General features: G+C 42.7%; 20 protein-coding genes across 29 annotated transcripts; 11 read left to right on the top strand and 9 right to left on the bottom strand.

Moving 5' to 3' along the window:
* Positions 1–13,144: 13,144 nt before the first annotated feature.
* On the top strand, positions 13,145–36,494 carry dpf1 (double PHD fingers 1). Its single transcript, XM_029517613.1, has 11 exons — positions 13,145–13,167; positions 13,628–13,788; positions 14,956–15,063; positions 15,533–15,660; positions 16,799–16,888; positions 17,773–17,851; positions 17,962–18,093; positions 31,874–31,993; positions 34,348–34,460; positions 35,230–35,311; positions 36,424–36,494. The coding sequence occupies exons 2-11, from the start codon at positions 13,704–13,706 to the stop codon at positions 36,492–36,494; spliced, it is 1,008 nt and encodes a 335-aa protein (XP_029373473.1). The 5' UTR covers positions 13,145–13,167; positions 13,628–13,703.
* A 12,292-nt stretch (positions 36,495–48,786) lies between these two features.
* Positions 48,787–51,428, top strand: LOC115052666 (endonuclease domain-containing 1 protein-like). The gene is made up of 5 exons (XM_029516925.1): positions 48,787–48,895; positions 48,997–49,097; positions 49,319–49,433; positions 49,678–49,834; positions 50,157–51,428. The coding sequence occupies exons 1-5, from the start codon at positions 48,815–48,817 to the stop codon at positions 50,546–50,548; spliced, it is 846 nt and encodes a 281-aa protein (XP_029372785.1). The 5' UTR covers positions 48,787–48,814; the 3' UTR covers positions 50,549–51,428.
* On the bottom strand, positions 50,663–77,035 carry LOC115052662 (TRPM8 channel-associated factor homolog). 2 transcript variants are annotated; one of them, XM_029516921.1, is made up of 13 exons: positions 76,994–77,035; positions 57,394–57,525; positions 56,394–57,136; positions 55,831–56,047; positions 55,425–55,722; positions 54,974–55,275; positions 54,712–54,886; positions 54,467–54,561; positions 54,078–54,288; positions 53,487–53,723; positions 53,152–53,372; positions 52,905–53,018; positions 50,663–52,820 (listed from the first exon to the last, which is right to left on the bottom strand). In XM_029516921.1, the coding sequence occupies exons 3-13, from the start codon at positions 57,038–57,040 to the stop codon at positions 52,578–52,580; spliced, it is 2,760 nt and encodes a 919-aa protein (XP_029372781.1). In that variant the 5' UTR covers positions 57,041–57,136; positions 57,394–57,525; positions 76,994–77,035; the 3' UTR covers positions 50,663–52,577. The 2 variants fall into 2 exon arrangements, with proteins under 2 accessions (XP_029372781.1, XP_029372780.1); XM_029516920.1 differs by having other exon boundaries at positions 57,394–57,528; positions 76,994–77,032.
* On the top strand, positions 66,127–69,422 carry LOC115052665 (endonuclease domain-containing 1 protein-like). The gene is made up of 8 exons (XM_029516924.1): positions 66,127–66,381; positions 66,607–66,767; positions 66,922–67,212; positions 67,589–67,700; positions 67,802–67,902; positions 68,124–68,238; positions 68,483–68,639; positions 68,962–69,422. The coding sequence occupies exons 4-8, from the start codon at positions 67,620–67,622 to the stop codon at positions 69,351–69,353; spliced, it is 846 nt and encodes a 281-aa protein (XP_029372784.1). The 5' UTR covers positions 66,127–66,381; positions 66,607–66,767; positions 66,922–67,212; positions 67,589–67,619; the 3' UTR covers positions 69,354–69,422.
* Positions 68,992–77,246, bottom strand: LOC115052661 (TRPM8 channel-associated factor homolog). 2 transcript variants are annotated; one of them, XM_029516918.1, is made up of 13 exons: positions 77,041–77,246; positions 75,140–75,897; positions 74,577–74,793; positions 74,171–74,468; positions 73,735–74,036; positions 73,479–73,653; positions 73,244–73,338; positions 72,856–73,066; positions 72,265–72,501; positions 71,930–72,150; positions 71,683–71,796; positions 71,341–71,598; positions 68,992–69,349 (listed from the first exon to the last, which is right to left on the bottom strand). In XM_029516918.1, exons 2-12 carry the CDS (start codon positions 75,784–75,786, stop codon positions 71,356–71,358), a joined length of 2,760 nt encoding a protein of 919 aa, XP_029372778.1. In that variant the 5' UTR covers positions 75,787–75,897; positions 77,041–77,246; the 3' UTR covers positions 68,992–69,349; positions 71,341–71,355. The 2 variants fall into 2 exon arrangements, with proteins under 2 accessions (XP_029372778.1, XP_029372777.1); XM_029516917.1 differs by lacking the exon at positions 68,992–69,349 and having other exon boundaries at positions 69,499–71,598; positions 77,041–77,241.
* Positions 77,247–79,132: 1,886 nt separating this feature from the next.
* On the top strand, positions 79,133–82,810 carry LOC115052667 (endonuclease domain-containing 1 protein-like). 2 transcript variants are annotated; one of them, XM_029516927.1, is made up of 6 exons: positions 79,133–79,271; positions 79,648–79,759; positions 79,861–79,961; positions 80,183–80,363; positions 80,518–80,602; positions 80,925–82,810. In XM_029516927.1, the coding sequence occupies exons 2-6, from the start codon at positions 79,679–79,681 to the stop codon at positions 81,314–81,316; spliced, it is 840 nt and encodes a 279-aa protein (XP_029372787.1). In that variant the 5' UTR covers positions 79,133–79,271; positions 79,648–79,678; the 3' UTR covers positions 81,317–82,810. The 2 variants fall into 2 exon arrangements, with proteins under 2 accessions (XP_029372787.1, XP_029372786.1); XM_029516926.1 differs by having other exon boundaries at positions 80,183–80,297; positions 80,467–80,602; positions 80,925–82,808.
* On the bottom strand, positions 81,035–88,753 carry LOC115052659 (TRPM8 channel-associated factor homolog). Of its 5 annotated transcripts, XM_029516915.1 has the most exons (14): positions 88,568–88,753; positions 87,647–87,781; positions 86,647–87,389; positions 86,158–86,374; positions 85,752–86,049; positions 85,312–85,613; positions 85,056–85,230; positions 84,815–84,909; positions 84,426–84,636; positions 83,835–84,071; positions 83,500–83,720; positions 83,290–83,403; positions 82,957–83,214; positions 81,035–81,312 (listed from the first exon to the last, which is right to left on the bottom strand). In XM_029516915.1, exons 3-13 carry the CDS (start codon positions 87,291–87,293, stop codon positions 82,972–82,974), a joined length of 2,760 nt encoding a protein of 919 aa, XP_029372775.1. In that variant the 5' UTR covers positions 87,294–87,389; positions 87,647–87,781; positions 88,568–88,753; the 3' UTR covers positions 81,035–81,312; positions 82,957–82,971. The 5 variants fall into 5 exon arrangements, with proteins under 5 accessions (XP_029372775.1, XP_029372771.1, XP_029372772.1 ...); XM_029516911.1 differs by lacking the exon at positions 81,035–81,312 and having other exon boundaries at positions 82,716–83,214; XM_029516912.1 differs by lacking the exon at positions 81,035–81,312 and having other exon boundaries at positions 82,716–83,214; positions 87,647–87,778.
* On the top strand, positions 83,853–96,259 carry pnkp (polynucleotide kinase 3'-phosphatase). The gene is made up of 18 exons (XM_029516923.1): positions 83,853–87,956; positions 89,397–89,750; positions 90,457–90,503; positions 90,711–90,989; positions 91,144–91,416; positions 91,868–91,947; positions 92,072–92,129; positions 92,226–92,333; positions 92,423–92,494; positions 92,715–92,763; positions 92,889–92,959; positions 93,077–93,169; positions 93,296–93,392; positions 93,485–93,546; positions 94,543–94,652; positions 95,282–95,369; positions 95,453–95,520; positions 95,683–96,259. Exons 2-18 carry the CDS (start codon positions 89,630–89,632, stop codon positions 95,801–95,803), a joined length of 1,797 nt encoding a protein of 598 aa, XP_029372783.1. The 5' UTR covers positions 83,853–87,956; positions 89,397–89,629; the 3' UTR covers positions 95,804–96,259.
* LOC115052663 (complement factor B) lies at positions 95,267–101,812 on the bottom strand. Its single transcript, XM_029516922.1, has 19 exons — positions 101,696–101,812; positions 101,423–101,538; positions 100,797–100,944; positions 100,439–100,624; positions 99,965–100,135; positions 99,709–99,807; positions 99,475–99,617; positions 99,246–99,387; positions 98,995–99,129; positions 98,808–98,912; positions 98,582–98,719; positions 98,324–98,427; positions 98,113–98,239; positions 97,481–97,628; positions 97,258–97,331; positions 96,973–97,073; positions 96,742–96,874; positions 96,601–96,650; positions 95,267–96,514 (listed from the first exon to the last, which is right to left on the bottom strand). The coding sequence occupies exons 1-19, from the start codon at positions 101,760–101,762 to the stop codon at positions 96,332–96,334; spliced, it is 2,370 nt and encodes a 789-aa protein (XP_029372782.1). The 5' UTR covers positions 101,763–101,812; the 3' UTR covers positions 95,267–96,331.
* Positions 101,813–102,771: 959 nt separating this feature from the next.
* Positions 102,772–107,645, top strand: mfrp (membrane frizzled-related protein). Its single transcript, XM_029516678.1, has 12 exons — positions 102,772–102,825; positions 104,006–104,114; positions 104,304–104,441; positions 104,913–105,132; positions 105,534–105,664; positions 105,746–105,871; positions 105,946–106,022; positions 106,115–106,263; positions 106,430–106,560; positions 106,777–106,911; positions 107,213–107,340; positions 107,421–107,645. Exons 1-12 carry the CDS (start codon positions 102,772–102,774, stop codon positions 107,643–107,645), a joined length of 1,623 nt encoding a protein of 540 aa, XP_029372538.1.
* A 350-nt stretch (positions 107,646–107,995) lies between these two features.
* nudt8 (nudix hydrolase 8) lies at positions 107,996–111,141 on the bottom strand. 2 transcript variants are annotated; one of them, XM_029518064.1, is made up of 5 exons: positions 111,047–111,141; positions 109,628–110,464; positions 109,418–109,550; positions 108,871–108,948; positions 107,996–108,599 (listed from the first exon to the last, which is right to left on the bottom strand). In XM_029518064.1, the coding sequence occupies exons 2-5, from the start codon at positions 110,461–110,463 to the stop codon at positions 108,414–108,416; spliced, it is 1,233 nt and encodes a 410-aa protein (XP_029373924.1). In that variant the 5' UTR covers position 110,464; positions 111,047–111,141; the 3' UTR covers positions 107,996–108,413. The 2 variants fall into 2 exon arrangements, with proteins under 2 accessions (XP_029373924.1, XP_029373925.1); XM_029518065.1 differs by lacking the exon at positions 111,047–111,141 and having other exon boundaries at positions 109,418–109,542; positions 109,628–109,761.
* A 497-nt stretch (positions 111,142–111,638) lies between these two features.
* Positions 111,639–114,887, top strand: ftr86 (finTRIM family, member 86). The gene is made up of 11 exons (XM_029517956.1): positions 111,639–112,250; positions 112,346–112,441; positions 112,554–112,787; positions 112,911–113,073; positions 113,154–113,246; positions 113,330–113,377; positions 113,543–113,593; positions 113,706–113,747; positions 113,843–113,917; positions 114,017–114,219; positions 114,353–114,887. The coding sequence occupies exons 1-11, from the start codon at positions 111,747–111,749 to the stop codon at positions 114,686–114,688; spliced, it is 1,845 nt and encodes a 614-aa protein (XP_029373816.1). The 5' UTR covers positions 111,639–111,746; the 3' UTR covers positions 114,689–114,887.
* Positions 114,888–115,963: 1,076 nt separating this feature from the next.
* LOC115052524 (complement C1q-like protein 4) lies at positions 115,964–116,972 on the top strand. The gene is made up of 4 exons (XM_029516677.1): positions 115,964–115,970; positions 116,082–116,189; positions 116,304–116,444; positions 116,539–116,972. Exons 1-4 carry the CDS (start codon positions 115,964–115,966, stop codon positions 116,970–116,972), a joined length of 690 nt encoding a protein of 229 aa, XP_029372537.1.
* A 1,665-nt stretch (positions 116,973–118,637) lies between these two features.
* On the top strand, positions 118,638–119,635 carry LOC115052523 (complement C1q-like protein 2). The gene is made up of 4 exons (XM_029516676.1): positions 118,638–118,644; positions 118,749–118,871; positions 118,990–119,130; positions 119,208–119,635. The coding sequence occupies exons 1-4, from the start codon at positions 118,638–118,640 to the stop codon at positions 119,633–119,635; spliced, it is 699 nt and encodes a 232-aa protein (XP_029372536.1).
* A 9,086-nt stretch (positions 119,636–128,721) lies between these two features.
* Positions 128,722–134,375, top strand: tagln (transgelin). The gene is made up of 6 exons (XM_029516873.1): positions 128,722–128,864; positions 132,187–132,230; positions 132,881–133,072; positions 133,165–133,336; positions 133,426–133,528; positions 133,619–134,375. The coding sequence occupies exons 2-6, from the start codon at positions 132,219–132,221 to the stop codon at positions 133,755–133,757; spliced, it is 618 nt and encodes a 205-aa protein (XP_029372733.1). The 5' UTR covers positions 128,722–128,864; positions 132,187–132,218; the 3' UTR covers positions 133,758–134,375.
* A 692-nt stretch (positions 134,376–135,067) lies between these two features.
* Positions 135,068–147,781, bottom strand: pcsk7 (proprotein convertase subtilisin/kexin type 7). Its single transcript, XM_029516872.1, has 17 exons — positions 147,666–147,781; positions 146,010–146,304; positions 145,634–145,876; positions 144,447–144,581; positions 143,671–143,833; positions 143,466–143,556; positions 143,248–143,302; positions 142,918–143,056; positions 142,724–142,824; positions 140,541–140,708; positions 139,898–140,002; positions 139,681–139,783; positions 137,354–137,510; positions 137,106–137,200; positions 136,854–136,959; positions 136,614–136,731; positions 135,068–136,412 (listed from the first exon to the last, which is right to left on the bottom strand). Exons 2-17 carry the CDS (start codon positions 146,244–146,246, stop codon positions 136,140–136,142), a joined length of 2,289 nt encoding a protein of 762 aa, XP_029372732.1. The 5' UTR covers positions 146,247–146,304; positions 147,666–147,781; the 3' UTR covers positions 135,068–136,139.
* A 4,170-nt stretch (positions 147,782–151,951) lies between these two features.
* Positions 151,952–188,419, top strand: gdpd5b (glycerophosphodiester phosphodiesterase domain containing 5b). Of its 2 annotated transcripts, none has more exons than XR_003841385.1 (17): positions 151,952–152,388; positions 165,518–165,697; positions 173,411–173,514; positions 175,383–175,476; positions 175,593–175,652; positions 176,052–176,150; positions 176,958–177,051; positions 178,504–178,649; positions 179,596–179,678; positions 181,197–181,347; positions 182,343–182,564; positions 182,780–182,937; positions 183,049–183,196; positions 183,827–183,909; positions 185,740–185,852; positions 186,179–186,510; positions 186,689–188,419. XR_003841385.1 is itself a non-coding variant. In XM_029516987.1 (17 exons), exons 2-17 carry the CDS (start codon positions 165,581–165,583, stop codon positions 186,772–186,774), a joined length of 1,773 nt encoding a protein of 590 aa, XP_029372847.1. In that variant the 5' UTR covers positions 151,952–152,388; positions 165,518–165,580; the 3' UTR covers positions 186,775–188,419. The 2 variants fall into 2 exon arrangements, 1 of the variants encoding a protein (XP_029372847.1); XM_029516987.1 differs by lacking the exon at positions 186,179–186,510 and adding an exon at positions 184,418–184,432.
* On the bottom strand, positions 188,307–192,010 carry hspa13 (heat shock protein 70 family, member 13). Its single transcript, XM_029516988.1, has 5 exons — positions 191,874–192,010; positions 191,418–191,758; positions 190,971–191,184; positions 190,726–190,893; positions 188,307–190,514 (listed from the first exon to the last, which is right to left on the bottom strand). Exons 1-5 carry the CDS (start codon positions 191,896–191,898, stop codon positions 189,934–189,936), a joined length of 1,329 nt encoding a protein of 442 aa, XP_029372848.1. The 5' UTR covers positions 191,899–192,010; the 3' UTR covers positions 188,307–189,933.
* Positions 192,011–192,330: 320 nt separating this feature from the next.
* On the bottom strand, positions 192,331–204,710 carry LOC115052522 (uncharacterized). The gene is made up of 15 exons (XM_029516675.1): positions 204,687–204,710; positions 203,420–203,575; positions 203,025–203,071; positions 201,860–201,978; positions 201,403–201,497; positions 200,506–200,629; positions 199,480–200,012; positions 197,302–197,433; positions 196,306–196,386; positions 195,967–196,095; positions 195,318–195,438; positions 195,033–195,190; positions 194,669–194,884; positions 194,142–194,289; positions 192,331–193,074 (listed from the first exon to the last, which is right to left on the bottom strand). The coding sequence occupies exons 1-15, from the start codon at positions 204,708–204,710 to the stop codon at positions 192,944–192,946; spliced, it is 2,214 nt and encodes a 737-aa protein (XP_029372535.1). The 3' UTR covers positions 192,331–192,943.
* Positions 204,711–212,234: 7,524 nt separating this feature from the next.
* LOC115052521 (P2X purinoceptor 5-like) lies at positions 212,235–218,089 on the bottom strand. Its single transcript, XM_029516674.1, has 12 exons — positions 217,959–218,089; positions 217,279–217,429; positions 216,860–216,931; positions 215,533–215,608; positions 215,284–215,380; positions 214,265–214,345; positions 214,023–214,164; positions 213,420–213,556; positions 213,141–213,234; positions 212,915–212,980; positions 212,717–212,799; positions 212,235–212,411 (listed from the first exon to the last, which is right to left on the bottom strand). The coding sequence occupies exons 1-12, from the start codon at positions 218,087–218,089 to the stop codon at positions 212,342–212,344; spliced, it is 1,200 nt and encodes a 399-aa protein (XP_029372534.1). The 3' UTR covers positions 212,235–212,341.
* Positions 218,090–236,024: the final 17,935 nt, after the last annotated feature.

The following is a 236,024-nucleotide window of genomic DNA, read 5'->3' as shown; positions in this document are numbered from 1 at the left end:
GCAACTGTATGCTGGCTAGGGTAATAGCACCAGCAGAGGTGGCTTCATTAAAAGATACAGGCGAGCAAGGAGAGAAATAAAGCAGATGGAAAGGAATTAAATAAGACATTAAGGAAGGAATGATTCAAGGGTAGAGGAGTCAAGGGTTTGGAGGGGGTCCCAGCCTTTATCCGGACTCAACCATGAGAGACAAATGTCTGAAAGAATCAATTATAGGCCTACTCCCTACCCATTGCCCCTGATTAATGAATAATTAAAGCTGCAGTGCAGGGCTACCTAGCATAGATAATATAAGATTAACCATGGTTCTATCAGCATGCCACCACTAATAGACTCATGGACGCTTAATTTGCCCTAAAATAGTCCGTTTGAAGTTTCAAATAAAGAATAATAGCTTACCATTTAATACAGCGCAGGTTTTTTTCCAACTTTTTTTTAAATAACAAATGATAACTGACCACAATTATATGCTAATTGTAAACCAGCCGTATCTTTCTGAGAGTAACATTGTACCTGTTTTTAAGTAGTTGTCCTCTACTGTATGCACATGGGGTGATATCTGATATCGTACCTGAATTTACACCGGTTGTGTGTCTGCCCGCACAACCTTGATGCAAAGAATGCCTCAATTTTACATTATTTATCGTTCCATGTTTATATATCTATATATATCTATATATATATATATATATATATATATATATATATATGTTTTTCATTTCAATTAAATCCACTAGAAATGTTTCCAACAAGTTGCAACTTAATGTGATGCAATGTGAGGAGACCTCACTCCAACCTCGCCCACCATCATCCAGACAAGGAGACGAAGCATGAGGGACACCGGCACCCACAGACTGACAGGCAGTCCCGCCACCCAACCTTGACATAACTGTGGACATTTTTTATTATAATTTCGGATCTTTGTGGTGGGGGGTGGGTGGGTGGGGGGGGGGGTGGGGGGCTTTGCCCTTACAAGTCCGAGGCGGGACTGTGGTCCAGTTAAACCGCTACCCCCGCTGGTACTTGTAGTGCTCCCCTCCTCGGCATGTTTCATGTTGACATGCGTAAAAAACTACACTTCCCCAAAGCTGTCACAGAGCGCTTCCGCCTCCCATTGGCTGCTCGCTCCAGCCGCAGCCCCAGAGAATGAATGAAATTGAAATAGCTGCTACATTACATGTACAATACCGGGCTCTGCAGTGTTGCATTCTATCATACTATATCAAAATGGCCACAGCGGTACAGAACCCCCTCAAATCGTAAGTACCACACGTTTCCTGAGCGTTTGCGCTTTTTCTATATTTTTGCATGCTGTCAGTGCAATTTAAGACCCCCCTTAAATTCCCAGATTATTCTCAGCATGATTACCAACACATCTATACATGCAATGCATGCAGGCAGAGAAGGAGATAATGTCAGGGAATGCGAATAAGCAGTGGAGAAAAGTTAAATTTAAAGCTGACAGGGGGGTTTCTGTGTTTTGGGCATGTGTGTGGGGGGGATTATTGTGCGCTCCGATGCAATTCATATAGCCATTTCCCTGAGCCAGCGGCAGCGTGTGCGCAGGGATATGGAGGAATGCTGGAGGTAGACTTGGGTGACCCGGTATGTCCCTTGCCAGCGTAGCCAGCCAAGATCACGGTCAAAGCCAGGCTGTAGTGGCAGGCTTGTCCGGGAGGCAGGCAGCTTTAGATGGCTTCTCAGCACCTGTGTGCACATTTATTTTTTTTTTTGTGTGGACAGAGGGGCAAGCAGGTAGGCAGAATGAAGCTCACCGCTCGGCTTTTTGGGCTGCTGCGTTACCTCCACTGCCGGACCTCTCGCATTATATATAGGATGAGGTAAACACAGCGGTGCACGGCTTCAACTCCGAGACTTGCATTAACCCCTGCCGCCCATAATGAAGCCCACAATAAAGCCTAAATTGTAACAATCCGTTGTTTTGTACTAATCGTGCGTCTCAGCGGATATTTATTTCCGCTCAGTGGGCTTTTAAAGGGTGGATTTCCCGTGAAGTTTCTCCTGTGATGATCCCCTTTGTGCAGTTTCTCTTTCTTTTTTGGGGGGGCGGGAAGGGGTTGGGGTGGTATGTGTGTGTGTGTGTGTGTGGGGGGGGGGGGGGGGTCCTTTTTTTGTTTTTCTCAGACTGGTTTCAGCGGAATGCAGACGCCTGCTGCCCGCCTGGGCTCCCGGCCAAAAAGGTAGCTGATGTGCGTCTGTAAGCGGGCACTTGTACAGATCGAGCCGGCCAAAAATAAATAAATAAATAAATAAATAAATAAATAAAAAAATCACAATAGCTCCAATGAATAATAATAATATTGATAAAACATTCCGAAGCAACCGAGGAGAGTTTGAGCACACAAAAGATCTGAGAGGGATTAAGGCAGTTTGAAACAAAGAAAAGTCAGACCTGTCTACAAAGCAGGGGCGCGCACATCTGATGCTGTGCAGGTTTTTACCTGGGCAGGGATCTGGGAGACAGACTGCCTGCCTGCCTGCCTGCCTGTCTGTCTGTCTGTCTGTCTGTCAGCCTCTCTGAGATGCAGATGCAGGCGACATTTCGTGAAATTCCACGAACGGCTGCCCTGTACGTGCCTGTTTTGAAGAGCACTTGACAGGAGAGGGGGATTGCAATGGTCCTCGCTGGGGAACTGTGTGCTGATTGGCTGCGATAGTATTTTACTGTTTTGGCCAAATGATTTTCACTCTTATCGTGACAAACGCTTTAACAATAGTGACATAAATTGTGAGGAAGGCAGTTCTGATGCCACACACAGTGATATTATTCGACGATGGCACAGGAACGGACAGATGGACTGGATGGAGGCTGTATTATTGGACCTTTGAGTGCAGAGCATCCTCTACTCTCTTCATTTTCCTCTTCCTCCTTTCCAGTATGGGATGCACTTCCAAGCAGATTGCTCCCCGAGGTCCTCGGTGGCACCATGTCAGGGGATTAAATTGACTGATTTGCATTGAATATACACAGAGACAGAGACGACTCTGTGGTTGCAGGTTGAGAATAGGTTAGGTGGAAAGACCAGAGAATAGATTGTTAGCAAAAATAGGCTCAGGGCCAGTAGGTAATGAACTAATGCCCAGTTTTCAACGTGGTGGTGGGCTTTAATGGATTTTTAAGTGCTGAGAAAAGTTTGACGAAGGACAAAAAAGGAGACTTTTTGCAAGCAGTCAAGTTGTCAGCCAGTTTTAGTACTGCAGAGAAGCGTACTGTTTGACACCATCCGACCCGATGTGCGGAAATAAAGCTGAATGCTTTTATTATACGAGGCCACAGCAATCAACATTGCCTATAACATCTCACCAACAGTATAAATGCCATCGTTACGCTGTACTGGTTTAACTACGTTCCAGTTACCACACTGCAATCGCCTTTTAAACAAGCCTTGGTAATTAGCATGTCTACAAACAAACTTGCTATTAGAGGCTTTACAAATTAGGGGCAGATCCAGCAAAATGGGCCAAACAACAAGCGAAATTTGGTCCAATGTCAGTCCTAATAGGGTGGCTGGCTGTGCACCGAAGACAATGCCTGTTATGTCCTGAAATGTCCTTAAACCCTCGTTGAATATGTGCAATAAATTATAATTCATTTAGTGGATGTAAATTCTGAGTGAAGATTTACAGTTGTTACCCATTGCAGAGCCAAGTGCAAGTGGGATTTGCAGCATGATAGCCAGTTGATGTGTGTGTGTGCGTGTGTGTGTGTGTGTGTGTGTGGAAGTACAGTGCAGGGTTCATTTGTGTGCTAAGGCAAATCGGTGGAAGGAAGGAGTGAGCAGCTAGCCCCAATCTACTGGGCATTTCCTCACACCAGCCCTCACTCTCCCTATCTCTCTCCTGGATTAGAGACTCATTTAATCTCTCTTTTGCTCCTTCTCCTCTGCTTCCCTCGCTCTCTCTCTCTCTCGTTTCCTCTCTGTCCTCCCATCACCCCAGTTGCCCGGTCTCCCATGTTCCCTCCCTCTTTTTCCATCACTTTCTCCATCCACCAGCCTTTTTTCCATCTCCCTATTCTTCCAAACATCTCCTCTCTCTCTCTCTCTCTCTCTCTTTCTCTCTCTTCCCATTACCCCCTCTTTTTTATGGCTTCAAACCATCTCAGCCCTCTAAGTCACTCACCCCCAACCCCCACCCTCCGCCATGACTGCTTTACATTGTGAACCAAGGCATACTACACTACTTAAACATTCTGTAAGAAGTGTTGAAATGAAAATTTCTGTGCATTTTGTCAGATCCTTTAAATCTAGTTGGATAGCTCATTCTTAACACTTCCCTCAGAGGGATTTACTGTCGATTTGGACTATCTACTCACACAAAGTCCTTATAGTGCACTGCTCACACAAAACTATGCAATCTTTCAATTTGCGCCGTGACAGCCATGTATGAAGATTCTGCCTCCAAACGGATGCATTCTGCTCACGAATCAGACAACAGGAGCCATTCAATTATAATATTTTAGTAACAGAAAGCAATTAAATGAAATCAACCATTAGCAGCTCACTTTATTACAAGGAACCTAAAGACACAGGTGGCAGAAATTTGTCAAAATGACAGTTGATGTGGTGTATATTTCAGTGATATTACTTCTTTGAAGCTGGTTAAAGAGGGAGATGTAGATAATCGAGTGCTGTGGTATTGGCAGCGGTTGTGGCAGGGCCTATATAATATTATTTCTGCCCTGCCTGACTGAGCCGAGTTAAATGAGTTCCATGTAATAACCGGCTCTGTGTGCAAACAGCTCTGCGCGATGGCTGAAACCACAGCCCGAGCATCCATTTCTAGATCTTTCTTTCTCTTTCAATCTCTCCCTTTCATTCCCTCACTCGCTCATTTGTGCCGTATCACCCGTGTGGATGGAGACTCTTGCACACGTGCACTTGCATAGACACACACACACACACACACACACACACAAAGGAACATATGCACACACTCTCTCACTCCCTTCCTGCTCTCAGTTTTTTCTTTATTCGTGGGAGTAAGCCTGAGGTCTGATGTTTTTAAGGGTATTTCTTTTTCTGAGTTATTCCTTTCATCATCCCCTTATTTAGACTTTCTATCTGTTTTACTTTGTCTTTTTTTTTTTTTTTTTTGAGACGATAGGATAGAGAGTGAAGGGGGGGGGGGAGACATAGATAAGTATTTTTAGCTCTATGACCTATTTCTCCAGTGCTACCTAACTGACTGTCAGTCAGATCCACTACTTTGGGACCTTGTGTGAGTTCCAGCCAGGAAATTTGGAATTTGTAGTTCTGCTGGGGCTTGAACTTGTAGTCCAAATTCAAAACATAGTAGATGCAGAGAATGATTCAACCCCTGTGCCTCCTCTCCTCTCCTCTCCTCTCTTCCTCAGCATTATTTCGCCTCTCTTGTCATCCCCCATTTATATTATTCCCAGTGCCTGCGCGTGTCCAGAGGATCCCTATCAGGAGTTGTTGAGGGTGGAGTCGACAGAAACCAATGACTGCTCCCCTCTGCAGCACTTTAATAAGGATGCAGGCTGAAGGAGGATAAGAAAACATACACTCATCTCGTACACACTCATGCACATGCACACACGCGTGCACACCCAGATACAGAGGTAGGGAATCCATCGCTATAATAAGAGGCCAAGTGCAGTGGTGATAAATCTCACCTGAAGGAGCTGTTCAGAGGCAGATTGCCTTACCCTGATGTACTGCCCTCAATACACACTGCAGCTAGCTACGGGCTATATACACCCACACACGTAGACCAGAAATGAAATACAAATACTCAGCATAAATAAACAGGTATGAGCTAATGTGAGCATGCATGCATATATAGGCACAAACCCAACAAACAGGAAACAGACACAAAAACATGCACAGAGAGGCCAATGATTCCCAGTCCTATCGTGACTCTCAGATAACCACACCCAGTGGACGACCAGAGATACACACTGCAAATTATACGCAGCTCTTCATTAAAATCACACGTAGCCTGAAACACAAAGCGCTAACAAAAGTGATGTGATTTGTTGCGTGGCTCTGCCTCTGTCTGCCTTCCTCACTCTGCTTTTTTGTCATATCTCTCGTCAGGTTCAAATATGCAAACAGTCAATTGTAGACACACCGTACACACACACACACACACACACACACACACACACACACACACACATGCACAGACGCAGTGCTGTCACAGCACTTCGAGGAAACTGACGTTTCCCAGCTGGTAGTGTGGCAGACGTCCGCTCCTGCGCACACACTGTCACACACACACACACACACACACACACACACACACACGCACGCACCCCTGTCTGTCCATCTGTCTGTCTGTCACTGTCAAACCGAGTGTGTGGCCTCTTTGTCTTTGTGACTGACACGCACGCTGTCACACACACACACACACATACTCAAACACAGAGGTGTGTCTGTACCTGCTTTCAGTGGCTGACATAGGAGCTGGGCCACATTAGTGTGTCTGTGTCTGTCTTTTACTTGGTTGAACTATAATGGGCAAGCAGCATCGTCTTGCCATTGTATCAGTGTCCGTGTGTGTGTAAATATATATATATTGTTGCTTCAGCAGCACATAGCAATCACCAGAGGAACAGGAAAATGTGTTCACGGGCACACGCACATGCACACAGATTGGAAAATGAGAGAAAAAAAGACAAATCATTCAGAGAGAGAGAGGACAGTGGAGAAGAAATTGAATTGAGGATTGTGAGGTTAGGGTGGTGGGGGGGTAGAGCAGAGCGGAGGAGGGGTAAATTGGTAAGGGTGATATTGCATAGTTTAATCTGTTGAGTTCAGCCATGGAAGGGCTGTGCTGGGGGAGGGGAGGAACAGTACAGTTGTTGGCTGTTTTATATTAGTTGTGCGCACACACTCTCTCACACACACACACACACAAAGCTCCGTAGGCCAGACGACAACAGAGTGTGTGTGTTGATAACTGCACAGATGGACAATGGTGGATGAGACAGGTGTGTGGACCAGGTGTACAGACTTGAAGATGTAGGCACAAGTGTTTTTACAGGCCTAAAACTAACCCCCCTTTCCCACCCAACACAGCCACAAACACACACATATACACAAAGCTTACAGCCACAGGCTCGACAGCATTTGCTAACAAATCTAAAGTGCAAAACACTCCCATACAATCTGCCCTCAGCCCTCATAAAGCCATTTACATGTAGACTACTTCATTTCCTTCCAGTTTAATTACCTCATTTCACCCAGTTGGAAACCACCATCGAAATGAAATCTTTTGTTGGCATTGACATTTTTTTTGTAATTGTGGATTAATTTTTATGATTCCCCCATTTCTCTTCAATGATATAATTTCACCTCTAGGGGGAGCCCTCTGTTTCTCTATGTGTTGGGAGAACCAGCTAATTGGTATGGTTAATTGCGCCTTAAACCATAAATTGCTGGTGCTGTGGATGTGTTTATGTTTGTGTGTGTGTGTGTGTGCGTTTTAGTGGAGTGTGCGGCCAACGCTGGACTGTGACTCAGTGTGTGGTGAAGTGGCCTGCTCCTGCTGGACAGGACGTGAAGGATCACCCCGAGATTCAGACAATAGCTGAGCCGGGGTGGGTCTGGTGGGGTGGCTGCGCTTTTTAGGAAGGCTGTATGTCAACTGCCTGTCAGCAACATGAGTGTGTTTATTTGTGTGTGTGTGTGTGTGTGTGCGTGCGTGTGCGGGTGCGTGTGTACTCACAGTCTCTTCAGTGTTTTCGTGAAGGCCTCTCCCTCCCTGCTGTTTGCTTAGTGCTAGCTGAGGCAGACAGCTCAGTGTGGGCTTAGGATTCACACACACACACACACACACACACACGAATATACACACAAAATACATGCTCCAGGCAGTCTCATTCTTTTTTCTTGTCTAATCATGCGTGTGTATTCCTCTTGTTAGAGGTTCATAATATTGTCTGTACAACGCTGGTGTGCATTTAGCTCTGTTATATTTCTTGGTGCCCATATATATATATGCTTCCTCTTTTCTTTGTTTCTTTACGATATTCGTGCTTACATGTTAATGTAAGAATATGTTTCTGTCTCTCTCTCTCCCTCTCTTTGCGTGTTTGGCGTGTGTGTGTGCGCATGCACGTGTACAGTTGTCCTTTGCATTGTTTCTGTGCCCTTGCTCAGTGCAGGCCTGTGTGATTGTCATTTCTGTCATGTCTGCCTGGACAGTTTTGGTAGTCAGCTCCAGTTTGTTGGAGCTGTGTTCATCTATTAGTCAAAAATATAGTTGGAATGAACCTGAAATAGAAATAAATATTCAAACTATTACCGAAATGAATAAATTAAATAGAAGTGTATAAATAGGTATGGCTTGCTTCGGCACCAGGCTTCCCTTTTCTTCATCGGCAGTGTGGTTTGACGAAGGGCGATTTGGTTTCTCTGCACCTCTTTCTGTGGTCTGTGTTTTCAGCAGCCTGATTATGCCTGGTCAGTTGGACCACATGGGACAGAGCGGCACAGATGTTAGAGCGCTGTTTGGTGTGTGTGTGTGTATAGAGAGAAATGTGAAATATGAATGAATCAATTCATGTAAAATTGTATTTAACAATGCACTGCTGTCATTACATGCACTAAAAAAATAAGCATGGGTGAAAACAGAATACAGCTGAAGGGCTTATTTTCATACTGTTGCATATTGGTATATTATTAATACTTACGCACACCAGCAAAGAAAAATAAAACAAGGAGAGGGCAAGCAAAGACAATATAGTCAGCATGATGTATAAATAGCAGGCGGCAGTGTAGCTATGTATATTCTCACACTATCATGATCATGATAGCTAAAATTGATACATTAATCCATTTCTTGTAGTTGTGAAGTTCTTGTAATTCTGCTTTTCCATTACTGCATCGAAAAACGGATGAATTTTTCTGATCCAGCTGAGCGTGAGATAAAAAAAAATAAATAAAAAGAATATATTGGACTGTGCATGTTTTGCATGAAGTTACAGCCAGCGGCCTGTTACACAGACCGGTGCTGAGGAAAACCAGAACCCGGAAAGATTTTTGTGCATACAAAACAAAACCTCTTTGGATCTTGCGGCCTACGCGGTGAGCTAAGCTTACCGACTCATCGCTGTAAGTGGGTTCATATTTAGCAAACAGCTAAATCTAAGATCTAAGTCTCGCAAACAAAACAAATAAATGTAATTCCCAAACTGCATGACTGCATACAAAGTCTCTGCTGTACTGCACATTTTGCTCAGTTTGTACGCCGACAGGACACGCGGCTGCTGATGAATTTAACCAGTGGCTGCAAACTTCAAAGCAAGTGCTTCAGATAGAGAGTAAATTGGCTTCATGCAGCCATTTCTGTCACGAGTGATATTTAAAGCATCATCTGTGCTCCTCGTGTGCCCCACGAGGGAGAACAGGGCGTCCCTTGCTGAATTAAGGGTAGGTTTATTTCTCTGATATTCACACTCACTCGTCTACTTACAGTAAGCTGGTTGGCGTGATGAGATAGCATTTGAGGGAATGTTTGCTGATCATGCTCTTTATGCTTACCCTTCCCTTCAAAGCAATTTTTTAATCAAGTCTGAGAGCAAGAGATTATTATTTTACAAATTGATGTTGAAAGTGTGATTTCTCTCTGATGGATTTAATGCAGCTGAAATTGAGGCTTCCCGGTCCGGAGACATGTGTCTGCAGCGCCTTGTTAAACATCAGAGAGCTAAGCTTTTCACAGGTCATCCTGATCCGCCACTGCAGAAGTTCGATACCTCTGTGTCTCCCTGTCCACAGCTCACTTCTGCTCCCCCCCCCCCGCCCATCACTTCCTGACTCTGCCTATTCATCTTCCCTCCTCTGTCGTTCTCATTCTCCTCTTCTCGCGTTCCTCAAGTGTCTCCTCCCGACTTTTTCTCTTTCTGTTTGTGCATCTCCACTCTGAGTGCCTCTGCAGCCTTCCCCCCCGTACGAGCCTGAAAACAAGCAAACAGTCATGCAGCTCTGCTATCACAATGTAATGAGATTGTGAGCAGCCAAATTGAAAGAAGCCATTTTCTTCAGCTGTCAACTTATTATCGGGTGGTGGAACATTTTCCTGCGCCTCCAAAGGCAGCGGAGGAGAGAGGGATGGAGGTGATGGAGGGATGGAAGGGAGCTGGGTTTAAAGTAAGAGTTGTGCTGAGGGAGGAGGCGGATGGGTGAACTCAGAGAGTGGGCTGTTTTACATTTTGAATGTCCCCCCCCTGCCTTTTTTATTTTCTCCCCCCTTCTCAGTCACTCTCTCTCTGGTATTCCACTGTGGTCACTTGCACAGCTCTTGGGGTTCAAGTCTCTTATTCACCGTGTTACTCTTAATATTTTAAAAGGCAGGATGTAAGGCTTTGAGGACCTGTGTTCTTTGAATGTACGCGACAGTTTGAGTACCTCTCAGTGTGTGTGTGTGTTTATTTTCCCACCTCATGACTATTTATATGCAAACAGTAGGTATAGCTGCTTCCAGGCTTGGCTGTTATAAACGCTGATTTTAAATTCAGCCATTGAGACGTCGCTTTAACCTGCAGTGTTTTGTCAGTGGTTGAACAGCGTCTGAACCGCCGTGTGGCTCTAACCTGCCCCCTTTTTTTTTTCTTCGTTGGACTGACCTCCATCCTGCTTCGTTCTTTATACACTTATTGTAAACCGCGGGGAGGATCACTAAAGTGAAACGAAGTGAGGAAAAGTTCTGATGACGCACTTCCACTGAGACCATAAAATACTCTAATGGTCCTACGCGCAGCCCGTTGCAGGCTCTGAGCTGTGGGGAAACATATGCTCTTTAGCAGAAGGTGGCCAGCTCGTTCCCGGAGACACATTAACGGACATGACCACAACCCGCCCCACATATTGACACCCTGACCGCATCCTTTAAATGTCACACATCCGGCGGTGGCTCTTGAGGGCGCACAAATGGCTCAGGAGGTTTTGAGGACACCACCCGCGAGCCGTCAGAGCTCACCAGCATCTGCTGGGTCTGACGGTGTTGCGGAGTTGAATCTGTCCTTTTTCTTCATTTCCAACCGGGACAGTTGATTCTACATAATGCCATGCCCATAAATCTTATTTCGCACGAAATGCCATCTTTAATCCAACTTCTAAGAACATGAAACCATAAATAATCTTCTTTTTGTTTGAGTTTTTTGTCAAAAATTGAAATACTTTCAAACCTAAGTTTGCTTTTATCTTAATAAAAGATGACTGCATGCTCCGTTTGTACCTTAACCGTGTTGTTGCAAGTTTCAATAATTACCCCAGCCAAGGAGGTTTTTAGTCCCCTGAGTTTGTTTGCTTTTTGTCTATTAATTAGCAGATAACTCAAAAACTATTTAACAGATTTCAGAAGAATTTGGCAGAAATCTAGGCCTTGAGCCAAAGAGGAGATGACTAGATTTGGGGTATGTTTTCCCTTCCTTGGTTTCCTTGGTTTTCAAATTTAAATTTGATAGAAAACATTGGTTTTTATTTTCACAATCACAAATATCCAATTATCACAAAATGGTTCACAATCGTTGAATACAAATAAATGTTAACATGCAATATATTTTACAATACCATATCTTTTTTTTTGTCATTCACTTTTGGATATTCAGTATTTAAATTGTTAAAACTCCAACAAAGGAATGGACAAGAGACTGTAATGTAAGTTGTGTTTCAGTTTGTGGACTACTCGCAGGTGTTGTGTTCGCAGGAAGCTCTTGTACTTATGTGGGAAAAAAAGTTTTATCAAGGCTTTTGTGGCTCGAGAGGAACATGTGTGAAATCTGATAAATTTCCTGTCATGAGTGGGAAAATATTACCTGCACCTCAGTTCTGCTTAAAGTGAGAGCTCAGGTTATTTGACGGGGGGGCTGTGTGAGGTGCTCATCCATAGTCAGTGCAGGAGATTCAGATCGGGGTCCTCCCAGTTAAAAGAAGCATCTGACACCTCTGCACTGAAGCTGAGTGATGTTGTCGAGGACAAAAATGCATTTTTGGCAAAAAAACGAAAAAAACCCATTCAGTTTAAGTGCATGCTATATTTTGAGTATTTTCACGACTTTATCTTGTTGTCAAACTTTTATCTTGTCTTTGAAACTAAAGTTTGGAAACTACTGAACTACTTTATTATTCAGAAAGCTGCCGATTAATGCTTAAAAAAATGGCTGTTTTAAAATGTAATAGAAAAGTATTCCAATTATAAGATATATTTAATGGGATATTAGCTTTTATCTGTGGGCATGTTTTTAAGTGGCTAAAATAAATGCTTTTGGCCGCAGCAGCACATCGCTCAGTCTCTGTGCCGGTGCCCCCGCTGCTTCTCTAAACTGGCAGCATGCTGATCTGAATCTACTGCAGGTACTACACTGACTATAGATGAGTGCACACCACCCTACGCCAAATAACCCAAACCGCCACTTTAACGCTCAGCACTACCTGAGCTGCATTCGTAGAAACAAATCCAACTTTCATGCTGCATTGTGGGTAATATAGGTGTGCAAGGTTTTAAATACAAGGAATATAAAAGGCATTATCTTCGGCCCCGTTTTCAAAGTGTCAGAGAGGAATCGGACAGCCGTCACACATCATTCAAGTGCTTTAAATCTAACGGCGTAATGTATAAACGCAGAGTGCGGTTCGTGCAGCAGTCTGCGTCTACTGCAGCAACACGCTTTTCAAAATTTATCAGTGTGACATGTTGTAGGAGATGCACAAATCAAATCATTTGAATACCAGTGCCTAAACTGCACCGAGGATCTGAAGGTTGCTGTTGGCCCTGTGCTGTAACTGTGTGTGTGTGTGTGTAGTTTTGTGTGTCCTGTAACCACCGTCTGTGTAGCAGAGTGACCTTGATGTCTGCACTCAGCGGGAAGACACAAGAGAGGAGTGATTAACAGGAAAGAAACAAAGAGATGAAAGACAGAAGTGGGAAGAACGAGGAAATTTTTAAGTGTGAAAGTTAAAGATGCCAAAAAAGAAAGGGAAGAAAAAAAAAAGTATTGAAGGGACAAAATTCAGAGGAAAGTGGAGGTGTGAGAGAGTGAAGAAAAGATGTAAGAGAACGAGAAGCCAAATGAATGGTGGGTGGGGTGTACGAGTGACTCACCACACTTCTATTGGTTTTTTCTTCTTCGTCTTCTCCCTACAGGCAGTCTGGAGGTGCAGTCATCAAGAACAGGTAAGATGAAGGATGAGAGATGGGTGGGGGTGGGTGGGGGTGGGTGGGGGGAACAAAGAGGACAATATTACGCTGAATGTTAATCAAACTCTCACTTGTACAGGTGAGAAAGTACAGTGCAGTCTACATTGTCCTCACAGTGAAAAAGGTGTTACTGTATTATGTGTAAATGTGTGTGCTGCGTGTGTATGTGTGCGCGTGCACGTCTGCATGCACACACACACACACACACACACACACACACACACACACACACACAGCACACAGTAGCTATGACTGTCAACTTACTGCCCCTTTTGACTAACACATATGCACAGTGTGCAGCTTTAAGCTTGCACGCACACACACGCACACACACGCGGTGCTCCCCCGTTGATGCTGGCCTGTAATCCCTCTCTCTCCTTCACCTTTGACCCCCACACTTCCTCCCTCTTTCTAATTCCCTTTCCTCCTCTCTCAGTCTTGGTGAGGAGTTTTATAAGGAGGCCATTGAACACTGTCGCAGCTACAATGCCCGCCTGTGTGCCGAGCGCTCCATGCGTCTCCCCTTCCTGGATTCCCAGACCGGCGTGGCCCAGAGCAACTGTTACATCTGGATGGAGAAGAACCACCGCGGACCGGGTGTGTGTCTTTGTGTTTGTGCGTGCGATACCTGGGCAAAAACAAAGCCTGAGGAGTTTACTCCAGAGCGCTCCTGGTCGTTGGTGTGTGTTGTTGTCTGCCAGCTGTTGTGCTGCAGAAATCATTCTCTCCAGTCATTTGTCCTGTGGCTTCCTTCCTCTGGTTTGCTTGTTTCTGCCTCTCTTTCCTTCCTCCCTCGTTTCCTCCTCTTTTCCAGGCCTCCTATCTTTCACACCTCAACTTTCCCCAAAGGCTGTTTTCTCATCGCTTTCTCTTTCTCTGTAACATCAATGTATTTTGGCAGTGAATCAGACACCCCTGTAGGCAACGATACGCCGCTGGCACCAACCATTCCAGAGAGGGTGTACTTTGCATGTATGTGTGCGTGCACGAGTATGTTACAACAGGAGCTCGTAGGTTATTTCCATGAGCGTGCCAGTCAATTCTTTTGTTTGAGTTAAAGTTTTTAGCTCTACCTCGATTTGCATACAACAGCAAGGTATTAAATTGATTGACTGGATTTGCATGTGTTTAAGATTTCATTCGCATTTTGGTCAATCAAAATAATTTTTTAATGCCTGACTTTTCATTACAGCCAACCTTGAGATAAAGTTTTTCAAAACCAGTGAAAAAAAGTTCACTTAATTTTTAAAAAACTTTATTATTACACAGTTTCAGTCAGGAAGCTGCTAGTGCAGCACAGACGTGACCAGTTATATTCAGATGAAACTAATATTCATGGTCCCCAGAGGATCCAGAGTTTTCCTGTGATGCTGATTGAGGGCTGACGCGTTTGGATTTTCACTAAATGCACATTATAATGCAATAATTAGATGGATTTCATTCGAAGCACACGCTCCTCCTCCTCTCAGAGTGAAAAACTTTTCTTCTCATGTCATCTCAAATGCGATGTCACTTGGATTTATCCCCACACCTGCAAAACTGCATGACCTTCCCATCATCCTTCGCTCTGCTAGCGGTCTGTGCTTGTTTGCAAATGTTAACATGCTAATACAATAAGCTGTTGTTAGCATTTTGCTCAAAGCACTAAAGTGCCGAGGTAAAGCCAATTTCACAGAGCGCAACTAATAATCCAGCTTGTACAAACAAACTCAGGAGTCATGTTGTCATGTCCTATATCAGGCTGTGTTTTCCTCTGTGCTTCAGGTCATGCTCCAGGTCAGTTGTACACATATCCTGCTCGCTGCTGGCGCAAAAAGAGACGGCTAAACATCCTGGAGGACCCGCGGCTTGTACCGATCGAGTTCAAGATCGGTAAGGAGTAAATGGGCCGATCCTTTTGAGGAACCACCAACAGCGTTGTGGTGCCTGTGTGGGATACATGTTGTTAAACTGCTGCAGGCCTTTAATGTTGAACCTCTTAATGTACCATTTGACCCTTTCATCTGTTCTTCTTCTCTTTTTTTTTTTGGTTTGCTTTTAGCTCTGGGTTGGTCTCTCTAAAGTTCATATTAAAATATTATACACACAGAGAAAAGCTACCAGCATGCTCCTTCCTCTGGAGCTGTTTTATTCAGTAGCGGGCATCAGTAAATACATTTGTGGAAACTTCCCTCAGTTGTGTGACATCCAGACAATTTGCAGATGATCCCTCCAGCCCCTTTGCCCCGCAGAGGTCCTGGTGCCTTCATGAAGCAGCCAAGTCCTGTTTCCTCGGGGCAGCGAGCACGTCAGCACTAATGTGAGATCTCTGTTTTCTGATTGTAATTGTCTCATTCCTCAGACTACGAGGCGTCTCTGAAGAAGGAGGGGGGGATCCCAGATGGCCCTGTGCTGGAGTCGCTGCTCGCTGGGGAAACCCTGGACAAGAAGGTAGAAACCAAGGAAGAGGAGCCAATGAGCGAGTGTCAGGTGAGACTCGTCATTTCTTTCTTCAGCTCTTTGTTGCTCTCTCTCTCTTGCTCTTGTTGTTTTCCTCTCATGTCAGCCTTTCTATCTCTTTTTATCTGCCCATATTATCCCCTGTGTCTGTGTTTCTTTGTCTTCCTCTGCCTTTGTGTCTCTCTAAGTGTGTGTTTTATTGGTGACATGGCTCCCATGGCTCCGGCAGCTCCCTCCTTGTGTAGGTATATGTCTGCCACTGTGTGCTGCCATGATCGAGGATTTACAGGGGAACCTCTCACATGTTATACAGCTCCACCTCAACTTTTTTAAAGGACATTTGAGGGGAGACTGAGGCACCACCCCCGTCCTCTCAGGCATCCTTTATACAGCAAGTGCCCCTCTAACTAAGTTCTGAGGAAAAACTTAACGTCCATCTGGCTGAGTATTTCCCCGGCTAGGGGCCGGCGTTCTTGAACTACTGAACTCAGATGGACAGCTAATCAATCAGCTGCTGAGTGAGTGGTCCTCATTGCTCTTTGAGAGCTAAAGTAGCGTTTAGGGCCTCTAACCCAGGGTTTCCTCACACTGGAGGCTCTCTCAGCTGGGCTTTACTTCAGCACCTCACTTCTATCTGCTTTTCCAAGATCTGATTGAAGTCCTTTAACATCATCCTGGTTTTTTCCTGAAAGCATCTTAACGGAGCGTGCTGCTGATTTTACACATGTATTCAAGTACAAGACTAAGACTATCAGTATTCTCTTGCTTTGGACTTGATACTCAGAGGTTCTAGTAGAAAGGTTGCATTACACAATGGAAGTGAGGGACTTTATCGACTTTATAGGTCTCATAGAAGAGGCAAAAACTTTGAGAGTGAAAATCGGGGTATTTATTTGCACTTTGAATCCCACGAAATTGAATTTATTTTAAATGAATTGGCGACACATTTGGCCACGTTTAGTGCTAATGGGTCTTCTGTGACAGTGGTTTCAAACACTAAGTTTAAGCAAACATCCTCAATAACAGCGGGGAGCTTTGCAATTTCATGGCCACACATGGGTTGACACAGATGGTGGAGCAAGGCCATAGGAGGCTGAAAGAGAAGAAAACAGAAACAGAAACAAACTGATCCGTTTTACTCTGCTCTCCTTCCATATCTCACCCATAGAAGTTGCTTGTCGGGGACTTCCCCCATGAACTGGAGGTGGATGAGATGGAAGAAGACGTCCCGAAGAGAAAGAACCGTACTAAAGCGCGGGTAAGGCAACGACAACATGACAACTGCGGCTGTCAGAGACATGAGGGCAGAAAAAGCCTGCAAAAGTGAGCCAGACTGAGCTCAGAGTGAAACTGTGGTGGGCCTGAGGTGAAAGTTCAGTGTCCTGTCAGTGTTCCTGCCAGACGTAAAGCGTACATCCACTGCGTGGAATAGCAGTGGAAGGTGAAGCGATGCACAACAAATGAGCACGGACTCAAAGTGTGAAGTTATGTATTTTATAAATCCATATTGATATATTTCTCAACACTGTGCAAGGCAGCACGAATAATTTCATGCTTGGTCTAAATACCGGATTGAAATGTCAAACCAACAGTTATTAAGAAGAACACTGGTACATGCAAGCTGATCCAGAAATTGAAATCACACTGAGACGTCTCTTTTCTTTCTTAGTTTATTTCTTCTTCTTCTTTTTTTACAACTTTGATTAGATCAGACAGTTTTTTATGCTCTGTTTTTGTGCATCCTATGGGAAGATAATCAAGTGTTAACAATTTATTCTGGCGCGCATCACACATACACACGCATTCGCATAGGCAGGCACGCAAACACCAGGGTTGCTAATTGGAGCTGTTGCTCCCCTGCTAGGTGTCATCAGCCCCCTCCTGCTGGAAGTGGAGCTTTACACTGAGAGCAGATGATTAGAATGCAAACGTGTGCGCACAAATGTGTATATGTGAGTATGTAGGCACTTGAACACACAAATGAGGAGTTTGCCCTTGCACTCTTTTTTTGTGCATGTGTGCACACAGGGGAAGTTCAAACTTTGTGCGTGTAACTTATGTACATGTGTGATTTTACATGTCGTAGAGTTGTTTACAAGTGTGTGTGCGTGTGTGTGTGTGTGTGTGTGTGTTTCATTGCAGGCCTACGGTGTTGGCGGCATGAGAAAGAGACAAGAGCTGCCTGCCATTGAAGACAGAGACAAGCCTTACGTCTGTGACAGTGAGTGCCTCATTCACGTTTCCTTTCATGTACCTGTTTTCATCCCACATGTATAGAATACTAATCGTATACACTGTATATATGTGTGTGTGTGTTTGTGTGTGTTCCAGTCTGTGGAAAGCGCTATAAGAACCGCCCGGGGCTGAGTTACCACTATACTCACACCCACCTGGCAGATGAGGAGGGAGAGGAAGACTCAGAGCGACACACGCTACCCTTCCAGCGCAAGAACAACCACAAGCGTGAGTCCACTGCCTGAATATTAAACCCGCTTGCAGTTGCCTTTTCGTCCGTCATTATTGACCTGGTCTGGAGTGTTTTGGTTGGCCAGACAGGTTGATTCTGTGTTCTCAGCCACAGATTGAACATGAAGTGGGTGCAGCACTTTCAGGGTCATTCTTGCAAGCCCTAATAATCAGGATGTTATCAAGAGGTATCGATCAATTCGGAGTTCTTCCTGCAGCTTTATGGACAGTTACACTGCTGACTGGGCTAAATCTAAAGTTTGCGCTTGTGTGGATGAAAGATAAGATTTCTCCCAGAGTTCCAACAGATTCTCTCTCCAGTTCAGACTGATGCAGTGACACAAGACTGAAGTGTGTTTTTTAGCGATGGATTAAAACAATCACTCGGTGCTTGGCCTGAAATAAACAAGGGCCAGACATTAACTTTGGTGAACCGTCATTTCACTCATGAATGGACATTTTCGTTGATATCATTGATGCTCAAATATCCTTAAAAAGATTTGATGAGCCTAAAAAAATCATGAGGAGAGGAGGTAGAGAAATGTAGTTCACTTATTCCGCTGATGAAATAATGCAGTTCTGTGTAATTTTCTCATTTCGCCGTAATGTGTTTATGCAGCCACATTTGGCTCCGTGGAGTCTCTGCGGAAACAACAACAGTGACAGAGCGGATTATGTCACAGCACCTTCATACAAGCATGCACTGCGAAGACCTGAAGTCCACACAGCTCGATGAAAAGTCAGAGATTTTACTCTAATAGATACATTAAAGCCTGTTGTGTCTACTGGTGGCCGTGCAGGACTTAACACACAGTTATAATACTGAATCAGCTGCCAGCAAGCACAAAGGATCATACAGACATCTGTTTTAATAGCAATCTACAAGAAAATGATCACGCACTGTACTTCCATTCACGTGGCCGTGAAAATGAACAACTCCAGTCTTCCCCTGACGGTACAGAGGTTAACACTCACGGTGTTTCCGACAGTCGTCGCCCATCTGAGCGAATGCAACACTTGAGACAATTTCAGCAGCCCCTGCAGCGACCCATGAGCTCAACGAGCGACTCGTCAGGCGGCACTCATCAGTCAGTGAGCAAACACAAGCCAAACAAGCTAGCGTACTTTACATTTATTCCTTTCAACAGACCTTTCAATTTACAGCGCACACAATGGCTGCCGCTGTCAATGGGTTAATGAGAGCCCATTAATGCCGCTGGTCCAGAATATCATGAAGCAGTTAGAATGCAGACCCATGGTGTTACTTGGAAACGCCTCAAGCGCTTCTTGCCAGAAGGTGAATCCAGTGAAGCCATACGGCACATGTTTTTCTCATGAAGTGGCTCATTCAGAAATTAATGCAGTCAAGTATTTTCAGCCATGTTAATGATTTAGTTTTCTAACTGGCAGCCATTTTTGATCCTAGTTTAAAAATATTTCGAGCCCCAGTTGCTGGATTAACATGAATCATTCATAAAGATTAGTACTGACGTGCAAAAACCGCAAGGTTCATATTTATTATAGTTTTGAGTGAAGCGGCTGAACAGCTGTTAAAATGTTCAGACATACATCTGGGTAAGTGCATTAACTTGACATGATGCCCTGACTTTTCCTCCGGTGCCATGAACAGAGCAAAATTAGAATTTGTTCAATAATTAAGTTTATCATCAGATGACTACAAAGCCAATGACATTCCATTCAGCCTCAGCTGTGCTTCCTTTTTGGACCCAATTAGCAAATATTAGCACGGAAACGTGTGACGACAATATGGAGATGTTAGAGCTGCTCAACACGCGAATCGTAAAAGTCAGAGTGTTATTTAGCTCCACGCACAGCTTCACAGAGCTGATGAGCACAGATTCTTGTCTCGCTACTAACTGACCCAAGATTTGGAGATAGCCAAGACATCCAACATAAATTATTCCACATGAATAAATCCTTAATGCAGATGAACACTATTGCTGGAGCAGACGCTGCTATGGGGAAACATACACATTGGTTTATCACACCCCGAAGGCTCCAGTCTTGTATTACAGGAATTATGTTTGTGCAGCACCATGCCACACCTCAGGATTTATTTCCAGGGTCATTGTTCAGTCCTAATGCAGGGTGGAGTGCCTCCTGTATAAACCATGGAAGGGAGGATCTGGCGGTTGCAGACAGACCTGCAGCTTTTGTTCACCTTTCTAACCATTGCGTGCTTGCCATTTATCTTCGACGCACTTTTCCTTTCTTTTTTCCTCCAGAAAATATGTTGACAGATAGCAGAAAGAAACAACAGTCATTGTGAACGATCCAAACCAAATGGCAGCGAAGATTCTTTTCGTTCACTTGTAAATCAATGAGGCAAAGTCATTCCGATCTTAAGTTGCTTTGAGGGAAACGCAGCCTGCTGTCTGCAGTTTAACGAAATGTGGCAATCACAATCTTTACTACTTACACTTATGTTTGACAAGTTATAATGCCCATCACAAATAATTCCTGGCTCATACGTATTTGCTTGCGTCCTTATGGAACGCTTGGCTTGTATTTAATCAGATCAAGCATGTGACTTACTGAATGTTGGCAGACTTCCTGATGCTCATGGAAAACCTGGTGGGGCGCAGTTTTGTGCAGGCATTAGAAGAGCAGAACCAGATTGTTCAAAGATCACTTGCGCAGTAAAAAAAAAAAAAAGCATTGGATGGCAGCATACAGTAGGCAGAGCAGTGCGGCGGGTTGTCAGCATCCCCAGACTGCAGTTATCGCAGGCCTGCAAAGGTTCTGCTAATGGGTGCTGTAGGGGAGAAATAACAACAAGTAAAGCAAGCATTAGAGTTCTATGAGCAGGTCATGACTCAAACCTCAAACCTCCACTCCTGTCAGCTGCAGAATCTACACTCACCAAATTGCTCACTGTCTTTGTTTCTTTGTGGTTATTATTTTCACCCCGAGGGCCAGTTTTCTGTCAGTGTTTGGTTTTTGCTCTGCTCAGTCTGCATGTTTTGTTTGTTTTGTGAGCACTTCTTCTAAGGATAATAGTATACATTTATCCTGCGGGAGATTGTGTTCTGGTCAGTAATCGTCAGTAAAATGGCTACAGTTGTTCACACTCATAAAACAAACAAACAAAAACAACAACAACAACAAAAAAAAAAGAACAACAACAACAAAAAAAAACAAGAGAAATTGCGCTGGACTTTTGAAAAGGGAACGCAGACAATTTATCCACTTTCTTTGTTCCTCCTGGTCTTAAAACAAGCAATTTGCTCAGAATAGAATAAACACACAAAAACACACATAGTCACATTATCCATGTATGCTGCTATACAACAACGCTCTCACTGAAACTATGCTGCCTCTCAGTTAATTGGCAGTGTGTGTTTTTAAATTGGACTGTCTGACAGAACAGACTGGCCCGGTATGTGTATAAGTGCCGATGTGTGTGTGTGTTTGGGACCATGCTGCAGTCTAAGGTCTCTCCAGTGGAGGAGAGCAAGAGAGAGACAGCATTTGAATCGTTTAATATCCCCCATCACCCCCCCACCCACCCACCACAAACAGTCAGTAATCACACACACACTTGTACACACGCACACGCACACGCACACGCACACGCACACGCACACGCACACGCACACGCACACAAACACACACACAGCCCCAGAAAATGCAATCTTCTCTGCTGAAATGAAAAAGGAAGCTTAGCCCCTTTTGGTGTGTATGTGTGTGTATCCACGTGCACACGTATGCATGCATTTGCAAAGGCTCTGTGAATTAATGTCATTGTGTGTGTATGTGTGTGCTATTATAGCTTTCCCCAATCTACTGAGTGTCATGAAGCAGCCCCACCACCACCCTCCACCCCCTCCACCCCCTACGTATATATGCCACATATGTAATAATATTAATATGGCTCCACCAAATGAGAGCAACCCTGCATGCATAATTTATGCCATATTCTCGCTCAAAATGCTGTCTAGACACCGCAGTGTGTATGCAGCATCCGAGCTAAAACTTAGCCGAAGAACTACAGAACTATAAAGTCTTTTCTGCGTCTCCTCCTGCTCCATCCTCACTCCCTGTTTTTCCATCAGTGTGATAAATGGCAGATTATTCCACCAGGAGATGAGATTTTCCTTCCCTGTCTTTCCCTTCGTCCATCTTTCACCACTTTCCTCTTCTCCTCGTGCTCTGCATCCTCACTTAACCCCCCACCCAACCCGCCTCCTCATCTGCCTCCCATTTTCGATTCTCCTCTCTCCTTATTTTGCCTCGTCTGTCATCCAGCTTTGGATTTTTATTTTAATTTATTTCTTTGTTTTGTGTCTACACTCCCCCTGAGCACAATCACCAAAATCAGCCAACACTATTAAACCTCCCTGTATATTTGGATCCCAGCCGATATACCGATTGCTCAAAACAATCAGCTCCATTAAAATTCATGACTGCGCCACATACTGTGATTTATTTATTTATTAATTTTATATTCTTTTACTTATTTTCTTCCAAACAGGAGAAGAAGAAGAAGAAGGTTGGAGGTGGACAGGGAGGGAGAGTAGGATAGTGGGTGGATGTGTGTGTGTGTTGGGTTCTCTTTGGCATTGATGTGATGGTGTGAGGGTGAGGTGGGGGGGGGGGGTAAGAAGAGGTTGGGGAGAAGTGGATGAATAAGGGGGATGTTTACTTTAGAGGTCGGCCCTGCGGTGTCCACCTGAAAATTGGTTTGTGGGTATGGAGAGAGAGACAGAGAGATGAGCTGAGCAACTATAATGGCGAAAAAGTGAAATAGCAAAAATAAGATAAACAGATTGCAAGAAGGAGACAAAGTGAGAGGAAGAGCCACCATGAATTAATGAATGACTGATTGAGAGAAAAAGAAAGATCGGGCGAGGGAGAGGCAGGGGAGAGGTGTAGAGAGGGAGGGGGCGAGGGGGTAGTTGTCATTAAATCCCCCTTCTCAAATCAGAGCTGAGATTCAGAGGCCACTTTATCTGGACGGACAGACGGTCCTACGGTGTGAAGCAGCAGGGACGCTCTGACTGTGTGTGTGTGTGTGTGTGTGTGTCAAAATGCACACACACATGCATTTCTGTCTGTGTGTGTCTGTGTGCTTGTTTCTGCCACTGAGACATGTGAATGTGCTGTATGGGCAATCATGCCCAACTTTGAGTGTGTGTGTGTGTGTGTGAGTAACATGTAATTGAGCTCTTTGAAGGTCAGCATCCCTCTGTTCCTACTCACCATTGTTGGATGTTGTGTTTTTTCCCCCTCTCTCCATTTTTTTTCGTTTTGTTTTTTTTTTGCCTTGTGTCTCAAAATGGCCTCCCTGTCCTCCTCCTCCCGCTGCCTGCAGTCAGAGGAGTGAAGGACAAATTTTGATCAACCAACATCAATATAAACCAACGCTGACCAACCTAAAATGGCCACTCCCCAGTCTGGGTCTGTTGTCGCTCCATATGTGCCCCACTGCCTCTGTTGCCCCCCCCCCCCCTTCTGTCTTTCTCTTCTGAATACTACAGCCAAGGTGATTTGAAGTGTGGTTAGATTCCAGCTCTTCTGTTTATTGCTTTAGCTATTGCATTGCCATTTATAGCAGTGTCACTGGGCAGATACAGATGTGACGTGATACGAGCTGTTCATTCTTTGCTCTGAGCGCTGCCAAAACTTCAATTAACTGTTATTTGATCATGTGTGGCACATTCTTCCACGTGAGTCCCCCTTTTGCTCTGAATCTTCTCAGTGTTTCAGTAGATTTGCGGCGAGGTTTCTTTGTTTTGGAGTCTTCACATTTGGAGCATAGACGAAGCCCAAACTTGCTGTGTGATTTTAAAAGTGTCATACGTCCGCGCTTGAAAGACATGTGGCGCATGTGGAGATAAAGAGCGTGCAACGGTTCCTGGATGTGTTCTGAACTTTTCACGTACGCCGGCATCCCTCCTCAGCTTTGGATTGGTTGATTGCCGCCACTGCTGCTGCACGGCGCAAAAGGAAAGGAAGGGAAGGGAGAAACGGCTGTTGCCTAGCAATCCGGTTGCCATAGATACCGCCAGGGCTCCCTCCTAAAGAGTACACTGTTATGTACATTGAAAAGAGAGAGAGAGAGAGAGAGAGAAAGATGGCAGAGCAGGGAAGGAATAAGAGGTATGGAGAGAATAGAATAGAGAGGAGAGAAGGAATGGAAAAAGAAGAATGGAAGAAGTTCAAGTGTGGAAGGAGCGGAGGGGGCACAGAGTTCATTAAAAATAACACAAAGAATTGCAGGAGAGAGAGAAAACAGACAAAGAGAGAAGCAGAGCGAGAAGCAGAGAGTTGTACAGACAGAGGAAAAAAAAAATCTCTTCATGATTCATCATATAGATTCCCCCAGACAGTTGGAATTGTGAAGGCACAGTAATATTGGAGTCTGCTTCATTTGGTATTCTGTCTTAAGATGTGGTGCTGTGGTGTGCTGGCTGGTTGTTTTGTGGTTCCTCAGTTGTCTTGGCCATGTTTGGATAAGCCCCCCCCCCCCAACCCAACCCACACACACACACACACACACACACACACATTACGAAAGCACTTCCCTTCACCACCACCAAAACCACCCACCATCACCACTGCTGCTGCCCTCCCTCCCCACCCAAATCCACCCTCAGCCTCCATCCATCCATCTTCTGATGTCTGTTTTTCTGCCTGTGACTGAGTATAATTGTAAAACACAGCGAGGAGGACAGAAAGTCAGAGTCAACAGCGCAACAGTTTCATACGTGGCCACGTTTGTACCGAAAACGTCAACACGGATGTCCACATCATGCAATAGCGATTTAACTTTTGCGCCTCTCAGTCTGAACTCTATATCTGGAGAACGTCCTCGTGCCCTCACACGATGCCTTTTACAAGTCTGGTCTGTCTGGAACCAAATTCTAATTGGTAGTTAGCAGAAGCAGCGATCGCCACCACGGCTGAACACACAAAGAGAACGGCACCACCTAGAGAAACTCAAACTCCCCATTTCAGCTCAGAAACATGAGCGAAAAACTGGTCATTTGACATTTCCACTTGACAGTTCAAGGCTGATACATACCAAAGTGGACTATGTGAGGTTGGGCACAATTCAAACAGGATTTCACAGTCACATTCCAAGTCGGCTCTCCCCCTGGAACAAAATAGGATTAATAATTTGCATTTTAACTCTTCATCGACAGGGACACAAGCCTGGCTAAGTGGCTCTTTCTAAGTGTGTGCAAACGTGAGTGCATGTGCACAGAGTATCCGGACGCACACTGGCATAGGCTGTGTGTGTGTGTGTGTGTGTGTGTGTGTGTGTGTGATTTCTTTACATGCATGATTTATGGGGGAGTTGCTGTGTGTGAGATTTATTTGCATGTGTGTCTAGTCACTAAATGTGCACATATCTGCAGACTGCAGATCGTGTGTGTGTGTGTGTGTGTGCGTGCGTGTGTATGTATGTGTGTCTCTGTTCCTGCGGGTCAGTGTGATTACAAAGCAACCATAGATCAAGTTTTATTATGCACCAAAACTGCCTCTGTCCTCGTTCCTTTGCAATGTCATCTCTGCACACAAGCTCACGTTGCACGCACACAGACACACGCACACACACACACACACACACACACTCAATTGCATGCATCCAGACCCACAATGCACTGGGAGTTACGCAACCTGCTGACTGGACATGAGTGAAAGTAGTACTTGTGAGTGTGCGTATATGGGTGAGGGGTGGGGTAGGTTTGTTGGGTGCGGGGATGGCAAAGCAGCAGAAATGAGGGGAAAACAGAAAACCAGATCACGGCACTGGTGCAGGCATTAGAGTGACAACAGATGGATTACAGGAAAGAGTTCCAATTTCCTCTTTGAGAGTAAAAAGGAAAAAATAGATAGAGACGTGAAATAAGGAAAGGGAAGTGGGGGAGAAAAAACGAAGCACAATGAAGCAGAGATCGAATCAGTGGCAGAGAGAGCAGCAGCAATAATGAGAATGCATGAAAGTACAAAGAGGAAGAGGATGGGAGAAATAGTGAGGGGAGGAAGATGGGAAGAGAGAGAGAGAGGGAGGGAAAGCAAGGACTTTTCATCTGTGACTGACAGTTTCCATCTGACTGCATCTCTGTCTCGTTGTCTGCACAAAAAAAACCTGAAGATGTCTCAAGAATTTGGGATTTGTGACTGTGAGGGCATTCGTCTACATGTGCATTTAATCTGTCGTCCATTTGTTTATCCCTTTGTTTCCTGTTACAGAATCTTCAATATTGGTGACTGTAACTGCGTGTGTGTGTGTGTGTGTGTGTGTGTGTGTGTGTGAGGGTTGCAGGGACTCTCATTCATCACATTAAACAGAGCAAGTGGAGGATGGGGGACTAAAACTGGACGGCAAAAGTTATTATGCAAAGGCTTGGTTGTAAATCTTTGAATGTGTGTGTGCGCGCACGCTACTGTATGTCTGTCGTTGTGGGTGTGTTTCATATGTGTGTGTGTGTGTGTGTGCGCACTGCTCCTGAGAGGCTCTCCTCATTAAGCAGTGAGGCGACAGGAGTGCAGAGTGTGTGTTTTCACACACCGCTGCTCCGATACAACAGCAACCACTTTTTTTTTTCTCGCCTCCCCTTCTTTGCCTTCCCTTTGTGCATCTTCCTCCTCCTCTTCTTTCTTTCCCCTCTTGCCTCATCTCTTCTTGAAATACTTCCCTACCTCCTCGTTTCTCCTCTTCCTCCACCTTCGTGTCTCCTCCTCATCCTCGATCCTTCCTCCCATCTACACCCACAGAAATGGCGTGTTTGCTGCCTTCGGGTTATTGTGAGGTAGAGATGCACTCAGTGAAAACATCCACACTCAAGCATTACTTGTTATTTACCATCCAAACCGCAGCCTCACTTAACCAAGTTTTGTGATGTTGGTAACCATGGCAACTGCTTCTTTGTTAATGGCTGAGCTTACCTTTACCTAAACAACAGAACAGGCCGTAATAAAAGTAAGAGAAGCATTTAAATCCCTTTGATTAGTTCAAGTAAATGTCATGAAAATGTTAAACGTGCGACGAATCAAAGTGCAGGCAGAGGCGGAAACATGAGCATTAAAAATCGAGGAAATGTAAAAAAGTGAGGCGCAAAGGAAAGTCAGGCAAGTCAACAGGTAGGCCTGTTTGTTTCTCCGTCTGTGTGTGTGTGGAGGCAGTGGTAATTCCCTTTGGATGGAAGCGCTAAGTTGATGAGGCTTCCACTGTGGCCAGCCAGAGGATGAGATTATCGACCAGCCAGCCGGGCTGTGGTTTGGTCCCAGGTCAGACTCTGGGAGGGAGGGAGGGAGGAGGGGAGAGAGAGAGAGAGAGAGAGCGAGAGAGAGACGGAGGGGCAAAAATGAAGGAGAAAAATCAGGAGGAACTCCAGGACGAGGGTACAGATTTAAGTTACACCTTTGTACTATTTATTGGCCAAGTACTTTTTTTCTTTTCTTAATTATACTATGTCCTATCCAGGACACGGCTACTTACAAAATCTTCAAATAAACCTTTTCTTCAGACACAATTATTCTGTCAGAGGGGTGAGATCACCCTCCAAAAAAATCCAATCTGGTGACTTTATACTTAATAAGGAAACTCTTTTTGAAATGCAGAGTTTTTATTTATTTATTATTTTTTTTTTTTTTGCAGTGTGAACACAGAATCGCCTCTCTCGATTGAAAACCATGTATCTCCAGATGCTCCGATTTTTTCCAGACAAAGCTGAAGGATCAGATGTTTCTTTATGGGCCGAGACACTTGGATACATTTTACCATTTAAAACCCATCGGGTTGTTCCTGCGCTAATGAAAAGTTAATGTTTTGGATATGGATGCTTCTCACAGAACACTGATGTATAACAAAGCGATTTAAATGCAAGGATTTTGTCTTTTAGTGTTTCTGTGCTCTTCTCCTTCTTCTGTCCTTTCTTTCTCTCAGAAAGCCACAGTTACTCAATTTTTCAGCATGACCCTGAAAACTCAAATCCTTAAAATTGTGTGTGTTTATTTAAGTGTCGCTTTATGATACTGCTGATAAAATAAATGAAATTTGGAATGTGAGAACATACAATTATTTTATTAGGAGTGAGGAGAGGTTGAAGGAAGGCAGGCGATGGCTCAGAGAGCAAAATAACAATGCAAGATAACGAAGGAGCTGCATGGAGGTGGAATGGAGAGAAAATGAGATGGAGGGGTGGGGGGCATTATGAAGTAGAGAGGGAGGAAGGGTGGGTAAGGGTAGGTTTGGAGGGGGTTGTGGGTGAGGAGCATTTGAGGATTCATCTCTTGCTGGATAATTCCCAGGAGGATCTCTCTCCATCACTTGAAAGCTGTGAAGTGTGCGGTTCTGCTCATACTCCTCCTGGTAATTGGAAGAGGAGAGGAGGGAGGCAGAGAGAGGAGGGAGAGGATGGTCAGGTAAAGGAGTTACATATGGAGGTAAAAAAAAAAAGGGTGGCTGAAGGAGGTAAAGGTTTGGAAACAGAGAGGAACAGGAGGAGAGGTGAAAGTAACGCTGGGATTAGAGGGAAGAGAAAGTGTAGCGCCTGAGTTTTGCCATCTTTCTTTGCAGAGTCTCTCATTTTTTCCCCCAACCTTGCATACATCTCTTTTATTCTGATCATTAACTCATTCCTCTTTATCCTCTCTCTGTACGACTGTCTTCACCCCTCCCTGCCTCAGCCGGCTGTGGCGTGTCTGCGGTCGCAGGCGGCCTCTGAAACGTGGCCGCAGGCGTTTAATCATTGATGGGAGTTTTTTTTTTTCTTTTCTTTTCTCTCTCTCCTCCATGCAGGCAAGCCAGTGGGCAGCCCCGGCTCACTCACATGCATCAGGACCTGCTGATTCACTCTCTGGGGCCTCCACGCACACACACACACACACACACACACACATACATGCACACAGGCATGAATACAAATGTATGTACACACATCACCGTAGCTCACAGAATCAGATAAAATGCCATCTGAATGTGTTTGATTTGTGTGTGTTCTCATCTGTGCTTGACTTCTTTTTTTTTTTTATCCCACCAGGGATTGGGGGGGAAGGGGGGGGGGGGTAATCATCAGCAGTGAGCCCAAATAAAAGCAGTAAAGATAAAAGCAATTTGTTTCACCAGCGCAAAAAGACAAAAATGTGTTTGCATTGGCTGTAGGCCTGAACACCACGTATACAGATCACACATCCTTCTGGTAGACTCAGTAAACATCTGGCTCTGTTAGTTTTTAAAATGTAAATACCATTATATAACCACTGTAGGCTCGCAGCATCTATTTCACTCTGTGTCCCATTCGTGTCGGGCGTGAAATCCTCACGGGGACTCAAAGTCCATCAGTCACTCCGCCACTTTGACTGATTTCTGGATGAAACAGCGACAAAATCCACGACGTCTTCACTGTTAATTTGTGGCCATCATCAAGCCAATTACATCCCATCAAACGAACGCACTAAAAAACGTAGTAAATTAGTAAGCATGGTTAATATACAGACTGAGTTGACTCATTCACTCGCTGTGTTGGAGTTTGCAATGAGCCACATCTACACATCTAGAAAATTCTTTTGCTCCACTCTACACATTTCCGAGGGCGCTGTAAAGTTCACCTTTGACCCAGAACCAAATATGATGGCAGGTGCTGGTTTTGAGCATGCTAAACCGGAATAAATATTAGCATTTGGCTCAGAGCATCACTGTGTCAAAGCATCATGACTGCAGACTCCATCCCAGTCAGGTTAGGCGATGGAGAGTGGAGATGTGTTGGATTCACTCTTGGCAATATTTGTCATCATATTTGTTCAGTGTGATGAAAACTGTATTTCAGCAGAGCCCAGGTCGTTTGCTTTGTTCATTTCGGCCAATTTACATGCAATGATGATGATGTACGGGTAGAAAAATAAAAATCGATAATAAAAACCTTAATCATTTGCAAAAGCAGACACCGGCAAGGTCTCATCATATTATCGCTGCCAAGAGGGGTGATTGAGATATATGAGGATGGTGACAGCTGTGTCGGGATGCTACACGGCGAATTTCAGGTACCCTGGAGATCATGCCTATTTGTAGCCAAGGTCAAAGTGACCACTCAGCCCAATACATCCTCCTTATTAATGTGACTTACAGTATATCTGCAGCGCTGAAAATAGTGTTAAGTACATTATTCCTATTGATGTTTGAACTCCTGACTCCAGTTTTTACAACCTTGTTTTCATCACTGGGCCACCGTATGAAAGTGCACGTCCCGGCGCTGAATTCCTGTACAGTTACTGTTCTCACAGCTTTTTCTCAGGAGATCTGCTCAGTGAAACTGAATTCTGCAGTAGCAGGTAGAGCTTATCATGTCCCTCCCCTCCTCTGTTCTCTGCCAGTCCTTCTGTCTCTCATCCTGATCAGAGTTTTTTTCTTTTATTATTTTATTTCTCGGAGGATTAAAGCCAGCAACTGTGGAGTAGAAACCCAATCTCGCTTTCTTTCTCTCCCTCACTCACTATTTTCCCCTCTCAGCCTCCCCTCATCACCCCCCCAGCCAAAATAAGACTCCACCGCGAAATGGATGGATTAATGACCTCTCTCTGCCTCTCATGTGAAAACACACACACACACACACACACACCAGCAGTATCACCTACAGCGCTGTCTGTGTCTTGTGTCTTTTTGCAGGATAAATGGGCTTTTATTCATCGCTGTAGACGTGCGTCCCCGTGCGCTCCCCTCTATTGTATTCACTGTTTCTCTGTCCTGCTCGGTGAGTCGCACTGAGGGACCCGTCATGTCCGTTACATCTTAGAAAGAAAATAAAAAAGCACACATGCAGAATAGTCTGCAGTGGTTATGTGATTACTTCCAATAAAGAGATTATGCAATCACCAGCAGCAAGACAGGCAGGAGGCAGACAGAGAGGCACACCAACAGTCGGACAAACTAAAGGACGGGGGCATGGATGTGGAACGCACACACACACACGCGCGCACAAATACATACACGGCACTCGGGCAGGCAAAGGGAATTTCTCTCTTGTTAATAATTATTATGAAACAGCTTCATGTGGAGCACTTGCCTCTCTGCGCTCAGCATGATGGCAGGTCTGTCCCAGCAGCCTCCACACACACACACACACACACACACACACACACACACACACACACACACACACACACACACACACACACACACACACACACACACACACACACACACACACACAGATACATGCACATTTATTTCAGCGCCTTCTCTCCTTCCTCCCTCTCTCCCTCCTCCCCTCTTAACAATATTTACCAGACCCCATGGGCTCCCAGTGGACATCCCCCTCTGTCCTTCCCCCATCTCCTGTCCTGGCCTCTCGCTTCCTGGGTGAGCCGAGGTCTGGATAGTCCCAGGCTCCGACGCAGGCCTGCACCAGCGCTTGTTTTTACAAAAGCAAACAGATGGAAAAAAAATAAAATAAAGAGACAGACAGAGCGTTGTGCCCAGCTGGGATGTTGTGCAGCCTGGCAACAGGGGACTTAGTTACAGATCCTCTTTTTCTTCTTTGTCTTACAACTGTACATTTTACCTCTAACCATGCTCTGTCAGTACAATACTCTGTTGATGTTTTCCTTTTCACCTCGGTGGCTGACAGTCTATTGATACAGATATTACTTTTATAGACTTTCCTTTCCCAGTGATTTATACAGCTCCCTAACTCTGGGGAAATATTTCATTTGACTTATGAGTTTACATTAGCCTTACCTCTTCACTTGATTAAGCTAAAAATGCCCGTTTTCCTTACCTGCATCTCTTTTCTTTTCCTTCTTCCAGCCAAGAAAGCACCCGACGGTTCAGTGATCGCCAATGGCTACTGCGACTTCTGCCTCGGAGGCTCAAAGAAAACCGGCTGTCCTGAAGACCTTATCTCCTGTGCAGACTGTGGACGCTCAGGTAGGGCACCGCTGAAGGGGATGATTGGCAGGAGGAAGGCGGTCCTCTGTTGATGCACAATTTCCTTTGTGGAGTAGATTTGGTAACTACAACATATCTAAATGCAAGTTCGGCTTCCTGTAACGCTTAAAACGGATGGACCATACCAGTGTTTGTTTGTTTGTTTGTTTTTTCTTTATTTGTTTCAGCCCATCTACTACAAATCATGTACAGTTTACTTCACGTTAATAACCATTCGCTGTAATGTTTTTGACTTTTTGCGCTTGTTGAGCCCTGCAGCCCTGTTTCCATTTTTTACTACAGTTTGAAAACCAATTTGCAGATTTGAGACGGTGGCCCTGAAGGACAAAATACATACCGCGAAACCATAAACCTTACCGAAGCTATAGCTGAAAAAAAATAAATAAATAAAAATTTAAATAGCCGTTAAAAATTAATCAAGAATGCTAACTTATTAAAGTTAGCTAGCAATTTAGCAACACCGCACACTGACTTTTATCTCAGCCATTGGAGGTTACTGCTTTGGTTAGTTTTTGTCCTTAAAGCCACAAATTCATACCTGCTTTCATTTACAAAGGTGTGTCTTTGTTGTGGGAATAAATGCGGATCAATTTTCTGCATCAACATTCAGCAACAACACAACAAAATAAAATCTGTGGTGCTATTTATTTTTCCTGCCTTATTTTCTGCAAGTTGACTTTCCTTCTGTGTGGAAAGGGATAGAAAGCCTTTGCTGCCTGAAAGGTAGAAAACACATTTAAACTTCTTGAACATGACATGCCTATATATGCATACAAGCATTTACATCGCAGTGGCTGTAATGATTAATGTACTAAAAATCTTCTTTGCAAGAAGAAATCGACACTTTCTCAAAACACACTTCTGTTTCTTTGTGAGGGGTGCAAACGTGGCAAGACTTTAAATGAATTTTAAAATCTTATTTTCAACATCCAACAAGAATACACACACACACACACACACACACATATATATATATATACAAATATATAAATGTACACAAGATAATACCTTTCTACTGATGATTGAATCATAGTTGAGGGCAGGATTATAGATTTTGTAAAGTTTTGTATAATAAGGAGACTGTCAAATACAAATACAACTTCAGATAGTGAACAAGTTGCATGGAGCTCCCGGTATTAGCCATAAGTACGATGACACATGCTGTGCAGTATGCCACACATGAAAAAACACAAACCACTGTTTCCAAGGTCAGCAGTGAACTTATTCTCATCTGATGTGGTCATGGCTACTGATCACAGCGGTTGTCAAACAAAGACATTAATGGGTTCAGCAGACTGTGTGACATTCTTGTCTGACAAAAACACAAAATTGTTTAAAATCTTGTTGAACACGTTTTAATCCTGGCTTTTTTTGTACATTAACCTAATTTACATCTGTGATATTATTAAACCACTGTCTATTTCTTCTTTTGAGAGAGACCCAAGTGTATTTCAAAGAACCTAGATGCATTTGTGAGAGAATGGTCTCCCTTTAGCATGTGATTTTGGTTGTGTAGTAAATTTTATTGGAGTAGAGTTTTATTATGATTTTTTTATATGGTTGTATTATTTTTTGCTTATTTTGGTTACATGTATACATGCAGAGATTGCAGTGTATATATTGCAGAACTTGTGTATTTATTGCATGTACTGTATATATTTCTCCCCACATGTTTCTTTTCATCTGAAAAATAAAAAAAGAGAACCAAACATGATGTACGTGACTTGTAGTGAATGGGCTAAAGCATGAAAAACATTGGTATGGTCCTCCTCTGTATAACGACTCACAAAGAAGAAAAATGAAGCACAGGAAGGGAGGATGGCACAGACCTTCTTTTGACATGGTCATAACAAGCATCAGGAAAATTGGGGTAAGACGAGACGGTCTAAATGGACTGCATCAGCAAAGGACAATATTTCCTGTTCTACTGACTAAACTGTCATTTTGGAATTTGTACTCCCTCCTATATAAAGTCAGTCGTTTTCAAAACCTAATTGAAAGGAAACTGATGATAATGTTTTGTGAAATAAAATAAAATTCACGCTTCTCCACTTTTCTAAACAGTATAACTTCCGTTTATCTTCAGTAATGTAATGTTTACGTCGACAGAACACCACCACTGAATTCCCCTTCAAATATGAATAAATCGCACATATGAAGCAAACAAACTCATGGATAGGCAGAATAGGTGAATGACGACTGTCCTCAGAATACAGACAGTCATAGTGAAAAACATTGTGTGGGCGTGTGCTTGTGTGGGCGCTTGTGCGTGTACTTGTATGCTTGCATGTGCTTATGTGTGTGTGTGTGTGTGTGTGTGTGTGTGTGCCCAGGCCACCCATCCTGTCTGCAGTTCACAGTGAACATGACGGCTGCGGTGAGGACTTATCGCTGGCAGTGCATCGAGTGCAAGTCCTGCAGTCTGTGTGGCACCTCTGAGAATGACGTAGGCCCTCACTTTATACTGCATGTTAATAATACATGTGGCTGCACACACACACACTCACACACTCGCACATTCGCACAACATTGTATGTATATATACATATGTGTGCATGTATATATACATACACACATATGTGTGCTCTTTTTTCTTTTTTTTCTTTTGCGAAACTAACTTCTTGCTTAAAGTTTTAAACAGTGTTGTTGAACCAGTTTAGGGCATTTTGACATTGATCCCTGTAAGAATACACTTTTACAAAACAAAAAAATATTCTAATAAAAGCAGCCAGTCTGGATTAGAGTCAGTGTTTTGCTTTCAGACTGCGGAGGCAAAAGTGGGTCCCTCTGGCTGTAGACCGATGTCTCACCACTGAGCATTTCTGTTGCTCAATGAGTCTCAATGGAATAAACAGCTTTAAACTCATAAGAGAATTCAGAACAAACATAGAAGCCAAACTTTGATAAAAGCAAATTTTCTTTCTTTTTTGCTATCTTGAATAAAATGGTACACAGATGATAATAAAGTCACAGTGTAGGTTACTGTTTGAAGAACCATTTCAATGATGGGAAGTCATAAATTAAACAACTATCACAAATTGAAAACAACCCATGGGCACGTATCTCACACCCTTCCCCTTTGTTTTATATTAATACAAATTTATTTCTTCATGCATTATACACATTGAATTAATTATGCTCTATCCTCAGCTTTGATATCAAATTTGTGTTTTCATAACGGCACCTGTTTATGTGCATATTCTCTTTTCTTCCAGGACCAGCTGTTGTTTTGTGACGATTGCGACAGAGGCTACCACATGTACTGTCTGAGCCCTCCCATGTCTGAACCACCAGAGGGTATGTGCAAAGATGAGTGCAATGAAAGCGTTACATCTCAGAGATACTCAAGCGTTCAGACCTGTATGTGTTCGGACCTCACAGCGCCGTCAAACTTTGGTTTTTAGTGTCTATTATGTAACTGTCTGTACTGTAGTTGGGGAGATGAAACTTCCAGGAAAAGCAGTGAGGGGAAACTGAATTACCTTTAGTGAAAAGAGCAGCAGGTACATCTATTTAAAATAAAGCTACCATTTGACTTCAACGCGTAAGATGGCTGCCTTGGGATGTTTGATGGCGTTACCACGGCAACGGGTAGTAGAAAAGATAATCTGTTTCCATGGCAAGTGTGTCACTTGGCTGAACATACAGTCGCGGTGGCACTCGCGTTCAACACTCACTAACAGTGTCACGCTCTGCCCACACATGCAACACTTTTGATGCACAAGAAGACGCCTTTGAGAATTAGCAGCAGTCAGTTATTTTAGGTTTACACTCAGAGCAGGGACCTCTGTGTGCCGTGACACGGGCGGCAAATGTATATTTACATGCATACAGCCAGCGAATACGCACAAAACAACCAAACGGGCGATCACGCCGCAAGAAGCACAGGCCACAAAGGGAGAGTTTTACAACGATCTGACGCTTTTAAGTTACGGGAGCCGGCTAGTTGTTAGTGTGTCATACACAGTGTTAGTGCGTTTTTGCAGCACATTTGTCGAATGGGTCGTGTCATGCATATTTGCAGGGTCTTGTCAGACTGATGAAAATGTGTTCTTAACTTGCTTGTGTTGCCTTGAGCTCTCTCGGCTACTGTCTTCAGGCAGGATACAGCAGGTTTCACATTCTCTTTGAAGTATAAAGGTTGGAAGTTGCATTTTAACATCTGTCTCAAGTAGATGTTTAATTAATGTTACAAATCCCACGCCAAAAAATCCAAACCAAACTAGTTGTCAAATCCCCTGCATCGACAAACCAAAGGCACAGCATGTGATGTTTTACGATGGGGCTTTAATTTACAGTGTTACTTAATGCTCTGTCTGAGATGAGGAATTAATCCACAAGGCTTTACAATAGCTGTGATTGAACCTCCGATCTGTGATGTGTGTGTGTGTGTGTGTGTGTGTGTGCAGGGAGCTGGAGCTGTCATCTGTGTCTGAGACAACTGAAGGAGAAGGCCTCAGCCTACATCACCCTCACTTAATCTGCAACGCTGCGCCTCATCCTCTCGACCCTTCATCCTCTCCCAAACCACCTCCCCCGTCGCCGCGCTCTCTCTGTGCCTCAGCTGCCCACGTCCCCACCCCCCTCCTCCTCTCTTCTGATCCACTCACCGTCACTTCTTCTACAGTTCGTTTCTGCGACCTCTGACTTGACTTGAGTACACAGCACCAACGGCGCCGCGCTCAATCTCGGAACCAGCTCTCCAGCAGCGAGCCAACTCCGTCCTTTTGTGTCATTCGCATTCCCTGTTGTGCTTGAGCTGACCGACCCCCTCCCTGCAGCCAGCCCCTCCGCCACCTCTTCCTGCTCTGTCTCAACAGAGGAATTCATCAGCTGGCAATAAGTTTGCTAGTGAGACACACACTCCAGCCTGCCAAGGGCACTTCAGAGGCATACTACTCCACAGGAACCCTCTTAAGGGCCCTCGGAAGAGCCCTAATGATCTTCAGCTGCAAGTCAGTAAAGAAGAGAGTGAGGATTTATAAGATGGATAGGTGTTAGGCCGAGGAGAGGGCTTGGAAAACCCTGGAAAATATTGGAGATGTATATTAGCCAACTGTGAAATATACACCGAACCAAATTTTCATAAACTCCCTCTGACCTTTACCGTGCACGGCAGAGGGGAGCTATCGAACTTAGCTCAATTATTTGTCTTCAGTTTCAAATTGGGGAGGGAAATGTACAGGATTAAGACTGATTCTCTTCACATGTTCAAAAAACTCCCCCTCACTGGCAAACACTGAGCGACTGGTCAGGAATCGGGGCCATCTTTGACCTCACCCCGTCCTCTTCTCCTTGCATGAGGTTTCCACAATTTAACGATCCATTTTGGGACTGACTCTGAAGGTTTTGGTGCTCGGATGTGAGAGGAGAGATGAGCTTTTCACCAATCAGCTATCTCTGATCAAACGATGTATTAAAAAAAAAAAAAAAAAGAGAGGACATTTTAGGCTTAGCATCTCTCACAAATCCTTTACCTGACCTCTACTCACCCTCCTCTTCTGTGAAACACTGACTGTAAAGCCAATGCAAGACTGGTGCTTGGTGTGTATTATCTGTGTGTTAAGAATGTAGGATTGATGTGTGGACAATGCAGATCTTTGTCTGGCCCATGCCGAGGCCTAAGAAACTCCTTTTTTATGATTAATTTTTTTATTCTTTGTTTTTTTCTTTTTTTCATTCGCATGTTGTTATCTTGATTGTTTTTAAAGACTTTTAATTGAAATTGAAAAGAAAGCACACTTAATTCGCAATAATGTGTTTGTGATATGAACTGTTTTGTTCAAACTGGGTGTGTTTTAAACTCTACGTGTGCCTGTGTGTGCCTGTTTATGTGAGTTTATCTGAGCACTACAGTAACTGTAGCTGCGTCCTTGTTTGACAGGATCTGCGAGAGGATTTCCAGCGGCAGGAAGTTAAATGTGAATGTAAGATAGTTCAATATTTTACTGTTGAGGCATTCTGACAGGACCGGAACGAAGACATTGTTATGCAAGTCGCAAGCGTCAAGTTTTGGTAATGAAGTCCGGAGTCAAAGTATAGTTAAAAAAAAAAAAAAAAAAAAAAAGTTAAAAGAATAGTGTGACATTTTGGGAAAAACTCAGAAACCAAAGAAAAAAAAATTGATTATGTGCCAGAATATATATATTTTTTGGAGGTGACACCAGGAAAAGTTACAGCACTCGGCTAAGACTTAGTCTGGCACATTACCCTTTGTAAAACCATGACTTGTCACTTTTACCCTTTGTACGGATGAAACAAATGAGATATAACATTTCAATTAGTGGCTTTACAGGTGCTGGTGGATGCTGAGCTAAACTAACTGTCTAATCCTCTCTTCTAACTGTCAGCATTGGAGTGAATAAGCGTATTTCTCAAAATGTCAAATTATTCCTTAACTAAAGTCACGAGCTCCTCACTTGATTTAATACCATTAAACATAAACCACGTAGTAGCATTTGTATTTATTTATTCTGATCAGGGTTGTACAACCTACATAAATACTTTACTATCTAACAACTCACATTTTACTGCAGCAAACTGAGACTTCAATAAAGATCATGATGCTAAACCCTCTGTTATGAGGTTAAAGTGGTAATTAATCAAAAATTTGACTTGTTAGGATCAAATGTGTTCGGAAAAGTGATGCTCAACCACATTCAATTGATATTTGTCTTCTCAGTCAAAGTGTCACCAAATTATGGCTAAATGCGCTCGACACTTCTGGAGGCTAAAGCGTCACGTAGCTGCATTTGCTAACAGTGCTTTTGATCTCTGGCCGTGGTCGGGACACCAAATGGCGAGACGAGACGTTGGTGAAGTCAAAGTCAAATGGCATGTTTAATTAGCCCGATAGTTCCCAAGCGCTGTTTCTCACTAAGTGAAACTGGTTGTTTTGAATCACGCATGTGTCCTGCAAAACGAGAGGACGCCTGTTTAGTGAGAGTAAAAGCTTGTCAGGAGAAACTGTGATTCCACTTTAGGTAGACAATCTTTCTACAGTGTTTTTATGGAATATGTGTAACAATTCACCAGTCTTTGTTTAACTAATTTTCAACTATGAATATTCAAACAACAATTAGTAGCTAGTTGAGGTGTTTAATCTAAACTAATAACCTGTTGAAATGTTACAAAGAGTGTTCCATAGACCAACTGTCCAGATAAATGGGAATGGATATCATTAAGGGAGCTATTTGTAAGGTTTGCTGTTGCATAATAGCCAGCGTTTGCATAAACTTCTTCCTTTCCTTCTTTTACTCGTTATGAATTTTCCTTCAGTGACACTAATGTTAATGTCATGTTAACTTCTGTTTTCGATCACCTCCTACCTTCTGCTGAGGTTAACCGGCCAGTCGTGCGTTCCAACACATCACTCTCTGAAAGCTCACTGTGTTAAGGTGACCAGATATCTGAAATGAAAATTGGGGACATTTTGAGCACAGTGGTCAAAAAAATCAAATGTTAACATTATGAAATGAAAAACAGGAGCAATTATACATTCATGTATTTTGACAATGCGTATTAAAGAAAATGAGGTCTCAGCCTCTCACTTTCACTTCTGGCTCCAAAAACAAAAACAAATCAACAAACGCCTGTGTTTGAAATGTGCTGCATCAGAGGCCCCGTAACCTTTCAGACCACACGCCACTTTCTACTGCAGAAATGATTAGTTCATGAAATAAGAAAATAACTGATTAACACATGCAGCAAACAACATCAACGAAATGCTCCTACCCTGTTAGCATTAGCATTGTAGCTTCAGATCAGATAAACTGTATTACAGCCTTCTTTACTTTTTCCTCACCACGCAAACACACAACCGAGCCAAGCTCACAAAATAAATCAAATTAGGTTCATATAGGACTTAGCGTGTTGCCTCCACATTGTTGGTGTTTGGCGCAGAAACCGTCAGTCAACAACTCTGTTTCCGGGTGCCACCGTGACGTCAGGAGGTTCGTGTAACTGGCTACCGTAATAACTGGAGTTTGAGTCTGTGCGCAACGTTTTTTCCTCCCCCTTACTCTGGGAAAGCACATTGGAAGAGTGGTTAGTGCTGTAGCCTCACAGCAAGAAGGTCGTGGGTTTGATTCCTTCTGCCTTCTGCCTTTTTGTGTGGACTTTGCATGTTCTCCTTGTGCTTGCGTGGGTTTCTTCCCACCGTCCAAAGATCATATTTAGGCTAATCTGTAACTCCAGCAGCCCCCCCATGATCAGGAGACAGATGCGCGGTAGAAGATGAATGAATTAATGAGATTTAATCGTGGACTGTCCCTGACAATCTATATTTGGTCAATATTTGGTCACCTCACACTGAAGAAGAGGATTTTAGCAACACAAATTTGCGATGGCCCCTTTAAAAAAAACTAAAAGTTTCTGCTTCCTGCCAGCCTGCTCCTCATGTTAGAAGCTAGTATAATAAATCAGCACTTGGATCATCCACCCAGCCAGACAAGCTGTTTACAATGAATGAGACGGTTTTTGTTTTTTTATTTTATTTTATTTTATTTTATTTTTTTGTCGTCATTTTTTTCACCAAATGGCTCAAAATATTATCCTCAATCAGTTTACCTGTAATTCTCAAGGCCACTTTGATGTTCAGATGGAGGAGGATGTGAATTGTTGGTATAGAACAGAGAAAGCATCTATCCGGTGAGTTTGTGAGCTTTAAGCTTGAGAGACAATAGTTGTAAATAGGGGAATTGAATTAAGAGCAACAAATTGCCATTCCGTACAGCATTTCATATTCTTATGTACATATCAAAGTGTTTGAGTGACCATCTAATTTTAATGCTGCATCATGTGTCTAGAAGGAAACCCGTGGGAACAGATGGCCTGTGAGAATGTACCTGACCTGTAATCGAGTTTGCTATCTGAGGAAAAGATACTGTGCTGCCACCCTTAATTCAGTGTAACTTCACTGATGCATGAATGAACCAGAAAATGTTTCTGATTTTATATTTTAATATTGTTGGTATTTTTTTTTGTTGGTTTTTTTTTTTAAGACAAAAATGAGGAATAACCTTTAACTTCTGTTAATTTCCTGTTTGTTTCCTTGTTTGGCTTTCTAATCTGTGTTGTTTCACATTTTGCACAGTGTGGCTGCATTTGCTCTCCAAGTGTGTCTATGCCTCTTTGTGTGTATGTGTGTGTGTGTGTGTGTATGTGTGTGTGTGTGTTTGTGTGTGTGTGCGTGTGTGTGTGTGTGTGTGTGTGTGTGTGTGTGTGTGTGTGTGTGTGTGCAATCACTGACGATTACTGGAAGGTCAGACAAAAGCAAACCAAACCAAAACAGTGAATTAGTATAATTCTTTTCGGAGGAACCACATGCACGACGAAGCACTGCGAGAAGATTGTAACAATAACTGTGGATTACAAAAAAAAGCATGTGTGAGCGTGCAACCTTTCACACGAGGCGCTTGGATTGTGTGCTGTTTCTTCCTACAGTTTGTAACAAATCCACAACGAACCCAGAAGCATCCAGTCACAAAAACATTAATCTCTATTGACCAATCAGAGATAATATCTAAATCTGAGGAGTGTTTGTGTGGGAAGAGATTGACGATGTTGGTGATTACTCTTAGAATTAATATAAAGGAATGATTATCTGGATCGACGACGATGACGATGATGGCGAAGGTGATTGAGAAGCCTTTATACTGGGAGTCTTTCTGGCACTTAAAGGGAGAGGCTTGGTGGAGAGTCAAACCAATTTTGATTGTACTTGCTGAGGAGGGTGGAGAATCCACGTTGAGATTATTTGGTTTATTTTTTTCGAAGGGTGGGCATTTAGTGATACTTGAGCCTTTTCTTTGTACAAATGGATGAACCAAGGTGGTGGTGATGATGGAGGGAGGCGGGTCAAACAAAGCCACACTGGAAACCTCCAGGCCTCAATTTGCCACCATAACCTCCTCACCCCCCCCCAATATCCCTCCCATTTTAGACTCCTGGGGTGGCTCGGTGAGAGGGTGGAGACTTTGGGCCGTTCTTGGCCTCACTTGTAAATTGTTGTTCTGTGATCTTGCTTGCACTTTTCTTTTTTGTTTAGTTTTTTTTTTTTCCCCCAAAAATAAGAAACTAATTGTAAGTATGTGTGTGAGTGCGGGTGCACTTTTTTATTTTTCATCTTTAAATTTTTTCAATGTGATTGTCTGTTGTAAACAAATTCTGGATAAAGATGAGTTTTTAATTTGTATTTTTTACCTCTGAGAGGAAGATGAAATCTTCTTGGACATTTTTTAACCCCAGCTCCTTCTCCCAGCAACCCCCCCCCCCCCCCCCCCCACCTTTATCTGTCTATCTCTCTTTCTCTCTCGTCCTTTGTTTCTCTGTCTGGTACTTGGGAATGCTTTAAAATGTGGACTGTGACCGCATTGCTGCCATCACTGCTGTCAGTCATTCTCTGTGAATTCATCCGGCTTTCTCAATTTACCCAGTTTTTTCTCTCTTCCCTTGACTCATTTTTTTTCCATTAAAAAGATGAGATTGAAAAATGACCTCTACCTTTGTGTGTGTGTGTGTGTGTTTATATGTGCCTCCTTCCTGTGCTATAAATCACTGAATATTTGGGTGTTTTTGGACAGTAGTCAGTCCGTCTGTCTGTCTGTCTGCTCGGCTGGTTGTCTGTGTTGTTGCCAACTAGGGCAGCTTAGCAGTCAGTTTAACATTTTTTTTCTCAGGTGGGGAGGATGCTCCAGCCCACACAGTTCCTCCCTTGCATGCGGTTATACTTGCAGACTGGGAGCTGAGGCCAAAGCAGACCTTTTTCTTTTTTCTTTTTTTCCACTTTTCACCATGTAGATAACAATCCGTCGGAGCGAAGTGTTCAATGCCAGCGCTCAAACCTTTGAATAACTAATAATCATTTCCAGTTAAATACACTTTCCAGCTACAACACAAACCGTATTCAGCAGAGCTCATCCTTTTTTTTTTTTTTCTTTGCAAAGCACGACAAAAACATACAAACCTTTTCCTGTGTTTGAAAAGAGGAACAGAGTGGGCAGAAATTGAAAAAAAGATTAGCGGACAACGCTATTTCGCTTCCGTAGCTGGCCAGAAAAACAGGGGGACAAAAAGAGCCCCAGTGTCCGTGATTGTTTTCAATACTGCAGAAGAGAATACAGTTTGCTATTCAGGGCAGGTACAGTTTTGCTATTTGTGATGTATTCCTGGAGATGAGACATTCATCATAGCTGCTGTGTTGGCCAGACCTGGCTGAGCAACAGCAGCAGGGTGAAGTCAAGCTGATCAACAATTCCATTTTTTGCTTCCCTACTTCCTTCCAGAAGCCAGAAAACTGAAAACTAGTGCACACTTGGCTCCTTGGGGGAATATAGGTATTTTTAACATTACGCTCCGAAAAAACCAATTCCTCCATCCATCCTTTGGCAGAGCTCCAACCTTATCCAAAATCCTCCACACCATCCCCAACCCCCGCTGTCCTGTGCATACAGAAACCCACACACAAATGCCTGTGTGCCCCCCCACCAACACACACACACACACACACATAGACTCAGACTTACGTCCATGCAAACGCACATATACACAGCCTAGAGCCCCCATCTTCTTATGAGCTTCATTACTCTGACCCCACTCTCCCTTTCATATCTCTGAGGATATTTATGCAGTGTGTGTGTGTTTTCAACTCCATTCCCAATAGAATATGTGTATCTATTTATTTAGGCCCAGAGTAGAAACAAGTCTGTTTGCGTGTGTGAGTGTATGTTTGTGTGTATGTGCAGAGACTTGTATACTGTATATCAATGTGCGAATACTGTACAAAGTGTGTAAAGTGTATGTGTGTGTGTGTGTGTGTATGACTTCCCAGCCAATTACCACATCTCCCAGACAGACTGAGACTGCCTATGCCCTGCCAGCCAATCAGAGAAGGGCTGCGCACTGCCGGGCCGGAGGTGGTTGCTATGGAAACCAGGAGACCTGTTTGGATGGTGGCTGATGGAAGAGTGATGGATTACAGTAATAGGATGGAGAGAGGGATGGAAAGAAGGAAGAAGATAGGGAAGGAGGGGAGAGGGAGGGAGGTTTGGGAGGAGAAGGGGAGAAAAAAGAGGGAGAGAGAAAGAGAGAAGATGGGGGAGGAGGGAAGGGAGGCTGCTTGGGGTGGGGGTGAGGAGGGGAGAGGAAGCAGGGGGACAGACTCATACATAAAGATATTGAAAATGTATGAATGCGTCTGAAATGAAGCGACTTAAAAAGAAAGAGAAAATGATAAGGTGGGGGGTGGTGGAGGAAAGGTGGCAGGAGGGGTATCAGGAATTGGGGGGGGGGTGGCATCTGTGGTGTGTGATTGAATTCCTCTCTTTCCCTCCTCTGTCGGAGCTGAGATGCGTCTGGCCATCTGTCCTTGGAGCAGACAGACAGAGGAAGGTGTGTGGAAAGATGCAGTCTCACCTTTTTGCCTCCTCAGCAGCACTGCAGTCAGACGGTAACACAACTACTACAAACACAAAAACCCGCTCCAAGTCAGGAAGCAATGAGCAGGGTCAAGGCGACACATTTCAGGAAGGCAAACATTGATTAAACCCAGTCGCAGCAGTTTTTTTTTTTTTTTTGTGTAGGGAGATACAAAACATTGAACTTACTGATAATTGTGACCCTTGTGTTGTGTTGACACTGACTTCACCTTTTCATTTTTTGGGATTTGACCAACTCCAGCGCTGGATGTGTAAAAATGAGAATAATAAATTTAAAGTCAACCACTTCTGAATTATTAAAACTCGGTGTGTAGAGAGGTAATGAATTGACAACTCCCCTCTGGCAACAAATTAGTACTAATCATTGAATATATATTCATTCAGTCATCCCAATGGAAACTATTAGAAATAATAAAAAATAGGCCTAATATTGTGCTGCAAAATGTATTTAATGTAACTGTTTTCATAATATTCATCAGAAGATAAAGTTTCTCAGACTGACTGACGCTCACTTTTAAGTCAACAAGGATGACAAATCAACAAAATCAAAAGGGAAAACAGGATCAAAAGCAGTTGAGTTGACATTGAGGTGACATTATTTGACATTATTCTGTTTTCCCAGTAAAAGAAATACAATCAGAAATTGAACCTCAGGGTTGTTTCTGTCAGTCACCTCGTCAACCCCAAAGTTGGGAAACCTTAAGTGAGGCCAGATGGAGGTCAAACCTGCTGTTAAAAAAAAAAAAAAAATATTAATAATAATAAAAATCCTGTTGAAGAAAAGAGAGAAAGAATGAAGGGTGACATTTGTGCTGGCAACATCAAGGTCTGACATAAAAAAGCCATTATTTCGTTTTTCTTTTTACAGGACAGGAATACTGCATCGTTTTCCTTTTATTCATCAACTATATTCCAAAGCAGGTTTTCAAGCAATTCCCATAAAACTGGGAAGAAGTCCCAAAGTATTTAGCTCAGTTAAGTATGTCCTGTTGAACGGAGCTTTAAGGCTCTCCAACAGATAATAAGGGCTAATGAAAATAACAAAAGAATCTTGCTCTTGAAGATTTTGTGCAAATTCACACACAAATTAAAATGCATAATTACTCAGTAATAATAGCCTTCATTGTTCACACCGGTTCAATATAACCAGGGAGCCAAAAAGCAATTAACAATCAAATGAAATTAATTAGCTTTTTAGCCAGACAATAAATCAAGTGACCATCGCTGATGTAAATCAGATCACGTGGAGAGGTGAAATACATTTCAACTGTGTATTTGTTGTTTCCTCTACAGACTCTCGCTGGTCCACTTTTCCTGTTGAACCACAGTGCTCACTGTCAGACAGTGACTGGAGATGTTTTTTTTTTTTTTTTTGGGGGGGGGGGGGTTAGGCTAAATCTGTGTCTGGGGAACCCAACTCTCTGTGATCTTTTCAAGCGACAAAGTGTTATTCAAGTCGATTAAAGATGCAGTCCCCTCAAATTAACTTGTGGGCCAAAATCAAAAACATGAAAGATGATACCAAAATCCATCACAGCGGTGATTCAATTCACTCTCTTGTCACTCAGTGTCATCTTTAATGATTATCTGCCACAATCTGCACTTTGAACGTATTCGATGGCTTTGAAGGCGTCTGTTAGGAAAAAGAAAACACAGTAATTTTCTTGTTTAGGCTGTTAAAAATGCAGCCTATCAATGGCTGCATCATTGTTTCACAGATTGAGCACTTTCCAAATAAATGAACACTTGAATAATCTGCACTGCAATGGTGCTCAAATAGTGTTCAAAAGCCACAACAGACTTCAGAGGTGAACTTGAATCCATAATTCAACACTGCGACCTAGAGGCAAGCCGAAGCAACAACATCTGTGTTTTAGACCGAGCAGACCTGTTTTATCTGAACTACACTCACAGAAAAAAAAAAGAAAACAGAAATTCATTACTTAATAATTAGGCCTAATTTAAGCGATTTTATTTGTTTTTGGGAGGTCTTTGAATTTGCACACACAAGAAAGGCTCATCAAGCCAATACATTTGGCTCTTGTCCCATTTATTGATCATCTTCTGTGTCCTCACTTCTTCCCTCCCTGGACGGTCACACTGCTTAGATCTGAAATTACACAGAAACCCAAACGACATGGCTCATTAGCCACTACACTTGTTTATTTCCCTTAATAACAAAGCAATTACACAGAGCAAACACAGTTATAACAATGTGTGGCGCCGCAAAGTGTCTTGCAGTCATGTACTGTGAGATTTACACTGATTGGGGGATGTGAAAAATGAGTAATGGGAAAAAACAAAGCTGATTAAATAAAGCCTTGGCGTCTTTATCTGAGCTCTATGTTTTTTGTATTTTCTCTGGCATCAACCTATTTTAGGGATTGATGAAAATCAACTTCATTGATGAGTGTTGGGAAACATGGTGTCCCATTAGCTACGTAAAGTGCGCCCATTAGGTTTTAAAATTTGCAAAAACTTGCAAACTCAGCCAGGGCTACTTTGTTGCATTATAGAGGCACTTTGGCACATTTGTTAGGGAATGGTTTTTAAGCCTCAGAATAAAACAAAATAATCCTTTATTAGTCCCCAAGTGGGGAAATTTGCATCACCATAATCACCAGAATAGCCTCGTGATGCTCAGATTTAGGATAAACGTTGAAGTTGGCCTCTAAATAGAAGTTGCTCTTTATGCCGCAAGTGCTGCTGGACTTTTCTGCCACAGAAATGGAGGTCTCTACTTGGTAAGGAGGCATTTTCGATCTCTACATTAAACTCTTCAGCTCTGACAGGGTTGTAAACTATTTTACATTGTCCTCTGTGTTTGTTCTCAGTGAAACATGAATGAGAGGAAATTCGTCCAAATGAGTACGATTTGACTGTTGTTGTGTGTTAGCCGTAACATTTCAATCTTTTTTATTTATTTTTTTTTTTTATTAATGGTAATTTGCATATATCTTTTTAAATACTGCATTCTGTAATATCTGTTGATATTATTGTATTGGCGGCATCTATAAGGGTCAGAAAGCTGAGAGGAGTCCAGATGTTGGACACAGCTTACGCCCTGATCGTGAGAACAGCAGCACATGAACAGATAGCTCAGTGTTATCTAACCCCAAACTGGCTGTGAGATGTTGTGTGGGAATATGCCAAATGCACATGTTGTAAATATTCCATTGGGAGATTTTGATGTTAAACATCAGAGTGTTTTTGTGGCATCAGGATTCATTAGTTGAGTCAACACAGTGTCAACTCAAATGCACTGAAACGTTTTCTGCTTAAATATTCCACCATCATCACGGAGCTGAGACTCCCGTTTGACTTACAGCAACCTTGTAAAACGATCCTGTCCGTGAGATATTAGACGGTTGCTAAAAATAGACGATTTATCGAAAAAGTGCTTCATTCATCAAGTGCAAGGAGACAAACAGGAACTTCACAGCAGGCTTAAAAACCGGCGGTGGAAGAAGTTACATGTCTTCAATCTAAAAGTAAAAGTGTCAGCACAGCAACTTAACTCAGTATTCATCATTCAAAATTGTCCATTTAAAAACAATCTATATTAGATGAGAGTGTACGTTTAAGCGTTTTACTCCTAAAACTGAAGTGGATTTAAACTACGTTATTCTCTACAACACAAAAGGGTGGAATAAAATATAAAGCCTGTATTATCAGTTCAGATTTGATACTTCACAATAATTTATGCTAATCTGAAATTAATGGATAGTTCATGAATTTCACCAGGTAATCAATAATGTTGTATCTTAGTTTTACACTGGTTACATTTTGTGTTATTAATTGAAGTAGAGAGTTAGACAAAATAAAAGCACTCAAGCAAAAGTACCTCAGCGATATTTCAGTGAAGGATGAAATTAAACTCTGGCATTAGCGAAAACACATTCCTCTTCTTTTTCAGAATATTGTCGAATGTTGTCGTATCCATCACATATCCCACAAGGACTCACACCTCACAAGAGCTAATTTTAGCATTTTACGAGTGAATTTGTCTGTAGCTACGCAGAGCTTGGCCTCCTTTTAGTTTTGCACATTTGGTCTCCCTAAAGTGGAGGCCAAATTCAGGTTCACACAAATTTCACGTGTGAGTTGGACTGTAGATAAAAGGATGAGGACAAACAAGGCAAAGGGTGAGGAGAAGTCAAATATAAAAGCCAGTTTCTGCCGAGGGCAGAGTGTGGCAGCAGACACACGCGGAGGTGAGTGGAAACGCTGATAGTACGAAGAAACTGACCTTTCTCCCCTGCAGTGACCTACGTTTTGTTTACAGTCAGATTACACACTGAATATTTTCTGTTTTGCTTTATTGAATTAAAGGGGGAGTCGAGAATCCCTGATACCGACGTCCATGATGCAGACGTGGGAAACTCTTTGTGCCCTTGTCCTGTTCCTCGTGTGTGTCCACGCAGATGTTGTGGAACGTTTTGAGGTTTGTCGCCTCACTTCACTGAAAGGACTTCAAGGAGCGTTACATTTGTTTGCGTTGTGTAATTAACTTGGGAGCCTGTTATTCATCTTGTTTTGGCTCAGGATGTGCCAGATTGCCTGAAGTACTTCTATAAGGACAAAGTCCCAGAATGGGGGGCTTCTACCCCCGGTGCTGCCCGTCTCTGTCAGCGCTTCGTTAACAGGTAAATCTATTTAACTCTAATATTAGTTTAACTGCTCAGATTGGAGGAGCTTGGTTCTCTGCCTGATCCAAATGTTTTATTCACTTTCAGTCTTTGAAATTCTGGCATGTGTTGTATGATCTTGCCACTCATCATTTTCCGAACTAAACGCCTCTTGGCTTTTATTTTCCATAGCGATGCCTCTGATCTCTCAGTCATTACGCATCATCTTTCTCCATCAGGTACCACTTTGCCACACTGTATGACACCCACCATCGCATTGCTGTCTACTCTGCTTATCATTTCCAGCCCAGCAATGGAGGCGGCAGGGAGAGCAGATGGTTTGTGGAGCCTCAGGTTGGTTGGTTGGTTGGTTGTTTACACTTTGCATGCGCACCTGCTGATGGAGTGACAGTCGACATCGTCAATCGCTGTCATACTTATCAAGCATTTAGAGCGTGAATTGTGTTGTTCTGATGAATCATGCCTATCTTGTACCAATTTCTTCTACCGTGTGATGTCACAGAAGGGAACTTTGCTTGCATCCAGCCCGGTGACATTACCTGCGTGTCTCAAGTTCAGTATTCAATGTATGTCGTAGCTGGTGAACCCGTCCTGGCAGACTGGGATGAAGGATGGCTACTGGCTGGGTAAAGACCACCCCGAGGTCTACCTCGGGGAGAAACAGGCTCTGAATGAGGACTACACCCACTCTGGCTTTGACCGTGGTCACCTTAACCCCAACGGACACCATGCAGGTAGGATGGGTTAAACGCAGGTGGGGTTTCAGGTTTCAGCTGATTTATAATACAGACTTTGTCCAGCCTGCGCAGTTACTGGAATAATATCATACCATATCTATCGTTAAACATCATAGAGGGATAAACAACTTGGTTTCCACGGTTCTGTTGCAGATTTGCCAGCTAGAGTTAGAGACATTTTCTCTCCAGCTCTGTCTTCAGTCAAACAAATAGAACAAATGGGCCAAAGGACATTTTCAGATACTTATTACCAATTATTCACACACTTTCTCAATATTTTAGGGCATTAGACTTCACCAAGTCTAACTCTCTCTTACAGTCCCTAGTCGCAACGCCACTTTCACCCTGACCAACGTGGTCCCTCAGAACCCCAAGCTGAACCAGAACTCCTGGAGGATCCATGAGTCGCAGCTAACCGACCTTTTCAGGAGCAAATGCTCCAAGGCCTACGTGCTGGTTGGTGCCATTCCCTCGGTGGACAACTGGATTGTCAAAAACAACGTGAAACGTGTGAACATCCCGGACTACCTGTGGAACGCATACTGCTGTGTGGACAACAATGGCAGGCCCCTGCAGAGCGGTGCTGCCGCAGCGAGGAACACGGAAGACAACTGGGTGGAGAAGCTCACTGTGGATGAACTGGGAGAATTTCTGCAGCAGTTCTCCAATCAGCCAGTTGGGGAGCTGTTTTACAACAACTGCAGGGCCTGAAAATTAAGCGAAGGGATGATGAAAGAAAACCTTTAGGCGCCATTGTCCCTTAATTTTATGGGAGATTTGATGTGTTTTTTATTATTGATTTTAATATTGTAAAACAGTGAAGAATAATCTATTGTCATCATGCCACCATTTGACGGCAACAGGAATAATGCATCAACGCTCACTCCTCATTAAATGACAAATAGGTGAATAAATTTAAGTAGCGGAGGAATAAAGTTATTTATTGGTGTCGATTTCTTTGATATTCTTGTAAACAAGCGAAAACGTGTCTGTCTTATCAAGACAGCCTGGAAACCTGGAGAACAGCCTACAAATGAATGAATGAATTAATGGAGTTAATTTTCTTGGCTCGTCTACAACATGAGCCACCACTTCAAGGTTACAGTATAAAACACCACCAATGCAGCAATTACAGGAATGACTTATGACTTTTCACATGGAGCTTCAAAAGAAATGAGCCTTCAGTGAAAGATACACGCTGCTCAGCGATCCACAAAAGAATCATCCACTTTATCTGTAAGGGAAAGTGTAAGAGCCTGGATTTACTTTTCAATGTGGATGTGATTTACCTATGAATGGCTTATAGTAGTGCTGCAAAAATGAAAAGTCCTCGTCCCCCTACAGCAGGAAATGGAAAGTAGAGAGCCTGAAATCATGTGACTGAGTGATCAGTTTCAATGCATTGTGGCATCAACTGTTGCAGCAGCGGAAGGATTAATGCTGCACCGCTGAACTAATGCATTCAATCTTTTTTTAGCAGAGGTGAGTCAATATTTAATAAGGAAATTTAATGTTGGTGTCATTCCTACACACACACACACAGTCAAAACAGGAGCATGTCTGTCTTGTGTCTTAAATAGATCGATCTGGTGTGGGGAGGAAAATAAAAGGTAAAATGTGCTTGACTTTAAATCATCTGTAAATGTTTCCTTTTTAAGAAAATATTGTTCTTTGCATTTCCTGAAACAGTGATACTTTAAAAGGGGGCCATGTCAGCTCAGCCGAAGGTGTAAGTGAACACGTCAGCACGTCTGCTTGGCAGGAAGTGAGTTAGGAAAGGGCTCAGTTTAGAGCCAGACTGGAATCTGTACACAGAAATTTTTTTCTTTTTTCTTCCTCATTTTCCAATTTTTGGAAATACATGAGCTGCGTGCACTTCGGGAGGCCGGCACAATGAAGACACCCTGTTACAGCATCCCGAACATGCCGTCATTCAGCTGGAGGATTTTGCTGCACCCCGCTACACGCACAAAGAAAAAAGGCCTGACTCTTCAAAACTTCTACGTTATCCATTTTATAAATGGACAATAAGTTGTAATTTGTTATCCTGCTTGAGCCAAGTGCTGAGTACTATCTTCAAAGTTGAGATTTACTAATTTCATCCTCTTTCCACTTTGTTGATTTATGGATTTAGTGCTCCCCGCAGCTAATGAAATGATGCTTCACTAAAGAGCCCCATTACCCTGCAGGATTTAAAATCATCTCGAAACTTTCAATTCTTTCAAGTGTTCCCACTACTAAACATGAAGGTGGACATTTGATCCTGAAAAAATTACCCACAAGATCGTTTACTTCTCTTGCTGTGGAGAGTGCCGTGTAATCTGAGGCCTTTTGGTTCCTCATAAGAATATTAATAGACTACAATATTGAATCCTGATCTATGCTTTATTTAAATGGTATAAAAACATGTGACAATACTTACTGGGGTTGGTCCCTGTGGTTTATAAATCTGCCTGTTCACATACACTGACAAGCACGTGCTGCCAGTTCAGACAAAAATAAGTAAAATAAGCAAAAGGTTGTGATATATATATATATATAGACAGAGAGAGAAATCCCAACTCACCTACAAGATGAGCCACCACCTCAAGGTTACAGTATGAACCACCACCCATGCACCAATTACAAGAATGACTTGTGACTTTTCACATGGATCTTCAAAAGAAATGAGCCATATATATATATATTTCTGATCTTTGAACACCAGCATCCAACATCAGCCTACACTTTAATCTGAAGCTCAGTCAAACTGGACCATGGGGTGGTCAGCCCAGGGAGGCAGGTCGGAGAGTTTCTCTTCCGTGGCTGCTTCGATGGGCCAGCTCCAGGCCTTAAAGAATCCACACAGGTTCATCCCCACAGTTTTGGAGAAGGTCTCAGCATACAGGTTCATCTTTCCTTTGTTGTCACCAGGAAAGTTGCTCATCTCATGGTAGGCAGCAAACACCTTCTTGAAGGCATCCCAGCCAAACTTCTCCTGCAGCTGAGGAGTAACATTTTAAATGTGATGCTTGTGAACTAAGAATAGTTTATATCCACAGTGTAACCTGCTGTAATTCTCTTTTACCTGCAAATAAGTCTCCAGGGCCATCCACGTCGTCCAGCTGGAGAGTTTCTTGCCATCCTTTACAAACTCCTCCATTTGTTTGTTTCGATTTTCTGCACTGATAGCTGGATGAGCCTGCGTTGAACAAGATGTTTTTGAGGTAATGAAAAAGCAAGAAAAAGCCAAAAACTCTGTCGTTTGACATTGAAAACAAAGGAATCATGTTTTTCCAGCTCCTGGTCTTAAATACAACACTAATTTACTTCACCTTTTCCCTGTTGATCCCCAGAACCGTTTCATGCACATACACAGACCACAGGTTACAGGTGCCCTCTGTGGTGTGTGGTGGGAACTCCCAGCAGCCTCTCTGCTGGTTGTGTCCAAGCTCGTGGATGGGGCCCCACAGGTCGTCAGTCTCAAGGTCCATTCTTACCAGATTCACAGCTACTGGCTTGTGTGCCATGATTGGATAGCCGGCATGCATCCAGCCTGGAGAGAACAATATAAGAAACGTCTTATAGGAACAGGTATGAAAAAGTACATCGGCCAGTGTTGTTCTAAAAATCATCAGTTTTGGAAATGTGGGGTTTTCGGTGCACCTACCATGAGAGATCTGCACATCACATACAAAGCGTTCCTTCCGAGGAAACTTGTGTGGGATGGCAGCAAGATCAGCGATGGCTCTCATGATGGCATTCCAGCGTGACGCCAACTCATCAGGGTGATCCAGAGTCCGGATAACATCTGACGGTACGGTGAGGATGATGTTTTCAAACTCCAACTCTGCCCAGGGGGCGGGAGCAGAGCGCAGCACGGACCAATCAGCTGCTGTTGTCACACCTGAAAGGTAGATGGCAGATTGTTTTGAAGCGTCTCCTGGATGGAATCTTCACCTCACATTTCACCACTTTCCATCACAATCACTTTTCCCCAATCTCCTCACTGAGTCAAACCCTCAGTATACTTACCTGCTCATCTACTGATAGCATTTTTAGCCCTTAGCTCTACATGTTTATGCTCATGCCATCATGTGCCTTCTTGCCTGTTCTGTTTGTCACTTCCCATTAACACACCAAAGAACACACTTCCTCACACGGATCTCTTCCAACGCCCCAAAGCCTGGCTGACTGAGTTGTATATACACAGGCATGATTCAAGATTATAAATCACCAGCACCACCCAACACACACTTACCAAATTTATAATATGGAGCAGGTACAGCCACCTGGACTGTGACCTGAACCCCCTGCACTTGTGTTTTGGGAGGGGCCACCAGGTAAATGAGTCCCCCCCACAGGTTCCGCACCAGCATCATCTCTGCGGTGATGGGAAACCGTTCAGAAACACACGGAGCTCTTTTTAACTCCTCATTTTTCAGCTTGTCTGTGTGACAGCTGATCTGGACCTGCAAGAAATTAAACATGAGTTGCTGCTTAGAAGAAGCTATTTCCAGTTCTAATATACAGGAAGTACACATGAAAACAAACAAACAAACAAACAAACAAACAAACAAACAGCCTATTGCATTACCTATTTCTATCAATAGTATCACACATGAACAAAGAATCCAATACCACTAATACCTTCCATCCACTGTTGAGGAGGACTGATGGCATGGACATGTATGTTTTCATACCAGGAGAGAGGTAGAGACCTGTACTGATCCACTCCTCCCCACCTAACACACACACACACACACACACACACACACAGTCTATATCATTACAATGCAGATAAATGAAGTTGTTTGCACAAAGTATGTCAGAGGAAAAGTAATCACAGTTCTGACAGTGCTCTTCTGCATATGCAAACATTAATGTGGTCTCACCTTTTGTGTTAACGTTAATCTGGATCCTGGAGTTATTGACAGTAGGCATCAGTGGGTTGTCCTTGATGAGAAATGGCAGGAGAGCATCAGGATTTGGGCAGACCTTGTACATCTCTGTCCCCACATGGAGGAGTAGATGGTCTTTGGCACTCTTCACAGGGCAGCTGTCACACACCTTCAAAATTATAGATAGTTTAAAAAGTTCCCATCTAATCCCATCCAAGGAATGGCAACCATAGACCAAAGGTTGTTAAGCACACACCTGTGGCATGCCTGACTTCTTTAAGATGTCAGTGAGAGTGGACACCACTTGTTCATAAGAGCAGCAGTTGTGAGCATTCATGCGCAGGAAGTTGGAACAGTCTCCACCCAGCTTTTTCAGGCATTTCAGCTCATGGCCTGTTAGTTGTTCCCCCATGTTTACATGACTAGCAAAGCGGTGTAGGAGGCGGCAGAAGTGGTAGATGTCTTTAGTAGGCCGACTTGGCACTGGAGCGTTAAAGGAACCTTCCGAGATTGTGTTTCCCAACAGGCTCAAACCCATTTTGTTCAGGATCTTGTTCCCTGAAAGAAAGATGGCATGATGAAGAGTTTACATGGTTTCCTAAATCAATCCAACGTCCTTTCTACGTTTGTGCTGTTTTTCCATAAAATAATAGTTTATCCTTAAACTCTCATGTTTGATATTATATCGTTATGGCTCATTTTCATACCTGAGAAATCTGTCATTGGGTTTTCCCCACTGTGTGTCTGTGCCCAGTACCAGGCATGCCCCCCAATCAGCAGGCCTCCTCCTTCTGCTACAAAGTCTTGGATCTCATCCTTGTGTTTGTCACTGTACGCAGTACACACAAACACGCTCAGGTCATCTCTGAAGTGTGTCGTCGTGCAATTTTTATTTGACTCCTTCGAGAGAGCAAAGGCATCGCCAAGGCCTGGTGCAAAACCAATAACTCCATTCCGGCCTTCATCCAGCCATTCAATGGCATTTCTAACAAATGGAGCCATTTTCTGTAATAAAGTTTGGTTAGTTTCAATTTGTTTGCAACATAAAAAAAGTTAGGCAGCCAGTGCATTTGTTTTGTTAGCATGTGAAAATCCTTGAAATGTAATACTCACCTTTTGTGTCAGAAGTCCTTCATGTGAGATCACGATAACTCTTCCCTGTCCATAGTAGGCGCCTGCCAGGAACACTTGTCCTCCCTCAGTGGTACCAATGGGAAAGGCCAGACGGCCGTGGACCAGAACCTCAGAGAGCACAGATTCTTTGCAGATGTCAAACTCAGGAACCCCCTGGAGTAAGAACTCCAAATCGTCCTCAAAATCCTTTGCAATACTTTTCAGAGAAAGACACATAGCAGAGGATGAAGACAACCAATATGGAAGGAGTTTTCACTTTAAGGGGTTTCCCATTCGTTTCATTTCTCTCAGTGTGTTTGTAAAAGGGTCATGCACCATTTTAATCCAGCCTTAAACGTCTTGATAACTTTTGCAGAGTTTTTCAGAAAAAATGCATAGTTATTCATTACAGAAATACAAGGAAGGCTGAATATGTGGGGAAATTTTAAGTTTAGCTAAGTTTCAAGAAAAAATTTTGCCATTTTACGACTTGACAACTTTTCATTGATTATTTAACACAATGACAATAAAGCTATCTATCTAAAAGAGACAAAGGTACTTACACTCCAGACATCGTGGAGAATGGGATTTGAGGAGAGACAAACAGGCGCTCCATCTCAGCTGGATGCTCAGTGAAGTAGATCCCTGCCACTCCAGAAACCTTATTCCCTCCAAAATGATGAAGTGCGTTTTCCTCGGGGTGATTTTCAGCCCAGCTCCAGGCCTCACCTGCTATGAGCATTCCTCCTCCAGCTTTCAGAAACGCCACCAGCTCCTTCGGATCTGCACTGACACTGTAGGCATCTGTCACATACACACCAACCGTCTGTTTGCTACTGAAGCCCTCCACAACATCGACTCTGAAGCTGGATTCTCTCAGGCTGTCTGCGACGGCTGTAACGTTCTTGTGGACCCCCACTGGCAGGTCGTCAGAGCCGTCTCCTCTCAGCCACTTCACAGCGTTCTCTACCATGGCAGGGAACATCTTAAAGTGGCCCTCATGACTCAGGACCACAATCCTCCCACGACCATAGACAGAGGCAGCCATTAGGACCTGGCCTTGGCTGTTCATTGCCAAAGGAAAGGCATGGTTTCCAATCAGAACAAGGTTGCTGGGAACATGGGGGCCGCAGAAGTCCATCTCTTTCTGGCCTCTCATCAGTGTCATATATGCTGCCTCATAGTGGGTTTCAGCGGGCTGGGTGGACATGGTGAAAATGCTCTGAAACTCAAATGAAGAAGTGGGTCGATCGTAAACAAAACGAAAGGCTGTGTGGAGTCAGGTTTCTCTGATGGTGGTGTGTTTCTGTGAGAATAGAAGGAAAGCAAAGTTAAGCTACAAGTACAACATTAAAGTTAGAAAAAGTTTGATACAGTGAATCAGACTATTCACAGGAAGACAAGTCAGGACTTGGTATCAACAGCAGTTTAAGGAACTCCCATCAAACATGACTATTGAGAAAAAGGCAATCTACAACTTCGAACATCAGAATTAGAATACAATTTGGTTACAAGGTATACACGTTCATCACAACACCAACATGGAGCAAAAGTAAATTTTACCTGAAAATGTGGATTTCTTCTGTAGCTATTTCACTGCAGCACCACAGTTTTTCAAACAGGCCATTCACTGTCTGACAGGAGTGCAGAGTGGAGCCATTTAAATAAGAGCAGGAGGAGGAGGAGAGTCCTTTTCTGCTGAAGGGAGAAGTGTGTACAAAAAATTCAAAGACTGCAGCTACTATTGGACGAACACGATGATCTCATGACTAGACAGAAGAATCTACAGAGACTTTACGTACACAGAGGATGTCTAACTTTAGGTGTTGAAAGATTACACCACATCATGAGTGCTGGTAAACTGGATGAACAGGTTTGTGTCTATAGATGACCAATTAGGGTTTTTATGTAATGGTGAAACCTTTTGTATATTCTTATGTATATATATATATATATTTTTATTTTTTTTTCTAGAGAGTTTATTTGTTTGTTTGTTGTTTTTAAGTGATGCAATACAGGACAGAACAGGTGAGAGACATAACAAAGGTATCCAGTTAATACATTAAACCAAAAACAAAAGACAAAACAGAGACAAGCAGGAACTAGTAGTTCTGACAATAGGCATGAACTTACGGCTGTAAGTTGTGGATGGTTCTCAGGCAAAGAAGATGCAAGTTAACTGAGTGAGAGAATGGATCAAGTTTGTAAAAAGGTGATTAGTGGTGAACAGATGGAGAGGGTTTCCGTTGCACTGTATTGGGTTGGGGAAGGTAGGATTTCCATGATCCATAAGAGATATGATCCATAAGTACATTCTTGCAATGTTTGTGTTGTTTTTTGATTTCCAGTTCATGAGGATAGTTTTCTTGGTGATAGGTAGTGCTCTGAAGAGTAATTTGTTGTTTGATGTGGATAGGCTAGTTGCTGATGTGTCGCCTAGTAAGCAGAGTGTGGGGGATAAGGGGATGTGGCAGTCCAGGAAGACAGCAAGTAACTTTGTGACTTCAGACCAGAATTCTTGAATAGGTATGCAGTGCCAGATGGCATGCATGTTTTGAGTGCAGTCAGTACAAATTTCAGGTGCGAATTCCATTTTAAACATTTTTTGTCCAGTGAAGTGAATTCTATGGAGTATTTTGTATTGTATTAGTTGTAGATTAGCATTTTTTGTGATGAGGTAAATGTTTTGGCAGATTTGGTTCCAGAAGCCGGCATCAGGAGCGATTGATAAATCTTCCTCCCATTTTATTGTAGGTATGGATAGAGTTTTATCAGACTGAGATATTATTTTATATATTTTGGAAAGGAGTTTTTTTGTTGAGTGGATATTAATTAAATTTAAGCTTGAATATGTATTGCAACTGATGTGCTAAAAAGTAATGATAAAAATTGTCATATCCCAGCTGTCACTTTGCAAGGGGAGAATGGAAGATTTGTGCCAGTTTATAGTTAGAGATGTTAGAATATGTTCCTATGAGTTTAATTGTTTCAGGCAATGATGAATGAGGATTTTGTAAGAAGAGCAGAATATCGTCAGCATAAAGACTAATTTTATGATGTACATTTGGTGTTTTGATTCCTAGGATGTTGATGTTTTGGTGAATAGCTGCAGCAAGGGGTTCGATGAATACAGTGAATAGAGAGGGAGAGAGTGGGCATCCTTGCCTTGTCCCTCTATGCAGTGTGAAAGGTTTTGAGGTTAGTTCATTTGTGATTACTTTGGCTGAAGGTGCAGTGTATAGAATATTAACCCAGTTAATAAATGATTTCCCAAAGCCAAATTTTTGCATTGTGGAAGTGAGAAATAACCATAACTAAACTAACTAATAACTAAAATGGACCAGAAGTGTTTATAGAACTCAGCAGGGAAGCCATCAGGTCCTGGGGATTTGTTATTTGGCATTAGTTTGAGGGCAATAGAAAGTTCCTTATCTGTCATTGGTGAGTCAAGTATAGCGGCTTGGTCTTGAGTAAGATGGGGAAGGTCAACGCTGTTTAGAAATGAGTTGATGTCTTGTTGGTCTGGGTCTTTTTCTGAAAAATAAACATTTTTGAAAATATTGTTTATTTCTTCTGGTGACTGTGTTGGCTTCCCTGCTAAGTCCTTAATGACGGAGATAGTTGCTTTTTCCTTGTGTTGCTCAATTTGATTTGCCAAGTATTTACCAGATTTATTATTGTGGTGTAAATGTTGCTGCCGGAGTCTGTGTGTTCGGAACAGTTTTCTTATTCATAATTTCATTCCTTTGGAATTTATATTTTCTGAGTTCATTCTGGGTTATTTCCGTTGGGTTACATGCATTAATGATTTCGAGCTGTTTGATTTTTTGTTCCAGTTCCACTTCTTGTTGGCATTCTTTCTTTTTTTTTTAATTGCTGGTGAGAAAGAAGTCAATGCGTGAGAATGAACGGTGAACTGGTGAGAAGAAGGAATATTGTCTTGCAGCTGGGTGTTGCAACCGCCAATCATCGCCAAGACCAAAGTCACTCATGAACTGTTTTGTTGTTTCTGTGGATTGCCAGGTGTGTTTATTGTTTGAGGTGTTGCTTCTGTCTAGTGACAGATTAATAACTGTATTGAAATCACCTCCTATTCTGATTGGACAGTTCGAGTTGAGTGAGATGGAGGAGAAAAAATTGTGAAAGAAAGACGGATCATCAGTATTTGGGCCATAAACATTCCCGATTGTGACAGGGCTGTTGTTGATTGAAATGTTCATCATGATGAATCAACCTGCGGGGTATGTAATGGTGGAGTTATGGGTAAATGAGACTTTGTCATTAATTGGAATAGATACCCCTCTTTGCTTGGTGTTATACGTATTTTCTTATATAATATATGCTATAATGTTGTTGCAGTCTCTAAGTAGAAAAAAATATGAGTTTATTATGTCTAAATTACTTGTGCTCATTGTAAAATAATGTGAATATGTTATTATATTATGGTGTCTGCAGTAAAGCTATTCCCTCCTTTTTCCATCCAGGCAAGTATTTGTCTCAGACCAGTCAGTGACATATCAGGAAGATTTACTGTCTTGTTCTTTTGTTTTTGTTATTGGGAATTCTTACCCCAGAATAATTGAACAACATGTTCAGACATGCAGACAAACAGACATAAGATGACTGTCAGTGCCTCTTTGTGCTCAGCAGGGTATTTGAGGAGGCTGAGGTATCCAGTCAGGAAGTTTCCTGATGTTTTGGGCAGCTGGTGAGTGACCTGAGGTAGCCCATAACATACTGGACTACATTTTCCATCTGGGTTAGGACCAAAGTAAGGAAGAAGCAGAAACATTCTTAGGAAGGACTTCTAGACTACTTTGCTGAACCGGTTCCTGCTGTCACCCATATCAAGATGAGACGAGAGAACAGAAATGAAATATTAGTCTACAGCTTCAGACATCAGAGATAATAAGGTTTCAACAGGCTGGGTGGACATGCTGAGATATAAGTGACACTCTGAAGACTAATACAAGTTGTTTACATTAAGCAGTTCTATTGAGCTAGGACCTGTTATGGTAAACTTTCAACTAAAATTCTTTATCTAAACAACATATAAGATATAGAAAAAAACATTTATATCATGTCAAGGTGGAAATGGGAAATACATGAATGAGTCAATAAATAAGATAGTATGCCATTGAATTGTGAATTACAATGAAATATAAAATATAATAAAATATCATATTTAGTTTAGTTTAATAAGTTTATTTGTATTAGCGACAATGTACAAGATAACAGTCTCGAAAACGCCTTTCTAAGATCTAAAAATAAGGTACCCGCCACCCCTCCTTTATCAAGGCTGCTTTTAATGACTTCAAGGAGGTAGCAACATGCAGTTTCGGTAGAATAGTTTGGTAGGAAAGGTGTGGTTTCCAATCAGAACCAGGTTCTGACTGTCCAAGCGGACAGATGAATGCTGTTTTCTCCTTGTCTTGCTCTGACATGTCGATTTGATAATAGGCCAAGCACAGAAAACCAGTGGCATCCTGTGAGACTGGCCAATGCCTCGTCAATCCGAGGAAGGGTGTATTGGTCAGGTATGGTCTTCAAGTTAAGGGTGCGATACATCCTTATCTTACTGTTCTTCTTCCTAGCTATCACTATAGGAGAGGCCTATGGACTACGGGATTCTTTGATGATCCCTGCAGCAAGGAGCTCCTATAGATGTTTATGAACATCTATAGGAGAGACACCTGACTCTCTCTCGGAAGGGGCTAGGGTCTTTCAGCCTAATGCGGTGCTCCACCCCTTTCCGCCAAACCCACATCCCACTCAGACAAGGAGAAAACCTGAGGCCGATCAGCCATTTTTTAGGCCAGTCGGTTTTTCCAGTCCCCTGGAATGGGAGAGTCACCAAAGTTAAAGATGGCAGGGTCAAGTGGGCTAGCTGGGGCCTCTGCATGCTGCAGCTGGTTGACAACTTCTGCTTTATGCACACAGGCGATCACTGTGCCTTTGGGGATTGTTTTTGGTCGGGCAGACTCAACAACACAGAAAATCTGTTGCAATCCATCTCCGAAGAGAGTAGAACACAGAGGGGCGTTAACACTCCAGCTGGAAGTCCTCCGTGGGAAGGAGTTTCTACCATGAAGATGCTGTCTTTAAGTATCTCATTACTCACCACAGTGCAAATGGCTGAACGCTCACTACCAGGAGGCACAGTAAGTGTTCCAGGTCTGGTCCACTTAACTACAGTCAGGGGATCACTATGAGGGAGTAGTGACTTAGGCTGGGCAGGTAAGTGTGTACATACACGCATGGTTCGAGCAACCTTGGGGTCACCTTGAACTATACTGGACCATGGAGAATGACTGAAAGCTCGGGCATTAGCACCAACAAGGAGTGGCGGTTTTTCAGGACCCCTACCTTCTGGGCAGACCAAAACAAGCACCACCTTAGGCTCAAACTGATCACCATCATCGAGAAACTGTATCTCGGCTGCAATGTAGCCTTTATATGGGTAACTAGCCTGACTTAGGCCCCATAGCTCCAAGCTTGAAATGGGGTGAAGCAGTAGATGGGACAAGAGCCAGTTATAGTAATCTTCAAAAACAATTGACACATTTGAACCACCATCCATTAAAGCGTCACATGTATGGCCCTAATTATGACTTTCCTGGTGCTGGTTTCACCCACAAAGCCTTGAGGGATGTCAGCTGGCCGGCTGAGCCCTAGTGAACTGCTTTTGAGTTGGCCGACATGTCCTGTTTGCCCAGTGGAACTGGTTGGGGAACCCTTTTGGTTTTGTTTGAGCTTTTGGTTGTTTTTGATTAGCTTGCTTATCACTTTGGAGGGGTTGTAAGTACCACTGCAGTTTTTGCTGAGGTGGCCATCTTCACCGCAAAATATGGTAGCAAAATACACTCTGATCGTCTGTAGTGTTATTGCTAAAGGGCGGTCTCGATTTAATACTTTGAGGGTACTTTTCTGGTGTCATTGGGGACTCTGTCATGGCTGATTGCTCTATGAGCTGATTTAACAGTTGCAAACTAGCCACTTGTTCCTTCAGTGACTGCACTTCAGGATCAATGGGAAACACTGCGGGTCTCTCTTTGACTGATAGCTGCTGTACTTTAGCTTCTAAAGCTATCTACTTCAGCAGAGTGAGCTGTGGTGAGATGTCGCGTCACTTTCTGATCTTCCTCTACTCTATTCTCACTCAGTAACTCCATGAAAGAAGGAGGTTTTGTTAACCTCTCTTTTAAACGCAACTGGAGTAACAGGATGTCTGACTCTGACGCTGCACCTCTTCATAGCTGTTCTACCCGTACATGGTCTCTGGAAGTAGGGGAAAGGCCTCCTTTCTGAACTGCTTTTGACAGCGTCTTCTCTTATCTCCTCAGGTAATCAGATAGCCTTTCACCTGACTTTTGTTGCATAGATCGGACGGCAAAATATAAGTCTTCATCAGACTTGGTGATTCCAAATGCATTTTCCAAGGCTGCCAAATAATCTTCTGGACATCTGTATCATTGCATCATACAGCTTATCTCAAACGCTGGACCTCTTACACTTTCCACAATCCTTTTCTTTTTCTCTTTTACCAAACTATCACATTCATCTAGTATTACTTGTACTTGCTCAAGCCAATTTTCGAGGGTGTCCTCTCCTGCGGGTGTGCGCATCAGTCTTGAAAAAGCACGCAACCTACGGAAGGCATTGTTCTCTTGTGGGGGTTGCATTGTTTTTTCTAAGAACTCTCCCACAGCACGAATGATGGAGGTTGGGTTTGACTATGTGGATGTGCTCTGCTCAAGTAATGGTTGGAGACCATTCAGTAATTTACCTTCACTTTGCAGTAAGTTCAACAACTTGGGTGTGAAATTATCAAGCGGGGCAGTGGCACATGTGAGAAGGGTCATCGTCCATTGGGTTCCACTATCAAGGGGGTAGGTCTCAGGGGGAGCTGTTTTAGGGTCACCTGGGTTTTGGCACTCACAGAGTATCATGTCAGGCTGTAGCAGTGGGAATATTTTCCTGGTTCTATAGTGAACTGTTTTACTGCTCAATGCCAATAAAACAGCTTCTGTTGTCGCAACTTTGCTGCGCCTACAGATGACGCTAAGCACTTCCTCCCTGAACAAGGTGAGGACAGGATTGGCTGAGGACTGAGGGCACAGAGATGAGAGAATGAGAAGCTTCACTGCCCCAAATAAACATGGTCTCCTGCTCTTTGTGCCAACGACCAACTATGAATTGTTTTAAAACTAACACCACCCCTTTGTCTCTGACCTTTTAACTGTACATAGTATGACTTTTTTGACATGTTATAATTCACATTTTTAAACATATTTACAATTTATGAACTGTTATTTATTATCAACTTAAACATTTTAATCTCTGTACATAAATGAATGAAATAAGGGCTACACTATAATGTTTTTGCAGTCTCTATGTAGAACAAATATGAGTTTATTATGTCTAATTTACTTGTGCTCATTGTAAAATGTTGTGAATATGTTATTATATAATGATGTAAGCAGTAATTTGAAGTACTGCCAAAACAATCTCACAGTATTCCAATGATTAATATATGACACTGCTAAGTTGACTAATAACACAAGAAGTATCATTTTACAGCTGAATTAATTGGACGAGATGAAAATCTATTCCTTCCTTTTTCCATCCAGGCAAGTATTTATCTCAGACCAGTCAGTGACACATCAGGAGGATTTACTGTCTTGTCCTTTTGTTATTGTTTTTGGGAATTCTTACGCCAGAATAATTGAACAACATGTTCAGACATGCAAAAAAAAAAAAAAAAACAGACGATGATGACTGTCAGTGTCTCTTTGTGCTCAGCAGGGTATTTGAGGACGCTGAGGTATCCAATCAGGAAGTTTCCTGATTTAGGGCGATCCTACGTGGGCCATATCCTATGGAGGAGTGATACTGCCAAGTTAAAAATTAATGAGTCAATAAATAAGATAGTCAAATCAAATCAAATCAAATTAGATTTATTTGTATAATTCACCAAAAATACATAAATTAATCAGCATTAATTAAATGTTAAAACATGCCTTTTCTTTTAGGCATTTTCAATTTTTCATAGATTTTATACATTCACATTTCTTCTTGCATGCAGAAATGTACGAGGAAATGTGATTAAATTTTGGGGCCTGAATGAAGTGTGCTATGGGGTTTAACTTTTTCGATTGTTGGTTGATCAACACCAGAGTGCACGGAGCGACCAGTCGGCGTAGAGAAGCGTTTCTAGATAAAATTCTCAAAAGACTACTATTGTTCTGTCTGTAGTTTTAGGATGTCAAAAGAAAAGCACATTTTATCAGTTAATTAACTGATAACGTGTCAAAGTTACCTTAAGTTTGTGAAGGTTTGTTCTATCTGAGAAATTCCAGTGGTTTCTGAAAGTTTGGAAGTTGTGTTTCACAGCCAATATAGGGTCATTACGGTAATTCTGTTTGCACTGTTGTCAGAAGTTGCTGAATCCAATCCAATAATTTTTTCGACATATGGTAATGAAGAAGAATTTACAAACTTAGATACATTTCCTTTGAAAAGGGACTTGTCATTACATGTCTGGGGCAAACCCAACCAAATGATATTTCCTCCTGTCTTCGCTCCCCTGCTGATCAGTGTCTACCTGAGTGTCATTCCTTTGTCCTTTTGTTTCTTTGTCTGTGGCCTTGTCTGGGAACCATCCCTGCCCCCTACTGAGTTCACCCTCCTGTGTTTATCGGTAATACACATCCCACTATACGATCCATGCATGAACTGTCTGTGACCACACCCGGGGACAGGGTATATCTGTTCGCTGGCCCTACATTGGGTCAGTCCCTGCGAGTCTCTGTCGGTCTCTGTCGGTCAGTCTGTCGGTCGACCAGTGTCGGTCAATCTCTGTTACCGGACCCACTCTGTGTCGGTAGGCTCACCATGACCTGGAACTTCAATAAACTCACACCACCTCAGCCAACCTGGAACTAGACTCAGATTGTTTTTTTTCTTCAACAGTAAACTGCCAGATATCAAAGATTTTAAGTGTTCTGGAAAAATGGGTAAAAGCACTTCACTTCCAACAAGGCACTTTCTGGCCCGTTTATGGTTAAAATAAGTTAAAAAAAAAAAAAAAAAAAAAAAAAGTATGTTGGATAATAGGAATCTTCGGTGTTGAAGGGTTAATGTCTTTTCATTTTTTGTGCATTTTTTGTGCATTATGTTATAATATTATATTATAACATAATATTATAACATAATCTTTATTTATTTATTATGTATGGTTGTCTTCTACATTTTTGTAGTGTCGGTCCTCCATAAAAGCTGGTGCGGAACCCGGAAGTGTCCGAGCGGAAACTTCGAGCCGGGCGACTTTCTCACCGAGTGTATTTTCCCGAAGGACCGCGGGAACAAAGCGAAAGCATTCCCTTCCGGTTTGATTCTGTGGTTTTCATCAACTGGCTCGTCACAGAGAGCTTGTGATAAAGGTGGGGAAGTGAAGCCTCATGAAGCACTGAGGCCGAAAAAGGATTCAAAGCTTCAAGACTTCAGTGACGGTGACATCTTGTGGACAACTGAAGCCAAAAGCACCAAAAGGTAACAAAGTGATCAACAATGTCTTTCTAGGCTGCGGAAATTAAACGCTCATCTGTTTACTTTGACTTAGTTGTTGTTACAGCGCTATTCTAGAGAATCTATTCTAGTAAATCCATCCGACAGTCGTCTGAATATGAGATGTTGGTTCTGGTGAAATAGTTTGCTACGCTGTTTATGTTTATGTCTGCGTGTTTGTGACTGAACTTACCTTTGTTTTCCCATCAGTGAAAGTGGTGGCTTGTTATGCCGACCAGGATGCTGTTTTTACTCAGATAGCAGAACGTGTCACGACAAAAGGAGGAAGGAGCACAAAAGAGAAAGAGGAGCAGTTGAGTCCGACACCTAAACGCAGCATGAAGGACTTCTTTTCTTCTTCACCCATGAAGGTAGCAAATGTGGTGGCGTTTGGTTGTTGAGTTGAAATATATTTGATGTATCTTCTTTGCTTCTTCCTGAAATCTTACAACAAAGATGAGGTTTATCAACAGAAGTCAGACAGCTGTTGAGTGGTCAACGTAGTATTTCTTTTTCTTTTTTCAGTCAACTAAAAGACGACTGAGCCCAGAAAGGGGACACCCTGAGGTGAAGCGCCAAAGGATGGAGGAGGAGGAGGATGAGGAGGAGAGACTGGCTGAGGAAAAACTCAAGCAGCTGCAGGAGTTCGCTGAGAAGTCAGTGACAGAGAGGAATAATAGCACCCAGCCATCATCATCATCATCATCATCATCATCATCATCATCATCTTCATCAAAGACTTGTCTGAAGAGCAGCTGGCAGCAGATAGGCAACCTGATGGTTTATACGGCTGCTGGAGTCCGAGGGAGTGACAAGGTGGGAACCATTTTACATTTCACAAGAGCTAATTTTAGCATTTTACGAGTGAATTTGTCTGTAGCTACGCAGAGCTTGGCCTCCTTTTAGTTTTGCACATTTGGTCTCCCTAAAGTGGAGGCCAAATTCAGGTTCACACACGTGTGAGTTGGACTGTAGATAAAAGGATGAGGACAAACAAGGCAAAGGGTGAGGAGAAGTCAAATATAAAAGCCAGTTTCTGCCGAGGGCAGAGTGTGGCAGCAGACACACGCGGAGGTGAGTGGAAACGCTGATAGTACGAAGAAACTGACCCTTCTCCCCTGCAGTGACCTACGTTTTGTTTACAGTCAGATTACACACTGAATATTTTCTGTTTTGCTTTATTGAATTAAAGGGGGAGTCGAGAATCCCTGATACCGACGTCCATGATGCAGACGTGGGAAACTCTTTGTGCCCTTGTCCTGTTCCTCGTGTGTGTCCACGCAGATGTTGTGGAACATTTTGAGGTTTGTCGCCTCACTTCACTGAAAGGACTTCAAGGAGCGTTACATTTGTTTGCGTTGTGTAATTAACTTGGGAGCCTGTTATTCATCTTGTTTTGGCTCAGGATGTGCCAGATTGCCTGAAGTACTTCTATAAGGACAAAGTCCCAGAGTGGGGGGCTTCTACCCCCGGTGCTGCCCGTCTCTGTCAGCGCTTCGTTAACAGGTAAATCTATTTAACTCTAATATTAGTTTAACTGCTCAGATTGGAGGAGCTTGGTTCTCTGCCTGATCAAAATGTTTTATTCACTTTCAGTCTTTGAAATTCTGGCATGTGTTGTATGATCTTGCCACTCATCATTTTCCGAACTAAACGCCTCTTGGCTTTTATTTTCCATAGTGATGCCTCTGATCTCTCAGTCATTGCGCATCATCCTTCTCCATCAGGTACCACTTTGCCACACTGTATGACACCCACCATCGCATTGCTGTCTACTCTGCTTATCATTTCCAGCCCAGCAATGGAGGCGGCAGGGAGAGCAGATGGTTTGTGGAGCCTCAGGTTGGTTGGTTGGTTGGTTGTTTACACTTTGCATGCGCACCTGCTGATGGAGTGACAGTCGACATCGTCAATCGCTGTCATACTTATCAAGCATTTAGAGCGTGAATTGTGTTGTTCTGATGAATCATGCCTATCTTGTACCAATTTCTTCTACCGTGTGATGTCACAGAAGGGAACTTTGCTTGCATCCAGCCCGGTGACATTACCTGCGTGTCTGAAGTTCAGTATTCAATGTATGTCGTAGCTGGTGAACCCGTCCTGGCAGACTGGGATGAAGGATGGCTACTGGCTGGGTAAGGACCACCCCGAGGTCTACCTCGGGGAGAAACAGGCTCTGAATGAGGACTACACCCACTCTGGCTTTGACCGTGGTCACCTTAACCCCAACGGACACCATGCAGGTAGGATGGGTTAAACGCAGGTGGGGTTTCAGGTTTCAGCTGATTTATAATACAGACTTTGTCCAGTCTGCGCAGTTACTGGAATAATATCCTACCATATCTATCGTTAAACATCATAGAGGGATAAACAACTTGGTTTCCACGGTTCTGTTGCAGATTTGCCAGCTAGAGTTAGAGACATTTTCTCTCCAGCTCTGTCTTCAGTCAAACAAATAAAACAAATGGGCCAAAGGACATTTTCAGATACTTATTACCAATTATTCACACACTTTCTCAATATTTTAGGGCATTAGACTTCACCAAGTCTAAGTCTCTCTCACAGTCCCTAGTCGCAACGCCACTTTCACCCTGACCAACGTGGTCCCTCAGAACCCCAAGCTGAACCAGAACTCCTGGAGGATCCATGAGTCGCAGCTAACCGACCTTTTCAGGAGCAAATGCTCCAAGGCCTACGTGCTGGTTGGTGCCATTCCCTCGGTGGACAACTGGATTGTCAAAAACAACGTGAAACGTGTGAACATCCCGGACTACCTGTGGAACGCATACTGCTGTGTGGACAACAATGGCAGGCCCCTGCAGAGCGGTGCTGCCGCAGCGAGGAACACGGAAGACAACTGGGTGGAGAAGCTCACTGTGGATGAACTGGGAGAATTTCTGCAGCAGTTCTCCAATCAGCCAGTCGGGGAGCTGTTTTACAACAACTGCAGGGCCTGAAAATTAAGCGAAGGGATGATGAAAGAAAACCTTTAGGTGCCATTGTCCCTTAATTTTATGGGAGATTTGGCGTTATTTTATTTTTGATTTTAATATTGTAAAACAGTGAAGAATAATCTATTGTCATCATGCCACCATTTGACGGCAACAGGAATAATGCATCAACGCTCACTCCTCATTAAATGACAAATAGCTGAATAAATTTAAGTAGCGGAGGAATAAAGTTATTTATTGGTGTCGATTTCTTTGATATTCTTGTAAACAAGCGAAAACGTGTCTGTCTTATCAAGACAGCCTGGAAACCTGGAGAACAGCCTACAAATGAATGAATGAATTAATGGAGTTAATTTTCTTGGCTCGTCTACAACATGAGCCACCACTTCAAGGTTACAGTATAAAACACCACCAATGCAGCAATTACAGGAATGACTTATGACTTTTCACATGGAGCTTCAAAAGAAATGAGCCTTCAGTGAAAGATACACGCTGCTCAGCGATCCACAAAAGAATCATCCACTTTATCTGTAAGGGAAAGTGTAAGAGCCTGGATTTACTTTTCAATGCGGATGTGATTCACCTATGAATGGCTTATAGTAGTGCTGCAAAAATGAAAAGTCCTCGTCCCCCTACAGCAGGAAATGGAAAGTAGAGAGCCTGAAATCATGTGACTGAGTGATCAGTTTCAATGCATTGTGGCATCAACTGTTGCAGCAGCAGAAGGATTAATGCATTCAATCTTTTTTTAGCAGAGGTGAGTCAATATTTAATAAGGAAATTTAATGTTGGTGTCATTCCACACACACACACAGTCAAAACAGGAGCATGTCTGTCTTGTGTCTTAAATAGATCGATCTGGTGTGGGGGAGGAAAATAAAAGGTAAAATGTGCTTGACTTTAAATCATCTGTAAATGTTTCTTTTTTAAGAAAATATTGTTCTTTGCATTTCCTGAAACAGTGATACTTTAAAAGGGGGCCATGTCAGCTCAGCCGAAGGTGTAAGTGAACACGTCAGCATGTCTGCTTGGCAGGAAGTGAGTTAGGAAAGGGCTCAGTTTAGGGCCAGACTGGAATCTGTACACAGAAATTTTTTTCTTTTTCTTCCTCATTTTCCAATTTTTGGAAATACATGAGCTGCGTGCACTTCAGGAGGCCGGCACAATGAAGACACCCTGTTACAGCATCCCGAACATGCCGTCATTCAGCTGGAGGATTTTGCTGGACCCCGCTACACGCACAAACAAAAACGGCCTGACTCTTCAAAACTTCTACGTTATCCATTTTATAAATGGACAATAAGCTGTAATTTGTTATCCTGCTTGAGCCAAGTGCTGAGTACTATCTTCAAAGTTGAGATTTACTAATTTCATCCTCTTTCCACTTTGTTGATTTATGGATTTAGTGCTCCCCGCAGCTAATGAAATGATGCTTCACTAAAGAGCCCCATTACCCTGCAGGATTTAAAATCATCTCGAAACTTTCAATTCTTTCAAGTGTTCCCACTACTAAACATAAAGGTGGACATTTGATCCTTGAAAAATTACCCACAAGATCGTTTACTTCTCTTGCTGTGGAGAGTGCCGTGTAATCTGAGGCCTTTTGGTTCCTCATAAGAATATTAATAGACTACAATATTGAATCCCGATCTATGCTTTATTTAAATGGTATAAAAACATGTGACAATACTTACTGGGGTTGGTCCCTGTGGTTTATAAATCTGCCTGTTCACATACACTGACAAGCATGTGCTGCCAGTTCAGACAAAAATAAGTAAAATAAGCAAAAGGTTGTGATATATATATATATATAGACAGAGAGAGAAATCCCAACTCACCTACAAGATGAGCCACCACTTCAAGGTTACAGTATGAACCACCACCCATGCAGCAATTACAAGAATGACTTGTGACTTTTCACATGGATCTTCAAAAGAAATGAGCCATATATATATTTCTGATCTTTGAACACCAGCATCCAACATCAGCCTACACTTTAATCTGAAGCTCAGTCAAACTGGACCATGGGGTGGTCAGCCCAGGGAGGCAGGTCGGAGAGTTTCTCTTCCGTGGCTGCTTCGATGGGCCAGCTCCAGGCCTTAAAGAATCCACACAGGTTCATCCCCACAGTTTTGGAGAAGGTCTCAGCATACAGGTTCATCTTTCCTTTGTTGTCACCAGGAAACTTGCTCATCTCATGGTAGGCAGCAAACACCTTCTTGAAGGCATCCCAGCCAAACTTCTCCTGCAGCTGAGGAGTAACATTTTAAATGTGATGCTTGTGAACTAAGAATAGTTTATATACACAGTGTAACCTGCTGTAATTCTCTTTTACCTGCAAATAAGTCTCCAGGGCCATCCACATCATCCAGCTGGAGAGTTTCTTGCCAACCTTTGCAAACTGCTTCATTCGTTTGTTTCGATTTTTTGCAGTGATATTTGGATGAGCCTGCGTTGAACAAGATGATTTTGAGGTAATGAAAGAGCAAGAAAAAGCCAAAAACTTTGTCGTTTCACATTGAAAACAAAGGAATCATGTTTTTCCAGCTCCTGGTCTTAAATACAACACTAATTTACTTCACCTTTTCCCTGTTGATCCCCAGAACCGTTTCATGCACATACACAGACCACAGGTTACAGGTGCCCTCTGTGGTGTGTGGTGGGAACTCCCAGCAGCCTCTCTGCTGGTTGTGTCCAAGCTCATGGATGGGGCCCCACAGGTCGTCAGTCTCAAGGTCCATTCTTACCAGATTCACAGCTGCTGGCTTGTGTGCCATGATTGGATAGCCGGCATGCATCCAGCCTGGAGAGAACAATATAAGAAACGTCTTATAGGAACAGGTATGAAAAAGTACATCGGCCAGTGTTGTTCTAAAAATCATCAGTTTTGGAAATGTGGGGTTTTCGGTGCACCTACCATAAGAGATCTGCACATCACATACAAAGCGTTCCTTCCGAGGAAACTTGTGTGGGATGGCAGCAAGATCAGCGATGGCTCTCATGATGGCATTCCAGCGTGACGCCAACTCATCGGGGTGATCCAGAGTCCGGATAACATCTGACGGTACGGTGAGGATGATGTTTTCAAACTCCAACTCTGCCCAGGGGGCGGGAGCAGAGCGCAGCACGGACCAATCAGCTGCTGTTGTCACACCTGAAAGGTAGATGGCAGATTGTTTAGAAGCGTCTCCTGGATGGACTCTTCACCTCACATTTCACCACTTTCCATCACAATCACTTTTCCCCAATCTCTTCACTGAGTCAAACCCTCAGTATACTTACCTGCTCATCTACTGATAGCATTTTTAGCCCTTAGCTCTACATGTTTATGCTCATGCCATCATGTGCCTTCTTGCCTGTTCTGTTTGTCACTTCCCATTAACACACCAAAGAACACACTTCCTCACACGGATCTCTTCCAACGCCCCAAAGCCTGGCTGACTGAGTTGTATATACACAGGCATGATTCAAGATTATAAATCACCAGCACCACCCAACACACACTTACCAAATTTATAATATGGAGCAGGTACAGCCACCTGGACTGTGACCTGAACCCCCTGCACTTGTGTTTTGGGAGGGGCCACCAGGTAAATGAGTCCCCCCCACAGGTTCCGCACCAGCATCATCTCTGCGGTGATGGGAAACCGTTCAGAAACACACGGAGCTCTTTTTAACTCCTCATTTTTCAGCTTGTCTGTGTGACAGCCAATCTGGACCTGCAAGAAATTAAACATGAGTTGCTGCTTAGAAGAAGCTATTTCCAGTTCTAATACACAGGAAGCACACAGGAAAAAAAACAAAAAAAACAAAAAAAACCAAACAAACAGCCTATTCCATTACCTATTTCTATCAATAGTATCACACATGAACAAAGAATCCAATACCACTAATACCTTCCATCCACTGTTGAGGAGGACTGATGGCATGGACATGTATGTTTTCATACCAGGAGAGAGGTAGAGACCTGTACTGATCCACTCCTCCCCACCTAACACACACACACACACACACAGTCTATATCATTACAATGCAGATAAATGAAGTTGTTTGCACAAAGTATGTCAGAGGAAAAGTAATCACAGTTCTGACAGTGCTCTTCTGCATATGCAAACATTAATGTGGTCTCACCTTTTGTGTTAACGTTAATCTGGATCCTGGAGTTATTGACAGTAGGCAGCATTGGGTTGTCCTTGATGAGGAATGGTAGGAGAGCATCAGGATTTGGGCAGACCTTGTACATCTCTGTCCCCACATGGAGGAGTAGATGGTCTTTGGCGCTCTTCACAGGGCAGCTGTCACACACCTTCAAAATTATAGATAGTTTAAAAAGTTCCCATCTTTCAAACTAATGGCAACCATAGACCAAAGGTTGTCAAGCACACACCTGTGGCATGCCTGACTTCTTTAAGATGTCAGTGAGAGTGGACACCACTTGTTCATAGGAGGAGGAGTTGTGAGCATTCATGCGCAGGAAGTTGGAACAGTGTCCACCCAGCTTTTTCAGGCATTTCAGCTCATGCCGTGTTAGTTGTTCCCCCATGTTTACATGACTAGCAAAGCGGTGTAGGAGGCGGCAGAAGTGGTAGGTGTCTTTAGTAGGCCGACTTGGCACTGGAGCGTTAAAGGAACCTTCCGGGATTATGTTTCTCAACAGGCTCAAACCCATTTTGTTCAGGATCTTGTTCCCTGAAAGAAAGATGGCATGATGAAGAACCCTAATCCAACGTCCTTTTCTACGTTTGTGCTGTTTTTCCATAAAATGATAGTTTATCCTTAAACTCTCATGTTTGATATTATATCGTTATGGCTCATTTTCATACCTGAGAAATCTGTCATTGGGTTTTCCCCACTGTGTGTCTGTGCCCAGTACCAGGCATGCCCCCCAATCAGCAGGCCTCCTCCTTCTGCTACAAAGTCTTGGATCTCATCCTTGTGTTTGTCACTGTACGCAGTACACACAAACACGCTCAGGTCATCTCTGAAGTGTGTCGTCGTGCAATTTTTATTTGACTCCTTCGAGAGAGCAAAGGCATCGCCAAGGCCTGGTGCAAAACCAATAACTCCCTTCCGGCCTTCATCCAGCCATTCAATGGCATTTCTAAAAAATGGAGCCATTTTCTGTAATAAAGTTTGGTTAGTTTCAATTTGTTTGCAACATAAAAAAAGTTGGGCAGCCAGTGCATTTGTTTTGTTAGCATGTGAAAATCCTTGAAATGTAATACTCACCTTTTGTGTCAGAAGTCCTTCATGTGAGATCACGATAACTCTTCCCTGTCCATAGTAGGCGCCTGCCAGGAATACTTGTCCTCCCTCAGTGGTACCAATGGGAAAGGCCAGACGGCCATGGACCAGAACCTCAGAGAGCACAAATTCTTTGCAGATGTCAAACTCAGGAACCCCCTGGAGTAAGAACTCCAAATCGTCCTCAAAATCCTTTGCAATACTTTTCAGAGAAAGACACATAGCAGAGGATGAAGACAACCAATATGGAAGGAGTTTTCACTTTAAGGGGTTTCCCATTCGTTTCATTTGTCTCAGTGTGTTTGTAAAAGGGTCATGCACCATTTTAATCCAGCCTTAAACGTCTTGATAACTTTTGCAGATTTTTTCTGAAAAAATGCATAGTTATTCATTACAGAAATACAGGGAAGGCTGAATATGTGGGGAAATTTTAAGTTTAGCTAAGTTTCAAGAAAAAATTTTGCCATTTTACGACTTGACAACTTTTCATTGATTATTTAACACAATGACAATAAAGCTATCTATCTAAAAGAGACAAAGGTACTTACACGACAGACATCCAGGAGGATGGGATTTGAGGAGAGACAGACAGGCGCTCCATCTCAGCTGGATGCTCAGTGAAGTAGATCCCTGCCACTCCAGAAACCTTATTCCCTCCAAAATGATGAAGTGCGTTTTCCTCGGGGTGATTTTCAGCCCAGCTCCAGGCCTCACCTGCTATGAGCATTCCTCCTCCAGCTTTCAGAAACGCCACCAGCTCCTTCGGATCTGCACTGACACTGTAGGCATCTGTCACATACACACCAACCGTCTGTTTGCTACTGAAGCCCTCCACAACATCGACTCTGAAGCTGGATTCTCTCAGGCTGTCTGCGACGGCTGTAACGTTCTTGTGGACCCCCACTGGCAGGTCGTCAGAGCCGTCTCCTCTCAGCCACTTCACAGCGTTCTCTACCATGGCAGGGAACATCTTAAAGTGGCCCTCATGACTCAGGACCACAATCCTCCCACGACCATAGACAGAGGCAGCCATTAGGACCTGGCCTTGGCTGTTCATTGCCAAAGGAAAGGCATGGTTTCCAATCAGAACAAGGTTGCTGGGAACATGGGGGCCGCAGAAGTCCATCTCTTTCTGGCCTCTCATCAGTGTCATATATGCTGCCTCATAGTGGGTTTCAGCGGGCTGGGTGGACATGGTGAAAATGCTCTGAAACTCAAATGAAGAAGTGGGTCGATCGTAAACAAAACGAAAGGCTGTGTGGAGTCAGGTCTCTCTGATGGTGGTGTGTTTGTCGGTCTGTCCTTTCTGTGAGAATAGAAGGAAAGCAAAGTTAAGCTACAAGTACAACATTAAAGTTAGAAAAAGTTTGATACAGTGAATCAGACTATTCACAGGAAGACAAGACAGGACTTGGTATCAACAGCAGTTTAAGGAACTCCCATCAAATATGACTATTGAGAAAAAGGCAGTCTACAACTTCGAACATCAGAATTAGAATAAAATTTGGTTACAAGGTATACACGTTCATCACAACACCAACATGGAGCATATATGGAGCACACCAATATGAGTTTATTATGTCTAAATTACTTGTGCTCATTGTAAATTGTTGTTAATATGTTATTATATTATGATGTTAGCAGTAATTTGAAGTACTGCCAAAACAGTCTTACAGTAAAATATAATTCAGAAAAATTGAAAAGATAAAATTCCAATGATCTATTAAAATATGACAATGCTAAGCGTCCAAATATCACAAGAAGTATCATTTTACATTAAATTGGACGAGATGAAAAGCTATTCCCTCCTTTTTCCATCCAGGCAAGCATTTATCTCAGACCAGTCAGTGAAACATCAGGAGGATTTACTAGTCAATCATACTTCCAGGCAGGAAGTTTCCTGAAAACATTTTACAGGAGTTTGGCTTTCTTTTGGAGGAGGGGGGGCGTAGCTGGTGAGAGACCTGAGGTAGCCCATAATATACTGGACTACATTTTCCATCTGTGTTAGGACCAAAGTAACCAAGGAAGAAGCAGAAAACATTGTTAGGAAGGACTTCTAGACTACTTTGCTGGACCTGTTCCTGCTGTCACCCATATCAAGATGAGACGAGAAAACAGAATGGCAGCCAAATGAAATATTAGTCTGCAGCTTCACACATCAGAGATAATAAGGTTTCAACAGGCTGGGTGGACATGCTGAGATATAATTGACGCTCTGAAGTTGTTTACATTAAGCAGTTCTATTGAGCTAGGACCTGTTATGATGCCTCTTAAGACAAATCTAAGTAAACCTTCAACTAAAATGTATCTTTATCTTTATCTAAACAACATATAAGATATAGAAAAAAACATTTATATCATGTCACGGCGGAAATAGGAAAGGCCACGACAGCTATTACCTCCTTCATTCAGCCAGAGAAGTATTTATCCCAAAACAGACACTTACAGAGCTGGAGAATTTTGCTATCTTGTCCTTTTGGTGTCTTCAGCCTTTATTTGATCTTCAGTGTTTGTCTACCTGACACAAAAAACCTTTTAAACTGAGGAATTGAAAAACAAATCTACATCCTGTAGAAGGGCGATCCTACGTAGGCCATATCCTATGGAGGAGTGACTCTGCCAAAATTAAAAATAAATGCATAAATACATGAACGAGTCAATAAATAAGATAGTATGCCATTGAACTGTGATTTACACACTAAAATGTCACATGCCTTTAGATTAAATAAATTAGGCAGTAAATAAAGTCAAATGCAATTAAAATTCACCAAAAATACACAAATTAGTCAGCATTGATTAACTGTTAAAATGTTTCTTTTCTTTTAGGCATTTTCAGTTTTTCATAGATTTTATACATTTACTTCCATTCATACATTCACATTTCTTCTTGCATGCAGAAATGTGATTCAATTTTGGGGCCTGAATGAAGTGTGCTATGGGGTTTAACTTTTTCGATTGTTGGTTGATCAACACCAGAGTGCACGGAGCGACCAGTCGGCGTAGAGAAGCGTTTCTAGATAAAATTCTCAAAAGACTACTATTGTTCTGTCTGTAGTTTTAGGATGTCAAAAGAAAAGCACATTTTATCAGTTAATTAACTGATAACGTGTCAAAGTTACCTTAAGTTTGTGAAAGTTTGTTCTATCTGAGAAATTCCAGTGGTTTCTAAAAGTTTGGAAGTTGTGTTTCACAGCCAATATAGGGTCATTACGGTAATTCTGTTTGCACTGTTGTCAGAAGTTGCTGAATCCAATCCAATAATTTTTTCGACATATGGTAAACTGGCAGATATCAAAGATTTTAAGTGTTCTGGAAAAATGGGTAAAAGCACTTCACTTCCAACAAGGCACTTTCTGGCCCGTTTATGGTTAAAATAAGTAAAAAAAAAAAAAAAAAAGTATGTTGGATAATAGGAATCTTCGGTGTTGAAGGGTTAATGTCTTTTCATTTTTTGTGCATTTTTTGTGCATTATGTTATAATATAATATTATAACATAATATTATAACATAATCTTTATTTATTTATTATGTATGGTTGTCTTCTACATTTTTGTAGTGTCGGTCCTCCATAAGAGCTGGTGCGGAACCCGGAAGTGTCCGAGCGGAAACTTCGAGCCGGGCGACTTTCTCACCGAGTGTATTTTCCCGAAGGACCGCGGGAACAAAGAGAAAGCATTCCCTTCCGGTTTGATTCTGTGATGAACTGAACTGTTTCGTCACAGAGAGCTTGTGATAAAGGTGGGGAAGTGAAGCCTCATGAAGCACTGAGGCCGAAAAAGGATTCAAAGCTTCAAGACTTAAGTGACGGTGACATCTTGTGGACAACTGAAGCCAAAAGCACCAAAAGGTGACAAAGTGATCAACAATGTCTTTCTAGGCTGCGGAAATTAAACGCTCATCTGTTTACTTTGACTTAGTTGTTGTTACAGCGCTATTCTAGAGAATCTATTCTAGTAAATCCATCCGACAGTCGTCTGAATATGAGATGTTGGTTCTGGTGAAATAGTTTGCTACGCTGTTTATGTTTATGTCTGCGTGTTTGTGACTGAACTTACCTTTGTTTTCCCATCAGTGAAAGTGGTGGCTTGTTATGCCGACCAGGATGCTGTTTTTACTCAGATAGCAGAACGTGTCACGACAAAAGGAGGAAGGAGCACAAAAGAGAAAGAGGAGCAGTTGAGTCCGACACCTAAACGCAGCATGAAGGACTTCTTTTCTTCTTCACCCATGAAGGTAACAAATGTGTGGCGTTTGGTTGTTGAGTTGAAATATATTTGATGTATCTTCTTTGCTTCTTCCTGAAATCTTACAACAAAGATGAGGTTTATCAACAGAAGTCAGACAGCTGTTGAGTGGTCAACGGTGTATTTCTCTTTCTTTTTTCAGTTAATTAAAAGACGACTGAGCCCAGAAAGGGGACACCCTGAGGTGAAGCGCCAAAGGATGGAGGAGGAGGAGGATGAGGAGGAGAGACTGGCTGAGGAAAAACTCAAGCAGCTGCAGGTGTTCGCTGAGAAGTCAGTGACAGAGAGGAATAATAGCACCCAGCCATCATCATCATCATCATCATCATCATCATCATCATCATCTTCATCAAAGACTTGTCTGAAGAGCAGCTGGCAGCAGATAGGCAACCTGATGGTTTATACGGCTGCTGGAGTCCGAGGGAGTGACAAGGTGGGAACCATTTTACATTTCACAAGAGCTAATTTTAGCATTTTACAAGTGAATTTGTCTGTAGCTACGCAGAGCTTGGCCTCCTTTTAGTTTTGCACATTTGGTTTCCCTAAAGTGGAGGCCAAATTCAGGTTCACACACGTGTGAGTTGGACTGTAGATAAAAGGATGAGGACAAACAAGGCAAAGGGTGAGGAGAAGTCAAATATAAAAGCCAGTTTCTGCCGAGGGCAGAGTGTGGCAGCAGACACACGCGGAGGTGAGTGGAAACGCTGATAGTACGAAGAAACTGACCCTTCTCCCCTGCAGTGACCTACGTTTTGTTTACAGTCAGATTACACACTGAATATTTTCTGTTTTGCTTTATTGAATTAAAGGGGGAGTCGAGAATCCCTGATACCGACGTCCATGATGCAGACGTGGGAAACTCTTTGTGCCCTTGTCCTGTTCCTCGTGTGTGTCCACGCAGATGTTGTGGAACATTTTGAGGTTTGTCGCCTCACTTCACTGAAAGGACTTCAAGGAGCGTTACATTTGTTTGCGTTGTGTAATTAACTTGGGAGCCTGTTATTCATCTTGTTTTGGCTCAGGATGTGCCAGATTGCCTGAAGTACTTCTATAAGGACAAAGTCCCAGAGTGGGGGGCTTCTACCCCCGGTGCTGCCCGTCTCTGTCAGCGCTTCGTTAACAGGTAAATCTATTTAACTCTAATATTAGTTTAACTGCTCAGATTGGAGGAGCTTGGTTCTCTGCCTGATCCAAATGTTTCATTCACTTTCAGTCTTTGAAATTCTGGCATGTGTTGTATGATCTTGCCACTCATCATTTTCCGAACTAAACGCCTCTTGGCTTTTATTTTCCATAGCGATGCCTCTGATCTCTCAGTCATTACGCATCATCTTTCTCCATCAGGTACCACTTTGCCACACTGTATGACACCCACCATCGCATTGCTGTCTACTCTGCTTATCATTTCCAGCCCAGCAATGGAGGCGGCAGGGAGAGCAGATGGTTTGTGGAGCCTCAGGTTGGTTGGTTGGTTGGTTGTTTACACTTTGCATGCGCACCTGCTGATGGAGTGACAGTCGACATCGTCAATCGCTGTCATACTTATCAAGCATTTAGAGCATGAATTGTGTTGTTCTGATGAATCATGCCTATCTTGTACCAATTTTTTCTACCGTGTGATGTCACAGAAGGGAACTTTGCTTGCATCCAGCCCGGTGACATTACCTGCGTGTCTGAAGTTCAGTATTCAATGTATGTCGTATGAGGACTACACCCACTCTGGCTTTGACCGTGGTCACCTTAACCCCAACGGACACCATGCAGGTAGGATGGGTTAAACGCAGGTGGGGTTTCAGGTTTCAGCTGATTTATAATACAGACTTTGTCCAGTCTGCGCAGTTACTGGAATAATATCCTACCATATCTATAGTTAAACATCATAGAGGGATAAACAACTTGGTTTCCACGGTTCTGTTGCAGATTTGCCAGCTAGAGTTAGAGACATTTTCTCTCCAGCTCTGTCTTCAGTCAAACAAATAGAACAAATGGGCCAAAGGACATTTTCAGATACTTATTACCAATTATTCACACACTTTCTCAATATTTTAGGGCATTAGACTTCACCAAGTCTAACGCTCTCTTACAGTCCCTAGTCGCAACGCCACTTTCACCCTGACCAACGTGGTCCCTCAGAACCCCAAGCTGAACCAGAACTCTTGGAGGATCCATGAGTCGCAGCTAACCGACCTTTTCAGGAGCAAATGCTCCAAGGCCTACGTGCTGGTTGGTGCCATTCCCTCGGTGGACAACTGGATTGTCAAAAACAACGTGAAACGTGTGAACATCCCGGACTACCTGTGGAACGCATACTGCTGTGTGGACAACAATGGCAGGCCCCTGCAGAGCGGTGCTGCCGCAGCGAGGAACACGGAAGACAACTGGGTGGAGAAGCTCACTGTGGATGAACTGGGAGAATTTCTGCAGCAGTTCTCCAATCAGCCAGTCGGGGAGCTGTTTTACAACAACTGCAGGGCCTGAAAATTAAGCGAAGGGATGATGAAAGAAAACCTTTAGGCGCCATTGTCCCTTAATTTTATGGGAGATTTGGCGTTATTTTTATTTTTGATTTTAATATTGTAAAACAGTGAAGAATAATCTATTGTCATCATGCCACCATTTGACGGCAACAGGAATAATGCATCAACGCTCACTCCTCATTAAATGACAAATAGCTGAATAAATTTAAGTAGCGGAGGAATAAAGTTATTTATTGGTGTCGATTTCTTTGATATTCTTGTAAACAAGCGAAAACGTGTCTGTCTTATTAAGACAGCCTGGAAACCTGGAGAACAGCCTACAAATGAATGAATGAATTAATGGAGTTAATTTTCTTGGCTCGTCTACAAAATGAGCCACCACTTCAAGGTTACAGTATAAAACACCACCAATGCAGCAATTACAGGAATGACTTATGACTTTTCACATGGAGCTTCAAAAGAAATGAGCCTTCAGTGAAAGATACACGCTGCTCAGCGATCCACAAAAGAATCATCCACTTTATCTGTAAGGGAAAGTGTAAGAGCCTGGATTTACTTTTCAATGCGGATGTGGTTTACCTATGAATGGCTTATAGTAGTGCTGCAAAAATGAAAAGTCCTCGTCCCCCTACAGCAGGAAATGGAAAGTAGAGAGCCTGAAATCATGTGACTGAGTGTTTGGTAACAAAGGTGTAAGTGACAGGAAATTAGTTAGGAAAGGGCTCAGTTTAGGGCCAGACTGGAATCTGTACACAGAAATTTTTTTCTTTTTCTTCCTCATTTTCCAATTTTTGGAAATACATGAGCTGCGTGCACTTCAGGAGGCCGGCACAATGAAGACACCCTGTTACAGCATCCCGAACATGCCGTCATTCAGCTGGAGGATTTTGCTGGACCCCGCTACACGCACAAACAAAAACGGCCTGACTCTTCAAAACTTCTACGTTATCCATTTTATAAATGAACAATAAGCTGTAATTGTGAGTGCTGAGTACTATCTTCCAAGTTGAGATTTACTAATTTCATCCTCTTTCCACTTTGTTGATTTATGGATTTAGTGCTCCCCGCAGCTAATGAAATGATGCTTCACTAAAGAGCCCCATTACCCTGCAGGATTTAAAATCATCTCGAAACTTTCAATTCTTTCAAGTGCTCCCACTACTAAACATGAAGGTGGACATTTGATCCTGAAAAAATTACCCACAAGATCGTTTACTTCTCTTGCTGTGGAGAGTGCCGTGTAATCTGAGGCCTTTTGGTTCCTCATAAGAATATTAATAGACTACAATATTGAATCCCGATCTATGCTTTATTTAAATGGTATAAAAACATGTGACAATACTTACTGGGGTTGGTCCCTGTGGTTTATAAATCTGCCTGTTCACATGCATGTGCTGCCAGTTCAGACAAAAATAAATAAAATAAGCAAAAGGTTGTGATATATATATATATATATATATAGACAGAGAGAGAAATCCCAACTCACCTACAAGATGAGCCACCACCTCAAGGTTACAGTATGAACCACCACCCATGCACCAATTACAAGAATGACTTGTGACTTTTCACATGGATCTTCAAAAGAAATGAGCCATATATATATTTCTGATCTTTGAACACCAGCATCCAACATCAGCCTACACTTTAATCTGAAGCTCAGTCAAACTGGACCATGGGGTGGTCAGCCCAGGGAGGCAGGTCGGAGAGTTTCTCTTCCGTGGCTGCTTCGATGGGCCAGCTCCAGGCCTTAAAGAATCCACACAGGTTCATCCCCACAGTTTTGGAGAAGGTCTCAGCATACAGGTTCATCTTTCCTTTGTTGTCACCAGGAAACTTGCTCATCTCATGGTAGGCAGCAAACACCTTCTTGAAGGCATCCCAGTCAAACTTCTCCTGCAGCTGAGGAGTAACATTTTAAATGTGATGCTTGTGAACTAAGAATACACAGTGTAACCTGCTGTAATTCTCTTTTACCTGCAAATAAGTCTCCAGGGCCATCCACATCGTCCAGCTGGGAAGTTTCTTGCCATCCTTTGCAAACTGCTTCATTCGTTTGTTTCGATTTTCTGCACTGATAGCTGGATGAGCCTGCATTGAACAAGATGTTTTTGAGGTCAGTCGTTTGACATTGAAAACAAAGGAATCATGTTTCCTGGTCTTAAATACAACACTAATTTACTTCACCTTTTCCCTGTTGATCCCCAGAACCGTTTCATGCACATACACAGACCACAGGTTACAGGTGCCCTCTGTGGTGTGTGGTGGGAACTCCCAGCAGCCTCTCTGCTGGTTGTGTCCAAGCTCATGGATGGAGCCCCAGAGGCCGTCACTCTTAAGGTGTATGCTCACCAGATTCACAGCTACTGGCTTGTGTGCCATGATTGGATAGCCGGCATGCATCCAGCCTGGAGAGAACAATATAAGAAACGTCTTATAGGAACAGGTATGAAAAAGTACATCGGCCAGTGTTGTTCTAAAAATCATCAGTTTTGGAAATTTGGGGTTTTCGGTGCACCTACCATGAGAGATCTGCACATCACATACAAAGCGTTCCTTCCGAGGAAACTTGTGTGGGATGGCAGCAAGATCAGCGATGGCTCTCATGATGGCATTCCAGCGTGACGCCAACTCATCGGGGTGATCCAGAGTCCGGATAACATCTGACGGTACGGTGAGGATGATGTTTTCAAACTCCAACTCTGCCCAGGGGGCGGGAGCAGAGCGCAGCACGGACCAATCAGCTGCTGTTGTCACACCTGAAAGGTAGATGGCAGATTGTTTTGAAGCGTCTCCTGGATGGACTCTTCACCTCACATGTCACCACTTTCCATCACAATCACTTTTCCCCAATCTCCTCACTGAGTCAAACCCTCAGTATACTTACCTGCTCATCTACTGATAGCATTTTTAGCCCTTAGCTCTACATGTTTATGCTCATGCCATCATGTGCCTTCTTGCCTGTTCTGTTTGTCACTTCCCATTAACACACCAAAGAACACACTTCCTCACACGGATTTCTTCCAACGCCCCAAAGCCTGGCTGACTGAGTTGTATATACACAGGCATGATTCAAGATTATAAATCACCAGCACCACCCAACACACACTTACCAAATTTATAATATGGAGCAGGTACAGCCACCTGGACTGTGACCTGAACCCCCTGCACTTGTGTTTTGGGAGGGGCCACCAGGTAAATGAGTCCCCCCCACAGGTTCCGCACCAGCATCATCTCTGCGGTGATGGGAAACCGTTCAGAAACACACGGAGCTCTTTTTAACTCCTCATTTTTCAGCTTGTCTGTGTGACAGCCAATCTGGACCTACAAGAAATTAAACATGAGTTGCTGCTTAGAAGAAGCTATTTCCAGTTCTAATACACAGGAAGTACACATGAAAACAAACAAACAAACAAACAAACAAACAAACAAACAGCCTATTGCATTACCTATTTCTATCAATAGTATCACACATGAACAAAGAATCCAATACCACTAATACCTTCCATCCACTGTTGAGGAGGACTGATGGCATGGACATGTATGTTTTCATACCAGGAGAGAGGTAGAGACCTGTACTGATCCACTCCTCCCCACCTAACACACACACACACACACACACACACAGTCTATATCATTACAATGCAGATAAATGAAGTTGTTTGCACAAAGTATGTCAGAGGAAAAGTAATCACAGTTCTGACAGTGCTCTTCTGCATATGCAAACATTAATGTGGTCTCACCTTTTGTGTTAACGTTAATCTGGATCCTGGAGTTAAAGAAAGCCGGCATCAGTGGGTTGTCCTTGATGAGGAATGGCAGGAGAGCATCAGGATTTGGGCAGACCTTGTACATCTCTGTCCCCACATGGAGGAGTAGATGGTCTTTGGCACTCTTCACAGGGCAGCTGTCACACACCTTCAAAATTATAGATAGTTTAAAATGTTCCCATCTTTCAAACTAATGGCAACCATAGACCAAAGGTTGTTAAGCACACACCTGTGGCATGCCTGACTTCTTTAAGATGTCAGTGAGAGTGGACACCACTTGTTCATAAGAGCAGCAGTTGTGAGCATTCATGCGCAGGAAGTTGGAACAGTCTCCACCCAGCTTTTTCAGGCATTTCAGCTCATGCCGTGTTAGTTGTTCCCCCATGTTTACATGACTAGCAAAGCGGTGTAGGAGGCGGCAGAAGTGGTAGGTGTCTTTAGTAGGCCGACTTGGCACTGGAGCGTTAAAGGAACCTCCTGAAATTGTGTTTCCCAACAGGCTCAAACCCATTTTGTTCAGGATCTTGTTCCCTGAAAGAAAGATGGCATGATGAAGAACCCTAATCCAACGTCCTTTCTAAGTTTGTGCAGTTCTGTTTTTCCACAAAATGATAGTTTATCCTTAAACTCTCATGTTTGATATTATATCGTTATGGCTCATTTTCATACCTGAGAAATCTGTCATTGGGTTTTCCCCACTGTGTGTCTGTGCCCAGTACCAGGCATGCCCCCCAATCAGCAGGCCTCCTCCTTCTGCTACAAAGTCTTGGATCTCATCCTTGTGTTTGTCACTGTACGCAGTACACACAAACACGCTCAGGTCATCTCTGAAGTGTGTCGTCGTGCAATTTTTATTTGACTCCTTCGAGAGAGCAAAGGCATCGCCAAGGCCTGGTGCAAAACCAATAACTCCCTTCCGGCCTTCATCCAGCCATTCAATGGCATTTCTAAAAAATGGAGCCATTTTCTGTAATAAAGTTTGGTTAGTTTCAATTTGTTTGCAACATAAAAAAAGTTGGGCAGCCAGTGCATTTGTTTTGTTAGCATGTGAAAATCATTGAAATGTAGTACTCACCTTTTGTTTCAGAAGTCCTTCATGTGAGATCACGATAACTCTTCCCTGTCCATAGTAGGCGCCTGCCAGGAACACTTGTCCTCCCTCAGTGGTACCAATGGGAAAGGCCAGACGGCCGTGGACCAGAACCTCAGAGAGCACAGATTCTTTGCAGATGTCAAACTCAGGAACCCCCTGGAGTAAGAACTCCAAATCGTCCTCAAAATCCTTTGCAATACTTTTCAGAGAAAGACACATAGCAGAGGATGAAGACAACCAATATGGAAGGAGTTTTCACTTTAAGGGGTTTCCCATTTGTTTCATTTCTCTCAGTGTGTTTGTAAAAGGGTCATGCACCATTTTAATCCAGCCTTAAACGTCTTGATAACTTTTGCAGATTTTATCAGAAAAAATGCATAGTTATTCATTACAGAAATACAGGGAAGGCTGAATATGTGGGGAAATTTTAAGTTTAGTTAAGATTCAAGAAAAAGAGACAAAGGTACTTACACGACAGACATCCAGGAGGATGGGATTTGAGGAGAGACAGACAGGCGCTCCATCTCAGCTGGATGCTCAGAGAAGTAGATCCCTGCCACTCCAGAAACCTTATTCCCTCCAAAATGATGAAGTGCGTTTTCCTTGGGGTGATTTTCAGCCCAGCTCCAGGCCTCACCTGCTATGAGCATTCCTCCTCCAGCTTTCAGAAACGCCACCAGCTCCTTCGGATCTGCACTGACACTGTAGGCATCTGTCACATACACACCAACCGTCAGTTTGCTACTGAATCCCTCCACAACATCGACTCTGAAGCTGGATTCTCTCAGGCTGTCTGCGACGGCTGTAACGTTCTTGTGGACCCCCACTGGCAGGTCGTCAGAGCCGTCTCCTCTCAGCCACTTCACAGCGTTCTCTACCATGGCAGGGAACATCTTAAAGTGGCCCTCATGACTCAGGACCACAATCCTCCCACGACCATAGACAGAGGCAGCCATTAGGACCTGGCCTTGGCTGTTCATTGCCAAAGGAAAGGCATGGTTTCCAATCAGAACAAGGTTGCTGGGAACATGGGGGCCGCAGAAGTCCATCTCTTTCTGGCCTGTCATCAGTGACATATATGCTGCCTCATAGTGGGTTTCAGCGGGCTGGGTGGACATGGTGAAAATGCTCTGAAACTCAAATGAAGAAGTGGGTCGATCGTAAACAAAACGAAAGGCTGTGTGGAGTCAGGTTTCTCTGATGGTGGTGTGTTTCTGTGAGAATAGAAGGAAAGCAAAGTTAAGCTACAAGTACAACATTAAAGTTAGAAAAAGTTTGATACAGTGAATCAGACTATTCACAGGAAGACAAGTCAGGACTTGGTATCAACAGCAGTTTAAGGAACTCCCATCAAACATGACTATTGAGAAAAAGGCAATCTACAACTTCGAACATCAGAATTAGAATACAATTTGGTTACAAGGTATACACGTTCATCACAACACCAACATGGAGCAAAAGTAAATTTTACCTGAAAATGTGGATTTCTTCTGTAGCTATTTCACTGCAGCACCACAGTTTTTCAAACAGGCCATTCACTGTCTGACAGGAGTGCAGAGTGGAGCCATTTAAATAAGAGCAGGAGGAGGAGGAGAGTCCTTTTCTGCTGAAGGGAGAAGTGTGTACAAAAAATTCAAAGACTGCAGCTACTATTGGACGAACACGATGATCTCATGACTAGACAGAAGAATCTACAGAGACTTTACGTACACAGAGGATGTCTAACTTTAGGTGTTGAAAGTTTACACCACATCATGAGTGCTGGTAAACTGGATGAACAGGTTTGTGTCTATAAATGACCAATTAGGGTTTTTATGTAATGGTGAAACCTTTTGTATGTTCTTATATAATATATGCTATAATGTTGTTGCAGTCTCAAGGTAGAACAAATATGAGTTTATGTCTAAATTACTTGTGCTTGTGCTCACCAGCTGGTGAGAGACCTGAGGTAGCCCATAATATACTGGACTACATTTTCCATCTGTGTTAGGACCAAAGTAACCAAGGAAGAAGCAGAAAACATTGTTAGGAAGGACTTCTAGACTACTTTGCTGAACCTGTTCCTGCTGTCACCCATATCAAGATGAGACGAGAAAACAGAATGGCAGCCAAATGAAATATTAGTCTGCAGCTTCACACATCAGAGATATTAAGGTTTCAACAGGCTGGGTGGACATGCTGAGATATAATTGACACTCTGAAGACTAATACAAGTTGTTTACATTAAGCAGTTCTATTGAGCTAGGACCTGTTATGGTGCCTCTTAAGACAAATCTAAGTAAACCTTCAACTAAAATGTATCTTTATCTTTATCTAAACAACATATAAAATATAGAAAAAAATATTTATGTCATGTCACCGTGGAAATGGGAAAAGCCATGCAAGCTATTACCTCCTTCATTCAGCCAGAGAAGTATTTATCCCAAAACAGACACTGACAGAGCTGGAGAATTTTGCTATCTTGTCCTTTTGGTGTCTTCAGCCTTTATTTGATCTTCAGTGTTTGTCTACCTGACACGAAAAACCTTTTAAACTGAGGAATTGAAAAACAAGTCTACATCCTGTAGAAGGGCGATCCTACGTAGGCCATATCCTAGGATATGGAGGAGTGACTCTGCCAAAATTAAAAATAAATGCATAAATACATGAACGAGTCAATAAATAAGATAGTATGCCATTGAACTGTGAATTACACACTAAAATATCATATGCCTTTAGATTAAATAAATTAGGCAGTAAATAAAGTCAAATGCAATTAAAATTCACCAAAAATACACAAATTAGTCAGCATTGATTAACTGTTAAAATGTTTCTTTTCTTTTAGGCATTTTCAGTTTTTCATAGATTTTATAAATTTACTTCCATTCGTACATTCACATTTCTTCTTGGATGCAGAAATGTGATTCAATTTTGGGGCCTGAATGAAGTGTGCTATGGGGTTTAACTTTTTCGATTGTTGGTTGATCAACACCAGAGTGCACGGAGCGACCAGTCGGCGTAGAGAAGCGTTTCTAGATGAAATTCTCAAAAGACTACTACTGTTCTGTCTGTAGTTTTAGGATGTCAAAAGAAAAGCACATTTTATCGGTTAATTAACTGATAACGTGTCAAAGTTACCTTAAGTTTGTTCGTTTGTTTAACTTTACTTATTTATTGATTAATTGATTTATTTATTTATGGACTAATTTATTTATGTATGTTTGTCTTCTACATTTTTGTAGTGTCGGTCCTCCATAAGAGCTGGTGCGGAAACCGGAAGTGTCCGAGCGGAACCCAAGAGCCGGGCGACTTTCTCACCGAGTGTATTTTCCCGAAGGACCGCGGGTACAATGCGAAAGCATTCCCTTCCGGTTTGATTCTGTGATTTTCATCAACTGGCTCGTTACAGAGAGCTTGTAAGCAAACAAAGAAACAAAAGTGTTGAACTGGACTCGTCGGTTTTTGGACCGCCGTCATGTCGTGCTCGCTGCTCGGAGCCTCCGGAGTCCGCGTCCCGCTGCAGGACGGACGAGCTGTGATTCTGGGCCGGGGTCCGGAGACCGGGGTCCGGGACAAGAAATGCTCCAGACACCAGGGTGAGTACGACTTCACACACAATGCAGACTCACGCTGCTGCACGTTTTAAACTGATGAACAAAAATAAACAAGATGAGAGAAGAAGAACAAAAAAAAAACAAAATAAAACAAAAAACTCGCATAACTACACACAACACTGACCCACAATCTCTACACAACATGGGAGGGTCTTCCTTTCCTAAAGCCAGTTAACAAATAAGGCCCGTGAGATGTATAACACTGCCATAAAATATCGTTACAGGGGAAAGGATAGACACCAAGAACACACACACAAATCTATGCATTTTGATAATTGATTAATTATTTTATTAGCTTTTTTTTTTGGCAATTTCAGGATTTACTGTTTTTTTTTCTCTGCATTATGTAATTAAAGTAGATTATCTGGTAGCTTTTGAGTTGTTGGTCTAATGGATGCCTGAAGATGACACCTTAGGCTCTGCACAATGACATGAAATGCCCCGTAGAAGAAAAGAAAAAGAGAAAAGGTTTTCTCGGCTCTGGTAATTAAAAGCTCATCTGTTTAATGTCTTTGAGATGTTTACATGTACAGACTTTGACTTGGTTGTTGTTATAGTGCTATTCTAGAAGATAAATAAATCCATCCGACAGTCGTCTGAATATGAGATGTTGGTTCTGGTGAAATAGTTTGCTACGCTGTTTGTGTCTGCGTGTTTGTGACTGAACTTACCTTTGTTTTCCCATCAGTGAAAGTGGTGGCTTGTTATGCCGACCAGGATGCTGTTTTTACTCAGGTATGAGAACGTGTCACAATACAAAACTCCGATAAGACCCACTGACTGTTCACACTTTAGAGAAACACCACAGAGGTCATACTGACACAATCAGCTGCAAACCTGATATCAGCACTCTTTGACTTTACTGCACAGCACACCCAGGTCATTACACAACCCATAAATGCTGCAGTACAGAGTTCACACAAGACCTGTTTTCCTCCACAGCTGGGTCCTAATCCCAGTTTCCTGGATGGTGAGAAGCTGGGCCGGGGCCAGTCTGGTAAACTCACCCACGGAGGCACTCTCTACCTGGTTAACCAGAACCATCCATTTAAACTGCATTACTCTCTGAACACCAATGGAACAACCTCTAGCACCGCACAGAGAGGAATGAAAGCTACTGGTAAGACAAAAGGAGGAAGGAGCACAAAAGTGAAAGAGGAGCAGTCGAGTCCGACACCTAAACGCAGCATGAAGGACTTCTTTTCATCTTCACCCATGAAGGTAACAAATGTGGTGGCGTTTGGTTGTTGAGTTGAAATATATTTGATGTATCTTCTTTGCTTCTTCATGAAATGTTACAACAAAGATGAGGTTTATCAACAGAAGTCAGACAGCTGTTGAGTGGTCAACGGTGTATTTCTTTTTCTTTTTTCAGTCAACTAAAAGACGACTGAGCCCAGAAAGGGGACACCCTGAGGTGAAGCGCCAAAGGATGGAGGAGGAGGAGGATGAGGAGGAGAGACTGGCTGAGGAAAAACTCAAGCAGCTGCAGGAGTTCGCTGAGAAGTCAGTGACAGAGAGGAATAATAGCACCCAGCCATCATCATCATCATCATCATCTTCATCAAAGACTTGTCTGAAGAGCAGCTGGCAGCAGATAGGCAAGCTGATGGTTTATACGGCTGCTGGAGTCCGAGGGAGTGACAAGGTGGGAACAGCTAATAATGGAGATTGTCTTCATATATTCATTTCGTATTTAATTTCCCTGCCTTAACCCTAACTCACTTGTCTGTGACCCTAACTGTCACAGACAAATTAAAGATTGTGTTTAATTTAACAAAAAAGAGGGGGAAAAAGAATCTCCAATTTTCAAGCAAAACTGAAAATAAAATGTAGTCCAGGCTTGAAATTGGGAAGATTTTCTATTTTATATCAGTGTAAATTGAAATTTTTGCCATTTCTAAAGTTTCTTATATCAAACGAATGATTCAGTGTTTCCTTATTTCTGAAAATAATCAGACACGAATGCCATTTTGGACATTAATGACATCGCTCGTCTTTATTTCTGGGAGATTGACTTTATGTATTTTAAACATTGATGTCTTTTACCCTTTGGAAGATATCCTTACAGGTTAAATGTTTTTCTTCTCCATCTCCAGATTGCTGGGTTTGACATAGACGGCTGCATCATCACCACCAAGTCAGGGAAAGTCTTTCCCACTGCACCAGATGACTGGAAGTATGTCAACACTTTCGATTGTTATATGTAGCTAAGAGGTGGGATAAGTCAGTGCCTGACAGCTTTTATCTCATGTCTAACATCTACATGTTTCATTTTAATCATTCCTGTTTCTCTTTAACAGGATTTTGTACCCAGAGATTCAGCCCAGGTTGGCCACTTTGCTCAAAAAAGGATATAAGGTGAACTAATGTTATTTAGTTGGCTTTGCAAGATTAAAGCCATTGAAATATAAATAGGTGCTCGCCACTAAAGTTTCAGGTTCCCGCTCCTTGTAGGTGGTGTTCTTTACAAACCAGATGGGGATCGCTAAAGGCAAACTGAGACCAGAAGTCTTCAAGTCTAAAGTGGAGGACATCCTCAGTACACTGCAGCTTCCTGTGCAGGTTTGCTCTGCTGGAGATGGACTGCTAGCACTTAAACAGATGTTGTACGTGAAGCAGATGTCTGGACCGTCTCTGTGTCTGTGTCTCAGGTGTTTGTTGCAGCCGGTCCTGGTATTTACAGAAAACCAGTCACGGGAATGTGGAACCATTTGTGTGACAAGGTATCTGTCAGTGCAGATACAGAGACACACACTCATGAGAACTGCTCCTTATACACATTGTGATGGACATTAATTACACTAATGAGAATGAGTCATAGAAACCACCCTTTGAAGAATGCTCCTTGTGATGTTTACTTTCACATATGCATGTTTGACTATGAACAGTATTGTTTTTGTTTTAAAAGTAAATACTTTTCTTTCTTTTTTTTTCTCTGCTCAGGGTAATGATGGCGTGACTGTTGACAAAACACAATGTTTTTATGTAGGAGGTAAGACCTCAGCCCAACTGGAAACACCTTGACCCGAGAATGAACCTCTTCTAAGTGCATAAATGCAATAAGATCAACCCTATTGGGAGTTTTACTTCCTTTCCTGAATTATCCTTTGTGCACAGATGCTGCAGGTAGACCAGAAAACGGGGCTCCTGGGAAGAAGAAGAAGGATTTCTCTTGCAGTGACCGACTGGTAAAACCTGAGATTTACTGACCTGGCCATTTTGTTTTCCTCCTGTAAAAGCTAATTTGGGGAATAGTTAATCTAATTCTGAGCAGTGTGTAGCAGTTACTGTCCTTTTGTTTATAGTTTGCTCTAAACATTGGACTGCAGTTCCACACACCAGAGGAGTACTTTTTGGGCTGGAAGAGCGCCCCCTATGCTTTACCCGAATTTGACCCTGTGAGTACATAGAGCAACGGTTTTGTATTGTTTTTTGTTTGTGTGTTGTTTTTTTTTTTATGTGCAATAATGTGTTTGTGGGTTTCGTCTATTTTCCTAAAATCTTTTCTTGGTCTGACCTGCCAGAGGAAGCTTGACTCCACTGTCAGGCTCTACGATCCACCATCAGCCTCCCTCACCTCCAGCGAGACAGAAGTCATCGTTGCTGTGGGTTTCCCTGCGTGTAAGTAAAATATGATGATTGCCTTTTGTTTTTCTGGATACTCCTTCTGCCAACACTTTTGTGGTAATGCACACCCTTCCCTTTCTCTACAGCTGGGAAATCCACTTTCTTCCAAACACACATCATCTCAAAAGGCTATGCATACATCAACAGGGTGAGACAGAGCATTTGCTCCAAATGACAGCTGAGCTTCCTGGTGTTTACCCTCCTGCTTCTATATTTGATGTTCATGTTTGAAAATGATCATTGGACCATCCCTTTTTTTTTTGGTCTGCATTTGTCCTCATAGTTTAACACCGCAGGGTGTGTCAACGTTTTGTGAGATTCATTGACTTAGTCTTGCAGATAAACATTTAATCATTTCAGTGCATGTATGTGACCATCACCAGTCCTCCCTGGAAGCTAGCTTGTTGAGCTTCATTGAGTGAAATGACCTTTGTGTGGCAGGGAGGGCAGAGCTACTCGGTGAATATAGGGGGGAGCAAAGGACAGACAAGGTGCAGAAGGAATGGATGGGGAGGGGAAGCAGGTGGTGCTGGTGTGCTGTGCTTCTCCCGTCACTTCGTTCAAGATTATGAGTGCAGAGGGTTTCTGTGTAGATCTGTGGAGACATGGGAGTCCAGATAGGTGAAGGTGTCCCAAAAGAAAAGCCGAGTCAAAGGTAGGGTACGTAGTGATGGAATGAAAGAACGGCTCAGCCCATTTTAGGCAGGAAGTGACCCAACACGAACTGGCAAGTAAAACCACACATGCATGTGAGCATTCCCTAAATATGAGTGACACCATCACCAGGGCCCAGAATCAGGTCAGGGGCCCGCCACCCTGTGTGTGGGAGCACAAGAGGCACCAAACCCAGAGCTCCAAACACCACTGAACCGCCCAAGCAAGCACTTATCTGTCCCACTCAGAGGAGGCAGGCAAATGAGGGGGTCCGGTCCCCTCCCCCCCAGCACAGTACAATGACAGGGCACAGCAGCCACTGTGAGCCAACACAGGCCAGCCGTCAAAAGGCAACACCTTTTTTGTGTTTGGAAGCAGATGAGTGGATACCTTTGATATTGGTTTCCAGTGGTTCAATGAATATAGAAATCAGTAGGGCAGACTTACTGTTTGCTAAATGCCTTCCCTGAATGACTTATTTCTTTGTCAGGACACACTCGGCTCGTGGCAGAATTGTGTGTCAGCATGTGAGCGCGCTCTGAAGGAAGGCCGCAGCGTCGCAGTAGACAACACCAGCCCAGACGTTGAGTCTCGAAAACGGTAAAGCACAGCTGTACCAATTCTGAGTTGTTTGTGTCTGTTTATATGTCAGCACTAAAATACACTGGCAGCATGTCCAGGGTGAACCCTGCCCTCCCCTGCGTCAGCTGGGATTGGTTCCAAAACAGAATCGCATTTAGGTGGAAAAGGTTTTAATTCCAGCAGATAGTGGCGCTCCCTGTGGCAGATTATCAAGCTCGACATTAAATGTCACAAACACATTCAACCACTGTGTTCTAAATGCGTTTGAAATTAGAGATATAATAATAGTCCATGCTCTTTGTTGCAGTATTTTGTGATGTATTTCATGTTTGGCCAATGTTTGCATCAACATTTATTTTATTTTTTTACTTTTTTTTACTTCACTTTTAACTTAACTTTGCACTAAACCAACACTGCCAATTGTTATATATATACTTTTTCCTTTGTACAAAACATTTTTATTTCTATTGCTTTTGCTTGCTATTTTGATATTTATTATATATAATTTGTTCTTTACTGTATATATTTTGATTCTTATCCTATGTTGTTTGATGTCTGTGTGTAATGCTGCTGCTACACTGCAGCTTCCCAGCCTGGGATAAATGAAGTATATCTATCTATCTGTCTGTCAACACTGCATTCTCCAGATACGTGGATGTGGCCAAAGCAGCAGGGGTTCCCTGTCGTTGTTTCCACTTTTCAGCCTCAATGGAGCAAGCCAAACACAACAACAGAGTACGACTCACCTCTCCACTCTATTTAGCTTTAATCTTGGCTGGTCGTTGTCTATTTTTCAAATGTATTACTGTCGTTTCTAGTTCCGTGAAATGGCTCCATCAGACAGCAAACACACCAAGGTCAATGACATGGTTTTCTACAGCTACAGGTGAGCTAGTGTCTATATTGACTCAATAGGCTTTGAATTCTGGCATTAATACTAACTAATCATTTTGGACTTTGTAGAGTGAGCTGTGAGTGAATTTAACCTGAATGTTCATGATCTATTATGTTTTCCTGACCTTTCTAATCCTCGTCTTTCTCTGGACAGGAAACAATTTGTGGCTCCTGCTCTCTCTGAGGGATTCTCCGAGATCCTCCAGATCCACTTTGTCCCAAATTTCAAAGACAGCCAATCAGAAAGCCTGTTCAGACAGTTTTCTGAGGGCTGATTGGACAGCTGGCCTTAACAGAGTAGCATGTTTTTGTTTTTGTGTTTTTTAATTACAGCTGATTGACTCGTTTTATTAGCTCTCCTCCAGATTGACATCTACCTGCACATTAAACTTTACTGCTTACAGGGGTGGCCAATGGCCTCTAACTACAAACTATTACTGGTGATGTTGAGCACACAATCAGGTCTGTCTTTGCAGTTTTATAAGAACTCTGTCCACAGACAGATACATTTCTGTTATGCGTCTGGACCAGAACACGATGATGCAAGTGTTTTGTATGGTGAGTTTATAGAATTAATAAAACATGCAGTATTACCTTTATACTTAAAGTATGATATGTTAGATTTGTCTACAAAAAAGGTTTTCACGTGTGCTAACAGCAGTGCATCCATAAAAATCACTGAATGAAAAGAAATATCATTTGGGCAATAAAGTGTGAAAAGAAGTCAACAGTCCAAATGAGTTCTGCTTTGTGTTACTCTGATTTGGTCAAAGTTGATCCTCAAAGAGTGATTCTGGATCCTCTCAGTTGATCTCAGGCAGGAACTGGATCTGATCTCCCAGATGCCTTTTAAGCCACGGCAATATCTTGAACAGGTCGATGTGAAAGTCCCGAGCGTCTGGAGGGGGCTTGTTTTTCTTGTTGCGTTTCTTGGATGAACCGAGTCGGTCACATATATTTACGGTGCCCCAGCTCACTACTGCCACCTGAGGGGGGAAGCAGAAGAAGAATTCAGTGTGATGATGACACGCTGCTTGACCTGGCCCAGGTGGATAAGGAGAAACCTTCTGACCTGAAAGTAGCGATTTCTCTTTTGCAGAAACATCGATCCACCAGAGTCGCCTGTCCAAGAAGAAGAGACAACATGTAACTAATGGGAATCTCATATTTGTTTAGCTCTGGTGCAAATCACACATCAATCCAGAGTCCAGACCTTTGCAGGTAACATCATCCTGATATTCAGGGGAGCCACCAGAGCAGAGAAACCGGTCAGGTATGTACTCATCCAAGGTCACAGTGGTGGGATTTCTAAGCGTTACCTTGGCCTTCTCCACACAGGCCGGCCTCTGCAGACAAACGTAAGTAAGCACAGAGCAACACTCTTTATATGGAAAGTATTCTAGATATTAAAATACTCAATCAAAAAAAAAATCACTGCTCTCACCCGACTCCTAGTTTGAAAATGTGTTACTTTTCTTTCTGTTTCTTTGTTTTTTTTGTGGATGAAATAGGCAGTAGTCTCCTCGTGTGGTAGCAGCTCATCCCCTGCGTGGAGAGACAGTCATTACATTCAATACCCGAACTGTACTTCAGATTTCTGAGATTTGTTTTCTTGATATTCAGAGAAATATGTTCCATGAATCCTCTTCATAACATGAGTGCGTTGGCAAACGTGGACTTGAAAGACGTCACAAAGTATAATGCAGTGAAAAGGTCAAAGGTCACATACTGTGCTGCTGACAGGTAGAGTTGATCTTTTTCATGGCTCGACTGGCCGGTACGGTACATGGTAAGCAGATGGGTCTGTTGCATGACACACAGTACAAACACTCGCCAGTGAATCTTATATTTATGTTTGTCTGATGAAAATTACAGGAGGATGTGCATACAAGAACATGCCTCCAGCAGAGTAAATGTTTGCCCTCAGCTGATCTGTCTCTGGGCTGTCTTACCTGGCCTTCCAGGACAGCGGGATGCTCTTGTTCACCTGAACCAGAGCTACGTCGTAGTCGTAGAACTCAGACACATTTTTGTGTACCAGTGCTCTGGTGTTATAGTTGGGGTGCAGGATCACCCTTCTTGATCCCACAGTGCCATCACCTGGGAGCCAGACAAGATTTGGTGTTTTTAAAGCTAACAGAGAGGACATTTTAACATTTACCTAAAAACTCCCATTTTCAGCAGCATGGCTGAGGAAGCTATACAACTATATCATGCTTGGAAAGGGCGCCCAACAACTTCAGGCTTTGCATCTGTGAACATCACTGACTAAATCAGTTAAACCCAGCTCATTCAGAATCGTCCGGATTTCCCTGCCGACAATATTCCTGAAAAGTCTCTGAAACCACTGCATCTCTTTGTTTTTTCCTCGAGCACAGCGAGCAAATGTGCACCTCGGCTGTGATCCTCTCTTCCTCCAGCTCCCCTTCTCCATCTTAAAAACTCCTTCCTCTACCACAGAGCGGCACTTACACGCAGGTACTTCTCTCCCTGAATTGTTAAAGGATCATCATATGATCTTTATGTCACCCCTTCAGCTTAGCTTTCTCTCATTCTCAATAAATATATGATTTTTAATACTGACCATATTCTACGGTCACTTGGTCCGATATTCTCTCTGTGCTGGCTGTAGCAAAGCAGTGAGCAGCCGTCAGCACCCAGTTCTGGCTCACAATGGATCCAGAACAGGACTTTCCAGGGCCCCATGTGGGCTAAGGGGACGAAGGTGTCACGTGTGAGAAAAGTCAACTCTCCTTTATGACTTTTATGTGTGTGAGAGTGTGCTAAGGTCTTACTGCGGCCAGAGTGACATGCCAGGGATTGCTGTACACCGTCTCACCCACTTCTACATTGGCCTCATGTTCCTGAGCCACGCCGCACATCGTCACGCTCTTGTCACCTACAAAGTAAAACAGTTTTATGCTTCAGTAACTTAAATTTGACATTCTAGTACTTTGAGGCCCACATGGTTTTGTTTTTTTTTTTGGCATTCTCAAATAAAATAAAAAAAAAAAAAACCTTGACAGCTGATGAGTACTCGCTCTTTTACTTACTAATGATGCTGTTGAACACCTTTCCGAGTGTTTCATAGTCTTTCAGAATGAAGACGTGGTGCTCGCCACGTTTCTTTGAGGCCAAGGCGTTCAGCTCATCTTTCTTGACTTCTTCCCCCACACCAAATACATAGACATCTGGGAACACACACAATGTCCACAGGCCAGTATGCCAACACATCCAATGCACAAAAACAGTGGCAGTAATGTGGCTAAATGAAGCTACCTAACAATGACTCGTCGGTGTGATCGATGGACGTGGCGCTGTAGCCCAGGGTTTCTCGGATTTTGGCCAGAGCGATCTGAGGTTTGGTGCCCATGTTGGAGTAACCTGCAGAAAGAACCCCCAAATATGAAATCTTTGTCAAACATTTTCAAGAGTTGTAAGAGGAAGTTTGTTGAGTTTGTTTTACCGTCAGTTTGTATGATGATGACGTTCTGAGTATCACGAAAATGGTATCTTTCACTGTTTTGCTTGAAGAAGCTGATCAACGAGTTGACACGGTTTATCGCAGAGAAAAGGTTAGTGCCCGTTTTGCGTCCATGGCCTGAAGAATGACAAAAACAAAAGGTTCATTATGATGAATGACAACTGAACAGACTGGTGCTTTACAGTGGTCTGTTTCAGTCCTTAAATGAATGAAGGGAAAATAAAAAATCCTACTGTTGTAGTCAAAGTCCATCAGGTGCCAGATAACTTCCTCAGTGTTTGTACTTATGTCCGTGTCTGTGATGTTCACGATGTCTTTGGCTTCACTGGCAAATGACAAGATATGGAACTTCATCTGCACCTCGTAGCTGTCCAACTAGAACCAAAATAAAGGAGACATTTGGAGTCTTTCATCTGCAGGGTTTATTTAAAAAAAAAAAGAGAGAGAGAGATGGGCACAGACCTTTCTGATAAGAGCAATGGTGGCGTTCCTGGATTTTTCAAATTCCTCCCGTGCGATGCTTCCTGACGTATCCAGTAAAATGTAGATGTTTATACGACTGCCGTCGGACACACGGACGGTTCGCGCAAAGGACATCGTTTGGACTTAAACAAACACAAATGTACGATTGCAGTTGAGCAAGTTGTTCAACAAGTTTATCTACATTCTCAAGATATAGATAAAAAGTATACCCACTTTTCTTTTTGGCTTCTGGTGAGACTACGTCCATGACTCCTGCAAGTGACCCCGCCATGGCTTTGGCCACAGCACTGGGGGAGTCAAAGGTCTTCTCACCTGCAGTACAGCCGAAAAAGATATCATGCATGAAAGCTTTATCATAATGTGACGCTGCTGTGACGCCCGCTTGTTGCAGCTGCAGAGTTGGCGATAATGACATTTGCAACTAGTCTAGTTTTTAAGTCCTTTTTTTTTAGGCATAAATCTAAAGCACCTTGGCACCGTGGTGCTGAGCCACTCCACTCCCTGCTCTCCAGGCAAACCCTTTCAGCCGACCCAAGCAGATGGAGACCAGCCTGACACCGATAGACCACCCTCTCTCCAGTTTCAAACGGGCCTGTCCTCTGGGCCCCCGGTGGGACTCCTGGGTCATCACAATCGTCAGCTGCATGAAAAAGAAGACACAATTGACATGAATTTTTTTGAATTCACATTAACTGATTATATTTGTTTTCATCCTTTATAAAAATATTCAGAACAGAATTTTAGTGAAAAGAAAGCACATTTCACTGAAAGAGTAATTACAGAATTTGGTCTATGACCTGTTTCCTCTCACTGTGTGATATGAAAACACATTTACAGAGATCTTTTTTGTATTCATCAAGGATGTTCCCTGTTGCACTGATATAAGATTGAAAAATGCGGCCACATCACACATTATTTATGCTCTATCATGATTCTTCCTCACCATGGTTGTCACAGACAGGGGTGGTTCCTGTCCAGTCCCCAAAGATGGTGCAGTTCCTCTCAGCTGACCCATACAGGGTGAATCCAGCCGAGCAGGAGAAGCTCTGCGTTTTCCCGACACCGAACCACTGATCCCTGGGCCAGAAGTCCCCGTGATCCAGCTGGAGCTGACCTGGACACATCAGCTCTGAGAGAGAGGGATGGATGTGAAAGAGTATTGGAGGTGGAGGATAACGAGGATGTAAGAAGAAAAGAAAAGGGGGAGAAAAAAAAAAAATCACAGAATGATCCTTCAAAGGAAAAGTCAGTGTTTTAGTGTATATATATGACACTGAATGCATCGTGATCTACAACTTCACCTTTGCATATTGCCCGTGATGTCGTTCTGCCATTGGCTAATCTCATGACCGACCACTCCCCATCAGCATCGCAGACCCTCTGCCTGACTGGGAATGGGTGTTTGCCTGGACCACAGTGATAAGTCAGCACACTGCCCTCCAACCCCCCCTGGGGAGGAAACACATGGTCACTTTTGGAGTTAAATTAAGATTGTGGTGACTGGAGGAGGATGAGGAGGAGACTTCCCAGTACTAGCTACCCCCTCCTCCAAAAAAAAAAAAAAAAAAAAAATCAATTTGGAGCCACAATGACAAATTTATACACAACTGTTGTAGTTATATAGGGATCCTAAATTGGTTTGCGTGGATATAATGAAGAGAAACAATGTATAATTTGTGCTGAGTACCAGTACCAATAATTAATCATTCCATGACTATAACTAAGAACCAATTAGATAAAAGGTAGAAGAGCTGAAACAAGGACCAACTTTAATATGACGCAATAGGCTGAATAAATTAAATGAAGTAAAATATTAAAGTTGATAAAAATAATAGAAAAACACAAAAAAATATGAATTATTTGGATTAAAAAAAAAATAAAAATCCAGTAACAATGTGGGCCCTAATTTGCAGTGTGTTATTTTTACCTGTGAGTAGGTGACATGTCCTCCTTTGATGCTTTCAGTGGTTGAACAGTTCAGAGGCTGCTGATAGTCGTAACTTTCATATTCATAATCATCCTCCTCCTCGTCCTGCAGAGACACTACAGCACAAACAGAAAAACATTGGCCATAAACATTAATCTTTGCCCCCTAAGATGTCGGCCCCCCTCCGCTCCAAAAAACCCAGGCACACGGCAAAGAGCCTGGTAAATAAGCTCACACAAATATAAAACCAATTCAGATAGAGTTGCCGCTCACCCTCCTGTGCAGAGATGAACACCAGGACCCAAAGTATAGATTTGACATACATGGCTTGATGCTGCATCAGCTGCGTTTGTTTCTTTGGTGACAGAAACCACAGCCGGAGTGTTTGTATCGACCTGCAGCGAGCTGCTTTATTTGATGACTGATTACCCATTAACACAGCAGCAGCACAACAGGAGGAGCGATTGAGCAACTTAGGACAGAACACAGACCTAAAGCTTCACTTTCGTTTCTGCTTATTCCTTTTTCTTTAGGATTCTCAGCAGCCTTTTTTTAAATATTGCTTCCTGAAATATGAAAAAAATCTATTACGAAACTCACAATATCATGAGCCAGGATACTGTAACTAATGTAATTTCAAATCTGCTTAGCATGTTAAACTCTTATTCTCCATCCCCAAAAGAAACCACATCCCAGCACTGCTGTTGAATTTGATGCCTAATTACCCAGAATTATTATTAAAAGACTCAAACTGTGTGGTCTTTGTGCCAATGTTTTTGTTTTTTTTTTTCCCCCTGTGTATGTGTTTGTGTTCCTAATGGCTCAGGTTTGCAACCGTGCGTGCATGTGAATAAAACATTTTAGAGTCTTAAAAGATCATTACGGGGATTACAGACCCGCAGCTACACCTCCCTCCTCCTCCTCCACCTCCTCGGAGCTCAGTCCTCTCAGCTGACTCGGCTTTGTTCAGCACTGTGAAGGAGTTTCTAAAACTCTTTTGTAACCACTCACACACTATCAGAAAGACGAGAAAAGTGCATGTCGATGCTGCTCGTGTTACATGAGACAAAAGGATGGAGAACAGCAGCTAACAAGGATATATATATATTTTTTAATTTCTGGTTTTTTATCTGGATTTTAGTGGTAGATTTCCGACAAAGGGCCCTGCTATGCTGTGACAGAGCAAAGGAGGCTGGTGAAATGGACACTAGTTGTTGGAGAAGAACATTAACAATGCCGAAAAAACCCAGAAAAACATTGTTACTGATCCCTGATAGAGAAATGTGTCATCCTGGATGTATTTATCACAGCATCAGGAGGACTGACCTGTGAGGGGACAACACATAAAAATGTCTGACCTCAGTCAAGTCGCCGTTTACTCAGACTCCTCAGATATTTACAAGGTGAGTATGGACCGATAATATGGTGGTGTAGTAACTGTGTAAATAAAATAGTTGGAATAGTTGGAATTGGAATTGGAGTTGGAAGCCCGCGCTTCTTGTGTAGACTTCACAGTAAAAGCTGGGCTACATTGTTAAACTGGCCTGAGGCCTCAAGCTCCCAGCCGTGGCTTGATATGATTAAAACACACTTCGCACGTGTGAATGAAATCAGTTGACGAGTGATGGGCCTTTTTGCAAACTCAGTGATTGTAATGATTTTATTTCATAACTTTTTTCTTGAAGAGCATCATAGAGTTGAAATAATACAACAAAGCCAGTAAGTGGCCAAGCTGAAGGAGAAAAATGTTTTAGTCTGTACCATTCTTTCTCTGAGTCGCCTGATCTTACAAATCACAAACCTACTTCTCCTTTGTGTGTTTGAGCCATAAACCAACCCGGCACATGATCACTGTAAACGTAACCACTGTATTGGTTGGTATCTAAAACAAAACTATAAATATCTCCCTATATTTCCCAATATTCCCTTCAGTTTGCTGCTTTAGAGGTGGAGGCGGTTGCTCATGGTCGTTAACATTCAGAGAACTGTCTCCACACCTTCACCTTCTCTTTCATTCTTCAGCTATTTGGTGCACGAGTCTAATAGTTTGTTTCATTTACGCTGCAATGTCAGGAGAAATATCACATCCACTTTGGTATTTATTTTTAGCTATTTTAAAGGACTGCTTGCCTTGTCGACCGTTGAACTTTTACAAGGAGGCCAATAATGCAACTCCACATAAATGCTAATTCTGCTCCATAACTATCAGCTCTGACAGTAAACAACTGTCAACGCATTTAATATCAAAGATCAGGATAATACGTAAATGTTGTTAACGTAACCATTCAGTAAGAATCACTCAGCATCTTAAAGTTGCCACTATTAGTTCAGATTGGCACATTGGTCATAGCAAAGGGAGAACTGAAGAACACGTTTTCAATTCCTATAAATTCAGCTAATTTTAAAAAAGAATAGCTCAATTCAGCTTCAATTAACGTCCTTCCCCTTTCGCAGTGATGCTGTACCCAGAATGGACATTTGTATTTGGAGTTGAAAGAGGAAGAATATATTTAACTATATTAAGTTCTCTCTTTGGACTGAAATTTGTCGTTTTCATTTCCACTTTCTGCTGTTCTTTCAAAGAATGTGTTCTGTAATCCAGCCTTTGAGCTGGAGGGGGAACAGGAGGAGAGGGTGGAGGGCTTCAGGACATCCTCATCCACCCCTGAACCTGTCAAACCTCCAGCTGCCGGTGAGTCGGTGTGTTAGACCCACAGTGGATCTGTCTCTTATGAGCCCAACACCCTGTCCTTGTGGAAGAGAAATAAAAAAAAAATAATAATAATAATAATAATTAAAAGAGAAAATCATGATGAAATTAAATGCAAATAAAGACAAAGCAGGAAGGCTGTGTCAGTGTGTATTTGTGTTTGTGACTCAGGTCTCAGCTGGGTTCTGTTCGGGGTGTGTGTAATGCGTTCACGGGGTCCAGGTTGTGGCTGGGGGGTGATGGCGTTCTCTGCTGCTGCTGTGCTCCTGTTAGTGGCCCTCGGACTAACCTTGGCCTTCATCCTCACACGTGAGTTGCACCTCGAACGAATCTTACAAACTACATTGTTTTGTTTTTTTTTTTTTTTTTTTTTTTTTTTCAGTATGTGAGAATGACAACTTTGGTATTCAGAGGAAACTTTTTTTCCCTAACCAGACTTGCTGTCCTGTTTCTTCTGGTTTAGAGATAAAAGGACAGACGGCAGAGGATCAGCTGCCGTTTACAAACCCTCCAGACTTAGTGACTGCAGGAGATGGAGAGTCCCATATTTTACCAACAATCCCCTCCAACATAAGTCAGCCAGACAGCACAGAACCACCAAAGCCTACAAGAGTCCCTCTGTCTGAAAGACGTAGGCAACTCAAAAAGTAGTCCTAATGTAATAATGTAATCGATTATCCAAATCTGCAAAGTCAGTGTCCTGCGTTCCCAAACTTTCATTTCTTTTTCTGGACGCCTTTCTGTCTTTGCGTTAGCGAGGTACTTTTTTCTGCCTCTCAGGTTGTGGAGGTGTACTGACGGACACTGAAGGCAGCTTCAGTTCCCCGAATCACCCCGGCTCCTACCCCCCCAACTCCCTGTGTGTGTGGATGATCCGAGTCCCACCACCCTCACTGGTTCAGATCCATGTGTCCCATCTGGCCGTGGAGGGACCGTCTCCCTGCCTGTTTGACTGGCTGGAGGTGCAGGAGCAGACGGAGCAGAGCTCTGTGGTCACCAGGTGGGATCTAAGACTCAAACAGAGCTTCTGGATAGCTGTTGATCACGGAAACCTTCGTGAAACCAATTCACCAAAATGTCATGTTTATAAGTCAGTAGGGTTCATGCAATTACTTCAATTTGTTGGTAGATGGCACTGATGAACCAAGTGTGATTTTTACTTCTTGTCACTGAAGGTTTCTTGGAAGGTTTTCAGTACATGTGAACACTTTGACCTTTCTTCTTATTTTGATTCTTGGAAAATGTTGGGAAAAAAAAAAGTTACCCAACTGCTGCTTACAAAAACATGTAAGACTTTATGGTGCAAAGTTCGAACTTAACTCAAAAACTCAAAGTGGGTTAAAAAAAAAAAAGAAAGAGCAGATTAACCTAATATACAAGGTTTGTATGTCTCACCTGCAGGTTTTGTGGTAATGTAGCGCCACCAACACTCAACACAAACAGCAGCACTGTGTGGGTCACCTTCCACTCTGATGGCACCATCGCAGGCACCGGCTTCACAGCTCAGTACAGGGCAGTACGGCCCGGCCACAGTCAGTAGCCTGCATCTGGAAATGCATGTCCTCTCCTGCGTTTATCCCCATGTGCATTTATGTGGATGTCTGTTTTCGCAGAGAGCTGCTCCAGGGAAGAGTTCATGTGTGACGGCGGCCGCTGCCTGCTCCCTGTGTCTGTGTGCGACGGTCGCCAAAACTGCCACGACCAAACAGATGAAGCAAACTGCAGCCATAAACACAAAGGTGAGAGTGTGGAAAGAACATTAAAAGGCCTAAGGACTCAACAGTGAACTCATGGAGACCGACTCTGCTTACAGAATGTGGTGGACAGATGACCGGCCCTCATGGTTACCTGTCAAGTCCAAACCATCCAAAGCCATATCCTCACCAGCAGGTACACAAAAAACACTGGCTGCTAAACTCAGCCTGCAGCAGCTACTTTACCGGCTCTGTTGCCTGACCTCAAGTTGTTCTGTTTTCCATTAGTTGTGTGTATGGTATATATCTGTTGAGGAGGGTCACGTCATTACACTGAGCTTCAGGAACTTCAGCCTGGAGACTCAGGATGTGTGTGACTTTGACTACGTGGAGGTGCACGACAGCGATGACAGAGGAGCGGGTAGAGTCCTGGGAAGGTGGGACCTACCAGAACATTTCCGCTGCTGACATTTTCAGCCACTCGGACAGTGACTGGCCCCTTGTTTGAATCCTGCACATTCAGGGCAGATAACTCTTCCTTTGTGTGCGTTAAACAAACACTGTGTTCCAAGGCATCTTTAATTTCTTCTGCCTTTGTCTCAGGTTTTGTGGCACAACCGTCCCAACAGACCTGACCTCCTCTGGCCCCCACATGACTGTGGTGTTTGTGGCTGATGAGGGAGTGGCCGATAGCGGATTCAATGCGACATACCGGGCCGTGTCTGTACTGGACAGTGAGTTCTTACTTTTATTTTAGGAGAAGTGGCTTCTGTATTTCCTCAGGTTGTGACTGTATTTTAATTCTATTATCTTCGGCCCTTCCTTTTTTGATAATCTTTCTGTCCTCCTCCATTTCCTCAACTTTATAATGCCTATGTTTATTTAAAATACGTCCTCCTTTGCCTTCCTCTAACTCCCATCTTGCTGGATTTCTTTTGCTCTGTCTATAGGGACATGCGGTCCCAGCCAGTTTGCCTGCAGGACTGGGGAGTGCCTACCACAGCAGTGGTTGTGTGATGGATGGAACGACTGCGCTGACGGAGCAGATGAACACAGCTGTAGCAACTCCACCTACCCTCCGTTCAGTGAGTCCCCATTATCACTGACCCTGATCAGACTGTCACAGATACAGCAGTTTTTGTCTCCAGAGTCAGGGTTACGTTAAAATCACCCAAAGTAAAAAAAAAAAAAAAAAATGACCCATCAAAGTTTGGAGAAACTATTTAAACATAATTTTACTTTTATGTCATAACTGTTTGTGCATTAGAATCTGTCAATATTGATTCCACAACCTACCACAACAGGAAAACATCTGCACATACACCAGTCGCTTACGGCGCCAGGCGTGACATTAAGGAAATTATTTTCTTCTCTTCATGCCTTCAGCTTCATCATGTGAGTTTATAGAGGTGGAAATGTGCCAAGGCCTCAGCTACAACCTCACTTCATTCCCAAACATCTGGCTCTCTATTGCTGATCAGAGAGAAGCTGCCACGCTCCTGCAACAGTACCGGGTAAAGGCCACCTTCATGGCTTGTGTGATTTACCTCTGCTGTACGATCTTCAGACACTGAGCCCCTGTGCTGTTGTCCAGGTGTTGATGGAGCTGGCCTGCTTCAACCCCCTCCAGAGGTTGGTGTGCGGGATGTTCCTGCCCCAGTGCAGCCCTCAGGGTGGCGTCCTGCAGCCCTGCCGCTCAGTTTGCTCTCTGGCCGAGCAGCAATGCAGCCAAGCCCTGGATCTCCTCTCCTTCAGCTGGCCCTTCAACTGCCACCTCCTGCCCGACTCACAGGATCCCATGGAGTGCTCGCTGCCTTAATGTTACAGTTGTTAGTGAAAGAGGTGCTCATTTCCTGAAAACATTTCACACCAGATTTGAGGACAAAATGTCTTCTTTACAGAACTGGAGAGCGATTTTCTGGACAGCATTGTGTTGTAACAGGCAGCATGATCCTCACGTGGCACTCCTGCTCATAAAGCTTGTATGGTAGAAATTTTAAAAGGAAAGCTCTTCAGCTTGCCCAATTACTTGTGTGATTCACTAAACCAAATGGATGTTTTTGGTCTTCAATAGAAACTTATAAATTGTCTTTTTGCACTATTTATTCCTTTAATGTCCTGAAAATCGTGTAAAAAGACATTTTAAGAGAACGAACAATACAGACAGACTACTCCTGGAAAAATCTTTAATATGTTGCTCTTAAATACATTGTCACGTCATCATGGCGAGGTCTGATTTAATGTGAAATAAATTAGGGAACACAAGTGGGTTGAATCTCACTGGAATTCAAAAGATCTGCTCGAGCTTTGCTGAGGCAGCATGATAAAAATCCAAACAAATCCAAACCTCATGTGGCAAAAAGGAACTTGTTTAAAATCCACAAATTGTTAACTGCTGAATAAAAAGAGGATTTGGACGCATGGAGAAAAAAAAAAATCTAAGGAGGTCCATGAGACACACAATATATGCATTTCTGAGATTATTTTGCTACACAAAACTTGATTGCACATTTCTCATGATCTGATGTTTGAGGCTCATCACAGGTTAACTCCAGACCTGTGAACTGTGAAATAACCAATTTAGCAGCTAAGGAGGAAGAATGAGTTTCAGGGTCTGGTTTAAAGCGACAGCCGTCAGACCCCAAACTCGATGCTTCCCGTTACGAAACACAGGTAGTGTGTATCCATACTTGTCACCGGTGCGGAAGTGTGTGTAGCCACAGTTCTGGGGGTTACACAAGTGGGACAAGGACAAGGTGAATATCTCCTCCACCTGTAACAGAAACAGACAAAAGAGGTTCTTTACAAATTTGATTCTTTCATCAGCAACTGAAATAACCAAGTGATTTGATGAGCTGTGTGAGGTGTGTGACATCATGTCATCACTAGAGTATGTGAAATAAATTTCATTAAACACAGTGAACAATCAATAAAACTTGAAAAAACCAAAACCAATACCTCCATGTCCCAAAAAAAAAAAAAAAAAGCTTCTTTATACATTTCAAATACTGTTTTTAAAAAAAAAAAAGAAGTGATGACTGTACCTCTCCAGGGTTTGGTTTGAATGTTAAGTCCTCCAAGGGGCCAAGGTTAGCCAGCACAGGAGCAATCACCATCCCCGACTGCAGAGATACACAAAATGTAAACACAACACAGATTTTTATTTTAAAAATGATTAAAATACCTCCAAAACTCTGTGCCAATTCATGAATAATAAAACCTTTAGCTTCCTATTAAAAATATATATTATATTTTTATATTTAGTGACATGAAAAAAATTTGATTTCTCAATGTCATTAATCTCCTTGTACACAAAATTAATCAACAATTCTGATAAACAAAAAGTTGTTAAAGTGATTTAACATTAAATTTAATTATGACATTTGAGGATTTAAAGTTTTGTAGCAGTGAACTGAATATTTCTGGTATTCACAATCTTGCTGAGCTAATTAAAAATATGTGAAAGATTAATCAATAATACTACTAAAAGAAATGTATGCTGCTGCTTTAGGACTGTATGAGTTCTTTTCAAAGCACAGCTCACTGCATCACAGCACAATTTATACTCTAAGACAGAAAGCAGCCACTCACCCCGTCTCTGAGAGGCTTCATTACCCCCCACACTCTCTCCGTTTGCACAGTAACACCCAGCTCTTCTCGTGCCTCCCTCAGAGCTGTGGCCACCACATTTCTGTCTGACGGGTCACTCTTCCCTCCTGCAAAGCTACACATAAATGGAAATATGGACATATACTCAAACATTTGGATTAGAGTTAAGCTTCTTTGTAGCCTGCCACTAACCTGACATCCCCCTTGTGCCTGCCCTTCAAAGTGCTGGAGCGCAGGGTGAAGAGAAACGCTGGTTGACCCTCTACCGAGCAGAGAGAGACCAGGACAGACGCCCATCTCTCTTGGTTTTGACTTGATTCTTTTTTCCCCTTTTCCACTTCGTAGAGCTTTAAGTTGGGCTCCAGGCTCTGTCGGCATCTTATTTCATTCCCTTGGGATAGACAGTCTCTCCAGGTCTCAACCACACGAGGGGCAGCTTTGTGGATAGCTCTGATTTGCTGACAAAAGGAATTGGGTGCTTGTGCTCTTCTGTGAAAATACTTTAAAAACCGTGGCGTATGTGCTGACGCGCTGTGCATTCTGACAAAGGGCTGTCTGTAATACAAATGGCTCTGGGAGTTATATTGAGTCCTGTTGGTGAAAGTTCGAGAAGCTTGGCTGGAATCCCAAGGCTTCCCATAGGATTGAAGGCAAGTTGTGTTGATAAAACAGTCCTGGTGAGGGCTGACAGCTTTGAGCTGTCGACTAGAATCTTCCACTCCAGTGCATTCCCAAGGACCGACCGCTGGTTTGTCAGCGTGATCGTGGCTGAATAAAAGGACCTTGGATTTGGGGTCTTGATATGAAGCCTTTCTAAAATAATGATTACCACAGTCCGAGCTAAGTAGAGGCAGTTGTACTGCACAGGGAACACTCTCTGTCCTGCTGTTTCTGCTCTCCTTCACATGATTTGCGACCTGCCACACAGCACCACTGTGTTCAGAGTAAGCAGGGAGGTGGGATTCTCTCAGCAGCAACAATGACCTTATGGGACAAGACCAGGTCAGGAGTTGAGGGCCCCTAAACATCCTATAGAAAGAAACACAAAGATCAACATACAATCACAAAAAAAACAAAACAAAACAGTGACTGGGGCATCAGTAAACCTGTTAGCATGGGAAGTTCACCACTTTCTCACAGAGCCAGAAAAAATATCAGCATGTCTACCTGAAATAGAGGGACAACGATGCTGGGGGAATAGTGAGCTCTGAGTTAAATACCGGACAATCAACACAGTTTTGCTTCAGGATCTCAAACCTTAGCTGCTAGTTAGCTAACTGAGCTCTGTCCGCGACGTATGCGAATTCAGAAAACAGTTAGACATCAAGTTCTTATGGTGTCTTCGCCACCACATGCAGCTATTTCATATCTAGTTTGGCAGGCCGTCGAGACCTCATTTGTTTAAAAACAGCTAAAAACAAAAGCACGCTAGCTAGCCAGCTAACTAACAGGTTAGCGTAGAATTAGCAAAACAAAAAAAAATGTCACACGAGCGTAAAACTTCAATTTTGGCAGCTGACAGCGATTTAGCACTCACAACAGCGAGTGAAAAAATACAAAGAGACCGAGAGTAGCGGTTGAAAAAGCTGTGTCAAAGAGGGAAACACTCACTTTGAAAGTTTTGATCAGCAGCAGCGCTCTCCCTCCGTCAGCCGGCTGCCCCAAGTCAATATGGCGGACGAGTGCGTCATCAGCGTCGGTGCTGCCTTCACTGCGCCGCGTTGACGCCAGACCTCTTTGGCCGCCTCTCCGCCCAGCTTGTTTCTGCAGGTTTTTCCTCTTTTTTTTTAAATTCAAATACAATGAGGGCGGGCTGAGACGAGTTTATGACCTTTTTCTTTGGGATGCTCTCATCGGTAAAACAAATCCATTGTTCAAAATTTACACCTCCACTCCGTCACACCTTCAGGTGACAAACCAGTCTGTCCTCTTTTGGCCGAGTTATCTGGGCCTCGTTTACTTGGTGAAGAAATATTTAGGTTATTTATTGTTTTAAAGAACACAAATCTGAGAAGACATATTTCTGATATATTATGATTTGATATATTTTATGATGCTTTTGTAGTGATATAGTTGCCATTTTGTCATGAGACCCAACATTTTAACATTTGACCGACAGGGAAGCACCTGTGACTTCAGGGCCTGGCCCTACCTGTTCTGCCGGTCCCACCCTCAGTTTTTAAGCTTCATGTGATTCATTTGAACTGGCATTTTGAGCTTTCCACTTTTGGATGCCTTTCTTGTGGTGGAACCCGCGTAAATCCAGGTTTGGGAAAACTAACTCACCTTCTCTGCTTTAACCCAGCACCACATGGCCTCTGCTTGGACCGAAGAGGAGACGTTTCTCTGCTCAGTATGCCTGGACACCCTGAAGGACCCAGCCACCCTTCCCTGCGGGCATTCATATTGCCTGGCTTGTATTGAGAGCCACTGGGACAAAGGAGACAGCAAGCGTCAGTACAGCTGCCCCCAGTGTAGGACGCTCTTCAAACAACGGCCCTCGCTGGCTAAGAGTACCCTCCTTGTGGAAGCTATGGAAAAACTGAGAGCCAACAGCCTCAAGCAGAGCTCCTCCACAGCTGCCTCCTCAGCTCCACCATCGATACCTCTGTATATGGAGGTCCTGCCAGATGTGGGGCAGCGCAGCGTGTACCCCCAGCTTCCCACAGTGGAACCCCGACCTTGTCCTCAGCACAACCGACCCCTGAACCTGTTCTGCCAGGAAGACAAGGAGTGTGTCTGTGAGGTCTGTTGCCAGCACGGGCACAAGGGGCATCATGTGCTGAAACCTCAGACTGAGAGGAAGGAGAGACAGGTATGTAATGGATATGTTTCTGTCATTCTGTGAGCAACATTTCCAAAATGTTGCTGAACTTAGCGTGTGTGTGTGTGTGTGTGCGTGTGTGATAGAAAGAGCTGGTTCAGATGCAGGTTGAGACGCAGAGGAGAATTCAGCAGATTGAAAAGAAACTTAAAGAGCTCCCCCACGCTGCTCGCCAACATAAGGTAAATTATAATTATGTTTATAAGCCTCCATACTAAGTCTGATTTCTGGTGTTTTTCTCGTACATTTGTTTCTGACAAACTCTCCTTTCTCTCAATGTCACTCTGCTCCCAGGCCTTGGTCCAGTGTCTGCAATGTGAGAGCACAGATTTATTTTCAGGAATAGCCAAGAATGTGAGTGAAACAGGGACCCAGGCTGGTGAGCTGCTCGGCACCCATGAGACCTCCGTAGGCAGCCAGGTTGAGGGGCAGATCCACAGACTGGAACAGGAGCTGACACAGCACCGCTGGAGGAGCGAGGAGCTGAGCAGAATTGCCGACATGCAGGATCCCATTTGCTTCTTGAAGGTAAGAATCCCGTTGCTGGTAATACAGCCCATTAGGATTTCACACACACAAAAAAAAATTCACGATGAATAAAATGACAGCTTCTGCTGTTAATTGTGACACTTAATGTGGTTTTTGCTCAAGAATTTCCTAATCATGGAGCCCCTGCATCAGACGGATACCACACAGGAGTCGGTGCTGAGCCAGGAGGAAGCGGTCGTGGCTTCCATCCGCTCAGCCATGAAAGAATTACAAACATCGGTGCAGGACCTCTGCAGAGCCACCCTGGACAAGCTCACCATGATAGGTCAGTATCTCCTCTCCTTTCCTCTGTCGTTCTCCCCTCCACTCCTCTCCACACAGTCAAAATATTTCTTTCCTCCGCAGTGAATCCTGACCCCGTGGTCTCCACACCCAATAGTGCAGTAACAGACGCGACAGCAGCTGATAGCTGCGGCCAGGCCAATGCACAGAGCGCAGGTACACTTTGATGATTACCTGTATTCTCAAGCATAAGACCCTGCCTGATATGTTTCTCACAACTTATCCAACCTTTTCTACAGCTTGTGAAATGACAGGTCCTCCGCCTTTGCTGCCTCCAAGAAGTCAGAGTAAGTTGAGGACCTCAGAAAGTTTAATATACTAGAGTCTATCTGTGTCTCTTTGGGGGAAAAAAAAAATATATAAATATATATATATATATATATATATATATATATATATATATATATATATATATATATATATATATATTAAAACATGAATCTGCTTTCTAGGGCATAATTCTTCATCCAAGTATCCAGTTTCACATCCTGCATGTCCTCCAGGTAAGAATAAGAACGCCAGTCTCGCCTAATGAAAAAAATCTAATGTGTGGTGTCTCAGAGTTGGTTTACCGGTTTCCTTTGTTTCCTCTGTCCTCATCTCTCTGCACTGAAGCTTCAGCCCCTCCATCACCTTTCCCCCCTCCTCAGTCTCAAGGTAAATGCAAAAGCATAGCACAAAAAATCTGCCCGCACACAATCAGATTTTTTTTTACGACAACTATTTGCTGACATTATATTTATGTGTTCTAGGTCATTTTAACCAAAGTTTCACAACGGCAGGACCTGTGAATCCAGAACCAAAGTCAAGAGAGGAATTGTTAAAATGTAAGTCCGTCATTGTTCACAACAAACGGAATATGGTCCATGATATCTGTTCCTTTAGGGAGTCCAGAGTCTTGAGTAAGATATATCATTTCCCTGTAGTTCGCTTTGAACCCACCATGGACCCGAACACGGTTTATCGCCACGTGCTGCTGTCAGACGGAGGTCATAAGGCCACGATGCGGGCTGAAAACTTGAACCCACCAGACCATCCTGAACGCTTCCACTTCTGGAGGCAGGTTCTCTGCAGAGAGCCTCTGGCTGGGAGCCCTTACTACTGGGAGGTGGAGTGGACCGGCCAGAAGGTGGATCTTTAGATATCCGTGGGGAAATGGGGGGGTTTCAGCTCCAGACGTGCATTTCATACATTAAATTAACAGGCACGTCTTAATGACTGGTTTCTTTTCCTAACCTAATTTTTCCTGTCCGACCACGCAGATCACCATTGGCGTGGCCTACAAGGAGATGGACCGTAAAAGTTCTGACGACAAAAGCCGTTTGGGCCACAATTCCCTCTCCTGGGGCCTCTACTGGTCCGGGACCGGCTTCTCCTTTTGGCACGACAGGCAGGAAAAACTCCTGGGGTCACCTAAGGCCAAGCGGATCGGCATCTATCTGGATCAGCACGTTGGGGTTATGGCCTTTTACCGCATCGCCAACAACCAGGCTGACCTCATCCACCGACACCAGACCCAGTTCACCGGTCCACTGTACGCAGGGTTCAGGTTCTGGGCAGGGGTGGGAGCCACAGTGACTGTTTGCAAGCTGGATTAAGTTGTGTATGAATAATGGGGGTGTGGGTTGTGTTTTCAATATAACCTGCTCCTCTGATGAGGGACATCCTGAGTTTGAAATGTTTGCTGAAACTGTTCAGTAATGTCTGACTTTATTGATGTCCTTTTTGCACCAACCTGTACTGACAGATGTAAATCTTTTAAAAAATGTTTTTGTAAACGAATAAAGAACTAACAAACACTCATTACATTCTACACATTTTCTTTAAACCTAATTTTTAAATTAAACTTAACATCGCCCATAAAGGTCCAAGGTCTTTTCTGTGACACGACACTCGTGACTCTAACTCAACTTTATACAGCTATGAGCCAGGATTTATTCTGGCTGTATTTCTATAATTGGCAGATGCAGATTATTATCCAGCTGATCTTATCCTTGACTCCTACAACCGGATGACCTGGATGGTTGCAATTCCCCCTCCATTGTTATCCGTACCTTTTCAATTCCCGAATCGATTGTTACATAATAATTTGACCTTCATTTGACCCTCATTAAAGTGTAAACAGGTAAGATGTTATCCCGAAGTCATGATTGATTTATCCTAAAACTCTTCGGGGGAACATTTTTTCCAGTCTTTTCTCTTTTATTCAAAACATTCATGAGAAACTTTGCTTTGGGCCAGTTAACTCGAGTAATTCAACACTATTCACAGGAGGACAATGACACACTATTTCCTGCCCTGATTCAAAATGTTAGAAAGTTATAATGAACTGTGCGCTTCCACAATATTTATCCTGAATGTTGGACTTGGAAAAAATGTGTAGGAAAATTTAAAAACCTCTGGGTCAGCATCAACATGTAACAGCACGATGTGACGGACGTAAATGTGAGTGACCTTGATGCGTCTTCAACATCGGTTTATATTTTTGACATGCAATAAAGCATCAGACCACAAACGCAGCGACAAAAACCTTATCTGTCTGCGCTGATGGGAACATTTGACCACGTAGACGACCTACCTGAGGACAGATGATACCCGGCCTACATCTACAACACAAAGCCCCGAAGGGTGTGTCTGTACACCCCCCCCCCAACCTCCAAATAAAGAAAGGTATACAGATGTTAAAGTATACAGGTGAGCAGACATGAAGGGTGGAGTGTAAAGGAAACGGGGAGGAGCGACTTGAAGCCAGATGAAAAGAACTAATGGGAAACACGCACATATATATACATATAGACAGATGCTGCCTGACCCTGCATCACTCCGTCACACCTTCAGTCCTCCTGAAGCCGTCATCAGTTGCCAGCATCGCCATGAGAGGTGAGATTAGATAAATATGGGCAGAAATGCTCTACTGGTTAACTGGAATTTAAATCCAGCAGGGAGACTTTATGTTAAGACGTAAGACGACGTAGTCTCTTTCTGTTGCAGCTATTGTGCTGCTGTGTCTGCTGGAGTTGGTCCGAGCTGCGGATTATTCCTGGGGTGGACCTGGACAGGGTGCAGAAGATAGAGATATCGACCCCAACACGGAAAATGGTGAGATTTTAAAGAAAACGAGTAAAGTCACAGGACGAGCTCAAGGTGTCTTCATATAAAGTGATCTGAGCGTAGTGTGAATCTGTGTGTGTGTGTGTGTGTGTGTGTGTTCAGTGTGTCTTACGGACCAGGCATCATGTGGCTGCTGTCTGATGCAGCAGCAGATTCACAGGATGAGGACGTTTTTCAACATGAGCCTCACTGAGCTGGAGAAGGATCTCATGAAAGCAAAGACTGTCCTCAACAGTATCAGAGGTGAGACCGGAGGATGTAACACGACACGATCAGGGGCTCGACCTGTTGGAAGCTTCCTAGCAGCTCTAATTTCTCTTCTTCTTTTCACGTGCAGCCAGCCGAAGCGCCTTCTCAGTCGCCCTGATCAACGACAAAAGTCTGAAGTGCTTTGGGCCCTTCCGTGACAACAAAGTAATCATCTACAAGCACGTCTTCCTCAACCTGGGAGACGGCTACAGCGTGGACACTGGCATCTTCACCGTTCCACGTTCTGGTGTCTACAGCCTCGCCCTCACCGTCTACAGCGACGCCGGCTCTCCCGGTAACAGCCTGGCCGCCTGCGCCACCCTGAGGATCAATGGCCAGCTGGTGTCAGGACCCCGAGAGAAAAACATGCAGGACCAGGAGGACAGCGCCACCATCGTCGTGGCCCTCCACCTGAACGCTGGGGACGAGGTGGCCGTAAGCCTGCCCATCGGATGTTTCCTCTGCGACGACAGCAGCCACTACAACACCTTCACTGGTTTCCTGCTGTACGCTACCGACTGAGTTAGTGAGACGTAGCGGCTCTGAGTTTTGTTGACAAGGTTTGAATCTGATAGAATAAATCTGTCCGAGGTGACAGCTGTCGTGTATCCTTTAGTCCATCTGATTCCTTCTTCTCACGTGATCCCAACGAAATGCTTCATTTTGATTGTTTTATTTAATCAAACTCGTCTTTTGACATTTTAACTTGAAGTCCAAGTGCTACACCAAAAATCCCATTTTGAAAAATGTTGTCGGTTTGTTTTCCTGTTGTCCATGTCCTGACATTCCTTACACTTCATGTCATACATCTAATGCCACACGTTTTATTCTTGTGACTGAAAATCCTCCACTGATTGATTTTGTGTGATGGAAATATGTGGTCTGTAAAATGACAACACAATAAATTTTGAAAATAGCAGCATTGTGAGACATTCTTCTTTTTACTCTTCACAATAGCACACCTAAAAATAAAAAATTGTCATTTGGGTGTATCATACTCATACTATCTTATATAAATCCAGTATTTCACTTCTCATGTTCTTCTCATGTTCATTTAACACGTAACTGTATAATTTGTGTCAACACAATCGAGATGATTGTAGAGTTTGGCTATTAGGGTGAATTTTATTTCATGTCATATGTTTTTCTTTAATACAAACAGACGTTTTTCATGAATGTAGCGAGACAGTTAACCACGTTCTCCTCATTTTCTGACACGCAGGGGAAGACATATCACATGCCAGATTAAGAATTTATCAATGAATAAGATAAAATAATGATCTGGATGAAAGAAAAATGTGGACGGAGGATGTTTCTGTAGAGAAGCGAAAGTAAAATAAATAATTCATTTTCTTTCATTGGCCAAAATTTTTCAGCATTTAACGCCAAAAAATAGTAAAAAAGTATTAACAGTGAGACTCACATAGCTGCATTTAGTAACTGAAATCACTGAAGTCACAGTGAAAAAAAACCCCAAAAACCCACAAGTTTTGCATTTTGAACCTGACGTCCAAGGTCAAAGGTTAAAGGTCAAATTCACTGTTACCTCACAAAGCACATTTTTGAGCATAACTAGCATCTAAAAATGACGAAGTAATAAATATCCATACCATCAAATTGTCACCTTCACCGTGACATCATAATGTTCTGCAAAAAGACTTCTGGACTTCTCCAATCAGGAGAGCAGGATGGGGAGCGTATTTCCTGAAACTGGTTAGTGAAGGTGTCCCACTGTGACGCAGTGACTGCTTTTTTTTTTTCACTTTCAGAACGTGACCTGGGTTGCTGCGTCAGACACAGCGCGTCCTGCATAAAAATTATTCAACCATGCAGCTCTGCCAACCACAACGCCTGGCTGCTGCGGGCGAGCTGAACTGAAGTCCAGTCCAGCTCATCCCAGCTGACAGATGATACCTGGGTGGCATCAACAGCGAACGGCCCAGGAGGGTGTGTTTGAATTTTAGAAAATGAAGGCCCCTGGTGATGAAGACACACACCTCGAGTTATGAGGTTACAAAGCCAAACAAGGCGGACAATAAATTAATACAAGGAGGAGAGACGATAAAAGAGGAGGATTTAACTGAGAGATTAAAAGGGAGGAGCTCCTCGAAAAAGATATATCGCTGACGCTTGTCCTGTGATCACTCTCCACACCGTCCGTCCTTGTGATCATTTACCGGCACCAACATGAGAGGTGAGACCTGAAATAAGTTGCACTTACGGTGGTCTGATAAGAAGGAGGAAGCTGGTCGGAACTTTGAAAGTGTGAAAATCCGATTTTCTCTACCTTTTCCCCAGCTATTGTGCTGCTGTGTCTGCTGCATGCTCTTGGTGGAGAAACTCAATATTCTTGGGACGGTCCTGTCCAAACAGCAATGCCACAAATGGAGCCTTATAAAACGGAGCCCTATAAAAACGATGGTGAGAGATTATTAAGGAAAGAAGTCTGTTCATTTTGTCAGTCTGCTCATAATCTGATCTACAACCTAATGTATTGCGTTGCGTGTGTGTGTGTGCTTGTGCGTCTCTGCGTGCGCAGCATGTCTGGAGGACCAGGCATCGTGCGGCTGCTGTCTGCTTAAGACAGAGATGAAGAGGATGAAGGAGTTCTTCAATCTGACCTCTGAGGAGATGAAGAAAGAGCTGAAAGAGTCAAAGATGATCCTCAACAATATGAGAGGTGAGCGCCTCGAATGAGGCAAATCCATTTCTCTCATCTTTAACTGGATAACTTCTTCGTCTGGTCTGTAATTCCAGCCAGCCGCAGCGCCTTCTCCGTCGCCCTGACCGACGACAAAATGTCCAGCTGCCACGGCCCGTTCCCCGACGACTCAGTCATCACGTACAAACGTGTCTTCCTCAACCTGGGCGACAGCTACGACATGCAGACGGGCCGCTTCACCGCTCCTCGTTCTGGCGTCTACAGCCTGGCTGTCACCATGTACGGGGCCGTTACTGCTGGTAAAATGGCCACGTGCACTCAACTGCAGGTCAACAACCGAGAGGTCACCACCCTCCTCGAACGAAACGGCCAAGACACCCAGGACAGCGCCAGCGTCGTTGTGGCTCTGAGGCTGAAGGCTGGAGATCAGGTGGCTGTCAAACTGCTCAAAGGCTGTTCTGTCTGTGATAGCAACAACCACTATAACACTTTCACCGGCTTCCTGCTCTATGCTACCGGCTAAGTTGGCTAACTCGTTTTCACCCTAATGAGAAATTTTAAGCCCGTTCGATGGGATCTTTCTGTAGCGACTGTCCTGTTGTACTCTCACCCATCCAAAAGCAGATTTTATTTTCTCCTGAATTCACGTGCGATCATTTATCAAGTAAATCATGGACTAACTAAATTTATCTGGATTCAACTTTTGCATTGTCTAAACTTCCATCACTCTAAAAAAAATTCTTTCATGTTACACATCAAGTGTCCTGTTTGTAATAGCTGTTGATTTTTCTTTCACCGAAATGAAGTGATGTAAAAAGAATCGGTGTCTGAGACTTACCAATGAAATAAACCAGATCTTAAAAAAAAAAAAAAAAAAAAAAAAAGGCTGGCATTGTGAATCATTTCCATCAACATTAAAAAAATCTTGCTGTTGACACAGTTGGAATAAAAAAAATAAGATACAGATCAATTTAACAGTAACACTTCTGAACTGTCTATTAAAACGTTTTATTAAAGCCCTTCAGTTTCTCACTGCCTTCCTCACAGACTCCAAAAATATGAATAAACGGATGCCACGCACATCAACACAGTCCAACAACACACTGAAACGTGAACTTTTTTGAATCTGGGCACAGCCTCTCTGAAAGTGGGATACGTGATTAAGTGAGATGGCAACTAGTATCTCTCCATTATTTAACCCAGTAACAAGTTCTAAGATGACCGTGAGCCATCATCACATCAAGTTTCATCAATTTTTATGTGAGACAAAGAAGCTTGTGACTTTATTCATGAATTTCAGTTTAGACTATAATGATGCGCACCTTCAAATGTTTCCTGCTTTTTCGCTCTCCAGCAGCGGACAATAGATGATACCTGGCCTGCGTCAGATGCACAAAGCCCTGACAGGTGTGTGCGTTTGTGAGCGATATTAGGAAGTGAGAGCACCTGATGATAAAATATCCTCAGGTTTAAGGGCAGTGAGGGATTGTGATTAAAACAATAAAGCACAAAAAGGAGGAGCGACGTGAAAAGAGGAGGAATGAAACTTGGGAGGAGCTCTGAGAAAAATCTATATCAACGACACTTCCTCATCTGATGAACGTTTCACATCTTCTGTCCTTCTAGAGTCAACACTTCATCAACATGAGAGGTGAGAGTAGATGCAGAGGGGAGAGAGGAGGCAGGTATCTAATGTGAGTCGGCCTCTGATGGCGCTTTTCCTGTTCTTTTCTCCCCCAGCTCTCCTGCTGCTGTGTCTGCTGCGTGCAGCGTTTGCCATTTATAATCCGTGGAATGGACCTACGGAAGCCCCAGAGATGGACTACAGCAAAGGTGAGGGGTTGTGCGCACACAGCGAGCGCGTCTGCACGTGTTTCGTATCTGAAAGTGTCGTGATGTGTGTCTGTGCTCAGAGTGCAGCAAAGACCAGGGTTCCTGCGGCTGCTGTGTGATCATGCAGAAGGTGAAAATGCTGAAGACGTACTTTAACACGACCCTGAGCATGCTGGAGGAGGAGTACTTTCAAACAAAGCAAAGTCTCGACAACATTAAAGGTGGGCGACGCGGATACGAGCCGCAGAAAAGCCAGAAGGAGAGCCGATGATGAAAACCTCTCTAACCTGTGTTCTCCTCTCCCCTCTGCATCCCCAGCCAGCCGTGTCGCCTTCACTGTCACCCTCTTCAAAGATGTTATTTTTATGTGCTTTGGCCCCTTCAGCCAGGACTCCGTCATCATCTACCAAAATGTTGTGCTCAACCTGGGTGGGGGCTACAGCACGGACACCGGTGTCTTTACTGTTCCCCGCTCCGGTGTGTACAGCATCGCCCTCACCGTCTTCAGCGATGCCGGTTCTCCTAACAGGCCCTTAGCCGTCTGCGCCACCCTGAAGGTCAACGGCGAGCCGATGTTCCGAGCCAGTGAGCAGAACAGACAGGACCAAGAAGACAGCGCCACCATTGCTGTGGCCCTGCATCTGACGGCGGGGGACCAGGTGGCCGTCTACCTGCCCAGCGGCTGTTTCCTCTGCGAATTCAGCAGCCACTTCAACACCTTCAGCGCGTTTCTGCTGTATGGTACTGACTAAGTTAGGGAGTTTTGAGGACGCCGCCGTTCGTACCAACACTAACACAACGTTAGAGCCGCTTAGATCAAATCTTTCTTTGACACCTTTGAAGGAAGCCATTTCTCGAATCCGTCACATTTGTTGTGTTTCTTCCTGAAACGATGTCATCTAATGTTTCAGAAATAAATGCAGCTTGTCTAATCTGGGATTTTATACAAATCAGTTGCCACCATTTTAATTACATTTCATCTGAATACTGTTAAAGTATTACTAATACTAAATATCATCCTTGCTATACTGTCTGATTTTTGAAATTGAATTTTAGGTATTAACATGTATATAAACATTAAAAATAAAGCACTTTATGTACAAATTTGCTTGATTTGTGTGTGAATATTTTTTTAAGAGCAGTGAAATGAATTTGTTTCACTCGCCAAAGCCAAGTAGAGTATAAAGTTTACAATACACATGATGAGCTAGACAGATAATAGATAATCAATTACGTTAAGTTTTAGAGTCATTCTAAGAGCTTAAGAACTTTTGAAAAAAGCCTTCACTTCATCAAAACTGAAATCAAATTACATTTGATATTAGAGCCAAACATTTGTATAAAATATTACAGCAGATGCGCTGATTTAGTGCAGCAAATGACAGCAGCATGACTAATAAAGTTTATACGAGAATTATGTGTGGTTGAACAGGGGCCTCTATCAGCTTAGGCCTTCGCTATTTGTTCACATTTTTTCAAAGTAATATTTCACATGTGAAAAAATAATCTGGAGGGACAAATTGATAAACCGCCTCAAGTGATGTGTGAGTTTCAGATTGTGAGCTCAGAGATCTCTGTGGCCTGATCTTCATGGCTGCTGCCAGCATGAGTCAGTCAAACAAAAAGAATGACTTTTGATATAAAAAATTAAATGAAAACATTTTTAGAATTAACAGATAACTGAAATATGATTAAAAAATCTCTTTGTGTAGCTCAGAGGAGACTTCAAAGCTGCGGGGATGTTTAAATTATGTTTAAATTAATATTGATGATAACCAAATATGGACAACGAGAATTCTCCCATTGACAACCCAACAGAGAGGACAAAGGTGTAACACAAGCCAGGCAACTAATAGAGGGTGAGACTGAAGTCGGTGCTGTCACTCTGCATTAAATGGGAGCTGGCCCTCAAAAGGAGCTTCCTCGTGATTGTGCAGTAACAGCAGTATCAGTGGCAAGCAACAATGGCCTGGTAATGGTAACGTCACAACACATACAGCTGTAGTACCTGGGGAGATGTGCTGTTTTCACAGAGTGGAGTAAATAATGACATTATTTCATGCTGAGCTTTTCCACCAATGTCAGCTTTCTGACCACCTCTGCAGCTCAGATCAGTCTGGTTGTTTTTTTTAACGCCACACTTCGTGTGACCACGAAGTGTAGTTGGATAAAATGGTCCCGAGTGGCACATGGTGGCCGAAGACATTTTTTCATCTCTGCTGATCCCAAAAACTGGATCCTCCTTAACAAAAAAAACGATCAAACATTGTTCTGCACCGTGATGTTTCTTGTGTGCAGATATGACAACACCTGATACGCCACCGGCCCCCATCGAGCAGATCAGATTATGGGAAGAACCAGGTCCGCTGACCTGGGACTTCATCCACGCAGACAAAGACTTTAAAAGGACAACACAGCCAACGCATTGTTATCGAAGAGGATGGGAGAAAAAAAAAAAACAAAAAAAAAAAAGGACACATGACTGTGCAATGTCAGGTTACAGCCAAGATGGATGACAGTATGATCTTTGTTTTTAAACCTGCACAACACCTTCGGCACAAGCAGCGTCTATGTCAAGTAAGCATTTGACAACAGTGGCAAAAAAGAAACTTCCTTCAAGTTCCTCATCAAAGATGGCGACACGACCGCACGTTATCACTGACAACACAAAATTGTTTAATTCACATGAATATGGAGAGGACTTCAGCCAAGTAAGACATCAAAATCAGGATATCCAACAACAGTCGTCATGAGAAAAACTCAGTATCACCTCTCTCTTCCTTCTGTCTCAGCATGAGAACCAGGCATCGTTTCCTATTGTCAGATCTGAGCCTTTATCGATGGACCGATAACTTTTCCCTATCAGCTTCCTTTTGTCTTCTCATCTGCAGACCGTAATGTCCTCAGGGGGCTTACCAACAATGTCCACCTGCTGGCGTCCCCGGGACAAACGGCAACCAGACACTACCGTCCTGATTCGGGGTATTATGGTCTCAACAATACGGAGCTGAGAAGTGCTTGTTGTTCCACACTAAAGGAGGACTCTGCTGTACTGTATTACCAAGGAAGCGCTCGGCTGCTGTGGTTAGTGGAGTGTGGATGTTTGGAGGTGAAACCTGTGTGTGTGTGTGTGTGTGTGAGGCGGAGCTGCTTTCGTTGACCTCTACAGGGGGAGGATCACCTGTAGTGGATCGGTCAGGAGCTAAAAAACCGTCCCCCGCTCAAAATCTGCGACTCCTCGTCTCACAGAGCCAACGAGACCCTGACACAGTCTTTCAGAGCGAGGAAAGGGAGGAAGAAAAAAAACAGTAAGTGTCGTGTTTCTTTCCTTACACGTCATTTTAAAGGCTGTAAACACCAACCAATGCAAATGCCTTCATTAATGTTTTATTAAATTATTTTGGATGTGGTTTCTGTGACACAAACAGAGGTATGACAAGAAAACATGTTTTCTAAAGAAAGAAAATTCTTTTTAGAGTAAAGTTAATGATCCCTTTTACTTTTAGATTATTTTAAATGTAAATTGATATGATATCGCCTTTTAGCTCCGTTTTGGCAATAAATGTATAAATTGATCATTATGAATTTGCTTGAACAGCATTTAGATAACTTGTTTTTTTAAAGCTGAGCATATTCACAGCAAGTTGATTTTAGTTAGCTGTCAGATGAAAAATAAAGAGTTTTAATTTATTTTAATGGATTTGAATGGAATATGTGGAAAACGCACGAGAGTCAATATGAATATAACATGAAATAACGCTTAATTCAGATTTTTATGTCTTCTTTTCAGATGCCTGTAGTACCAGCCTTATTCCTGTTGGGGACACTGGTTCTCTCTGCTCGCGTGGAGGCTCAAAGCTCCACCAACGAAATGCTGAAACATGCTGCACGTAAGCTGCTTCCTCATCTGCACAGCATCATGTGTTCCATTCCTCACACTTGTCCAGCTTCACATATGTGCCTTTGAATTGACTGAAAACCATCTTAAACCATCTTGTTTCCAGTCCAGATGAAGGAGCCCCTGACCTGTTACAAGTGGGACTGCAACTGCACGTTCAACCGCCAGCGTGGATGCTGCTGTGGAGCCAACGACTTATACAAGTTAGAGGACGAGACATTCATGAGGATAAAATATTTGTGGCACGACATCAGCGCCATGAGCGGCAAAGTGAATTCTCTCACAGGTGAACACACTCACGACACACAACAAAACTGATACTTTGGTATACAATAACACTGCCTCTCTGTCTGTCTCACTCCCAGCTGGAGTCAAAGTTTCCTTCAAAGCCACCGTAGACCCACAAATTGCTGCTATAATTCCTGGATCTCCTGAAAAGTGCTTTGGACCGTTCAACGTTAATGTGCCCATCCCCTACGGCATCGTCACGCTCAATGATGGCATGGGATATAACCCAGCCCTGGGTAGGACACACAAACACACACACACACACTTCATTCACCCATCATTCAGTGCTGACCCGTCCTCCCTCTCTGCAGGTGTCTTCACCGCCCCCTCTCCTGGTGTTTACGTCTTTTCCTACACGGTCTATTCCTCTGTGGAGGAGAATGGACGCCTCTACTACAAAGTAATCAAACCACAGTTACAGCTGGTTTGTGTACTACAGCGGGCCGTCCCCACCATCGTTTTTGTATGTTTTCTTTTGTGTGTCTGCAGGTCCAGCTGATGCATAATCAGACACCGATAGCCAGCGTGTGGGAGAACAATCGGGAGGATGGTGAGGACAGCGCCACCCAGGTAAAACGTGGGGCGTCGCATCAGTGTATTTTGGCTGCTATATATCGAATTAAATATCACATGTGCAGAAGAACATTTCCTTTTGTATGATGGCTGAGTGTCCTTTCTACGGTTTCAGGTTGTGACACTAGAGCTGCGCCAAGGTGATCAGGTTTATGTGGAGCTAACATCTGGGAGGACGCTCTGTAAATACCTGCAGTTTAATATCTTCACTGGTTACATATTGTACCCTTTACACAATGAGTACTAAACCTGCTGGGCCCTTCTCACTCCAGGACCTTTCCTGAATGAATCCATTTGTACTTGCTCTGCTGAGATCAATAAACTAGCAGCTTTCCAACACGGTGACCAGAGGGCAGATGTAGGTTCATGACCTTTCATTTTCCAGGCCCCATAGAATGGCTACAGTAGATCTAAACAGGATAAATCCTATATACGTAGTCATGCATGTGTACACAGGAAGACATTCATGATCAAATGCAAAGAATTACTTTTTCTCCTTTTCTTTTGTTTTGCTGCAAACAGAAAGTCGCATGCTTTAATATTTGCATTATTAAAAACAATCTATGCTTTAACTGCAGTGATGGTCTGTGTACAGCGGATGCATGAGCACAATAAAATTGAATTTGACAGGCGAGCCACATCCATTTTCTATTTTGATTTTGTATCATATCGTCCATTAATGGAAATAGGTAGCAGCCAGAGGGTTTGACATCATTTGGGAATGATTAAAGAAGGCCTGGCCTATTACAGTACTGTGTAATGCCATAAACATGGCCCATTCATGGAGGCTCATTACATATGAATATAAACCAGGCGGAGGAAATTCTTCAGCTGAGTAAACGGATGATGTAGCTCAGCTTAGATACAATAAAAAAAAAAAAAAAAAATGTACATACACACACACCAGCCATTCCAGCAGGAAGCGTCAATGTGGAGGCATGTTGTTATTTTAGCGGAGGAGTGTGACATCTTGGAAAAATACAGGATTTCAGTTCACGACTTGACATTTAGAAAAGGAGAACGAAAGCACTCATATCTGTTACGTATGAAATAATCTCAGCACAAAGACTGAAAACAGAGAGCATCTGCTTCTGATTGCAGTTTGTTTTGTGTCGTCTAGATGTTAAATAAAAGTCACGTTAAGAGCTTTAGTGAAGCCAGGGTGGGGATTTTATTACCTTTTGAGGGAGCAAGGTAAAATGTTTCCTTCTGCTGAGATAAAATAAGTTAAGTTACGCTAACCAGACAGGCTTGTTATTTAATTAACTGCTTTCAAATTTCTTGTTACACTAAATAAACTCTGTAACAAACTGAATCATTTACCAAGCTCTGACCTATCATGTGGAATTTCCCCGTGTTTGTGTTCATCGGATGCACTTTGTTTCCTTCCTACCATCAACCCACTGATGGCACATCATGCAAATCCAGATAACCGGCTAAACATTAAGCAGTCCACAATTTCATCGACAAAAACACAGACAGCAAAGGAGAGAGACAACAGCTCAGACCGGACTTAAAACACGAAGCACTGGAGCGCAGGTGAACTCCCTCGTGCAGGATGTGCAGTGTAATTTTCCTTTTAATGGCCCTAAGTACTTTAAAAGGCCTCTATGATGAACTAAACAGCAGTGTAGAATATAAAAGTGATCATGGCACCATAAATGTATTCATGAAGAGAAATAACAAAAGAACAATGAGTAGGGCATTTTATCTCATTTGTTTAAATTAGTTTCAGTATTTGAAAAGGAAAATCCGTCACATAAACGAAACCCAGGAAAGTGGCATCTGGCAGATTAACACGAGAAGATGCATTCAAGCACAAAATGAAAAATGTAAAGACAAACAGAACTGGCCTGCTTTGTTCTGTTTGTTGTGTTGGAAAAGTGGAAAAAGGGATCTTGAGCATCTACAAAAGAATTACTGATGACGAGCCACATTTTTTTTTTAAGATTGATTTCATGTTGTTTTTTCATTTTATTTTATTTTTACACCTCATCCTCACTTCAATCACTGAGACTTAGTTTCATCATTTCAAAGTTAAATACAACTCAATTGTGGGACAAGAGACCAGCTATCCCGCCCAGTCAGAGAGAACAGATTCACGACCACGTCCCAGTTAATCCCTCCTGTTAAAGTAGGATTGGTGACACATGACTTTCTCATCCTGAGAGCGATACAACCTCAAATTTTCCACTGAGGTAGAAATCTGCAGTTTTAAGTGCACGTTCAACGCCTCTTCTATCCGAACAGGAGCGGCATGCCAAAGAGTGACTGTAATGGAAGAGAATTGATGGAAATGTCGTGAGTGTCACACACACACACACACACGCACAGGAGCATCTACTGAACAGCACCCAGGACTTACATGGAATTTCCTGTCTGAATGATGATTACTTTGCTTTTCCCCCTTATCCATTTCTATCTCTCCTCTCCTCTCCTCCAATCTTTCCTTCCCCTTGTCCTCCTCTCCATTACTCCTTTCCTTCCTTCCTTCCCTTCTTCCTCTCCTGTCCTTTCTCTCTTCTCTTCCTTCCTCACTGTGCAAAAAACAAAACAGAAGCAAGGGACATTTTTTGACATTGTTCCTTTCCTATCATGTGGAATAAAACCAACTAAATAAAGCTCTTTTCCACATCCACTGTTGCATTCCTTGATTCGTTTAAATTTCATCTCCCCCTCCTCCCTCCCCGCTTCATGCTTTCCCTCACCATCTTGCAGCTACTTTGAACAAGCTGAGGGATGTGGTGAAAGTATTTGGAGAAATACCGCTGACCCAACCAACGCTGGCTGGCTGCGGGCTCCCTCCTCTACAAGGCCCCGCTCTACCCAAATAAGGCTGGGCATTTTAACTCGGCGTGAGGGGAAGAGACGCAAAGACAGCAAGAGGGAGCTGCTGAAAGGCCATGCCCTTTTAGGGATGAAGTTTCCTTTTTTCTTCTCCTCTTTGCCTCCTATTCCTCCGTCATACTCCCTCCTCTCTCTCTCTCTCTCTCTCAGTAGACTGTAATGAAGTCATCCTGCCTCATCTGATCCTTTTAAGCCGGCATTTTTGGGAGGGAGGTTCCTGGGAAGAGGCATATACAAACACTCAGTCACTTTCCACGCTCACCCCACAAACTGCACTAGCGGCCAGCAGAGAACTGACCTATTCCATCACACAGTAAGTATACCTTTCTTTTATTCCACCTCACAGGATAAGGCCTCCTGGGGTGAATTTGGGACTGCCAGTATAGCCCAAGACTTGATATCTCAGTCATACTATTTTGAATGCACACAGCCTTCATAGCGTTTTATCAAAAGAAGGAGAGAAAAAAAAAAAAAAAGTATGTATCTTTTACAAATTTATATTTAAAAACATTATACTTGCAGAAATTCGAAAATAAGAGTACTGTCAGAGGGGAGATCTGTATGCAAAGGTGCACTTTAAGATGCAGCTGCGCTTAAATACGAAGCGCAGCTGCATACTTGCAAATACTATGCACACACCCTCCAAAGTAATTTAATATATGTGGAGGTGTCTTAATGTTTGAATCAGTGCTGTTTATGCCAGTCAGGATATGAACAGTCACATGTGCTCGATCAGGTGTTACTCATTTGTTCGGTTGAACTCCTGCTGTCTGTTTTTCATTGGGTTTTCCACAATTGCCTTTATCTGTCTCATCGCAAATTGAGTCACTGTTTGTCCTTAATGCGATTCAGATGGTATTGGCGGGTTAGCATGTTTTCCATCCATGCGAGGGAGTGGAGGGGAAGCGGAGAGGTGAGCCAGACAGTGCTGCATATCTCGGTCAGCGAACATACTTCCATTTGCACAAGCAAATGATTGACTCCCATACATGGTCTTTGGACACACGAGTTCACAAGGTATGAAAGGCCACCACGCTTTAATGAGGATGCTGATACAGATTAAGACACTGACAGAGACGTGCAATAATGGTTTCCAAACGTTCGAATTCCTGAACATGGGTGACTGATAAAGTGTAAAATCCTGCTGTATTGTTTGAAGTGGAGTTAATGAGTGAATAGCAAATTAAAAAAAATAAAATAAAAAAAATGGCAGGTCACCAAGTGGTTCCAGTAAAACCAGGCAGGCGGTGGCAGAAGGGGAAGTAACCGGGAGGCTGCTCAGCTTCTATGCAGCAGCAGCAGAAGCAGATAAGACTATCTACACTGCCAATCCTGTGACAGCACATTAACAAAACAGAGCACAGAGGCAGAGCAGTTTCTAGAGTCAGGAAATAACCACATCCATGTAACGGTGCGGGGGTCTGGCACTGAGCACTATCCAAGCCATCTCAGTCAGTAGAAACACACTCATTCAGACACACGGCAGCAGTAAAGTTGGTCAGAGTAATGAGAACAATGAAGTGTCTTGGCAGAAGTTCCTGAAAATGCTTCCTGAGCCAATAAAAGTTTTCCCTGCAGTTTCCATAAAGCAGAGCCATAAAAAAAAAAAAAGTGAGACACTGTGAAGCTGCAGAACATCAGGAAACAGCCAGCTGACGTCTACGCTGCTTTAACATCAACGAGACGTTCGATCTGACTCAACTTTAGCTCCTTTATTCTTTACCTGTCCAGAGTGACCAGGCCCCAGACATCTGCTGTCACACCAAACCATTATACGGTGGTTTGCTGATTAACTGTGGAAGAGGCGAGGCTGCATGACGCCACATCCCCTTCAGCTGCCACAATTGCCACAGCCCGCACTCTGGTTTCCTTTTCTGGCATTAGGAGGACTTGCCATGGCAATAGAGAAACACAGAGGGACAAACACAACTGAGAGCCACGGACGGCGTTTGGGAGCAGGCTTCATAACGTCATTTTCATAAAATTAATTCCATCCTGTTTTTTGTCTTGAGTATCCTCTTTTTCCATTCTCTGTTTCGTATTTCTTTCACTCACTTTTTTTTTTTTTTTTTTTTTATGTTTGATGTTTTTGTAGTGAATGCTCACTGAAATCGCCACAGTCAGGGGGAATGGCTGTTGTACGAGCAGTACAGTCAGTTAACTGTTATTGCACTCCTATGAAAAGTTGCAAAACTTAATGGAGCAATCCATTGCTTGATGACTAGCAGTATTTATGGAAAAGTATTTTAATGTTTTATTCCGCCTTGAATATTGAAGGAGAAGCAGACAGAGGGCACAGCAGATTATTCTGAGTTACTGGACCTGGGCTGAGCCCCAAGCACAACAGCAATTCCCTGGACACGCATAAATACCAGAGATACAGAGCAGGCCCAAACAGGCTTGTTTAGCCTCCAAAAATATTGGGATCTTTGTTTGGTTGTCATGCAATGAACACATAGAAACTAAAACAAGGCATAAACATATGGGAAAAATAAATTTCTCTTCTTTTCTCTTGTATTCTCTCCCAACAAGACACGAGGAGGCACTGAGTGCACGATGTGGTGAAAGCTTCTATTTCTTTCCCTACAAAGTGTGCAGTGTTAGTGATTTGTGGTCCGGTGCAAAAAAACGGGAGGCCAGTGGAAAAGAAAAGGAGAAGTTAACGGCATACCAGACAAACATTACTCTGTAATAACGATTATATAATACCACGTCAGGAATAACAAAGGGTACGAGTGCGAGTGGGTTTGTCAGAGCGCTACAGACGCGCAGGCGGGCTCAGATTAAATGCAGCATCTGAACTTGTGGCTGTGCATAAGTGAGCGTGTTGCCCAGCATGTGTGTTTAGTTTCTTGCGGTCTGGAAAAAAAAGACTTCAGGGAATGCAAAGAATATTAAACTGGGCTGGTGGTAACACCCTGCGGACGACTCCAGGAACAAACCCATTAATGATGCTGGCATGCAGACTCTAATAAGCGGACATGCAGAATGTATCTTGTTACAGTGGAGGAGCAAGAATACAAATGCTTTATTTAGCAGAACCACAAATGATCAGCTACGGTTCAGCCCGCCACTAAAAATGCAAAGAGAATGAGACCAAAAGCAAAGCAAAAAGGGTGGTGATTTCCTCAAACGCACATGAACATCAGTCTCTTCAATGTTTTTCCAAATAAAATTCAGAAGGTGCTTGCCAGCACGTTTACACCTGGTTTCTGCTGACCTTTTGCAGGTTTAAGTTTGCTTTCTGATGAAACGCTTGTGTTCCTAGTTTCACACCAGAGAGAAGTGGCAGGGACGGAAAGGAGGGAAGGAAGCAAGGGAGGAAAGAAATAAGGAAAAAGGGAAAGGAGGAAAACCCAGAAAAACATCTACGCGTTAATTTGTAGTGATTAATCATGAAAGGACATTCATCAATCCAGATTTGGCCCAACTTGACATTCTGTCGGGGGAAGCAGCTCTACATTCAGCTGGAAATATCCAGTAACCAATGACAGAAGAATCACACAGCTTTGCCTATTGTTGTCAAACAGACGTTTATTGTAAACTTGGTAAAAACAACCCTGTGCCGGAGATGAGACGCCTCCAGTCGACTACCGGAACGAACCTTTTAACATTTGAACTTTGAACCTCTCCAGGAACAGGAAGTTTGAAGTGACCTGACTTCAAGATGGCAGCAAAGGTTGGATGATATGGGTTTTTGCACTTGGCTGTTGGCCCCAAGGCAATTCAGAGGCATAAAACTAAAGAAAAAAAAAAAATAAAAATAAAGTGCTGCCAGCGATAGATGTGTGTGTGTTGGCAGAGACCAAAAAGGAGTGTGTGTTAAAGTGTGTGTAAGAAAACATATCCTGTTATCTGGCTGGAATAGAGCTCCTGTTGTACACCACTTTGCCTCAGACACACGTCCTGATTGGGCTAAATGGTGTGCAGTAGGAGACACAACGCTGTTAAAACCACTGATCTGAGAAAGGTCTGAAACTCAGAGCTGAGCATCTACGCTTATTTACACGCTTTTGACACGCATGTGGTTAATGTTTTGCATCAGCGTTTGTTATGAACTGTGTATCCATGGAAGGCGCGTCTGGAGTTATTCGTTAAATACGCCTTCATCTAAATAATTCACAGTCCAGTGCATGTTTTGGAGGATGTGACTGCAATACGAAAAGGTTGGGATCCGACTCCAGATGAAAACAGTAAGTTCATAAAAAAAGACGGGCGATAAAGATGAAACCGGTGAAAGTCCAACTGCTCATCATCACGAGTACTCAAATTTCTTTCCAGACATAATCTTTCCCTGACTGCCTCTTTCCCCACTCGCTCACCTCTCAGGGCGTCGTCGGCATGGCTAACAAAGGTCCATCTTACGGCATGAGCCGGCAGGTGCAGGATAAAATCGACAGCAAGTATGACCCTGAGCTGGAGATGATCCTGGTGGAGTGGATTAACCGTCAGTGCGGCGCCAGTGTGGGAAAGCCGGAGCCCGGAAAAATGGGCTTCCAGGCCTGGCTGAAAGACGGATGTGTGAGTGAACTCCCTTTGATTTGTCGAGCTCGTGGAATCAGCTTTCAGATCGATGATGACGTTGAGCTTCTCTCTTGTCTCGTCCTCCTCAGGTCCTGAGCGAGCTGATCAACAGTCTGTTTGCCGGAGACAAACCCGTGAAGAAGGTTCAGAGCTCGTCCATGGCTTTCAAACAGATGGAGCAGATTTCTCAGTTCCTCGCTGCTGCAGAGAAGTACGGCGTCACCAAGACTGATATGTTCCAGACTGTGGACCTCTGGGAAGGTCAGAGCGCCGTTCTCATCCCTTTTTTCCTGCTATAGTAAAAGGCTGGATACTGATGCTGATGATGATGATGATGTGTGCTTGAACAGGTAAGGACCTGGCAGCAGTGCAGAGGACCCTGTCAGCTCTGGGGAGCTTGGCCGTCACCAAGGACGAGGGCACATACAACGGAGACCCGAACTGGTTTTTCAAGTAGGTCGACGGTGTTTAAACAGATACTGACCCACATTGGAGGGAGTTTAATTTTATTTATTAAGTGACATTTCAAACGATCTGTTGCAGGAAAGCACAGGAGAACAAGCGAGATTTCAGCGATGAGCAGATAAAGGCGGGGAAAAATATTATCGGCCTTCAGATGGGGTCCAATAAGGGAGCCAGTCAGGAGGGTATGAGCTACGGACGACCCCGGCAGATCCTGTAGAATCACTGAGCCACGAGATACCCCAGACCTCTGCAGGCCCTGACACCGTCATAGAGCCTGTAAGCGCCTGACAACACCCCTGTCATCCTAAACCCTTCTCAGCTTCTAGTTACTTTCTAAGAGTCCCCCCCCCCCCCCTCCTCAGTCCTGATCCAAAATCCCATATGTAGATGCTTGCACTGGTGACCGCAGAGCTCACCATGCTTTGTTAGGACTAGTACAACTGACTGAGCAATAGTAACCATTAAGACAACCACATCATTGCCTCAGAGAGAGAAAAGATGATCTTGTGCCAAAAGTCACATCGTTGCTTTCTAATATGAAACAGCTTTGACTTCATAAATGACTGACCACTGTCTCATACGTAACAGAAGTGTGACATACGGCACTGATTTCCTTCATTTTCTCAACATTACTTCTGGATTGATTTTCATATTCAATTTGTAAGAAGAGACATTCTTCAGTTTGAGTGGTGACACAATCTGCGCCTTACTAGTGCCAACTCTCTTAAAATAATGTTCAACCACTTCCCACAACGCTACGCCTGCTGTATCAGCGCCAATATTTTTGTACATTGTCTTATTAAATAATGACTTTGAAATACATCTTTGAACTGACTGTGTGTTTCTGGGTATTGTGTTGCTTTAAGACAGATTGTCAAAAAAAAGCCATTAGTTCTACATGGTACGAGTTTGGAAATTGTGTGTGAAATTGTGTAAATTTAGATGTGCCACATTTACATTAGTGTGTGCTGCAAAAAGCTACAACCAGTGCAGTTCTGCCGGGGGTGAAGTTCATTGTTTATTAGCTGGGGATGGCAAATTGAAAACCGCTGATAGTTATTTAGCTACAACCTGCCAAAGGACTACAGATGGAAACTAGCTGCAGATATAATCCTGGATGTTCACATATTAATGTTCAAATAAAAAAAATGTATAAAAATAAAATGTATGATCAAATATCTGCCAAGCTAATATTCCCACCCACTAACTAACAGGCTAGACCTAATAGTAACCCTTACTGCTGCTCAACAGGGCAGCACGGACAGATAGAAAGTCTTTTGTTCAAATCACTGAGGCTACGCCTTGCATGCAGAGAGCCCGGCTTCAAACCCCAGCCACAACAAAGTTGTTATCTTGGTAAACTTTCTCATTAAAAGTTGGTTTCAAATTATTTTGCCGTCTTCAGGAATTTAATAATGTGAATCTCACTGATTTCAATTCACAGCCTTTTATTGTCTTTCTCACCACCTGTGACTTGCACAGCAAAACACAGTTTCCAACTTCACTTCAAACACCTGTTTACAGTAAAAAAGTAAACTCTTTAATACATTCTTAAAAATGCTTTGTACAAATACTGAACTGTATTCATATATATTTGTACAGCAGGCACACCTTGTGTATATATTACCCTTTGTAAAAAAAAAAATGATAATAATAATACAAATGCAAAGCCCACACTTGAAAATCCCATTTCAAGTTTTATCAGTAGTCAGATAATAACCCCAGACTTAATCAAAAAACACCCAAGAAAATAAATCTCATTCTTAAAATACAGTATTGTCTTAAAACCTCACTTTTGAGGACACGTTCATGGAAGACCTTTTACATCATAAGCACACACACACACACACACACACACACACACACACACACACACACACACACACACACACACACACACACACACACACACACACACACACACACACACACACACACACACACCTGGGGAAGTTAAAACTCGCTCACACATCAGATTTGTAGCAGTAGTGCAGATTATGCTTTCTTTTACTTGGTCTAAAACCCCTTAGGGGCATCCCATCAACCTATAAGATCAGCTTGTGAGGGTGCTTATTTACACACAGACAAACCTGTATACACCCTTTCACACATGCACACATGCAGTTACACAAGGACCCTGTTAAGATCCCCTCCAGTTCATGTTTGAGCCGTTCTCCATCTTAAAATTTAATTTTAAGGGGAATTCTAACCCCACAAACTGGCAAAATAGTGGTCAGTTTGGAAGATTGTCAGCATTTTTGTTTCCTTGTGAAAACATCTGTTTGAGGGAGAGATGTACAATATACAGGCGTGCGCGTGCGCGCGCACACACACACACACACACACACACGTACACACACACGTACACACATATCCAGTCACAAGAATGCAAAGATTTTCAAACAAGGCCACGTGTTGTGGAATGCAGAAAAAGACAAAGAGATCAGTCTTACATTGAGTTCATCTGCAGTCCATTCTGTGACGCCTCGTCACCCCAGTTGGAGGCCACTGGTGTCGGAAGCAGTCGAGGCTTGGTGGGTGGGGAGAAAACAATCAAAGGCAGAGGCGTCATGTTTCAGACCGATTACCTGGCTCCGTGCTATGTGACGTGCTGCTCTCCACTGAGGAGCGTTGCTTGGGACTCCGAGTCCAACACTGAATGCAGCTCCACCCCAGAGTCTGCGTCTTCCACCTCATCCTCCTCTATGTCGTCGCCCTCCACTCCCCTCCTTCGGTGCCCTCTCCTGGCTCGGTGACCTCCCCTTCGCCTTCGCAGACAGTCAGGCACCCTGAGGTCCAGGTGGGCCAGCACAACCTCCAGTGTGTAGTAGAGAGACCAAAAGAGAGCGAAGCAGCCCAGTAGCAGCAAGAACTTCAGGGGGAGGAAGGAAAAAAAAGGGAAGGCATGAAAATCAACCAAAATGCTGGAACGTGCAGAAACATCAGCTTCACTAAGATTCTGAAATTTCATTTGACACTAAAAGGAACTCAGATGTATCCTCCAGTCAGGTGGAAACAACACAGCAGTCTAATTGAGCGCATGGTGCGTTTAGGTGCATGCTGCCGACTTTACCTTGAGGTTGTTAGAGGTAAAGGGATTAAAAATCTCTGGAGGGATGTCCAGGCCTGGGGGGCAGGGCAGGGAGTAGTTGCTGCCCAGATATTTACCACTCATAGCCTCTTCCACCAGCCTGCCAATCAATGCACAGCCAATCAGCACGATTATTCTTATCAATAATAAGAATTCCCCAAAATCATTCAAATGGAAATAAAGATAGAATAAAGTTTGTGGAAAAACAGCATTCTGTCTCACCGCTGTCTTTCCTTGACCTCACTGAAGGTCATGGAGGAGCCATACAGGGTCAGCTTCCATTCCTTCAACACTCCCATGGCAGCACACTGGCTTAACGACTGCTCTTCTGCAACAGAACAGACAGGAATCAGCGTGGACAGGCGAAATGATCAAGGTCACCAGGAAGCTCCAAAAAGCTTAAAACGATGACTACCATAAAAGACACAGAAATGTGTTTGTGTTGTGTAGACTGTCTGTGTAGCAGCGTCTTACTGTGGTCAGATATCTTGAGGGTGTACAGGCCTTCTGCTCGCTCTCCCCAGCAGCGCACAGTGGAGAAAGTCCAGTCCTGGTAGCCTGCAGGGTCTCTGTATTCATAATTTCATACACAAACTGCCACATTAGGCCGCAGCCAAAAATATTTACATGATTCATTTTAAATCACTTGCAGACACTCAGTCATGTCGCCTTGTACTGGTAAAGGTATATATATATATATATATGTGTGTGTGTGTGTGTACCTGTCAATGACCCGGCGTGCCCCGATGACTGATGTCATACCACTGGGACAGACCAACACGATCTCAATGTTGCCACGGCAAGGGTGTGTTAACGTCACGGTAACAGCCACATGCTCCAGTGTCTCCATTCCAGACTGTTTCAAGTCAGCAGCAGTAACTAAAGGAGACGAGAGAGCAGCTTAGTCTGTGTGTGTTTTTGTGTTCTGATATGTTGTGTGTCTATAAATAAAAAAATCTGACCCTTCATTTAAAAAAATAAGTGTTTGCCCCTACTTTAGTGGCATGGGTGGCATTACTACAATATATTTTTAAAACAGTCAACAATGCAAAACCAAAATATACAAACATCTAAATCTGTATTTTAAAAGATTATTTGTTTTTTCTGCTCATCGCTGAAATTTTTAATTTAATTTTAATTTTAATTTAATTTTTAATTTCAAGTCAATCACTTCATCTCATTAAGATTAAGCAAAGCAACGCACATAAAGTAAACCAGTAACAAAACAGGCAAAGTATTCAGTTGCAGAGTTTCATAATGAGAAGTTAATCAATAAAATGATCACAACCATCAGCGTTTTCTAGGTATCACACACTACATGAAAATCAAAACAGATTTCATGTTCTCTCTTAGATCGATATTCCATCCGACTCCATCAGGGTGTTATAAGTCATCGTCCTGCCCACCTCCCGCCCTCCCACTGAGTGTGTCTTATAATTTCATGGCATTTCCTGGGCTCTGACTACTAATGAGCCGTGGTGCTCTCTGACCATGTAGGGCTGAACACATCCTTGGGGCAGGGAGGGACGAAGAGAGAGTTGAAGTGTAAACAGAGGGAACGACAGAGCATCAGGGGACATAAATTAGGAAAGAAGGAGAGGGGGAGTGGGGGGGGGGGGCTGGCACAGACATATAGACAAGGAAGGAGGAGAATTGGTTCAGAGGAGATCTCAAAAAATGGCTGAAATAGTTTTTTGGCATGATTTTATGTGCTACTTGATCCATCTGCTTCCCAAATTAGTCCTCCACCTCAAAATCAGGTGAACAATAATTAAATTTATACCTATTTTGATCTGTATTTGTCATCAAAATAATGGGGTAATATTAGCATGAGGGTGAATCTATTGAGGTGGGACATTAATGTATATTAATGTATATTCAGCGTGAGATAAAGGAGAACAGAAGGGGTGTAGAATTTATTGTAGTTTCCTTTTTTCTAAGACAGTACAGTACATCTAAATGCCGAACATTGTCACATTTCTCTTTCCCTCACTGGCGTACAACCTAACGCTCGAGTTCTCTGCTGGCATGAGTGTCTGTTGTCTGTACACACTTGAACTTTCAAAAACACTTGCGCAACTGCAGCATTTTCATATATTTTCGAAAGCTTCACTGACAACTCCCAAATTGGGATCTGTCTGGCCATCAGCAGGTCAGAGCCAGTGACTGTATACATGCACTTAAAGGCATTAATGCACATGAGAAGCAGAGGTGTTCACACGGGAAGACAGCATTTTGAAATTCTTATGGGACAAGGCATTACTCACCAAAGCAGCCAAAACACACAAAAACTATGACAACAAACACGGCTGAGTGGTGAGACAGACTAAGAACTGTCATTGACAAAAAGCCTGTCTGGGATTTGATCAACATGGATTCAATGGAGGGTTAAAGAAGAAAATGTGTGTTACTGCAGCTGAATGGGCCTCAATTTCTTCTTGAAATGAAGCCCAGACACTCTCTTTTTTTTTTTTTACTGTGCTTCGTCACCTTCTGCAACTATCTGCTTTGTCCTTAAGAAACTCCTGCTGCGTGAGACTACACACACACACACACACACACACGTCTGTGCTGACTGAAAATGAGGCCATAAAAGAGGGAAGATAAAGATCAGAGAAGAGAGGAAAAGAGAAAACAGAGAAGGAAATGTTTGTACCAGAATGAGGTCACTCTGAGCATATGTGAAAAAAACGCAGCGTGTCTGAGAGAGAAAAAGAGACCGATCACAGTGTATGTGAGAATCATCTCGGTGTGGAGCAGAGAAGGAACAAAACGTACTGAGAGGAGCTGTAAAATGCAGACAGATTATGGAGGGGGGAAAAAAATTTAACAGCAACAATCTGGAAAAATCTCACCCAGTATTTCAATGTGGATGCAGGAACTCGCAAACAAGAGAACTTTACCAAATATGGACAGGGAGCCTGACTGAGGAGCAGGCAGGGAGGGAGGCAGAGAGTCTGCTACACAGCACAGTGTGTAAACTCAACAAGCAGCTGTCCAAATCTGAGCAGGCAGTGTGAGAAAGCAGGCACCAAGCAGACAGACTAACCTGTCCAGGTGCGAATCAGCTCTTCCGGATAGACCAGGATGGACGCCTCATCTTTAATGGCTGTGCTCTGATAGGACACGAGGAACGGCACCGACTCCCACACCTGGGAAATGGAGAGAACTTAGGGCTGTTGTGGTAAATTGTGGCCTGCGAATTGTAAAATTTATTTGACGGTGACTGTGATGATGCCCTATTGATGAACTATGCGTGCATGTACACTGGCAGCGTTGACAAGCCTCCATGCGTTGAGCAGGCCAAAGCCGTGCTGGTGGCTGTGATGGAAACCAGCTCCATTCATCCTCCAGTCTGCTCTGCTGTCGCACTGTTAAAGCAAACACGGAAACACAAAGTTCACATTTTGCTCTTGCGCACCAAAATAAATTCACACACAAAACAGATAATATCTTCTCCATTGAGCTGAGGGAGCCATGATTGCCCACCGTTAAAGGGGCAGAGGAAATTTGAGGGGAAGAAAATAGTGGAATTTGCTGTGCATTTATTGATTGTGCTAACAACTAAACTAAAACGATGTTACCTGTGAAATGAGTCAAACTGTCTCCGTTTGTGTCTGATCATGCTAAAATAGCCTAACCTGCTTCTGCAGCTCTGTATTTAGTGGACTGGTGCAAGAGTTGATTAAAGAAGTTTTACATACAACATTTTAGGTTCACAGTTCCCTAAATTCTCCAAACTAATTTTTTCCATTTTATTTTGCTGTTAATTTAACATCTCTCATTTTTGGATCAACTACGGGATCCGAAAACTCCACTGTGTTCTGAGATGAGTCTCCAAAATGAAGCCTTTGTACATGCTGGCGTACAGTGATGACTGGTGCAGCAGGAACTTTTCATCACACCTACCTTTGTGGCAGTGAAGGTGATAATGTGCTGGACGTCCCTCCAGCTGAGGCAGGGACGGACTTGCAGCATGAGAGCCACCATTCCTGCCGCCAGTGGCGCCGCAGCAGATGTGCCAGTGTGGCCCTCAGTACAGCCCGTCCCCTGCTGCATGGACCAGTCTGACGTCACCTACAAAAACAGATGGATGGGTTGAGGTTCATATGCAAACACTCCTGAGGTAGAAACAGGTCTGAGATATAGCCAAACATAAACTGTCATTAAACAGCACTTATATATTTAGCTGTATGGATGTAAAAGCCCCTTACAGGGTAAACCCAGAATAAATTATCAAAGTCACAAGCATGGCAGCACACTTGACTAAACCAACAGCTTACTTTGGCACCAACGTCCTATAAAGGTTCAGGTTTAGGAAGAACGAAAGGGAGTAAAGAAGAAGAAGAGTGAGCTGTCATACCGTTGGAGAGAAAGGGAAATAAAAATGTCTTCACAAAAACAATGGTAATGCAGCAGAGTTTAAAATCCTGTCAATGCATGACCACAATTGAGATAGACGAGGAGGCATTAATAGAGAAGGTTACTTTTATGAGCAGACAGCAACAAAGAGACAGCTCATAATATTGTTTAATAGCATCTTTTATAACTCGTATATCCGTAGGGTGCACAGAGTCAGATCCATATCACCGGACAGCACCTGCTGGTACACACATTAGTGACAACTTGTCTAACAGAGGGACCAGAGCTGTGGGATGAGGAATTCCCAGCCCTCTGTGTTTACATGAAGGGGTCATGTGGGCCTTTTCAAACAGCTGTTCCATTTAAGAAGAAGCTTTCAAGCTACTAGAAAGTGCTGTGCGCATACTGGAAATGACAGTCAGGTTCATCCAAAGCAGCCGTTTATGTTGCGACCATGTGAAAGCATCATAAGTACCTCTTCTGCACCTAAAACACATCTGTCTTAGCAATGTACATGTGTCCAGTGTTCACAGTCAAATCAGTTAAACAGATCCAGAGTCTAGTTATTACTTACATAATCACAAATCTGTGCTATATCAACCCTTCGAATGACCTCAACTTTTTCACTTAAAAGTCACATATTTCCATCAATTATTCAAAAGTGATAACTGGGATTCCCATGTTCTCATGAGTTTCCAAGATGGCACAGACTCAAAACTCTGAAAGTGTATTTGTGCAGCAGCTGTTCTGGCAGACCCTAAATAACTTATCCAGACTACACTAATGGGCAAAGCATATCAAGCAATTGGCCGGAGACTGTATGGTGGTCAGTGGTGGATTATTCTTCTCCAAGGAGAAACCAATAATGGCCAAGCTCTTCTCCCACTGCTGATGACAACCCTGGTCCAAACTTTGTTACCATGGTGACACCCACAAACAGCAGCAAATACAGTTCAGTAGTTTTTCATGGGCCCTGTCATCACCTGTCATCTTTTTTATTTTGATAATCTTAGCGATAGTCAGCGCTTTCGCTACTTGTCAAGCAGTTGCCACTATCACTAAAACCGAAGCTTACAGAGCACTTTGGCTACAACACAGAGCAATTTATGTGCTGCTTTTAATGTAATGTCATGGAAAACAGTCTCTGCATTGAAAAGGAAAGTCTAACCTGAGGGTTAGACAGGAACATTGGACCCGATAGGGTGAAAACTCTGACAGAAAGTCATGAAACATATTACTCCAATTTATATGTTGATCTTTTTTTTTCTCTGCCAGTGACACGGCTCACATAACAGAGATTGCTGGCTATCAATTAAAACTGTTACTGAACCTTGTTTATAATATTTTGGCACAATTAGAGTACCTGCTCTGTCACAAATGAGGAACTGCTATAATGTAAACTTATAAAAAAAGTTATAAGCCGGGATTCTGTACAAATCCTTGAAAACCTTTCTTTTAAGTGGCTTTAGTCAAGTTAGCACTGCACTAAGGCGGCATTTACAGATTTAACAAAGGCCACTCAAAACATGTAAATTCTGCAAGGTCTATTAGTCACTGTGATTTGACCTACTCCAGAGAATTTGATGACATCATCCATTTAAGCCTTTGTTAAAGCTGAGGTTACCTCATCACTGACATTTTGCCCTCCACTTGGTCCTTTTTATAATCATTCATGGATTCCTTCAGTTTGGTGATGTGTGATGTTAAGTGTGTGTTTCAGTGAGACTTACAATGCTTCTCACATTTTCCTTCCCACTGCTGAAAGTAACAGCTAGCATGGCCGCACACTCCTCAGCATAGAACGGCATCCTGCCTTTCTCATCAACTGCTCCTACAACACACACACACACATATACACTGATTATTTATCTGCACAACAGAATTTAGAGAGGCACCGACTCATACATAGGTCTGTGTGTCTAACCAATTGTTATGGTGTAGATGGAGTTGGCGTAGCCGTCATAATTGCAGTTGTCATCGTATTGACCTCCATTGCCACTCGCAACTACGAAGATGCTTCCAAATCCTCTTCTGCCTGCTATCACCCCATGCTGCAGTGCTGCCTGTGGATGAGAAAAAGTTGACATGCTTCGATAAAAAAAGAAGGAAGATCATAGAAGCACAGAAGGATCAGTGGAGGGTGGACACCAGGGACAACTCTTTGACTAGCTTACTCCTCTGAAACCAAACTTTTGCAATCTGCTTCCCTCTGCAGGACGAAAACAAGACTACAAACAAAAAGTCTACATCCCACCTTGCCCAGGGGATGAGGTCCATCTACAGTGTGACCGTCATCATCTGGACCCCAACTGAAAGAAACAAGGATATAAATCAGAATCCGAGCACCTCTTTCACAAGATGTCATTGTGAAAAACTGACATTACAAAAGGCTTTTAATGATATTTTAATGCCTACAAAATCCACTATCCCAAAGGAAATAGTTATTGGAGCCAGTCAGAATGTGTTTGTTACCTGCAGCTATAGATGTCATTGACCTGGTAGTGTTTGTTGAAGGCTATTGCCTCCAGGCTATCTGTCAACGGGCCGTCCAGGACTCTGATACCTAATGACAGGGCAAGCATATTTCACCACATATATTTTACTATATCTCTTAACATGTATGTTAACTCTGTGGGCCCAGTCCAGGCGTTGCAGTGTCAAATGTAATTCTCTGTACCTGCCACCTTGCTGCCGTAGGCCACCCCCACGGCACAGAAGCTGTTGTTAGGAACAGCTGCAATCTCTCCAGCACAACGGGTCCCGTGGTGATTGTCGCTGTAGACATCGTGAGGCATCGGGTCTGGGTCATTGGAATTCAGGTCATAGCTGCCCTCTGGACTCTAGAGATGGAGCCAGAATCATTGTGAATAAATTATTGTTACTGTTGTTTAAAAAAAAAAAAATATTACTCAATTTCATTTTAAAAAGAAAATGCAAATACTTGTGTACTGTCCCAGTTGTTAAAACAACAAAAGACAGAACAGACCTAGTAACTAAAAAAAAAAAAGCAAAACAAAACAACAACAACAAAAAAACATGGTTACACTAGAAACATTTTGTTTCTATACAGACTGAGTGCATAATCAGCAAAACTTATTTCACACAAAAATACACTCATTGAGCTCAAAACACACTCACTGAGCTCATCAGCCTTACCCTTTGATCTGTGTTGTTGCTGCCACAGGCCTTAATATTTGTATTTTGTTAACCATTAACACATAGGACATGACATGCGATAACTTCCTTAGTTTATCATATTAGACATTTGTTTTATTTGTGTAATCAGAATGAGTTAGTGTGAATTTTATCGGCCCATCATTTCAAGTGCATGCTTGCACTAACTTTCGCAATATCTACGAGTTCCTGTGTCGAAGGGAGGACAGTTCACCCACAACATATTTCCTGAGGCCCAGAAGAATGAAGATAACTGATAAAAATGCTGTGCTGACTTACATAGTTTGGATGAATGTCCTGGTGCGTGTGTTCCACCCCATCATCTACCACAACCACTGTGACTCCTCGGCCAGTTATGTTGCGTTCCCAAACCCCTGTCAGGTTGATATCCATTCCCTTATTGATGTCATTATGCTGCAACAACAAAGAAAGTAAGGAAACATTAAAGTAGTGTAAAAAGGAGCGGAACATTAAGTATAGAATTAAAAAGCACAGGTCAAAGTAAAGTAGGGTGCACAGAACTTTAGAAAAGATGGTGGTTATCAGATGTTGTTTTGAGACTGTATCTGCACCTGCGATTGGTCAAGTCTCTCCAACTATTAGATGGCATCAGAATATATCTGTTTTACTAGCACCTTGTAAAGTACCACAATCATCCACTGTGGTGATGTTGTGAAGTAACCACACTGATCTGTTTGTTTCTGCAAACACCAACAAGTAACCACGGGTTACACATGCAGGGAATAAGTACCTATGACAACACGCATCAAATCATGTAAACAAGATTTTTGTGGGGAATTAAGTCATTTCTTGAGCCAAATTTTTGTGCTAATTTATGGCAGGTTGCAGGAAATTTGCTGCACCGAATTCAAACATATCAATTACTTGTGATAAAGAAAACTATGCAAGATTATGTGGGAGAGGCATCGTTGTCATGCTACAAACATAAATTTAACATAAAAAAGAGCACACAATTAGGCCTTCTGTCATAGATATATTCATGCCGTCACCTGCACCACAGTCTCACTTCGACAAAAAACATAACTTTTCGAGAAAAGCTGTTTATGCTTTTTTGTGCTGATCATGCTCATGCGTCTCTGAATTAAAAAAAACAAACAAACAAACAAAAAAAAACTATGATGAATTCCAGATACATTCCCACTGTTATGCACCCAGTTTCTGTCTGTGCACCAAAAATAAAACAGCTGTGAGGGTAGACCTGGGACAGCATCAACCGTTACAGCTGTTGGCAACAATTAAGGTATTACTATGACCACAAACAAAGTAAATCAACACACTGAATGGCTTCCAGGGAAAAAAAAATAAATGAGAAGGCTTCCACTTAAATGCTTAACACATAGTGATTGTTTTGAAACTATTGTTGATAATTACAAACATCCTTTCTCTGAAACATCCTTTCTCTGAGCACAAATTAACTAATAACTGAGAAAGATACACATCCTTACCAGGTGCCACTGTTTTGGGTATTGGGGATCATTGAAAGCTAATGATCTCTTCGAGCGGCTCAGTAATCTTTCCTTGGAGTACCACAGGACATGGGGGTGAGCTGCCAGGACATCCGCAGGCTGGACATTTTTTTGCCAACTATCTCCTACAGATCCAGCACTGGGATTTACAGAACACAGCAAGTAATGACCTTCAAGCTGTCCAATTTGGCCCTGGTTCTGCAGACCAGCCTGCTCTGCTACCTGCAATAAAGAGAATAGAGTCAAATTCAACAGTGACAATAAAAATGTCACCCTATATATATATATATATATATATATATATATATATATATATATAATTGATTCAAATGTAACAGTTAATGTAGTACTGTACCCTGTTGGCTATTGTCTCCAAGAGCTCCGACTGCTCTTCCTCATAATGCGGGCCAGCATGGAGATGAACAGCCCAGGACTGACCTGGAGCGCATGAATGTGATGGCCAAGGTGAGGGAGGAGAGGAGGAGTGAAAGGGAATCGAAGGGACAGCAGAGGGCAGGAGGGTCACTAGTAAGAGGGTGAGGGAGGACAGAAAGATGAGCAAGAGGAATGTGGGAAAATAGGATGTTGCCATAGCAACGGGGGTGGCACACAGGATCAACCAGGCAAGTCCTCCTCATCTGAACAGCAACCTATTTGATAGACAACCAAAGGCAGAAAAAAAAGGTCCTGTCAGTGGTGAGAAGACTACCAGAGTCCAGTTCAGAGAGCTGGGCAACATCACATTCGACTAGCAATCAAAAAGACACATGGAAATACATGTAAATATTTGACTTGAAAATAAAACTAGAAAAAAAAAATACTATAAACGCAAACAATTAGGAAGTGAAAGAGATATAAAGTGAAAGTTAAGTTTGGACAAGAAAAGGTGGAACCTTTTTCCATGAAGTACATTTCACCTATAACAAACAATGCAAGCAGTAAAAGATTTAATACATGTCTCTCTGATTATACACAGCAGACTCAATATTTTTTTTAAATTGCCAGAAACCGTGCTGTTGTGAAAAACAACCAGGCTTCAGGTTTCAGGAGAGGGCAATCCAATAAAACACAGATTTATCTCACTCCACATGAGCCTGAGTCCCCCATCAGTTGAGTATCCATCTTTGACTTTATGTTATTACAGAGTATTATAGAGTGTGAAATAAACACTACCTCCATGAACAATGTCAAAGGGAATGTAATCATACACGATTCAGACTGTCACCTGCCACACCCAAAGTCAAGAGCTAGAATTACCAAACAAGACATTATGTGGTGGCCTGTTGAAGGAATCATCTGTTCATAAAGAACACGGATACCTTTATAATGAAAGTACATATAAGAAATTACATATAGTATTTATATCGTAGCTACTCCTGCTTAGTTCCCAGATATCTGTCTTTGACCGCACATGAAGTATGTATTTACAGATCCGTGTCAGTTTCAGGTCATCTTAGATTAAATTAACCTTTTCAAAGATATCACCGTCACCAAAGAAAAACAAAATAAATAAAAACTAACAACCAATAAGACTTTTATGAAAGTGTTTTAAGTTTGGCCCCAGTGAAACTAATTCATGTGTCCTGGACCAAAAACTGCTGTCTCTGCTGCGTTCATGTGTCTTAGGCTCGTGGTTAGCTGAAGCTAGCTAGCTCAGTTTTGCTGATTGCTTCGTTTTTCTTTATTAAACGTTAGCCAAAGATAAGCTACTTACTTGGCCAGTTAGCTGAGGGGGAGTCAATTAAGCACACAGCGAGTATGGCATTAGAATAAAACTAGGACTGTTTCAACAAAACTGTGAATACTAAAGGGGGGGGGGGGGGGGGGGGGGGGCAAAACCACAAGTGAAAGTCGAGTTTCAACCTGAAGCGTCGTTGTTGTTGTTGTTGTCATAGCTAACATAGCAAGTGCTCCGGAGCTAACTGCTGAGATCGCCGCTGTCGGCAGAAATATAAAGTCACGAATGGGTTTCCATGACGGATCACTGGGTCGATAAAAAGCTGTGACTCACCTTATTTGTTTTTCTTCAACAGAACTTCTGTTGTGTTACCCGCTCCCTTGTGACATTAATGAGAAGTGCTGAGCTCTTCACCGCATCTCCGTAAACTACTGACGACAACCCCGCCCCCACCTGCGCTTACGTCACAGCCCTGCTGCACATGCTCAGTGTTTGGGCCAGGCGTATCAACCAATCAGCAACCAATCAGTGCATAAGCCCCGCCCCTTTACAATTAAACCTAAAACGGCTAAAGCAATCGTGGAAATGTGAAAAACATGTAATATTAATTCAACTGGGACTCAGTAAAAGCAGGAAAGTACAAGCACCAGGATTTTACTCTGAGTTGTCTGAACCTGCATGTTGACAAGAGCATTTCACAATGTCTGTGAGTCATCTCCCTGCTGTTAGCGGTTCACAGGTTTCACTTCTTACACATCCAGTTATTTTTTTAAATACGTCATTCTTCACATGTGGAAATGGAAAATTTTCATGAATTGTTCTAAATGTTCCCAAAGGTTCATTTGAAACCACATTTGACATCATTTGTGAACATCGCTACAAGTTTAAAATCATTTGACTGTAATTTGTCTTTTCTTTCTCGTTATGGGGAACTAAATGGTGTGACTTTAAGCAGGTTATGACCTAAACCCCTAATTATTCCAAATAAAATTAACTCAGCACTGGTTGGTTATTCAAAATATAATAACACTTACATGTAGACAAAACCACTTCTTTCATGGTGTAATCTCAGCAGTGCTTTATTGAACTGTGCACTCATTTAGGAAAAAATTAAGGGCGTAAGAAATGAGGCGGTCAGAATGAAAAGTTAGAAAAGACAAAAATGGAGTAAAAAGAGATGAAACAATGGAAAAGATTAATATCTTGAGTCGATCTTTAACTGTTTTAGAGGAAGAATGACCCAGTTTTATCAGTTGTACCACAGTAACCAAGCTGTAGAGCTATCACTGTTTTTATTTCATAGATTAAATTATATTAAAGATACAATATGTATACTGTTGAACTGGAAATCTGAAGGTCTTTAGTTTTCATTTCAGTCAAAGTTAAAAGAAAGATATTGAGCCTAACCTTATTTATATAAATTAATTTGATGCATAGTGAATATATTTGATTGCTCTCAAAATAATTACTACACATTTGCATAATGTTTCCTCTTATACTTACATTTAATTAGCTTGTTTTACTTTTTACTTGCCAGTAGATGTTGCGCTGTTGACATAACATAACAACCTGCAATTTCCCAGTCTGGGATAAATAAAGTATCTATCTATCTATCTATCTATCTATCTATCTATCTATCTAACATCAAGAAATGAACCTTTTCGTGAGGTTTTGCAGAGGAACTTAGCACCTGCAACGCTGTTGGATTTACCTCCAATGGTGCTGGAGATAAATCCAACAGTTAATTTTTGCAAACAATATGATGTAGTAGCATAGGCATTCTTTCTTCTGTTCGTGTCCAAGTTTGCTCAGAGAACTATCTGAATATTTTACTTACTGGTTACCGACAGGACACAAAACCAGGAATCAGTTCGGTGCACTTGTTTTATATTTTAAAGAGAAATTGTGTGTTTTCTGCCCAAACACCACAGGAGGGCAGTGTAACTTGCTGCTCCTTTTCCCCTTCCCACAATGATCTAAAAGGACTCCTCTACTAATTCAGCAGGGCTGCCGAGTCCAAGGCTCAGCATTGAAGTGTGAAATCTAGAGTATTAGTGTGGTCAGTGCAAGGGATGTCTACTACTAATTAACACTCTTGTTACATAGTCAGGCATTGGATTAACACCCAACAACCCAAAGTCCTTACTGTAGACTTTTGCAATCTCATGTTTTTATTTTGTAAAGCGAATACAAATGTGTCACTCTACTGAACGGAACATTTTAACAATATATTCCACTTTCGACATCAAGTATGTGAATGTTAACAACCTACATTTTCTGGTTTCATTGTTGCTCTATGTCAAAATTATAGGAAAGTGAAACAACTCAAACATTGATTAACTCATTTTGACATTAAGAATGACATGTTTTCCTCTCCGCCTTCGACTCGTGAGATAATTATTGCATATATTAGACAGTTTCCCATCAACCTGACTAAAGAGATGTATATGTTCTATACAAAGACAGCGATATTTCACTTGCTATCTTGAGCTATTCTGAGGCCTCTAACAAAATTGTACCTCGCAGCTCAATTTCAGGAGACATTCAAACTCAGAACAAGCTGTTGCACTCACATTAAGATGATACTCTGAGTCTTTGTTCCCTTCTTCTAGCTTTAGTCCAATGTTGTGTCCTTTCAGATATCATCAGTTGTGATCTCTTGGCCTGACCCTGCAGCCACATGCAATGCAACCTGCGGATGAGACCCCAACCAGGAGTCTTCCCCTTCCTGTCTTTGGATGCTGGTTGGCATTTCAAAATGGGCGGAGTTAAAAACAAAGCTCAGAAGCTGGTGCTACTGACTACTGTGAGCCTGCAGAGAGAGGAGCAGCGAAACCCAGGTCAGCCACATCAAACAGGGATATGCCCCAGGAAATCATCCCCCGCACTGCCCCCACCACCACCAACACCACCTGTAGATGCACACAGAGACACGGTGTTAGAGTGTGTGTCTGTCTCACAGTGTGTCTGCATCAGTGGTTCTGTGGTTTTGTGGTTTCTCGGCAACAATTTGACTTGTAATAATTGCTGATTTCTACAGCACAGCTTGATATAAATACACCTTCATGCCAGTTATCTTACGAGACAACACACACATTCTTTACTTTGCGTTAGAATAATGTTACTATATCTGACAACATCCCAGCTCTGACTGTTTCCTTGGTGATACATAAGCTGGACTGTGAGCTCTCTTAAATGCAGCTCCTCCTCCACATGTTCATATTTCAGGATAAACTATTAAATGCCGCTGATCTGAAAATAATTAAATGATTCAAACACTGTATCTATATTGCCGAAAAAGTATGAATTTGTTATATATGTTCTCTAATACAATATATATTAATGTGTCCCTGTTGGTTTTCATTGAGAAACACAAGAACAACTAACAATGGCAACTGCATGACGTATGATAAACTGATAACACGATGAGTACTGAAACTCACAAAACAACCAGTAAACTAAACATACTAATCACTGGAAACTATTTTGCAATCTAATTTGTTCAGCTGAGTGAAAAAAAGAAACCCTTCTAAGAGGTTTCTCACTTTTCAGATAATCAGACCAACTGATGAAATTATACTCTGAACATGGTTTTAACAGGACAAAGGAAGATGGACTCCAAATGTGTCTGTGTTAATCAATTATGGGTCAATTACAGGACACTTCTGACCTAACTGATTATGACTGCAGATGTTGTTCTTTTGACTGCCATCAATAAATCAGTTTAGTTTGATGAGTCATCGGATTCTCGTCATGATCAACGATGCCAAAGTCTGAACCTGGAAAACACTGAGTCCACAAAAGGCCACTGACCCCTCGGTGCTTTGAGTGTTTACTTTGTTTACTTCAATGGTGTGTTAATAAAATGTGTTTAAACAGCTATTTAAATAGCTTCAGGCGTGGTCGAGTGTAGATGATAAGAATAAGATACAAGAAATATATTAAAACATGAGAGGGAGATGCTTTTCTTTGTTTTCAGATAAAACAAAAAGATGAAAACACAGAGACATAAACTTTCTCATATGGTGTGATAGCCATTTCACTTTTTGTTTAAAGGGTAGGCTCACAGATTTTGAATGTGTCCTAAATGAATTGTAAAGAGTCCAGATAAACACCCTCCTGTTAAAGCTGCAGTGTTTTCAAAGTGACAGAGAAAGGACTGAGAAGTTTCATCTGAGACTAATGAAATCTCTTTGATAAATCAGGTGGCTGCATAACAAGTTTGTCTCTCAATTACTGAACCCCCCACCCCCGCCTCCAAAAAAAACAAAAAAAACAAAAACCCAAACAACTAAAGTTATTATCAAATGATTGCGTTTGCATGCTGTGGCATTCAGTGTACGTCGGATTTTCTGCTTTCGAGCGATCTGCCAATATGGTGGCAAAACCGTTGTTGATGGTTCACATCTTCCACCTCCCAGAAGAAAACAGAAACAGAAGAAGAACCAAGACGATTTCAGTCCACTGAAGGGCGGCTGGGGGCTGTTTGTGGTGTAATAAAGGCGCAGTGGTCCGTCTAACGATGCGCCGTGAAGGCAGCAGGAGTAAAGTGACGCGCTCTCTCCGGCTGCAGATAAAAGAACGACTCTCACTCCACCCACCTTCAGTCGTCCGCTTACCTTGCCGGTGTGTGTCTGTGTGCGGGAGTGTGTGTGTGCACGAAACGGCACGTTTTACTCACAGAAGGGCCAAAAAACAAACAAACAAACAAACAAAAAAAAAAAAAGAAAAAACAGCACACAGGAACAAGTATCTAAAAAACACCTGACGGGACTTTTTCCATTTTATTTATTTGTTGACCAAATCCACCGTCCGTCCGTCAGTCGGCTGCTTTTTGTTTTTTCGGTGTGAAACTTCGGCTCCGTCAGCATTTCACCGGTGAGCCTGCCGACACGGCACACCGGACACCGGCTGTCACCGTTCGGCTCTCAGTCTCTGTTCATTTTTATTTTAATTGTTTTTTACGGAGAAGGGAAAAGAGAAGGGCTCAGCCTCTCTGTGGACCTTTGAGCTGCTTCTGAAACCGGAGAAAAGTGGCAGCAGCCCCCAAAAACAGGTGAGTCAGTGAGGGACATTGCCCATCGCCGTGTTGGTATTTGGATGTTTGTTTGTTTGCCTTTAGGGACATTTTTGTGTAGTTGCACATCTTATTACATCGTCTGTTTTCGTTTTAATTGCAATAAGAGTTTAAACTGACTGCATTTGCCAACGTGTCTGTAATTTACCTTCAGTCGGACTTTAGTTTTCAGGATTCAGGTTTCCAATCTGCTCATGCCTTTTGTTTGTTTGTTTGTTTGTTTTTTCACCCATCAGTCTTCAGGGCTTATCTTAGTACTCACTGGTGGTCTTGTGTGAGCCCACAGAAATGAGACCCGCCCATGAAAAAGCAAGAGTGGTCCCCTTTTGGTGAAACTGTGGACTGATGGGAACAAAAGTAGTGAATGCTGTGTAAACCGAGCTTGTGTAACTGAGCCGACAGAGGCCGATTGTTGATTCATCCATTCACATTTACAGTAAATGCATTTGTTTTTGTCACCCTTTTGCAACCATCTTGTCATTTACCTGCATAATTCATGGCACCATTGTGGTTTTTTTTTTTTTTTTTGAAGGTTTCCATGTGGGTGCTGCTCATGCATCAGCATTACAAGAAAGTGTGCCGTTTCCTACCTTCACGCCATCTATCCATCCAGCCAGTGTCCCAAATATTTTTGATAAGTTTTAAGGTAGCAGGTTTTAAATTGTCCTAAAACTTTGCTTGTTGCTGAGGATCCATTTGGTCCGCTGTCTTTAATGGTTCCATCCTTCATGGCCGCTTTAACACTTCCCCATCTGCCACTGCTGCACCTCCAGTAAAAGCAGCTGACACTTGTTTTGTTTTCGTTTCTGTTTGACAGATGACATTTATTTACATCCCACAGGCATGTAAGTTATTGCTTTGAAAGAGATCAGAGCTTGTTTAGTCGGAGTTTCATGAGATGGATGACTCTGGATTAGTCTGAAATTTAAACAGTGGGGCTGTTCTGTGTTTATCAATTTTATAACATCTATAAAAGCTTTGACAGGCTTTGGAGAGCAATCTGCTGAATATTTAGTTTTACAAGGTTTTTTTTTTTTTGGCCTGTATGTAACTCTGCTACTGTACAATAAGAAGGCTCATGGGCAGCCCAGCACTGTGATAATGTTTTCAGGTCGTGACACTGAAAGTCATATTGGGTGGTATGTGAGAAAATAAATATTGCACTTGATACTCAGACCGGTTCTTTTCTCAGCTGAGGAACTAAAATTTAAACGATATGATTGCTTCCATGTTGAGGTTGTTGTGGAAAAAGTGTGACAAAACATGTATTGTGCTTTTTTTTTTTTTTTTTAATACACATTCTTGCAAATTTACATGGATAAAAGTTGCATGTGGCTGAAGTGTTGCATTCTAAATTATGTGGGTTTGGAAAGTGCTTTAGGGATCACTCTTGATTTATACATTTTATTTTTAGAGAATAGAGGGAAATATAATGGGTCAGAGCAGCAGGGAATGTGGTGTGCTGAATTCACAGTTCTAATCCACTTACTGCTTACCGGTTCTTTTACTACATTATCGACTCTGAATATTTCTTCTGCTGGAGAGCTTTTAAGTAATTTCGTCTCCCTATCTTTAAGGTCTCGTCCATATTGTTGCTGATGAGAATGTACTCTTCATAAGAAACATCACGTTAATACCGGGCAGGGCCTGAGTTTGCTCTAAAAACAGCCTCACTTCTTTGAGGGGTGGATTCCACCAAATGTTGGAAACTCTCCTTTGAGATTCTGCTCACCTCATGATTGCATAACATAATTTCTTCGGATTTTTCCTTTGGCCAATGAGAGTACACTGGTATCAACCAGTTTTAGATGAGTTTAGCTTTTGGAAGTAGCTATTAGAATATGATGCACTGTGGCCATAAAGATGCACTTGGTGATCAGCAATAATACTCGGGGCCCAAAGTACTTGTAAAACATTACCCACACTGAAACATCAGCAGCAGCAGCCTGGGCTGTAGACACAAGGCGGGTTGAGTCTGTGGATTCATGCTGTTGGTCTGACAATCTGCATGCTCCAGTAGAAATCCAGATGTAGCAGATGCTAGCAGGTTACATGTTTTTTGACTCTTCATCTGTCCCAGTTCTGGGGAACCTGCGTCTGCTGCAGCTACAGATTTCTGTTCTTGGCTGACAGGAATGGGATCCAATGGGTTCTTCTTATTAGCTGACTGGATAATAAGCAGAAGTTGTGCTTTTAATGCAGAGAAGTGCTCACCGCGTTTCCAATTTAACATGAGAAATTTCTATCCAACTGTGTTTGAGATGCTGTGCCCCAGCCATTCTGCTTTGCCCTGCTTTTCCAACAGCTGCGCCTTCCTGTAGGGTACTATCACTTCTGGGTGATCTATCATACCGCTGCAGACTTATTCATGGAGACTGTGGGTCAGAGAGGTAAAAATGACCTGTTGGTGCTGGCTGCCTGGAAGCCGTGAATTCAACTCTAGCTCTTTCTGTTGCTGTCTCACTGTAATCATCTTCTGTGCCTTCCCTCAGAAAGGATAATGGACCTCCACAAAGAGCTGCCATTCTTCTGAATTTGCTATTAAATTAGCAACAACACATGGTTTAAAAAAAGTCTTCTTGGTCCTGTCTCTGAAGAAATGGCACACATTTAATGGGAAGGTACAACTAAATTGGCTTTGAAAATCCTAGAAAATGAGTGAAAATTACGGGTGCCAGGGCGTTTGCATAACAGCCTCGTGGACTACAACCCTTTCTACAGTTATTTATTTCATGCTGTTTGTCAACTGGAAAAAATTTTTTTTTCCTTCTGCCAATACATTTCCCGCTTATAAGAGCATTAATGGAAGTGTAACGCAGCATATTTCAGCAACACCTCAGGCTGAGGAGTGGCAACACATGAGACTTTACACGGTGAGCTGCTCTTGTTCTGTTTTGGGAGTTGTTGAGGGGTATGAAGGAGTACGATGAATAATAATAACAAAAAGAAAAAGACTAATTCCAAGAAGGTCGGCGTCTTGCTGTTCCCTCAGGAGCCCCCCCCCCTCCTTCCCACTCCTCCGCCGTGTCGAGCATTCTGGATATTTGCAATACACAGCAGATCACATCACTGCTGACAAGAGTTGACAGAACGTGTACAAAATTCCTTTTGCCCCGCTTCATCTTACTTGCTAATTGCTGCAAATTTAACTCACACAGCAGCGTTGGAACCATTTGTTCGCCCCCTTTGCTAGTTTGCATCTTGAGCTTTTTTTTTTCGCCAAAGTCAGTCATTCAGACAAACTGGGAGGTGCACAGTCATTTTGTCAAGGTTCCCTTTGGTTGACACGATGGCTTATTTTTCGTTCATTCTTGGTAATATTCCCACCATCTGAGACTCTGCCCCCTGTCGCTGGAGAATTTTGCTCCCTGAAAATGAGCCATTATATAATTTCAATATCTTCGGGGCCTCCAGTGTGTTTGCATCAGCACTTTATAAGTTAGATATATGTAAGGCTATTATGTAATCCTAATAACTGAAGAAAGTAAGTAGTTTTACAGGTTATTTCATTTCAACATCCAGCACATTGTTTCTTTTGTGTTACCACCCCTCTAAGAGATGTTAAAACAAACACAATAATGAAATATTCATCAGAGCTGTTTCCTTTCCAAAGCCACGCTCACCGTGGTAGCACCCGTGCATCTGGCCCTGTCTTGCAGCTCATACAGTGGCAGCCACAGTTGAGGACAGAGCTTGGTGTAATGTCAACACACAGATGGTGAAGAGTCCTCATGCAGACATGCAGATGGCACCGTAATAAAATATACCAGTCCGCCCACTTTAATACTTTCCTCTAGGCCATGAAATAAATTCAGATTGTAGCGGCCCGAGTGAACAAGTGCACCGAGTTGTCCGTTCGCACACGGTACAACAATGGTTCCCACCGTGTCCCTGCATGCCACAGATGTCTTTGTCAGCTGTTTGCTTTTCAGGCCACAGTATCAGCAGTGCAGTATCGCCTCGATTAGGAACCAACCCAAATACGTTCTCTGCTGTCTAACAGGCCAGGTGTGGTCCAGACGTAATTCATACGGTCTTATTTATCTTTCTTGAAGCCTCGCCAACAGACAGGAGGGGGATTAAGGGCGCAATTCACCAGGTTGACATACAAGATTTCTGCCAGGCAGCACTACAATCATGACCCATGAAATTTAAGGCAGCTACTTTTTATTACAGTTTATATCATGGCTGACTTCACTGCGACAACGTGGCAGGCCAAAGAAGTAATCATTTAAATCAGCTGAAGACCGTGAGTGCTCTCTGCTTTTTGCACTCATCTGCTGTAGAAAGCAAAGAGACCTCAGCAATTGATTGCTACACTGATGCTTGGCAGGCCAGGGCCTTGACACCTCATCATGGCAGAAGGAGCTGCGAAAGCTGCAACATTTGCTTTGCTGTGTCCAACTGTATGGGGAACTGTGAGAAATTTTAATCGACGACTTGGTTTAAATGCGTTTTAAGTAGGCTGGAGAATTTTTAAAACCAAATATTTAATTAATATATATATTCATCAAACAAGTATCCACAAAATCTGTTCTCATTTTTTTTTTTTCAATTCCAAAATTAATGGACCATTTTATGAATGGTTAAGTGAGTTAACAATTATACGCTTGGAGAGCTGGAACAGACTGTTTAATGAAAGCTGAGATGCCAGGAGAGCTAAATGCCGACGTTTAAACCTTCGTTCGCTTTTCATTATCAGAATGTCAACAATCAGTAACAAGGATCATCAAATCCAGATGAAAGAAACATACAAATGTCAGTGTAGAGGAAAAAAAAAAAAAAGAGAGGGTGGGGGCGGCACCTGTTGAATATATAATCCACATGTTGCTGGGTGCTCAAACTCTACTCTGAACAACTAATTCACTTTGTTTCTCTTTTCCTTTTTAAAGCATAACATTAGTGTTTGTGTTCTTAAGTCATATGTCTTATAACCCTTTTTTTTTTTTTTTTTTTTTTTTTTAAATCTAATGCCATCATCAGGTCAAAAATTGAATGTATGACTAAATGCTTACAAAATGTTTTTATCAGCACTTTCAGCTCTTGAGCAAGGATTGTGAAATATGACAAATTAAGTTTGTGAATATGATAAACTTGGTACTCCTTAAGAGCAACACTAAGTTAAACTGTAAATCATGATTATCTGAGGAATAAGTCTTTAAAAAAAAAAAAAAAAAATCTAGAAAAAAAATCTCCTCCTCCTCCTCTGTAGGATCCAACCTCTGTCCTCAAAGCTTCAGTTCACGTTTCAAATCAAATCAGATTTATTTGTATAGCGCCAAATCATAACAAAATTACATCAAGGCACTTTACATATAGAGCAGGTCTAGACCAAACTCTATAAAATTATTTAAAGAGACCCAACAGATCAACCGATGAGCAAGCACTTGGCGACAGTGGCGAGGAAAAACTTCCTTTAGGAGGCAGAAACCTCGAGCAGAACCAGGCTCGGGGGGGGGGGGCGGCCATCTGCCTCGACCGGTTGGGTTTCTTTCTCTCCACATATTCAAATTCACAGTCTGTACTGAAGTTGATGAGAGTGCGAACCTGTTCAAACCGAAGCACCCTCAGCTGCCTGAGCAGCGGCTCGGTGGTTCTGGGTTTGAACCCTACAAAAGGCAAACGGGCTGTTTCTCTGCAAACTCTCTGTGCCTGTGCACCAAAACACACGTGCGGGTGGTCCATTCCTCATACGGCAAAGCACTGCAAGGCACGAGGAGTACTCCCACCTTTTTGCTCAGGAGAGGAAACAAAATGGGAAACTCGTTTTTTTTTCATCAGCAGAGACGCGCCACTTTTTAGTCAGTAACTGGTCCCCCTTTGGTCACACAGCTCCTAATACGCCTTTATTGTTTTCTGTGGCCACATTGCTTTTCTGACAGTCCGGCTTCGGTGGCTGCTTTCTACAAGATGAATCCCACTTATTAACGATTTTCTTTCTTTTTTTTTTTTTTTTTTTTTTGATATATATTTCTACATGTCACTTAACCCAGTTAAACCTCGGTCATTTATTTTAATAATGGAAATGAACCACAGTAGCCAGAGTTCCTCCAGATGTCAATTTTTCAATTTGGAGATACTGATGGATTGTGATTAGGTTCATTTGTTTTTCGATTAAATCTGACCCGTATTTTGTTCAGATTGACAGCCTGTCAGTCTAATGAGAGGAGAGATGAAGTGTCCGATTGTCTGGATGTTGTTGGACCATCCCACTCCCCCTCCCCAGTTCTCCTAAATCCTTATATTAGCTGCAGTCCATCGGCTTATAAGTAATTTCTTTTTTCCCCAGCTGGCTAGGAGTCATTTGCTCATCCTGTTAGACGTTAGGTGTTATTAATCACACATATTTTCTTGTCAGTTTTGGAAATGATAAAAATTAATGGTGAAATACAACCGTAGCTAATGTGAGCATGAAAGGATAGATGTGATACATGTGAGCATGCTGCAACACTCCTCTTCTCATTTATCAGATCAAATTGTCCTGACAAGCGTTGAATACTTTTTTTTTTTCTTTTTACATCTTACATAAGCTGTGAGACCTTGAGAACTTGAACATTGATTGATCTTGAACTCATGTTTTAACCGAACGTTCATTGTGCCTCGGGTCTTTTACACTTACAGATGTCACTGCAGAAAGGATCAGCAGACGTGTAGCTTCACATTCCCCTCTTGTTAAAAGCTGCATTCTCTTAGTCTCGTAACGGATAACGCACATACCACATAACCAGAAAACCCACAGTTTGACTCCAGCAGACCTTTATTGTCCTTTCTCACTCTCTCTCATTCGTAGAAATTCATATTTTAGGCAACTCCAGTGTCGCGGCTCATGCCCCACGCTGGAAGTAAACAGCATGGCTGGATGCATTGTTCATCCATCCATCAGTCATATTCATGTAAACGTGACAGACCTGTAAAGGTTTGAAAAAAACTTTTTCAAAACTGGCGTGAACGTTCACTTGTGTATGAACTGACTCTAAAGGTGGTCAAAGGTCACGGTGACGCCAAAAAGCACGATTTCAGTCTTGGGCACACAATACCTCTGAGGGGAATCCCTTGAAGTATTCTCATTGGTTAGTTTATTTGAAGTTGTTTGGTTAGTTGGTCGCTCGCTCTGTTCTGATTGCAGGCTCATGCCAGTTGCCTGACCTTGAGAATTCCCAAGATCAACATTTTTCTAACATCAGAACAAACTGCTTGTTAGATAGGAAACACTTAATTTTGCCCTGTCAGTGCTTCCTAATGTCCCTTTCGCTTGCATATCAAAAACTAATAATCAACACCCCCCCCCCCCCCCCCCCCCCCCCCACATCAATGATTATTCTGTGAAAGCAGGCAGCTAACGGCACCACCCTTTGGTTTGTAGATGTGTGGTTACTATTGGTCGCCCTGACAAAGCAGAATCAATGGGTGGGATTGATTCTCCCATTGATCAATCATTTGCATGCTGAAGCTGTTCAGTTAGTTCACCAGATTCCTGGAGAGAGGAGCTACATGAATCAAAAGAAATACTTGAGCTGGAAAACTCTCAATTTGAGAAGCTCCATCCTAAAACTGAAGTTTAAGTGCGGTTTTGTGCAGCATCTTAAACCGCCTTTCCACGTGTCCCCGAGCGGTTTGTCGTGGGACTCAGTGTCAGAGTTGTGATGAATGGCAGCTGTGAGTGTCAGTTCTCGGTCATGCACCGCGGTGAATCATGAGAGCGATATCTTTTGGGGGTCTTTAGGCCGATTCATGGGGATAATTTATGTTGAGCTGTTTTTGTTGGCTAATCCAGTATTGCAGCTTCTTTCTGCACAAATTAGCAGAAACGAATCACAGCACTAATTGTTTTCTTATTGTTAAAACATTATAAACAAGACCACCAAAAGTGTGCCACCTGCTATTTTCCTGAGAGGTATAAAAAAAGAGACCTGGTAGATAAAAGGGAAATATGCTGGTGGTGGCTGAAAACACGTGGAACGTGCACGAATTGACTCTTCACACAGGTTCATTAATGGGAGATTTAGGGTTTGTTTGGACAATGCAGCCTGCTGAATATGACCTTATGGCCTCAGATACTTAGCAGGTCGACTGATGTCTCGGGGTTAAGTCTTCCGCTCATCAACCCTGTTGGCTTGAAGTGGGTGTTCAGGTCTGCAGATTCTTCATCAGAGAGCTTGTTTGATTGATTTGGTGTTTTCAGACCAAATTAAACTGCTTTGCAAGTCTCAGAAAGAATTAATAGTGAACTTGACACGGTCTTCTTTGACCGCAGCCTTTTTTTATTGGATTCTGCACGATTGTCTTTGTGTGTGGTGTATTAGTTTTTCCAATAAAGGTGACTGTCTTCAACTTTGTTTACACTTCACTGTTTGACGCTCAAGCACGCACACACAGAATGTGTTATGAAACGGCTTACATTGCAAGTAGTCCACATGATGGAGCAGGAAGGGCCAAAAGTAATATAAAGGCAATATTAATATATGATGATGTGCAAGGGAAAGCGAATGAACTGCACAGGAAAACATTTTATGGGAAACGTGCAGAGATTTTCCTGATTTACTGCATGTTCTGCAGTCATGAACGGAGCGTGCGTCACCTCTCCCTTGTGTATCAACTTGACTTAACCCACTTGGTTAGTGAAAGTAGTTTTCCCTCTGGCTTCACCCGAAGTAGAAGTGGCTATATTTTGAGTGTGTGCGCGCGCACACACACACACACACACACACACACATTTTGAAGTCTATGCCTGCCCAGTAAGAGCACGTCTCTTAGATTTTTGGTTTCCCAGGAAACTGCCCCAGCTTTGTCTCATGGCAAGAGGAATTAAAGAAAACAGCATGAAGCTTCGCTCAGATTTGCTGAACTGGTAACTACAGTGCAACATGACGCACGTTGTGGCTTTGTGACATATTTGATACTCTAAATTACTCTTCAAACTAAAGCTCTTGAATTCTTCTTGCTTGATTGATCGAGCCGATAAAACTAACTAATGTTTGAATCAATGGCCAGTTTCTGAAGTGTCTGAAGTGCCCCAACTGGAGCTGTGAGTCTGTCACAAGGAGCTTTCATGATGACATTTTATATGCTGCCATGTCTCTCTGTAGTGAGAAGATTTGGATACTGAGTCACCTTTTACTGTACTGACTCTGTCATAATGGGCTTTATCACCTTTGTGTTTAAATGTCAGCGTACTGAAGGTCTTCGCTTATCCTTTGAAACGTTTTGGTCAAGTCTGTAAAATTCCTCTGACTCCACCTATGATGTGACCGCAGTCTTGCAAAAGTTACTTTCTCATGGGCGTTTACTTTATCTAGACATTCAGGGCAAGGTGATCAGATAAATGTCTGACTTTTCCTCCCACGTTGCAGTTTTTTAAAATATTTCTTTTGGAAATACAAAGAAATGAGGAACTTCAGACGCTTCGGTTATTCTGGAAAAGTTTGAGTTGAACCATGGAGTTTATCTCAGATCAGGTTACAAAAAAAAAAAAATACATCCCACGGTGGAAACAGATCGCCAGCTTCTTTAACATAAAATTACCTCCTGAGAAAGATGATGGAGCATTATGTGCTTTGCAGCACTTGCCTGACATTACATGACACTGTCTTTTTGTCCACTCTGAGCACATCACAGTTGGGCTGTAATGGCACCTTGGTGGTTAAGTGCGAATAATTTCTATTTAAGGATGTTTTCTTTCTCAGTCGATTGGCTCTCGGCTGTTTGGCCTCTCCCTCAGTTCCCTGGTCAGAAGAAGATCCTGCTTTCTGCTGGGGGGGGGGGAACTGCTGAAGCGTTTCCTCCCCTTCACACTGTTTTCCCTCGCCGTGCCTTTTGATTGAAGGAAATGAGGCAGCACAAAATGAGATGACAACAGCTGTTTTTGGGAAGTTTTTCTCATACCCCCTCATAACTTTTCTTCCCATTGACCCCCGTTCAGGCAAGTTGTGACAGTTGTAGACGTTAATAAATCTGATTCTCTTGCAGAGGAAGGCTTTGATCGCTTGTTGGTTTCCATTTGTTAATCTGTTCAGTCATAATGGGGCCGTGCAGATGACAGAACCTGACAGATAAAGCTATCAATTTGTTGAGTTTGGCACAGTGGATGTATTTATTCTAAAACCGGACCTGCACCATAGCGTAAAAAAAAAAAATATTTTTTTTTTTTTCTCCTATTTTATAGTCACTTCATTAAAGCCAAGTTCCAGTTTTGTGACTCAGTAATTGTGTGTGTGTGTGTGTGTGTGTGTGTGTGTGTGTGTGTGTGTGTGTGTGTGTGTGTGTGTGTGTGTGTGTGTGTGTGTGTGTGTGTGTCACACTGAGTCACTAAGACAGTTCTGCTCCCATTTCTGCACTGACTGTAACCAGAGGTGTCACATCCATGTGTCTTGGAGTGAATAAACGTTCTCCGTGTGCACAACATCACAACACATGCTGTATTTAACGCCACTTTGCCGAGGTGCAGTTTATTCACGATGTAATTGTGTCCGCTGGGTCACATTGACTGATGAGTTTCTGCTAAGACATCATGCCGATAAAATGACTAATTGCATCTGTGTTTGTCTCATTGCAAAGTGATGGACCTTAATGCTGTTATTCCTTAATATGGTCACGTCCTACATTAAATAGTTGTAATTAAAGCTTTGCTGAAGTAGCAGCAGTGAGTTTTGCCTTTGAGGATACATTTGACCGAGACACTGTCATGAATGGAAGCTATGGGAAGTGAGCGTGTTACAACAGAAACCACATGAACCGCTTTGCTTTAACAACATGGAGATGCCGCTGCTAATGCAGGATTTAACTTCACAATTTGTCAACAGGTCACAACATGACAGTGCGGAAAGTGCTTGTTGTGCTGTCTTGATTGACACGCTTTACTGTGTCAGCTGCACGATTGTTTTTCTGTCTTAAGGCTCGGCTGGCGTGCCCACACACATCATGCTCAAAAGTCACTGAAGTTCAGGTCAGACAATATTGATATCAAATGGATTTAATAGATTTGAAATGTGTCTTGACGTTTGTGTAATGTACATTCTGAATAAATTTTCCCTGGTGTCTGCCAGTTTTACTGATTTTACTCCAGTCTCTCTGCTGAATGAGTGAAATGCCGCTTTTCATTTTCCTCACCACTTTTTGATGAAAACATTGTTTTCTAAAGTCTAATCTAAAGGGCGTCTCTGATCAGAGGCTGACATAGAAAGGGTTTACCTCCTGTAGTTGTTTCGTTTAAACCACTGATGGATGAGATAATTGATGCTTGGGCTGTATAATTAATTAAAAAAGTACATAGTGCAATATCCAAATTGCTGGAGGAGCAAACCACTGCAGGAGCTCAGTAACAACATAACGACCTCCCAGCCAACAAATCATATTGAGGACAGGAACACAAATTAAAAACTGACTTTTAGTTTTTTCTTTAGTTTTTGCAGATTTTTCTGTTTTATTCCTCGACAGACTTTAAATTCCATATTTTCAAAGCGGTGTTCTCCATCCACCCGACTGAGATTGTTTGCTCTGAGGAAATGTTTGTGTATGTCTACATGATGGCTGTCAGTTGTCAGGCAGCGATTTGAACCAGATCTAAATCTCTCAGACTGCAGTGTTGCTGCTTGGTAATTCTGGCTGTTTGATAAGCAAGAGGTTGAACAAGGCATTGGTGCGGACTCTAATCAGCAGTTAAATGGTGCTTTGATTCTTACTGTTCCGCACACAGTACGGTATAATTTACTCACTGTATTTAAAAGCTAAGACAAGAGAGAGTCTCAAATGACATGTCAAGTTCTCAGACTTGCTCACATTGCTGGTCATCAAGATTCATATTTTTGGGAGAACTAGCTGGTTTTGAGATGGGAAGTTTTTCTGTGGCGGTTTCCTTTTTCGATTTTTAAACGGAATATATTTGTATATTTCAGCTTCCCACCTTTTTTATGACCTTTAGGAAGTAGAGCTGAACTTCACACTGCCCACCAGAGACCCCTGTGGCCCACCCTCCTCAGAGCAGTTTCACTAATAACAGGAAACATGGTCACTGCTGCAGATGCTAATGAGCAGCTGCCCAGAGCCCGAGACAGCCTGATTACAGCAGGAGTGCAGTTAACGTGCAGAAAGGCTCCAAAAGGCCACATTAGAGTTCGCCATATGCTGAGAGTCCTTCAGAAACTGCAAGTTAAAAGGAAGATCAGCAGTTAAATGCTCCAGGGAAGCATGTCTGTCTTTACCCTCCCACTCGTGCTTGTTTGACTCTCATCAGCACAGAGATTTCATAAATTATGCAGATTATGCTTCGATGGCATCAACATGCACCTTTAACCTCAGACTGAACTGAGGTGTGCGCCTTTTTGCGAACGCGGCAGCGGCTCAACAGGCTCCGTCGTGTTCCCGGAGAGTGAGGTAAACTTTTGATAACGGTCAGCGCCGCTGGAACATCGTCGTCATTATTGTTGCAGCTGATTGCAGCGTCTCGGTGCTGAGCCAGCGGCAGCTCACTGGGAACATTGACAGCTAACGCGGAGTGGTGCCTCCGACTGTGGGCTCTACAACAGCATTAGTCAGGAAGGAAATGAGCGATGGGCCTTTTCAAAAGCTGGACAGGATACTAAAGGAGAAGGTTGGAAGAAAAGTGTCTTCACTGCTTTGCAGTGTTGTTCAAAAGTTCAGGTGCATGTAATTGTGGTATCATTTATTTTATTCTTATTAAATTTGCTGATATTGGAAGTTTGAATTTTTTATTTTTTTTAATGTCACAGTTGTATAACATCCTCGTTACACCTGCTGTTCTTTTTCTGGCCCAGCGTAAGAGGGATAGAGGACGCCTACTCTCTGCCTTTTGGCCTAAATATACAGCAACTATGTGTTGTGTTAAATGTTTTGTTCCAGTGGTCAGATTGTGTCAGATTCTTTCTTTTTGTTTTTTTTTGTGTACCTTGGATCATATTGATGAACGCTCCCAGCAGTCTCACTTGTCATCTATAACGAGAGCCGGGCCACAAAGTCTTAATTTGAGGCTTGGCTGCGCATCAGATGATCTCCAGCCACAAGTGTCAGACATTAACTCCAGTGGTCCGACGGGGTGATGCCGTTCCAAACTGTTTGAAAAACCCTTCATTTATTTTATTTTTCGTCCTTACAGGATCCTCTGCAGTCAGTGGGATGTTAGATCTCTGGAAGCAGGACCAGGACTGACTGAAGGAGCATGGTGAAACACCAACCCCTCCAGGTCTATGAGCGCCAGCTGTGTTTGTCGTGCATCACTGGGATCTATGGTTGCCGCTGGAAACGCTACCAACGTTCCCATGATGATACCACCAAGGTGAGAGGCTGGAGAAAGACCCTTTTGGGATTGAAATACTCAGAAATCAGAGTCGCTGCTCAGTCTGACTGACCTCGGAGCATCACATTTCTGAATCCTCCGCATCTGACAGATGTACTTGAGTGTTACGCTCCAGTAACTGTAGATGACCTTTGTCTCTGTTGTGAAAAGCCCTCTTGATGGTTTAATGTGTGTAACACAAAGCTGAAGACACCCGCGGCTGTCATCGATTGCCACATAAGATAAATATAAGCTGCACGCACTCGTATGTGCTCACATGCTCACGTCAGGCTGGCAGAAAATGAGACCTGATCATTCCACTCTGTAATTTATCTTGTCAAGGTCATTTTCCTTGGTAACTGCACAGCTGCTCTGAAGAAAGAGATCTTCATGGAAACATATCAATCTTCAGTCTTATTTTTTTATGCTGTTTAAAAAAAAAAAAAAAAACAAACCAGCCAGGTTTATTCTTTTTTTTTTTGGGATGGATTTTGGGATTTGTGTCTAGTTTGTTTGACCTCCAGTGACCTTACAACCCACATTTATGTTAATAACATGTTAGCAAATCAGCACTTTCCATTTTTCTGTGTTTGGCTGCTGAATGTGAAAGCTGTTACTGTAGCTGCTACATGAATGAGGCTTTTCACAGCTCACATAAGACTGTGTACCTTTTTTCTATTCTTTTTCATCTACCATAAAGGAAAAAAAGAAACCGAAGGCTGCAGCCTTTATTAGGCATTCAAACCAGGGTGCTCCTCCATCTCATGGTCTCCAGATTCCCCGCCCTGATGTTTGTCCTTCAACATTGATTTACACTGAACAATTATCTTTGACCAAATATGTCCCTGTTGGTTTCTCCTTCCGTCAGTAACCTTGAGCTTTCCAGACGGAGGCTCATTCCTCATCACAAATGCTTCAACTATCAAACATAAATAGGTGTGAGCTTAAAAACTGTCAGCTCATTTTATTTGTGGCGTTCGTCGGCTAAGTGGGGGAACGAAATGGTGGACCCTGCAATTCAGACGTTCAGTGGTGATGATTGGGGTTAAGGGCTGTGGAATGCATTGTGTTGGGGGGTGTGTGTGTGTGTGTGTGTGTGTGTGTGTGTGTGTGTGTGTGTGTGTGTGTGTGTGTGTGTTTGTGTTTGTGTGTGCAGGATACACTCTGCCAGTTTTTAGATGAACATTTTATCATTTTAGCACTTCTTATAGCCACAAAGCAACCTTCAATGAAAAGCCCAACCAAAGTATTTATTTATTTATTTATTTATTTATTTATTTATTTATTTATTTATTTATTTATTTAAACGCCTCTCTCTTTGCTGACACATGCCAGGAAGAGTATCCCAACCTCACGAGATCGGCCGTGTGTTCCTGACCTTTCCGTTAATCTCCTCTGTAGTTAGGAAGGACAGGTAGGTTCTGTTGCTGCAACAAACTCAAACAGGCGGTGTACGATCAGGGGTGTGCTCACACACAGACGCAAGGTGGGATGATTTATTTATGCCCACATACCAAACTATAGACAAGCGGAAGTCTGGGACACAGACAATAGACTCATGTCCCTCAGCTCACACACATCTACATCATCTCCATGAGACGTTTGGCCAGAACACAGAGGTTGTCTTCATTGGATCATGAAGTATGGCAGAGTTAGAGAGAGATATTGATTTTATTTATTTTTTTTACCCTCCTCCCGCCCTGTTTGGGGGGAAACTGGACACCTTGTAGTTCTGTTTCCTGTTTCAAGCGGTTGTCTTTCAGGCCAACTGACAGGATAGTGTCGAGTCAGCATTATCTGTTCACGGTGCTCATCCTTTTGTTTTGACCGCGTGCTGTCGGACATCAGTCGTCTTAAGCCGAGAGTAAGAAGCTCACGTTCTGGCTCACGGGCTCTGCAGGGCCGCTGACTGTTTCCATTCAGGTGAATCAATGTATTAAAGCGTTCACATCACAGATGGGCAGACGTGAAAACGGATCACGACGCTGTTAAGAGTCCAGCTTTGTCTTGTTGGCATCAGATGCGTAATCTGGTATTTGTCTGTATTTATTTGCCGGAGACTAAGCGCTGTCATTTCCCAGCACAGGTCAAGGTGATGTTATATAAGACTGCATCTTTAATGATCCCAGTAAACAAACTGTGACCAGTCGAGGGCGGGTATCAGCTACATGTAACTGGACCTGAGTGAATCACAGAAGCTTGAGAACTGTGAATCCCATGTTGAATCAACTGGAGACTCATTCGTAGTCCACGAGCAGATTGTGGCATTTCTGTCCGTCTCTCCTTTTCTTTGTAAGTCTTTGTTCACTGTGATGAGCCGTTCAGGTTGATCGGCCATCTCAGTGAAGCTGCTTCTGTCTTTCTTCAAGGTGCTTTGTGGGAAGACGGCCCAAGTCCCAGTGCAAGCCGATCTGGCCTCTCAGTAATAATTGAAAGTATTTCCATTTAGTCACTCGTTACCATTTCACTCACACAAAGGCCTCAGAAATAGAAACAAAGCTGCTCCGCCATCGTTTGCCATTGATGCCAGGCCTTCGTTTTCCCCGGACTGTGTGCTGTCGGACAGATAATGTGGTGAAGCGGAGCAAGCAGCTACACTTAGATGTTTGCATAAGAGACTGCACGAAGTGTTGCAGTTTTTATTAGTTACATGTCAGGACAAGAAATTAAAAGAGGAATTATTCAAAGGAATTATGAATAAATGTTCCTCGTTGAATAATTTTCTCCTCCCTCCAGTTCAACATCTTTTCACGGCCATATTTTTTCGACTTTGACATTTTATTTTTTTCTAATCGACATTAATATTCTCCAGGCTTTTTCTTAGTCTGAACTTCGTGTTTGTTCACAAACTAATTTTCTAACTAGCTGTCACAGGTCACAAGCTTCAATCCATCACTTATGTGCCTCAGTGATGAGGCTGAGGGTGTGATGGTATTGATGTTTAATGTAAAAAATATTACTCATGGAGACGTTGGCAGTTTGCGAGAAACAGGATTTTCATTTTTTCTCGATCCTCCTATTTTTCCCACTGAAGTTAAGGATTTACATTTTCTTCCCGAATAAAACCATAAATAATATTTCCATGATATACAACATACTTTTTTTATTTTTTATTTTTTTTTTTGTTCTCATAGTTTAACATCACAGGGTGTGTCAACTTTTTATGAGATTGATGCACTTGCAGTCTTGCAGCTAAATATTTTATTCATGATTCATTTGGTAATGAGTCGTACATGTTGATTGTTCATCGTTCCAATGAAGTAAAACACGGACATGTTGAGGGGGAAAAAAAAGATCAGCAGGGCGGAACAAAAATACGTTGAATAGATGAGTCATTCATCGTATTTTTATTAATTCCATTGAACACAACATAGTCTATGATTCCAGTCAAACATAAATGTATTTATTTTTGCTTCTGGATGTTTACAGATAAAAATAAACTTGATGCTCGGAGCAGTTTAACCTGAGTGGATGGTTTCTCTCTCTGTGATTACTGTTTGAGTTGTTTCTTACTGAAACATCTGGATTAGTTTGTATCCCCGGTAATGACTCGGACTAAATCCTCAGTCCCTTTTATACAAGACAGCAGGAAAAAAAATCCTCGAGGCTAGAAATTAAAACACTTCATTTATTTCTGAAAACATACGGTGTACTTTTACTGTTCTGTGATATTTTTTTATACAATCATTAGATCAATAAGGGCCATAATCGACAGAGTCACAGATGTTACAAATCATCTCGGTATTATTGGTTCAGTGGTTTTGTTTATGATCGTCTGCTGACTTCTCCACATTTCCTCAGAAGACGTCGGTGATCTGTAAACATTCCCATGTTGAAGGTAATAAAACTGCAGCCTTCACAGATCCGTCGCACAACTTCCACCTAACACCTTTTCAGCTTACTGACACAGACTGAAATGTTCATCGTATCTCATGTGATCAGAAAAATTCCAGCTTTTGTAGAAAACCCTAACTCAGTACTCAGTGTCGGTGTATCCCCCCCCCCTCCCCACAAACTCAGACACTTGAACTTCTTTTGCACTTTGTCTGGTTTTATAGCTGCATTTTAAAGCGGCGCGCAGAGTGTGTGAAATGCCAGGGACTTATCTGGATATGCTCAGGAATGTGACAAAGGACCGCGGTGTTAAGTCCAGTGAAGGTGGGGGCAGCCAGAGAGAGGCATGTGAGACTGCTGCTGTCAGTTACAGCAGCTTTATCTTTCTTCTGCATCCTCTCCTTCATCTGTATCAGTTCACAAGTTTATTCGCACAAACTGACGTGGTTGTGTTTTTCCTGTCTATCTGTATTTGTTTTTGACAAGTCGATTCACTTTCCGCATTGTTGGCGTGTTAGATTTCAAACTGCTGCAACTAATCTAATTGTGAGTTGATGCAGCCGCAAATCTGAAACGATATGACTACAAATGATCTTATAAATGTAATTTAGAAAGTGTATATGTGAAAGGTAAATGTGTATTTTGAAGAGGTAACCTTATTATTAGCTGTCAAAAATGGCGAATATGAGGTCGAAAATGTTAGATGATACTTAATTGATTTTATTCCACGCGCTCTAAGGTTATGTGGTAAGCATCAACAAACTCAATATTTTGCAGTATCCGTGTTTGTCTTCCCTCCTGTCTGTTCTCAGTACTGTAACCTGTAGAAACTGAACCCGTGTGCTGCTGTTAAGGAGGTCAGAGTTGAGCAAAATAGACTTGCGCTGTCTCTGTAATTGTAGGTTTGAAAGCTTGAAGGAAAAAGTACACCAACACACAGCTTGAGTTGTGGGACTGCAGAATGATTCATTTAGGGGTGTAACTATATTTTGATTTGTGTTGGTATGGCCGTTACGCCTGCTGGACGACTTCCAAATCAAAATTGACAGTATTGTTAAATGCTTGAAGATACAAATTCAGTTTGTGTACTGTGATTTGTTTTGCGCATGCAGGTAAGCAAGCATGTCCATGCACGCATGCACTATGCAGCTGAGTAGCAGCCAAGCGTGAATAATAACCCTTTTGTAGATCCAGCACTGTAATTGTTGCCTGGATCCTGTTTGACATATCGGAGCGTCGGTGGTGGGAAAAGGAGCGCACGGGTCGTTCAGTCATGCTGCTTTTTATCCATATGAGCTGCGGACATGTGAGAAAAGCAGGAAGAAAAAACCTTTTGTATTTAATAAATAAACATTACGTGGGTGTGATGGCTGACATTTTTGTTGCTTTTAGTTTGACCTTGTTCTGTTTTGGCTTATTTTCCTGGTTTCGTTTTGAATGGGCACCATCTTGATGGCAACTGTGCCAGAGCGGAACAAAACACAGTCTCAGCAAAAATGTTATTTTAAATCTATATCTCTCCCAGCTGATGGCTTGATGGTGTCAGCTTAACAATGCAAGGCTCCAAGAATCATGTGAGGCATTGCTGTAATTAAAAATTATTGTTGTAGGCTGATTTAAAAAAAATAAATCTGATCCCATTAGTATATTATTTGTTGCTGCTGTTGCAGTCCAACGTATTTGTTCTTAAATCAAGCTGACCGGTTTAGACTGTGTTGCTCCTCTGTTCTATGTTGTTTTTACACAGTTCCTCCTCCAACTAGCATCATTAGTACACACATTTTCTGTTTCTCAAACAGATTTCTATTCATCCAGCAGTAACACCTGCCGTTTGGTCCCATTGTGGTGCACGTTAATGATGAATAACGAAGTTGTGTCTGCAGAATTAGATCTCTGATGTGATTATGGGAGCCGCTTTATTAGATGAGCAGATTCATTTTAGATGCCACAGTGTGGGTCGCTCATTTGATGGCACCATCTTGGCTCTCTCAGGAGCCGCTCAGGTCACATCCATCATGCGTCGGCGGAGAACCGGAGGTGGTGTTTGATGGGGGGGGGAGTTGAACAATGTCACCTCTCAGGAGCGAGGTCGGATTTCCCGGGTGCTTCCAGGTAGTCATTAAGAACCATGGGAACCGGGGCCGGTGCTGCACAGACTGCGGTAAACTTTCCCTCATTGGAATTGATTTGTTGTCGTCCTCATCATAAAACAGTGTTTGCTCTCTCCAGATCATCATGGCTTTTATTTTTTACGGCCGTGACCATGTTGTAAATATGGATTATTATTATGGGAGAAGGATAATACAGGCACCGCCAAATAATAATGGAGCTTTTTCTTACACTTTTATGATCATGTCCAGATATGACGAAACAATGAATCAGTAATCATCTTGGCTTGCATCATTAAATTGTCCGTAGGTCTGAATGTGTGAGTGGTTGTTGGTCTGTCTCTGTGTGTTGGCCCTGTGATGGCCTGGTGACCTGTCCAGGGTGACCCCGCCCCTCAGCCAGAGTGAACTTGGATTGGCTCCAACAACCCCCCCGTGACCTGGAAACAGATAAGCAGCAGAAGATGAATGAATGAATCATTATACCATCACGATTGGCACACTAGGTCTGACCCAGACCCGAATTGTGAAGCACGTGGGAAAGTTAATTTATGATTTGATCCATGATAAACGTTTGGAAAAGTTTAATTGTCAGTCAGCAGATCAGACACCATCTAAACAGGCCCAGCAGGCAGAGTCACCTGTGAGTCACATCAACTTGCTGAAGTGATAATGATCTGATCCTTACCACACACGCAGCCATGGTGCATTCAAGGTGACTCTAAATCTTTATTGCTAAACTGCTGTAAACATACTGTAATCTGCATAAACAGGATTTTATGATAACTGCAAATATTGGGTAATTTGTAGTTTTTTGTTTGTTCTTCTCAGTCTGTTATTTAAAAAAAAATGCTCATGACTGGTTTGCGGGGACTCAAATGGACATGGAGAGCAGACGTGCAGCAAATCGTTGTAGATCTCCTTTTCACATGAACTGATCAGATAGCAGACCGTAAACGTGCTCTGCAGGATTTTGATAAATGCAAATGTCTTCTTTGACATATCTTCTTCCTCTTCTTCTTCTTCTTCTTCTTCTTCTTTGTCCTCACTTATCTGAAGGTGTGAATATGTTTCAAATGTTTTTTTTGCCTTCCTTAATACTTTCAGTGTTAACACGGCTGCTGCTCCGGTGCACCTTAATGTCTTTAAAATCCATCTGCGCATTTTCTGTGACCCATCCAAGCACTCTTTTTTTTTGACCTCTTTGATGAAGCACAGAACATTGTTCATTATCTAAAGTACATTGACGTAGATGAAGTTGAGTGTTTCTCCGTACATCCTCTTGAGTAGGACCTAAGCTTACTGCAGCCAGTTTAATACTTTCCAGGGTACAAGAGTGCATGACGGATGGCGGCAATAATTAGTGGGCTTGTGTGTGAAGTTATTAAAAGTAATTTTTTGATAATGAGCAAAGTGGAAGAGGGAATATTGACTGCAAAGATCAGCAGCCAGGTCGACATCATGTGCTCTAAAGATGAAAAGCTTATTTTTAATGAACTCTGCTGCTCTCTGAAAGAGTTAGAGGTGTGTTTTTGTCAGGGCAACGGCTTTACCCTGAATGTGCGTGGGAGAATTTGGACAAATATTATGGTATCTGTATTACTATTTAATAATGTTTCCATATCAGTAGAAATGTTCTCAGCGACAGAGCACAGCATGGAGGAGTGGATATGCTTCTCTCAAATGGACTTTATGTTCTCAGGTCTAATTAAATATAGTGGAAGCATAAATAATTCATTGTGTTTGCATATATGTGCGTCTTTGTTTGCAGTGGGAGCTGCTGTGGTCCCTCATCCTCCTCTTAACCTTCTGTCTGCTGCTGGTCTGGTTCTACTTCTGGTGGGAGGCACATAACGACTACAATGAATTCAACTGGTGAGTAGACGTCTGTTTGGAGTTTGGCGGCTAAGCGGAAGAACGAAATTGTGGTCACACGTTCAGCTGCGATGTTTAGGGTTAAGGGCTGTGTAATGCATTATGTTGTGTGTGTGTGTGTGTGTGCCATGTCTAAATCTTAAGGCCAGATGCCTGTCACCATATTGTTTTGGCTGTAAATAGATTCCATCCGTGCTTGCCGTCGGTTGGCGATTTTCCCAAATCGTCAGCTTAATCTGTGTCTGAGCGGAGGCCGGCCCAGCCCCCCGCAGATTATGTTATACAACAGGAAGATGGATTGCCAAACATTTCCACTCCACTGTAAATCATTTCATGTAAAAACTAATTTGTGACTGAAAGCCTTGTAATGTGAGCTACAGACTTCATCTGTGTTTGAAAGACGGCTCACAGTTTTCCTTGAAATACAAATTTTATTATTATCAAAGGTTTTTATTCAGTGACTGCTCTGCCCCATAAAATCACATTCACCACACTGGTCTTTTATCAAACTGTCTCTCCCCTCCCCCATCTCCTGCTGCTCTCAGGGACCTCTACAATGTCACCGTTTCCTTCTTACTATTATCTGCTGGCTTCCTCTACCTGCTCTCATCTTCCACTTTCACTCCACTTCCTTCTGGCTTTTTTTTTTTTTTTTTTTTAAAATCCTTCACATCTTTTTCTGCGTGCATATTCTCCATCCTTTTTCAGCCAGCCCAGAACAGTTTTACCACCAATCTGACTGTTGTTTCTTTTCTTCTATTTTTTTTTTTTTTTATCTTGGGATGCCAGTTTTGTTGAGCAGACTTTTACCATTCTCTTTTATTTGGAAAAAGACGAATTTCCGTTGTTGTTGTTGTTGTTTTTTTATTTTTTTATTTTTTTATTTTTTTTTATGTGGGTATCACAGATAATCAGAGAGATGATCCTGCCCTCATGTGTAGTAGTGATTTAGCAGCAGGGAGTGTCCCTCTCCATCTGCGGTATAAATTTATTCACAAAGGGCTCCGAGCATCAGCGCTAAGTGACCCTGCTGTGTCTCTCTGCCACTGGAATTACTGATAAGGTCTGACTGCAATTAGTGCGATAGACCTTGACTGTCGTGTCCAAACACTTGCACACACACTTTGTTGTGTAGCTGTGAACCTTTTGATCCACCCAGCCACATTCAGGAACATTGGGAACATTCGGAGCGACATGGTTGATGTTTTTTAATATATATATTCCCTCTCTTGTGTGTGTGCGTGTGTGTGTGTGTGTACACGGGTGTGGAACTTTATTAAGTTTATATACCTTTTTCAAATTCTTGGTAACAAGTGCTGGATATTTTTATTGGTGCCTTTCCCATCTATTTCCCACAATGTAGCCGCTCCAAAGGACAGAAACCAGCTGTCCCTGTGCCACCCATCCAATAATAATAAAATAGCAATCACATAATCTCTTTGGTCTGAATTGTCCATGCAGCCTGACAACGTTGTCTGTGGTCACCGAGGCTTTTGTGTTTGTTGTGTCTGTGTTCGTTTTATTGCAGCAGTAAAGCATGAAGCTCAGGGGTGCTTGATGGTTGTCTGTCTGTAAGCGAAGCACCAACAGTGTCACTGTTTGCTCTCAACGTTTTTATTTTGTGCAGTAAATCTCCCCATTTTCAAACGGTCCTTAAATCCATCCTGAAGATCCATAAACAAGACCTGTAAACTCATATTACTCTGCTGCCAAATGTTACATCACTTTTTATGTAATTAATTTGGAGTCCATAATTTGGCATCACCTTGGGAGGCACTCTTTGGTCTGAAAAGAATTAGAAATGACAGCTAATTAATTTAAGAGCGAATATACATCGACAAACAGCATTCCCTCTCTTGTTCCCGCAGGTTCCTCTACAATCGTTCTGGGGTGTGGAGCGATGGCACCGCTCCCATCCTGGCCACCACCGCCGCTGGCTTCACCTATGTTGCATTTTTAATGGTCAGTCCCATGTCAAATATTCACTGTGAAGGTGTTGAACGTGTTGAGATTTGAGCAGCAGCGGACTTTATTCTAATATCTGTCTCCTCCCTTCCTTCCCCCCGGTTTGATTTCAGGTTTTAGCGCTTTGCCACATTGCACTCGGGCAACAATTAAATTTGCACTGGCTCCATAAGGTAATGTGATAATGTGAGAATAAGTTGAGTGAGGGTTCATGTGAGCGAGGGGGCCGAGGGGGTACTGTCGTATGTGTGTGTGTGTGTGTGTGTGTGTGTGTGTGTGTTTGTGTATACACACTCTGTTTACTTGCTGTTATGTGTGTGTTCATTCATAGCCAGCCTGAACTCATTGTTGGGCTCATGCTGTCTCAGGAGTCTTGTGAAAGCTCAATAAATGACCTGCCTGAGAGTACAATCAGTAAACCAAATATAAGGGCCAAACGCCGTCTGAGGTGTTAAAGTACTGGGAGATATTCAGTATGATTCTGGTGTGTGTGTGTGTGTGTGTGTGTGCGTGCATTCACGTTTATCCAAAGTGACAGTCTCTTCGATTTGTCTCCATCTCTGTCCACACAGATTGGAGTGACTGCTGCTCTGCTCACCACCATCGTTGGGGTGATATCTGTCAATCAAACGTGGAGGCAAGAGTGGGACGTCATCCCCATCTCACTGCAGGTCAGCAGAGAGGTCTTAGCGTTTGATCCCTCGCTGTTTTCTATTTAAGATTATTTCTTTGGTTGACAATAGTGAGGCGATAGACAGGAAAGAAAAACAAAATCCAACACAGGCCCCAGACAGGACTCAAACCATGGATCTTGTGGTTATGTGGCACGTTCTGTAACCACGCAGCCACCAAGGGGCTCTGACATCATCCTTAATGACATGTTGGAGTGCTCGTGTGAGTCCCGGGATCCAGAGACGGCTTGTTATTTCTACACAACAACCCAGACTTGGACCACTGTTTTGTGAGCACAGGATTAAGAATTGAGCTCAAACCTTTTTATTTAGGAAATCCAAAATTGACAATTTAAAAACTTGCAGCATCTCTTTCCAAGTCCTTGTGGAGCAAAGTGCAGTAGACCTCACATTCTTTGAGACACGACCCTCAATCTTCATGTATCCTACTAACAATTAGCATCAAAACATTATCCAAAGCGTTGAGAGAGAGGTGCATAATTAGTGTGTCCCTGTGAGATTATTGCACCACCAGGACTTTGTGATTTGGAGTGTGCCATTAAGATTGAATACCTCTGCAAATGATAGCTATTATCTCTGAATGGTGTTACCAATGTCTTAGCCCTAGATAATGTCTGTAATTCCGTGCCTCTCGGTCTTCTCTAGCTTTGTTTCTTGTCTATATTGTCATCTCTTTTAAACCCAGATTCTCTGTCCATTATCTGTTTTTCTTTTGTCTTTGATACATCTTTATTTATATCTATGTATGTATAATACTTTGCCCTCATCCTCCCTCACGTCTCGCAGGCCACAGGTCCGTTCCTGCACTTAGGGGCTCTTGCTGCGGTCACAGCGCTGTCATGGATTGTGGCCGGACAGGTCACCCGTGCAGAAAGAACAAGTACGTTTGCCTCTGTGGCACTGTGATGTAGCCGTTTGTCTCGCATGCACATAAGCAAACACACACAGGAAGAGAAAGGGTGGTGAATGATTAACAGTATGTGGACAGAGGCCAGGACCTCCACCCAGGGTGTCGGAGATAACGAACATTCCTGTGGGCTCGTGATGTTTTCCAGCCGGGACACCTTGGATTGTTTTCTGCTGCATACAGAGGGGGCTTTTGTGGGGATTAATGCCTCTTACTGTTGTCTGTGAAACAGAACAGGTAGAAATAGAGATGAAAGTTGGTGTTAACAGACAGGATTTAACATCTTCTGGAGAAACTGGTCATGTACATTTGAAAGTTTCTTCAAAAGCAGGATTCTGGTTTTTCATCCAGTAAGTTATATAATTGTCTTTTGGGTGAAAGTTTCTATTTTCTACTGTTAGAGGCATTTAAAACTAATAAAAGATGTTTGGCTGCAGTTTATTTTTCTGCTTCTGGAGATTTTGACAAGGTGGAAAGGTCACAGCGTTACTTTCCGTTCAGAACAAGGTCTGAATACCAAAGAGTTTATGTTTGTGTGTTGTGTGAGGGCTTGAGGGCTCTGACTCTCATGTGTGTAACAAGAGTTGTCTACTCAACCCCGCCCCTCAGCTGACCTTGAAACGAATGCATTCCCCTGTTCCCCAGTGACCGTGTGTGCGTTGCAGTCTTCTTTGCTCAGTAACACTGAGGTGTGTTCAGGGACCGAGTTCTCCTTGACCCCCGCATGTCAGTGTTGTTGTCGTTGCCGTAAGCAGACCTGAACATTACCCACAATCGCAGCAGCTGCCTTTGTCACGGTCCAAGACATGACATCAATTCTCTGCTTGTTCCAGATCATTTTCTCTTCAGAGTCAATTCTGTGGTTTTAATTAGTTTACTAATGTCCACGCTGAAGATGTTCTCTGATAGTGACAAGCATAGTTTGGATCATAACCAGGCCGCTGAGCATAATCACATTATTTATGACGTTTTGCTATTGCTACATAGTCAGCTTTATCCAAAGCAAACGCGATAGTCTTCACTGTTAACTCTTATCACGTCTCATACTCTTCTGCACGCTACCCAGCTCGTCCAGACCGGCAAAATCGACTTTTTATAGCCGTCAAATCTGGCACAGCGCTGCTCAGTGATGGCTGAAGCTGTTGTGACAATAACCATCTGCACCTGGCACACTTAACTAAAGCCCCTCATTTAGAGGAGCGTTTCGATGTCTTATTAGAGGATCAAAATCTGACGCAGCATGTTGATTAGCTGATCAAATGTGCTTTAATGCTACTGGTTTCCCTCAGTCTTTATGCTAAAATAGGATTATATGTACCACTCAAACATGAATCATAGTTCCAAAAGTTGGATTCCTTTTTTCCACTTCTGTAATTATATCTTAATCTTTTTCAGACAGATCTATAACCGTCTGTCTTTTGTCAGTGTTCCAAGTGGTGGTCCTGCTGCTGTATCTCAGTGCGTTACTGGGCCTCTATGTGATGCCTCTCTACATCACCTCCCCCTGCATCATGGAGCCCGCCGACCTAAAGCCACGCCCTGATGTTATTGGTCAGCAGGGAGCCCCCATGGTGAGTCATCTGACCTCTGTCATCCAATCAGAGGATGGGACGCTGATCCAGGCCACCTTAAACAATTTGCATTACTAATGATTTTACATTACTGCACGCTTTATGCTGCCAGGTATTGGCTTCACAGGAAATCAAAGCCTAAACCTGAGCTCAGTCCTGCTCAATTCAGGCCTCTGAGATATTTGTTCACCTTGTTTTCCCTACATTCCTCTTCTCCTGCTCTTCCCAGAACTATTCTAGTCTATTAATGACCTTGTGGTCCCACGACTGAAAATAGCCCACAAGCATCGCACAGACAGAGCCTGGAGCTCCCTCGTGTGAGGCGGGAGGACGTTTTCTGCCTGGCGCACAAAAAGGCGTTCAGAGACGACTGTTGCATTTGCAGCATGACTTGTAAAAGAATTTAATGTAAATTTCTCATTATCATTTTAGCCACATCACTTTTTACTCACCCCGGTGTTAGATTCCTCTAATCTATCACACATTCATATTCAAATATTTCATGTGACGGTTTTTATAAATTCCAAAAACAACGAGATTGATGTACTTGTTAAAAATGAATCAACCTGTATTGAGCAATACTTAGAAGGAAAAACTAATTCTTGATTTCTTTATTTTTTTTTTAACAATGGTTCCTCACACGCTCAGAAACACACCCTGCACTTACTGTGGTGTTTGCGTAAAGCGATCGATCGTTACTGTTGAATCTAAAATTAGGAATGACTGTGAGGCAGTAAGAAACCCCCACTGGGGAGGAGAAAAAAAAAAAAAAAAAGGCAGTCACATGACTGAACTCGCTTTCCCAGGCAGACTCTGTATTGATCAGAGCATCATTTGTTTCCTGTGTTTCCCAGATTCTTTCACAGAAAGAGAGAGCAGGTGACGTGTAGTCTATCGATCATAACCTTGATCCGAGCAATGATGTTGTGTTTGTGTGCGTTTCCAGCTTGCTCCTGAGAACACACTGTGGTCCTTCCAGCGAGCTCTGCAGATGAACGTCACAGGGTTGGAGGCTGACGTTACTATCAGGTGCCACACAGACGCACACATTCAATAAATAAAGCAGAATGAGAGAGCCAAACAAATGACGGGTTATTTTGTTTCACTTTTTCAATCCAAAAACTTGTTTTCCCTGAAACATCTGAATACCAGAACTAGAATTAATTAGTTTGAAGATCACAATCTAACGCAGAACAAAAAAAAAGGATGTTTTTGTTCATTCTGTTGATATAATGGAATAAAGAAAATGATGAGATTATGAAGTATTATTATGTCAAAATGAGGAAGCAGTAACACAACATAGACCACAACAGTGACAGGACTGTGGCATTAAACAGACACAGTCACTAAATGGACGCATGACTTCAACAACATAATGGGAGGTGACAGGCTGAGACCAGTGACACACTCTTGGAGGAGGAAGGAGGGGTGCCGCTGTGTGATGGCTAGTCAGCGTGTATGTTCACTCATGCTTATGCAGAGATGTAGGGCGTGTGCGAAGTGGAGACGTTTCTGTGTATTCTCAGCCTGCGTTGTCTCCACTTATCGTCACTGCAGTCTTGTTTTAACCAGCTGCAGACTCCCTTATTGTATTAGCAACCACCTTGGCGCCGTGTGTGTGTGTCCGCGTGTGTTTGTGCGCTCACTATGTTCCCTGTAGTGTCCTCGGGAGACGTGAATGGCTGTGTGATTAGTGTAGGCCGCTGACAGGTGAGCTCCTGACTGTGCTGAGTAATTAGACTTGATGACAGCCAGAGCGACAATGAGGCTCCGCTCCAACAGACAGACACACACAATCACAACACGCTTTCCTGCCTGTTTCATTTGCATCTGTTTAATATATCTGTTTATTATTTCTTCTAATTATTACATCTTGGAAATGAACACTTCCTATTCATGTTCACACTTTTCTTTCTCACTCACAGATTTGACTAATATCGAGAAACGGGTGGGCTCTTTGTGTCGTCACGGTTGTGTCAGAATGATAATGTGTTATGGAACAGCAGATTTCTCTCTCACCACCAGACGAATCCTGCGTCCTCTCTCCTTTTCTCTTTGGCTCTTGTTTGACAAGACACATTTCTTCAGCTGAGGTGAACTTCGGTGATGTTAGTTCAGGTCATTTTCGATTCTAAACAGACACACCGAAGTTATGTGAGTGACAATAGTGAGTTATTCTTTACCGCGGGGGAGTTGATTCCAATCGACGATGCAGTCTCATGAAAGTGAAGCAGAAATAATCAATATACCTATAGCTGCTCCCTTCTTAGCAGAACGTGACTCTGGCCAACTCCAGGGTAATTGAATAATGGACAAAGAGGTGGAGCATGATAAGCCAAGACTTTGATCCAAGCCAGTTTCTCATAAACGTACACTCGTCAACTAATCATTCAAAGGGGCCACTTCCTAAATTAGCATGCCATGAAGTAAGTTATATAATTGAAGGATTCAGATTGTGTGTCTATAGATAGCATTTCTATTCTGTCTATACTGCCGCTCGTCCTTCTTCCCTGATTGTAATAATCTTAACCTCTCTCTGGTCACCAGCGTGGACGGAGTGCCCTTCCTGATGCACGATCGCACCCTGCGGAGGACCACGGACGTGGAGAAGGTTTTCCCAGACAGACGGATGGACGAAGCCTCCTCATTCAACTGGACAGATCTGCAGCAGCTCAACGCAGGGCAGTGGTTCCTTCAGGTAGATCCTGCTTGCTAACTTTTTGAGCTCGGTTTAAAGCCATTTTAGCTCTTTTTACAGCACTGATGTGTGATAAAGGTCATCAGCCGCCTGAATCATGAGAGCTCTTTGCTCCACTCATCGATCTCCGGGTGCATTCATGTTTCAGAGTGGCTCAGGATCATTTCTAGACTAGTTCCAAACTGAAGTTGATGAGTACTGGATGTCCTGGTTGTTGTTCCCTGCGTGAGGCCACGTAAGCAACAGCTATGAGAAATGGAAAGCTGTTACTTGTTGTTACTAAGAAGTGCGCTGGCACTGAGCTCCACTTTAATCCTTCGACACTTTACTGACGTCTTCTTGTATTTGTACTCTGTGAGATGTCCATGCCTTGTCTTCTCATTTTGCACTTTAAAATGTGTTTGTTAAATATTTTCCCCAGGATCTTAAATTATGAGATCAGATGACTGTACAAAGACACTTCTGCTGTGTCAGTGTTTGAATGTGCGTTGCTTCCTCCACCCTCCCTTCAGTCTGTTTACACTGCATTTGTGCGTATTGTGGAAGAATATTGGATGCCAAGAAAATCCTCTATTACTTTTGTGTGAGATTGTTCCCTGTGTATTACTGAGCATTTCCCTAATTTGTCCTGATTACGTAACATGTTACCAATAACATTGTTGACATTAACAATATAACAACTATATATATATTTCTTTTTCTTTTTTTTTTTTTATCATAAAAGTGAAGTAGATCATGGAAGACAAATATAAATATCCAGTGTGGGAGCACCGAAGCAGAGGAAATTGGGAACAACATTCCACCATTTTTATTTCCTGTCGGTCCTGCCTTCATAAGGCAGCGCTAGATGCTGTGATTTAAAGCACCTACAAGGTTCATGGTTTCCGGAAGCACGTTTGTATTTCCGGCAGCATGAGCGTCACAGCCTCGAGTCCACTGTATGTTAAACGATAAAACCAGCGATAGCCTCACGCCGCTCTGTCCCTCTGTCTCAGGATGACCCCTTCTGGACCGTGCGGACGCTGTCCCAGCATGAGACGGCTCTGATTGCCAACCAGTGTGTGTGCAGCCTGGAGCAGCTTCTCAGGCTGGCCTCCTATCATAACAGCACAGTGGTTTTCAGGCTCAGGAGACCGCCTCCAGAACACCCCTGCTACGACAGCTGGATCAATGATACGCTTCAAGCCGTGCAGCAATCGGGGGTTCCCCAGAGCCTGGTAGGTGTACAGGAACTGAGCAGCCAATCTACCTCATGTGTAGCGCTCTCCGCTGCATGGTGGCTGCTTGCTTGTTCATAATGTATTTCATTTCAACAAAAGCTCTGGATTTGTAAGGGCGACGTAAGGGCCCTCATGTGCATTCAGCCCCCGCAGCTTCATTAATATTAATGAGACTGTTTCATAGTGACAAGAGTAACTGTGTGTGTGCGCAGGTGATGTGGACTCCAGACGAGCACAGAGCTCAGGTGCGACAGCAGGCACCTGCTCTGATCCAGACCTCGGTGGAGAAACTGAGCCCTCAAAGCCTCAATCAGTCGGGCATCAGCAGGCTGCTGCTCAGATACAACCAGGCGAGCACAGAGGACATCCGGTAGACAGACACACACACACACACACACACACACACATAAGCCATGCGGACAGCTTAATACGTGAATTCTATATTTGTGAACTGGTTTTGAATGTGTGCAATTGGTTGCAGTGATTTGTCCAACAGCCACGTCAACGTCACGCTCTACACCGTCAACGAGCCCTGGCTGTACTCGGTGCTGTGGTGCAGCGGGGTGTCATCGGTCTCCTCGGAGGCCCCACATATCCTCAGAAAGGTGCCTTATCCCATCTGGCTCATGGTGAGGACCTGTCACCTTGTTCTTTGACTAAAACGTACCTGAAACATTTCTTGAACAGAGACTTTTTTTAATATGCTAGATTCAAACCGTAACGTGTCCCTACAGCTCGTCTCCTCTCCTTTAGCCGCACCTCCTCCACATGAATAAATTGGATTTTTACTGGGTGATATCAATAAAGGGACCTTAGCTTCCACTTGAGCTCATCCACTGTACTGAACATAGTATCCTATTATTTTTTCCAACACTCATCTGAAGCACCAGCACAGCAGAAGGACGAACTTCGTCACTATCCTCGTTCAGTTGTCTCCTAAAAACCACTGCCACTGGACGTTATAAAGGCCAGATGAAGAACATTTAGAGCAGAGCTACGTTTGCCAGGTTTTCTTCTTCTTGGTCTGCTTTTTGTTTTTTTTTAAGATCGCATTTAAAAGAACTTTTTTTTTCTTTTTCTACTTTGGTGTCAATAAATGCATTTTATTTATCAAAATATGATGCAATGTCCAGATAGACAGTTAAGCTCATGTACTGTCGACATACAACGCCATCCAGTGGTGGATCCTGCCATGAACATGTTGAGAGCACAATTCAATTATTTTGTGTGTGTGTGTGTCTCTTTTATGTGTTTTCCAGAGACCAAATGGATACTGCCTGATATGGGTGTCCGCAGACCTCATCTCCTTTGTTGTAGTCATAGGAATATTTGTTTTCCAGAAGTAAGTAGAATCCCACGGTGCCGTAACTGCAGTCGAATCACTAACATGGGGGAAGAGTTAACGTTTCTCCTTTTTTCTGCTGGTGAATGAAGAGTTTGTGTCTGTTCTCAGTGGCCGCAGTATTCGTGTGTGTTTTCATTATTATTATTTTTTTTTAACTGTAATGACCTTGAAGTGAAATGAGGTTGCACATGGTTATTTAAGAGCATCTTTCTGTGTGCTTTTATAAGCTGTTGTGTGTCCGTGCAGCCACAAACCAGAGGGGCACACGTCTAAACTGTACGAATCACACAGCCTGCAGTATTCGTCTCATTGAATCTGGGATTTATTTATTTATTTCTCCGATCTGGTGCAGCTTCTGCTGGCTTCTGAACTGACCTCTCTTGTCTCCTGCCTTCCTTTTGTCCTTTTTTTGTCCTTCCGCCTCTCCTTCCTCGTCCTTTCTCCTCTGCCTGATGTGCATGCTCTTCTCCTCCTCCTTCTGCTGCATTCTGGCATCTTCTCTCAGCTATCACATGATCAGGTAACTGGGTCGCCTACCTGACCCAAAGTCTTCTCTCTTTTCACCCTCTTTCTGTCTGTCATTGTTTTGTCCCCCTTTTTTTTTTTTGTGGTTGTTTTTGGAGGTTTCTGTTATTTCCATCCCTTTTCTATTGTTTCTGTTGCTCTTGTTATTTATCTCCATTAGATTTCTTTTTGCTCCACCTTACTTTACTGTCCTTCAATATTTTTCTTTTTCTCTGTCTTACTTTTCTGCATCTCACCTAAATCGTTGTAAAGCACTTCTGCCTCTTTCTTCTGGAGGGAAGCGCTCATGTCTATCTGTGTGGGCTGAAAGAAAAATCATTGCTTTCTTGCCACACAGCATTAAGTCCCCGGTGAGATTTTAATTTTATTATCCATCTCATTAAGCCAAACGACTAAGCGCCCAAACTGAACTAGGGGTTTGCCTTCATCGGGGGGAAGTGCCTCAGGATTGGCTTTTAGTGACACTGTTGAATTAAATCCTCATTTGTCTGCATATCTGTTCCTGAATGCCTCCGTGCATTAGTCATTGGTTCACTGTGACTGCTGCGCTTCAGTTAATTGAAATCAAGGCCGTTCGCTAGAGGAAGGACATCATTTCCACATCCGGGAAATGAATTCCTCTTCTTTGACTGATCATAATTTCTCTCAGATGAGAGCCAAATCTCATCCTGAATTTTAAGTTAGTGTTTTAAAAATTTTCATCATGTGCAGGGTAAAGCATTTTAATTATTTAAGCATTTAAATTATTTAAGTATTTTAATTATTTTAAGTATTTTAATATTTTAAGTATTTAAAGCATAATATATGTAACATATTTTAGGTATAGCTTCAGTACAGGTTGTTAATGGGTAATGAGTCTTTTAATGCTGATGAGTAGATCTGTTAATAGAAGTGACTCGAGGGTTGCCAGGTTGTGAAAAATGTCCTTTATTGATCGGACCACTTGTCCTCCGGACAAAGGCTGCAGGGCATTCATGCCAAAGTCCATTTAAGAAAAGACCATTTACTGATGGATCAGCAGCATTATGACCACTTAAAGAAAACAGATAAACAAAACTCAAGTTGAGTATGCACAACCTGGCAACCCAAAATTAAGCTTTCAATAATAGCTTATGGATGATTTCTTAAAGCTTTAGTGAAAGCTATATTGGCCATTAATAACAGCATCGGGTGCAGCTAAGGAGGGTTTATAAATACAAAAAGACTAAAGCTCAAACATTCTGTCTCAGAGCTACTGAGCAGTATTCACAGCTTTCTCATGTTGTCTCAGTGGGATTGCTGACCTAACGTGTTTTCCCGCAGGTATCGGATGAGCGGCATGCACAGCTACAACCCTGAGCAGATCATGCTGAGCGCCACCGTCAGGAGATCCAGTCGGGACATCAGCGTCATGAAGGAGAAACTCATCTTTTCTGGTAAGGCCCTCGCTCAGAGAGGGAAGGCATGCACCCATGTTCAGCAGCCTTTGAAGACTTAGTGTGTTGTTGTTGTTGTTGTTGTTGTTTATTTGGGCACCTGAACTAAAAAAAAAACAACTCCTTTTTGCACTTCACATTTCAGTTTACTGATTTGACTCACACGAGCAGTCTCAACCTTTTCAACTAGAAGGCGAGGAGTGAATGTTTCAGGTGCCCTGCAGGCATGTCACCCAATCCCAGCATGCACCTGTCTGAGTATCTGTGAATGTTCTCGCTCCCCCTCTTCTTCTCCTTCTTCCTCCTCCTCTTTTCCCATGTTGAAGGTCAGCCCCAGTAGCCGCCTGCCTCCTCCATCCCTCATGTGATGCACACCACCTCCTGTCCATCCTACCTCCTCTCCATCTCCTCCGCCAGCAGTGACTCCCCCTCCTCCTTTTTTTTTTTTTTGTGTGTTTTTTTTCTATGCATCCATTGCATCCCTCGAGAACTGCCACCCCTCTGCCTCCTTTTGCCCTTCTCCCCTTCATCCATTCATCAATCACTTCCTGCATCAAAAACTCCCGCCACATTCCTCCCATTGGAGACAGCGTTGTGTGTTGGGGAGCTTAGAGACGCCCCAGTCTGTCTTGACAGCGGTTTGTGCTGGGGGTGAAAGGTAAGCCGCGTCAGTGCCACCTCATTGTTCTCCATCATTTCCTCCATTTCAGTCCAAGTTTGCGTCTTATTTTTTTCAACTCTGACCGAAGGTGTGAGATTTCATGCAAGCGAAGCTGTGTCATAGTTTTTCTGACCCTTACATTTATTGCTTTGCTTCGTCCTTTGGTGCCCCCCAGAGGTGAGGAACGGAGTTGGCAGCGCCGAGGAGCTGTACGCAGATAACGACTACGACTACTACACCAACCAGGGCATCGGCCAGTGATTGGAGCTCAGCCGGTGAGATGGTGGAACGACAAACGATCTGTGTCCAAATCATTCCTGTGCTAGTCTGTTCTCCTCTGTCCTACTGATGAACTGACAGACTGCTGTATCTGATGGAGAAAACACCACCCAGCTGCTGCGTGTACATCGTGTAAATAGGTTTTTGCTCGTCACCAATACTGTATACCACATGCACTTTTTATTGATGAGATTCGCCAAATCTGCGGCCTCCTCCTCTCACACGTGTTTGTCCACGAGCACCCCCCCCCCCCACCTTACAGTTTCCTGATTCTTTGAGCTAACTTTCCAAAGCCGTTCATTATTTTAAACACTGTAAATGTAAATTATCTTCTCTTAGCGAATGGATTTCTTTTTAACAAGGCTTTTTATGATCCTTGAATGCAGCATGAGCCTTCTGTCAGCACTCCACCGTGCTGGTGTTCATAATAGTACTAACATATTTGTATTTCAAGTAGAAAAAACAAAAAAAAAATATACAAACAAGCTGTTTACAAAGGTCCTGCCTTCTCCTCCAGGTGAAAAGTTCACACGATGTATGTAAGATATTTTTGATAGCAGTCCCCCCCCCTTACTTTTGATCAGTGCATGTTACAGTAATGATCATATCAAATGACTTGTGAGCTGTGCTCCTAGTGTGCAACCTGAAGAGGAACTGGTAAAAATAGTTTGTGGTGGAGATTTGTGTTGTCTGCTAATGGTGAATGTGTTTTGGATTTTTTTTTTTTTTTTTTTTTTTGTAAAGATGTGTAAGGTATATTGTGTGTATCCTGACTGCAGATGTATTTTTTACCCTGTGTGCTGTGCTACGTTGAATGTGTTGTACATAAAAGGTGAACCAGTGTGAGAGATGCTCTAAGAACTGCATTTGAACAGCGGTTCAGATTTAAATAGTAAGAATAGCAATAGTCTAGTGGTGATGGAAGTCGGTTCACTTGCTGCGCAGCGTCTGTGCTGGCAAACATAAAATGCATCTTAATGGTGGTTTCTTGTGTGAAACTGAATGCGCTAAGCTCAATAAATTGGGTGCTGGATGTGAAAATAAAGCTCCAAGCTAACTGAAGGACTTGACTACAGACATTAGACCAAGCTGCACAGGGTCAAGAAATGGATTGTGTTTTGTGTTGACGTTCTTGGGGTATTATTGTTGCTTATAAGTAAAAGCATCAAAAATCCTCCAAATACACGCCTGTCCTAATGGTCTCTTGTTCACTGTTTCTGATTGCATGTCTGTGACTTTAACATAGAAGTTCACTTCACAGTTTGCTTCTGAACTCACTTCGAAAGTGAGTCAGTTAGCAACTGAAAGAAGTACGGGTTTCTCTTTGTTTTAGTCATTTGGAAAATGATTTTACTAACAGGAACTTTGGGTTAATCCACCTTCTTTTAAAGACCATCCCTAAAACCAACTGCAGCATCTTTCCCAACATCTGGAGAATGTCAGGAGCGTGTGATGCATTCAGAACACACAAGGAAATATTTTCTCTAAATGAAGACAGGGGAGAAGTTCAGAAATGCAGTTTTAATAGGTCATAGCAATTTAATTTATTCTGTAGGTGGCTCTGCGCCGATGAGTGAAATGTGAAATATAAAAATAAATCCTAGTCTCGTTGCCTTTTTTTTTTTTTTCTCCCCCCCCAGGGACTTCACAGGGAGTGGAACTATTTGTAGAATATCATACAGACAGCAGTGTGTGCAATTTACTTCTTCTTAGCTTAAGTCTCTCACATCAAGATCTCAATTACAACATAAATAATCTGAGGAAAGGAAATAAAAGTTTCTTATGAATCAAGTTCAGAAAAATTTGATTGGTTCAAAGGAATGTACTGTAAGGTGCTAATGGTAATACTCACTGGACCGTCTCTACTTGAGCTACAGAGTTTTCAAAGAAATACAATGAGTTGCAATAACCAGCCTGCTGTCAACCGACATAAATGCAGATGACCCTAAATTATTAAACATTTTAGGCACTGTGACCTAACATCATGCAACAGTAACACCTCTCTAAACAAACACACAAGGCACCAGTAATGAAAGGCTTTGGTCCTTCAGCAGGATGACCAGAGTTCACCTCTACGTACGGCAGCAAAAGCAGTCTGTTGTCCCACACTCATGTGCAGCACAATTATTTAAAGTGGGAAAATAATTGCTATTATTGAAAAATAAAAGTATTGCACAAAAATGTTGGTTCAAAGTGCAGCACTGAAATAGTTACATCCATCCCTGTTATAGGCCAACAATCTGACCCGAAGCCTCTTCAAAGGGAGGGCCAGTGATGTGAATGATTTAAGTATTGTGTGAACATTAAGGCTTTCCTCAAGACACACCCTCATCTGTTGGCTCACCAGGATACCTTTGAGGGTGAGGCGAGCAGTCTGTATTGCAGTGAGTGTGTTTGAAAGTAACTGTGTATATTTGAGGCGTCCCAGTTGCCTTCCAGTGGATATAAAGTTATCTCAGGGACGTGGACAAAGGCCTCTCTCTGAACCACTGAATTTAGGAGCAGTTTCCATTAACTTTCCCTTAATAATATTAGCAGCTTTCTGAAACTGGCACAAAAAGGTGCATTTACCCACTTTGGATAGGAAGATGTGAAAAGGCTTGCATACACAAACACACATAGCCATACTGTTAACACGAATAAATAAATAAATAGCTGAAGAGATACTGACTTTAAGCCCTCTAAATGAGTGGTTGTTCCCTGATTTGAACATCCTTGAAGTAGCTACCTTAACTGAGCATTGTCAGTGAAGCGAGAAGGATTAGCAAATATATAACAGAGAACTTTTCATTCACATTTCACTGGAAATTTCATTGTTGTGCTGAAGCTTTGCACAACAAAAGCAGCTGTGACTCTGACAAGGAGAAGTGAAGTGTCGACCTCCACAGATGTTATCAATTACATTTCAAAGAGGAACACTGGTAAGTTTCAACACATCTCCACTTCTTTTTTTTTTTTTTGTTTGTTACCGCCACCTTGTACAGACAACGCACAAAATGAGTTAGAAATCTGACTGTCTTGTACGTCTTCAATTCTACGACAGTGATTTTTGTTGTGCATGCTTCTCACCTTAGCAGATGTTAAATTCAGTTTGGAATCTGTGGTGTGGCTTCTATCTTAATAAATATAACATAATCAGGATCAGCTAAAGTTCGTCTTGCGCAGGTGTCTGTTGGGGATTTCTATAGCGCTCACTTGCAAAGGCCATGAACCGCCCATGATGCCAGCCTGAATAGCTACACCTGTGACCACAGCCAAATCAGGGTCGACTGATGTGTTGGGCTCCTTCCCAAAGTACTCGCTGATCAGCTTCCTGATCCGTGGTATCCTGGTGGACCCGCCGACCAAGACGATCTCATCTACGTCCTCCCTCTCCAGGTGGCCCTCAGCCAACACCGTCTCCACAGGGGCCAGAATCTTCTGGAAAAGGTCCTTGTTGAGCTCCTCAAACAGCTCACGTGTGATCACAGCCTGGAAGAGAACCGGCACAGGGGCGGGGCTTTCTGGTGACTCGGAGGTTCCGTCTGTGTGAAGATGCAGGGGCACCTTGATTGTTACGCTGGGTTGGAGGGTGAGGTTGAGCTTGGCAGCTTCTACAGCCTGTCTTAGGCGATGGATGTCCTCTTTAAGGGTCGGTGGGACGCCAAATTCCTGTCGCACTCGTTCTGTGGTGTATTGGAGCAACCGCTGACTGAAGTCTTGGCCTCCTAGCTTGTTGTTTCCTGAAAAATAATCAACATAATACATTCTTTAAACTGCTTTGGGATGTTTGAGATAACAAGCACAGAAATAAACAGATTTCATTTCCCTGAACAGTTAAATGCACTCCAATCAGGACACAGAAGAAATAAATAAATTGTGCTTTAAAATTATTGCTTTGCAAGGCTTTACATTATTTCCTTTCTCTTGATGCTGACACACTGAAGCACCAACCTGCCATGGCTCTGGTCAGAAACATGCCCCCCTGTTTGTTGAGCAGAGACACATCCAGGGTTCCTCCACCGAGATCCACCACCAGCACGTTGAAGACGTCCTTCTTGTGCAGGCCGTAGGCCAAGGCTGCAGCTGTGGGCTCGTTGATCACACGCAGGACCTCCAGGCCTGCAAGACAGCAACACGAGTTGATGGGCATGCTCGAATTTTTACAGTAACATCTTAAGGATGGTTAGAGAACTGACCTGCCAGGTTGGCAGCTCTGACTGTGTAATTCCTCTGCCTCTCGTCAAACTCTGCAGGCACAGAGATGACAGCTTTCTGGAGGGGCACACCCAGCTGTCGCTCCGCCATCTTCTTCATCTTCAGCAGCAGCCTGGAGCCAATGAACTCTGGGGTCACGGCGAAGGTGTGGTTGGTGGATATGAGAAACTCCGCACTTCCGTTGTTGTTCGTCACCTGAGGGAGAAGGCGCAGAGAGAACAGCAGTCACCATGAAGAAACCTTTTTATCAATATCAGGGGCAATATATCGAAGTCACGCTGCTAACGAAATCCAAAGAAAAAGAAAAACCAGCCAGAGAGACTGAAAGAGCCACAAACCCCAAAAGTTTCCTTCAAAGAGCTTCGCTAAAGAAAAGCAGGCGGAGGTGAACGTGTGACTGGAGGAGACAGCGGCCGCTGCTCACCCACCTTAAACGGGTACCGAGCACTCTCCTGCTCCAGGACCTCCGGCTCAAATATCTTCCCGATGAACCTCTTGGCATCGTAGATGGTGTTTTGCGGGTTGGTGTCGGCCAGGTCCACGGCTTCGTGTCCGGCCAGCACCGCGGTGGCGGTGAAGGAGACGGCGCTGGGGATGCTCTTCCTCCCGTCCTCATCCGCTATCACCTCCACTTCGCCGCCGCCTGGATGGAAGACGCCCACGGAGCAGAAGGTGGTGCCCAGGTCCAGGCCGATCACTCTGGGCTTCGGGGGCGGTAAGTACTGCTGGCCCAGATATCCGGCCAGGAACAGGGCCAGGATCACCGAACCTGAACGGGCAACGGCACGCGTAAACAGTTAGCTCCGTGTGTTAGCATCCAGACACCGGCTGCTTCCTAAAAAAAAAAAAAGAAAACAAACAAACGACCCGCTTCCACAACTCACCAATCATAGAAATTTCTCCGGACATCGTCACGCGTCGTCTTTGTGAAGAAACAACCCGTTTAACAGCCACAATGTGCCGGTAAAAACCGCTCCACGTCCGGCTTTGCTAACCAGACGGATGATGCGAAACAGAAAATGTATTTTCGGAGTACCAGTAAAATACACGTCAACGTTGCTCCCGGGGGCTTCTGGGTGATGTAGTTTACGGCGCCACCGCAAACGCAGAAGCCTTTGGCTTTTTTTTACTACAGATCCCATCGACTCTAGCAACGTGCGACAAACGTGACGTAGATGCATTTGCAGCCAATCAGGTAGAGCCAAAACAGTAAAGCGGAAATAACGTAGTCTGATGGAAAAGTTAATAATAGCGAGAAAATGTGAAATTTTGTGTGCCAAATTATTTTTTTTACTGTCTTATTAATTCGTTAAATAACTCCATCCGATACATAACATTAATTTAATCTTATTTATTTCATTTTATTTACAAAAAAGTTGAGAAAACAGACAAGTCTGACTTTAATATGCTCACACAAACAATCTCAGTCTTTCTCACCCACACACACGTTCAAACATGTTTTTCAGTACAGATTGCATTATAGGCAAAATTTAAATGTACAGATGCTATGTTTTAATCACATCCATTCAACGATATCATTTCATTCACACAACCAGAAAAAAGGTGGCATTGACTTAATCAGAAAGGTTAAAATGACACAGCTTTGATAAATAAAGGCATTAACACTGAATGATTTGGAATGTAATAAATACAAGAAAACGTGACATTAAATCAATGAAATGTCACCTCTTCAACAACATAAAAAAACAGCTTGATGATGAACTTGATAAACTGACAAATGGATCAGATGACATTTAGAGCACAGGTTATTTGTTCTTATGTGTGTCACACTTTCAGAAAAAAAAAATTGTATGCTTGTTGGAATAACGGATATTAACATGACATTCTGAGAGAATTTAAGAGATAATTGTTGACACCATCGCTCATAAGGAAATAACCTGCGACTCCATCCATGTGACAAACGAGTATGTGAAGAATCCACAGCATGTGTGAGTCACTCCGCCTCCTCCTTACTGTCTGAACATTCAGACGGGATGAAGCAGCCCGAGTCTCTGGGACAATCGCTGTCTTCTTCCTGGTGACTGTGAGAGGATTTGTGCTCCTCCGCCTCCCTGACATCATCACCTGTGGTCACAAACTCAAAGTTAAACCAAATGTCATAATATCACAAGTTTCTATTTCCAACCACACAAGTGAAGGAAAAAAAAAAAAAAGTCAGCGGAAATTAACATATTCAGATTATTTGATTTCCTGTTACGCAATCCATAGCAACGTGCATAATGAATGCACATGACCCATATATGCAGGTGTAATCCCTCAAACAGAAGCACAAAACACTCCTTACATCCAATTAGATTTTTAATTTATACTTCTACAGAGTAAAACTATTGACCTGACATACGTTTTGTTTCGTTTTGTTTCGGTTTTTTTTGTTTGTTTTGTTTTATTTTTATCTTTCTACCTTGCAGAGACAAGCTGTGAATCTTTGTATCCAGGTTGCCAAAGCACTAGGCTAATGGAGTTGAGCTTGATTAAATTACTGGCATCTCATGTGAGTCAACAAGCTTGGCAGGATCACGCTGCGCCTCAGCCATCTGTTTAGTCAAACTGTCACCCAAACATTCAAAAAAAAAAAAAAATCAGTACAATGACCTTTACTTTGCTTTGTATGCACATATTCAGTAACACGTGAATAGACTAAACAAAACTAGCCAGGGAATGTTGTTCCTTCTCTGCGATAATCAGCAGCCTCCTGCTTCAAGACAATAGATTACAGGAACAACTTCTGCCCTCTTAAGCACTTTCTATCTGAGTAATAGGAAATCACAGATGAGCCTCTCACAGTGTGCAGGATATATTTCTATTTCTATTAGTGTGCCACAAATGTCTCAGCTTTCATTTTACAAATTAAAGCACAGAAGTATTTTGATTCTTGGTTAATTCATTACTGAAATGAAACATTTTTAACCAAACTGACAATGAGCAGTAAATTGATGTTTATGTAATTCTAAAAATAGAACGAATTGAGGTTGGCTTGGATGAGTGTTAGTCTCTGGTCCAGGGATTCACTGCTGATGGATAACTTTTGAAAAAGTTATTCAATGCCAAACTGTCATATTTTCATCATCGTCTTCATCTGACTTGTTTATTGTGATTATTCTAAGGAGTAGTCAGTTTGGTGTGTTTCTAACCTTCTGTGTAGCGACACTCAGCAGCAGCGAGAAGCCTCTGTCTGTGGTCGGGGTCTTTGACGTTCAGCTCTATCAGGTGTTTCTCCTCCAGGTGCATCAGGTCCTCCACTGTCTGGTAGCCATTTAGCAGCAGGGCAGAGGCGTATTCCTGCAAAACCGAAGCAGCTGTTTTCACAACTACCAACACACCTAAAACCCCCCCATCAGGTCACAGGTCATCTGTGGTACAAAGTGGTTGGTTTGGTCCCAAATTGCTCACCGCAGTGATTCAGTTACATGAAGTATGCCACCCTTTTTTCTATTTCTGAGAATAAGTTTTTAAAAATATAGGACAGGTACATTTATTTGTATATGTGATGTATTCTGAGGCGCTGAAACCAGAAATTGCACATTAACTTCCTTGCAAAGGTTCACAACACAAGCAGGTGGTGTCGAAAAGGATTCGCTCTGTTTTTAATGGCTCTCCTGTGACGATCTGAACTGTCTGAAACAAGAGTGACCCCAGCCGAACGGCGTCCCACGCTCACCTCAAGTTTCAGCCGCTCCAGTAACTCCAGCAGCGTTTTAGGTCGGGGTCTCTTGCAGAGCTTCTGTTGTCTGATCTTGGGAGCTTCTTCCTCTTCTTCCTCTTCCTCCTCCAAAACATTCACATAGATGAACTTGAATGTTCCCACTTTGCTGTTTAGCATTCCTGTCCAGATGCCCATCGGAGGCTTGCTGATGATGTTGATGATGTCACCCACCTAGGAAATTTATCAGAAGGATGTGGTTGATTTTGCATATTTGCTAATTGTGCAGTCAGTTCAGATGCAATGCAATCTTTCTATCTAAACAAATGATTTCCGTTTCTGTTCTCAGACGAGTCTGCACAGCTTCACTGCTGTATGTTACCTTGAGTTTGAGAGAATCTGTGTCGTATGGGCTGGGAACAAAGTCTGTGTGGACCCGAGCTCTGCCGCAGAACTGGCCCTGGTAGGACCCGTCCTCCTCCAGCTTCACGCCGTCTTTCTGAGCAGAGCCATTGGACTCACTGGTCACACCACCTGAACCCACAGACACAACACAACACAGCATGATTACACTGTACTACTGTACTTACACTGCATGCTGAGCTAATACATAAAAATAACACTCTACATATGCTTTATCTGGTTTACAGAATGTGCAGATGCTTACTAGAGGAGCTCTGGCCGCTGTAGAGACTTTCTAAGGAGTTGCTTGACTTTGCCGGGTTTTTCTCAGCTGGTGTGCTGCTGTCTGTCTCTCCGTCTTTGTCCTCCTTGTCTGTGTCCTCACCCTGGATAGCAAAAAGCACGACCTCTTTTTAGCGTTTAATCAATAATGAACGAAATGTAGACCACACATGTCCAAACCGCCGCAGCCCGATGAGTCTAACAACTAAACTAAACTAGGACAAAGATCTTCAGGTGAAAATGTAGGTTGTGAAATTTAGTTGAAATGTTTCATCTTATCTCTGTGTTGGTGTCAGAGAAACACACAGGCGCAAAAAAAAAAAAAAAAATGCAACAAGACACTTTCTGGTGTAGGTCAGAACGAGGCGTCTCATTTAAATATTGCCAGCAACCGCGTCACCGGATGTGGGTTCAAAAGAGGTGAAGATAAGACTCTTGAGAAAAACAGTGCAGGTTTGCTGTAATTGAGGCTGACTGAGTCTTTAACCACATGTCAAAAGGGGTTTTCTGATCATTTGTGCAAACAGGTGTTTTATGTGTTTCAATCTAAGAGAAATGTATTTATTTATGGCTGTGTGTAAACCCTGTTTAATCAGCACACACTTTTACTTTGGACCACTTTGGTTACTTACTGTTTCCTCAGAAAAAGACTTTGCATGTTTCTTCCCCATTTTTCTGCGCATGGTCAGTGAAATAGCTTTCATCTTCTTCCCAAGTCCAGCTGATTTGTGTGGGTCTGAGCTTTCACATTCCTCTGTGAGCTGAAAAAAGAGAGCCGATCTAGTTAATGTAGGAAAGGATAGATACATCATACATACATCACTTCCTTTGTCAAACTGGGTTTTTTTTCCAGGATGAACATCGTCTCTTTCTTCTACTACAAATATTTGAATGCTACTTCACAGCACTCCTGACTCATCAGCATCTTCTGTGCTTGTGCATGAAATATGAAAACGAACACTTCTACATACCACGTTTGTTCCATTCTCCTCCAGTTTGGTCTGTGGTAGATGATTTCTGAGACCCTCAAACCTGCCGAAGCTGGTGGAGCGCTGTGTTGGGGGAAGATTATGAAGAAAAACAGAAACAAAAATAAGAATCGCTGGCATTGATAGTGTAGCAAGATCAACCAGCACTTATCTCAGCTGTCCTGAGGCTCAACTATATTTATACAATGTAGCTGTTCATAAGTGCTTCAAAGACTCTGTTAAGGAAAACCAAAGGAGTCTTCACATTTTGCACGAAGCAAAAAAGAGTAAAAAATATTAAAAGTTAAACCACCAGCTGTGTGTGTGTGTGTGTGGCTACATATATAAAAAATAAAATATTCGCTTCCATTAACATGCAGGGACAAACTAAAAAACAAAAATCTAAAACAAACACAGGAATAAACAATCGTGTCCTCAGTGCACTCAGTGACGTTCATTCATAGTTGCTTCACTGTGACTCTGTTTTAATTGTTTCCCCCTTCCCTGCCGACAATTTCTCATAAAACTAAAAGTCATTATAATCCGTCCCAAGCCCCCATCATCTCCACAGCAGAGCACCCAAAATAATTATATAAATGAATAATCCCTGGAAATCCTGGTTTAAATATGAACTCCTAGACAGACAGCCTGTGGGTTGACAGCCACATATTTCACTCTGCTCTCCGCAGATGCAGCAGAGTTTACAGCCAATCTTTTTCCTGTTTGTAGTCAGTGTTTGAATTGTTGTCTGGTTTATAATGTGAAAATAAACAAATGTATGCTTATGCTTATATTTGGGTAAAAGCGTTTCCTGAAAGCTTTTTAAAAATCTAACTATAATTCCTGAATGAATTTGAAATGATGTTATACACTAACATCTTCTACAACCAGTAAACATTTGCAGAGAAGAGTTTCTCCCGACACAGTGATTTATCCTTCTTTCTTTCTCTCTCCTGTATTTTCAGTACGTTCATCATTTTAACAACAATTCTCACCTACCTTCGGTTTGCTGCATTTGGCTTTGTCTGACACGTTAGATGCTGCCCTCTGTAACATTTTCTGCAGTTTGGGCGTATTCTTTCTAATCTCAGTACTCGGCTCCTTCTTCTCTTCACTGCTCTCACTTGACTTCTGAAACGTTAACTAACAGGTTTGCCTGTCTGATGCGCTGACTGGTCTGCTTCCTCACAACGCACAGGATGTGAGGCAATCGACTGGTAGCAGCATCGCACTTGAAAGGGGGAAAAAAAAAAAAAACCCATGCTTAAGTGTGCATTTTGTGGCCCGCTCGACGAAAACATCCCAGCCACTTCCAGGAAAGACTACATGGGTTTCGTAAGAGTGGTGTTTGTTTATTGTTATCTATAAAAACTTAGCCAACATGAAATATGAATGAAGCAGTGACATATTTGCTACTGACTTCTGGTGTATTAGGTTAGCTAAGATCAGAGTTATGGAGGATAACCTGATGAAATGACCACTGGGATGACTCATGATGTATGAATGAAGTGCCGCATCTATATCCACAATTTGACAGTAGAATTTTTCCACTTGCTCACTGATCTTACAGCGAAAACTAAAATAACAGCCGGCAGGCAGAAAATAAAAGAATGTATAAAAATAATATTAATATTAATATTATTTAAATTCTAAGCTCAATATCCCTCAAATGGTCCTTTTAAAAGCAATGAGGAAGTGAGTGTTGGTAAATGATGCTGAAGTAATTATCCTCATGCACTCATTTCTTCATGTTGGGGGGAAAGCTTTTGAGGAAGTGTATGCATGACAGGAACAGTCAAAACAGGCAACTTCACTGTCGAAACGCTTTCCGCTTTCTCAGCTCTTCAACGTGGAAGTGAATATTTTAGTTTCATTTGATGTTTGAGTAAAGCACAATCTCCTGTCTGTGTTTAAGGTGGATCGTTAAAAAAAAAATGAACACCTGTCCCTTTAATATGAATCACGGCCTCGTCAGTGAACCTGGACGATGAATCCGGTTCGACTCCCCCACGGGACCCGTGCATTGCTGTCATTCACTAACCAAGTGGGGATTTACCAAAGTGTTTGCATCGTGGCATGTTTGTGGAAAAGGAAATTCTGTAGTCAAAACCATTGCCTAATCCCGCTGCTTGCAATCAGCATTAAACTCCTGCCAGTCCAGATTAAAGCTTCTAATCCATTACTTCAGAGGCTCCTGACTCTCTGTTGTTCATCTGAAGATTTGAAAATGAGATATCGACCGTACGAAAATGTCACCTGATCGTTGTGTTTTAATCACCGCTGGGAAAGGTTTTCTGTATTGTCGTCAGAAAAGGATGAAGCTCTGAAATGTGGTTTTCTGCTTCTATAGATATAACAACATTTGCTGTCTGATTGTAATATAGCACGTACCGTTTAACTGAAAATCTGACTGCTTGCTGACACTTACGCCATCTTACACCAGCCTTTTTTAGTGTTTTATCTCCCTTTTGGGAAGTCACTTCATCAAAGTGGATGTCTGAACGGAACTGTTCTTGACCTCTGTACCATCTAAGGACCAATGACAGTATAGATCCATAGGGATCCTGTAATCTCTGCAATGGATCATCCTTTTCATCTTAGACAATTCTCCCCTCAGTCATCACTCAGCTTTAACAACTGCTCTGTGTCACTGCGGCTGCACGCTGCACGTGCTCGCTGGGTTTCAGTCCTATGCTTTGAGAAGTTCAGTGACCTATAAGGTCAATCCGCACTGTGTTGTGTGGTATTAGTGCTGAGTGACAGCGGAGAAGCTCCACTGAACCGCAACGGAGCGAAAAATATCACAGCGCGACAAACCCAGTTCAATTTGAAGTGGAGCTGCAGGGTTTTCAGCTGATGCGAGTCTTCTGGCCGTGTTATGTCCTAACTTTTTTTAACATCATGAAGAGATTTCAGTCTGGCTCACTCATGCATTTGGTGCGTTGACAGTTGTGGAGTCGACAAACATGCAGGCGGTTCATCAGTGTGTATGATAGCATGCATTACCTTCCTGTGCCACCGATGGGGTGTGTTTTTTTTTTTTTTTTTTTTTTCTTTTCCTCTTAAATCAATAAGATGTTAAGACTGGGAGGAATGAGTCTGTTTAGGGGAAACTTGTGAACCCGTCCTTCAATACCGTATTAACCTGTTTAAATTCCAGCACATATAACAGCATGCAGGGCCAAACACAAATAAAGGCCTGTCAAAGGTCAATGCAGAGGCCAGTCGCGTGAATCTGCAGCTGCGTTTACGCCTCAGCTCTGTAAATGTGCATGCTGCAAAAAGAGTTTCAAAGCAAAAAAAACTCACATTTGGTTCTGACAGATCCACATCAGTGACGGACCGGGGCACCTTTGGGGGAATCTGGGGTCTACAGTCCCGTTTTGGGCCGTCCTCGTGGACTTGCTGTTGTCTCGCGTCCCACTCATGGGAGTACACGCGATACTCTGTGAGCGGCCTCCGACAGGTGTGCTGGACGGCTCCCCAAGCAGGACTGCCCTCGCCTGGGTTGCTCCAGCGCTGATGGTGGGCGTGGGTGGGCGTCGCACCTCCAGGTAGGCTGGCCATGTCCGAGTAGCGGCCCTGGGTTGTGTTCTCCTGAGCGGGCAGGGTGGATGACTTGCTGGCGTAGGGCCTCCTGTCTGATCTATACGGCACATCCAGGTAGCGGGGGCCCACGGGGGGACCCACAGCAGCGGGCGGGGGTTGTCCTGAGAGAGATGAAGAATTCAAATAAAAAGTCACAAATGTGGTTGCTTCGAATGGAGGAGTGTTTCTTCAGGTCTGTGCGTTGTGTGTTGAGGTGTCATCAGACAGTAAATGATGCTCCGGCAAAGCTTCTTCAAACATTTACTTCACAATGGACGAGAACTTTTGCATTTAGTTTGATGCAGCAACGGTGGCCTTTTTATCTGCAGCAGGTTGAGCACATGTTGGTTTGCGGTGTAGCAGCACTCTGTGTAGCTTCACACCACAGACATCTGCACTGAGGCTGTGCAGCACAATAACAACATAGATAAGAGCTCAAGGAAATGTCAGAGACTAGAACTGTTGCATTTTGATAATTTCTTCATGAGTTGTTCTGCTACTGTAAGCAAGAAGGCTTATTCAGATCTTAGTCACGGAAAGGTCAGAAAGGGCAGTTGGATTTAGGAAGTGGGGATAGTGTCATTATGGAGGAATTTTTCTGCAAAGCGTTCTTACCCGCAGAGCTGTGACCTTTCTTTGACCCCTCTTTCCCGCTCTTCCCAGCTGGTTTCTTTCCCGTTTTTTGGCTCCGTTTGACGGCAGGTTTAGACTCTGTGGCCGATCTGCTGGCGTGGACACTCTGGTAAAAAGCATCACACATCCCATATAAACACTTTTAATTCCTAAATCTGTCAAAGGATGGGAATTAAAGTAGTGGATGGACCTTTGATAACATTTTTAATGTCTTGCACCATCATCAGATCTTCTCATGCAACATGACCAATGCTTTACTTTGTATTTTTTTTTTTTAATTGTTGGACGCAGTCTCTTTTCCTTTTTAACTGCACCGCTTTGACGTGCTGAAACTTGCTGCTGATCCATCACTGGCAAACTCTGCTTTGTTTGCTTCTCACTATGATGGGCATTAGCCAGACCAGGCACAGGGCGAGCTGGCACGAAGCCGCCACGCCCTCACCATCCCAAACACTGGCGCACACAGACGCACAGTCCTTCCTCCTCTTGTTTTGACATCTCTCCCTCTAACATGTGGCCCAGAGATTACTCAGAAGGCAGGCGCTACCTCTCTTTGGGCCATCTGCATCACTTAAAACCCAATCAACTATCGGGCCATTTAGGCCACCAGAGGCTCTCTGGATGTCACAAGCAGGTGGCAGCTTGAAACTCCTAAAAACGGCCTCGTGTGCAATGTGACCATGAATCTCAGACTTCTGGTGGAGCAGCGGGTTCATGTTCGTGCTGCTCCAAGATCAGTTTGACACAGAGGGAGGATCATTTTATTCTATTTAGTGCTGCGCTGTTTATCAAAGACTTCCAATACATCTGTGAAAGGAATTCCAAGATATCAGCTGAAATAGCGGTGAAACCGGCTCTGATGGAGGTTTTCGCTCTAACCTGGCTCGAAGGTGGCTTCTCCTTTCTTTTTGTGCCAGCGTGATGGACTCCTTTCCCTCCTTTGGTTTCTGTTCTGTGTTTAGTCTTCCTCATTTCTATAAGAATACATCGCACAATTTTCAGTTTATGTCATCCGGGTAATGAAACACTGGGAAAACCAAAAGAAAAACCCAACCCATCCCCACACAAAAAAGCTGAGCTCCTGAGCGCTGTCCATCAGTGTGACTGTCCTGACAGTCGCATAAATTAAACAATACCAGCGACAGTAGAAATGCCAGCAAAAAAATAATAATAACTTGAATTTGCTTGCTCATGCGGAACATTATGAAACCGTTTGGGCTGATATTTTAGCGGAGAACTGGCGGGAAACGCTCAGCTCATGTCTTCAGACGTCATGCTGAGAATCCAAATGAACGCTGGCGTATAGATGAGCTTAACCTATTTATTTCGTATTTACCTTCATTGTGATTGTTGGTGATGTGGACTAAATCTTCTCGGCTCTTGGCGGCCTGCCAGACTGCTGTATTACAGCCGGGGTGATCTGCAGTGGAGGGCGACAGTCGTAAACACTGAGGGCTTTAAATGAAGCGTTGGGGTGAATGGAGGCCAGAGACAAACACAGGCTGAATGAAATCACTTTCAGAGTACGGTGGGTTATTGGAGGTTTTAATCTAAATAACGGACATTATTTTCTTACCAGCTGCCAAAATGTAATATCTCTCTGTGTTTCTGAGGGTATGTCGTTCATTATGCCTTGAAATTAGTCGCATTCACAGTATTCATCACATCAGGGGGGAGATATTTGTACTCACCCAATGTTTCGTTGTCTGACGCAGATTTGGATATGTGTGTTCTGCAATCAAAATGATCAGATATGATATGAAATGCTTGACTTATCTAAAATTGTAGTGACACAATAACAACAACAACACACGATAAAGGAGAAGAACTTCAACCACTGAACCACATCTCCTCATGAGAAAGCAAACGAGATCTAACCGCGCTGATAAGCTACGTTTCTCTTAAAGGAAAGAAAAGGCGTTCAAGCAACTGGGGACTCTAAGTAGGTGGGTCTTGAATCTGCTTAGTCCAGAAAACCCAGAGCCATAATCTGCCTTCAGCTGGTCCGACAGGGCAGAGGTCGTCTTTCTCAAAAAACATTCGCAACCAGTTAGACCGCAAAATTTATGGGCAATACATTTAAAGCTTTTCCAATTGCTCCCGACGGGCTTTCAATCCCACTTTGAAGAGCAAAGCACGACATTAAACCAAGAGAATGAAAGATAAGGTCGAGGTGGGTGCACTGCTGAAGAGCCTGTCTGCTCCGCTGCAGGAAGGATTTACAGTATTAACCCCTCGGAGAAAATAAGCAGGGAGCCTTTCAAACCATATTATTACTGTATGGGAAAGTCCTTTCACTCGCAGGGCAGCTTTCTGTTCTGCCTGGCACGCACATCCAACATGAAAAGAAAACAAAATATACTGCTGATACAGGATTACGGCGATTTTTAATATCATTTCGTATTCTGATTACAGCAGAGTAAACTAATTTGTTTTAGATGAGTGCTAAAAAGAATATTTGCCCAAACAATCTCTAAACCTGGTGAGCATGTTGACCTCACCTTCTTATCTTTTTCTTAGAGTTGGCCCTCTGCATTGGAGGCATCTCCTGAAGGGAAAACAGAAGAGCAAAACACACCACAGCATAAATTTTAGTTTTTCTCATGTGCAGATTCATCGATATGGCAATTCATTTGCATGACAATCTTCTGTAAAAGACAGTTTGAAAAGCTCTGGCTGCAGCAGCTCAAAAGTAGCTCTGTCCATCATTTCATAATCAGCTTCATGCTGTAAGGGTCAGTGGAAAGCCACAAGTCCCAATTCCTCAGAGAAGTGAACCCATGCAATCTGGTCATGGTTGCTTCACGTGGCTCCATGAGCCACAATCTCTGCAAGAAGAAGCATGTGAGAGCATGAACCCCCCCCCCCACACACACACACACACACACCCACCCACCATGGATATAGATCTTCCAGAGCCTCGCCACTTGGTGTTGTTGTCCAGCAGGACGGCCGGGCTGCAGGAGCGGCTGGACGAGCGGCTGGGGATGGGCTGTGGCGGTCCATCGCTTGAGTTCTGCACCACCTCGTACAGGCTGTCCATAGACCCCTCCTGACGCCATGTGGACACACAGACACACACAGATGCTGTCAAAGATGAGTGCAAGTTGATGTAGGTGTGTTCAGTGAATGGGTTTTTATCTGCGCTGCTGGATTAAGCCTGAAGAGTTCTCCTGTCAGAGGTTTTCTATCAGTTTCATGCTTTACTGCGATCCATTTCTGTCAACACACACCTCGGTTTAAACTTTATGCTCCAGTTCATCCCTGCCTGAGACACATTAAATACACAATGCAGCGTATGTAAAGCTTCACATCATTGCAAACGGAAGCAAAACATGGAAATCTGAGTTATGAGGATTTGATATGATGGTGGGGGCGAGCTGCTGACGATGCTCTAAAGCTCCTTTAAATTTTCTTGTCAGCCATGGATGTAAAGGAGGATTGAAATCCTGCAGATCAAAATTTCATTCAGTTTCTTTAGATTCCTTCTAGGAACGCACAACCTCTTTTCTCTCTTCATCCATCTAATCCCTGCGCTGGAAATATCCGATGAAAAAAATTGTATATTTGCAAGAAATTACTGCTACTACATGTGATGCGGACTAAAAACAATAAGCATAAAAACACTCAGTGCCAAGTGTGTGCTGTGGGAACACATCAGTTCTGAAGGCCCATATGAGGGCCACTGTGGTGCCTGCGCCTGCCACGCCATCGTAACTCAGTTATCAGTACTTCCTTTTTCTGTTCTCACCTGCAATGTTGCATGTGTGCATTATGACACCTGACATCTTAAATTACAGAATTACAGCATACACGATAGTTTGCCAGCCTTCCTGGATGGTAAACAGACATTCATTTAGTACTTTTTAAATTGTGACACCACTTGGCATGTGGAGTAACTCAATATCAGGAGGACATTTCCAACAGTCAGTGGGCCAGTAATCTAAAATAAATAATAATACAAAGAGGAAACTGAAGAGTTACACACCCCTGCTTTTAGGACATGATTTGACAAAAATAAAGTTTTGCTGCGCTGAGTGTCTTACCCAGCGTGTTTGGACTTAGAGATACTCAATGTATTTGAGCTCGCGTGTGCGTGCCTCAGCTACTCCCACCCAACCCATCCTGTCAAGTAGGTACAGAAAGCCAAGAGTGTCTCCTACCAGCGAGAAGCAGAAAAGGTTCATGTTGGCCGAGAGGTGTCCCGTTCCAGTCGGTGCGTCTGCTGGGAGGTTAAACAGCGAGCTGAGTGACAGCCAGAGACTGAGAGCGAGACACAACAGCTCAGCGTGAGCCCAGCCTGGGTCGCCTGCTGTCTTCTCAGATTAATACCACAGTGAAATCCCTCCACTAATCCAATAGATGGACCACCATTACTCTACAAGCTAAAGTGGAACTCTCTCTTGACAACAAACCCGACATTGGATGTTGGTGGAGCAACAGATTGAGTCTTATTATTTCTTCTTCAGGGAAGCTAGTCAGCAACCATGCTCTGTTTTTTAACCTACGACTGAGTCATTTCTCATTTTCTTATTACATTATTCACAAAAGATTTATGAGCAAAAACGTGTTTATTATATAGTTAAAGTAGCTGGTAGCCACTTTAACAATGTACCAGTTTACTACTTAGGGTGTCAGGATGTGTAATCCTGTGGTGCCCAACATATGGCCCAGGACTCTCCAGAGAGCCACAAAGATAAATCTGTAGGTAGTGAAATTATCAATGAGGCACAAAAGGGGGAGAAACCAAACAAAGGCTCAGCACAGGACTGCTCTTTGCTCTGGATAGAGAGGTATTAAGAGCAGCGTGTATTAAAAATGATTAGTGTTGGAGGATGCATCGGTGAGCAACATGTCTGAGCCTCAGTCAGATCCTGACTCAGAGGCCTGACGAGGAGTGGTTTAAAAAAAAAAACAACAACACAGTAGCTGGTATGATATGTGCGAAAAGGAGGCATATGATCGGGGCTTGTTGAATTCACCTCTGCCTTCATTCTGCCTTCATCTAAAGCTTTAAACAAACAAACACACTGAGAACTGCATCTCCTTCCTGTGTGGGAAGCTTGTGTGTGTAGTATTTTTTCCTCATACTTTGAATGTGGTTTCGTTCAGCTACTGTCGTCTTCAGAACTCAAACAGTGGAATGATTTGGTCTTTTGAAAAGCCCCAAAAATGATAGACACAACGAAACTTTCCCATGCATCTTCAAATTCTGCTCGTAGCATATCGGATCCGTCTGTGTCACATTTGGACAAATTCCATCTACAATATGTGTGTGAATTAACTACTAACACATTAAGTGTGACGGTTAGTGACTGTTAATCTACCAATCACCCACCTCTAATGTAGAGAAGAACCAGCTTGAGAGATTAACTCCTGCGACCTATATTTTCATCCTGACGTGACAGTATGATTTAATGTGCGACGCGTTCTGCTCGGTCAGTTCATCGCTCTTTTCTGATGATGCATTTTACTGTTTGCTGCTGTTGTGCTTTTTATCCGATAGAAACATGATTTTAAATGCAGTATGAATGCATCAGAGGAACACTTTCTTCAGTGCGTTAAGCTTTAACTTCTTCATCTGTGATCATTGTTTGCACACTATTCTTAGATTCGTGCCATCACTTTCTGAATGCAACAAGATGACAACATTTTTGAAAATGTGAAGCAGGGCGGAGGGCCATGCAGCCAGGTACTGCCTGCCTCTTGGGTCGTTTGTGTGTTGTTGTTTTGAATTGTTTTTTTTTTTTTTTTGTCTACAGCAAAGCAAATCAAAGCCCAGGGCCAAGTGGGATGTTTGTCTTTTTCAAGAGTGACGAAACAACCATGTTAACACTAATAACTGTTAGTTACTAAACATCATTCTCCGAACAGAACAGCCATATTGTTTGTCCCTTCCTTGAAATAGAAGTGAAAGGATCGCACCAGTCCTCTCATGCCCTTGTAACCATAAGAAAAACACGGTTGTGTAATTGTTGCGGATACAGTGAGAGATTATTGACTGTTCATTCGTCCACTTTAATCAGCTCTCTTCCTTTGCTCCTCTCATTAACGCTGCCACAGAAACTCAGTGTTTGGTCATTTAGCAGAGAGTATCTAGATGAGTTAAAGTGTTAGTGACACACTGCCATCGATCCCTCAGGGCTGTTATGACTCAGTAAATATGAGAGAAGGTTTTTCCTGCCTAGCCTGTAAAAATGACATCTGAGATGAGCAAATGAGATAAACAAAAAAACAAAAAAACAAAACACCTGATTCATTTTTTTGGGGCATTTTAATTTTTGAAACAGAAGCAGCATGAAAGGAGTCCAACGTTAGAGAGCGGCAGAAACAACACACAGAGGAAAGCGGTGACCCACTGAGTGATAACAGGAAGGAATTAAGTTTGTGTGTGTGCACACGCTCCCAACATTAGCTCATGAATAAAAAAAAATCATGACTGCAGCTACCGTATGTACAACGGCAGGATGGCCAGTAAGCAGCCAGTCAATGTTAAATCATAATAACTAACAGACATCAGTGACAGGGTTAAATTCCATTTTCTTTTTTTTTTTTACAAATTACTGTGATTAATCAGAAAGGTTGAGCGAATGCAGAGTGAAGCTGCAGATCTAGCAGAGGTCTTCTTGGCAGCAGGTTGTGGAGAAGTCTTCGGCACAGAGCTCCTCACAGGTTCGCATGAGGGTGTCAGCTATCAAACAATAAATACATTTTTTTAAAATACCTGCCGCGGCCTTTTTCATCCAAAATATTAAAAACAAAGCACATTTTATGTACCTGTGGAAACAGTTTTACAGAACTGAGCTGATGAATCACACTCTGTCTCTGTCTTGCAGTTATCACCCTCATTTTGACAGGTGAAGCATTTCAGTGTCAGTACTGAAGAGAGAGCAGAGGCAGTCCAACATAATCACATTGTTCGTACACTTGTTCACATATAACGCTATGAATTCATGAAGGTAATATAAATATTTAGTTGTTTTTTGTTTTTTTTTTTTAAAGGTAGAATTAGTTTGTTTTACTCCAATCAAATCCCCCTTATAAAATTCTAAACTGATTCTGATAAGTTAAAGTTTCCTCACCCTGAGTACTGCACAGCAGGAGCAGCACTGTGAGAAGCAGGACCTTCATCTTGTCAACTGGTATGTGGACAATCGTCCTGTCAGGACACTTTTATACCAGCTCACACATGCCAAGATAAAAATGAGCCGGTCCTTCCTTGCTGTTCCGGTTAAGGGAACAAGAGAGCACCAACAGTAATTAGATCCACCTTTTTGTGAGTAACTTTTAATTCAGCCAGTTTGGTGTTGCACATTAAAGGACATTAAGATTCACTACGCTGTCATTAACGCTCGTTTGACTTCAGGAGAAACTATTGTTTCTTCCAAAGATGCATTGTACACCCTGCGATGCAAATATTTACTCATCGCCACAGCCTACAGCATTAATTACTTTAAAAGTCATTTCTATGAAATCTGCTTGTACATTCATCAAATTATAGAAACAGAAGAAATGTCACATTTCAGTTACATTTTTCATACAGTTTAATCTCCTAATTTATATACAGACCAATATTATATAAAAAGGAAACAAAAGCAATTTAGAAACAGTTAGTTAATTAGGTTAGTGTAATTACTGCACGTTGATCTGAGATAAGTGTGCCATCAGTAGGCACTCATGAATGAAGATGAGTTCATCTATTGCCTGTAATGATTGAAAATATGATTCATGTACAGCACTGCTGCCCTTCTAATTTAAGTCATTTTGTAAGCAGTATAAAAGAAATATGTTGCCAGACGCCGCGAGAAACCAGATCAACAGGAAAAGTTACATCCCAGGAATGATCGGGCCTAACCCTAATCCCTCCCCGGGGCAGCCGACACCGGGGAGGGATTAGGCTCAAAACAATAAGCTATGACAGTTTTCAATTTCAGAGCAAGAATGATTGATTTGAACTTTTTACTGTATCCAGAGGTGAAGGCTCAGCTCAGGGCATTCAGGGGTAGGCTGAAATTGAAAGGAAATTTAAAATGTAGAAATACAGATGCTTTATTCAGTGAACCTTTTGACCCCGGATGCCCTTCAATTAGTAAAGAAATAAGTTTCCTCTAACTTCATCTAATCAGGTATTTTCTCAAAAAATGTGACGCAATTTAGTTTGTGTTGAAACATAGGTGTCAATTCTATGTGTTGTATCATTCAATAATGAACGTTTGCATAAGTAACATACAATAATAATGTACAAGATTGAAAGCCAAAAGCTTCCCGGCAATAACACATTTGATTTAAAATCAGATGGGAAATGGTGTTTTAGGGACATCTGTAGGCAACAATGGGAAATTACTTCTTTTTTTTTTTTTGTGGTCCAAGTTGTTTTGCTCTAACGAAGCAGCTCCAACTGTGAGTGAATTGAAAAGAGTGCTTGTCAGATATCAAATTTAAATAAATATATAAATATTGCTGTAATGCAACATATCATTTTTTCCGAAACAGTCCAGCTCGATTTTTCTGCTTAATTCACAGAACACATTCTTCTATTAAGATATTTACATAATGTCTTCAGTTTGATTGTGTGAAACCAAAACTTGCACACAGGACCTGATTTACTTCTGTTGAATTTAATTTCTGAGCTGAGCATTTCCTACTTACCAAGAGGCGTTTAAAATAGTCTGAAGGTAAACAAAGGAGTGTGGTTGCAGGCTCTAACACACACACAGATGAATAACCAACATGACATTCCCACAGGTTTCACTCCTCTGTTTCAAAGCTTCCAGATCAACCCACAGTTCTTTTACAAGCTAACAAAAACAAGCCATCTCTGTAGATTATTTATGATTTTGTGTTTCTTTCAGAAGGTGAATCACTTCTCAGAAATCTTCTGATTCTTTGCACACTTCAGGACATTCACTTTCACTTCATTAATTTAGGTTAAGAAGCATTTACCAACTCTCGATAACATTGTGGCGTTATATGATTGTTTCATTATATTAGTTCATAGCTCTGGTGGGAGGTCTTACAGAATGGGACACACGGGGGCGCTGTTGGCCACATGGGATTGATGTTAAAGATACGAATAAAGAGAAAGGAGGGAAAAAAGTAAAGTTGCTGTCTGGAGTAAAGCTGGCCTCATCTATATTTATTAAGAAACGTGACATGGTGTCAGAAGAAGAAACCTCCGATGCTGAATCGGAGAGAAAAGGCCTGCCTGCAAAAGAAAGAGACAAACTGGTGAGCAAGTGAAAATGACTGACGGTAACGGTGAAGGGAGTCGGGTTAGCACAGTGGCTAACAAACCTAGCCACCGGAGGCCTTTGACTTTTCCAAGCCGCAAGAGTGGACAAAGTGGATTCGGCGGTTTGAGAGATTCCGCCAAGCAAGCAATTTATCTGCTAACTCCGAAGACAATCAGGTGAATACGCTGATCTATTGTATGGGAGACGAAGCAGATGAAACTTAATGATGCAGACCAGCGGCGATATGATAAAGTGAGGGATGCCTTTCAGTCATTCTTTGTGGTGAAAAAGAAAACGTTGCTTATGAGCACGCACGATTCAATATGCGCAAGCAGGAAGCAAATGAGACTGTCGATTCATGTGTTACTGCTCTGTGTGCGCCGGCAGAACATGTCACATGTCACTACGGCACGTTACATGATGAACTCATCCGGGACAGGATAGTGGTCGGCCTGGTACACAGCTCTCAGAGCGAAAAAGGACTTGGACCTGGACAAAGCCATAAACATGGCATGCTAAGGGAGTACTGCAGATGGATGGTGGTAACTCTGTGGACAGAGAGTTCAAAGGCAGACACCCAAAAGAAAAGCCTAAATTCACCAAATCTAAAAGTTACGGAGAACTGCCACACAACAGTAAGACCAAAAATATTAAAAGCTCACAAGTTGCCGTCTGCAGTAAAACTGGTCCCATCTATATTCAGAAACACGAGAAACGTGCAGTTGAAAGGTATAATACTAACAAACGAGGCCATGTCCTCGGAGTTGTGCCCGTCTCGTTTGATGATGTCTCCCAGACTCAAATAGGAGTTATCCGTCATTTCTAGAACGATTTTTCTGCTTCATACGCAAAACACTTCTATTTACACACCGAGCTTCTATTTAGAGGAAAATATATTTATATAATGTCTTTCGGTTTGATTGTGTGAAACCAAAATTTGCACACAGGACCTGGTTTACTTCTGTTGAATTTAATTTCCGAGCTGAGCATTTCCTACTTACCAAGAGGCGTTTATAATAGTCTGAAGGTAAACAAAGGAGTGTGGTTGGAATAGTCAGTGCGTGATTCCCACAGCTTTCACACCTGGCTTCAAAGTTTCCAGGCAGATGAAATAAAAACAAAAACTCTCTATCTTTGCAGGATAACAGTACATACCTTGTGAAGTACTGTCATTTTGTTGTGAGCCCACAATATAGAGCTCTGCGCTTCTCTCGGTGCTGACAAAATGTCAAAAGTTCATTCAGTACCACTCTGTATCATTCTGTATCATTTATACAGCCTATAAACAAAAGCTGTTAAAGCCCGGCAGAAATGAAATCCATAAACATGCTGTCACAGAGAAATTCAGTGATGAAGTGTCGACACCCTGAGGCTTTGTTGTGTTTGCGCATATTTTACAATGTGCAACCACTGACTTCGGCAAGCTGGTGTAAAAAAAACAAAGAGGTTATTTACATATGAGGTAAATTGTATTCACTGGAAATCAGCCATTTCAAAATCAAATTAACAAAAAATAAAAGGCAAAGTAAAATAGTTTGTCGTTGTGTTAAGTGCTGACTTGATAGGGAGTTAATACGGAAATTAAGTATCTGCACTTTACTTAAGTGTAACTTTTTCACTTCACTGTGCTTGTGCTTCTATGAAGAACTTGTAACTTTGAAGACATTTTCATCAGCTGAAATGATCTTCTATCTCGTGCTTTCTATAAAAAAAGGAAAAGGATGCGACCGTGTCACAGGAAAACAGGACGCCAGGCCTGATGATGGCCATGTTAGATAAAGTCGTGGCACGAGTCCACGTTTGAAGTTTCAGAAAAGAAAGCTTCCTTTTTTCTTTTTTCTTTTACGTTTATGACCAAACTTCATCACCATCAGAAGAACATCAATGGCTCCTTTTGCTGGTACAAATTTAAAACGCATTTTCAAATCAAGTTCTCCAGTCAAGTCACGTTTGATCCACTTTGACTTGTATTGCAGTCGGAGCATTTATCTATGCTTTGACTCGTGGAGCTTCGTATTTTCTCTGCCTCAGCCGTGTTTCCGCTTTAACTGATAAATCTGTCTAACGCGAAAAAGATCATTACTGCAGAGCCACTCTGTTGGTACAACTGAAAGAAACACACATTATCAAATACATCATCCATTTCAAAAAACCACACCAGTGATGTGTGACTGTCTCCACTGTACACAAATGTAGTTTGAACAAAGAGCCAATACATACATATATACAATATAACAACAGTGTTATCCCTCCGAACCGTGTCAGTGTTTCTCAGTTATGTCACAATGGCCAGAGGGTCTGCACTTAAAAACACAAAACTGTGTGATTTGAAGATTTGACAGATTTGATTAGAGCACTGGAAAGTCTGATGTCGTAATGTAGTAATGAAATTTGAAAAGGTTCATATATAATACATAAAAAATACAAAACTCAAGTTATTTTTAAAAACCTAAAAAAAAAAAAAAAGGACAACTGAAGCCGAGGCGTCTCCATGCAGGACGGCAATGCTGTGTCATTTTTCTTACATTTTATTTGTTGTAATGAAAACGAGGGACTCGTCAGACTGGTCCCACGCGCCGAAAGCACTAAAGTGGCAGCTCCTCCTGCTGCATGACGGCCTTTCTGTTCCACTCGCTGTTGTTGTCTGTCGTGATGCTTCATGGACATATGTAGGAACAATCAGATGTTTTTTAAGAATAAGTCTTTTCAGTTTAACTTGAACAACCTCAACACGACCCATAGCTGCAAAAAACGCTCTTCCAAAAGCATGAGCTTTTTTAGGTAAAACGTTGAATATAATATTATCTATCGCAGAGCATCAGCTCTTGTCTTGTTTATCGAGGTCACTTCAGGGTTTGTGCATTCATTACAGAAATTCTTTTCTTTTATTTCATTCCATAATTCAGCGAGAACAAGGATCTCTAGCTGATATAGAAATGTACAGAAAAAGCTTTTCTCACCTGCACACTTCATACTTTTTTTGTCTGTATAAGCTGCCCTTCTTCATTAGGTAGAGAAGGGCCATGTCACAGAAGAAAGCTCCCTGTTGAAGGATGTTTTTTTCACTCATGAGTCTGTTATAGCTACATACATAGTTCAAGTATATGAATGGGCTGTGGATCTAAAAATATGAAAACAAATGTGCTAAAGGTACTTACAGCACCCATCAAAGCCAGTCCTGCAGCAACATTGATGACTGTCGGGATGATGTTGAACATCCCGGCCTATAAAAATTTAAGAAACACTTAAAAAAAATTCTTTGAAAAGAGCGCCCAGTATGTCTGACGGTAGATAAACAAAAGTTATCTTGTGTATTTCACTTTAACCATGTCACAGAGTAGAGAAAGTTTCTGTTTTCACCCTGAAAAAGTACGACTTCCTCACCTTTCCGTGCACCATGATAACAAATCGGATCCCGTAGACTTTGAACAAAGAGCGAAAGCTCTCCCCGGCAGAGTTTTTAAAATACCGAGCGTGTCTGTTGGAAGAAAATACGAAGGAATGAGAGAATAAGAACTAATTTTGACGAATGAAGAATACGTTTTTTTCTTATTCATCTGAATAATGTCCTGCTTTTACAATTATTGGCTTTTGATTGTTGATAAAGGTGGGAGACGTTTTTCTGGGACTTGGACGTTAGACCAGAATCTGCAGGAGTCTCACCTGAAGTTAAATCCTGCTGCGATGCTCTTGTTGGAGACGCTGATGTCCAGGCGGGTGAAGTCGTACTGAGGATTGCAATACGCGTAACCTTTGTCGAGGTCGCAGTCCCAGTTGATCATTATGGCAATGGCGCCCCCCTAAAATATAAGATACAGATGTGATCACCTGTTGTTTTCATGTGTACCGACACTACAGACCTGCAGCGTCAAAGCACGTCTCTCACCCCACATGAATGAATACTGAAAAAAATACGACACGACAGACATGTTTGTCTTTGGTCCCATTTTTCAGTGGGAATAAATCAAAGGCTTCTCAAATCTGGTTCACTAATAGATCTATAGCCATGTTAGCCAGAATCTTAACAACAGACTCATTTTAACTATTTTAAAAAGAACATTGAAGAATTACTGGTACTGAACTAGAGCTAACAAAAACAAGTCATCTCTGGATTATTGATGATTTTGTGTTTCTTTCAGAAGGTGAATCACTTCTCAGAAATATGCTTCTGATTCTCTGCACAGTTCAGGACTTTCACTTTCACTTTCACTTCAGTAATTTAGCTTAAGAAACATATAACATGAAGTTGAAAGGTATAATACTAACAAAGGTGGCCATGTCCTGGAAGTTGTGCCCGGTTCGTTTGATGATGTCTCCCAGACGAAAGATGGGGCAGTACGGGTGCAGCTGCTCGTCATATCTGCATTTCGTCAAATAGGATTTATCTGTCGTTTCAAGAACGTTGGACCTCAGAGCGACAGAAACACGGCAGAGTGAATATGAGCGTGCGCTTCCCAGTTAGGACGACTTCTGTTTCAGGCACGTCGCACATGGTGGAGAAGACTTACTTGGAAAAGCTGAACTTGGGAAATTGGATGAAATTCTTGATGTAGATAGTGAAGTTTTCAGCATTTTGCAGCAGAGATCCACTGTTTTAAAATGAAAAAAAAAAAAAAACAAAACAAAACAGAAAAACAGAATTACTGTCTTGTGGTTCTGCTCAGACTAGTTTCAAATTCCATGCGAATGCTGCGTGTTTGTGTGAACGCTGTGTAATGTCTTGAGTCATGGGTCAAGTGGTTTGTAGAATTAAACAGACCTAAACCTTTGACCTTTGACCTCGCGTACCAAATTTGAATAAAGTCCTTGTTTCCCTCAAGACATTATGAAAAAAATATAACCATCCTTACGTGAAAATTCCTTATTGCGAGTGCTTGATTGGCTTGATACAGAATAAGTCTTATTACTGCCTGCAGCTCGCAGTCCTCCCAGTCAGGGATCATCGAGGGTGATTCAAAACTTTATCTTAGTTGTCCAGCATGTGAACAACACAATTTAGTCCATCTGAGACTGACATCTCTAACTGGTTTCATCAAACTATAGCAATGACTTCGAGTGACTTCTCTTCAATAAACGCCACAAAATCTGACAAAATGTTCTCCGCTAAAACTGAACAGTTCATCACAGATCAAAGTGGATATTTATGTTGACATTGAAAAAATATCCCCAAAAGGATTTTGAACCCACTGGGCAAAAAAACCAAGTTTTGTCAGATCACACTCACCTTGACTTTAACCTTGACGTTTGGTTACCAAAATCTGTTAATCTCTGAAAGTTCTATGAAAAGTTTGCGTCAAATCTGACAATTTGAGATTTGCTCAAAAAATCCACAAGTCACCTGCACAGACACATTCATCTGGAGGATTTGGCTCAGAAAATAAAACTGACACGGTCCGGCAGGTCGAGGGACAGAACTCACGAAGAGAGCTGCTGTGACTGGTAAGACTAGAGGAAGCAGTTTAGTGTATATCAAAACAGCAGCTCAGTGTGTGGAAGCTGGACTGTATGTGACTGAGCTTCCTCATACTTTGGTTTTAGTTGTCTTTCGACGGGACACCAGCCGTAGATTTCACAGGTACCCGTGGAGTTCTCAGCGTCCCTTAAACACCGTCCACTCATGCTACCTTTAGAAAAAAAAAAGTGGCGTTTAGTGGCGTTACGCTTGTCGCTCTGAGCAGGTCGGTTAATACTGACAAAGGAAAACAGCTTTCTGAATTTGGTCTGACATTATTTTTTGGGGATGAGTGTAAGTTAACTAATTTAAAATCTCTCTCACCTTGACCGGCCACCACTATCTTTCCCTCGTAACAGTCTCTGTCATCTTGACAGTGGCCAGCCAGCACTTTGGGGCTCTGGAACAAAAGCCAAAATAAAAGCAAAGGCTCAGGAAACACTTTAACAGTGACACACTTTTTATTTTTATTTGTGGACACAGTTGCCTGGATTCTACCTGTGACTCACTATGCACTTTCGTATTAAGGAAAATATAATTTTTTTTAGTGGTTGTTTGCGGCCAACTTTGAGCGAAGACATTAAAGTGCGATTTGTTGAGGACTGAAACATACACAAGAGCCGTGTTTTATGGTGCGCAGTTCTTCTCGGCTGCTGGCAGCGAAGACAGGCGACTAAGAGAGGCTGAGTTTACATACCAGGAGCCCTCTGGAAGTTTGGAGCTCAAGATGTATTGGAGAAATGATGAAGAGGAGACTAACAGACACACACACAGTCTTTGAAAGGGCAGAGGGGGAACTAACACGGTGCTCTCTGCTGGAAGCGGTGGCCGTGCCGCTGTATGCCAGCAGTTTGCTGTCCTGAAACACATCAACCACCGTCCCACATGCTTCCTCCTTTTCTGTCCTCAGTGCGTCGTCCACTGAGCCGTGCCTTCACACAGTGTCTGCTGCATTCTGAAAGCCTACACCGAATACGTAAACCACCTCACTGGTGAGACGTAATTGACTGGATTTTCCTTAAAGTCATGTAAAGTTTGAATTGTGCGACTTGATGCACTCCTGAATGGACAGGAGGGACAGGACATGCCTGGCCCGCTGTATCGCTCAGACGCAGCTGGCTGGGATAGTTTCCACATGATCAACCGTCAAACAAATAATGTAACTTCAAACACAGTTTGTCAGACAGCTTTAAACTGAGCTCAAGGGGAGTTCTGAACTGCGCATCCTGCTTTCCTGCTTTTCCAGACTCTCACTGGCAACCTCACATCAAACAAGACATGTTTTTCACTACAGTTTAAGTCAGTTATCACAGTGAGTCACTGTGAGGCGGCAGCAAATGAAACAGAAACTCTTACTTATCTACATGAGAAAGTGAAAGTTTGTGCCCGAAAGCAGCCACACTTATTGTAAAACTGCCGCTTGCAACATTATTGTCAATCTCAGTTCATCTAACATACAGAAAAATGGTTTATGGATTATAGTTAAAATGAAAAATGTGTCCACATCCTCTTTATTTTACGAATTAAAGGTGTTTTTGGACCCTTTTTTGAGTGTGCTGGATAAGAACTTCACCTTGGCTTTCGTGAATCAATATCAGATAATAGAAATCCTCTTTTATTACAGACACAGTGGTCTACAGAATAATCTTACCTCAGCACAGTATCCCAGCTTCTGGTTTGGCGTCTCTAAAAAATTGGTGACAATAAAAAGAACGTCTTCGCCCTACATGTGGAGGACACACACTGTAAATTGGACTTTATATGGACATTGTGTCATGATGACCCCCTCCGTGCTTCCCGCCTCTCTCCCTCCATAGCTTTATGCGTTATTCCCCCATGAGCGAACTGAATTTATGATCAAGAGGTGACTGTTGTCGTCTGTATGTGACCTCTGAAGCTCACACGTCAGGTGAAGTTCATTTAAAGGAACAGAAGAAAATATCTTTACGTTGTGAGCGTGACTCTTCACCCAGTCTTCGGTCTTTTTTCTTTTTTCTTTTTTTTTAAATAACCCTGCTTTTTAAACACAAAACCACTTTGGGCTTTGGGAGTTTGGACATACAGACATACCTGTGGCGGGATGACGTAATCCTCCGGCCCCCACACCATCAGACCAGACTCCAGGGTCTGGGTCACAGAGACACCTTTCAGTTTCGTTATGACTGAGCTCTGTATGGACTCGTCCATCTCCTGGTAGCCTTTCTTGCGTAAAAAAACCCACCTGTGGACGAGAGCAACGCTCAGAATAAATGCGTGCTCCCAATCAAAGCTGTCTCTATTGTCATCCCATTCTTACAGAGTTAAATTACGATTATATTGTTGGGTAATATAATAAAATGCACATTTATAGACAGACCTTCATATAAACAATAGTTTTTCAGAGTGATCAGCCTCATTTAATATCTATTCTTGTTTATTCTCACAATGCACTTTGGGAATTCTGATCAATGGAGGAAGATGAGGACAATTCATTGACTTTGTTAGGTCTGCTGTAGATTTTTTGTTTATAACCGAACCAGCCAAATGAGTGTCCTGTATCTAAGTGTGATCTGAATTTGCCAATGAAATTAGACTATTATTGTAAAGTTGGTCCTGTCACTTGGTCTTCTACACAGCTGGCTGTTATTTCAGTCGTTTATGAACACCAAACCAAGTCTAGACGCTAAAATGTTATTAATATATAAAAACGGATGATATATAGATACACAATAATGATGGTCAAGTAACAAAGATAACAGAAATGTACTCACCCTATAAGGTAGCCGATGATTGATAACTGGATGGCTCTGTATAAAATCCCCACTTTTTTATTTTTGGCGACCAAATATTTTTCCGTTTTGTAGTCGAGTAAGGAGAGAAAACGTGCTTTGATGCAGCTCATCGTGCAGCAGGTTGTTGTGAGGGTACCGAGAGAAGTGCACAAGTTCTCACACATTCACATGCGCGCGCGCGCGCGCTCTATTTCCTCCAGCAGAACAACTCACCTCCCCCATCTTTCCTGTGCAGGTCAGTCATACCACTTCACAGGTTCCCACGCACACACACATACACACACACACACACGCCCGCGCGCGCTCTGTTTCCTCCAGTAGCCTTTCCAGACAGCAGACAATAAAACTGCTTGGGGAAAAAAAAACCGAGCCTGTCTGAGTGATCACACCTCCACTCGCACTTTGGTGGAGAAACAGAAATCAATCATTCATCGGTGATCACGTGAGAGAATGAGTTCATTCATTCGACCCCTTCATTCTCCTCATCCGAAAATCCGATTTCCGTGTTTCCGCATGCATGAGGAATAAACTACGCGCACGGGAAAGCGTCTTTGCGCGCGTGCGCGCGGGCGACTGCGCCTTCTCGTGAGATTCCAGAAATGCCTTTGATGTGTGACGGCGTTTGTTACGTCACAGTCTGAAGTAAATAGAGCTCCATGCTGACTTTCCCTTCATACAAGCGACTCCAAGAGAAGAATCGAGAAGCACATTTACAGGAAACTGCAAACACACAGAAGCATCACGTGGAAAATGGACAACACTGCGCTCATCTCAGCCGAGACTCTTCTGCCCATCGTCAACAAGTATTTGAAGAGGTTCTCTGCAGTCCAGTGGAACCTGTTGGCTGCAGGGATCCAGGACTCGGCCACGACGGCTACGCTGGCTGACCTTTGTACAGAAGTGCTCCAGACCCTCTGTACCATCGTCCTCACAGCTCTGACTCCCACCATCAAGGAGAGCTTTATCAGGAAGGAACCAGCGGATGACATCAGCTCAGCACTGGAGAACCTCAACACCAATGTGGGAGACCTGCTGTCTGAGAGCTTCGCTGCGGCTCTCAGTGTGGAGCAGGTGAAATGTGACAGCGCTGCACAGCTCACAGCTTTAGTGGAGAGGGAAGTTTCCGAGAAGGTGGACTCCATCGTGTCCGAGGCCCTCGGTAGCTCCGTTTGGCCCGCAGAGCCGGCCGTTTTTGTGAGTGGCTCCGTGTCCAGCATCAGCTCCCTGGCTCAAATGGTGTCTCACCTGTCCAAATGTCTGAGAAGATGCTTGAACAAGGTGAAATTCCACTGCCTGGGAGAGTGCTGGCATCCGAAGGTCACATCATCTGAGAAAGTCCCCGAGTCGGCACCAGAGACCCCAGAAATCAAAGAACAGGAGCACTGTGACTCACCGCTGAGTGTAAAGTCAAAGATTTCTGTCCGCTCAGCCACCGAAGCTGTAACCGACATTTTCCTTAAATGGTCCGGTGAAAAGCAAGACGCAGCAGAAGAGCAGAAAAACTCTCCCCTGTCTGACGTCTCTCTGGACGCTCAGGATGCAGCGTCTGACATAGTCAAATTTATCATCGACGATCTCCACTATGAAAACTTTGACCGTGTTGCCGGATGCAGCCAGAAGACCAGCCCACCCACACATCATTTTAATCTGAGGCCCATCGTGTACAGGGTCAGAGACTTTTTCCTTTCTCAGGACGCCCCTTCAGGAAACGTCACAGAGGGAAACCAGATCGATGACAAAAACAGATTTTCCTGCTTTGCCAAGAAGCAGTACAAAAAAATGATGGTAGACCTGAAGAAAAGATTGAAGGCACGAAAACCAAAGTTCCTGGTCCGTCTCACAAAGAATTCGGGGTCCCCTCGAACGCCTGAACCGACCTGTTCATTCAGCAGGATGGAAGTCAATGGCACAGGATCAACACCCTCAAAAATCAGCGTTCAGGCCATAAAATCTGATGTGGACAGCTTGTTTGAGACGCTGCAGAAAACGAAGGATCCTGCAACACGTCTCAGCAAGACACTGGAAGACATCAAGGCCAGCGGAGAGCTCAGGAAATTTTCAAGAGAACTAGTGGACAAAATATACTCTCATCTGGCAGCTGGGCTGACAGAGGAGATGCCCATCGTTTCAGCGGACCGCTGTCTTTCTGACTCTGTCATCCCAGAATTGTCCAGGAAGAGAGAGGCCGCCCAGTCAAAGTTCTCACCTGAGGTCCTGTACGCCATGACCGAGGACACTGTGGAAAGGTTCTTACAGAAGGTGCTTCTGTGGATGGACAGACAGGAATCCGATAAGAAGAGCTACAGCGAGGAAGTGTCCAGTGTAGTCAATGACATCGTAGAGGTCATCACAGAGATGCTGTCCACATCAGGAGAGGAGGACACCGTCGTGCCAGAGTCCCCTCAAGGCACCAATGAGCCGGAAACAACACCACGGACACCACAGACACCACAGACACCACGGACACCACGGCCACCACGGACACCACAGACACCACAGACATCACGGACACCACGGCCACCACAGACACCACAGACACCACGGATACCACGGACACCACGTCCTTGTGAGGCGGCACCCTCTAAATCTGTCTGTCAGGAGATGCTCTCTGTGAGGTCACCTCATGATCATCAGCACAAAGTCTCTGAGCCTCTATCAGTTTCTCAGCACAGTCCTGAAGGACGTGGCCCCAGTCTGGGTTTGACCCCTGAGAAGGCAGGTAAGGGGCTCTTAGCACAGTCAACGGAGAGCTCCTCTTCTGTAACAGAGGAGATGACCAACGCCTTCATGACTTCTCTTTTCCTGAGGCTCCTCACAAAAGTGCCCGACACAACCGATGTGCCCGTCAACGCCCTCACCCAGCAGCTGTCAGACATGGCACTGAAAGAAGTCAACGCCTGTGACTCCCAGAACAAAGTTAAGGCAATCAACCAGGCTATGACCAAAGAGCTTCATTTGGTGTTTAACCCTCCGAAAAAACTGCTGAGGGTTGCAACATCAGAGGAGCCAGTTTTTGATGACGCTGTTGTGGCATTGCTGCTGCAGTTTGTTGAAGAGCCCCTCGCTGATCCACCCAGAAAGAAGAAGTCCAAAGTGGCCAGATTTTTCTCAGCTGTAGGGAGAGCTTTCATCAGGCCCTTCAGATGCTGGACCACCAACACCACCAACACCACCCACACCACCATCATCTCCAACACCACCAACACTACCAACAACCATACCAAAACCACCAACACCAACACATATTAATTTCCCATGCTGGTTGGGTTTACCCCGGGAGCTCCGGTTTCCCCAACTTCTTTATTTAATAAAAAAAGAAATAAAAATAAAAACCACAATTACATTTCATTTCTTGTTGTGTTTCTACTGTTCAGTTGTACATCGATCATGAGTGAAAATGTATATATGTATTAAGTTCATGTTTCATCAAGAAGAGCTGCACAGTAGATGTAGGACTATGTTTTATCTGATGGATTTAACCAGGAGACACAAAGTCTATTTGCTTCTTCCCAAACCTTTTTCACCAAGGAGGTAAAACACAGCACTGTAGGCCTTCAAGAGAATGACCTCCTTGCTGTGGAGCAACTGAAGGCTTTCCAGAGATGCTGGACACTCTGATAGCAGTGAATCACAGTAATCCAGAGGTAACAAATGCATACACTAGTTTTTCTGCATCTTAGAGGATTGATAGTCTATAATTGTTTTGTACAGTATAACTGGTCTATTCTGTAATTGTCTTTAACAGCATAACACATTAATATTGCGGTTTATTTCTGTAAGTTTAAACAGGTTAACCACATTCAATATAAAAATGGTTTGTCTAAACCGTATTTTTTAATAAAATGAGAATTATTCTGAGAATAGTAAATAAAACCAGCATTTATGTTATTATCATGCACTGCAAGACTGGATCAGTTGAGTTACCTTTTAAAAAAGTGAGGAAACCGGTTGCCTTAAAAAATTAAGTAATGTTTGATGAAAACATTATGTAACATTAGTTACATAAATTTGATGAAGTAAGTACAAGTTACTTAATAAATCTGTATGAACTTGTTTATAATGAGTTTACCATACTAAACATGGATATTTTGCGTACACAGCTATTGACTTGCTTATTTTGATTGCATTGTACTTAAAATAACTCATATTTTGTAACTTTACAGCACTGAAATAAACTTGTAAATTCTGAGTCGACAGTACTTAGAATAACTTTGTTATTGTCACTCAATTTGAAAGAAGAACAGTACTAGGAAAATTAATGTCATCGGCATTCAGTTTATTTCAAACATGCACAGAATTAACAAAATGAAGATTTAGTGCTCACAGTTTTTGATGGATTATTTGCTGGCCACATTATCCAACATATCACATTTCTTTTTACACAACATTTAACACCTGCACTCACAAGAAGGCACTTCTGTAAAAGCACTGAACAGATCTTAGTACCAACTGAACAATGAAATGTTTGAAATTGTTTTCACTTCACTTGTAAACAGTTCAAAATGTTGTTTAATAAAAGCATCAAACCACTCCGGATCTTAACACGCACAATCTATGATGGATTACCGATATTTGCAGGACAGATTATCCAACATATCACATCTCTTTTTATACAACACTAACACCTGCATTAACAAGAGGGCACTATCTCTACCACCTGTGTAAAAGAACTGAACAGAAAAGAGTATCAACTGAACAATAAAATGGTACCTAGGCAACTCTGAAATGTTCAAAATGCTGTTTAATAAAGGCTTCAAACCTCTTTCCTCTTCTCACTTCTGTCATAAGGACAACAAAGACTTTTGAGTGGTACCACAAATCTGACTCCTCAGTGAAACAACATGTTTTTAACTGTTAGCAGTTTTGGGGTGAGGGCTTTATTTCCCAAACCAAGCATTACACTTTGAATGAATGTGAATGTGTTTCCGATGTATTTTGGGTAATTGAGGTTCAAGGCATATGTGAGGCCAAATATCAGGCAAACTGCCTGTGGTAAGTCCCGTATTTTGTCCATCACAATACCTCCCTCAAGGATGATGGCTGTGGAAACGGGCTGCTCAGGATCGTCTTCACTCAGGATGGTCAATACGCTAACTGTGACATTGTCTATGGCCTCATCTTTCGTTGTATCCTGCAAAGAAACAAACGTTAATCAGTAAAACAATTTGTAGTCAGGAAGTATTTGGATAGTTAGACACTATGATCATTATAAACTATACACTAAGATCTGTGATGGAGACACTTTGAAAAGACTGAAAGCTATAATGAACAAGAGCATCCTCTCCACACCCCTGGAATGAAATTGGAGTCAGCTCTATCTATCTAAATTTGAAATAAAGTGATAGATAAGACAGTAAATACATATATCTTTGATGACTATATTACATATGAATATATTTTGTGCCCAAGTACTTACAAAGCATGTCTTATAGAATCTGTTTGGGTCATCACCAACGATCATGGGAAGCCCTTTGAGGACCGCAGAGCGTCTTGCAGTTACATCTGATGACGTATAAGACAGAGACAGAAAATATCAATTGGTATTAAAAAAAAAATCACAAGGTACAAGTCAGACAAGGAATGAAAATGTTGGTCTGTATCAGCGTAGGCAGATGAGACTAAACCTGAAACAATAAATTTCTTACCAAGTTGGCCATTAACTCTTGAATTTGTTGTCCAGCAGCTCCTTTTTTGACTGAAGGAGTTCAGTGATGGGTGGAGTGTGCTTGTCAAGAGACTCAAAGAAACTGCCTTCAAGATGTTTACTAGCAACTCTGGTAAACTCTGCAAAAACCAAAGAAAAGTAGGGTGATGGGGTTGGGGGGGAGGCAGTGAGAATACCAGATAAGCATGCTAAAATCACACAAGATAAAACTTCATATAATACTGAGTGATGTCACTAAATCCTCACTGTAAGAGCAGGAGTTCTGACTTGAAAACAAAATATTGTGAATCTACAGAACAGTGACATTTATTCTTTCTCAATTTCAATTTTCATTTGGTTTATCTTAACCCTTGTGCTGTCTTTGGATCAAGGAAGAGAAGGATTAAGGAAGGAAGAAGAGGGGAAGGGAGGAAAGAAGGAAGGAAGGTGGAAAAGAAGGAAGTGACGGAGAAAAGATGGAAGGAAAGAAAGGAGGAAGGAAGGAAGGAAAGAAGGAGGGAAGGAAGAAGAGGGGAAGGGAGGAAAGAAGGAAGGAAGGTGGAAAAGAAGGTAGTGAAGGAGAAAAGACAGAAGGAAGGAAGGTGGAAAAGAAGGAAGTGAGGGAGAAAAGATGGAAATGAGGGAGAAAAGATGGAAGGAAGGAAGGAAGGGAGAAAAGAAGGAAGAAAGGTGGAAAAGAAGGAAATGGGGGAGAAAAGATGGAAGGAAGGAAGGAAGGGAGGAAAAGAAGGAAGGAAGGTGGAAAAGAAGGAAGTGAGGGAGAAAAGATGGAAGGAAGGAAAGAAGAAAGGAAGAAGGAAGCAAGGGAGAAAAGAGGGGAAAAAGCAAGGAAGAGAAGGATTAAGGGAGGAAAGAAGGAAGGATGAAAAGGAAGGAAAGAAGGAAGCGAGGGAGAAAAGAGGGAAGGAAGGAAGGAAAAGGGGGTACAGGAGGATGAAAAGGAAGGAAAGAAGGAAGCAGAGAGCAGGCAGGAGGAAAGGAGGACGGAAGTTGTGTTGTTCACGCTGAAGTGACGTCAGCAAGCTAAAGTCAGTATAAGCTAGCTTAATATCACCGTGCTAACCACTTTAGCCGAGTGAGGAACGGCTCGGTAAGACCAGAGTGGATTTATAACGTGGAAACGTGTCGTCGCTGTGCCACTCTGGTTCAACTTGTATTTACTTACAGCAGCGCACCGACTCTGTTTTTAACTTTGACGTTGAGCAGAAAAACTGGTCAAAGTTTTAACGTCGTGGAGGAAAGAAAAAAATGTGAGCACACGTTAAGAGGACATCAGAAAGACGCATTCTAACTGACAGTAACCGTCATGTTGTGTTGTTGGTGTGTTTATGCTGCTGTTTGTGTATTTATGAATAAACCCGTTATGGGGGGAAAAAAACAATTGTTGTAAACAGCCGTCACTCAATAGAGCATTTTAATCTCATCAGTTAACGTTTATTTGTCGGTTATCGGTCTGAAAAAAAAAATTCTAAATGTGCATCCCTAATTTTCCAGCTAACTTCTAAGAAGTTTCATCGGTTTCATCGGAAAACAGGCGGTCTCTTCGTCTGTTTTTAGCTCAGTTCCCCTCATAGTGAAGCATGTAGTCACCAAATCAATGTTCCGAGCAGCAGCAGACTGATGAAATAACCCGAACCACCGTGTCCAGGTCCAACATACCTGCTGAGGGCGCCAAAGGCAGGACGATGTTGACGGTTTTGTTTTTTTATTTTACTCTGAAGTAACCAGAAAAAAAACATTAGAAGTGCGAACACCGCTGAGAAACTATATTTAAGAGTAAATGCACATCGTTACATGTAACGAAGCACATTTACTCTTAAAAGTGTGCAGGTTCTCAGGACTTGTTTTTTCTAAATGACTACAACTTGAGCTTACTGAGTTTGGAAGGTTTTTCAACCCCAAAGTACAAGTAACTTATTCAAGATGAGTGTTACAAACATGCTAATAAAAACTGAGTTCAGTACACTCAATACCTTTTATTAAAGCCAATGTTTAGATTTACAGTGTTGTTATTTTGAGTTCAGTACACTTAATACCAAGTTTGTTCAACTTAAAATCATTAGTGATATCAATTACTTTACGTATCACATAGATATATATACTTTATTTATCCCAGGCTGGGACATTGCACTGTATTTATTCCACTTATAACTTTAAGCTTAATACACTAACCTCCAAGCTGATTTTCTTTAATAATTCCTTTGCTCAATTACTCCACTATCTGAAGAGTAAAATAAAATCTGTTTTTAAAAAAAAAAAAACTATACAGATTAAATAAATTAAGAAAATAAAAAGCAAAACCACAGTAGTACATTCTTGTCTACGTGTTTTATTAAAGTTGTCTTTATCATGTTATCAAACAAAATAGGTTTGCAATCAAAAAAAATGGGGATTGCATTAAACTACAAAATCAATGCCAATGCTATACAACATAGGCAGCAATAGGAATTAAACTAGATCAGCGCTAATAACACAAATCACACACCAATCAGCATGGAATCAAATCGCAAAATCAGTGGCAATGCATAAAAAACTTGCATATCAAACAGTGCCAACATTAAATATTGTATTTTCATAGTGCAACATTACAAATAACCAAGCACTCAGATCCAGAGCAGTGGTCCAAGTATTCAGACCCCCGTTTTAAACAGACTGTTTGAAAACCTGTGTGCTTAATTGGCTTTAATGGCAGAAAGAAAATACACAAAAAATATACAATTAGCGTGGCAAGAGCAAACATTTCCAATGCTGAAAAACAGGAGCTTCAAATATCTGTTTAAGCAGCCTTTTCAACCGGCCACAACACTGGAGGTCAGGTTTAGGAGCACATCCAAAATGTCTCCACTGCTCTCTATAAAAGTGAAAACATCAGCGTTAACACTAAAAACTTCGTTTTCACTGCTCACAAACAGCGACTAAAGCTGTGTGTGTGTTAGAAGAGACAAACATGCGTTACAATGCTTTACACTGCTAAATGTGTCTTCCGTTCCTCCATCCGAGGCAGCTTGTTTACCGATAAAGTGAGTGATTAGTGAGTTATTTATTTGCATAAAGCATGATATCAATTATATCAAGTCAATATTTTTGTGATTTTAGATTTTGTAGAGTGTACTAGTAGAATACAACAAGAAGTCTGGGATAAAATCACTGATGTGAAGCTTAAAAAGTGTTTGTGCATGGTTTATAACGAAATGAAATGTCACCAGAAACGGCCAACCGTGTCTTTTTTAATGTTTTGAGTATTAAAATCTAAAAAAGTCTTCTTTGTAGCATCCACTAAGCTGAAAAATGACCTCGGGAACACAAACCTTCCTACACTACTGGAATGCAGCGGGAATTTAAGAGGCATGGTCACGACCAAAACTTAAAAATTCCTTTCCATTTCACTTAAAGTTACTCATTCATGACATTACTTTCAAATGTCAGTATATTCTACTTCATGGCTGATGGAAAAAGTGGCCAAAGCCTTTCCAGACAGCAGACGTGTTGTCCGGTCAGTTCAGTTTCAGACCAAGACCCCTTTTTGGCATTCACACCAACACAATTATGGGGCCGGTGTGTAGCAGCCATTCTTTATGTTTGTGTATTTTACTTTTTGACCACAAGGGCGCAGCTCGGTTTCATTTTGTTGGCTGTAACACCCAGCAGCTTCCTGAAATAAAGAGATAGGTTTAATACATTTTGTTTTCGGATAGTAAGAACTGTCTGCCCTGCTTGGATCAGGAGGCCGTGGAGCACTCCCTCTCTTCAGCAGACAGAGCTGCAGGTCAGAAAGGTAAATGAGACACAGCAGACAATAAAACTGCTTGGGGAAAAAAACCGAGCCTGTCTGAGTGATCACACCTCCACTCGCACTTTGGTGGAGAAACAGAAATCAATCATTCATCGGTGATCACGTGAGAGAATGAGTTCATTCATTCGACACCTTCATTCTCCTCATTCGTCCGAAAATCCGATTTCCGTGTTTACGACGGGAATGCGTCTTTGCGCGCATGCGCGCGGGCGAGCGACTGTGCCTTCTCGTGAGATTCCAGAAATGCCTTTGATGTGTGACGGCGTTTGTTACGTCACAGTCTGAAGTAAATAGAGCTCCATGCTGACTTTCCCTTCATACAAGCGACTCCAAGAGAAGAATCGAGAAGCACATTTACAGGAAACTGCAAACACACAGAAGCATCACGTCGAAAATGGACAACACTGCGCTCATCTCAGCCGAGACTCTTCTGCCCATCGTCAACAAGTATTTGAAGAGGTTCTCTGCAGTCCAGTGGAACCTGTTAGCTGCAGGGATCCAGGACTCGGCCACGACGGCTACGCTGGCTGACCTTTGTACAGAAGTGCTCCAGACCCTCTGTACCATCGTCCTCACAGCTCTGACTCCCACCATCAAGGAGAGCTTTATCAGGAAGGAACCAGCGGATGACATCAGCTCAGCACTGGAGAACCTCAACACCAATGTGGGGGACCTGCTGTCTGAGAGCTTCGCTGCGGCTCTCAGTGTGGAGCAGGTGAAATGTGACAGCGCTGCACAGCTCACAGCTTTAGTGGAGAGGGAAGTTTCCGAGAAGGTGGACTCCATCGTGTCCGAGGCCCTCGGTAGCTCCGTTTGGCCCGCAGAGCCGGCCGTTTTCGTGAGTGGCTCCGTGTCCAGCATCAGCTCCCTGGCTCTAATGGTGTCTCACCTGTCCAAATGTCTGAGAAGATGCTTGAACAAGGTGAAATTCCACTGCCTGGGAGAGTGCTGGCATCCGAAGGTCACATCATCTGAGAAAGTCCCCGAGTCGGCACCAGAGACCCCAGAAATCAAAGAACAGGAGCACTGTGACTCACCGCTGAGTGTAAAGTCAAAGATTTCTGTCCGCTCAGCCACCGAAGCTGTAACCGACATTTTCCTTAAATGGTCCGGTGAAAAGCAAGACTCAGCAGAAGAGCAGAAAAACTCTCCCCTGTCTGACGTCTCTCTGGACGCTCAGGATGCAGCGTCTGACATAGTGAAATTTATCATCGACGATCTCCACTATGAAAACTTTGACCGTGTTGCCGGATGCAGCCAGAAGACCAGCCCACCCACACATCATTTTAATCTGAGGCCCATCGTGTACAGGGTCAGAGACTTTTTCCTTTCTCAGGACGCCCCTTCAGGAAACGTCACAGAGGGAAACCAGATCGATGACAAAAACAGATTTTCCTGCTTTGCCAAGAAGCAGTACAAAAAAATGATGGTAGACCTGAAGAAAAGATTGAAGGCAAAAAAACCAAAGTTCCTGGTCCGTCTCACAAAGAATTCGGGGTCCCCTCAAACGCCTGAACCGACCTGTTCATTCAGCAGGATGGAAGTCAATGGCACAGGATCAACACCCTCAAAAATCAGCGTTCAGGCCATAAAATCTGATGTGGACAGCTTGTTTGAGACGCTGCAGAAAACGAAGGATCCTGCAACACGTCTCAGCAAGACACTGGAAGACATCAAGGCCAGCGGAGAGCTCAGGAAATTTTCAAGAGAACTAGTGGACAAAATATACTCTCATCTGGCAGCTGGGCTGACAGAGGAGATGCCCATCGTTTCAGCGGACCGCTGTCTTTCTGACTCTGTCATCCCAGAATTGTCCAGGAAGAGAGAGGCCGCCCAGTCAAAGTTCTCACCTGAGGTCCTGTACGCCATGACCGAGGACACTGTGGAAAGGTTCTTACAGAAGGTGCTTCTGTGGATGGACAGACAGGAATCCGATAAGAAGAGCTACAGCGAGGAAGTGTCCAGTGTAGTCAATGACATCGTAGAGGTCATCACAGAGATGCTGTCCACATCAGGAGAGGAGGACACCGTCGTGCCAGAGTCCCCTCAAGGCACCAATGAGCCAGAAACAACACCACAGACACCACAGACATCACAGACACCACGGCCACCAAGGACACCACAGACACCACGGACACCACAGACACCACAGACATCACGGACACCACGGCCACCACAGACACCACAGACACCACGGACACCACGGATACCACGGACACCACGTCCTTGTGAGGCGGCACCCTCTAAATCTGTCTGTCAGGAGATGCTCTCTGTGAGGTCACCTCATGATCATCAGCACAAAGTCTCTGAGCCTCCATCAGTTTCTCAGCACAGTCCTGAAGGACGTGGCCCCAGTCTGGGTTTGACCCCTGAGAAGGCAGGTAAGGGGCTCTTAGCACAGTCAGCTGAGAGCTCCTCTTCTGTAACAGAGGAGATGACCAACGCCTTCATGACTTCTCTTTTCCTGAGGCTCCTCACAAAAGTGCCCGAAACAACCGATGTGCCCGTCAACGCCCTCACCCAGCAGCTGTCAGACATGGCACTGAAAGAAGTCAACGCCTGTGACTCCCAGAACAAAGTTAAGGCAATCAACCAGGCTATGACCAAAGAGCTTCATTTGGTGTTTAACCCTCCGAAAAAACTGCTGAGGGTTGCAACATCAGAGGAGCCAGTTTTTGATGACGCTGTTGTGGCATTGCTGCTGCAGTTTGTTGAAGAGCCCCTCGCTGATCCACCCAGAAAGAAGAAGTCCAAAGTGGCCAGATTTTTCTCAGCTGTAGGGAGAGCTTTCATCAGGCCCTTCAGATGCTGGACCACCAACACCACCAACACCACCAACACCACCATCATCTCCAACACCACCAACACTACCAACAACCATACCAAAACCACCAACACCAACACATATTAATTTCCCATGCTGGTTGGGTTTACCCCGGGAGCTCCGGTTTCCCCAACTTCTTTATTTAATAAAAAAAGAAATAAAAATAAAAACCACAATTACATTTCATTTCTTGTTGTGTTTCTACTGTTCAGTTGTACATCGATCATGAGTGAAAATGTATATATGTATTAAGTTCATGTTTCATCAAGAAGAGCTGCACAGTAGATGTAGGACTATGTTTTATCTGATGGATTTAACCAGGAGACACAAAGTCTATTTGCTTCTTCCCAAACCTTTTTCACCAAGGAGGTAAAACACAGCACTGTAGGCCTTCAAGAGAATGACCTCCTTGCTGTGGAGCAACTGAAGGCTTTCCAGAGATGCTGGACACTCTGATAGCAGTGAATCACAGTAATCCAGAGGTAACAAATGCATACACTAGTTTTTCTGCATCTTAGAGGATTGATAGTCTATAATTGTTTTGTACAGTATAACTGGTCTATTCTGTAATTGTCTTTAACAGCATAACACATTAATATTGCGGTTTATTTCTGTAAGTTTAAACAGGTTAACCACATTCAATATAAAAATGGTTTGTCTAAACCGTATTTTTTTATAAAATGAGAATTATTCTGAGAATAGTAAATAAAACCAGCATTTATGTTATTATCATGCACTGCAAGACTGGATCAGTTGAGTTACCTTTTAAAAAAGTGAGGAAACCGGTTGCCTTAAAAAATTAAGTAATGTTTGATGAAAACATTATGTAACATTAGTTACATAAATTTGATGAAGTAAGTACAAGTTACTTAATAAATCTGTATGAACTTGTTTATAATGAGTTTACAATACTAAACATGGATATTTTGCGTACACGGCTATTGACTTGCTTATTTTGATTGCATTGTACTTAAAATAACTCATATTTTGTAACTTTACAGCACTGAAATAAACTTGTAAATTCTGAGTCGACAGTACTTAGAATAACTTTGTTATTGTCACTCAATTTGAAAGAAGAACAGTACTGGGAAAATTAATGTCATCGGCATTCAGTTTATTTCAAACATGCACAGAATTAACAAAATGAAGATTTAGTGCTCACAGTTTTTGATGGATTATTTGCTGGCCACATTATCCAACATATCACATTTCTTTTTACACAACATTTAACACCTGCACTCACAAGAAGGCACTTCTGTAAAAGCACTGAACAGATCTTAGTACCAACTGAACAATGAAATGTTTGAAATTGTTTTCACTTCACTTGTAAACAGTTCAAAATGTTGTTTAATAAAAGCATCAAACCACTCCGGATCTTAACACGCACAATCTATGATGGATTACCGATATTTGCAGGACAGATTATCCAACATATCACATCATCTATATTTATATACAACACTAACACCTGCATTAACAAGAGGGCACTATCTCTACCACCTGTGTAAAAGAACTGAACAGAAAAGAGTATCAACTGAACAATAAAATGGTACCTAGGCAACTCTGAAATGTTCAAAATGCTGTTTAATAAAGGCTTCAAACCTCTTTCCTCTTCTCACTTCTGTCATAAGAACAGTGCAATAATGACAACAAAGACTTTTGAGTGGTACCACAAATCTGACTCCTCAGTGAAACATGATGTTTTTAACTGTTAGCAGTTTTGGGGGGAGGGCTTTATTTCCCAAACCAAGCATTACACTTTGAATGAATTTGAATGTGTTTCCTATGTATTTTGGGTAATTGAGGTTCAAGGCATATGTGAGGCCAAATATCAGGCAAACTGCCTGTGGTAAGTCCCGTATTTTGTCCATCACAATACCTCCCTCAAGGATGATGGCTGTGGAAACGGGCTGCTCAGGATCGTCTTCACTCAGGATGGTCAATACGCTAACTGTGACATTGTCTATGGCCTCATCTTTTGTTGTATCCTGCAAAGAAACAAACGTTAATCAGTAAAACAATTTGTAGTCAGGAAGTATTTGGATAGTTAGACACTATGATCATTATAAACTATACACTAAGATCTGTGATGGAGACACTTTGAAAAGACTGAAAGCTATAATGAACAAGAGCATCCTCTCCACACCCCTGGAATGAAATTGGAGTCAGCTCTATCTATCTAAATTTGAAATAAAGTGATAGATAAGACAGTAAGGACATATATCTTTGATGACTATATTACATATGAATATATTTTGTGCCCAAGTACTTACAAAGCATGTCTTATAGAATCTGTTTGGGTCATCACCAACGATCATGGGAAGCCCTTTGAGGACCGCAGAGCGTCTTGCAGTTACATCTGATGACGTATAAGACAGAGACAGAAAATATCAATTGGAATTAAAAAAAAATAAAAAAAAAATCACAAGGTACAAGTCAGACAAGGAATGAAAATGTTGGTCTGTATCAGCGTAAGCAGATGAGACTAAACCTGAAACAATAAATTTCTTACCAAGTTGGCCATTAACTCTTGAATTTGTTGTCCAGCAGCTCCTTTTTTGACTGAAGGAGTTCAGTGATGGGTGGAGTGTGCTTGTCAAGAGACTCAAAGAAACTGCCTTCAAGATGTTTACTAGCAACTCTGGTAAACTCTGCAAAAACCAAAGAAAAGTAGGGTGATGGGGTTGTGGGGGGGGAGGGGGGGGGGGCAGTGAGAATACCAGATAAGCATGCTAAAATCACACAACATAAAACTTCATATAATACTGAGTGATGTCACTAAATCCTCACTGTAAGAGCAGGAGTTCTGACTTGAAAACAAAATATTGTGAATCTACAGAACAGTGACATTGTGAAAAAAAGGAAGGAAAGAAGGAGGGAAGGAAGAAGAGGGGAATGGAGGAAAGAAGGAAGGAAGGTGGAAAAGAAGGTAGTGAAGGAGAAAAGACAGAAGGAAGGAAAGAAGGGAGAAAAGAAGGAAGGAAGGTGGAAAAGAAGGAAGTGAAGGAGAAAAGACAGAAGGAAGGAAAGAAGGGAGAAAAGAAGGAAGGAAGGTGGAAAAGAAGGAAGTGAGGGAGAAAAGATGGAAGGAAGGAAGGAAGGGAGAAAAGAAGGAAGGAAGGTGGAAAAGAAGGTAGTGAGGGAGAAAAGATGGATGGAAGGAAAGGAGGAAGGAAGGAAGGAAGAAGGAAGCAAGGGAGAAAAGAGGGAAAAAAGCAAGGAAGAGAAGGGGGGAAGGGAGGAAGAAGGGGGGAAGGGAGGAAAGAAGGAAGGAAGAGAAGAAGGAAAGAAGGAAGCGAGGGAGAAAAGAGGGAAGGAAGGAAGGAAAAGGGGGTACAGGAGGATGAAAAGGGAGGAAAGAAGGAAGCAGAGAGCAGGCAGGAGGAAAGGAGGATGGAAGTTGTGTTGTTCACGCTGAAGTGACGTCAGCAAGCTAAAGTCAGTATAAGCTAGCTTAATATCACCGTGCTAACCACTTTAGCCGAGTGAGGAACGGCTCGGTAAGACCAGAATGGATTTATAACGTGGAAACGTGTCGTCGCTGTGCCACTCTGGTTCAACTTGTATTTACTTACAGCAGCGCACCGACTCTGTTTTTAACTTTGACGTTGAGCAGAAAAACTGGTCAAAGTTTTAACGTCGTGGAGGAAAGAAAAAAATGTGAGCACACGTTAAGAGGACATCAGAAAGACGCATTCTAACTGACAGTAACCGTCATGTTGTGTTGTTGGTGTGTTTATGCTGCTGTTTGTGTATTTATGAATAAACCCGTTATGGGGAAAAAAAAAAAACAATTGTTGTAAACAGCCGTCACTCAATAGAGCATTTTAATCTCATCAGTTAACGTTTATTTGTCGGTTATCGGTCTGAAAAAAAAAATTCAAAATGTGCATCCCTAATTTTCCAGCTAACTTCTAAGAAGTTTCATCGGTTTCATCGGAAAACAGGCGGTCTCTTCGTCTGTTTTTAGCACAGTTCCCCTCATAGTGAAGCATGTAGTCACCAAATCAATGTTCCGAGCAGCAGCAGACTGATGAAATAACCCGAACCACCGTGTCCAGGTCCAACATACCTGCTGAGGGCGCCAAAGGCAGGACGATGTTGACGGTTTTGTTTTTTTATTTTACTCTGAAGTAACCAGAAAAAAAAAACACTAGAAGTGCGAACACCGCTGAGAAACTATAGTATTTAAGAGTAAATGCACATCGTTACATGTAACGAAGCACATTTACTCTTGAAAGTGTGCAAGTTCTCAGGACTTGTTTTTTCTAAATGACTACAACTTGAGCTTACTGAGTTTGGAAGGTTTTTCAACCCCAAAGTACAAGTAACTTATTCAAGATGAGTGTTACAAACATGCTAATAAAAACTGAGTTCAGTACACTCAATACCTTTTATTAAAGCCAATGTTTAGATTTACAGTGTTGTTATTTTGAGTTCAGTACACTTAATACCAAGTTTGTTCAACTTAAAATCATTAGTGATATCAATTACTTAACATATCACATAGATATATATACTTTATTTATCCCAGGCTGGGACATTGCACTGTATTTATTCCACTTATAACTTTAAGCTGAATACACTAACCTCCAAGTTGATTTTCTTTAATAATTCCTTTGCTCAATTACTCCACTATCTGAAAATAAAATCTGTTTAAAAAAAACAAACAAACTATACAGATTAAATAAATTAAGAAAATAAAAAGGAAAACCACAGTAGTACATTCTTGTCTACATGTTTTATTAAAGTTGTCTTTATCGTGTTATCAAACAAAATAGGTTTGCAATCAAAAAAAATGGGGATTGCATTAAACTACAAAATCAATGCCAATGCTATACAACATAGGCTGCAATAGGAATTAAAGTAGATCAGCGCTAATAACACAAATCACACACCAATCAGCATGGAATCAAATCACAAAATCAGTGGCAATGCATAAAAAACTTGCATATCAAACAGTGCCAACAGTAAATATTGTATTTTCATAGTGCAACATTACAAATAACCAAACACTCAGATCCAGAGCAGTGGTCCAAGTATTCAGACCCCCGTTTTAAACAGACTGTTTGAAAACCTGTGTGCTTAATTGGCTTTAATGGCAGAAAGAAAATACACAAAAAATATACAATTAGCGTGGCAAGAGCAAACATTTCCAATGCTGAAAAACAGGAGCTTCAAATATCTGTTTAAGCAGCCTTTTCAACCGGCCACAACACTGGAGGTCAGGTTTAGGAGCACATCCAAAATGTCTCCACTGCTCTCTATAAAAGTGAAAACACCAGCGTTAACACTAAAAACCTTGTTTTCACTGCTCACAAATAGCGACTAAAGCTGTGTGTGTGTTGGAAGAGACAAACATGCGTTACAATGCTTTACGCTGCTAAATGTGTCTTCCGTTCCTCCATCCGAGGCAGCTTGTTTACCGATAAAGTGAGTGATTAGTGAGTTATTTATTTGCATAAAGCATGATATCAATTACATCAAGTCAATATTTTTGTGATTTTAGATTTTGTAGAGTGTACTAGTAGAATACAACAAGAAGTCTGGGATAAAACCACTGATATGAAGCTTAAAAAGTGTTTCTGCATGGTTGATAACGAAATGAAATATCACCAGAAACGGCCAACCGTGTCTTTCTTAATGTTTTGAGTATTAAAATCTAAAAAAGTCTTCTTTGTAGCATCCACTAAGCTGAAAAATGACCTCGGGAACACAAACCTTCCTACATTACTGGAATGCAGCGGGAATTTAAGAGGCATG

The sequence above is a fragment of the Echeneis naucrates genome, chromosome 13, assembly GCF_900963305.1.
Source record: "Echeneis naucrates chromosome 13, fEcheNa1.1, whole genome shotgun sequence".
Taxonomy (NCBI): domain Eukaryota; kingdom Metazoa; phylum Chordata; class Actinopteri; order Carangiformes; family Echeneidae; genus Echeneis; species Echeneis naucrates.
This window is presented reverse-complemented; position numbering and strand designations above follow the sequence as displayed.

What these genes read in the sequence shown, in the direction of transcription:
- LOC115052521 (XM_029516674.1), bottom strand. Translation starts at nt 218,089, where the DNA reads ATGAGCTGCATCAAAGCACGTTTTCTCTCCTTACTCGACTACAAAACG. An exon ending in ATTACGTCATCCCGCCACAG is followed by an intron (nt 216,932 to 217,278) that starts GTATGTCTGTAT and finishes CTCCACATGTAG; the next exon opens with GGCGAAGACGTTCTTTTTAT. An exon ending in GCAGCAGGATTTAACTTCAG is followed by an intron (nt 213,235 to 213,419) that starts GTGAGACTCCTG and finishes TTCTTCCAACAG; the next exon opens with ACACGCTCGGTATTTTAAAA.
- nudt8 (XM_029518064.1), bottom strand. Translation starts at nt 110,463, where the DNA reads ATGTTTAGGGGCCCTCAACTCCTGACCTGGTCTTGTCCCATAAGGTCA. An exon ending in AGGCACAAGGGGGATGTCAG is followed by an intron (nt 109,551 to 109,627) that starts GTTAGTGGCAGG and finishes ATTTATGTGTAG; the next exon opens with CTTTGCAGGAGGGAAGAGTG. An exon ending in TCAAACCAAACCCTGGAGAG is followed by an intron (nt 108,600 to 108,870) that starts GTACAGTCATCA and finishes TTTCTGTTACAG; the next exon opens with GTGGAGGAGATATTCACCTT.
- gdpd5b (XM_029516987.1), top strand. Translation starts at nt 165,581, where the DNA reads ATGGTGAAACACCAACCCCTCCAGGTCTATGAGCGCCAGCTGTGTTTG. An exon ending in CCTATGTTGCATTTTTAATG is followed by an intron (nt 175,477 to 175,592) that starts GTCAGTCCCATG and finishes GTTTGATTTCAG; the next exon opens with GTTTTAGCGCTTTGCCACAT. An exon ending in GTCAGCAGGGAGCCCCCATG is followed by an intron (nt 178,650 to 179,595) that starts GTGAGTCATCTG and finishes GTGCGTTTCCAG; the next exon opens with CTTGCTCCTGAGAACACACT.
- LOC115052523 (XM_029516676.1), top strand. An exon ending in GGAGCCCTATAAAAACGATG is followed by an intron (nt 118,872 to 118,989) that starts GTGAGAGATTAT and finishes CTGCGTGCGCAG; the next exon opens with CATGTCTGGAGGACCAGGCA. An exon ending in GATCCTCAACAATATGAGAG is followed by an intron (nt 119,131 to 119,207) that starts GTGAGCGCCTCG and finishes CTGTAATTCCAG; the next exon opens with CCAGCCGCAGCGCCTTCTCC.
- LOC115052524 (XM_029516677.1), top strand. An exon ending in CGACCCCAACACGGAAAATG is followed by an intron (nt 116,190 to 116,303) that starts GTGAGATTTTAA and finishes GTGTGTGTTCAG; the next exon opens with TGTGTCTTACGGACCAGGCA. An exon ending in TGTCCTCAACAGTATCAGAG is followed by an intron (nt 116,445 to 116,538) that starts GTGAGACCGGAG and finishes TTTCACGTGCAG; the next exon opens with CCAGCCGAAGCGCCTTCTCA.
- pcsk7 (XM_029516872.1), bottom strand. Translation starts at nt 146,246, where the DNA reads ATGGCAACATCCTATTTTCCCACATTCCTCTTGCTCATCTTTCTGTCC. An exon ending in CATCTACACCATAACAATTG is followed by an intron (nt 142,825 to 142,917) that starts GTTAGACACACA and finishes TGTGTGTTGTAG; the next exon opens with GAGCAGTTGATGAGAAAGGC. An exon ending in CCTCAAGATATCTGACCACA is followed by an intron (nt 136,960 to 137,105) that starts GTAAGACGCTGC and finishes GTTCTGTTGCAG; the next exon opens with AAGAGCAGTCGTTAAGCCAG.
- LOC115052666 (XM_029516925.1), top strand. Translation starts at nt 48,815, where the DNA reads ATGATGCAGACGTGGGAAACTCTTTGTGCCCTTGTCCTGTTCCTCGTG. An exon ending in ATGTTGTGGAACGTTTTGAG is followed by an intron (nt 48,896 to 48,996) that starts GTTTGTCGCCTC and finishes GTTTTGGCTCAG; the next exon opens with GATGTGCCAGATTGCCTGAA. An exon ending in TGTCAGCGCTTCGTTAACAG is followed by an intron (nt 49,098 to 49,318) that starts GTAAATCTATTT and finishes TTTCTCCATCAG; the next exon opens with GTACCACTTTGCCACACTGT.
- LOC115052659 (XM_029516915.1), bottom strand. Translation starts at nt 87,293, where the DNA reads ATGTCCACCCAGCCCGCTGAAACCCACTATGAGGCAGCATATATGTCA. An exon ending in TCCTCCTGGATGTCTGTCGT is followed by an intron (nt 86,375 to 86,646) that starts GTAAGTACCTTT and finishes TTCTCTGAAAAG; the next exon opens with TATTGCAAAGGATTTTGAGG. An exon ending in TGGGGATCAACAGGGAAAAG is followed by an intron (nt 83,404 to 83,499) that starts GTGAAGTAAATT and finishes TGTTCAATGCAG; the next exon opens with GCTCATCCAGCTATCAGTGC.
- LOC115052662 (XM_029516921.1), bottom strand. Translation starts at nt 57,040, where the DNA reads ATGTCCACCCAGCCCGCTGAAACCCACTATGAGGCAGCATATATGACA. An exon ending in CCCAATGACAGATTTCTCAG is followed by an intron (nt 55,276 to 55,424) that starts GTATGAAAATGA and finishes TCTTTCTTTCAG; the next exon opens with GGAACAAGATCCTGAACAAA. An exon ending in TGATGTGCAGATCTCTCATG is followed by an intron (nt 53,373 to 53,486) that starts GTAGGTGCACCG and finishes TGTTCTCTCCAG; the next exon opens with GCTGGATGCATGCCGGCTAT.
- ftr86 (XM_029517956.1), top strand. Translation starts at nt 111,747, where the DNA reads ATGGCCTCTGCTTGGACCGAAGAGGAGACGTTTCTCTGCTCAGTATGC. An exon ending in CTGAGAGGAAGGAGAGACAG is followed by an intron (nt 112,251 to 112,345) that starts GTATGTAATGGA and finishes CGTGTGTGATAG; the next exon opens with AAAGAGCTGGTTCAGATGCA. An exon ending in AAGAGAGGAATTGTTAAAAT is followed by an intron (nt 113,918 to 114,016) that starts GTAAGTCCGTCA and finishes ATTTCCCTGTAG; the next exon opens with TTCGCTTTGAACCCACCATG.
- LOC115052661 (XM_029516918.1), bottom strand. Translation starts at nt 75,786, where the DNA reads ATGTCCACCCAGCCCGCTGAAACCCACTATGAGGCAGCATATATGACA. An exon ending in CCCAATGACAGATTTCTCAG is followed by an intron (nt 74,037 to 74,170) that starts GTATGAAAATGA and finishes TCTTTCTTTCAG; the next exon opens with GGAACAAGATCCTGAACAAA. An exon ending in TCCTCAACAGTGGATGGAAG is followed by an intron (nt 73,067 to 73,243) that starts GTATTAGTGGTA and finishes AATTTCTTGCAG; the next exon opens with GTCCAGATTGGCTGTCACAC.
- LOC115052665 (XM_029516924.1), top strand. Translation starts at nt 67,620, where the DNA reads ATGATGCAGACGTGGGAAACTCTTTGTGCCCTTGTCCTGTTCCTCGTG. An exon ending in GATGGTTTGTGGAGCCTCAG is followed by an intron (nt 68,239 to 68,482) that starts GTTGGTTGGTTG and finishes TGTATGTCGTAG; the next exon opens with CTGGTGAACCCGTCCTGGCA. An exon ending in CCCCAACGGACACCATGCAG is followed by an intron (nt 68,640 to 68,961) that starts GTAGGATGGGTT and finishes TCTCTCTCACAG; the next exon opens with TCCCTAGTCGCAACGCCACT.
- dpf1 (XM_029517613.1), top strand. Translation starts at nt 13,704, where the DNA reads ATGCGTCTCCCCTTCCTGGATTCCCAGACCGGCGTGGCCCAGAGCAAC. An exon ending in ACCGATCGAGTTCAAGATCG is followed by an intron (nt 15,064 to 15,532) that starts GTAAGGAGTAAA and finishes CTCATTCCTCAG; the next exon opens with ACTACGAGGCGTCTCTGAAG. An exon ending in GTGGCACCTCTGAGAATGAC is followed by an intron (nt 34,461 to 35,229) that starts GTAGGCCCTCAC and finishes CTTTTCTTCCAG; the next exon opens with GACCAGCTGTTGTTTTGTGA.
- hspa13 (XM_029516988.1), bottom strand. Translation starts at nt 191,898, where the DNA reads ATGTCCGGAGAAATTTCTATGATTG. An exon ending in CGGAGAAATTTCTATGATTG is followed by an intron (nt 191,759 to 191,873) that starts GTGAGTTGTGGA and finishes TTGCCCGTTCAG; the next exon opens with GTTCGGTGATCCTGGCCCTG. An exon ending in CAGAGCTGCCAACCTGGCAG is followed by an intron (nt 190,894 to 190,970) that starts GTCAGTTCTCTA and finishes GCTGTCTTGCAG; the next exon opens with GCCTGGAGGTCCTGCGTGTG.
- tagln (XM_029516873.1), top strand. An exon ending in GACTGTGGACCTCTGGGAAG is followed by an intron (nt 133,337 to 133,425) that starts GTCAGAGCGCCG and finishes GTGCTTGAACAG; the next exon opens with GTAAGGACCTGGCAGCAGTG. An exon ending in GACCCGAACTGGTTTTTCAA is followed by an intron (nt 133,529 to 133,618) that starts GTAGGTCGACGG and finishes GATCTGTTGCAG; the next exon opens with GAAAGCACAGGAGAACAAGC.
- LOC115052522 (XM_029516675.1), bottom strand. Translation starts at nt 204,710, where the DNA reads ATGAACCTTTTCTGCTTCTCGCTG. An exon ending in ACCTTTTCTGCTTCTCGCTG is followed by an intron (nt 203,576 to 204,686) that starts GTAGGAGACACT and finishes ACATGGCGTCAG; the next exon opens with GAGGGGTCTATGGACAGCCT. An exon ending in AGTCTTTTTCTGAGGAAACA is followed by an intron (nt 195,439 to 195,966) that starts GTAAGTAACCAA and finishes TTTGCTATCCAG; the next exon opens with GGTGAGGACACAGACAAGGA.
- LOC115052663 (XM_029516922.1), bottom strand. Translation starts at nt 101,762, where the DNA reads ATGCAGCATCAAGCCATGTATGTCAAATCTATACTTTGGGTCCTGGTG. An exon ending in CCGCTGTCCTGGAAGGCCAG is followed by an intron (nt 97,332 to 97,480) that starts GTAAGACAGCCC and finishes GTCATGCAACAG; the next exon opens with ACCCATCTGCTTACCATGTA. An exon ending in ATTTTCAAACTAGGAGTCGG is followed by an intron (nt 96,875 to 96,972) that starts GTGAGAGCAGTG and finishes GTTTGTCTGCAG; the next exon opens with AGGCCGGCCTGTGTGGAGAA.
- mfrp (XM_029516678.1), top strand. Translation starts at nt 102,772, where the DNA reads ATGTCTGACCTCAGTCAAGTCGCCGTTTACTCAGACTCCTCAGATATT. An exon ending in ACTCCTCAGATATTTACAAG is followed by an intron (nt 102,826 to 104,005) that starts GTGAGTATGGAC and finishes GTTCTTTCAAAG; the next exon opens with AATGTGTTCTGTAATCCAGC. An exon ending in GGCAGTACGGCCCGGCCACA is followed by an intron (nt 105,665 to 105,745) that starts GTCAGTAGCCTG and finishes CTGTTTTCGCAG; the next exon opens with AGAGCTGCTCCAGGGAAGAG.
- LOC115052667 (XM_029516927.1), top strand. Translation starts at nt 79,679, where the DNA reads ATGATGCAGACGTGGGAAACTCTTTGTGCCCTTGTCCTGTTCCTCGTG. An exon ending in ATGTTGTGGAACATTTTGAG is followed by an intron (nt 79,760 to 79,860) that starts GTTTGTCGCCTC and finishes GTTTTGGCTCAG; the next exon opens with GATGTGCCAGATTGCCTGAA. An exon ending in CCCCAACGGACACCATGCAG is followed by an intron (nt 80,603 to 80,924) that starts GTAGGATGGGTT and finishes GCTCTCTTACAG; the next exon opens with TCCCTAGTCGCAACGCCACT.
- pnkp (XM_029516923.1), top strand. Translation starts at nt 89,630, where the DNA reads ATGTCGTGCTCGCTGCTCGGAGCCTCCGGAGTCCGCGTCCCGCTGCAG. An exon ending in TTTCATCTTCACCCATGAAG is followed by an intron (nt 90,990 to 91,143) that starts GTAACAAATGTG and finishes TTCTTTTTTCAG; the next exon opens with TCAACTAAAAGACGACTGAG. An exon ending in TCTCTTGCAGTGACCGACTG is followed by an intron (nt 92,960 to 93,076) that starts GTAAAACCTGAG and finishes TTTTGTTTATAG; the next exon opens with TTTGCTCTAAACATTGGACT.